We start from the raw sequence: 288,358 nt of genomic DNA on the forward strand, positions 1-288,358 counted from the left end.
CAAGAGATTGGTATGCTAATCATATATAGACTTTATTCAGATTTTGCCAGTTTTTACATGTACCCTGTGTTTTCTATGTAGTTCTATTAAGATTTAACGTTAGGTTACAAAACTGAAAAGGAATCTGAGGTCTGTATGGCATCAGGATTATGCAGGATTAGGCATCAGGATTTAATCTCAAGAATTTTCCTCTTGTTAAAAATACTCTCCTTCTGCAACCATTGAATATTAATCTTTTGAAAGTATAGATCATTGAGTAATCTGGGCAGCAGGGTTAAACACATGTGAGAAGTGTTCCTAAAGTTTATAGACTTAATATGTGTCTAAGTGTTAAGGTATATAAGGTATGTATGTGTTTCATATGCATAATGGAACTTAATGTAATTTTGAAAAGGAAGTAGGTATCCTTTCCTTAGTGCTTGTTACATCAGGTCCATGTTCAATGTTTATAAAACCAGAATAACAGTTTAAATGAATGCCCACATAGCTAATGTCTAACCATTCAAAAACTACAGATCAAAATAAAGTGTTAACAAACGATTCCATGCATGAAGAGCTCTAGGCCCTACTCCATATCATTCCCTTTCTTTTCTCACCTAAATTTCATCCCATGCCATGGAGTGCCCTGGTATAAGTATGTAAACTCTTGTCCAAACCTTCTGTAAACAGCTGCCCAGCAAGATCGGGGCCATAAAAGAGGCCCACACATGTACACTAGATGCCACTCAGGGCTTGTTGGGCTGTAGATTCAGAAATCTGATATATACAGGTAGGAATCTGGGCCTTCAGAGACTTCTGACAGTATGAAGAGGAGGGTTGCAGCTGGAACAGGGCCTGAATGGAGCTAGAGTGGGGTTTTTTATTGGCAATGTAAAGGTCATATTTTACTTATTATAATATAAAAGTTATATTACAGTCTAATAATCCTAAAGTACACATTGCCGCAGTCTGGCTGGGTACAATTCAGGAGCCACTTATCAAGCAGAAACGAACTTTATTTTTAGAACACACATGCCACACCACATGAGGTCTTCAGGAATTCCCTCAGAGCCCAACTGCCACCACCGGCTTCCCACAAGCCTCTCAACACCCCCACTCCTCCTGCTCTTGAGGCTGATTGGCTGGGTCTCGTGGGCGGAGCCAAAAAAAGTCCCCCAATGAGCAGCTCCATGGTCTGAAAGGGCAGGGAAACAGCCCAATGAGCATCACCGTAGAGGAGCCAATCAGCTGGCAGCTGGAAGTTTGCTGGGGCTGCTGTGAGCCAATCATCAGCTTGCAGCTGGAAGTTTGCTGGGGCCCCTTTGGCTGTGGCTCTCAACATCTCCCCCTCTCTGTTTAAACAACAAGCATGTGGCTTAGGGACTGTGCCTGCCTTAGGTTGTCCAGTACTACATATGGTCCTTACCCGTCATCGGATGAGCTGACCTCAAGGTGTCAGCCTCCTGTCTTAGGTTGGTACCATTGCAATTGGATCTTACCCGTCATTGAGTACCGGTCCAGCATACAGCCACACCTGTGGATAGGTCTTTGTACCAGTGGGAGGGGGTGGGGTGAGGTTCTTTGCCTCACCTCTGTTGGCCCCCAAATTTTAGCTGAACGACCATCACAAGCAGAAGGGAGGAGGATACACCAAGCCAATTGATGGCTCCTTTTGGAAAAATTATACCACTGATGACACCATCAGCAAAAATACCCCAACACTACCACAAGTCGCTGCACCAACAGATGGTTCACAATGCATACAAGTGAGTTCACAATGCATACAAGTGATACATAATCCAGGCAAGTTTTGCAAGCAGTTCAGTGATAGCTATTGCAGAAGCTGTAGATTGGTTTTATCTTTGTCTTCACCGGCACTGGGATGAAGATAGGAATTCTGGCAATAATGGCTAAAGAAAAAATTATGTAACATTCCAGAAGGCACTAAAAGAAAACAATTTTCTGAACAATTTATATTATCTTGAACAGAATTATTAAATATAATGAAAAGGAAAGGTGAAAGTAAACAGATCTGTTAACCTCCTTTTTTGTTCACATATTAAACAATCCTCAACAGCTGTTTACCCAATTTAAATTAAACCATTTAAATCACATGAATAAAAAAAAATTTTGGATCCATTTTTTCATGAGCGCTCATCATGTATGATATATGGACATACGTACATACAAACATACAACACAAAACACAAGTGTGCACACATAATATAATACATACGACACATAATAGTAAAGGCCTTATAACTTTTTACAGGTGAAATCTCCATTGCAATGTTTAAAAACTCTATAGTCAAAAAATAGAACTGATCAGCAAAACATTAACCTAGGTCTGTATGAGCTCAAAAAACAAAATAGAACTTCATGATGTGGGAAAGGGCAATAATAAAATAGATATTGAAAAAAGCATCCTGGTTCTGTTGCAGATGTAAGGATAGCCAAACTGGAGTTCTGGATATAAGCTGTTATGGATTTGAGCCAAATCATCTTCTTTTTGGTCTGTAGAAATCGCTTTTCTGGAATCCATATCGGCTGCTGTTCTCCCTGTGGAAACACACAAACAGACCCCTGACTCCAGACAATCACTGGGTCAGGACCTTAGTTAATCTCTCTGGAATCCAAATTGGCTGCTGTTCTCCCTGTGGAAACACACAAACAGACCCCCGACTGCAGACAATTATTGGGTCAGGACCTTTCCATTGTCCTGTTAGAATATCCTTCCAAAGTACCTTGGGCTTATGTACATTTTTTGGACACATATGCCTTTCTGCAGCACTAAGCCCTGATGAATCCAAATTTAAAAAGTTTAGAGTAAAAAGCGTTATTTTAAGTTTATCTTTGGGGAATATATACCCCTTCCCAATTCCTTCTTTTTGCTTTAATAAGTACATTTTAATAGTTTGATGAGCTCTTTCAACTGTGCCTTGTCCCTGTGGATTATATGGGATTCCTGTTATATGAGTAATGCCAAATGATGAGCAAAATTGTTTAAAAGAGGTAGATAATGCCAGGGGCATTATCTGTTTTTAACTGTTTTGAAATGCCCACAGTGGCAAAATTTTGTAAGCTATAATATCTTTATTTTTTTCTCTGGCATGAAGGGAACCCATCAAAAATCCGGAAGAAGTATCAACTGTAACATGCAAATATTTTAATTTTCCAAATTCTGGCAAGTGTGTGACGTCCATCTGCCAAATATGGTTAGGTATCAGCCCTCTAGGATTGACTCCTCTAGAATTAACTTGTGGTAAAAAGGTCACAAAATTTTGACATTGTTTTATTATTTGTCTAGCTTGTTTCTTAGTTATTTTAAAATGCTTTTGTAAAGTATTAGCATTGACATGGAACTTTTTATGAAAATTTGTAGCTTCTTCTAGTGTAGAGAAAATATGTATGTCATGTATAGTTTTATCTGCTAAATCATTGCCCAAACTAAGGGCTCCAGGCAATCCTGTATGTGCCCTGATATGTCCTATAAAGAATGGATCTTTTCTGTCCCAGATTAGACTTTGTATAGTGGAAAGCAAAGAGAAAACAGTAGAGGAAGGGCAAATCCTACCAGCACCTTCAAGGAATACTATAGCATTAACTACATACTGACTATCGGAAAATAAATTAAATACAGAATCTTTAAATATCACAAAAGCTTGTTAAATACTGCATTAAGTTCTACCTTTTGAGCTGATTGTTTGGGTACTAAAAATGTAAAAGTTTGATCAGGTGTAACTATTGCTGCTGTACCATTATTTGACCCATCAGTGAATATATTTGGAGCATTCATGATACGTGTTTTTCTTGTAATTTTTGGAAAAAAATACAGGATGCAATGACCAAAAATACAATAAAGGATTAGATGGTAAGTGGTTATCAAATCACATAAACTAGTCTTCTGTCTTCTGAAACTAGAAAAAGAACAAATTAAATCCAGTATAACGGGAAAGAAAAGTAACATTGAAAGAAAAGCAATAAAACCAAGAAATGATTCTTTGAAAAACATCAAATCACTTGATAAATTTCTAGCCTAGTTAACTAATTTTAAAGAGAAGAGGCCAATTGCTAATATCTGAAATCGAAAGAGAGGCCATCCCATGGACATTCAGAGGATTATAAAGGAATATCATGGTCAGCTCTGCCCATAAATTGAATAACCTAGCTGAAATGGACCAATTCCTTTAAAAAGTTGTATTCTAACAAATTCATGAAGGGATAAACTTTGTGAAAGGATACATTTAAAAATTAAGCATATTGAAGAAAGTGAATCAATACTTAACAACCTCTTGGCACTGACAGTACTAAGACTGGATGGGTCCAATGGTAAAGTATACCAAACATGTAAGGTAGAAATGCTACCAATCTTAACAGCTTTTTACAGCATTTAACAACAGATGGGATGTTTCCTAACCCAATGCATGTGGCCAGCATTACACTAATAGCCAAACCATATATGAAAGGAAAGGGGAACTACAGACCAATATTGGTCACAAATGTAGATGCAGAAGTTCTCATCAAAATATTGATTAATCAAATTCAACAATATATAAAAAGAATTGTATACCATGACCAATGAGGCAGGTTCAACATTCAGTGATCAATGTAACTTATATCAGTGGGCCAAAGATGAACTGTGATCACAATCAATAGTTGGAGAAAAAGCATCTCATAAAATCCAATATCCATTCATGTTAAAACATCTCAGTAAACTAGGAATAGAAGAAACTTCATCAGTGTGGTAAATAATTACTCCAAAGGGCCCTACAGCTAACCTTATATTTAATGTCTTAAATATAGGTGCTTTCTGGTTAAGATCAGGAACAAGGTAAGGATGCCCACTCTCGCTACTGTTTTTCAGCATCCTTCTGAAAGGTGTGGTGAATAGAAATAGATAGGTAAAGGAAAAAAAAAGATACAGAGATTTTGAAGGAGGGATGAGTAGACGGAGAGGTGTATTTTTAGGGCTGTGAAAATATTCTGTAGGATACTTACAACGGTGGTTATACATCAGTTTACATTTATCAAAACCTATAGAATCTAATCCACAGAGAATTAACCAAATGTAAGTCATGGATGTTAATTAATAGTTATATTAGCTAACATCTTTTCTCACCCTAAAATGTAGTATCAGTATGGGCTCATCAGTTGTAACAAATATACTATACTTATGCAGATGTTAATAATAGTTGCAGTTGTGGGGAGGGATGAAGGATTATATGGGATTTCTCTATTTTTTGCTCAATGTTTCTAGCATCCTAAAACTGCTCTAAAAAATGATGTGTCTTAAATAAATAAATAACCAAGCAAATCTGCTTATGTATAGCAATATAATATAGATGGAATCTATATAAATATGCTTACATATTTTGCAATATAAAAACAAACATTGCTAGTTTTTCCCTGTAGTGTGGTGAGAGGCATGAGTAAGGGAACACAGTCTCAGAATTCTCAGGTTGACAACCACTAAGCCTATTTCCAATTATACCCCTTTGTTTTTCTAAGCCTTACGGTTTTTTGAGAATTATATTTTGAGAAGTATTTTAAGTTCCACACCTCCCTTCAGAGCATCTTTTTTATATTAAGTCTTTTGTCAGTCTGTTTAGACACTGAAACTACAGTCACCATATTTAAATTGTATTAGCTGGCCTGAAATTATGGCCCAATGTTATCAGTTCATTTTGACATCTGAATCTGAGATAACCTTGAATAGCCAAGTCATAAGTTTCCCTCCGTACTCTACCCTCACAGTAACATCCCATAGCCAGACAACTGTTTTTATCAAGGGGCCCAGTTTCTGTTAATCCCTCAGTAGCAATTTTACTTCCTTGCCAACCCACAGTTATTCATACAAACCCATGATATCCCACAGCAGCTAAGGGCGAGTGTACCCTTTGACATTACAAAGAAAATACTTTATTTTATACTCCTTCTTTATTCTGCTCCAAAGTGGGACCCTTGTGTGTATCTTCATGGCATGTTGTATCTTCCTCAGGCTGGTTTAAGAGTATGTGTAACTAATAAACTCCATTGGATCTTATCTGTCTGGGTCATGTGTTCAACCATTCCAAAACTTCAGGATCAGAACCCCCTTGCCAACAGAATGAATTTGAAGCAATTAAAACAGTTTGCATCATAAGCAGAATACCAAATCCAATAATGAGACCATCTAGTTAGGATTTAACTGTTCTTTGCTAACTAACTGGTTCCATATTGCAAAGCTTACTTGAGTAGAATCACTGATTGCCGGCGGTCTTGCAGATTTTTAGAGGGAATGCCTTCAATTTTTCTCCATTCAGAATGATGCTAGCCTGAGCCTTAGCATAGATAGCTTTTACAACGTCGAGGTAAGTTCCTGTTATCCCTCTAAAATCTGGAACAAGACAGGGATGCCCTCTATCACCACTTCTATTCAATATAGTTCTCGAAACACTGGCCAGAGCAATTAGACAGACGAAAGAAATTAAAGGCATAAAAATAGGAAAAGAAGAACTTAAATTATCACTATTTGCATATGACATGATTCTATACCTAGAAGACCCAAAAGGGTCTACAAAAAAACTACTAGAACTAATAAATGAATTCAGCAAAGTGGCAGGATATAAAATCAACACGCATAAATCAAAGGCATTTCTGTATATCAGCGACAAAACTTCTGAAACGGAAATGAGGAAAAACACTCCATTCACAATATCCTCAAAAAAAAAAAAAATACTTGGGAATCAACCTAACAAAAGAGGTGAAAGATTTATACAATGAAAACTACAGAACCCTAAAAAGAGAAGTAGAAGAAGATCTTAGAAGATGGAAAAATATACCCTGTTCATGGATAGGCAGAACTAACATCATCAAAATGGCGATATTACCAAAAGTTCTTTATAGATTTAATGCAATCCCAATCAAAATCCCAACGGCATTTCTTGTAGAAATAGATAAAGCAATCATGAAATTCATATGGAAGAATAAAAGACCCAGAATAGCAAAAGCAATTCTAAGCAGGAAGTGTGAATCAGGCGGTATAGCAATACCAGATTTCAAACTATATTACAGAGCAATAGTAACAAAAACAGCATGGTACTGGTACCAAAACAGGCGGGTGGACCAATGGTACAGAATAGAGGACACAGAGACTAATCTAAAAAGCTACAACTATCTTATATTTGATAAAGGAGCTAAAAGCATGCAATGGAGGAAGGATATCATCTTCAACAAATGGTGCTGGGAAAACTGGAAATCCATATGCAACAAAATGAAACTGAATCCCCTCCTCTCGCCATGCACAAAAGTTAACTCAAAGTGGATCAAGGAGCTAGATATTAAATCAGAGACTCTGCATCTGATGGAAGAAAAAGTTGGCTCCGATCTACATATTGTGGGGTCGGGCTCCAAATTCCTTAATAGGACACCCATAGCACAAGAGTTAATAACAAGAATCAACAAATGGGACTTACTTAAACTGAAAAGTTTTTTCTCAGCAAGAGAAACAATAAGAGAGGTAAATAGGGAGCCTACATCATGGGAACAAATTTTTACTCCTCACACTTCAGATAGAGCCCTAATATCCAGAGTATACAAGGAACTCAAAAAATTAGACAATAAGATAACAAATAACCCAATCAACAAATGGGCCAAGGACCTGAACAGACACTTCTCAGAGGAGGACATACAATCAATCAACAAGTACATGAAAAAATGCTCACCATCTCTAGCAGTCAGAGAAATGCAAATCAAAACCACCCTAAGATACCATCTCACTCCAGTAAGATTGGCAGCCATTCTGAAGTCAAACAACAACAAGTGCTGGCGAGGATGTGGGGAAAAGGGTACTCTTGTACATTGCTGGTGGGACTGCAAACTGGTGCGGCCAATTTGGAAAGCAGTATGGATATTCCTGGGAAAGCTAGGAATGGAACCACCATTTGACCCAGCTATTGCCCTTCTCGGACTATTCCCTGAAGACCTTAAAAGAGCATACTACAGGGATACTGCCACATCGTTGTTCATAGCAGCACAATTCACAATTGCTAGACTGTGGAACCAACCCAGATGCCCTTCAATAGATGAATGGATTAAAAAAATGTGGCATTTATACACCATGGAGTATTACGCAGCACTAAAAAATGACAAAATCATGGAGTTTGCAGGGAAATGGATGGCACTAGAGCAGATTATGCTTAATGAAGCTAGCCAATCCCTAAAAAACAAATATCAAATGTCTTCTTTGATATAATGAGAGCAACTAAGAACAGAGCAGGGAGGAAGAGCAGGAAGAAAAGATTAACATTAAACAGAGACATGAGGTGGGAGAGAAAGGGAGAGAAAAGGGAAATTGCATGGTAATGGAGGGAGACCCTCATTGTTATACAAAATTACATATAAGAGGTTGTGAGGGGAATGGGAAAATAATCAAGGAGAGAAATGAATTACAGTAGATGGGGTAGAGAGAGAAGATGGGAGGGGAGGGAGGGGGGATAGTAGAGGATAGGAAAGGTAGCAGAATACAACAGTTACTAATAGGGCATTATGTAAAAATGTGGATGTGTAACCGATGTGATTCTGCAATCTGTATTTGGGGTAAAATTGGGAGTTCATAAGCAACTTGAATCTAATGTATGAAATATGATATGTCAAGAGCTTTGTAATGTTTTGAACAACCAATAAAAAAAAAAAGGTTTGGTGTAATCCTGGAAGCTGGAAAGTCTAAACAGCATGGCACCAGTGTTTGCTGAGGGCTCTGTGGCTACATTACAACATTATGAATGTTAGGAGTTAATGGGAGAGCAGTGAGCTTCATGAAGAGGAAATCACTTGGCAAAAAAAATGGAAGCAAGAGAATATGGAGGGGGTTGAGTCTCATTCTTTGATGAAAACTACTTTCAGAAACTAACCTACTCTAAGACACCAGCATTAATCCATTCAGTATGGTAAGGCCCTAATTATCTCTTTTAAAGGTCCCAGCACTACTGTTAAATTGGAGACCAAGCCTCCAATACATGAACCTTTGGGAGACAAACCATATCTTAATCATAGTATTCCACCCTTGTCCCCAAAGTTTACGTCCTTATAATGCAAAATGCATATACTATACAGTAAAAGAAAACTCATTCCAGCACCAGCTTTAAAGTCCAAGATCTCATCTGAGACTCAAGGAAAATTTCTTCCAGCTGTGAGACTGTAAAATCAAAATCTTGCTTTCAGGTTACATACTCGCAAGATACAATGGTGGATCAAGCATTAAACATTTCTATTCCAAGAGAGTAATAATCAACTACAGTGAGTTCATATGTCCCACACAAGTCTGAAACCAAACAGGGCAGAGATTAGATCTTAAAACTAGAGAATAATTTCTTTTGACTCTCAAGTCTATTATCCTGTGTACATTGGGGCCGGGGTAGACTCCTAGGGTCTTCGGCAGCCCTGCACATGTGGCTTTGCTGATCTCAAGCCCATGTGGCTGCTTTTATGGTTTGGAGTTGGGTGCCTTTGTTTTTACCATGCTGCGGTTCTATGTTGTCAGTGGCTTTCCCTTGTGGTCCTGAGGGTAATGGTTCTGCTCTCTCACTTTCACTAGAATTATGCTAAGGATTTCTCCCTGGGTGCCCATGCTTTTCTTTGAAATCTTGGTGGGAGCCCCTGTAACCCCACAGCTATTATATTTTGTTTGCCTGCAGAATTAGCATAAAAGGCTATTTAGCTTGCAGCCTGTTATGTCTAGAGTGTCAGTATGAGCCATACCTGAGACTTTTGAGCTACTGCTGGGGCAGACAAGTGCTGCAGCAGAGTTCCAGGAGCAGAATTTCCAAGTGACCCTGGGCAGGGGGTACATGGAAAGCATCCCAGGGCATTCCTGCAAACCATTCTGCCTTCCTTGTTCTCTGGTCTGGGAGGGGTTACCTCATATATTTCTAATAATGCCTCTAAGGCTTTTTTCCCATTGTCCTAATGCACAGTACCTGGCACCCCTTTATCCATGCTAATCTCTTTAGCAAGCAGTTGCATTGCTGCACCCTTACATGTCAATTTTTGCTCATTCCCAGGCTGCAAAATTTTCACTGTACTTTCCTTTGTCCTCAGATCTCACTGTAAATCTCATTGGATATGAGCAGTAGTACATACAGGACACCAAATGTATTTTGTCAGATACCCTGTGTTATCTCTTTTTGTTTTCAAAATATAAAGATTTTATTTTTATTAGTTGCTCATGACAATATAATGATCTTGACATATCATACATTTGAATCAAATGGGGTATGAATTCTCATTTTTCCAAGTGTACAGGTTGCAGGATCTCATTGGTTATACGGCCACATACATACATACAGCAGTACTAGTGTCTATTTTATTCTTCTGCCCTTCCTATCACCCCTTCCCCTCCCCTCCCCTCCCATCACCTCTCTCTACCCAATCTAATGTGACACATTTCTCTCTTTTTTTTCTTCCCCCTCACATCATCATACCTGTGTTATCTCTTAAGTTTAGCCATCAGCAAAGCTCTAGCGCATTGATATAATACATCCACATTCTTTGAAGTATACAAGGATGGCTTTTACTCCAACTTACAGTAGAATATTTTTCATTTCCATTTCAGACCTTCTCAGAATCATCTTTACTGTTGACATTTCTATCAGCATTCTGGCCATGACCACTTAAGCAATCTCCAGGAAGTTCTAGCTTTTCCTAAGGCTACTTGTCTTCTGAACCTTCACCAGAATAACTTATAACATTCCATGTGCAGAATTCTAAGCTATTTTCACATTTTCAGTTATTGTTAAAGCAACAACCCCACTCCTCAGTATCAATTCTCTCTTTGTTAATTTTGAGTTGCTACCACAATACCTGAGTCGATGTACTTTATAAGAAAAGAAGCTTATTTACCCCCTGATTCTGATGGCTAAAAAGTCCAAATAGCATGGCCCTGGCACCTATCAAGGGTTCCCAGGCTACATCACAATATGGCAGATGACATCACATGGCAGGACTGACTCCAAGAACAGTGAGCCACATGCAGAAGAAATCACATGGTGAGAGAGGAAGCAAGAGAATGAGGAAGGGTTAGGCTCACTTTTTAATAACAGCCCATTCTCTGGAGAAGTAACCTACTCCAAAACCAGCATTAATCCTTTCAGGAAGGTAATGTCCCCATCACCTAATTATCTTCTTTAGCGGGCCCCCACCTCAGTGCTATTACATTAATAGTTAAGCCTCCAGAACATGAGTCATTGAGGGAAAAACCACATTCAAACCATTGCAATATTACTTTTAAATCAGATAACCTTATATAGTCTTATATGACTCCCTGAAAAAAGCAAACAAACGAAATCACTCAACTCTGTCCACATTGCAGGGAACAGGCAGTCCAATTTGTTTGCACCCTCAGAGATTATATGGTTTATGTAATTCCTACCCTGTTCATGTTGTGATTGATACAGGGCGATGTAGTAGATACCTGCTATCTAATGCTTGATCTAATTAAAAGGTTTTTTTAAATTATCAATACCGTTTTTAAATGCCAACCCACCAATCCTATATAGATGGCAGTTAGTGTTATACATGTCCAAGTAGACACCAGACATTCATCTTAAGGCTATACATCTGTCGCTAACATTAGTACTATTCATAGCTCCTCCTTTCATCTGAGGGTCTCCAAAGTGTTTGGGACACTTCAGTGAAATTTGACAGAGCGAAGATCCTACTGCAGAGCCAAGTAATAGCAAATATCACCTGACACACTATGTAGGCCCACCTGAACCTCAACATTACTTTACAACATAGAACTGGGGAGGCAAAAACCCAAACCAGCAACCAGGCCCCAAGAAACAACAATCAGAGGGGGTCCTCAGATTACACGCCTGGCCATTTACTGATATATCAAAAACAGGTACTAGAACCAAAAAGATAACCACACACAAAAGGATGTGAATGTAAAAAGAGGAAGGGAAATTCATCTCAATTGTGCAAGTTCAAGACCTCTGAAAACATGAAGAAATAGGCAAACAAGTCTCCCCCCAAATTCACAATTCCCCAACAAAGGATTCCCACAAATATAGAAGTGGATAAAATTCCAGAGAAAGATTGTAAAAAATGATTATTAAAATGTTCAATGGACTAAGAAGATCTAAGGAATGGATTAAGAGAACAAATAGAGGAGATGACTCATCTCAGTAAAGAAACATTAAAAAAGAAACCAATCAGAACTCTTGGAAATGAATGATACTATGAATCAAATAAAAAATTCACTTGAAAGCATCACCATCAGATTAGATTGCATAGAAAGTAGAATTTTAGCCTTGAAGACCGAATTTCAAACCTTGAAGACAGTGTGTATGAACTTGAATACTCAGTCTGTACTAAAGGGAAAAAAAGAGACCATGGGCAGACTGTACAAGAACTCTGGGACAACAGCAAGATATCAAACTTGAGAGTCAATGGAATAGAAGAGAACATGGAGATACAGGCTAAAAATATTAACATTTTCAATGGGATAGTCATAGAAATCTTTCCCAATATTATAAATTGTATAGACATCAACATACATAACCCCAAATAGGATCAGAAGAAAACTCCAAGACATAATCAAAATGCCTAACATATAAAGAAAAAATATTAAAAACTAGAAGAAAAACATCAGGTCACATTTAGAAACACACCAATAAGGCTTACCACTGACTTCTCAATTCAGACCCTAAAATTAAGGAGAGAATGAAATATTCCAAGCTGTAAAAGAAAACAATTGCCTCAGAAGGTGCACACAGGAGAGAAACACTTCCAGTGTAATGAATGTGGAAAAACTTCCTGGGAAAAATCAAACCTCACTAAACATCAGAGATCCTACACAGGAGAGAAACTATGAATGCAATGACTGTGGGAAAGCCTTTAGTCACAAATCAATCCTTTATGCTATACCGGAGGACACATAGAGAGGGAAAACTCTATCATTATACTGCATGTTGGAAAACTTGTGCCAGAAGTCAGACCTCACTAAACTTCAGAGAACACACACAGGGCTGAAACCCTATGAATGTGGCAAGTCCTTCTCTATGCATTCACACCTTATAGTATATCAGAGAACTTACATAGGTGAGAAACCTTTGAGTGCCTGGAATGTGGGAAATCATGTTGTCAAAGTCACATCTTACTTGGCATGGGAGAACCCATATAGGGGATAAACCCTATGCATGTAATGCTTGTGGAGAAACTGTGAGAATCATAAAGTATTAGATAGTTCAAACAGGGTTAGAACTTTTTGAATGTGAGAAAAACTTATGCTTAAAGCCAGACCTCACAGTATGTCAGAGAACTCACATTGGAGAGAAACCCTTTGCATGTCCTGTGTGTGGCAAATTCTTCAGCCATAAATCAACCCTCTCTCAACATTATAGAACACATACAGAAGATAGACCATTTGAATGTCATGAATATGGGAAATTTTTTTTTACAACAAATCATACCTAACTAAACACAACAGAACGAATTGAGGAGAGAAACCTGAGGAATGCAACAAATGTGAGAAAAACTGCCAGAAATTACAGCTAACTTAGCATCAGCGAATTTACTTAGGGGAGAAATTATATAAATGTACTGAAGGTGGAAAACGTTTCTGCTATAAGTTTGCTATAATTTTATATCAGAGAACCCATATAGAAGAAAAGTCCTATAAATGTAATGTAAAATAAATGTAATGTGAAAAACTCTTCTGCTGGAATTCAGGATTTATTTTGTATCAGAGAAACACACAGGAGAGAAACCCTATGATGAATATGGGAAATCATTTTATGCAAATGATCTCTCAGAATGTATCACAGGGCTCATATGGGAGAAATCTTGTCAGTGTATTGCATGTGGGAAAGTCTTCCCATAAATCAGAACTTGCTAAACTTTGGAAATCACATGTAGTATACATTTGAAAATACATAGCAGAGGAAACAATATTGCAAATTAAGTGAATATTAAAAATACACTAGAACAGTGTCCAAATGGTGCTGGAGTGGGGTTTCTATTGACAAAGGTAATATCTTATATGATCAGAATATACACATAATCCAAGTTTATTTACTTTTTTACTTACTTACATTTTGGGTACTGGGAATAGAACCCAGGGGCACTCTGCCACTGAGCCACATCTCCAGTCCTTTTATTTTTGAGACTGAGTCTTTTAAGTGCCCAGTCTGGCCATGAACTTGAGATCCTTTTGTGAATAGCTGAGATAACAGGCATGCACTGCCATGCCCAGTGCAAATGATCTAAGTTTATGCAAGTAATTTAAGCTTCCAAATTCAGAAACTAGAAAAGAAAAGCAACATATTAAATTCAAAGCAGAATAAATAAGAAATAAAAATTAGTGAAAGAAAATCAACAAGCCAAATGTTGAATTTTTTGGGGGAAAATATTAATAGAATTCATAGGCCTCTAGTCAAGTTAATGAAGACACAAATTACTAATATGAGACATGAAAGAGGTACCATCATTACTGATCCATGAAGATTAAAAGGATTATAAAGGAATCTTAAGGACAACGTAGGCCATAAATTTGATAACTAAACTGAAATTGACCAATTATTTTAAAAATATATTCTGTCAAAATTCACACAAGGATAAATCTGAATAAGCAAATTAAACAGAAAATACAAAGAGCAGATGAGTTCAGTGGTGGATTTTGCCACACTTTATGTAGAAATTATACCAGTTCTCTATAATCTCTTTCCAAAAGTAAAAGCAGAGGGAGCATTTTCATGAGGCTAGCATTACTGTAATACCAAAGTTAGGTGAAGACATATCAAGAAAGGAAAACCATAGACCAATATCTTTCATGATCATAAATGTAGAAATTCTCAACAAATATTAGCAAATCAAATTGAACAGTGTATTTAAAGAATTATACATCATGACCAACTGCATTTTTTTCAACTATGCAAACTGACTCAAAATTTGATAATGAATGTAACCTAATTAGAGATTAGGGATGAAATTTGATCATAGCAATAGGTGTAGAAAAAGCATTTGATGAAATCTAATATTTGTTATGATAAAACACAGCAAAGTAAGAATACAGGGAATTTCAACTTGGTCAAGAAGTACTTTGTGTTAAAACTAGATACTTTTCTGCTAAGATGAGGACAAAGCAAGGATGTCTCTCACCACAGATTTTCAAAATCTGTCTGAACATCCTAAGACAGGAAGGTAAGTTCTAATGCAAGAAGATAAAAGATACACAGATTTGGAAAGAAGTAAAAAAATGACTTTGTTTTCAGATAACAAGATTCTCTTAAAAAATCCAAAGACACAACAACCAAAACCTCCCAATGCTTATTAGCAATTATAGCAAGGATATGATGCTCATGTAGACAAAGAAAAAAAGTATGATCTTGCCCATGTCCCATGCAGGCAGTGGAATTTGGGTTTCCTCTGCCTGTAACAGGCTGGCTGTGAAATAAAGCTAAGAAAGAGAAATATGGCAAAGAAACCACAAGACACAGGTAGTAATTTTAGAAAGCAGGGATGAGACAACTCTTCGGCATTAGGGTTCAAGCTTCCATGCTGGAAGGAGGGTGTGAGAGCCCATGTTTGCTTTATTTATGTTGGGGAAATTGAAAGGTTTTGCATGGAATGTTCTTTGCCAAATAAGGTGGGGAGTGGGCTGTCTAGTTCTCAATGGGTTATGCCCAACTCCAGAGCTACTAGAGTTGTCCCACTAGTAGAGCAAGGGGCGAGATCTCACATCTTGGGCAGTCTACACACAGGAATGCTGGGATTGTTCCCAAGGAGAGACCTAAGTCCCCCATGGCTCAGTACCAGTAAAAGACCACTCAATTAGCTTAACTGGTGAAGTATGAAGCTCCAAAAGACAGGAAGTAACTTTAAAAGCATATTTTTATTTGAAGAAAGCCAATCTGAAAAGATTTTGTACCATAGGATTCTATGGATATGACTTTCTGGAAAGGGAAACTATATAGAAAGTAAAAATATGAATGGTTACCAGGGATTCAAAGGGAAGGAGAAAGGAACAAATGGATGGTGGTGATTTTTAAGGCAGAGAAAGTATTCTGTAGGGTACTATAATTGTAGATTCATGTCATTATACACTTGTCTGTACCTATGAATGCAAACCACAAAGAATGAACTTTAAAGGAAACTATTGGCTTTAGTTAAGAATAATGTATCAATATTGATTCATTAGTCATTACAAATTACCACACTAATGCACGATGATAGGATGGACCAGTGAAGGGTTATGTGAGAAGTTCTCTGTATTTTTGCTCAATTTTTCCTGTAACTGTACAAATGCTCTAAAAAATATAGTATAATAAGTGAATAAATAATAATAACCAGCCAACCATTCCTGCCTGTGTATATAGTGTGGTAGTTGAGTCTATGAGAGGATGCTTTGTTACATATTTTACAGAATAAAAACATTGTTCAGTACCCATTTTTCCCATATAGAAGGATGGGGTGGGCAAGGGAAACCAGTCTCGGAATTTCTTGTTTGACAGCCACTAAGTATATTTTCCCTTATACCCTTTTGATTTTCTAAGGCTTACTCTCTTAGAAAATTATATTAAGTTCCTTACCATATGTTGGATGCTGTTTCAAAATACAGTCTTCTGGAGAACCTTGCCCCAGTTGCCATGTAGCTGGTACTGTAACTGAGTCTTCAAAAGGATATCACAGTCCTTTCAAATGTAATGCTTGAGGATGGTAAGCAACATGGTAAAATCAGTGAAATACATGAGAAGGGGCCCATTGCTACACTTTGTTGGCTGCAAAATCAGTTCCTTGATCAGAAGTAATGTTGTATGGAATACCATGACTGTTTGGCAGAATCATTGAATGCAAGGAAGGTAAATTCATATCTAGAATAACTGTCTAATTCTAGTAAGGATAAAATTCTGCCTCTGCCTTGATGGACAGAATTCATTTTGATCCACTTGCCACCAGGCAGATCTCCCCAGGAATGGTGCCATATTTGGGGACTCAGTGTTGGATTCTGCTGCTGCTTGACTGGACACAGTGGTGTCCATAGCCAGATCCACCTTGGAATATCACATTAGTTAATTCATTTATAATTTTCATTTCTTCTACTATGGCCACTTTGTTCATAAACCCATTGGGCAATGTCAGTGAATCCTCTAATCCATTTGATTCAAATATTTTTCAATTGAAGTTACCATTTGGTGTGCATTCACTTGGGATATAAAATCTTCACATTTTTTGGCCATTCAGAAATGTAAGTCCACATTCATCTTCCCTAAATTTCTTTTCAGTTTTCCATTATGTTCCCTCCAAGTCCATGACTACTCACTGCATCAATTTCACTTCTGGCAATTTCTCCTTCCAAGAGAGATGCACAACAAAGTGTTCTGTGCAGAACCATGCCTACCTGGAAGATTTCCACTCACTGCTCTTTCGGGGGATGTCCCAGAGATGGTATGCCTACTTTTTGCAGAACAAACTTCCTGAGCTACACAATTAAATGCAAATACCTCTGCTTAGTAGGCCCAGATCAATTAATTGGACCTGACCCAAGCTTATCTGTCTTCTACCATTATCACACACTTTTAATATCCATCCTCACTGAAGTTCCCTGGATTTCTACTTATATACATTATAAAATGTAGTAGTCTGGTAGTACCCTTCTTTATGAGTCTCACTTTGTACATCACCTTTATGGGTCTCCTGAGACTTGAGTCTAATTATAAGTTTAGAGGTGGTCAGTATTTTCTTTCACAGAAACTGCATCGGGGAGACATTTACTATTTTCTCAAGAAATATTTGGTTAATTTCCTCAGAGATTGTTGCAAAGGGGAATACCATTGTGGTTAGAGAAAGTACTTCTACTGGGTTTGAGGAGGCCAATTCTATTGGGGTCAGGAGATCATTTTGATTAGCAAAAAATTCACCATGTACTTTAGCAGTGTCATTCATAATACTGTATAGTAAGTATTTCTGTGGTTTTTGAGTGGTACTGAAGCTCTAGAATATATATATATATATATATATATATATATATATATATATATATATATATATATATATATATATATGAATGAAAGGGCACACAAATACAAAATTCTAGAAGACTGAGAAATCCTTTCTAAGAAACTTGTACATGTCTCTATTTGTCAAGAGTCCCCAAGACCACCCCAGGTTTCATGAGGGACTCACAGGACTCAGTATATAGTCTATTCATGATAATGATTGCAGTAAAACAATACCAAGCAAAATCTGCAGAATGAAAGGCACATGGGACAAAGTTCAGCATAAATCAGACTCAGGCTTCTAAGGGTTCTTTCCCAGTGGAGTCTTTCCCACAGGAGGACATGCTCACTTCACCCAAGGAAAAGTTGTGACAATGTACGTGAAATGTTATCTGTCAAGAGCACTAGATCATATTGTATCACTAGACACTTTGTGCTCATTGTTTTAGTTGTATGTTGGCCAAGTAAATAGCCTTGGCACATTCTAGGATTCTGCAAGCCCACAAAGAAAACAATTATTCATCATGATTGCACTATTTGTATAGTTTGGGTATAGTGAATTTTTGGAAGTGGTGGAAACACTCCTGAAATCCAAGTTCTTATATGCCAACCAAAACCAACCTTAATAGCATGCTTGTGTTATTAACTTTCTGTAACTTGGCCAAGATATTATTACAACAAACTTGTTTCCTGGAGGACCCATACAGCATGGTGAGACCAACCTAAACTGAATGCTGTTTTCCTTCTGCACCTTCCCAACTGCTGGGTATGAAGAGGAGACTGTGCCTTGCTTGGAGTTACTCCACGATGTATAGAACAGCTGGTCTCAGGCTGTGCCTAAATCTGATTTACTTCATTTTGTAAAGCAGTAGTTTGTCATAAGCTACTCCATTTTAAATACCAAGGTAGAAGTGAACAACTACCATCTATCTGCCTGGCACAACCATGGGGCACAAAGTGATAAATTAATCATGCTCACGAGAATAACCACCTGTGAACTTTTCAAATTAATCAGAAGCACAATTAATGTGTGGATGTATCAAATTCATATAGGAAAAACCAGGCTTATGAGCTTATTGAACACACCAGACCTCCCAATGATTCAAATCCCTTAATCAAACCCCATAAAAGGAGGCACATTCCAATCCTGGATATAGTGGTCACGTGATCACTTGTCACAAGTCTTGCCCACAAAAATTGCCACAGTGGGCAGGGGATGTGGGTCAAGCGGTAGCCCGCTTGCCTGGCATGTGCAGGGCGCTGGGTTCGATCCTCAACACCACATAAAAATAAAATAAAGATGTTGTGTCCACCGAAAACTAAAAAATAAAAAAAAATTTAAAAAAATTGCCACAGTGACAAACCTCCAAATCTCTGTCCTTGTGCTTTAGCAGAGTGTGGTTTTTCCTGCCTGTTACGAATGTACAAGTCTCACTCCAAACTGACATCTCAAGATGACACTGAAACTGCTGAGTCTGTCTGCCAGACTTCAGCCTAGAATAAGTTCTTATGCTTTGACAGCTCTGTACCCTGAATAAGTTCTTTGGCTAATTTTATCTAACTACGTATAATGACTCTGCATTCATATCTGCTCTCTGCTTTTGCTCTCAGTTCAGCCTCTTGAACCCCTATGGCTGCCTTAATTAAACCTTTTTTAGCTTTTACATCATTTGAGTGGAAAAGATGTTGGATATTAAGACTGAAATAAAAGAACCTGTGCTTGCCTAGCTGATGACTACCAGATAACCCACAAGTATTCAGTGAATTGCCACTGATAAAAGTGGTATAGCCTGTGAATTTATTGTTATTCAATAAATTCTGATATTGTGGAAAGACAAACATGTGTCTATGTTAATGACATAGCACTCTTATAATACTGGCATTCTGGGATTTTGTTTTTTTCTTGGTTATTATGATAAGATCAAGATATCTTATTCAGTAATCAAAATTTTACATTTTTTTTCCTTAAAATTTTTCTTTTCCTTCTTTCCTCAGAACATTCATTTGGAAGTGTCCTATGCAAGAGACAAAACAAAACAGAACATTTTTGTACAACTAAGGCAGTTGTATAAAAAACTCAACATGTTCAGGATAAAACCTGCATTTTGAATAATTTTGAAATGGGTTTCCATAAACTTCTACCTCTTTTGTCCTAGTCACTTATCCAGTGAGCACCCTAGAAAAGGTCACTTGAGGGATGATAGCTGCATTTAATGATCAGTTGTTGTGCAACTAATCCAAAAAACCCCAAATGCAACAATCAGCAGCAAAGCAGGAGACACCCCTCATAGGGGGTCGGTAATCTGATCTGCAAGAACTTGCTGAGAGGTTACAGTCCCCACCTTGTGCCATCTTCCAGCTTGTACTTTGGAGAAGGAATCACAGATTAGAAACATAATCCTGTTCATTAGAAATGTAGAACCTTATAGCTTAAGATGATACCATTAGGCACAAGCTCTTTGTTGGGGGCATCTCCAAGTGACCGTGACAGTCCAGCCAATATGCAAGATGTTTTCACGGTTTATGTCCTCCCAGAGGGGTGTCCTAATTCTGTACCAGTTGCAGAGTTATGAAGAATTATTCCTTGGGGCTGGGCCTGCTTTCAGTTTTGCCCAGTTTGTTTCAGCTGAGTCAGGTTCAAGCAATTAGGGTCTGTGAAACAGGATTCCAGAAAAGCCAGCAGCTTTTCTTGGGAAGTAGCACAGAAGATATGCTGCAGGACCAGACAGCTATGTTCCTAGTTCAAGTGACAAGTAGGGCTTTGCTGAGTTTTTACCTTATCTGCCTTAGAGTCGAAGTTGATCTACTAAAAAGTAGACACATGGGTTAGAAGCCATCAGCCTCCAAGGTTCAGATATTTGACCTTATAAGATCCCATTAGAAACTAAGAACTGCTTTTTAAAATTCCAAACTACATTTCTATCTTGAAATTCTCTCTCATTTCATGTTGCCTCCCTTTGACCCAGAGCCTGTAATAAGCAATTGTGACTTTTGGAGATTGTTCTTTTTCCAGTGTACAGATTTTAAATTTCAATGTGCCTATCATCTGGGAAAAAAATAAGGAATTTATGTTCCACTAAGTTTTCTTTGCATCTTCCACTGATTGGGAAGCTAGGATTTATAACATTTAAAAGCCTTAACATTTAATTCCAATTTTACCATGCAACCAGATATATTAGTCACAAAATACAAAGCTATTGTCCTAATCCATTTTCTATTGGTATAATGGAGTATCTGAGACTGGGTAACTTGTAAAGAATAGAGATTTGGGGCTGGTGTCTAGCTCATTGGCTGAGTACTTGCCTATTAAATTGAGGTTATGGGTTTGGTTCCCAGTACAGCATGCACACAAAGAATAAAAGCTTATTTTTACACAGTTCTGGAGGTTTGGGTATAAGAGGATAGCACTGGTATCAACTTAGATCCTGGTGACGGTCTTGTGTTCCTTCAACTGGAGGGAAAAAGCAGAAGGGCAAGTGAGCGTATGTGAATGAAAAAAACACAAAGGGTAGCCTTGCTTTATAACAACTGGTTTTTGTTTTAATTAATCCAGTTCCCAAAGAGTGAGAACTTACTATAAAGAGAGAATTAACTAAATCCTGTGATAAAGTCACTAATTCCTCTTCCTGACCTAATTACCTCTTAAAGGCTTCACCTACTCTCAATACTGTTGTTTGATTGTGCGGAATCTTACATGAAGTTTTGGGAGACATATTTATACAATAGCAGCCATTAACTCTCCTTGCCCACAGCATACTAAACTCAGCATTTATAGGGTTAATGTTTCTGCTGTGAGGAAATCCAGGATAGAAACCAGGGTTGAGGGGAAGGCACCTACTGTCACACTGAAGCAGCTAAGCTGAAGAAGCAGTGTCATACTGACTCGTTTCTTCAGCTCTGTGAAGTTTAAAATGTTTTGGTGCCTCTCAAAACTCACCTTGGGAAATTTTCACCATTGGCTTCTTTCTATCCCATCTGTGGGGGAGAACAAAACCCAAAGGCATTTACATATTCACATGGTTTACTCAGTTACATATTCACAGCATCTATACTTTATCCAGCATTGCCAAAGCAGCCATCAAACCATGGATGGCTTCATGGCCACCCAGGCACCAAATTTTCATTATACTGCACCTTTCATTCTTCTGTTTCCCAGTGCTTTGGGAATATTTCAATGTGTCAGGGTTGTTCTAGCATATCTCACTTCTGATGCCAACTGTATCAGGAATACTCAGGACCACCTCTGGGTTTGGTGAATTGTTAGGAGGGCTCAAAAGACTTAGTACATAGTCATAGTCCTGGCTATCATTTGTTTTGCAAGACTGGAGATTGAACCAAAGGGGGTTCTACCACTGAGCTAAAATACTGACACTCCCCACCCCTTATTATTTTGAGACAGGGTCTAAGTTGCCAAGACTGGCTTTGAACTTTTGAGCCTTCTGAATAACCTGGATCACAGGTGTGCGCCACAACACCTGGCTCATGGCTATCATTTATTATAGCAAGATCAGTAAGGGGAAGAGGCATGGGGCAATTTCCAGAGGAAATCAGGCACATTCTCCCAAGAATCTTCTCCCAGTGACACAAGTTGTGACAATACATGTGAAATATCACAGAAACTCGAGAAAAAAGGAAGATGGCCGCTGCGTATGGGGGTTGCTGAAGTGCTGAGCGTGGTGCTCAAAGCAGCGGCTTTAATAGAGATTTCGCACAGTCTGTTAGAGCTCCTTTCACCGTTAATCTGTAGCGGACCACTTTGCCAAGGAGCAGGAAGAACAAAGAAATCGAAAGAGACGCTTGGCCGCTCAGAGCCGCGGGCGCTTTGCTCCCATCTGCTTCCTCTTTCGCTTCGCTCCGGGCAGAGAAGCTGAATGTGTAATCAGCAGTGGATTGTAAGTACCCGAGGCAAAGAAAGCTCAGTGCGCCCCGCCTTTTTTTTCTTTTTTGAATATTTTTTATACAGGGAGAGTTTGTGGATTGGGATTGTTGGCGGGGCTGTGGTTTCTGTGCCGAAAATCCACTCCGCGGGAGCCGCCATTTGCTTTCTGCTTGCTGTCTTGATGGCTCTGTATACACTGTCTGGCAGCCGCACCTAGAGGTTGGAGCTGGGCTGCGTGCCGAGCCCTGTCCTCCGAAGGCTGGACTGCAGCCTCGAGCGTCTCGGTGGCCTGTTCGCCGCTGCACCTTCGGGCAGAGCCTGCTCTGGAGTCGTTCTGCACCCCCCTGTCAGGGGACCCGTGCTCCGGAGGAGGGGGACGGAGAGCCGCGGCGGCAGCCGCTTGGGCCCCTGGGGCCGGGCACCGGGCTGAAGAGCTGCGGAGGCCAGGGCAGCTCTGCTACGGTCGCAGACAAGCGCGGCGCTCGTGAGCGCGGCCCAGAGACGGAGGCGACGGCGGCAGGGTTTCATTTCTAGAAATCTGGACTGGAAACAGAAGCAGCAGTTTGTATAATCCCAAGAACTTGCTTATACCAGGAAGCTGTAAGGGCAACATGAATAGCATTGAGGAGATGTAACATGGTGGCAGGCGCAGAGAGATCAAGTCTCTGACATCTTCAACTGCGCGGGCATAGGGAGCCGTAAACTGTCTAAATGCTGTTTGCTCAGGATCACTAGGCAATGCTGAGCTGACGTGGATCTGGGGTGTACAGGCTGGGCCCCTCAGAACACACACACAGAGCCCGAATCGGAGGCAATTAAGCTCCGGTTCGCCTGCTTCGTGTGACTCAGCACTAACGATCCCGCTGAAATAATTGGCCGGCCCTTAGGAACTTACAGAGGTAAAAGCCACCCGAGCCTTCATAGGCAGTGGCCACAGGACTGAAACGGGGATTGGGAGAGACAGTCAGGACCCACCCGTTGCATTGGTCACCTGGCAAAGGGAACAAACGGTCACCATTTGCATGGGATATCACCATGGCAGAGAAATGGTGTCACGGGAGGAGGAGATAACTGCATTGAAACCAGCGCGACAGGTGTGTAATCCCCTAGTCATCTCTCTCCACACAGCAGGGAAAACTTAAGGGCCACTCCCAGCTCTCCTGTGAACGCAATAACCAGACCGAGGGAATCAGGAGTGGCGCGGGACTCGCGGCGCGGAACTCCCGGCTACCGCTCCCACCAGTGCTGACAACTGAGGTCTCTTGCACCAGCTACCGGGGGCGTGGCTACAGGAGGGCAAGCAAATTCGCTGGGGGATCTCAGCCCCAAGCTCTACAAACTTAGGGTCTGAGGGAGGCAAACAGGGAGAGTGAGCCCAGGTGTTCATGAAAACAGGGCTCCCAGGAGCAGCAGACCTGGTGTGTAGCCAGTATTGTGGTGAGCGCCACAGGTGAGCACGGCCTGGCTTGAGGAAACACAAGACAAGGCCCTAGACACTCAGGATTGGAGACCCGCCCAGTCTAGGAGAAAGAGCTGCTGCACAGTGAATGGCTCCCACCTATTGAGAGGAGAAGCTTGGCCCAGTGGGCACAGCTCCACCTACTGGAAGAGAAGTTAATAGAACTCTAGGACTGCATTTATTATTATTATTATTATCATTTTTTTCTTTTCTTTTTTTTTCTCTTCTTTTTCTTTCATTTTCAATTTTTATTTGTTGTTGTTCTTTAACTTTTTTTCAATGTTTCTATTTTTTTTTAATTTTTTTAATTTCATTATTATTATTATTTTTTAAATTTTAATTTTCATTTTTTATTATCACTATTATTTTTGTTAAAAAATTTTTTTTCGTCTTTTCTTTCTTTCTTTATTATCTAATCTTTGTTATTCTTGTTTCTTTTGTCTTTTCAATTTTCTTATTCCCCCTTCCTTGAATTCTACCTGCCTACTCTCATTCTCTTTAGTGACTTCTTCCCTTCCCTTCTAATATCTTTCCTCTCAAGCATCAAATAAATCTATAAGAGTAAACAGTAACTCAGCAGTCAAACAGAACAAGAAGTAACATGAGCAGCATAAAAAAGCAAGGAAGAAAAGGAGTACAAACAATGAAGGACAGCCTAAATATTCAGGAGGACCTAGAGTCAGCAGAAAAATGGTCATATAAAGAACTCAAGGAATACCTTAGACAGATGGAATGGAACCTTAAAGAAGATACGAGACAGCAAATCCAAACAGTGAAAGAACACTTTGAAAATGAATTACATAGACAGATAAAAGAAGAAGTTAAGCATCTTTATCAGGAGATTGAGATTATAAAAAAAAACCAAACAATAATTCTAGAAATGAAGGAAACGATAAACCAAATTAAAAACTCAATTGAGAGTATCACTAACAGAGTGGAGCAAGTAGAAGCCAGAACATCAGATAATGAAGACAAAATATATCATCTTGAAAAGAGCCTAGCCAACTCAGAAAGGCTGGTTAAAAACCACTAGAAAAACATCCAAGAGATATGGGATAACATAAAGAAACCAAACCTACGAGTCATCGGGATAGAAGAAGGTACAGAGATTCAAACCAAGGGAATGAGTAACCTGCTGAAAGAAATAATTACAGAAAACTTTCCAGAAATAAAAACGGAAACGGATATACAAATTGTAGATGCATACAGGACACCGAGCACACAAAATCACAGTAGACCAACGCCAAGACACATTGTTATGAAGATATCCAATATACAGAACAAAGAGAAAATACTAAAAGCTACAAGAGAAAGGAGGGGGATTACATTCAGGGGTAAACCAATAAGGTTAACAACGGATTTTTCATCACAGACGCTGAAAGCGAGAAGATCCTGGAACAACGTATTTCAAACACTGAAAGACAATGGATGCCAACCAAGAATTCTGTATCCAGCAAAATTAAGCTTCAGGTACGATAACGAAATAAAAATCTTTCATGATAAACAAAAGCTAAAAGAATTTGCAGCCAGAAAACCAGCATTGCAAAGCATCTTGAGCAAAACACTACACGAGGAAGAAATGAAAAACAATAACCAAAACCATCAGTGGGAAGTGCCTCTATAAAGACAGAGGGCGGGGGGAAAGCTAACCATGGAGAAACAAACTAAATTAAAAAAAAAAAAGAAGATAAATAATCAAACATGGCTGGAAGTACAAACCATATATCAATAGTAACTCTAAACATTAATGGCTTAAACTCTCCAATAAAGCGACATAGGCTGGTAACATGGATTAAAAAAACAAATCCAACAATATGCTGCCTCCAGGAGACACATCTGATTGGAAAAGACATACACAGGCTGAAGGTGAAAGGTTGGGAAAAAATATACCACGCACACGGTCCTCGTAAGCAAGCAGGGGTGGCCATCCTCATATCGAATAAAATTGACTTCAAGACTAAATTAATCAAAAGGGATAAGGAAGGACATTATATACTGTTAAAAGGAACCATTCACCAACAAGACATAACAATTATCAATATTTATGCACCAAATAATGGTGCTGCGACATTCATAAAACAAATTCTCCTCAAGTTCAAGAATCAAATAGACCACAACACAATAATTATGGGTGACTTCAACACACCTCTCTCACCATTTGACAGATCCTCCAAACAAAAGCTGAATAAAGAAACTATAGAACTCAATATCACAATCAACAACCTAGACTTAACTGACATATATAGAATATATCAACCATCATCAAGTGGATATACTTTTTTCTCAGCAGCACATGGATCCTCCTCAAAAATAGACCATATATTATGCCATAGGGCAACTTTCAGTAAATATACAGGGGTGGAGATAATACCATGCATTTTATCTGATCATAATGGAATGAAACTGGAAATCAATGATAAAAGAAGGAAGGAAAAATCCTACATCACATGGAAAATGAACAATATGTTACTGAATGATCAATGGGTTACAGAAGACATAAAGGAGGAAATCAAAAAATTCTTAGAGATAAATGAAAATACAGACACAACATATCGGAATCTATGGGACACAATGAAAGCAGTTTTAAGAGGGAAATTCATCGCCTGGAGGTCATTCCTCAAAAAAAGGAAAAACCAACAAATAAATGAGCTCACACTTCATCTCAAAGCCCTAGAAAAGGAAGAGCAAAACAACAGCAAATGTAGCAGAATTCAAGAAATAATTAAAATCAGAGCGGAAATCAACGAAATTGAAACAAAAGAAACTATTGAAAAAATTAACAAAACTAAAAGTTGGTTCTTTGAAAAAAATAAATAAGATCGACAGACCCTTAGCCATGCTAACGAAGAGAAGAAGAGAGAGAACTCAAATTACTAACATACGGGATGAAAAAGGCAATATCACAACAGACGCTACAGAAATACAGAAGACAATTAGAAATTATTTTGAAAACCTATATTCCAATAAAATAGAAGATAGTGAAGACATCGATAAATTCCTTAAGTCATATGATTTGCCCAGACTGAGTCAGGAGGATACTCACAACTTAAACAGACCAATAACAATAGATGAAATAGAAGAAGCAATCAAAAGACTTCCAACCAAGAAAAGCCCAGGACCGGATGGGTATACAGCGGAGTTTTACAAAACCTTTAAGGAAGAATTAATACCAATACTTTTCAAGTTATTTCAGGAAATAGAAAAAGAGGGAGCTCTGCCAAATTCATTCTATGAGGCCAACATCACCCTGATTCCGAAACCAGACAAAGACACCTCAAAGAAAGAAAACTACAGACCAATATCTCTGATGAACCTAGATGCAGAAATTCTCAATAAAATTCTGGCGAATCGGATACAAAGGCACATCAAAAAAATTGTGCACCATGATCAAGTAGGATTCATCCCTGGGATGTAAGGATGGTTCAATATACGGAAATCAATAAATGTTATTCACCACATCAATAGACTTAAAAATAAGAACCATATGATCATCTCAATAGACGCAGAAAAAGCATTCGACAAAGTACAGCATCCCTTTATGTTCAAAACATTAGAAAAACTAGGGATAACAGGAACTTACCTCGACATTGTAAAATCTATCTATGCTAAGCCTCAGGCTAGCATCATTCTCAATGGAGAAAAATTGAAGGCATTCCCCCTAAAATCTGGAACAAGACAGGGATGCCCTCTATCACCACTTCTATTCAATATAGTTCTCGAAACACTGGCCAGAGCAATTAGACAGACGAAAGAAATGAAAGGCATAAAAATAGGAAAGGAAGAACTTAAATTATCACTATTTGCAGATGACATGATTCTATACCTAGAAGACCCAAAAGGGTCTACAAAAAAACTACTAGAACTAATAAATGAATTCAGCAAAGTGGCAGGATATAAAATCAACACGCATAAATCAAAGGCATTTCTGTATATCAGCGACAAAACTTCTGAAACGGAAATGAGGAAAAACACTCCATTCACAATATCCTCAAAAAAAATAAAATACTTGGGAATCAACCTAACAAAAGAGGTGAAAGATTTATATAATGAAAACTACAAAACCCTAAAAAGAGAAGTAGAAGAAGATCTTAGAAGATGGAAAAATATACCCTGTTCATGTATAGGCAGAACTAACATCATCAAAATGGCGATATTACCAAAAGTTCTCTATAGGTTTAATGCAATGCCAATCAAAATCCCAACGGCATTTCTTGTAGAAATGGATAAAGCAATCATGAAATTCATATGGAAAAATAAAAGACCCAGAATAGCAAAAGCAATTCTAAGTAGGAAGTGCGAATCAGGCGGTATAGCGATACCAGACTTAAAACTATATTACAGAGCAATAGTAACAAAAACAGCATGGTACTGGTACCAAAACAGGAGGGTGGACCAATGGTACAGAATAGAGGACACAGAGACTAATCCACAAAGCTACAACTATCTTATATTTGATAAAGGAGCTAAAAGCATGCAATGGAGGGAGGATAGCATCTTCAACAAATGGTGCTGGGAAAACTGGAAATCCATATGCAACAAAATGAAACTGAATCCCCTCCTCTTGCCATGCACAAAAGTTAACTCAAAATGGATCAAGGAGCTAGATATCAAATCAGAGACTCTGCGTCTGATGGAAGAAAAAGTTGGCTCCGATCTACATATTGTAGGGTCGGGCTCCAAATTCCTTAATAGGACACCCGTAGCACAAAAGTTGATAACAAAAATCAACAAATGGGACTTACTTAAACTGAAAAGTTTTTTCTCAGCAAGAGAAACAATAAAAGAGGTAAATAGGGAGCCTACATCATGGGAACAAATTTTTACTCCTCACACTTCAGATAGAGCCCTAATATCCAGAGTATACAAAGAACTCAAAAAATTAAACAATAAGAAAACAAATAACCCAATCAACAAATGGGCCAAAGACCTGAACAGACACTTCTCAGAGGAGGACATACAATCAATCAACAAGTACATGAAAAAATGCTCACCATCTCTAGCAGTCAGAGAAATGCAAATCAAAACCACCCTAAGATACCATCTCACTCCAGTAAGATTGGCAGCCATTCTGAAGTCAAACAACAACAAGTGCTGGCGAGGATGTGGGGAAAAGGGTACTCTTGTACATTGCTGGTGGGACTGCAAACTGGTGCGGCCAATCTGGAAAGCAGTATGGAGATTCCTGGGAAAGCTGGGAATGGAACCACCATTTGACCCAGCTATTGACCTTCTTGGACTTTTTCCCTGAAGACCTTAAAAGAGCGTACTACAGGGATACTGCTACATCGATGTTCATAGCAGCACAATCCACAATAGCAAGACTGTGGAACCAACCCAGATGCCCTTCAATAGATGAATGGATAAAAAAAATGTGGCATTTATACACCATGGAGTATTACGCAGCACTAAAAAATGACAAAATCATAGAATTTGCAGGGAAATGGATGGCACTAGAGCAGATTATGCTTAATGAAGCTAGCCAATCCCTAAAAAACAAATACCAAATGTCTTCTTTGATATAATGAGAGCAACTAAGAACAGAGCAGGGAGGAAGAGCAGGAAGAAAAGATTAACATTAAACAGATACATGAGGTGGGATGGAAAGGGAGAGAAAAGGGAAATTGCATGGTAATGGAGGGAGACCCTCATTGTTATACAAAATTACATATAAGAGGTTGTGAGGGGAATGGGAAAATAAACAAGGAGAGATATGAATTACAGTGGATGGGGTAGAGAGAGAAGATGGGAGGGGAGGGAGGGGGGATGGTAGAGGATAGGAAAGGTAGCAGAATACAACAGTTACTAATAGGGCATTATGTAAAAATGTGGATGTGTAACCGATGTGATTCTGCAATCTGTATTTGGGGTAAAATTGGGAGTTCATAACCAACTTGAATCTAATGTATGAAATATGATATGTCAAGAGCTTTATAATGTTTTGAACAACCAATAAAAAAAATTAAAAAAAAAAAGAAATATCAGACAAACTCATCAGAGATTCAGTGCCTAGTACTTTTGTTGGGGGTTAGTCAGGTAAGCACCCCCTGCCTGTCATATTCCCAAATTTCAGACTCCCTGAAGGAAAGTGGGTGTTCAGCATAAACCCTACTATTTAGGCACAGGGAGCCACTCTTATTAGTAAAGTGGTGGGAAGCCTTCAGCAATCCAATTCCTAAACCTTCCCCAAATCCAAGTTCCTAGGCACCAGCCTAGGGCCAACCTTGCAAGCAGGCCTGTAATCTCAGTGCACTAATATGACAACCCTATTTCAACTTATTGTTAGCTCAAAGGTTTGCAGTGCTTTAAATGGTTCAACCCACTTGTGTAATAGACATACTAATGCAGCCATGAGATTATCAAATTTAATCATTTAAAAAATTGTTTGCAGTGGTTGCTAGTATTTACTTTTAATCATATATTTGCATCCTAAATTCCAAAATGCAAGTGTAGACTGTGATAAATTTTCTGAATTATTGAACAAGGAGTAATGCCAGGGTCCAGCCCCAGCAGGGATCCAGGAATCCTGAAGGATGAGTGGTGTCGGTGAAAGAGAAGAGATAGATGGACAACAGCTTGCAAGTTACAAGCAACCTTCAGAAGGATCTGCTGCCCCAGAGGGGGCTTTATTTTTTTATTTTTAAAAAAATATTTGTTTTTTAATTGTAGTTGGACACAATACGTTTATTTATTTTTTATGTGGTGCTGAGGATTGAACCCAGAGGCCCTGCATGTGCTAGGCAAACGCTCTACTGCTGAGCCACAACTCCAGACGAACACTCTACTGCTAACCCACAACCCCAGACTTTTAACTTTAAAAGCATACCTATGATTATTGGTAAGCTTTCTTACTTCTAATCTAAAATTCCAGTAAAACACACTTAAAATAGTGAAAGCCTATTATTTAAAAGCCTACTACTCTGCAGTGCCTCTAAAATATATCTATGCTAATTTTACATTATTTTAATCTTCAAGGTAATTTTTTTTTCATATGACCTACTTAACTGCTTTCTTAAAGAGTTTCTTTGACCCTTTGTCAAAGTACACCAAGTCTTACATCTTTGTATTCTTTAACTAAAGGGCAGGCTCTGCACCTCAACCCATTTGCCATTAATATTAACTATATGTTTCCCATTTTCATCATATATTCCTGTGTAAGGCAAAGAAGGGTCTGTTTGGGGGGGGGGGATGTATTTTTATTTTTATTAGCCTCTTGTCCTCTAGGGGGATACCATAATCTTCCTTTAATTAAGTAAGCTACATACAGTGGTCCTTGCACTGTTGACACAGCAATTGTTTTTCTGTAACTAGGCTGTTGCACAGGTTGTGGCTTTAGACAGGGGTGGGGGGGGGCTTAGTGTAAATTGTTAACTGTCGGATAAACATTTCTTGCTGCTTAGGCTTGAGAAATAACACTATTGTTTATATCCTGAGAGATACTGAAACACACCTCAGAGCATGTCTTAATTGTATCTTTAGTCTCATTCTGGGAATTTTCCTTCAATCTCAGGCAACTTTTATTATTGAATGAAATATATCCTGTTATCCATATCATGAGTATCATAAACAAAACACTTAACATTCCCCATGGTTCTGGTTTCCAGATGGTGTGGCCCTGCCACAGCATCGCTCACGCTAAGACCCTCTCAAACAGCGGGTGCAGGAACTCCTTTACCAGAGAAATATCTTATGAAGCTTTTTTTCAGTATGTAAAAATTGTAGAATCAGCATATTACTAATAAACTAAATTAAGAATGCATAATTTCCTCAACTAATACTAAGAAAATCATACGATTTCTGATAATTCAGATTGAGATATAGTAATTATGATGGAAGTTGCAAATAGCACTGTATAACAGTCTCATTCTTTCAGATCAAACCCATAGCTTCCCCAATCCTCAGCCCCCCCCCCCCTTTTTTTTTTGGTGCCAGGGATTTAACTTTAAAGGTTTAACCACTGAGCCACATCACCAGCCCTTTTTATTTTTTTATTTTGAGACAGGGTCAAAGGATATTTTTGAAAAGTCATTTATCAAGAGATCCAATGTAATCCTGAAGAATGGAAAAGAGAAGTTATGCCATGAAAAGATGGTTCAGAGTCAAGCTTGTAGAGCAATTCCCAGAACGTTTAACACTGATGTACAAGTTTGTTACCATTGTGCCTCCTTTCTTCTTGATAAATGTTCAGTGGACAAGAAATAAGTGAGATGCGGCTACTGTAGAAAATAACAATATCAAAGGAACACAGACTGTATTTGCAAGAAATACTATAATATTCTTCAAAATGAGGAACTGTTTAAGATATTCAAATCACCAGGGAAATATATTTAATAAGAGGTACGTAATTTAGATACTTGTGGTTTAGCTTACATGAAACAGAAGTATTTGTTACATCTGGCAATCTGCCGAAGGAGCCAGAAACCCCGGTATCTTTTCCAAGTGAGTGGGCAGAGGGCTTTTGGGAAATGTAGCCTGCACTTTCTGGCTGCTGACTGACTACAGGGGAGCCCTGGCGGCCCTGCGAGCTTTCTGCGCATGCGCTGGTGACACATCAGGGTTTCTTGCATATCTTCACTCCAGGCGGCCTGGTCTGTATACTATGGAACCGCGGGCCGGCGGAGCGAGGCTCTGGCGCAGAGGGCCCCTGGTGAGCGCCTATGGTGGTGTCCTGGGCATATCCTGCTCCTGGAGATGTAGGGGGTCAAGTGAGCAGGAGCCAAGCCTACCACCTCGGGTTTAATCTCTCGTTTGTGCTCTCCCAATGCGATTCCTCCAGCGCTTGTCACACAGCGAACGTGAATTCTCTTGAGTTGAAGGGTCCACGAGACGCCGTGGGACCGCGCGGAACCTGGCACTTCTGAGCTCAGCAGAGGTTCACATCTCTCTCCTTACTGGAGAACTTTATTTCTATTTTGGACGTTGCTTCATTCTCCCAACTATCTGTAGTCAGTGCCGCCTCCAAGAAATCCTCCAAGAAATCCAAGGTGGTGATCAGAGCAGAAGGGAGTGGGAGGTACAGATTCCATACCACATTCTTGGCGTTGTGTTATCTGAAGCCTGCAACTGTCACAGCAGTTAGTAACTTCTTTCCCTAGCGTCTCAAGGCAGTAGTTTTAAAGTCAGTGTGGCTTTAGATTTGAGAATTTTTTGTTTTTTTTTAAAAAACGATAGTTTCAGTGAAGGCGCCCAGGCCCATCCAACACTGCCTGGCCTTGTCTTGTATACCCAAGTAACATTTATGAGAAAGGTCCAGTTTGTGACTCAAGTGACCCAGAAAGCCAAGAGCTTTAGGGTCTTGGATGAGGATGCTAGGTGAAATGCTTAGGTCCAGCTTTCTGAGAATGAAGCCCCTTTTGTGAGGTCACAGGAGCAACAATCCCTGCTAGGAGGACACTTGGCCAGTTAGTCCAAGATCTCAGCAGAGGTGCAGAATTGTGGGCAATGGGGCAGAGACTCAATTTATTCAGACAGAAGCAACGTGGGGTTCACTTGCCCAGAAACGGTGTCACATCCGAACAAACTGGATGATGGTGGAAACCGTCCCAACTCTCAGGAGAGATGTAAGATGTGGCAGGAGACAAGGGCAAACAGAAGGAACAGAAAATAGCACGTCTCTAGGTTCTGACCTGCACATCCACTACTGCATAACTAGAGATGGACTGATTCTGCCTCACTTTGATCTTACAGAATCGGAGGGGATACTTCATGAAGGTCTTTAAGTGTTTAAATACAATAAAATCAGCTTCATTTAAAAGAAAAGGACTGGAGCTAGGGATATGATTCAGTGGTAGAGCGCTTGCCTGGCATGTGTGAGGCCCTGGTGTCCCCCCACCTCCACCCCTACCCTACTGCTTGGGCTTGGGCAGAGGATGGTGAGATAGGGGCTGCAATAGGTAGACAATATACCTAAAATGTCATCATTGATTACAGTGACACCTTTTGTGATAGCAGAGTCAAGAGACCCAGGCATGTGTTTTCTGCGGACAACAGATATTTCTAATTAGTTAATTAAATAATTTATAATCAAATGATAGTTCTGAGAATCTAGAACCAAGCTAGAGCAATTTTTTCCCTTCCAGAAAAGACTAAACCTTAAATCATCACACCACTATTTTCAAAAACCTTGTTGAGTCTTTTTTTCACATTCAATGACATTTTAATTATGTAGTTTACAGAATATTATGTGACATCAAATTCTATTACACCAGTAATCTAAATTTTCTAGAGACTCTATACCACCAAACCAATTATCACCACATCTGTTTTTTTTTCTTTTAGTAGTTTCACTTATAATTCACATGAAGAGTTTCTGGTTTATAATAAACATAAACCTGAGTATTTTTGCTTATTATAGGTTTTAATGAAAGTATTATGTTCCATTCTTTGGCTTTATACTAATTTACTTAATATAATTGTTGGTTTGCATTTTTCTGTGTTAGATCATAAATTATTAGAAAACAAATAGTTTTACATTTGAAAACTAGCATGTCCAAGTACTACATAATTATTCCAGAATCATGCATGGACATGTGGGTGCTCTCTTTCTCGCTGTCATTCTTTCTGTCTCTTCTCAAGGAATCTCCCTTCAGAGAGAGATATTTTGCCAGCTGTGATGGTCAGGCAGAACAAGTGACATATGTCTTCTGATTTTTTCTAACTTATATCCTCACAGTTTTCTACAGTTTTCCAACACCAATGGAAAGTGATCATATGTGGGTAAGTTGTTCATGTTTTTTTCAATTTTATTTAATAGTGATATGAGGTTTATAAAATGTCTATACAGTCATATGAAATAGTAGAAATAATACCAGGGAAAACAAAGCAGTGGTCAGCAAATTATAGTTCATGGGCTAAATGAAGCCCTCTGCCTGTTATTTTATGGCCCACAAATTGATAATAGTAAGTTTTAGGTCATTAGAAAAATATCAGTTAGGTAATATGAAAATTGTATGAAATTTATATTTCACTCCCTATAAAGTTTTATTGGAATATAACCATAATCATTCATTTATGTATTGTCTGTGGGTAGTTTGTCACTGTAGGGGCAGAGTGTGACATGGATTTACTACATTTTGTTTATCCATTCATCAATTGACAGATGTTGGGGTGATTTCATGTTTGGCTGTTGTGAAAAGTACTACTGTGAACACGTATGTATAAATATTTGTTTGAATACTTATTTTCAAACTCCTTATTCCCTCATGTTTTTTCTTTCCCAATTTTTTATCTCAGTTTTATTGGTTCATATGCTGCTTGCTTCATCTATTACCCCTTTCCCCATGCAGCTGTGGCCAATATATTTGCCTTTAAATACTTTCAACAAAACACCACCTGCAAGACTACTTGTTGCCCTCATAAAGTTTCAAGATGGTCAAAACAAAGGCAAATATTTGAGCTTGAGAAACCCCTTGCCCTAGTTGAATTTTTTTTTACCCCAAGGGTTCATTTGCTAGAGGCTTGGTCCCTAATGTGGCAGAATTTTAGTAAAAAGTCATTAGGTCACTGGGAGTGGTTCCCTCAGAATGGATTAATGCTGAGCTGGTGGAGTGATAAAGGAAGCCAGCCCATGTTCTTGGCCTTTTCCACATGCAGCTGTTTCTGTTCCTGCTTCCCTGCCATGTTGAGATTCAGCCAAGGAGGCCCTCACCAGGGAATAAACAGATAGAGCTGCTTGATTTTGGACTTTTTAAAACTGTGAGTGAAATAAACTTTTCCTTATAAAATATCAACCTAAGGTATTTTGTGTTAACAAGAGAAAACAGACTAATACACTCTTATTAGTCAGCTTTCCATTATTACAATGACATATGATTTTTAGAGGTTCCAGTCCAAGATTGAACAACCCCATTCTCTGGGCCTTTGGTGAGAGCAGCACATCATAGCAGGGGTACATGGTAGAGCACACTGTTTATATGAGCCACAAAGCAAAGAGGAAGACAGAACAGATCCAGAATGCCATAGTCCCCTTCAATAACCTAAAGATCTCCCACTATGCCCCGTCTTCTTAAGATCCACAGTATCTCCTAATATTGACACTCTGGGAACAAAGCTTTTTACTCATGGGTCTTTTGGGGGGCATTCAATATTGAAATTATAGCACACCTCCATTGACAGATCAAAATACACAACCACAATTCTTTCAGAACAGGGTTCATATTATCCATTCTAGAAGGCTATATTAGGAACGCCCTGGTTGTTCCAAGTTTTTGATTAGATCTTAGAGTTCTGAAAAACTTGATTCTAAGAGGAATTTTTCTTGGATTAATCCTTGTCTTGGTTGAGGAATAGAGTTTGAGAGCTCCATACTCCATTTTTAACCTGACTCCCACATTAGTTTTTAAGCACTCACTTTGTAGCACAAGAGATTTGCCTGGCCTATCTTGTCCTTTTACTGCACCACCCCTGCCATTTATCCAAAAGGCACTGTACTTTTTAGTGGATAATGGAATTTAAAAACCAGTATCTGAATCCTCATTGAGCTTATCAATGCCTAAGACTTTCTCAATTGACAGAGTTAGGAAATCCATGAAAGTATGTATGCATACATGCACGCACACACACACACACACACAGAAATACACATATATACATCTATTTTTGTATTTATATGTATCTATCTATATGTTAAAAATTGTGAGTTTACATAAATATTTCTAGTTAAAATCTAACTCCACAGCTTTTCTCTTATCTTTTTAACTCCTTTCTCCAACAGCAAGAAACCAGGCTATACCATTATCTACAATATAATATTTGATCTTTCTTCCTGTTTGTAACCAGTCTCCCAAACCTGCCAGCCTGACTGTCTTCTAGCTCTGGGTTGAGCCCTCATATCACAATTCTGGAATTTCTCATACTTGTTATATTAAGTATTCAAATTAGATTTGATATCTTATGACATTTTAGAGCTAAAAGGGGCCATTAAGCTGTGACCCTTTGTTTTATTTTTGGAGAAAAAAAATTATCATTGATTATTTGATATAAAATTTATCAAAAACAAATGTCTGGTTATAGGCAGCATAGAATATAAAACCTGGCTTTCCTGTTTGCTAAGCCAACGTGTTGTTCATTAAGTTAAATTTATTCATTCTTATTTACAAAATCCTATAATATATGTAGAATGTGTATGTGTGTGTGTGTAGGCTTTCTCAAAGTAACTGGGGGAGCTGGTTAATATTAGCCTGCTGCCACCAATATTTAAATGTGTTCTTATAAAAATAATGGAAGTATAGTTATGTCAAACTTCTCTTTCCCAGTTTAGCTTTACTTTTGATGTAGTCTTCCCACATTTGCTATGGAGTCCTTTATCCTATCTATCTGTGTTACCTGCTATTGATTGTGACTGTTTACATAATTCCTTCACTAAAAGGTAAATTAATTTGGAGCATTCCTAATTATGTAAATTTATAGCTTCAAGAGTATTTTGTGTTTATGAGTTACATTTTCAACTTAAAGGAACTATTTTTTCTCTTTAGATACATTTTTTATTGATTTAAAAAAATAAATGAAAGTGGAATGCATTACAATTCTTATTACACAGTTTTTCATATCTCTGGTTGTATATAAAGTATGTTGATACCAATTCATGTCTTCATACATGTACTTTGGATAATGATGTCTATCACATTCTACCATCCTTGCTAGCCCCCTGCCCCCTCCCTTTCCCTCCCACGCCTCTGCCCTATCTAGAGTTCATCTATTCCTCCCAATTACCCTCTCCCTACCCTACTATGAATCAGCCTCCTTATATCAGAGAAAACATTGGCATTTCTTTTTTTGGCTAACTTCATTTAGCATTATCTTCTTCAATGCCATCCATTTACCTGCAAATGCCATGATTTTATTCTCTTTTATTGCTAAGTAAAATTCCATTGTGAATATATGCCACATTTTTTATCCATTCATCTACTGAAGAGCATCTAGGACAGTTTAACTACTGTGAAATGTACTGTTATAAACATTGATGTGGCTGTATCCCTGTAGTATGCTGATTTTAAGTCCTTTGGGTATAGACCTAGGAGAGGGATAGTTGGGTCAAATGGTGGTTCCATTCCCAGATATCCAAGAAATCTCCATACCACTTTTCATATTGGCTGCACCAATTTGCAGTCCCATCAGCAACATATGAGTGTACCTTTCCCCCCACATTTTCACCAACACTTATTGTTGTTTGTCTTCATAATAGCTGCCATTCTGGAGTGAGATGATATCTTAGAGTAGTTTTGATTTGCATTTCTCTAATTGTTAGAGATGACGAATATTTTTTCATATATTTGTTGGTTGATTATATATCCTCGTCTGAGAAGTGTCTATTCAGGTCCTTGCTCATTTATTGATTGGGTTATTTATTTTTGGTGCTTAGCTTTTTGAGTTCTTGATATACCCTAGAGATTAGTGCTCTGTCTGATGTATGAGGGGTAAAAATTTGCTCCCAGGATGTAGGCTCTCTGTTCACCTCATAGATTGCTTTTTTTTTCTGAGAAGAAACTTTTAGCTTGAATCCATCCCATTTTTGATTCTTGTTTTTAACTCTATACGAGTCTTATTAAGGAAGTTGGGGCCTAATCTAAAATGAAGATTAGGGCCTACATTTTCTTCTATTAGACAAAGAGTCTCTGGTTTAATTCCTAGGTCCTTGATCCACTTTGAGTTGAATTTTGTGCATGGTAAGAGATAGGGGTTTAATTTCATTTTGTTGCATATGGATTTCCAGTTTTCCCAGCACCATTTGTTGAAGAGGCTATCTTTTCTCCAATGTATGTTTTTGGCACCTTTGTCTAATGTAAGATAATTGTAATTCTGTGGGTTAGTCTCTGTGTCCTCTATTCTGTACCATTGATCTACCAGTCTGTTTTGGTGCCAATACCATTCCCTTTTTGTTACTATTGCTCTTTAAATACAGCAAAAGGTAATTGCTCATACTCTGGCTGGTTAGTGGGATTTAACTTAATAGGGCAAACAGCCAAAATATGTGTCTCTTCCTCCTCCACCACTTGTCATGAACATTCAGCCAAAGGAGATCTAATCCGCGGCAGTGTTGGTGGAGGAGGAGAGGGCTGTGAAGGTGGAGTGAATGCCTCTGTAAAGTATGCTGGAGCAGCTGTTGCTAAGGGAGGGAATGTTTGCTGGGGAACAAAAAAACTTAGAAACAGCATAATGACAAAGAAATCAAGCTTGCCGCACAAGCACAGGAGCTTGTGGCTCCTCATGAACCTTCTAACCTATATTTTCCCAGTTTTTGAATATAAAGAACCACTTTCTAGGGGCTAGGGTTGTGGCTCAGAGGTATAGTGCTCGCCTAGCATGCATGAGGTACTGGGTTTTATCCTCAGCACCACATAAAGTAAAATAAAGACATTGTGTCCACCTATAACTAAAAAATAAAGATTTTTTTTTTTAAAAGAACCACTTTCTGAGTACTGGGGGCAACAGAAGTCTATCTATGCCAGCAAAGCAATGAGTCAGCATTACCTACAGTATGTCCATCCTTGCGAAGTAAATATGAAAGCTCATCCCAATAATGATGACGTTGAGCATCAGATAGGGAATTTCCCATAGCTTACCAATGGTGATCAGTATCAGCCAATGAAAGATGCACATCAAAGCCTGTTCCAGGCAGTAAGCTACTCCCTTTACTCATCAGCACATCCAGAAGGGTCCCTGTTTTGGGCTTACTGGGCCCCAGGCTCCAGAACAGAGAGGCTGAGAAATAGTGTGGGGACAGGACTCTCCCCAGCCCCACATGGGTACCAGCTTAAAGAAATCAGTAGGAGACAGAAGCAAGGTGCAGAGGCAGAATGGCTAGATGGCAAAATGGCTGCTTGTCTGAGCTGCTGGCTTAATTTATACCAATAAGTTACATATGGTCACTGACATAATTAGTACATTATTGTTTATTATATCACTAAGTAGGTTATAGCAGGTTACAATGTAAGATATTTTGTTTATGGTTAGATATGTGCTCTGGATATATGTGGAAAAATGGTACAGACATGCCTAAGGCATGTGGGTCCCCAGGCATATTCAATCAAAGTAATTTGTTGCACACCCTCACATAGGGCTCTCTGAATGTAACTAGGAAGTCTTAGAACTGTTTTGCTTGATAATGGGTGATTTAGGGAATCTGGCAGTTTTCCATGGCATTTACTAATGTGACCTGCACAGCTTCAACAAAGGATCTCAAGTAGGGGTGACTGGAGATGGAGAAAAGCACAGAGACAGTTTAAAGAAAAACTGGGGCCAGGTGAGACATTGCACTCTGATGGAAGAATAGTGACCCAGAACTAGCTCCACAAATTTATTGTATAGGGTCTCATAATAAGGAAGTTTAACTATAAGGGCATTGTAAATTATCCAAAGCTTGTGAATTGTCAGAGGCTTCTTTGTGTGCACTAAAAACCTACAGAGCTAGAAACATTTTTTGCAGCTATCTACTGTTTCAGTGCTAGGAACATTCTGCTGCATTCAGGAAACCTATTGTCCTGATATGTCTGATAACTGTTAGTGTCAGAGCTGAGAGTCAAGGCTTATAACATCCTTGCTGTTGGCAAGGAATGTTTCCCAGGCTTAGCTTTTGCCGACACCACAGGATCAGGTGGTGATTAGGGGCTCATTTGCTCTGCACAATTCACAATCCCACAAAAATTCTCACTGCAGGGATGGTGGAATATATCAGTAGTGGAGAGCATGCTCAAGGCCCTGGGTTCTTTAGTACTTCATTAAAAAATAAATCTTCACTGCATTTCATGCTGTCAGGGCTGTCTAAAAAGACCTGTGCCATTTTACCTCAGTGTATTCCCAACATCACTACCTTTACCTGAAGTTCCAGAATTAGATCATGGGTTCTCAGCCTAGCATTGTTGACCTGAGAGACATCTATAACCCTCACAAGAATGTTGGGCCAAGATCCTTTTGCTGGCCCTAGGCCTCTTCGGCTGTGCTTGGATTTTTACCTTATTCATATGCATTTCACAACCCTACCCTTCCCAATAGGTAGGCTAGACTAGACCTTTCTCTTACACCAGCTGGGTATCCTACATTAGCTACCTTCCTCAACCATTTACCTGGTAAGGAGGGGCCAACACTCTGAATCTAACCTGGTAACATTGGTCTTTGCATATTTTGTTGGCCCAAGGGCTTGTCTTTGGTCTGGAGTCTTTTCTCCAAAAAAGGGAGGAGAAAGGAATTTCTGTGGAGATATTTTATGACTTCTATGTGATCTTGATTGATCTGGACATTTAAAGTGATCCCACATCTTTTTAAAAAGTGAACATACCCACCAGATCTGTAGACTTTGAATGACTTTTCAAGATTCTTTAGCTTGTCAGGGTTAAGGTCAGATCCATGTCCAGGCATACTGACTCCCAACCGTTCCACTGCACTGCCTCTCCCCCGGCACCCAGCTACTCTCTGAGCCCCCTCCCATCTTTTCTGCCCACCATGGGCTCGTCCAAGACTCTCTTGCTCCATGCAGTCTCTATCCCAGTCCTAAATGAATCCTTCCTCCCATGGAATCAGCATGTACCCTGGACTCCCACTTTCCCAGCTTCTGGCTTTTGGAAATTTTATGGATGGTTTAAGTTTTCCTTTCACAGGGAACTTCTCAAGTAAATTTAAGCTTCAGGTGAAATTAATGAACTTTCTTACCATTTAATAAAGAAAAGATTGGCAATTGCATAAAATATATAAAATAAAAATGGGTGAAACCTAAGGCATTTGTTTTCCAGCCTTCTCCTTACAGGGTATAGACTCATTCTTCTGGTAGTTTCTAGATGCATGTAGAGCAGCCAGAATCATAGTTTTTGGCATCTAGGGATCCTTCCTAGGCCCTTTGAAATCTTAACATCATAAGTGCATTCCAACATGAGTCAAACTGTCCCTGCATTCTTGTGTTACCTTGTTTGATGCATACTGCCTCCAGGATGATATTAGGACTCAATGCTAGTTAAATTTCTTCCCACAAGAGATTCACCACTCTGCCTACCCCATCATCACCCACTCTTTGAGCACCCCTTTGGTGTTTGCAAGATGGATTGTCATCTTGATGGACAATTTTGTGAAAATTCCAGCTCTCTTAGGAGACAGATGTCACTTGGGTTAGATCTGGATAAAGGAAATTTCCCGGATAGTTGCTTACACCTGAGGATCTGGAAGAAAAACTACCCCTTAGACATTTGTTTTCTTCCCCTATTGCTGCAAGTACAAGATGAGAGAGCCCACTGATCCCTGGAATTAATGAATAAGTGTGTGTGTCAAATACTGTTTCCTTAGGTTTTATTTTTCTTATGTCTCTCTCTCTCTCTCTCTCTCTCTGTACGATTATTTATGTATTTTTGTTTGTGGTTTTATGTATTTTTGTTTGTGGTTTTATATATTTATTTACAAATCAATATATTTTGATGTTTATCTGTCATTTATAAATTAATATATTTTTTGATATGTAAATCAATATATTACATTTTCACAAGGTAAGTATAATTATTTATTATAAATATAAACTTGGGCAAAAATCTATTAATTGGTTTTCTCCTATGTCATACGGTAAAGCTGGCAAATAAAACTACATATATATATGACTAAATTTTTGTATTATAAACATTAACATATTTATATGATTATGTATTTTTTATAAGTTCAGTCAACATGAATAAAGGTTCAGCAAACCTCTAGGACCCCAAGGTACAATATGCCAATTTCCCCTTTCTTAGAAGATTGGTAGAGTGAAGTAGGAATAGAACTGAAATTGGCAACTCTCTAAAAGTTCAGAATCCAAAGAGATTTGGCTGCTCCCTTCCAATCAGAGGTATCCAACCACCAATCACTCTCAATTTTTGAGAGGCTGGGGCTTCTTCCAAACACCTTTTCTTTTTTCCCTACCCAACCAGTGTACAATACCCTAGAAGGCCAGCTTCTACATAATGAATAGAATGTTTGGAATCATATATCCCTGGTTACCTACAGAGTCACATCACCTGTGTTCTCAGAAACTCAAGTGGTTGAACTCTGGGTCAGAATGGTTTTAGAGACTCCCTCAAAGTAAATCAAGAAAATCCCACAGGATATCAGCAACACACACACAAATAAGCAAATAGAAACAAATGAAAAACAGACATTTACTGTGGTGTCCTGTGAGATTTGTCACATAAAACTGATTGATATGGGATAGGAAAATCCAACAGGGGAAGTCTATTGCTACTGCCAAAGCTTCTGGGCAGAATACCATGAGGAGGGCAGTGCCATCATTTTCAAATCCTACCAAAGTGCCATCAGCCAATTGTTGGTAAGCTGATTTCCTCACACAAAACTCTTCCTCACATAGGTTTCTCATCTTTGTAATACTTGGTGAGACAAACAGGTGAGTGTTGTCCTGCTTGGGTGAAAATGAGACTTCCCAAGAGATGATAAAGGATTGTTTGGGAGACATGGGTTTCACTGTCAGAAGTCAAAGGATGGGATTAATAAATGGGACAGAAATGGAGGTAAAACCTAGAGTAGGGCCACACAAAATTAAGGGTTGTCTTCGGTTCTTGAGTGTCCAAATATCGAACCAGGACACTGAAGACTAAACAAGACAAGTTAGATGCAAGCCAGATGTGACTGGATCTGGTTGGATATTAGAAAGCTTGCCAAAGGCATTCAATTAAACCTTAAATTGGTGCACTTGAGGCAGACCTCTGACAGAGGATGGAGACATACTGCCTGTGTGGGAACCCTTGGAGCTATGAGGCTAACAACCCCCCCAGGGGACCAGATTCTAGAATATGAATAGAAGATCTGGAACCCTTCGGCTCCACTAATCACCAGGCCCCCACCCATCTTTTCTGTTCTCAGAAGCTCAGGTACCCAAATGGTGGGAGCCTAATTAGGTCTGGAATTGGAGACTCCCTGAAAATAAAGTGTCCTTGAGATTTAGCTTCTTTTTCCCATCTGACTACACTCAACCACTTATCTTTACCTTCCTCAATAAAGAGACAGGCTTTCTTCACAAACATCTCCTTCCTCTTCTTATTCCTTAGTGCACTAAGCCCTAGAACACCATACTCCAGGTCATAAATATATAGGTTAGATCCCTGTGGACCTGCTAATGTATAAAGGCCCCATGTCCTCCTTTCTCAGAATCTTAGGTAAAGACTAGATAGGGCTGGAATTGGAGACTCCCTAAAAATACAGTATTCCATGGAATATAGTCACCTTCTTCACCAAGAAACACCCAGCATATGATTGAATCTGGCCGTATGTCAGGAAGCCTTCCAAAGACTCTTTAAGTGATCCCTATAATCACTGGGGGTAGGCCACTGGCATTCAAGAGGATGGAAGCATATTGCATATGCATATGTGAGGTAAGAAAGTCCCAGGAGTCCATCCTTTATGTCATGGGCAGAGGATCCTTTGAGTAAGCCTGCTACATACTCTTCACTAAGCCTTGGATTTGGAAACACCCACGTGGGCCTCTGGCATTCAAGAAGATGGATGCATATAAAGAATGTGCAAGCTATGAAGCTAAGAAAGCCCCAGGAAGCTAGTTTCTGGGCCGTGAATAGGGTCTGGAATATTTTGGATCCACCATTATCAAAGAATCCCATGTTCTCTGTTCTGAGCAGCTCCGCAGGAGGAAGGCTAGACAGTACAGGAATTGGAAACTCTCTGAAAGTACAGGGTCCCTTGGGATTTAGCTACTGTTTTCTCCAAGAAACACCCAACGACCTCTCTAAACATTCCTGAAAAAAGAGACAAGGTCTCCTTTGTAATACCTGCTTCTTCAAAGTCCCACAAATAAACCTCTAGGTAATATACAGTCTAGATTCCTCCGGGTCTACCAATGTACAAGCGCTCCATCTTCACAGTTCTCAGAATCTAAGCTGAGTGAAGTCTGACAAGGAGCGGAATTGGATACTCTTTACAATTACAGAGTTCTATGGGATTTAGCTCTACCCTCCCCAGAAAAATACCTAACCACCTTTCTTAATTCTCAAAGAAATATTGAGAATATCTGGGCTCCTTCCAGACACCACTTTCCTTTTCCTTTCTGTACCAGTTCACACCCTATCACATTGTCTACATGTTATTACTTGAATTACATACCTACATACATTTATATAGCTGAGAATACTGGATGTGTAAGTAGGAATCCTATAATGACTGGAGTGGCAAGACTGCAACCAATCATACCATGTATATAACACCATGCATCAACTCTCACTGTTTGCAGCACATGGCTTCCAGTGCTGATCCCTACATTCCCCCAACTCATGTCCTCCCCACCTCTCACTCAGAATATTCCATTCAATGCATGTACCATATTTTGTTTACCATGCATAACTCTACAATGCACATGGATGTACAAATGGATCTTTAAAACCCAACTTTCAATTCTTCTGGGTCTTAACCCAGAGGTGGAATTCTGTAATCCCACAAAGTTTGTTTTTTTAAGAATTGTCATACTGTTTTCCACAGGCTGTCCTATTTTACATTTCCATCAGCCCCATGGGGCTCCAATTTCTTCACATCCTTAGCAATACGGGTTATCTCATTGTGTGTGTGTGTGTGTGTGTGTGTATGTGTGTATGTGTGTGTGTGTGTTGCTGGGGGATTGAACCCAGAGCTCTGTACATGCTAGGTAAGTGCTCTACCACTGAGTTACACCCCCAACTCACATTTCAGTTTTGATTTGAACTTCCTTCATGTTTAGTGATGTTAAGCATCATTTCCTGTGCTTTTCAGCTATTTGTGTATCTTTTTTTGAGAAATGTTTATGAAAATCCTTAGCCCATTTTTGAAAAAATTTTGCTGTTACTGAGTTGTAGGGGGTCTTTATGGATTCTAGTTATTAACCTTTATTAGATATATGATTTTCAAATATTTTCTCCCATTTCATAGGTTTTCTTTTCACTTTTTGGTTGTGTCTCTGATTCACTGAAACTTTTACTTTTAATGTGGTTAAATTTCATGTGTTTTTCCTTTGTTACCTGTTCCTTTGGTGTCTTGTAGGGAGATCTGAGTTTTAACAAAAATGACTACAGCTAATGCCTTACCTAAAACTGAGGCCAAGCAGAAGAAATAAGTTCTCAGCTCATCTGAAATCCCAACCCAACTCTCTGGCTGTCTGCCTAGGACAGGTAAGCACACTGGGTTCTGTTGTGGTTCTTATGCTGGCTGCTGATCACTCACAGGAGACCTGAGGGCACACACGGTTTCAAGCCAGACTACATGTATCTTTACTCTTGATTCCATTTTACATTGAGTCTCCATTTTGTATAAGAAGAGCCCCTCGCATTAAAAAACCCACACCTGCATCTTCCACATCCTGCTTCTCATGCTTAATGCATCCTGCTTGCTAGAACATAACATGAAAAAAAGGAAAAAGAAAAAATGTTTCTCAATATATTATCTTTTGTTCCTGTGCAATGTTGCTTTGACCTACTTTGCTTGTTATTTTGGGCTATAAAAGGCATGCTTTAGACCCTGGCGGGGGTAGAAGGGTGCAGAGGCAATTTGGTAGCTACCCTTGGGCCACTGGCAAATAAAGTTCCTTGTCCTGCTTCAAGACTGACCTGGTAAATTATTTCATATATACACAATGGAATATTACTCAGCAATAAAAGAGAATAAAATCATGGAATTTGCGGGTAAATGGATGGAGTTAGAGAAGATAATGCTAAGTGAAGTTAGCCAATCCAAAAAAAAAAAAACAAATGCTGAATGTTTTCTTTGATATAGGGGGCTGATTCATAGTGGGATAGGGAGAGGGAGCATGGGAGGATTAGATAAACTCTAGATAGGGCAGAGGGGTTGGAGGGGAAGGGAAGGGGGCATAGAGTAAATAATGATGGTGGAATATGATGATCATTATTATCAAAAGTACAGGTATGAAGACACGAATTGGTGTGAATATGCTATGTATACAACCAGAGATATAAAAAATTATGCTCTATATATGTAATAAGAATTGTAATGCATTCTGCTATCATATATAGATATAAAAAATGTGCCACAATATTTATACACCTCAGTGAGATCACTGGAGTCAGGGCTGTGGCTCTTGGGCACATAGGGATCCTGGATCCTTGGACCCAGAGAGGGGCACCCTCCCTCTCAAGTTGTGGGATCTCTGCATTGCAATTGTCTGGACCTACTGCAGTGACTGATTCAAGCCTGCCCATGGAAGAGGACATGAAACTGCATGTGTTTGAAGGTACCTCACTTATTCTCTCAGTAGCAGAGTGTTTCCTGGCTTGGCCCAGAAATCCAGTAAATAGACAATGTCAAAGTCTGAAATCTGGGAGGAGAGAGTGTACAACTCTTGTTTTGTTGATGTTTGTCTCCATCTGTCAGTGACTTTTGGTTCTCATCTTACTGTCCATCCCAGTACATACTTTCCTTTTAGTTTGACAGATCAGACCCATCAGTGACTGGCCGATATGCCAACTTCAGACTCCAGTCACACTTGGTGTCTCATCAAATTCTTATCTCTAACTTTCTGTCTATTTCTGATCTAATCAGTCTCAACATTTGACTCCACTAGAATGTATGTTAAAAATTTTCTCATCTGGGTTCCACAATGATTATGGGGTATGCCTGACACTGGGACACCTCCAGACCCTGTGTGAGTTAGAATGGCCCACATTCAATGTGGAATGGCTAAGTGTGGTTCAGTGGACCCCCATGCTGACCAGAGGGTCTGGAATGTGGTAATTTGTAGGCCTGGCCATCCTGATCAGTTCCCATATATAGACCAATGGCTTGGTTCTAAATCCTCTGCTGTGGTGTATTAAGGAAGTGACATAGTTGGCCAAGATTCTGGCTCTACAGGGTGGCAGGGTTCCCAGAATTGCCAAAAGCAGGATAAAATGCAAGGCTCAGATTGACAACAGCCTCCATGGCATCTGTTGGCTCCTGTTCTGCCCCCTTCAGGTGAGGACAATTTGCCACTCCCCATATAATTCTCTTGGGCCCCAGACCCCTGCACATTCCCATGTGTCCTACCCTGGATCTATTATATCTCCTTCTTCTTCCTCCTTCAGAGTGTCCATAACTCTCACTTCTCTCTTTGAGTCTATTTTTCACATTCATCACCCCTCCTGGGATGATTGCCAACAACTTCCAAGGACTGTCCTAAATTAAAGGCAAAAAAAAGAGCAAGATGGAGCCCAGCAACTCTTGTTAACTCTTTTCACCTCTGATGAGCAAGGACCACATTAGGACAGAGGCCAGCAAAGCTTTTCTTGAGGCTGCTCGTTGCACCAAAGCTGAGGTGACAACTGCTAGAGGATGCCCTTCCTGATACCATCCAGATTGGGACCCTAATTCTGATGTGGGCCAGGCACACTTGGATGCCTATCACCCACACCTATTTGTAGGGCTATGAGGGGCAGCTAAAAAAGCCCATCAGTTTTTCTGAAACCACTGAGGTACTCCAGGGCCCCAAAAAGGCTCCATGTTTGTTTTTTAAAAGTTTGAAAGATACTTTCAGGACATACACTCCCTTTGACCTGGAGGCACCAGAAAATGCTCAGGCCATAAATTTGGCTTTTGTCTCTCAGTCAGCTCCAGATATTTGCAGAAAACTCCAAAACCTCAAAGGGTTTGCAGGCATGAATTCTTCCCAACTACTCAAGGTGGCCCAGAAGGTTTTAACAATCATGACAGTGACCAGTTTAAAATCTTGCTGTCCACTATCCAAGAGTCCAGAAAAACCAGTTCAGAGTCAGATCAAAGGAACAGAAATCCAAAAGGAAAGAAAACCCCATTAGGCAAAGTTTGATGTGACTGGTGTAAAGAACATGAACATTGGAAAAAGGACTGTCCTAAATTAAAGGCAAAAAAAGAGCAAGAACAGAGCCCAGGTGGTTCTCACCATGGCCTTCCCCTCTGATTCAGAGGCTGATGAATGAAGGAGCCAGGGCTCAATATCTCTCAGCCTCCATGAGCACATCCATGGTAACTGCCAAGATAGGGGTCCAAATTCTTAATCTTGTAGTTGATATTGGAGCAGGATATTCTGTCCTCACCTCTCCCATAGACCCTGGGGAAAAATCACCATACAATAGGAAAAGGCGCAATAGGAAACATCAAACATTACCCAATGACCACCAAAAGGACTGTACACCTAGGAACAAAGGCAGTGACACATTCTTTTCTTGTTGTCCCTGACTGCTCATTTATCCTTTTAGGATGTGATCTGCTCTGAAAATTGGGTGCTGTTATCTCATTTTCTCCTATAGGCACAACTCTTTCTCTCAGACTAGCCTAGCAGCTCTTAGTGGCAATACTGCTCAGTGATGAATATATGTTTATTCCCCAACCTAAAGGAAACCACTCTCCCAAAGAAATTGAACTATTGAACTGCTGGAAACAAAAATATCTTGATGTATGGACTGAACAAGGACATCCAGGCCTGGCTCAACACCACCCTCCAGTGGTTGTAAAAACTTTTATCTTCGGCACAAAAGGTGAGAGTAAAATGAGATATTCCATGAGTTTCCAGGCTCGAAAATGAATTTCTCCTCACATATGCTGGCTCCTGGAGGCCAGAATACTGACTTCCTGCAAGTCCGCCTGGAACACACTGTTCCTGTCTGTAAAGAAGCCAGGAGGAGGGGCTGGGGTTGTGGCTCAGCAGTAGAGCGCTTGCCCAGCACATGCGAGGCCCTGGGTTTGATCCTCAGCACCACATAAAAATAAATGAATAAAGATATTGTGTCCAACTAAAAAATAAATATTTTCAAAAAAGAAGCCAGGAGGAAGTGAGTACTTACTGGTATAGGACCTCCGAGAGGTAAGCAAGCGAGTTGAGACTATTCATCCTACTGTGGCCAACCTCTGTGTAATTTTAAGCCTATTATCCCCCAGCACCTACTTTATTCTGTTTTAGATTTTAAGAATGCCTTCTTCTCTATACCTTTGGTGCCCATCAGCCAACTTATATTTGCTTTTGAATAGACCGACCCAGAAATACAAGGCTCTACTCAACTAACGTGGACTCGCCTACCTCAAGAGTTCAAAACTTCACCCACCCATTGGTGTGAGGTTCTACAAAAGGACTCACAAAGTTTCAGACTAACTCATCCTGAACTAATTTTGTTACAGTATGTAGATGATTTGCTGCTGGCTGCAAAGGACTCTCTAGAGGGCACTGCAGATTTCTTAAAATACCTCCAAGACTGAGAGACTGGGTTTCTGCCAAGAAAGCCCAATTATGCCATCCCTTAGTAACTTATTTATGTTACGCAATAAGAAAAAGGGCACAGACAGTTGTCAGGGGTCCTAAAACAAGCCATTATTCAGATACTCAGTTCCACCACAAAATGATAGGTCTTGAATTCCTGGGAGTGGCAGAATACTGTATGTTGTGGATTGCCTCCTTCATGGAATTGGCAAAACCTTTGTTTGAAGCCACAGCAGGAACTGGTTCTATAAAATGGGCAAAGAACAGCAGGCTTTTGAGGCCATCAAAGAAGTCCTAACATAGGCCCCTGCCTTGGCCCTGCCCAATGTCACCAAGCCCTTCAATTTGTTTGTGGCACAACATTGAAGAGTTGCCAAGGGGGTTCTCACCCAGGATTTAGGACCTTGGAAAAGATTCAATTAGGGTGGCCAAAAGTTAACTTTGGGACAATTTCTCATGGCAACCACCTCACACTTTTTAGAGACCCTCCTAAATACTGAACCAGACAGATGGATAACTAATAGTCATATTATTCAATACCAAAATCTGTTGCTTGACCATTCTTGACTCACCTTTGCCCTGGCATGGGCTCTTAATCCTGCATCTCTGATGCCAGAAGATGACCCTTGTGAGCACATTCATAACTGTGAGGAAATACTTGACCAGGTGAGTTCAGGAAGAGCTGACTTGACTGATGTCCCTCTGACTCAGACTGAAGCCATCCTGTTTGTGGATAGTAGGCAGCCAGGTCATAAATGGGACTCAAAGGACTGGAGCCGTGGTCACAACAGAAAAAGAAGTTATTTGGGTTTAAGTGCTGCCAGCAGGTACCTCTGCACAGAAAACAGAACTAATTGCCCTGACACAGGCTTTGAGGTGGGCCAAAGGTAAGTAAATCAACATGTACATGGACAGCCGGTATGCTTTTGCTATCTTACATGTGCACAGAACCATTTATAAGGAGTGGGATTACTAACTGCTGAGGGAAAGTCCATAAATAACAAAGATGAGATATTAGCCCTACTTGATGCAGTTTGGTTACCTAAACAGGTGGCCATCATGCACTGCCAGGATCACTAAAAAGGAGAGTCTCCAGTCATTTGGAGCAACAATTTTGCAGATGAGATGGCTCACCAAGTGGCCCAAGAATTCGAGCCAGCCACAAAGTTGGTCTGGCTTTATACCCTAGGAGTACCCTTCCTCCCTTTCACACTATCACCCAAAAGAAGAAGAGAAGACTAAAGAAAAGGAGGGACCAAAATTAGATAGCTGGTGGACTTTGCCTGTTTTCAGACTAATAGTGTCCTGGACCCTAAGCAAATTATTAATATAAGATTTGCATGCCATTACTCATTGGGAAAAGAACAAATTAACTGATTTTCTGTCTAAAACCTACTACATGCCAGGACTAAAACAAGCAGCTCAAGACATCACTGTGCAATGTACAGCCTGCCAACAAGAAAATGTTAAACAAGAAAGGTGGACATGACCTGGGGCCAAAAACAGGGTGACTGACCTGGAGACCATTGGGAAGTTGACTTCACTGAGGTAAAGCCTCCTTATAATGATTATAAATATCTCCTGGTTTTTATAGATACTTTCTCAGGTTGACCAGAAGCATACCCTACTAAAAATGAAACTGCTTGGACTGTCACAAAATTTCTTCTTAATGAAATTGTACCTCACTATGGACTGCCAGCTGTCATAGATATATGGACTGGCATTTACTGTGGCCATAGCACAGGGAATATCAAAGGCCTTAAATATAAACTGGAAACTTCATGTGCTTACCACAAAGCTCATGACAAGCCGAGCACATGAACTAGATCTTAAAGAGTACCCCCAGTAAATTTGTTTTAGAAACCAGTGCTGAGTGGCCAACACTTTTTCCTATTGCTCTATTGTGGGCCTGATGCAGTCCTTATAAAGAAATTTGTCTCCTTTTGAGATCATATATAGGAGACCCCCCTCCCTTGCTTCCTCAGGTAACTGACATTCATTTGGCTGAGATTAGCTGCCAGTCTCTCATAAACTACCTTAATTCTCTCCAACAGATTCAGTTTGAAGCTCATAAATTCCTTCAAGAGAACCAGCCCTGAGAGACCACTGATATCCAACATCTATTCCAGCCAGGAGACTATATCTATGTCAAACGGTTCCAGAAAGAAGGACAAAAGCCAAGATGGAGGGGACTTTACTCAGTCATCCTGACTCCCCAATGGCCATAAAGGTAGAGGGACTCACAGAATGGATTCATCACATCCGAGTCAATACAGCAAAGGTGTCTCCTGCAGAAAAATGGACAGTCCTCAGAGACCCCCACCACTCTCTAAAGATAAGACTAAAAAAATGTTAAAAATGTTTTTTCTCTTGCTCAGACTATGTTATGAGGTCTGAGCTGCCAAACCTCATTGCCATTGGAATATACCATGGAAAGAGCTCAGGGACAGACCTGAGATTTACTGATTTTTATATATATATATTTTTTTTTTTTTTTTTTCCAGGCAACCTACCCCAGACAATTGGAAACTCAAATGTTTCAATGACCCTTATCACTATTATTGTCCCCATTGGCTATGTGTTACCATAGCCACTTATCGTGAGGGGACCTAATGACACAACTTGGCTCCCAATCTGGAAGGAAGAGGTCACTCTAAAGGTTAAGATAATGAAATCCATCCATTACAAAATCCAAACTGGGTATACTTGGGGAATCCATTTTTACCAGAGGAGATTTGACAGTGGAAATACCCCCTGAGCCCTAGGACAGTGGGTCCTCTAGCAGAGTTATAAGACACTTTTCTCTAGTCACAGCCAGAGAGCCCCAACCCTGACAAATCACACTCATTGGTTTCCAGCCAGTCATCCTAGGAAACTCTGGGAGCCCAATCTGTTCCCCACCCTGCAATCGCCCACCAGGTCATTAACTGTGAGGAAATACTTGACCAGGTGAGCTGGTCTGGACTGGCAAATGACTGTTGACTATTTCTCAAGTCTAAACCCCTTTACTATATAGGGTTGGGTTCCACTCTGGAGCCCCTACAGAGGCTAATGTTTCTGTTTCTGTTAACCCAGGACCAAAATTTACCCTAGGAGATGAGTCAGGAAATGCCACCTGCCTTGTCTTCCCTGGCATTAAAAATGTGCTATCCAATTTCCCCACTGATGTTTGCTCTTATAATATCACTGGAAACCCTACTTTGTGTCCTATTTTTTCCCCCAATGAGACCTGATTTGCTTTGATACTGGACTGGCCTGCTGTTTTCCCCCAGACCATTCCCCAAGTATTTGCATTATTATACATGTATTGCCTCAGATCTGTGCCTATAGTGGGCCAGAGGGAACTCATCTTCTTTCAACCAGAGAACTTCAAGGTGAAGGTCACTGAGTCAAAAGAGTAGCTTATTTCCTCATTCTATCCCTAGTGGGATTAAGCATGGCAAGATCCACTGGGATGGGAACTGCAGCACTAATAAAAGGACTCACCTCCCTAACCTGAGATAAACGAAGACCTAGGTCATTTAGAACAAGCTATTGACCACCTATATGACCAAGTTCAATCTCTGGCTGAAGAGGTACTTTAAAACAGCAGGGACTTAGATGCCTTGTTCATGTCACAAGGGAGGCTTTATGTGGCCCTAGGAGAGGCCTGATGCTTTTATGCTAATAAGTCTGGAATCATCAAAAGTTCCATGGCCAAAGTAAGGGAAAACATTCAAAGACAGAATCAAGAGTTAGAAAAAAAAATGAGTCTTGGTTCAAAAGGTGGTTTGAATGGAATCCCTGGCTAACTATCCTTCTCACTGGCCTAACTGGATCCATAGCCCTAATGTTTATAGGATTATTTATTGGCCCCTGGATTTTAAAGTGGCTTGTCAAATTCATTAAATAACACTTTTTTTTTCAGTCAAGTTAATATATGCTCATGGCCATTACAACCCTCTACCTAACTTAGAAGGTGAATCAAGGGTTTGTATAAGAAGAGCCCCCTCCCATTCAAAAGCCCACATCTGCATCTCCCAAAGCCTGCTTCTCATGCTTAGTACATCTTGTTTGGCAACACATAACATGAAACAAAAAAAAGAAAAAATATTATCTTTAATTCCTGTGCAATGTACCTTTACTCAGATTGCTTTGACTTACTTTGCTTGTTGTTTTGGGCTATAAAAGGAATGCTCTAGACCCTGGTGGGGGTCACAGGGTGCAGAGACAATTTGGTCTCTACACTTTGGCCACTGGCAAATAAAGGTCCTTGTTCTGCTTCAAGACTGACCCGGTGAATTATTTCAGCCATGCCACAACAACACAGGCCTGTCCACCTGCACCAATCCTTGGTGCCCAGGTCTGACATGGCAGGGATCCTAGAGAGGGAGTAGCTTTTTCTCCTGACAGGCACTGCTGCTGCTGTTGCTGCTGCATGTTCTCTGTGGCATATGCCCCATTAGGTGATATATGCAATGCCCAGTGTCCACAAAAGTGTTTAAATTGATATTTATATTAAAATCAAAAGGAATAAATAACAATGTATATATAATAACGTGGCCTGGATTATGTATGTCTTATACCTACACAATCATAAAATTCAGTTTTACTTTGGATGCAGGAAGGAGTTCACAGAGGAAGCATTTCCTGTATCCATCCTATCTCAAGAGTCATGGTGTGGGGACCTGAGCCCCAGAAGGATGAAGCTTAGCATGGAGCATATAGATCAGGGAAGGCAGAGACCCAGTTGAGGTCCCACCAAGAAGGAAGAGCCCAGATCTGGTCAATATCAGAGCCCTTCCCTTTCCATGCCTCCTCCCCACATGTGCTAAGGTGCCAAACTAGAGCCATGGGCAGCCACTGGGAATCCCACCTATTATCTTGGTTGACTTCCCCAATTCTCTTATGTTTTTCCTGCATCCATGGAGGCAGATCTCATGACCTCTGTTCTTGGAGGTTCAGTGACTTCAAGCCTTATTACCTTCCTGGGGCAGCCCCCCACATACTTCTAATCTCAGGTGTCTTTTGGAGCATTTGTCAGTTCCTGGTCTGCTCAGACATCCAGTGCCCACCCCTCACCACTTACAGGTTGGGTCTGTAGCTGTGGCTAAGGTATTCTCAATGCTCAGCCTCTTGGGTGCTTGGTTTCTATCCTCTCTACCGACCTGAGCCCCCCCTGCTATCTCTGGCAAGCCTCTGTAACCCCTTCTGATGTTGCTGCCTATTGCCCTTGCAAATCTCAGGACACTTGTTTAATGACAACAGAGCATGCAGCAGGTACTTCCCAAAAACCCAGCACTGCTTGTAGTGTGGATCTAATCAGCCTCACTAACCATCCAAACCTCCTGGGATCTCTCACTAGTCCAATTTTGAGGGTGAGGGAACTGAGATCAGAGGGCTCAGGGGGCTTCCCAGTCCACACATGTAGAAATAATAACCTCTGTTTGGGGGCAAGATGAAGTTAACAGGGCTGCTTTCTTCACATCCTCGCCCTGAGCCAGCAGAGAGTCAAACTGGCCAGCTGAAGGCTGTGAGGTGTGGCTGAGATGTACTTGAGGCCTCTCTGAGTGTGTAGGATGCCCATGCATCTGGGATTATCTCCCTAATGGAATGTTCTCAGCCCTGGCACATTAAATAATATATTTAATGGGCTTGGGATATAGCTCAGTTGGTAGAGTGCTTGCTTCAGATGCACAAGGCCCTAGGTTCAACCCCCAGCACCACACACACACACACACACACACACACACACACATAAATTTCTGAAGAGGAGCCCCCAACTCTCTCTCTCTATATACAATGGCTTCAGGATCCTGAGGTGAGCCCTAAAGGAAGAACCTACAGGAGAAGTGATAGTTGATGGATCCTGAGTGCTTCCTTCAGCAGCAAAGGAGTGGCTGTTATGGCAGCCTTTACATGGCCTTGGATCCTGACCTCAAGAAGTCTCAACTCATGGGAAATGTGTTTATTGGCCAAGAACAGGGAGCTAGGCAACCCATTCCCTGGGAAGTGCTCCTGGCTTTTAGAGAAATGAATATGTCAGTTATTGAGGTTATTGACACTAGTGTTACCAGAAATAGGATCTTTTGACATTTAAATGATAGAAATAAGAAAAAGCCAAGTACTATATATGCAGACAGGCAAGGCTTTATAATTATGGCTTCAGTTGAAGGGAAGCAACTGAAAGGGAGAACAAGCAATTGAAAAGGAGATTGAAAGGGAGAACAAGCTGCTCCTGAACACAGGGAGATAGAAGCTTTTTTGGATTTTCTAGAATGGACTAAGGTTTAGCAATTTTTCATCAGCCAGTAACATCATTTCAAAAGATGTATTACTTTTTGTGAGATATTTGGGTCACCAGGCAGTCATGATCAACTTGTCTTAGGAACTCATTTCTTCTTGCAGTGGATACCATCATCCTGGGTAAACATCCTGCTCTTATGGTTCAGTCTAGGACTTAGGATAGGGTTGAATGACTTTCGATGTTTGAGATACTGCCGTTGCAGAAAGAACAGAAGGGTGGAGTAGAAGAAAATGCATACTGATGCCAATGGCTAATTAGTATGTCAACATGCAATGCGGAGTAGAATCTGACCCAAATGTAGGCAGCAGATGGGACAGACATAATATGAAGACAGATGCTAAGTCTCTTCAATCTGTTCTAGTCATTCATCAGACATCCATAGATCCAAGGGAAGAGTCAATGTTTTAAGCAAAAGTGGTTTTCAAGTCCCTGAAAATTAACCTAGGAAACTCTTATCATCATAAACCATAAGTCAGAGGTGTTATCTATATGTTATAGTGGGGATATGGAATGTCCCCCAAAGGCTCATGTGTTGAAAGCTTGGGTCCCCAATGCTCTGGTATTCAGAAGTAGGGCTCTTGGAGGGAATGTGTCATGATGGATTAATAATTTGAGATGGTAGTAATGGTAGGAGATAGGGCCTAGCAGGAATAAGTGGGTCACTAGGGGCATGTCCTGGAAGGCTATATCTTGTCCATGGTCTCTTTCTTGCTCTTTCTCTGCTTCCTGAAAGCCATTAGGTGATGAGCTTTCCTCCACCATTCCCTTCTGCCATGATGGTTCTGCCTTGCCTTAGGCCCAAAGCAATGGAATCAACTGACTATAGACTGAAATATCTAAAACTGTGAACAAAAATAAATGTTTCCTCCTTTAATTTGTTTTTCTCAGATATTTTATCAGTACAGAAGACTGACTAACAGTACAGCAAAGCCAATGAGAAATGAATAATGCATTGCGTAGCTTTGTGACCTACAAAATTAGTGAGTTTAAGTTGACTAAGAACACAGAAACCAATCCACAAAACTACAACTATCTTATATTTGATAAAGGGTCTAAAAGCATGCAATGGAGGAAGGATAGCATCTTCAACAAATGGTGCTGGGAAAACTGGAAATCCATATGCAACAAAATGAAACTGAATCCCTTTCTCTCGCCATGCACAAAAGTTAATTCAAAATGGATCAAGGAGCTTGATATCAAATCAGAGACACGCCGTCTGATAGAAGAAAAAGTTGGCTACGATCTACATACTGTGGGGTCGGGCTCCAAATTCCTCAATAGGACACCCATAGCACAAAAGTTAATAACTAGAATCAACAAATGGGACTTACTCAAACTAAAAAGTTTTTTCTCAGCAAAAGATACAATAAGAGAGGTAAATAGAGAGCCTACATCCTGGGAACAAATCTTTACTCCTCACACTTCAGATAGAGCCCTAATATCCAGAGTATACAAAGAACTCAAAAAATTAGACAATAAGAGAACAAACAACCCAATCAACAAATGGGCCAAGGACCTGAACAGACACTTCTCAGAGGAGGACATACAATCAATCAACAAGTACATGAAAAAATGCTCACCATCTCTAGCAGTCAGAGAAATGCAAATCAAAACCACCCTAAAGATACCATCTCACTCCAGTTAGATTGGCAGCCATTATGAAGTCAAACAACAACAAGTGCTGGCGAGGATGTGGGGAAAAGGGTACACTTGTACATTGCTGGTGGGACTGCAAATTGGTGCAGCCAATTTGGAAAGCAGTATGGAGATTTCTTGGAAAGCTAGGAATGGAGCCACCATTTGACCCAGCTATTCCCCTTCTCGGTCTATTCCCTAAAGACCTAAAAAGAGCATGCTACAGGGACACTGCTACATCGATGTTCATAGCAGCACAATTCACAATAGCTAGACTGTGGAACCAACCTAGATGCCCTTCAATGGATGAATGGATAAAAAAAATGTGGCATTTATACACAATGGAGTATTACTCTGCATTAAAAAATGACAAAATCATAGAATTTACAGGGAAATGGATGGCATTAGAGCAGATTATGCTAAGTGAAGCTAGCCAATCCCTAAAAAACAAATGCCAAATGTCTTCTTTGATATAAGGAGAGTAACTAAGAACAGAGTAGGGTCGAAGAGCATGAGAAGAAGATTAACATTAAACAGGGATGAGAGGTGGGAGGGAAAGGGAGAGAGAAGGGAAAATGCATGGAAATGGAAGGAGACCCTCAGAGTTATACAAAAGTACATACAAGAGGAAGTGAGGGGAAGGGGAAAAATAATACAAGGGGGACAAACGAATGTCAGTAGAGGGGGCAGAGAGAGAAGAGGGGAGGGGAGGGGAGGGGAGGGGGGATAGTAGAGGATAGGAAAGGCAGCAGAATACAACAGACACTAGTATGGCAATATGTAAATCAATGGATGTGTAACTGATGTGATTCTGCAATCTGTATATGGGGTAAAAATGGGAGCTCATAACCCACTTGAATCAAATTCTGAAATATGATATATCAAGTACTATGTAATGTTTTGAACAGCCAACAATAAAAAATTAAAAAAAAAAAAGTTGACTAAGAACAAGTGAAGCTATAGGATTTATTTCGGCTTTTCCTCAGCAGTAACTTCATTATCTTGTGAAAATATATTGCTTTTGTGGTTTTATCAGTGTCTCATGGCAGTTCTTTTGAAAGGTGCTGGGAGCAGAAGGTCCTAGGGTTTTTCACAGAGATGGCTGGTACTTCCTTGCAACTAAAGATGCTGAGAAAAATGAGCCAAAATGCCAGGATAGGAAGATAGGGAGCAAGGGACTTGAGCCATGGAATGGTAGGAGGCAGTATCAGTTTGGGACATGCAAAGAGACACCTAGATGCTGGGGCTCAGTGTCCTCTTCCATGCGATGGGGGATGCTGAACCTGTGTTGAGCAATAAAAGGTAAGGGAAATGAGTCCCTGTGTGTACATGTGTATATGTGGGTCCTTGGTATACCTTAGTAAAGATGAAAGTGTGGGGTGCCAGGCCATGATGTGGTGGTATGCATGTGACTAAAGGCTTTGTGAGAATGCCTTCATGAGGAAGGGTGGGAGTGTGTTGCTGATGACCAAGTATAAGTGTGAGAATGAGCTAGTCAAGGTCCCTGTGTGGGTCAGCTTTCTGTCATGTGTAAAAAGCTAACTTAAAGGAGGAAAGATTTATTTTGGCTCACAGTTTTAGAGGTTTCAATCTTTGATCATCTGGCCCCATTGCTTTGAGCCTGAGGGGAGACAGAACATCACATGGAAGAAAGGAGTGGTAGAGGAAAGCTCATGGCAACCAGAAAGGAGAAGGAAAGAGAGAGGGAGAGAGGAGAAGGGGCCAGGGACAAGATATATATACGCAAGGGCATATTCCCAGGAATCCATTCCCTTCAACTAGGTACCACCTACCTCAGTTTTCACAGCCTCCCAATAGTCCAAATAGATTTGGATCTATCATCTACTTATGAGGTCAGAGCCCTCATGATCCAATCACTTCCCTCAAAGTTCTCCCCTCCCCCACTGACAGTGCTGCATTGAGGACAAAGCCTTCAACACATTAGTCTATGTGGGGGTACTTCATATCCAAAGCATAACAGTTCTTCTCTAACCAGTCCATCACTGGGGCAATAGGCCTTGCAACTTTGTCAACACAACACCCAAGAGCTGCTTCCCTTGGAGTGAGTAGAAAGAATAGTGCCCAGGTTCACTTGAAGTAGCCTGGAATAACTCACTATGAGGCTCAGCAGCTCCAGATACAGACCACCTGTGGGCCTCAGCTATCTCTTCCTGGGTGTGAGGCTGCCTTTCTATTCCCAGTGCCACCAAGTGTTATTTCATAGTTATTCCAGTGAATAGGAGTTGGAGACAGGGTTACATTCTGGACCAGGGAAGTGTTTCCAACCACCTCTGTGGGCCCCGTGTCTCAGCAGGGAAAGCTACCTGGATCTCTGTCCATTGCTACAGGACAGACCTGGGCCTGGTTCCAAAAACCTCACTGGACACCCTGGCCAAGCACAAGGCATGGGAAAATCCTCTGCAAGTGGCCCAACATGGACTTCTGACTCTCTCCTAACCACATGAACCATAATTACAATGTTGCAACCCAGAGAACATTGTTAACTTGTGCACTTTTACTTCTGTGTATAGTCTCCTGCCTATCTTATCCTTGGAGCAAATTGATCCTGGAGTACAAAATACTGGAAACAGTCCCCATTCTCATTCTCCCAGTTGGAATGAAAGGGCCTCTTCTTTACCTATCTTTTCTCCAATGTATGTTTTCAGTGCTTTTGTCTTTACCCTGTGATGGACTGATGACATACTCTGGCCCCAGTGTCTTTTGAACTGGTGAGCTATTTACACAAAGGAAGCCTCCCTCAGGACTGTGAAGGCAGTTTGTGTATTATCCTGAGCCAGAGGATGATGACCTCTTCTGTCCCCAAAGACTCCAGGGACTGAAAGTCCTTTGTAAGGAGTTGGGGAGAATTTGAAACACAACTTTGTACTCTCAGAAGGGATTACATTAGGGACAGTTTGAGGGGCACAAAAATGTAAAATTTTCACACTAGGGTGTCAAATATTGCACAGCCCTATAGTTATTCTGTCAAGGGTTTGAGGTACTGAACATTCTTTGAAAGTCCACACCTAATACTGGGATCCTATAGAGCCAGTGGTTTCCCAACACTTTGCACTACCTCACCCCAAGCTAGCCAAAAGCATTAGGGAATTGATTTCCTGAGCCATCCATCCTAAGGCACCAAAAGTCACTTCTCCAGGTGTCCCTCTCAGGCAGCAGCCCACAATTCTATGCTGTTGGATGCCACAGTGGACCCTTCAGGGGGACCACCCCAGAAATCATAGGCTTTTATGTTTTTAAAGACCAGGGCTGCAAACAAATTAGAGAAAAGTCACCTGTCATATAAAAGCCTCCACACTCCTCAGCAGGCCAGAGGAGTAGGTTGCAGGAGAAATGTAGAGAGGTGGATCATAGAAAGGTAACTAGGTAACCAAAACATAGCTGTTTCTGCAGAAAATAGAATTCTGTGTGCAGATCAAGGGTTTTCTGGGGCTACCATCTTAACTCCATTTGAGTTGAAATCAAGATGAGAACCTCCGTTTGTGCCAGAACATAGCCCCAGCACCAGAAACACTGCTAAGATGTGTGGCTGTGGGAACCACCAGGACCAGGACCACCAGGACTACTTGGCTGACCAGACTGTATCCACCCCATGCTAAGAACCACCCATCCTGGCCAAATCACCCTGTCTAGTGTCACTGCAAACCAAATAGCATTGCTGAATGTGTTGGTTGTACCTTGGGCTTGTGATACCAACTTTGTGTCTGGTCAACTGTCTGTTGCTTTGAGCACCAGCAACAGCAAAGTCTCACCTTTTCAGCAATGACATTTTTTGGTTCTAATTAGTTATACATGACTGCTGAATGCATTTTAATTCATTATACACAAATGGAGCACAATTTTTCATTTCTCTGGTTGTACACAATGTAGAGTTGCCTCATTTGTGCAATTTACATGTGCCTAAGGTAATGATGTCCATCTCATTTCACCATCTTTCCTACCCCCATACTCCCTTCCTCTCCTCCCTCCCCTTTGCCCAATACAAAGTTCCTGCATTTTTCCATGCCCCCTGCCCTGATTAAAGATTAGCATCCACTTATCAGAAAGAACATTTGACCTCTGGTTTTATGGGATTGGTTTACTTTGTTTAGCATGATATTCTCCAACTCCATCCATTTATCTACAAATGCCATAATTTTATTCTCTTTTAATGCTAAGTAATATTCCATTGTGTGTGTGTGTGTGTGTGTGTGTGTGTGTGTGTGTGTGTATATATATATATATATATATATATATATATATATATATATATCTCACAATTTCTTTATCCATTCATTTATTGAAGAGCAAAGAGCATCTAGGTTGGTTACAAGGTTAAACTATTATAAATTGAGATGCTATAAATATTGATGTGGCTGCATCACTGTAGTATGCTGACTTTAGGTCCTTTGGGTATAGATCAAGAAGTGGGATAGCTTGGTCAAATGATGGTTCCATTGCAGGTTTTTGTAGGAATCTTCAAACTGCTTTCCAGAGTGGTTGCACCAATTTTCAATCTCACCAGCAATGAATGAGTGTACCTTTTTCCCAAAATCCTTGCCCGCACTTTCTGTTGTTTGTATTCTTGATAATTGCCATTCTGACTGGAGTGAGAGGAAATCTTAGAGTAGTTTTGATTTACATTTCTCTAATTGCTAGAGATGTTGAGCATTTTTTCATATATTTGTTGATAGTTTCATATCTTCCTCTGTGAAGTGTCTGCTCAGTTCCTTTGCCTATATTAATTGAGTTATTTATTTATTTTTTGGTGTTAAGTTTTTTTTAGTTATTTATATATTCTAGAAATTAGTGCTCTATCTGATGTGTGTGTGTGGTAAAGATTTTCTCCCATTATGTAGGCTCTCTCCTCATGTTATTGATTCTTTACTTTGCTGAGATAGGTGCAGAGTCTATCATTTAATTCCAACGTCCTTGATCCACTTTGAATTGAGTTTTAGGCAGGGTGAGAGATAGGAATTTAATTTTATTTTGCTACATATGGATTTCCAGTTTTCCCAGCATCAGTTGTTGACGAGACTATTTTTTCTCCAATGTATGTTTTCAGTGCCTTTGTCTAATATGAGATAACTGTATTTAAGGGGGTTTGTCTCTGTGTCCTCTTTCTGTACTATTAGTCTAAATGTTTATTTTGGTGCCAATACTATGACAATTTTATCACTATAGCTCTATACAGTTTAAGGTCTGGTATTGTGATGCCTCCTGCTTCACTCTTCCTGTTAAGGATTGCTTTGTCTATTCTGGGGCTCTTATTTTTCCAAATGAATTCCATGATTGCTTTTTATAATTCTATGAGGAATATAATTGGTATTTAATTGGAATTGCATTAAATCTGTATATCACTTTTGGTTGTATGGACATTTTGACAATATTAATTCTTCCTATCTAAGAACATGAGAGATCTTTCCATCGTCTAAGGTCTTCTTTAATTTCTTTCTTTAGTGTTCTCTAGTTTTCATTGTAGAAGTCTTTCACCTCTTTTATTAGATTGATTCCCAAGTATTTTGTTTTTGAAGCTATTGTGACTGGGGTACTTTTTCTAATTTCTTTTCCAGAAAATTCATCACTGGTGTGCAGAAGTGCATTTGATTTATGGGCATTGGTTTTATATCCTGCTACGTTGCTGAATTCATTTATTAGTTTTAAAAGTTTTCTGGTGGACTTTTTTGGATCCTCTAAGTATAGAATCATGTCATTGACAAATAGTGATAGTTTGAGTTCTTCTTTTCCTGTTTATAACCCTTTAATTTGTTTTGTCTAATTGCTCTGGGTAGAGTTTCAAGGACTATGTTGAATAGAAGTGGTGAAAGAGGGCATCTCCAGTTTTTAGAGGGAATGCTTTCAATATTTCTCCATTTAAAATGATGTTGGCCTTGAATTTAGCATAGATAGCTTTTACAATGTTGAAGTATATTCCTATTATTCCTAGTTTTTCTAGTGTTTTTTTTTTTTAAAAAACCACTGATGTCTTCTGCTATCCAATTGCTGTATTTTGTCAAATGATTTTTTCTGCATCTAGCGATGATCATGGTTTTTAAGTCTACTGATGTGATGAATTATGATTATTGATTTCTCTGTGTTGAACCAACTTTGCATCCTGGGATGAACCCCACTTAATCATGGTGTACTATCTTTTAAATATGTTTTTTGGATATGATTTACCAGAATTTTATTGAGAATTTTTCATCTATTCATCAGATATTGATCTGAAGTTTTCTGTCCTTGATGTGTTTTTGTCTGATTTTGGTATCAGAATGACATAGCCTCATAGAATGAGTTTGGAAGGGCTCCTTCCTTTTCTATTTCATGGAATAATATGAGAAATATTGGTATTAGTTCTTCTTTGAAGATCTTGTAGAATTTGTCTGGTCCTGGGCTTTTCTTTGTGGGTATGCTTTTTTTTTAATATTTAGTTTTTAGTTATAGGTGGACACAATATCTCTATTTTATTTTTATGTGGTGCTGAGGACCAAACCCAGTGCCCTACACATGCTAGCTCCACCTCTGAGCCACAACCTCAGCCCCTGTTGGTATGCTTTTGATGGCATCTTCTATTTCTTTGCTTGAAATTGGTCTGTTCAAATTTTGTATGTTGTCCTGATTCAGTTTGAGTACATTGTATGTCTCTAGACATTTTTTGATGTCTTCAATATTTTATATTTTATTTATAATTTTTCAAAGTAGTTTCTTCTGTATTTCAATAGCGTCTGTAATGGTATTTCCTTTTTCATCATAAATTTTAGTAATTTGAATTTTCTCTCTCCTTCTCTTTGTTAGTGTGGCTAAGGGTTTATCAATTTTATTTATTTTTTCAAACAACCAACTTTTTGTTTTGTCAAAATTTTCAATTGTTTCTTTTGTTTCAATAGCATTGATTTCAGCTCTGATTTTCATTATTTCCTGTCTGCTAATAGTTTTGGTTTTTATTTGTTCTTCCTTTTCTAGAGCTTTGAGATGTAATGTTATGTCATTTATTTGTTGACCTTTTCTTCTTTTAATGAATGAACACAATGCAATGAACTTTTCTCTTAGCACTGCCTTCTTAGTTTCCTAGAGATTTTGATATATTGTATTGGTGTTCTCATTTAGTTCTAAGAATTTTTTTTTAAAATATCCTCCCTGATGTCTTCTGCTATCCACTGTTCATTCAATAGTATATTATTTAGTCTCCAGGTGTTGGAGTAGCTTTTATTTTATCATTGATTTTATAATTTCATTTTACATGGTTTGATAGAATACAGGGTATTATGTCCATTGTTTCTTTGTGTTTGCCAAGAGGTGCTTTGTGATATAATATATGGTCTATTTTAGAGAAGGATCCATGTGCTGCTGAGAAGAAAGTATGTTCACTTGTTGATGGATGAAATATTCTATATTTGTCTTTTAAGTCTAAATTATTGATTGAATTATTGAGTTTTATAGTTTCTATGTTTAGTTTTTGTTTAGAAGATCTATCCACTATGAGAGAGGTGTGTTAAAGTCACCCAGTACTACTGTGGTCTATTTGATTCTTGAAATTGAGAAGAGTTTGTTTGATGTATGTAGATATTACATTGTTTGGGACATATATATTTATGATTATTATGTCTTGTTGATGTATGATTCCCTTAAGCAGTATGAAATGTCCTTCTTTATCCCTTTTAAGTTTGGCTTGAAGTCTACTTACATGAACTATGTAAACAAGCAGTTCATGTAAGTGGTATATTTTTTCCCAACCTTTCACCTTCAGTCTGTGGATGTCTTTTCTTATGTGATAAGTCTCTTGAAGGCCAGATGTTGTTGGGCCTTTTTAAAAATCCAATCTGCCAGTCTACGTTTTTTTGGTTGATAAGTTTAGGCCATTAACATTCAGGGTTATTACTGAAACATGATTCCCAGACATTTTAGTTTATTTTTTATTTTTAACTTGACTTGGTTCTCCTTTGATTGGCTTTTCCTTTAGTGTATTGACTACCTTTGCTGATTTTCATTGGTGTTTTTCATTTCTTCCTCATGGAATATTTTGCTGAGGATGTTCTGTAGTGTAGCCTTTCTAGTTGCAAATTCTTTTAACACTTGTTTATAATGGAAGGTTTTTATTTCATCATCAAATCTGTAGTTTAATTTTGCTGGATATAAGATTCTTTATTGGCATCCATTTGCTTTCATAGCTTGGTATATGTTTTTCCAGGACTTCCTAGCTTTGAGCATCTGGGTTGAGAAATCTGCTGAGATCCAAATTGGTTTCCCCCCTATATGTAAACTGATACTTTTCTTATGTGGCCTTCAAAATTCTTTCCTTATTCTATATGCTATGCATTTTCATTATAATGTTCCTTGATATGGATCTGTTGTAATTTTGTACATCTGGTGTCCTGTATGCCTCTTGTATTTGATTTTCCATTTCATTCTTCAGGTTTGGGAAATGTTTCTAATATTATTTCATTGAATAGATTGTTCATTCCTTTGGTTTGTATCTCTGTTCCTTCCTCTATTCCAACAATTCTTAAATTTAGTCTTTTCATGTTATCCCAGAATTTTTGGAAATCTGTTTATGGTTTCTTACAATCTTCACTGTGTGGTCAACGTTATTTTCAAGATTATATATTTTGTCTTCATTATCTGAGGTTCTGTCTTCCAAGTGATCTAGTCTGTTGGTGATGCTTTCTAGTGAGTTTGAGTTTTTAATTTGGTTTATTGTTTCATTCATTTCAAGGATTTCTGTTTTTTTTCCCCATAATCTCTATCTCTTTATTGAGGTAATATTTTGCTACCTGTATTTGCTCTTGTAGCTCTTTATTGATCTTTTGATGCCTGTGGTTGGTTTTTTGTAACATCCTTTATTTCACAGATAATTTTAATTAAGTACATTCTGATTTTTTTTCTCTGACTTTTCTTCTACTGTGCTAGCAATGGATTCTATTATTATAGCATCTTGGTTTGTTTCAGGCACTTTCTTCCCTTGTTTTTTTCATGCTGTTCGTTTATCTTCCCCTCTAGCAGTGTGGATCCATATTACAGTTTCTACCCTATAGACATATCTTGTCCCTGTAGGTTTCCAATACCTCTCATTTAAGTAGGAGATCAATATTAACAGTACCCAATGCAAACAATATGCAGTCTTAAACCAAATAGCTCCTATTAAGAGGTTTCCAGTTTTGTTACAATAACCAGAAATGGTGTGTTTGATTATTATCTATAATATAAACAGTAGGTTTGTGAAGGGGTCTACAGGGCAAAGAGAGAACCTGGAGGGTGTAGGATGAGATGTTAAAGAGGTAGGAGGTGAGAATATAAAGGTATTAGATTATATGAAGAATGAAAGAGGAATCAAAAGAAGTTTGCTGTTAGCAGAAAAGAGAGAAAGAGGGGATCCAACATGGCGGCGAGTGGGGAGGCAGCGCTTTCAGTACCTCCTCAATAACGGGGTCAGAGAGACGCATTGATATGCTTAGATTCGACCTGCTGAGAAACTCCTAGCAAAATTCCACTAAAGAGAGACCGGCCGGGAATTGGTAGGATTTTTGGAGGTGACAGTTTGCCCCAGATGAGTGAATCTCCGCCACGCAGCGCAGAGGTCCAGACCCACCAGCCGCTGCCCGCGCGACTCAGCGACTGTCGGCTGCCTGCACGCGGCCCCCGCGTCTGGGCGGATAGCCTCCAAGGCGCAGCGCAGCAGGAGTGGTGCAGGGACTCTAGGAAGAGGTCTCTCGCCAAGCCTTCATGAAATAGCGAACCGGGAGCTGAAACCAACCAGAGACAGACCAGTCCCACCCCTCCCTTCGGACACTCCGGCAAGGAGCCTGGGGCCCGCCATAGCAGAGAGGTGACATCACCGGAGTTCCACCGACGGAATTCCTTCCCAGCGGAATCCACGTTAGCAGGTGTGTGACTCCCACCCCCTCCAGATACAAGCAGCCAGGAAACCTCGGGAATCTCTCCAGGGGCGTGTCTGTAGGGAAGCAGAGGGGATTCCTGATCCCCACCTCCCCTTAACACCAGCGGCGACACCCAAGATCTTAGCCGCCAGTTTCTGGGGGCGTGCCCACCAAAGGGGTCCGGAAAAATTAAACTGGTGGTTCCCAGATCATCCCACCACAGCACTGGGGCTTAGATGAATGACAGAGAGGGTGTTCATCATTCGGGATATAGGACACGCGGTGGGGCTGCAAGTGTAATCAGATCCTTGGGGAACCGCCTCCGGTGAACAGGACCTGGCTGGTTGGCTTGCAGGAGGAACAGGGGGAGGGGCCGGATAAGTGAAAGGGCTCTGGACTAACAGGATTGAGAGACTCCCAGGAGCCGCCTTACAGGGATTTCTGTCAGCACATAGAGGGCAAAAGCTCGGCTCGGAGGGCACAGTTCCGCCTACTGGAAGAGAAGAAAATGGGATTCAGCCATAGAACAGGTAATTTCAGGCTGCTATTTGCCTGCGGCTAGCAGACAAATTACTCAGGCTCATTGCTAAATAACCCATGGAAACTGCTTCTTGGAGCCTGCTCTTATCAGAGCATACACCAAGCACGGAGAGGCCAAGCTCCGGCTCCTGGAACTGCGCTGGCCCAGGGCTGAGGAGCCCGCGGAGACTGCTTCTTGGTCTGGGTCCTGCTGAGTACTGTGGAGGTGGATGCCAACCGAGCCTTCGTGGGCAGTGGCAGCAGGACTGAGACGGGGCCTGTGGGGGCCGGTTGGGACTCACCCGTTGCTTTGGTCGCCCAGCGGAGGGAACGAGATGCTGCTGTTCGCAGGGGATGCCAGCATGGCAGAGATCTGAAGTCATCGGAGAGCGGCTGAGGAGAGAACTTCATCGCTGCCAGCGGCGACGGAAACAGTTGGTCTCCTGGTAGGGAGGGTGAGTCACAGATACCCGAGTCTCTCTCGTTTTGTCGTCGAGCCAGAGGGGAGGAGCGGGGCCGCCGCCCGCGCCCGCAAGGTAGGCAGACCTGCAACCAACCTGCAGATCAGGCCCAGCGGTCTGCGGGCGTGGTAGGAGGGGCAGGGCAGAGCCGCCGCCCGCGCATGCAAGGTAAGCAGACCTGCGACAGACCGGCGAATCAGGCCCAGCGGCCTGCCAGCGTGGTACACACTTCACCCCAACTGGAGTAGGGGCAGAGCAGAGCCTTCACCCGCGCCCAGATCAGGCCCAGCGGCCCGCCTGTGTGATGGTCACGTGACCCCAATTGGAGTGGGGGCGGAGCGGAACTGCCACCCGTGCTCGCAGGGTGGGCAGACCGGCGACCAACTTGCAGATCAGGCCCAGCGGTCCGCGGGCGTGGTAGGAGGGGCAGGGCAGAGCCTTTGCCTGCGCCTGCAAGGTAGGCAGACCTGCGACAGACCGGCAGATCAGGCCCAGGGGTCCGCGGGTGTGGTAGACACCTCACACCAATTGGAGGAGGGGCAGAGCAGAGCCCCCGCCCGCGCCTGCAAGGGAGACGTTTCAACTATACAAGAGCAATATAAATATATGGGGGGGGGAAATTTCAAAAACACAACAGTTTCACCAAGCAGAAAGAAATGCAAGCAGTATGAAAAGACAAGGAAAGAAAGGACCACAAGCAATGCAGGTCAACTCAACTTTAGAAGAGGTAACAGCTGCAGCAGATGTAATGTCAGATAAAGAATTCAGGATATACATGCATCAGATGATCTGGAGTCTCAAGGAAGACATTAGACAGCAAAATCAGACAATGAAAGATCACTTCGACAATGAATTACACAAACAAATCCAGGAAGCAAAGGATCAACTATACAGGGAGATAGAGGTTATAAAAAAACAAACAAACAGAAATCCTAGAAATGCAGGAAGCAATAAACCAACTTAAAAACTCAATTGAGAATACTACCAGCAGAGTAGAACACTTAGAAGATAGAACATCAGCCAATGAAGACAAAGTATTTCAACTTGAAAAGAACATAGACAACTCAGCAAGACTGTTAAGAAACCATGAACAGACCATCCAAGAAATATGGGATAACATTAAGAGACCAAACTTAAGAGTCATTGGGATACAGGAAGGTATAGAACTCCATACCAAAGGAATGAGCAATTTATTCAATGAAATAATACGAGAAAACTTCCCAGACTTGAAGAATGAGACAGAATCCCAAATCCTAGAAGCCTACAGGACGCCGAATGTGCAAAATTATAAGAGATCCACACCTAGACACATTATAATGAAGATGCCCAACATACAGAATAAGGAGAGAATTTTAAAAGCTACAAGAGAAAGGAAGCAGATTACATTTAGGGGTAAGCCAATCAGGATAACAGCTGATCTTTCAACACAGACTCTGAAAGCTAGAAGATCCTGGAATAACATATTTCAAACACTGAAAGAAAATGGGTTCCAACCAAGAATTGTGTATCCAGCGAAATTAAGCTTCAGGATGGAAGATGAAATTAAAACCTTCCACGACAAACAAAAGTTAAAAGAATATGCAGCTAGAAAACCATCTCTTCAAAACATCCTCGGCAAAACATTACAGGAAGAGGAAATGGAAAATAACAATGAAAACCAACAGTGGGAGGTAGGACAGAAAAGGGGGGGGGAATAATCAAAGAGGAAAACAAACCATGTTTAGTAACATAAATAAACAAATATGGCTGGAACAACAACCCATATCTCAATAATAACCCTAAATTTTAATGGCTTAAACTCACCAATTAAGAGACACAGGCTAGTAGAATGGATCACAAAACAAGACCCAACAATATGCTGCCTACAGGAGATGCATTTGATAGGAAAAGACATACATAGGCTGAAGGTGAAAGGTTGGGAAAAATCATATCACTCATATGGACTTCGGAAACAAGCAGGAGTGTCCATACTCATATCAAATAAAATAGATTTCAAGCCAAAGTTAATCAAAAGGGATAAAGAGGGACACTACATACTGCTCAAGGGAACCATACACCAACAAGACATAACAATCATAAATATATATGCCCCAAACAATGGTGCAGCTATGTTCATCAAACAAACTCTTCTCAAGTTCAAGAGTCTAATAGACCACCATACAATAATCATGGGAGACTTCAACACACCTCTCTCGCCACTGGACAGATCTTCCAAACAAAAGTTGAATAAGGAAACTATAGAACTCAATAACACAATTAATAACCTAGACTTAATTGACATATATAGAATATACCACCCAACATCAAGCAGGTACACTTTTTTCTCAGAAGCACATGGATCCTTCTCAAAAGTAGATCATATATTATGTCACAGGGCAACTCTTAGACAATATAAAGGAATAGAGATAATACCATGCATCCTATCTGATCATAATGGAATGAAACTGAAAATCAACGATAAAAGAAGGAAGGAAAAAGAATACATCACTTGGAGAATGAACAATAGGTTACTGAATGATCAATGGGTTATAGAAGACATCAAGGAGGAAATTAAAAAATTCTTAGAGATAAATGAAAACACAGACACAACATATCGGAATCTATGGGACACATTGAAAGCAGTTCTAAGAGGAAAATTCATTGCTTGGAGTTCATTCCTTAAAAAAAGAAAAAACCAACAAATAAATGATCTCATACTTCATCTCAAAATCCTAGAAAAAGAAGAGCAAAACAACAGCAAAAGAAGTAGAAGGCAAGAAATAATTAAAATCAGAGCTGAAATTAATGAAATCGAAACAAAAGAAACAATTGAAAAAATTGACAAAACTAAAAGTTGGTTCTTTGAAAAAATAAACAAAATCGACAGACCCTTAGCCATGCTAGCAAAGAGAAGAAGAGAGAGAACTCAAATTACTAGCATATGGGATGAAAAAGGCAATATCACAACAGACACTTCAGAAATACAGAAGATAATCAAAAATTATTTTGAATCTTTATACTCCAATAAATTAGAAGATAGTGAAGGCATAGATAAATTTCTTAAGCCATATGATCTGCCCAGATTGAGTCAGGAGGATACGGACAACCCGAACAGACCAATATCAATTGAGGAAATAGAAGAAACCATCAAAAGACTACCAACTAAGAAAAGCCCAGGACCGGATGGGTATACAGCAGAGTTTTACAAAACCTTTAAAGAGGAACTAATACCAATACTTTTCAAGCTACTTCAGGAAATACAAAAAGAGGGAGAACTTCTAAATTCATTCTATGAGGCCAACATCACCCTGATACCTAAACCAGACAAAGACACTTCAAAGAAAGAAAACTACAGACCAATATCTCTAATGAACCTAGATGCAAAAATCCTCAATAAAATTCTGGCGAATCGGATACAAAAACATATCAAAAAAATTGTGCACCATGATCAAGTAGGATTCATCCCTGGGATGCAAGGCTGGTTCAACATACGGAAATCAATAAATGTTATTCACCACATCAATAGACTTAAAAATAAGAACCATATGATCATCTTGATAGATGTGGAAAAAGCATTCGACAAAGTACAGCATCCCTTTATGTTCAAAACATTAGAAAAACTAGGGATAACAGGAACTTACCTCAACATTGTAAAAGCTATCTATGCTAAGCCTCAGGCTAGCATCATTCTGAATGGAGAAAAATTGAAGGCATTCCCTCTAAAATCTGGAACAAGACAGGGATGCCCTCTATCACCACTTCTATTCAATACAGTTCTTGAAACACTGGCCAGAGCAATTAGACAGACGAAAGAAATTAAAGGCATAAAAATAGGAAAAGAAGAACTTAAATTATCACTATTTGCGAATGACATGATTCTATACCTAGAAGACCCAAAAGGGTCTACAAAAAAAAAAACTACTAGAACTAATAAATGAATTCATCAAAGTGGCAGGATATAAAATCAACACACAAAAATCAAAGGCATTCCTGTATATCAGCGACAAATCCTCTGAAATGGAAATGAGGACAACCACTCCATTCACAATATCTTAAAAAAAAAAATACTTGGGAATCAACCTAACAAAAGAGGTGAAAGACTTATACAATGAAAACTACAGAACCCTAAAGAGAGAAATAGAAGAAGATCTTAGAAGATGGAAAAATATACCCTGTTCATGGATAGGCAGAACTAACATCATCAAAATGGCGATATTACCAAAAGTTCTCTATAGGTTTAATGCAATGCCAATCAAAATCCCAACGGCATTTCTTGTAGAAATAGAGAAAGCAATCATGAAATTCATATGGAAGAATAAAAGACCCAGAATAGCAAAAACAATGCTAAGCAGGAAGTGTGAATCAGGCGGTATAGCGATACCAGACTTCAAACTATACTACAGAGCAATAGTAACAAAAACAGCATGGTACTGGTACCAAAACAGGTGGGTGGACCAATGGTACAGAATAGAGGACACAGAAACAATCCACAAAACTACAACTATCTTATATTTGATAAAGGGGCTAAAAGCATGCAATGGAGGAAGGATAGCATCTTCGACAAATGGTGCTGGGAAAACTGGAAATCCATATGAAACTGAATCCCTTTCTCTCGCCGTGCACAAAAGTGAATTCAAAATGGATCAAGAAGCTTGATATCAAATCAGAGGCACGCTGTCTGATAGAAGAAAAAGTTGGCTACGATCTACATACTGTGGGGTCGGGCTCCAAATTCCTCAATAGGACACCCATAGCACAAAAGTTAATAACTAGAATCAACAAATGGGACTTACTCAAACTAAAATGTTTTTTCTCAGCAAAAGAAACAATAAGAGAGGTAAATAGGGAGCCTACATCCTGGGAACAAATCTTTACTCCTCACACTTCAGATAGAGCCCTAATATCCAGAGTATACAAAGAACTCAAAAAATTAGACAATAAGAGAACAAACAACCCAATCAACAAATGGGCCAAGGACCTGAACAGACACTTCTCAGAGGAGGACATACAATCAATCAACAAGTACATGAAAAAATGCTCACTATCTCTAGCAGTCTGAGAAATGCAAATCAAAACCACCCTAAGATACCATCTCACTCCAGTAAGATTGGCAGCCATTATGAAGTCAAACAACAACAAGTGCTGGCAAGGATGTGGGGAAATGGGTACACTTGTACATTGCTGGTGGGACTGTAAATTGGTGCAGCCAATTTGAAAAGCAGTATGGAGATTTCTTGGAAAGCTGGGAATGGAGCCACCATTTGACCCAGCTATTCCCCTTCTTGGTCTATTCCCTAAAGACCTAAAAAGAGCATGCTACAGGGACACTGCTACATCGATGTTCATAGCAGCTCAATTCACAATAGCAAGACTGTGGAACCAACCCAGATGCCCTTCAATAGACGAATGGATTAAAAAAATGTGGCATTTATACACAATGGAGTATTACTCTGCATTAAAAAATGACAAAATCATAGAATTCACAGGGAAATGGATGGCACTAGAGCAGATTATGCTAAGTGAAGCTAGCCAATCCCTAAAAAACAAATGCCAAATGTCTTCTTTGATATAAGGAGAGTAACTAAGAACAGAGTAGGATCGAAGAGCACGAGAAGAAGATTAACATTAAACAGGGATGAGAGGTGGGAGGGAAAGGGAGAGAAAAGGGAAATTGCATGTAAATGGAAGGTCCCTCAGAGTTATACAAAAGTACATACAAGAGGAAGTGAGGGGAAAGGGAAAAATAATACAAGGGGGAGAAATGAAGGACAGTAGAGGGGGTAGAGAGAGAAGAGGGGAGGGGAGGGGAGGGGGGATGGTGGAGGATGGGAAAGGCAGCGGAGCACAACAGACACTAGTATGGCAATATGTAAATCAATGGATGTGTAACTGATGTGATTCTGCAATCTGTATATGGGGTAAAAATGGGAGTTCATAACCCACTTGAAGCAAAGTGTGAAATATGATATATCAAGAACTATGTAATGTTTTGAACAACCAACAATAAAAAAAAAGAAAAGAAAAGAGAGAAAGAGATTGTGGAAAGACAGATAAGTGGGAGAAAAATAGAGTAAAAAAATTAAAAAGAGAAAGAAAAAAATGTCAAAATAAAAGATAAAAGATTATACAACAAAATTATACTATTTAGACATCCCAGTCCTTAGTAGCCTAATGCATGAAAAGTACTTGGTTTCACAAATGTTGGGGATGTGAGGGTGGGAAAAGAAGAAAAAAAAATCTCAAAGGAAAATTGAATGTTTGTTTCTGTTGGAGTTCAGTATCTTTGCTGCTTCCCTTCTCTTTCAATAGGTGGGGTTGTCTGGAGTTTGCTGGTGTTTCCATTCTCAGGATGGCAAAGGTTATTAGGTTGGGAGGGTTGGTCTTAGAGGTGAAACTCCTGGAGGTGGAGTATAGTACTTGCTGGTTCCCTTTGGAAAACTGCATACCAGGGCTCTCCTTTAGGGTCCACTCATGTGATATGGATGCCTGGTATTAGCCCCTTACATTATCTGTGGACTCCACAATTCTTGGTCTCTCATTTAGTCTCTAAACTGTATCTCTCTTGCTCCTGCTCTCTCTACTTCCTAGTTAGAAATTCTCTCTCCAGAGATTGTAAGGACTGAGCACTGAGACCTGGATGCCTGTTGTGCAGAATTGTTCTGTATTGGGCCGATTGGGACCAGGCTTTGAGAGCTGTGGGCCAGTCATGTAGATAAAAGTGCTGGATCAGGTTGGTGGCTGGGGTAGTTTTGGGAGACTGTAGGTACCTTGATATTAGGCTTCCAGGCCCTGGCTGGTGTCCGAAGATGGAAGTTGCCTCAACTAAAGATGGCAATGGTGATAGTAGAGGTAACCAAAAATGGCAGTGAAGGTGTCCCAAGATGGAGGTGACCACTTTCAGAGATGGGGCAGCAAGGGTGGGCTGTGTGGTAGCACTGGGTGGCCTGTTCAGAGATGCAGCCCTGTGGCATGTGGTATTGTGGTTGGTGGCTGCCTCCAGGCTCTGTCTAGTGTCCCAAGGTGGAGGCTACCACGTGGAGGGAGCTATGGCAGTGGTTGCAGTGTTCCAAGATGGAGGTGGCCAGGGGAGCCCTGCATTGGTAAATGGGGAGCTGAGTGTGGTGGAGGTCTGTGAGAGTTCAGTATTAGTCTGTCACAGCAGATGTCCCAGTAATGGCACTGGAAGCAGCAGCAGTTCTTCAGTGTCCCAAGATATCCAGGCCAGTACGTTCAGGGGCTTCAAAGTCTCAGAAATGGAGTTGGGTGCAGTCAGGAAGTTTGATGCTCACCCCAGGTGAATGAGACTGGAGGAAGCTGCAGTCTATAAAATCTGGCATGGACTCCATTTCTCCTTTCTTCTGTGCCCTCAGCTCCAACATTAGTATTGAATCCAGGCAAGCTGCTGCTTGGAGAGTGGGGGAGGAGTAGGCAAGGAAGGGTTAGGGATCCAAATACTGAGGACACTTGCCAGGGGTGATATGAATAGGGTTGGTAATGATGTAGAACAGATGAGGCTCTACACCCAAGTAATTGGCAGGAAGCCAGTTTATTGGCTGCAGCCAGTCCACAGTGGCTCATGCCTTTCCTCCTCTGGAGCAAGAGTCTAGAAACTCTTTGGACTTTATATCCGGTGTGTGTGTGTGTTGGAGGCTGGGCTTGGAGGTTTACATTTTGCAAACTAATATTTTTCTTTGAGTTCTCAGAAAGTTCTTTTTATTCCTCGTTTTTTTCCAGAAACTTCAGAGGTTTTATATGTCTCACCACAAAAGCAGGAGTAATATCATCAAGTCCGTGGTTAAACTTAGTTCTTATAAGACAGAGCAACAGGAAACAGGAAGTCCTAACCACAATGATCACTTTTTTTGTGTGGGTACTGGGGATTGAACTCAGAGGCACTCAACCACTGAGCCACATCCCCAAAATACAAAATATTTTGTATTTTTATCTAAAGGCAAGATCTCACTGAGTTGTTTAGTGCCTTGCCATTACTGAGGCTGGCTTTGAACTTATGATCTTCCTGCCTCAACCTCCCAAGCTGCTGGGATTACAGGTATGTACCACCATGCCCAGCTTACACTGAGCTCTTGCGGAATTTTTTTTCTGATATTCTGTTAACAAGAACAATTATGGTGAGGGTCTTCTGGGTGGGGGTCTCTGGCCTGCTTCTTTCCCCCCATTGATGTTTGTTATTTAATTATTTAAATTAAAGATCATCACCATCTTCTTGGCCTAAAGTTTTATATAATGCCATAATCTTAGTTGTTGTCTTTCTTTTAATAGCTGATTCTATGCCGCAGTCTGGCTGGGCACAAAATCACGAGCCACTTAAGCAGGAACAAACTTTATTTTTGAAACTGCCTCCAATGCTCCGTACGCTCCCGGGAAGACTGCCGATCGACGCAGTCGGCGTTCTCCCGGAACCCAAGAGGAAGTTCCTCCTCCGGAGTTCCCTCCTACCGCACTTCCCCAACCAATGGGAACTCTCCAGGAGTCCCATAGCAGGCTGAGGTGAACAGCAGGAGTCCAATATCCATATGAATGCAAATCTTAACATAATCATATCATCTCAATGGCTTGCTGGCATCACCTTTCAACCAAAAATGCCATGCATCATATTACTTGGCTGTGGTTCTTAGCATCTCTCCCCTTCTGTTTAATTAAGCAACAAGCAATGTGGCTAGGGACCGTGCCTGTTAGGTTTGTCCAATTCAACATATGGTTCTTACCCGTCATTGGATGAACTGACCTTTAGGTGTCAGCCTCCTGTCTTAGTTGATACCACTACAATTGGATCATACCCGTCACTGACTACTGGTCCAGCATATAGCCATACTTGTGGATAGGCCTATGTACCAGTGTGTGTGGGGGTGAGGTTCTTTGCCTCACCTCTGTTGGCCCCCAAATTTGCCCTTGGTGCCAGTGGGGGGGGGGTGAGGTTCTTTGCCTCACCTCTGTTGGCCCCCCAAATTAGACCATCACTAGTAGAAGGGAGGAGGATACAGAAATGCCACAACACCAAGCCAATTGACAGCTCCTAGGAAAAATTGCATCACTGGTGACACATTAGCAAAGATATGCCAGCACTACCATAATTCGCTGCATCAACAGATAGATCACAATGCATACAAGTGATACATAGTCCAGGCAAGTTCTGTAAGCAGTTCAAAGCGGAGGAATCTATCAATATGTCCATTTCCTCCCAAAATAAATCGACTCATTGATTGAGCATTACTTGTTGAGTTATTATTCATTGATGTATCAGTTTATACAGTTTGTTGTGATAATTATCGAAGAAGTTGTAGTTTGGTTTCATCTTTGTCTTCACCGGCACTGGGATGAAAATAGGAATTCTGACAATGATGCTAAAAAAAACTATGTAACATTTCAACAGGTACTAAGAAAACAATTTTCAGAATAATTTACATTATCCTGAACAGAATTATTAAATATAATGAAAAGGAAAGGTGAAAGTAAACAAACAGATCTGTTAACTTGCTTATTTGTACACATATTAAAACAATCCTCAACAGCTGTTTACCCAATTTAAATTAAACCATTAAAATCATGTGAATAATAAAAAAATATTCGGATCCATTTATTCATGAGCGCTCCTCATATATATCTATGGACATATGCACATACAGACATACAACACAAAACACAAGTGTGTACACATAACATATAACACATAAGACAATAGTAAAGGCCTTGTAGCTTTACCTAGGTGAAATCTCCATTGCAATGTTTAAAAACTCCACAGTCAAAAAATAAAACTGATCAGAAAAACATTAACCTAGGTCTGTATGAGCTCAAAAACAAAATAGAACTTTATGATGTGGGAAAAAGCAATAAGAAAATAGATATTGAAAAAAGCATCCTGGTTAATCACTGTCACAGATGTAAGAATAGCCAAGCTGGAGTTCTGGATATCAGCTGTTATGGATTTCAGTCAAATCATCTTCTTTTTGGTCTGTAGAAATTGTTTTGGTTAATCTCTCTGGAATCCAAATCAGCTGCTGTTCTCCCTGTGGAAACACACAAACAGAGCCCCGACTCCAGACAATCACTGGGTCAGGACCTTTCCATTGTCCTGTTAGAATATCCTTCCAAAGTACCTTAGACTTATGTATATTTGTTGGATACAAATGTCTTTCTGCAGCACTAAGCCCTGATGAATCCAAATTTAAAAAGTTTAGAGTAAAAAGTGTTATTTTAAGTTTATCTTCGGGGGATATATACTCCTTTCCAATTCCCTCCTTTTGTTTTAATAAGTACATTTTAATAGTTTGATGAGCTCTTTCAACTGTGCCTTGTCCCTGTGGATTGTATGGGATTCCTGTTATATGAGTAATGCCAAATGATGAGCAAAATTGTTTAAAAGAGGCAGATAATGCCAGGGGCATTATCTGTTTTTAACTGTTTTGAAATGCCCACAGTGGCAAAATTTTGTAAGCAATGAGCTATAATATCTTTATTTTTTTCTCCGGCATGAAGGGAAACCATCAAAAATCTGGAAGAAGTATCAACTGTAACATGCAAATATTTTAATTTTCCAAATTCTGGCAAGTGTGTGACGTCCATCTGCCAAATATGGTTAGGTATCAGTCCTCTAGGATTGACTCCAAGATTAACTTGTGGTAAAAATGTCACACAATTTTGACATTGTTTTATTATATGTCTGGCTTGTTCTTTAGTTATTTTAAAATGGTTTTGTAAAGTATTAGCATTGACATGGAACCTTTTATGAAAATTTATAGCTTCTTCTATTGTGGAGAAAATATGTATGTCGTGTAGATTTATCTGCTAATTCATTGCCCAAACTAAGGGCTCCAGGCAATCCTGTATGTGCCCTGATATGTCCTATAAAGAATGGATCTTTTCTGTCCCAGATTAGATTTTGTATAGTGGAAAACAAAGAGAAAACAGTAGAAGAAGGGCAAATCCTACCAGCATCTTCAAAGGATACTATAGCATTAACTACATACTGACTATCAGAAAATAAATTAAATACAGAATCTTTAAACATCATAAAAGCTTGTAATACTGCATTAAGCTCTACCTTTTGAGCTGATTGTTTGGGTACTAAAAATGTAAAAGTTTGATCAGGGGTAACTACTGCTGTTGTACCATTATTTGACCCATCAGTGAATATATTTGGAGCATTCATGATAGGGGTTTTTCTTGTCATTTTTGGAAAAACTACAGGATGCTTAGATCAAAAAGACAACAAAGGATTAGATGGTAAGTGATTTTCAAAGGAAACATTAGATTTACACATGATTATTGCCCAAGTATTTAACTCATTAGCTAACTCATCAATTTGATCCATAGTATATGTAGTAATAATTTTATTGGGAGAAATCCCAAACACTCCCTTTGCTGCTTTTATTCCTTTGAGTATTAATTGTCCTACAGCCTCAGGATATCTAGTAAGAATAGTGTTAGGAGAATAAGATAAATGTATCCACAATAATGGAACTTATTGCCAAAATACTCCTGTAGGAATATTTTTTGTTGGTAGTACAATAAATAATAAAGGCAAACTTATATCAATTCTATCCAAATGCATATTTTCCATATATGTTTCAATGATTTTTAATGGCTTTCTTGCTTCAGGCGTTAACATGCGGGGTGAATTTGGATCTGATGGACCTTTTAGGATATCAAATAAAGGTCCTAGCTCTCCTGTTGGTATGCCTAGATAAGGCCTTATCCAATTTATTTCTCCCAATAACTTTTGAAAGTCATTAAGTGATTTGAGTTGATCTACTCATATTTGAATTTTTGGTGGACAGACCATGGTTGAGGATAATAGAACTCCTAAATAATTAATTGGAAAATTTAATTGTACTTTATCTATTGCTATCTCTAGATTATAATTTTTTAATAAATTTGTAAGTGTGGCATAACATTCTAGCAATGTGTTTTTATCTTTATGTGCCAATAACACATCATCCATATAGTGAAATATTTGTAGTTCAGGAGTTTGATTTCTAAGTGGCTGGATTGCTTTGTTAACATAAATTTGACACATAGTTGGACTATTAGCCATCCCTTGAGGGAGTACTTTCCATTCATATCTCTGATCAGGACCTTCATGATTTAGTGCAGGGATAGTAAATGCAAAATGTGGACTATCCTCAGGATGAATTGGAATTGAAAAAAAAAAACCAGTCTTTAATATCTATAGCTAAAACATACCAGGTTTTTGGTAAAGCAGACAATTGGGGAATCCCTGATTGAGCAGGTCCCATAATAACCATCTCATTATTAATGGCTCTTAAATCTTGCAATAATCTCCATTTACCAGATTTCTTTTTAATGACAAAAATGGGAGTATTATGGGGAGATACAGAAGGTTGTATATGTCCCTCTGCTAATTGTTGTTTGACCAGGTCATGAGCTACTTGTATCTTTTCTTTAGTCAGGGGCCACTGAGGAGCCCACACTGGTCTTTCTGATTTCCAAGTAATTTTGATTGTCTCAGTGGCCTTTTCTGAAAACCCATTCCATGTCTATTTATTTCTTGATCTATTTGAATTGGTGCTGTCATACCTTGTTCTTGTTCTCTTAATCTTTTTTCTTTCCTAAAGCCTTGTTTAGCCCTAGTCGTGGGCGTGTTAGGACTGAAGTTTTTTGTTAATGTCAAACCTAATTGATCTAGGACATCTCGTCCCCATAAATTTATAGGAAGATGATCCAATACATAGGGCTGTATAGTTCCTTCACATCCTTCAGGATCCTTCCAATCTAATACCATTGCACTTCTATGGGGATTAGTCGCCACTCCTAGGCCTCGAAGCGTTTGAGTGGCTTGTTGTAACGGCCAATGTTTTGGCCATTCTTGACGAGATATGATGCTAAGGTCAGCACCTGTGTCCAGTAGCCCATTAAATTCATGTCCTTGAATATTTAGATTTAGCATGGGGCGAGAATCTAAATTTAAAGACAGCATAGCCCAATCTACACCTGTGGAGCCTAATCCCCTGGAACCTCTTTCTACAGTACGACTGGAAAATTTATCATGTAGGCTGGGTATTATTAATAACTGTGCTATTCTATCTCCTGGTGAAATTACTGATATACCTCTTGGAGAACTAGCTATAATTTTTATTTCACCTTCATAATCAGGATCAATTACCCCAGGACTTATCATAAGTCCTTTTAGTGTAGAAGAACTGCGTCCCAATAATAAGCCTACTGTTCCTTGGGGAAGAGGTCCTTTTACTCCTGTGGGAATGATTTGAACTCCCATCTCTGGAGTTTGTACTGCTCTGGCAGAGGTGCAGATGTCCAACCCTGCGTTCCCTCTAGTTTGTCTGATGAGGGATTTAATGGATAATGTGTCCTGGGCATTACCTTGATGGTGCTGCTGGGTTCCTCCATTGCCCTGTATATTTGTGGTTGTGGGCCCCGGAGCATTGGGCCCCCCAGTCCGTTTTTTGGCAATGGAGCCTGATGCCTTTCTCCACGATATCATGGGTAAACACTTGGTCCTTGTCCGTTTTTTGATAACGGAATACCCTCTATGGTGGTTTGAGAACGGCATTCATTAGCCCAATGTTTCCCTCTACGGCATCGTGGGCAAATACCCGGTATTCTATTCCTTTGATACCTAGCTTTGTTAAACCCTCCTCCTATGGGGCAACTCCTTTTAAAATGTCCTGTTTGATCACAATTATAGCATGTTTTTGGCCTGGCATCTAAAGCCTGTTGTACTGCTGCCAAGACTTGCCCTTGTTCATTAATGTCTCTACATAATTTAATATATGTGTTTAAATCTTCATGTCTCCATGGTCTAATGACCTCTCTGCAGCAACGATTTGCTTGGTCAGAAGCCAGTTGTTTTATAAATGGCATTGCCTGTTCTGTATCCCCAAATATTCTAGAAGCTGTTTGAATAAGCCTATCTACAAATTCAGCGTAAGGTTCATTAGTTCCTTGTATTACCTTAGATAATTGTCCTTGTAAATCTCCATGGCCTTGTAAAGTTTTCCATGCCCTAACCGCATCTACAGCAATTTGTGCATATACACCAGGATCATATTCAATTTGTTGACGTTGACCCTCATAAGGTCCTTTTCCTAACAACATTTCTAGATTTCTTTGAGGGTAACCGGCTGCTGCATTTCGCTTAGCTGTCTCCGTGCAAAATTCCTCATTGGCAACCTTCCATAACAAATATTGTCCTCCATTTAGCACAGATCGACACATGTTAGCCCAATCTTCTGGTGTCATGTCCAAGTTGATAATAGATTCGACCATACTTATGGTAAAGGGTGCTTGCGGGCCGTAGGTTTTTACAGCCTCCTTTAATTGCTTCACTGTTTTAAAATCTAAAGCACGGTGAATTCGTTGCCCTTCTGCCTGCTCAAGTACAGGGCATGATAATCTTTGAGGTCCTGCCTCAGGATTCCATCCATCAACTACGGGAGTTGAGGGCCGCTCAGCTGTAGATGGAGCTGTTGGTTCAATTACGCCCTCTGGTGATAGAATGGAGTTAGTAGCAGCCTCCTGTTGTAACTCCCCCCTTGATGGTTGTTTTTCCTCTAAGCTTTCTTCCTTTAAATTTTCCTCTGTCTGACTAGCTCGAGAGACCTTCTCTTTTGCTTGACCTAACATGTTTTCTACCATAGTCTGGACCTCTAACAATTTACTTAACAGTCTTTCGGTTTGTTTTTTACTAGTTTCTAATCTACTATAAAGGTAACACAACCCAATAAGATAGCATAAAACAAAACCGAAACAGAATGAAACAAAAACGGAACAAAAAATCGTTGTATCAATTTTCTCTTTCTCAGGGCCGAACAACTTCAAACCTTGAGCCAACCATTTTTCCCAGTTTGCCTGAGAAAATTCTAGGGATAGGCAGCTTGAAACAAAAACAAAATAAATCAAAACAAGAACACATTGTTTTTTGAAATGGTCACCCATTCTCTCGCCTTCCCTCAGGGGCAAGCAATTTTACTCACCTCCAAGCTTCAGGCGTCCCCGAACAGGCCACCAATTGCCGCAGTCTGGCTGGGCACAAAATCACGAGCCACTTAAGCAGGAACAAACTTTATTTTTGAAACTGCCACCAATGCCCCGTACGCTCCCAGGAAGATTGCCGCACTTCCCCAACCAATGGGAACTCTCCAGGAGTCCCATAGCAGGCTGAGGTGAACAGCAGGAGTCCAATATCCATATGAATGCAAATCTTAACATAATCATATCATCTCAATGGCTTGATGGCATCACCTTTCAACCAAAAATGCCATGCATCATATTACTTGGCTGTGGCTTTTAGTAATTCTATAGTAAACTCAATAGTTTTAATTAAAAGGGAGCCAAGCATGGAAGCAATAAACAAGTTTAAAGCATAATACCTACTATGTCATTTAAGCTTTTGAATCTACCAAGAGCAGAAAACCATAGCAAGCAAAGGCTGTAGCAGTTTGATTAGTAATATTTTCCAGTACAATTTGAGAGTAATCCAGTTTAGCATATAAATTAGACCTTTATAGGCTATAGCTATAGATTGTCATTTCCTGTCCCTTAGTTGCCTTATTAGCCTCTAATGTCAGAAGAGCTATGGCTGCAAGGGCCCATATACAAGGTGACTAGTCTTGAACCATAGAATCCAGCTATTTAGAAAGATAGGCCCCTAGATGGTGCCATGTCCCCAGCAACTGAGTTAGGACTCCTACAACTATTCTAGACCATGGATGGACATACAGAGGAAAAAAAGTTTTCTGAGGTCAAGGACAGTCCTAGTTCAGGTGCACTGGTGAGTGCTTGTTCAATGCCCTAAAAGGCTTTTTTGTTTTGTTTTGTTTTTGTTTTTCCACATCAGAGGATCCTGCCCCCCACCCCCCATTTGTGGCCTGATAGAGGGGTTTGACCATAACCAAAAAGTTAGGGATTCATATCTGTCTGAATTCAGCAGCACATAGGAACTTTTTGAAGGGAATGGAATTGAACACACTGTTCCCTCTGGCATCCCAGTTGACATTGTCTCTGAGTCTGATAAAAACCAAGGTACTTAACTTTTCTTTGATAGAGTGGACTTTCTTCCTTTTGAGATTTTGTAGCCAGTTTTACATAGGAGAATGAGTTGTGTCTATTTCATGCAGTTTTCTCAGGTTGCCAGCAACAGATCAATGGGAATGCATATCAGAGGTCAGCATCCATATTGTTTTGCAGGAAAGGCTCTTAAAAAGCCCTGTGGCTGCCTGGTTCAGATCAACTGTCCTTCAGCTGGGGACACTGTTTCTTCCAATGGCCCTCTAGAAGGCAGAAGGCACATCAGCTTAGTTTCAGCCTTTTCCTGGGATAAGGTTGTCCTCCCATTTATGTTTCTTCAGCCCTACATCTGGACTTAATTTTAATACTTGTTTTGGCCTTGTCTTAGTGGGACCCCCCTTTGAGTGACCTCTGGGTTTGCAGTGAGGGTAGCTGCAAGGAGACTCATCTTTCTTCATCTTTTGGTCTGACTCTTGGTCTCAGTTGATGAAAACTGTGGTAGCCATTTTAATCAACTCACTGGTAATTTTTTTGTTTTTTAGCAAAGTCCTGCAAAGTTTTAGGAGTTTTCTGTGAATGTCTCTCTGGGTTTATTTTACCTACTGTTGCCTGGTGTCTTCAGGAGTGAAGAGTTGGAAAGTCTCACATAGTCATTCATAGAACTGGCTGGGCCTTTCATCAGGCTTTTGGAGTACTTCTGATATCTTGTTCATGTTAAAGCCTCTCCTTCTCCCTTCTTTCAGGCTACCTATTAGGGCCTTTTGATGTTTATCTATAAGAGGTCCTCCACTTTGTTGGGGTCCCACCCTGGCTCTGTGTTGGAAAACTGGGACTGGATATAGGCTTGGATGTTGCCTTGTGTGTCCATAGCGTGTTCCTCTAGCCACTTTAAAGCTGCTTGGTCACCTTGTTTGCATTCCTCTGTCAATCTAGGTGGGTTGGTGTATCTGCATATTAGACTGCATCAGCTCAATCATGGCGTAGAGTGTCTGTGTGTAGGAGGAAGTATGATTTTTCCAGTTCAAGAGATCAATGGTGGTGAAAGGCTGGCATACACAAAGGCTCACGGGGAAAAACTGGTTTCCTTTATGTCTTGTCTTTGTCAGGTTTTTCTTCTGTTTAGTTTCCTTTAGGTGGGTCTTAGAGGCTATACAGTCTAAAATAACATCAACTTGGACTGTCCTTCCAGACAGGCTCTCAACCAAGAGGGCTGTTTCTGTACTATCTTTTGCCAGCAATCAATATAAGGGAATTGGCCTGGGTGTCCAGGGGTTCTGATAACTATTAAAAGGACCTCGCCAATGACACTTTTGTCTAAAGATCCTTCTGGTGGCCATCCTACCTACTTGGCCATTCTAATTCACAGAGAATTAGAGAACTTTGTGGAGTGAGTTTCACTGCATAGTAACCATTAAAATATTAAAGTTTTCTAACATACATTTTAAAAGACTTAGTTTACTTTCTGTGCTTCCCATGTTCTACCCTCTGTTGGTATTACACAAAGGACAAGACTTGTTTCATTTATCTCCAGGTATTCCCTTTTCGGGGACTTATGGTCTTGTTAGCCTTTCAGGTCAGTATCAGCCCCTGATCTGGAGCTTCTACCTAGATCTTGGTTGGTGGAATTCTGCCTCAAAGTGTATGAGGTACACAGAGTGGTAGGTCGGGAAAAAAACTTGCTTTGGCTCTTGAGTAGGGTCAGAACCCCTCTGCTCTATCTCATTCACATACTTTCATACAGATATGTTTAGAATGAAATATCTGTACTGCCCCAATTCCACAAATTCTAAAACCAAAGGAGTCAGTTTCCCCTCTGCTTACTGACCCTGAACAGAGACTACTTGGGTGACTCCCCAGGTCTTTTTTGAACTCCTTATTCATAGTCAAATGGTCCATCAGGTAAGCCATTGAAGGAACAGCAGCATACATTGGGGAACCACTTTATTGAGCTCAAAACAGTACACTATCACCCTCCAGGATTCATCTAGTTTCTTTACTGGTCTCATTAAGGAGTTGAAAGGACTATAGGTGGGTCATATCATGCCCACTTTTTCCAGTTCCATGACAGTCACAGTTATCTCTTCTTGCCCTCCAGAAAGTTTATATTGTTTGGTATTGGTGATATACTCTAGTGGTGGCGGCAACCTTAAACTCTCTGTAGCTAATTTTTCTGATAGTAACCTGTGTCCCTTCATGCTTAGAATATTTACTTATTTGTTTAATTCTCTTGTGTGTTAAATAGCTTTGCATCACTGAGCAAAAAAGTACAAATAATGGATATATACAGCTTATTATTGGGATATCTGGCAAAATCTGAACAAGCTTTGTAGATTAAATATTAATACTGAATCAATTTTAATCTCCTGACTTTGATTGTTATACTATAGTTGCATAAAATAATTCCATGAGGAAAGAACAATTAATTAGTGCTTAAAATAAAATAATGCAATAAAATTAAAATTATATAAGTTTGATGGCAGTGTAACTATTGTACTACATTAAAACACTGACAAGGGCTACAGTATCATTATACCAAAATGATGTTTAAATTTATAGACATATATACTAATAAAAATTGAAAAGTACAAATAAGCTATCACTAAAATGATATTTCATTCTACCAAAGTATTAGTGACAAGACGATTGTTTGGGTACTGTTTAAATAGCTGGCATTTTGAGAATTTGAGTATGCAAAAGTCAATAACACTAGTTTTCACTCGCAAAATCCATTTAAAAGTTAGTTACAGATGCCAAGAAACAGCTTAAAGTATTATATATTATTTCATCATACATATATGATAGCCAAAAATATTTTACTTCAAAATTTTCATATCATACATGTCTGGGAAACCATGTTAACTGTTATATAAACAGTCTAATAGATGACATTCAGATCATGTATTTTTTCTTTAAAATCTCTACATATTCTTGTGATGCTTCTGAAAGTAGATCTTGACTTGACTTATGAGTAGATCCTAGGGGAGAAGCTCTAAGGGACCCAGATTCAAGTTCATCAGCCACTGGAGAGAAAAAGAAAGAACTATATTATCATAATTATATTGTTTATTTAAATAATATCATAATTATATTGTTTATTTAAACAATATAAAATTAAAATTGAGAATTTTATCAGTGTTAATAAGAATGAAAAATATGTATGTATATTTATAATTCAGATCACTATTAAATATAATTTGTTCATTGCTGCACACTGAATATCATTATAGCTGGGTATCAGAGTTCTGGTTTTCCCAGTCATCAGTTCAACCACTATGTTCTAAGGTACTATGATAAGCACTGGAATGACAAGATGATACAGTTCACCACAACAATCATATACCACAACCTGAAAACACAAATGGACAGGCATATGCTATAGAATCACGTATCAAATAGGGCACTACTGAAACACACAGAAGGGATTTGTATTCCAGTTTGTATCAGTATTGTAGGCTTTTTGGAGGTGATATGTAATTTGATACCCAAAGGATAAGGACAAAGTATGACAGAAAGAGGAAAGAAGTACATGCAAACAGCTAGAAGTAATGAAGAATACTTGTGGAATTATAAGTGGTTCAGTGTGGCTAGAGTCTAGAGCCAAGAAGCAGAGCACACTAAGTGATAAAAGAGATAAAACTGAATAAAGAAAATGCCAAGAATCAAATTGGTTTGGGTATTTTTAGTTCATGCTAAGGAATTTGGAATTTTCCTTAGGGCAAAGCATAAAGCAATGACTAAGTAAGTGACAGGAGATTTAAAATGAGACTTATCATGTGATAGTTAATGAACTACAATTGCCTGACTAAGTGTTACTTAGATGAGGCCAGGATTTTGTTACAAACCTGTTCTTTTATAAGAACAATTTCAGTGTGCAGATTGACAGTTTCATAAGTTTCATAGGGATGGCAGAAGTGAAGAAGAAAGTGTTGAGTAAAAAAGAGTTACATGAACTTGTTGAAAATTTTAAAAGCTATGGAACACAAATAAGTGAGGAATAAGTATATTCTTCATTAGCAATGTCTACAATTTACATCTTTCACTCAAAGTATATTAGAAAATAATATTTAATGTAGAATCTATTAAACAAAGGAAAGGGATGCCATTTGCAATTTATAGTTTATTTCATAAATAAATTAATCTAAATGAAATGAATTTTGTCCACATACCTTCTTTTAGTTCTCTAGTTATACTTTTTTCCAACTTCTGCTGCATCTGAAATAAGTTAAACAGTATTTATAATGTTTAAGCTAAATAGGAGACATTATTATGAGAATGTTATATCACTTAGAAACATGTGGCCTAATTTAAATAAGGCTTTTAGAAACTAGATCTAACTTGAGAATTACTTTACAAAAATTACAAATTAAACAAAATTCCTATTTTCAGTATTAAGTAATAGAGAATTTATATGTACAATTTATATGTATTTAATCTGATGAAAAATATAAATAATATTGGCCAATTAAGTATATATATATATCATTTAAGAAGGATGTTTTTTTTTCCAAAAAAATTTACCCATTTTATTTATACACTGCAATCGCTCTACAATTTATGATATTATATAGAAAAAACTGAAAATACACATTATTTTGTAAAACCAAAGACAAACACTGAACCCAAAGATAAACTTTTTACACAAGAGACTCTTTTCCTGAATTAGTATTGAATCTTAAATATCTATTTCTTTTGTTAAAATGATTATTTTACATATTCCCTAAGTACATCTGCATTACAAACAGCTCAGTAACTTTCAGAAACTGTTTCTAGAGGCTTGTTGTAAAAGGAAGCACACAACCAGAAAACAGAAAAAGCAAAAAAAAAAAGTTTAAATTGTGCACAATACTTAGCATATCAAACACGTTTTAAAAAGTAGGCATTACTTTTTACATTGCAATAACAAGGATTCAAAATGGAAATACTAACAGTACATATAATGTATTGCTATATGTAATGAGATTATTTTTCAAGCTGAACTGAAATCACACATTATATAAAGTTTAGTAATAGCCATGTAGGCATGTTGCACCATCCATCAGTTAAAAAAAAAAAAAATCAAATAGGAAGCTGGCTTGGGCCATTCCTTACACTGAGAGGCAATTTCATTTCCTATTCCCAAACTCAACTAGTGGATTTCTGTATAACATTGCTGAATAAAACATACATTAGGGCTGGGGATGTGGCTCAAGCGGTAGCGCGCTCGCCTGGCATGCGTGTGGCCCGGGTTCGATCCTCAGCACCACATGCAAACAAGAATGCTGTGTCCGCCGAGAACTAAAAAATAAATATTAAAATTCTCTCTCTCTCTCTTAAAAAAAAAAAACATACATTAGTGTGTCTGCCTGGCTAAAGGCAGTCAAGCTTAGCCTTTGTAGTGGAGGATGGATGAATGAGAACTGTTTAAAATGGAATTATTTCTGGGGTTGGCATTTAGCTGAAAAATCCTCTCTTGGGAGCTTTTAAAAACTCCAGAGTTATCAAGTGTCCTGATGAGCCTCTATGGCTATATTTAATCCTTTCCCACTTGCTCTCTCACTAGGAAGGAGAGAAGCTGGAATTGCAAATTCTGAGAGAGGATTTAAAAGCCTTAAGCTGGTTTGAGGTCAGGCCATGGTGACCCAGGCAAGCTGCTTACTACATTCATGGGGGGCTTTCCCATGCTGCCAGGGCCAGCTATGTTAAGCTTCAGGGACAGAATCTAAAGCCACATCTAGCACTTACACATTCAGCAAACACAGGTGGATTTTTAACTCGGTAAATCTGAAATGTCATTTTGCAGACTAAGACTGCAAATCTCTAAGATTTTAAAAGCCACACATTGCTAGTAAGGTGATTACGGTAATGACACAAACTCTTGGATGTTTTCTTTTCCCATGGAGTTAAGACTTCTAAGAAGGATGCTGTTTTATTAACAAAAAGGTTAATCAATTTAATTCATATCTTATACTGAAAGCATGACTTTGTGATTCTAAGCAACTCTGCCCTTTATAAAATTTCTCATTTTTTTACTCTAATGGATTTTTCATTTCCATTCTCTACTTTTATAAAATCAAAACTTTAATATATGTTTTATGCTATTAATTTTTCTGCAAAGAATCTTAAACAAATAAATAAAGTGGTATTATTTGTTATCTAAAAATTCCACTGACAAATGATTTAAAACATTATACTATTTGGATTATGAACAAACTTTTTTTGTTAATATGGATGCAAAGATTTCAGAAAATTTGCTTGAAAAAAAGGATAAATATGTTAGAGTCAGTTTTCAAAGTTAACTTTTCATTGACTCATGACTTTCTACATTTGGAAACAAAGAAAAAATATACAGCTCTTCAAATGTAACTTTTATTTCTTTTCAGAAATTAGGGTCAATTTTTTAAAACATTGATTTGTTATAGTTATCTACTTAACTACAAAATGTGTAGGGATACTTCAAACTATTTTGCAGGTGTCCAAATCTAGAATGTTCTTAAATATTTTTGTAGAAAAGCTATTCTCTTACGAGTGCTCTAAACAGGGCCTAACATAGATACTGAACATAACAAATATGATGATAATGTGATATCTAAAACCTTCAGGAATTTTAGGTGGGATGACAAATTGTTTTGATTGACAGGTTTCCTAATATCTTAAGCCACTGTTTTTGCTAACATTTCTGTGACAGCAGCATTACAGACAAGTTTTGTACAAATAACTCAATACTGGATGAAAGGAGAAGCCTTTATTGAAAGAATCATATTACTATTAATAAACACTATGTCAAATGTAAAATATATTTTTATAAGACTTGAATTAAGCAACTACTAATGTTGTGTTATTATCTTTTCACCCAAAAGTTCTTCTATTATAATTAACTATAGGTAATAGATTTTATTATGTCTTTATATCTCACCCACAAATATCTGCATAATACAAAAATTTTGCTTTCAAAAGATATGTTTTATACTGAAGAAATCCCCTTTTCTCTTTTTCCTTCCATTTTTTTTTCTTCCCCTTTTGGTGCAGGGGATTAAATTCAAGGCATTATGTTAAATATGCATTCTATTTCTTAGCTGTACCTTCAGCCCTGTACTCAATATATGAATTTTCTCTCTAGAGAATACTTGTGATATAACAAATTTTAAGTGGCAGTCAGTTTTTCCTCCGAACTCTTAAAGAGCACCTGGTAGAAGTAGTACCCTCTTTTCTGGATATGGAGTGGGCTCTCCCTCCATAAATTCCCTCCCAGGTTTTCACTGACCTTTGAATACTTTATACCATTAATGACAGCTAAGGGCAACTGCTCTTTGGGAATGAGATACAATGAAGAAAGGAAAGCTGAGAGGGAAAAAGACTCAGAACACCGTGAGGGAGGGGGCTGCTCTGGAGATGGTCACCTGAAAGCATACTTAAAGAGGTCCAGTGTGCTGAAGACTTCAATTTTGTGCTGGCTGGTGAGAGGATGGGGTAGTTTAGGTCACAAGTTAAATTTGACAAATGTTAAATAACTTAAAAAGTGCCTTTCAGTAGTGTATGATGGTGAACACCTGTAATCCCAGTGGCTCAGGAGGCTGAGGCAGGAGGATCGCAAGTTCAAAGCCAGCCTCAGCAACGTAGTGAGACCCTGTCTCAAAATAAAAAATGAAAAATGGGCTGAGGCTGTGCATCAGGGGTTAAGTGTCCTGGGTTCATTCCCCTGTACCACAAAAAACAAACAAATAAACAAAACAAGAAACAAAGCCTTTCATTTAATTCTAACTTTCCTATTAAATCATAGTTTCCTCATATTTCCCTTAGTAGAAATTCAGAACTGTTGTATTCAGTTGAATGGTTTTATAGAGTTCCACAGATTATGGAAGGAAAAAACAAACAAGAAATGTATCTTGGTGACACTAATCACTGTCGTATTTTTAGATAAGGGTACTTCAAATGCTTGTTTTTTATTTTTATTTTTTGGTGGAATGGAATTGAATCCAGAGCCTCACACATGCTAGGCAAATGCTCTATCACTGAACTATATCCCCAGCCTTTTTCCTAAAAATTTTGTTTTAATAGAGGGTTTTTTCTAAGTTACCCAGGCTGTCTTGGAACTTGCAATCCTACCTCAGCCACCCAATAGCTGAAATTACAGGTGTGCACAACTACACTCAATAGCAAAGTCTTTTGAAATTCACAAGGTAAAATAGCTGGCCTAAATATGCCATCTCTTTAAGAGATATGTCTGCCCACAATAATGTGAAATCAGGTCTTCTGTCATCTCTGCAGGTAGCCTGCTTCCAGAATAGATGTAAAATATTTGTTTCTTCTACTTACAACTTTGTATGTAAGCATCTCATCTGTAATGAAGCATCAGAAGACCACTATACTGCCTATCTAAGCCACAATCACCCATTAGTTGTTATGTGTTAGGAATAAAGTTAGTGTGTTGATCTCCCTCTGCTGGACTCCTATATTCTGAACTGAGATGGGGAGGAAGAGTGTTATTTGCTGCCTATCACACAACAGCCCATGAAAGATGACTATTGACTTAGACTAATATTTTCTTCTTTTTGTATTCTTATTGTATATATTTCAAAACAATCCCCATTTTACACAGGGGAAAGGTTAAAAGTAAGATTTTAGAGTTAGAGTAATACAGTGAAATCAACAGTAGAAAAGGACAATAAAAATAAATGTTTATTTATTTAAGAGAATTTATTGACAGGCTCCTATTAAATGGTACTTGAGCTTACATGTTAGAAAATAATGTTTCATTCTCTTTTTGAGACCACTTTTATAAATATACATAGTACTATGTACATACACACCTTCCACCATTAATATATTTTTAGTAACATTTTTTAAAAATTAAATTTTGACATCATTCTCTCAAGGAGCACTCAAATGTTATAAAAATATCCACTCAAATATAATGAAAACAGTTGTTTATGTTTTAAACCACTGCAATTCACTATCAAATTATAAATAGGGTAATATATACAGAAAATAACACTTGTATTTTGTCCCTTTGTTAATTGGGAAACTGAAAAATGAAGTACAGAGCCATACATATATTGTAAAGAAAAATAAATGAAAGGAGAAAATTAGAAGAAGTTGAAAGATTATCTGAATTTTCTAAAAGATTAAATGGCATCTGGCTTAATAGATAAAATGAAATGAGGACTGTAATTATATAACATTTAGCTGGTATAATAAACAAGTTTATTTAACTCTGTCTTCACAGTAATAAGCATAACTATATGAGTGTGATTAGAGTTACAATTCTGAGCAGACAGGCATTTCCTTGGTGATGAAAACAGGTCTATATTTATTTGGGAAGACATATGACCCCCCAAAGTCTGTGGAGATACAATGGTCCCTCATGTAAAAAGTTAAAAGTTTCAGGAATATTGTTTTGGTTTTGATGTATTTAGACCGTCACATTGAGAATAAGAATTGATAAAATTAAATGGACATTTGAGAAGTAGAGTCATGCTTAAATAAGTCACTTCAAATTTTGAAGTTTTAGTAATACACCAAAAATCCCAAACCAATCAATGGGCTGGGGATGTGGCTCAGTGTTAGGAGCACTTGCCTATCTCTACCATCATGGGGCACTGGGGAAACTTCCCTATTTAAAATATTTACTGAATTACTACTGTGTGTCACACACTGTATTAGGAAGTAAGTTTTATCTTCTATCAAATGGGAATACATTTTTAAGATTTCACTTATCAGGGCAGGGTATATAATTTAGTGTACTGTGTGTGCTTAGCACCCATGAAGCCCTGGATTCAATCCCTGGCACCCAAAACAAAACAAAAAAGATTTCAGTTATCAGAAAAGAATTCTACATACCAAGAAATCTAAGTAGTGACATATCTGTTGTTTAGGCCAAAACTTTGCATTTTTATTTTTATTTTTATTTTTAGTTGGAGATGGACACAATATATTTATTTATTTTTATGTGGTGCTGAGGATCAAACCCCAACTCTACCACTGAGTTACATCTCCAGTCCCAAGCTCTGCAGTTTTAAATAATAAAAATGAGTAAAAACAAATAAAACTATGTGTTTGTTCTATAGAACAACATCTAAGACTTATATTAGAATGCAAAAACTAAAAGTAAAAATTAGCAAAACATATGTAGTAATTGTAACTACAATGGTGCTAAGTGTCAAGGCTAAATTTCATATAATGTAGTAGATAAAATAAGAACTAAATGATAAGAACATGGAGAAAACTCGATCAACAACCAGTACTACTGAAATCATAGAACAGAGCAATAATATAACAATTTTATTTAAAGTTAGGAAAAAATGTTATGAGATAGAACTTTATAAGAGGAATGGTCCAAAATATTAAAAACTTGGAAATAAGCAAGTTGGGTAAAAAGGTTTAGTTATTAATGCTAGTTTTAACATTTTCTTTCTGGAATCATATAAGTCTTTATGTCCGTTGTTTTATTATACCTCATTAAAAAACCTACCATTTCGATGGATGTGGTGGCACATTCCTGTAATCCCAGCAAATAGGGAGTCTAAGACAGGAAGATTGCAAATTCAAGGCCAACCTCAGCAACTTAGTAAGACCCTGTCTCAAAATTAAAAACAAAAAGGGCTGGAGAGGTAGCTCAGTGAGTTGTGCCCTTAGTTTCAACTTCTGGTAAAAAAAAAAAAAAAAAAAAAAAGAAAAACCCAAACAAGACAAAACAAAACCCAAACCCAAACCAAAAAAACAATAAATATCCTACCATTTTCTATCAGTTTAGATGGTATGTTAACACCTTTTGTAATATTATTTATTTTTTATTTTCCTAACAGGAAAAGTAAAATTCCTTGCAACTATAGAAGGGAACTTCTTTCTTTAAAAAATTTGTAAATGATAATTTTATAAGACCTGTCAAAGGGGGATGGGTTGTAGCTCAGTAGTAGAGTACTTGCCTAGCACATGTGAGACACTGGGTTCAATCCTCAGCACTAAATAAAAGTAAATAAATAAAATAAATTTATTTTTTAAAAAACCTTTCAAGGCATTCATTCTTCAGTAGCTATACAGACATGTATTTGTATCTTGATAGGAGAGTGCTTTTCAATATCTACTATGAATTGGCATGTTCCACAAAGAAATAATGTATACCTTGAAACTGCTAGATTAAATTAAAAATAAATTATTCTTCAACATGTCCAGAAATACTAAAACAAAACAAAACCTGCTGCTTTCATCTAGAAAAATTTGGGAAAAAACTTTTTCCCAAATCATCTTCTTCATTGCAACTACATTTACACTACATTTACCATTCTCATGTAAAATGATATATTTTTTGATTTTTTCTATAAAATAATTAGAACATTTTATATTTGAATCATGCTTAATAATTTATTTAAGTATTTAATGTTAATTCTCTTTTTGCAGGTAGTATTCCAATTTCATACCTCTGAGGTACTAGACCCTCATCCTCATTTTTTTTTCCATAAAAAATATAAAACTAAGCTAATAAAATGATGAAACAAGACTCTTGGTATCACTGCCATCTTAGTCATCAATCATTCAAATGAAGGCAAGATAGACACAGGTGAACTTCATTTAAAATTTCAAATATTGCTTAATTGATCTATTTAAAAACTATTATAATAGCAATAAATAGTATGCAGCAATAGCATATTTTACTATATTTGAGATAAAGATCCTAGTAATTAAGAATATATTCTTATTTGTGAAAATGGCAAAAATTGTAACTTAAAAACAAATTAATCTTTTTTTTGCAGGTTTGATCTTTAAAAAGTTATATTAGATTTCTTTAAATTATAAACATTTATATGTGGTTTAGTTTGTGGATGTCAATCATTCACTTATGATTAGAGGTAGAAAACTTGGGATGGTGCATGAAAACTTAAAATTTCTTAGAGTTTAAAAGATGAAAATTTCTTAGAAAGTAAGCCAAACCATCTCAAAGTATATGCTGAGTTATAAGCAGAAATATTCATTTTCTAAAATCTAATTTAAAGGCAGCTTTTCAAAAAAGTTGAATCAATTCATTTAATGAATAAAGTTAACAAATGAGTATCTCTTGAAAATGAACAACAGAAACTTTAAAAAAAATCTTAAATTTATTTTATTAACACAGATTACTGTCAACTTCACTTAACACACATTAAACAACTCTGTATTTTACCAAATTAAAAAGAAAATTATAACAGAAATCTGAGACCAAACGGGGAAAAAAAACATAACTAACCTCAGCTAAGTAGTTCTCCATGCTCTTATTTGAAGGCTTTGGGTTAGAAGTAGGAACCACTAAGTTTTCTCTTGGAAAATAACTTCTGTTGAGTACCAAACTATTATTAAGACTTCCAACACAAGAGCACTCTACGACAGGCCTTGGACTAACAGTGCTGACTAAAGATCTGTTCTGTTTTTCCACAAGAAGTTGAGTATTGACATCCTCTAGTTTTTCATTAGCCCTGTGAAGATTGCAAAAGGAAAATATGTAGTATCTTATATTTCACGAAAGGACTCATAAATGACTTGAATTTTTAAAAACTGACTTTTTAAATTAAAGTGTTTTATACAATTATTGGTTTAAAATTGTTTTAAAGAACAACAAACAAGTAATTCAAAGTAGGAGGGAGAGAAATGGCTATCAATGATGCACAGATAACTCATGGTGCTGTTTTATTTTATTTATTTATTTTTCTTTTTTGCAATTTGTATTTTCTTTTTTTTTTTTTATTGGTTGCATGTTTTAAAGGGCTCTGCTTACAAGATTCTTGAGGATTTCATTAGGAATATTTGTATTTAAAGGGTAACTATGAGAGATGATGGATATGTTAATTTTCTTGGCAATGACAGCCATTTTAGTATGTAAAATAGAACTCATATAGTACTCCTTAAATATAATTAAAAATATGAAACTGAAAAAAAAGCGGGGAATACTGTATTTACTCAACTATTTTAGGGATTTCAAAAACATTTCTCAAAGATATTTGCAAGCATTTGCTTAGACCATCTACTTCACCATTACTTTGAAGAAATTAAACACTTGACATCAACCTTTAGGGGACAGGTGAGACAGCCGGGTTGGTGATTAAAAAGAACTTAAAGCTGCTACTAAGGCAATTAGCTCATATAATAATTTCCAAGGCATCAGAGGAGGGACCGGCCCTTTCTGCCTTCTAAACACCCCCTCACATGACCAAGAACTTGTTTTTAATGACTTTGCAAATTATATTTCTCTCATCACTGTTACTCTTTTCCTATATCACATTTTGTTTTATTTATAGAGAAGAAAAACTTTAAAGAACTTTTTGTTTCTAGATATACTTTAATATATTATAATATCAATCATCAAAATAAGGAAAATTAACTCATTCAGTGGCAGAATGTGCCTGGAGAGTGTTATTCATAGCAATTTACCCTTTGGGTTTATGTCATAATCTCCCCAAATTAGTTAAACTTGTTGATATTTTCATTTAAGGGAATGCTGACAAGTAATCTGATAATAATAAAAATTTCTTAAGACTAATAAATCAGGTTAGCCATATGAGAATATTAAGGGGTTAAAAACCATATAAAACCAAATCAACTAACCAACCAAACAAACAAACAAATGAAGGAAGTAATATAAACTGTCCCAGAAAAAGTTTTACTTTTAAAGGTAATATAAACTGTCCCAGAAAAGTTTTACTTTTAAAGGTAAGTTCATTTACCAGCAATATTTTCCAAAATTAAGTCAATAATTATCTTTCCCATCTTACTGATCTTATGAATCTAACTAAAGATTGTTTTCAGAGACAAATTAATGAACTTAATTTATTCTGTATGATTCTGTTTCAACTTACTTGTTTAGTTTATTCAGTAATGATTTTCTAATTTTAAATTCTTCTACATAGAGTTGTTTATATTTTTCCAGTTCTATTTTATTAGAATCTTCTTGTGTTTTTATTTTAGACAGTTCATATTCCAGGTCTTTAATTCTGAGTTCCATCTGACTTCTTATTGAGGCATTATTACTTTCTCTTAACTGTTCCAAATTTTCCTGAGATGCTGCTTGTGTCTAAAGCAAATTAAAAGAATAATTATAATCCAAACAATTATTGTATATTTATTTCCTTTAGTTCTGAGTCAGTGACTTAGAAATAAATTCCAAATATATGAAAAAATATGCTGGAGTTTAAAATATTTATACCATCAATATCAACTGTATTAATCTAAATTATAAAAAACTGAATCATTTAGAATTTTATTTTTGCACAGTGTTGGGGATGGAACCCAGGGACTCAAACATGCCAGGCAAGTGCTCTACCACTGGGTTACATCCTGAGCCCTGAATCATGTTCATGTTAGTACTTATGTAATCCAATACTATAAAGAATTATAGAATCAATTCAAAATTTAAAAAAATCGAACAATGTAACTTAAGAACAATTCAAAAGTGGTATAATTACTACATCATAATTTTTTCTTTTTCTCCTAATAGTTTTGTTGGCATTAAGAGTCAAAAGATCAGTTTAATTATAATAATGAAAGAAACTGAATTTTTAAAAGGAATATCAGACATAATTTTCCTAAAAAGACCTACAAAACAGAGAAAACAAAATGTATACATTCAAAATATAATTTGCAGTGAAATGAATTAAAGCACATTATAAATTGACCTTTAAAAATAGATTCACTTGTTTTAATTTTTCCACTAAATCCTGTCTTGCTCTGTCTTCAATCTCCTGTTTATACTGTTCTAGTTGACCATGTTCTTCCATATTCTTCTTTTCTATATGACTTTTAAGGTTTACTACTTCTTGTTCTAATTTTTTTTTATTCTTCTCTAGTTTTTCACATTTTTTTTGCATAGTTTTCATGGATAATAGCTCCTGATGAAGAAACTGATTTTTTTTATCCAGATGTAGACATTTTGAAGATGCAGTCTCCAGTTTTGCTGCAAGATCATCAATCTGCATGAATAAAATAATAGCTTTATAATGAAGCAGGCTAAGAAGAGTCTAACACAAAACTAATAACAAATTCTGACATAAAATTGGTTGTGATCAAATATATTATATTCTTAGAATGTGGTTCCTTAAATTACTCAGAAAACCAAAAAGTTAATTAAAACTACCAGGAGCCACAAAAACATAATCTTTACACTCACAATATTTACCACAGAATATTAGCACTTGATCTTAGACTCCAATTTTTAAAAATAATTGTTTCATGTCTTTCCTTCTTTTTTTTTGGGAAAATCTGAAATGATGACTTTATTTTTTGTGTTTCAATATGCATATTTTTATTAGTTACGTACACATGACAGTACAATGATCTTGACAGTTCATATGTTTGAATCAAATGGGGTACAATTTCTCATTTTTCTGATTGTACAGGTTGCAGAATCACATTGGTCATACAGCATGTCTTTCCTTCTTAAAATAATTCCAAGACATCTCTCAGTAGAAAATCTCTTACTTTTTCCCTCCCATCCACACTCCCCATTATATATAAAGTTTTAGGGATAATCATATTGAGTTATATAGATCTACATTAATAGATGGCTTCCAGAACAACACTTTGAAAATAGACGTAAATAATGAAACTTGTAAATTTGGATATGTCATAAGTCTTTCTGAACTGCCAATGTTCTATGTTAATTTGAATTGCATTCCAAGAAGTACTGTTTCTTGGTAAGGAGGACATAAAATTTAGTGAAATAATCCATACATTTTTTTGGGGGGGAGGGGGCAGAAATTACTTAATTCCATAGCATAATCTTGTAGACTGTACCCACATAATCTTGATTCTACCCACATATTGAGGAAGCATACTAAACAAAAAATAACACAAATTTGGTAGGATTTCAGTGGTACTGAGTTGGGAAAAATTAATTTCCTTTAGATACAATGATAAGAGTGGTGGTTTTAGTCTGATGTGGTGGTGCACTCCTGTAATCCCAGTGGCTTGGGAAACTGAGGCAGGAAGATCCTGAGTTCAAAGCAATGGTAAGGCGTTAAGCAAATCAGTGAAGCCCTGTGTCTAAATAAAATGCAAAGTAGGGCTGAAGATGTGGCTGGCTCAGTGGTTGAGTGCCCCTGCGTTCAATTAGGGGTACCAAAAAAAAAAAAAGAGTGGTGATTTAAAAAATATCTATAAATTCTTTGACATTTCTCACATGAAATTTCCTCTCCTGGATATGAATGAGTTGGACTTAATAACTGGCTTTTAGTGAATAGAATATGGTAGACTGCTGTGTGATTTCCAATGCTGGTTTAGAAAATGTGATATAGTTTGTGTAACTTTCTCTAGGGAAGCTTACCTTTAGAATCTACACCATATTGTGAGGAAGCCCAATTTATAGGTGAATCCTCATGTAGGTGGTCTAGTTGATTTACTGTGCTAAAGGCCTAGTTAAAAGCCATATTCAACTGTCAGACATGTGAAAGAACAAGCATGGTTAAACTCCCCAGCTTCAGGTCACCCCAGCTAATTCCAAGTGGAGAAGAAAGGAGAGAGCATCACTGAACCTTGCCTGAACTGCAGATTGTTAGCAAAATAAATGTTTGAGACACTGAATTTTGAGGTGGTTTATTATATACCAATAACTGACCTAGATACTGACACTAAATATGAGTTGCCACTATTAAAAACAGCAGCAAACAAAAATATGTAGAATCAGGAGGTAGGGAGAAGTAGAAAGGACCTAGAAAAAAGAAACAAAAAGAAAAGCCAAAAAGTCTTTCAAAGCGATTATTAGGAAGCCTGATGGCCCCAAAAGAGACTACAGAAAGGGCTTCAAAGCCAATGAAGAAAAAATACTGAAACCTAGAAAGAAGAATCTTGATACATAGCAATTGAAAGTAAAACTGACATGAAAGAAAAGCTAAAGAAAGACTATTAAATAAAGGAATCAAGAATTATTGGGTTCAAATATCTTTTTCCCATTTGTAGTTATCTCCACACATCAAACTGTCAAATAATGCTAAAATAAATGGCCTATGGGATAATATCAAAACTGTAGTGCTACTTGGATCCATGTAAAGATGAATCCAAGAACATGACTGTTAAGTCCCTTTATGAAGACTACAGGAAGACTGAAGGCAGTGCCTCAAAATTCTGTTAAGGATCATTAAGGTACATAAATCTTAAAGAAATTGTCCCAGTATATCTTCACAGGAAGCCCAAGGTGAAAAGCCTGTCACAAAAAGATTTGTCAAAGTGCCTTTTCTAATGGCACCAACCCCAATGAAATTCACAGTAGATTCAAAAGTTCTTAAAACAATGTAGTAGCAAAAACCCTGCTTGCTTGTTTGGACTGAAAGAGACGAGTGAAAATGAAGAGTCCTTTGGACCCTGGAAATTCCTCAGGGAAAAAAAGGCTAAAAAAAACCACTCAGCCCCCATCTGAACCTGATAAAGATGGTAAGATCTTGCACTTTGAGCTTGAAACTAATGCCATAATGACTGAGACTTGTAGCAAGTAGGCGCAATGTAAAAACATTGTGGAAGAAGACAGAGTGTACTAGTTTGAGAACATGGTATTCTTTCACACTTAATTCCATAAAATAGAGAATTTAGGGTTTGACTTGCTTGTAATGACTAGAGTGTGATAAAAATGGTGACACATGACCTTCAACACTAGTTTATAAAGCTATCTCATTCTGCTGACACTTGAAACCCAGTTGTGAGGAAGCTTAGGCAACAAAGAGAGCCTAGGCATACCAGTGTAGATGTTCCAGCTTCCTGTCTCAACTGAAGTTTCTGCTAGTGACCAGCACCAACAACCAAAACCAACCTGACATACTAGTGGGCAAACTTTAGGAAGATTCCAGCCCCCAGTCAATGAACTGTTCCCACTGAAGCTCAGGAGAGCAGAGACAATTTTCCTTGTCAAGTTTGAGAAGGAAATATTGTTTTAAGCCACTAAACTTTGGGTAATTTATTAAGGAACAATAAATACAGAAGATGGATTTAAAATAGAGATAATAATAAATGAAAACTTACATAGTAGAAATTATCTCCTTTAAAGTAGGATCTAATAAACACTGAAGCTAATTTATTAATGACAAACAATGCCAATGGGAAGCAGCAATTAGAAGAAAGACATCAAGGAATAAGTTTTTCTTGGGGCTGGGGATGTGGCTCAAGTGGTAGTGTGCTCGCCTGGCATGCGCGGGGCGCTGGGTTCAATCCTCAGCACCACATAAAAATAAAATAAAGATGTTGTGTCCACCGAAAACTAAAAAATAAATATTAAAAAATTCTCTCTAAAAAGTTTCCTTTAATTGCAAATTCTTATAGAATTTTCCCTAAAGTTAGGGAATATGGAAGAATGGGAAGCAAGGAGACATGATTTGAAGTATAATAGTTGAAAAACAACTAGAAATATTTGGTTTTAATAATCAAAATCAGATGTTTTATCTGATTTAAATTAGTGGATTCCAAAAGAGAGAGGCAGCTTTGAGTATTTAGTAATTTAGTATTAAATTGTCATTTTTCTTTCCTCAGGGGCAATAAAACAAATGTACTATCTTTTGAATATAAAGAAATTGAATATAACTTCTACTTTATCTTATTTCAAGTTTGTTTATATAAAGAAGATCATCTCATCTTTGTTGTGCTATATGCTTCTGCATATCAAAGTGGCTTTGAAATCTTGAAATTCATATTACTTCTTTATTATTTGTCTTTGATAAATTGCCTGAGCATTACCTGACTTTTAATTGCTGTACTGCTGAAAAATTCTTCCTTGTATGGGAAAATTCAATAATTCATAGGTGATTTGATAAATTATGAGTTAATAAAACAATGGTATAAATAGGAGACCGAATCAGCAGATCTTATGACGAAAATTTGACAGAAATGGGAACCAAGAGGGAAGCTCTGGGTAAGAATTTCTAAAGGACTGAATGTAGAAAAGGAAAGGTATGGACTCATCTTTGCAAGCATGACTTCCCATCATGTCATGAAGTCAACAAGGCACAAATTTCTTCAAGCAGCAAAAAGTTTCCACAGGAGCAAATTTAAATACATTCTGCAACATGGATCTTTTTTCAATTCAATTCCACTCATATGTACACAACCAAGAGAAATGAAAACATTTGCAAACACAATAACTTTTACATGCATGCCCATAGCAGCTTTATTAATAAAAGCCCAAAGTAGAATAACTGAGAGGTCCATCAGTTGATGAATGGATAAACAAAATGTATGGTATATTCATATAGAAGGATATTACTCAGCATTAAAAGAAATTAAGTACTGATACAACAAGAATGAACCTTGAAAACATTAAGTAAAAGAAGCAGTCATAAAAGAAATTAGACCACATATTGTATGACTCCATTGACATGAAATGTCTACAAGAGGCAAATCTATAGACATGCAATAGTTTGGTGATTCCATAAGTGGGGAAGGGGATGGGTGATAGTTTCTTTTTAGGTTGATAAAAATGTTCTAAAATTATGGTGATGATTGCACAAACATGCCAAAAGATTCCATCTGTGTGGTTTAAATAGCTAGATTTTATGGTATTTTTTTTTTAAAGAGTGTGTGAGAGAGAGAGAGAGAGGGAGAGAGAGAATTTTTTAATATTTATTTTTTAGTTTTCGGCGGACACAACATCTTTGTTTGTATGTGGTGTTGAGGAACGAACTCAGGCCGCATGCATGCCAGGTGAGCGCGCTACCGCTTGAGCCACATCCCCAGCCCATGGTATGTTAATATTATCCCAACAAATGCATATATGAGTTTGTTGGGATGAACCCAATTACTATGTATAAAGATCTAATAAAAAATTCTCAATGAAAGAAAGAAAAAACTGATTTGGTACTCATGATTTGGGGTCATATAATAGTTTACTGCTTGATTTTAGGTTATTAGCCAGGGTTTAAGACATCATAAAATCAACATTATGCTCTTTTAATAGAAAAATCATACAAAAAAGTCTACAAAATTAAAAAAATCTTCATTTCACTGTGCAAAGTATTTTAAAGTTTATATTTCCCCAAATAAGCTTGATTTTTCCCAAAACTGATTAAAATTACCTTGTATATAAGCATATTAATTGGAATATCCATTTCAAATGAACTGTTTTTTAAATCTTCATGGAAACTAAACTCCCCATTTTCATACTTATTTAACTTTGTTTTTGTCATTTTTAAAAGTTTCTTAAACCTGAAAGAATGTAGAGAATGGGTAGAAGTTTTTAAAGAGTAAATATTTAATAATTATTATATATTAACAATAATATTCTAGCAAAATCATTAGATAATGTTTTATCACAGAAAAGAAACAGCTATAAATTATGATCTGCTCTCATCTGTTTTAACCCAACATTATTTGAAAGCATTCTAATGAAATTAGCATCTTAGATAAATATGAAGAAAAATTTTATGATATGTAAGGCAGACAAAGTGTTAATACAAATTCTTATAATTATCAATATGCATTTTATTGTTAATATAAAAATAACTTATTGTTAAATATTAGTTTTAGCTCAGAGATCAGTAATTAAGGTAAAAAAGACATGTTTTAAGGGGATACAAAAATACACTTTGGACTCTGTTGATCATGATCTACATAAGAAGAAAACAGGACAGTGGGTATAGCTCAGCGATAAGCGTGTGCTTAGCGTGTGAGAGGCCCTGGGTTCAATCCCAACAAAATATAGCAAAATAAAACAAAAACAAAATATCAAAGAAATCATTTAGAACAGAAAGAGGAAAAAAATCTTTGAAGTCTGAACTGAGGGAAAATAAAACTACAACAACAAAAACCAGGCAGAGTTTTATAAGATATCAACAGATAATGGGTAAAGGATATTACTCAGCATAAAAAGAAATTAAGTACTGATACAACAAAGATGAACCTTGAAAACATGTTAAGTAAAAGAAGCAAGTCATAAAAGAAATTAGACTTTTAAAAAAAATGTAGCAGGGTGTGGTGCATGCCTGTAATCCCATCAGCTCAGAAGGCTGAGGCAGGAGGATCGAAAGTTCAAAACCAGCCTCAGCAATTTAGCAAGGCCCTAACTTAGCTAGACTCTGTCTCTAAATAAAATATAAAAAGGGCAGGGGACGTGGCTCAGTGGTTAAGTCCCTGATAGGTTCATTCCCGTACAAAAAAGAGAGTTTTTTGCTAGGCTTTGTGTCAGAAAATGCAAGAGATGCAAAACCATAAAAATAGATAGTTAACGAGAAAAAAAATATTGACTAGAATCAGAGAATAAATTCAATTTCTAAGCAAATAAATAAAAAAGCAGTCATAGAAGTGGCTGTAAAGATAGAGAAAAACATTGTCCTTTCCCCATCACCCCCTGCCTCTAGTGATAGAAACACAATTGTTGATTTAATTCTTCATTTTTAACTCAGACATATATATTTGTATGAGATATACGTATGATTAAGCCTTCCACATCTGTAGGTTCCATATCCAAGTATTCAACCAACTATGGATCAAAAATACTTGAAAATAAATTGTATCAGAACATGTACAAAACATTTTTCTTGACATTATTCTTTAAACAATATAGTACAACAATTATTTATATTACATTATGGACTAGGTAATCCAGAGATGATTTAAAGTATATAGGAAGATGGAGTACATGCAAACTGTACTATACTATTTTATATAAGGGGCTTGAATATCAATGAATTTTGTATCTGCAGGGTTCCTGGAACCAAACCCTGCACATTACCAAAGGCTGACTCTATATTGGATATGTATGTATGTGTGTAAGTGTGTGTATTAAACCCAGAATTTTAATAACATTTCTCATATACATATGGGAATAAAGAAGTATATCTCCACAATATATTTTATAATTAAAAAAAACAAGATAATTTTTGAAGTTGTTAAGGAATGACAAAGATAGGCTTTTAGATATTCAAATGTGTAAATACTGAAGACAAGGAATCAAAAAAAGAAAGCAAAAACATCTTCAGAAATAAAAATTCTAAGTAGATGATTAGAACAGTGCAATTGAGATTATACCCCAAAGGCACTTCTGCTGTTTCTAAAACCACTAGAGTAACTTGTTTAATTATGAAAATGCAGATATAAAATAAATTTATATTTAGATTTTAGTAAAATTACAGTAATATCAATTAATTATTAGCTAAAAAAGATTTGAAATATAAAATTTACCCAGTTAGCTCTTTTTCTAATTTGCCATTTTTCTTCTTTTCTTGATCCAAAGTATATTCCAGAGATTGTTTTAATTCTGTAAGTTTCTTTAATTGTTCCTTATCATCTTCAGACTTAAAAAATTTAAAAAATTTATTTAAAAAATGTAGACTCTTTTTTCTTAGAAATATTATTTCTCATGAATTCATGACTAATATGTGTTTAGATATTTCATAAATCTGATGCCATTATGGACAGACTTCAAAAATAATGATTTTCTTAAAATAGCTAAAACTCATCTACATTTTCATCATTTTCTTTTCTACAAGTTAAATTGCCATAATTTGTTCAAAATAGAAGTTTTTGCACATAAGTTATGAAGAAAAATGTTTCTTAAAGATTGGTTATATTTACATTTAGTTTCTAAACATGTTCTAGAAACATTTTCATCAGTAGTTCAAGAATATTCCAAATTTATTTAAATCATATTTAGCTAAGATAATTTTGGTGAAACTCCCATCTGATTCCCATTACATTTTTGATACTCACCTGACTCTGAAATGAGAAAAATACTTTTACTTTGTAAGCATTTCCCCAGGAGTTTCAAGCTATTTCTCTTTATGTTTTTTTAAAATATTTTTTTTAGTTGTAGATGGACACAACACTTTCATTTATTTATTTTTATGTGATGCTGAGGATTGAATCCAATTTCTCACACATGCAAAGCAAGCACTCCACCACTGAGCTACAACCCCAACCCTAAGTCTTTGATTGGTATACAAAAACATAACTTTTTCTTGATTCTTGTGGCTTTCTGTTTGTCCTCTTACATTATATTTTAATATTCTTTAGTATAAGATCTCAATTTAAAATATATTTTCACCACATTATCTTCTCTTACACTAAAAATCTGATTTTCTATAATTCCAATAAAAAAAATTTGAGGTCCATCAATAACCTTTCTTTAAGTATTTCTGAGAAGTATTTTTTTTCTCAGCAGCAATGATAACAGTGACCACAACCCTTCCCTCTGCTCCTTTAGACCCACTTCTCTTCTAAACATTGAAGTCCTTGATGTTTAGTTCTGTCCTTTCCTATTTGTCTTTTAAAATCATCAGAGTTCCTTATATCTCAAGACTTCAACAGAGATTTAAGACTCTCAAGACTGTCTAATCCACATTTCTAAACCTAACCTCATTAGTGAGATCATTTATAATTTTACTTCTTTCTTTTAGTTAACTTCTCATAGACAATAACCTCATAGGCTATGACTTGGTGTGGACAACTTCTGTAGATAGCAGTCTTATGCATTTTATTTTCTTTAAAGTTATTTTTTAGTTATAGGTGGACACAATACCTTTATTTTATTTTTTATGAGGTAGCTGAGGATAGAACCCAGTGACACACACATGCTAGGCAAGCACTCTTCCTAACTCTGAGCCACAACCCCAGCCCCATTATGCACTTTTATGATGAGTACTGATGTTTGTTATGGTTTGGATGTGAGATGTCCCTTAAAAGCTCATGTGTGATACAAGAGGTTTAGAGAAGAAATGATTGGGCTATACCATTAACCTAATTAGTGAATTAATCCCTGATGGGATTAAATGGCAACTGGAGGCACGGGGTGTGTGCTAGAGGAAGTGGTTCACTGGGGACATGGCTATGGAGTAATATATTTTGTATTTGGAGAGTGGAGACCAACTCTCTGCTTCCTGATCACCATGTGAGCTGCTTCCCTCTGCCACACTCTTCTGCCATGATGTTCTGCCTCACCTCAAGCCCTGAAGAATGAAGCTGGCCTTCTATGGACTAAGACCTCTGGAACCATGAGTTCTCTAATAAACTTTTCCTAATCTACAGTTGTTCTGGTCAGGTCCTTTAGTCACAGCAGCAAAAAAGCTAACTGAAACAATGTTACTTTAAGTAATAGTTTTCTAATTTGGGGAGTGGCAGGGAGGTTCTCACCCTTAGGATGATGACCAGAATACTTCATCTTGTTTTTCTTTCATAATGCTAAACATTTCCATGAAGCTTGTTAGTTGTTTGCTTTTGTTTCCTTTTAGGTAATTTCTTATAAAGACATAACATTAAAGAAGTCTTGTTCTCAATTTCCTTTCAGATGTATACTCAACCATATTGTGTGGAAGCCTGAGTCAGTTATAACTCTCCATTCTTTCCAGTCTAGACTTTTCTTTATCTCTAAGTTGTGTATATCAAATGTCTCAACCCAGGTAAACTAGCATAGAGACCCACAAAACAAGAACTTTCTGCAGAAAGTTAGGGGTTACTAATTGAGTTGGCTGAAAGCTGTCTCTCATGAAATTTCTGATTGAATCCAATTTTTTAAAAAATTTTTATTTAATAAGAGTAGACTTCAAAGTAGTTAATTACTATGTCATACTCCTAAATAATTTCTTTGGGAATCTTTAGAAGATCCCTCATTATTTTTGAGTAAGTTCAATAGTTTTGGGTACTATCACAAATTTATTTAATTTTTTATACCTTATTACATTCTAGTTCTAGTTAGATGTTCTAGATAAATGTTCTAGTTCCCCTGACAAGTGTATCTATATAATGGAATTGCATGAATCTAGCTGTAATGACTTAAGGAAACCAATTAGGGACTAGGGTTGTGGCTCAGTGCTTACCTAGCATGTGAAGCACTAGGTTTGATTCTTGCACCATTTGTAAATAAATAAATAAAGGTTCATCAACAACTAAAACAATATTAAAAAAAAAAGAAAAAAAAAAGAAACTGTTAGTGGAAGCAAATAACTCATTGCTCCAGTTTAATGTTCACAATGCAATCTTGTGATCATAATTCTTACAAAGGAAATATGAATAATAGAATTCTACTTTGCTTGGTAAAGAGCTATATGATTTTTGGGCTGGGATACAGTTCAGTTGGTAGAGTGCTTGCCTCACAAGAACAAGGCCCTGGGTTCAATCCCAGCTACCCACCCTGCCCACAAAGAGTTATATGATTTTTATTATACATCAATAAAATGGCATCCTGAATTGATGTACCATCAGTCCTTCTGAGATTGGACTGTTAGGTCTTTGAAAGGCTAATGAACAAAAGATGAATGGAAAAATATTATTTCTGAACCTATAAGTCTAGGAGCACTATGTTACTCTGTAAGTTCCTATTAAAGCAAGCAACCAAGCCAACTTTTTCAGTGGCATCTGTCGTTTTTTTTTTTTTAATCCAAAGAGAAAACATATCCCTTTGGGTAAAAATGCTTGTATAATGACCTCTTATTCATTCTTAATGAGGAATACAAAGTATTTCATTCTAAAAACATCACTGAAAGGTTTAGATTATGAGAAAAATTCAGAATTCTAAAAAAATAATTACTTAAATTTATAGGAATAAAAAGTTATTCTTATTCTAAAATATTATCAGGGACTCTAACAGATACTTGCATACTAATGCCCAGAACAGCATGACAACTCACATGTCTATTAATGGATGAACAGATAAACAAAATGTGAAATGTGTAAAACACTGTTTTTTAAAAATCTTACTATCAAAATAATTTATACATTTAGTCAACTTCTACAGGGAGGACTTAACAATATTATCAATGTAAACACACAAATATTTTTATCAATGAGATTTTTTCATATTGCCTAAAATATTCCTATATACTACTGAAGAAATAAAAAATTCCATTTTAGCATGACACAGATTAATAAGAGCTTGACTTACCAAATTTGCACTTAACAGGTTTTTCTGAAGCTGTTCAATTTTTCCTGTTTGTTTTTTTATTGTATCTTTTAACTTAGAATTTTGGATTTCAAGCCTAAAATGTATATTTTAAAATAATTATTCTTACAACAATTTTTAAAATACTACATAATTTTTGGAAAAACATCTGAAAGAGTACCTAAATTCTTCAAAATTTGGAAAGACATTAATTTGGTAACTATTATTTTTCAAGCTAAGTTTATTGGATAATGTATAAATATCATGCACTTTTTTCTTTTGGCAGTACTGGCTTCATAATGCAAAGCATGAGCTTTAATACAGAGCTACAACCCCAACCCTAAATTATGCACTTTAAGTAACTTAAGTCTGAACTTTCCTCCTGACTTCATACAGCTTTGTTATAGTAACTGATATAATTCTCATACTACACTGCTTATTTTAATTATACTCAAGTTATTTGTATGCTGCTTATACTTTTGTAAGTGATCTTGCATCTTCTCAACACATTGAGCAGCCTCTGTGTGTTGATCCTCTGCTTCTTGTAACTACAACAAAGAAAAAAAATGGTATCAATAATCAAGTATAAACTTATCTATCACTTGTTTTTTTCTTTTTGCTAAACTTTTGTTAGGATATAGACATACCCCTTAATTCGCATATTGTATCTATTTTTGTGCTATAAATGCAGATGCAGAGTTAACTGAGTTGTTGCAGTAGAAATCTAATGGCCCACAAAGCCTCAAATAATACTGACTCTTTATGAAAAAGTTTACAGACCCCTACTCAAAGGCTGAAACACATTACTCTTGCTTTTGTTGTTTTTTTGTGGTGCTAGATCTTGAATCCAGGCCCACTCTGCCTGGGGATATACCCAGACCTCTTGCTTTTAAACTAACAAAACTGAAAAAAATGGAGAAAAATAGAAAATTCCTTTATGGAAAACATTTGTATTTTTGTATTCCAAGCACCACCTACCCAACTATGATTTGAAAAGTCTATCTATCTGATCTCTCTCTATATATTTATAACTATATATATATATATATATATATATATATATATATATATATATATATACAGATATAGATATATATGGTCATATATATATATGACCACATTTATGCCAGTAATGACAAAAATTAATACTATGCAGTAGGTGACAACTAGATGTTTCACTGAATAATTTGAGAGGCTGTATCTACACAGAAGCCAGAATGCTGGGGTTTGAATCTTAGCTGGCCAGTCACTAAGTTGTGTGATCTTGAGTAAATTAAGTTTTTGTGTCTCAAGTTTCTTCATCTGTCAAGTAACAAAAATAATAGTATTTACTTACTGAACTGCTGGGAAGAATAAATAAGGGAATAGACATAAAGTACTTGAAGAGTATGTGGCACATACTGAGCTACACATAGTATTAGCAAAGAACATTAACCTTCCTTATCAAACTAACCTCCAGAAGATAATTAAAATCCTTTTTTTGTGTGTGTGTGTGTGCTAGGGATTAAACCCAGTGGTGCTTAACCACTGAACCACATCCCTAGTCCTTTTTACTTTTTATTTTGGGACAGGGTCTTGCTAAGTTGCTTAGGGCCTTGCTAAGTTGCTGAGGCTGGCTTTGAACTTATGACGCTCCTGGGCTTCAGGAATTATAAGTGTGTTCCACTCTTTTTTTAGTATCTTTGTCACCCATTCTCCCACTTGGGCTGCTATACAAACTCTGTTTAACATAATTTTAACTGTTGTTGATGAGAGATGACTTGTCTTAAATAAAGATAATAAGGAGTCAGATCTTTACGAGGCTGTTCCCCAAACACTTCAAATCTGGTAGATGCAATACCTATTACAGAACTGAACTGGAATACAAACAACAAGAACAACAACAAAAACAACAACATCGCCTGACTGGACCACTATCATTAAGTATATCTTGGGAAGGCTCAGGCAACAGGTAGCCATGACAAAGAGCGTAAATAAAATATAACAGCTATAGCAGGGGTCTACTGAAGACTCCTTAGCCTGGCTAAAAAGAATATACCAGAGTTACAGATAGTACAGATAGTACCTTGACAATGAGGCCCCTGAGTATGCATGAATTTTCAATATGACCTACATACATTAAACAAAAAGCACTCCTGACATCAGGTGTGAGCTTTAAAAGATTAAAGGAGCCATGGGTATAAACCCTTCTCAGCTGGTCTTTAATGACCAAGAAATTAAAAGGGCTAAGCAGGTCATCATCTTCACTCAAAACTAGGAGCCTAATACTGGGTGCTTAACCTGAAAAAGAAAAAGGACCTTAGTTAAAGACTAATGCACATATTGTAAAGAAAATCAGCATTGGAAGAAACACTGTCCCAAACTCTTTTTATTTTATTTATTTTTTGGTAATAGTGATTGATTCCAGGGGTGCTTTAACCACTAAGCCATATCCCTAACCCTTTTCTGTTTTTTATTTTGAGACAGGTTCTTGCTAAATTGCTTAGGGCCTAAGTTGCTGAGGCTGGTCTTTAACTTGCAATCTTCCTGTCTTAGCCTCCCAAGTCACTGGGAATACAAGTGTGTGCCACCACACCCAGCTCCCAAATTCTTATTTTTTATTTTTTTTTGGTCTAAATTCTGAAGTAATCAGCTCAATGAAGAACAAAACCATCAGATGGTGACTTTACTGAGGACTAAGGTACCCTAGGAGTTCCCATAACCCTTTGGGTCCAATCATTATCTCTTCATAGGAGTCCCAGGTATAAATGCCAGTAGGAACAAACCCTTAACCTTCCTGATTGACATGGGCTCTCCTCTTTCAGTCTTGCTGATCCCCTGACAAAGAAATAAGATTGTGTGCCTATTATAGGAGTACAAGGAAAACTCTGAGAACAGGTTTTCCTGCAGCCTCTGGAATACAGCTTAGAAGACTTACACTTAACAGTTTTCTTCAATGCCCAGTTTCACTCCTAGGCAGGGACTTGCTCTGCAAACTAAATGTCTACATAAGCCTTTCCCTGGGAAAAATAGCAAATTCAAGTGCAAATCCCATTCTGAGTAGGCACTTTACCTCTAGCTGATGTTGATCCAAGAGAAGCTATTTGAGAGTGAGTCAATATCCCCAGAATTCCACCAACATATTATTCAAGAAATATGGGCTGATGGTGCATTAGGCAGAGCTAAAAATGCCTTGCCCATTAAGATCGTCCTAAAAGGAGGTACACCAACTCCTGCCTTAAAACAATAACTCCTTATGATGGAGACACTTGAAAGAGTTCAACCTATACTCTAAAAGTTTTTAAAGTATGGTGTGATCAGCCTTTGTACTGCTGGCAAAGAAATCTTGATTTGAGGAATATTGCTTTGTTCAGGATCTGCAGGCTATTAATGAAAACATCCAAGACATTCACCCAACAGTGTCTAATACTTATATCCTTCTAAACGCCTTTCCTGGCAAAGTACAAATAATTTATTGTCTTTGATTTAAAAAATGCTTTTTTTGCATTGCTCTGCAAAGAGCATATTTTTTTGCCTTTGAATGGACACATCCCTAATCAAAAGCCACCCTTCAATACTGTTGGGCAGTGCTTCCTCAAGGATTGAAAAACTTGCCCACGATCATTGGAGATATATTGGCTAATAATTTAAGAATGTTACAACTAAACCAGGGAACACTACTATAATATGTAGATGACTTGTTAATCACCAGTCTGACTTTTCTTTCTTTCTTTTTTTTTTTATTGGTTGTTCAAAACATACCAGTCTGACTTTTCAACTTGCTTAGGGCCTAAGTTGCTGAGGCAACTGTCCAGACTCTAAACTGCTTTGCTGAGTATGGAGACAAAGTATTTTCCCTCTGAAGTGCAGGTTTGCAATGAGTTATTTACCTAGGGTTCCAATTATAGCAAGGTCAATGAAGCCTAGTGGATGACCAAAAGAAGGCTTTATTGCTCACATCCAAGCCCCTTCAGCACAACATTAAGTTATGAGAATTCCTGGAGATGACAGGGTATTGTAGAATATGGATACCTAAATTTGGGCCTATAACAAACCCTTTATATAAAGCTGTACTTAGAACAGATCTTGAATCCTTGATCTGGAAAATAGAATGTCAAACTGCTTTCAAAGTCCCTCTGGGTTGTCCAACCTAGAGAAGCCCTAAACTTAAATGTTGTATGTACAAAATGCACAAAATTGGTTTGGAATTCTTAACAATTACTGGAGGAAGTTCCCCAATTTGAAGCTTACTTTTCAAAACAATTAGATCACACAGCCAAGGGATGGCCCTCTTATCTCCTGGCAGTGGCAGCCACTTATGATTTGCTAAAGGACGCTGAAAAGTTTACACTTGGACAGCTTGTATGTACCATAACCAGGTCCTAACTTTGTTGGACCAAAACCGAAGGATATTGGCTAACGAAGGGAAGGGTGGGTAAATATCAGGCTATCCAGTTAGATGAACTAAATGTGACCCCAAGCAATATCAGCTTTAAACCTGGCTACCTCATGCTGTCAGTCTTTCATTCCAAGTTCCCTACATCCAGCTCTGTTAGTCAGAATTACCTACAGAAGAAATGATTACCCATTTCCTTTGAAATGGAAAGGGAACTTACTGGGGAATTGTAGGAGGACTCAATTTTCACCTAAATGACAACATTTTGTCTCTCTGACCTGCCTTTTTTGAAGTTTTTCTTTTCCTCAGTTTGCCTTAAATTCTAGGATCATCAGTCTGATAAAAAACATCCTGGAAAGCAAATGGAGTGTGCTCCTTCTAAGATCATAGGCCTGAGAGATAAATATCCTATGAAGCAAATGGAAATAACCTTATGAGTTTCTGAAACTCCTACACATGGAATGAAGACTCTCTCATTGATAAGTTTTGGTGTGCTGTGCAAACTCCCAATTTACACCTTTATTCTTTTCCTCTACTTATAACCCAAGATGGCTACTGACACCCCAAAGATAGCTCTTAGATCTGTCTTCCCAGTGTGACACACTGAAAGTAAAATTCTATTTCCTGCTGGTTTGTTGGAACCTCTGGTGTCAGGCCAAGACCTAGGACTCAATAACAGTGTAACATATCAGAAAAGCTGTAGCCAGAGCTTTTTGATTGGTAAAGTACTAAAAATCTATAAATCCCTGTTATAGTTACATAATAAAGGAAGTCAAATCTAGATTTTTTTTTATAGTGAGAAAAATATTAGCATTTGACAAAACAATTCTCTTGTTAGATTTAGTGCTTTCAACTTTATATTTAATTGCTTAAACTATGGGTAGAATAAAAGTCTTATGCCAATGTCTCAAAGATGTTACTGGCATAGTATAAAGTACTTAATTTTATCCTAATGACTGCAAAAGCAAAAATATTTTCAATTTATTCAAGGGTAAGTGAAGTGCATATCAGATACTGTTCCCCACTTTGGTAAATGTATACTTAAACAAGATTTTATTCTCTTCCAAAAATTAATACCAATGTAAAATTTAGGGCTAAATTTTTCTACAGGGACAAGTACTGAAAAGAGCAAGTTTGATCTTTGTTTTGAGAGAAAACATCAAGAAAAAGAGCAAATTTTGAGCCAATTCTGAATAAATGAGGCCAAATGAATAAAAACTGAAAGGTAGAAAGGACAGCATAAATAAGGCAGAAAAGAGTGGTGAAATCAGCCCAATAGCAGAGGATAAAATTCAATGGCAGGGGAATAAAAACACGTTCACAAAAGTTCTTTTTAAAAACTTTTAAATAAATGTTAATAGCAGCATTATTAATAATAGCCCCAAACTAGAATCAACCTAAATTTCATCAACTGATGAATAAAAAAGTGGCATAATCATATAACAAAATATTACTTGATGAGAGAAAGAAATGAAGTACTGACACTTGCTATAACAGAGATGGATTCTGAAAACATTATGCTAAATGAAAGAAGCAAGTCAAAAAGGATTTGGCTGGGCGTAATCCTAGCAGCTCTGAAGGCTGATACAGGAGGATTTGAGTTCAAAGCCAGCCTCAGCAATTTAGCAAGGCCCTAAGCAACTCAGTGAGACCCTGTCCCTACTCTTACTAAAATACAAACAAAATAAAACAAAACAAAACCAAAAACAAAAATGGGCTGGGGATGTGTCTCACTGGATAAGTGCCCCTGAATTCAATCCCTGGTGCCAAAAAAAAAAAAAAAAAAAAAAAAAGACTAAATATCGCATGACTCTATTTATGTGAAACGTCCAGAACAAGGTAATTAGATTAGTAGTTTCTCAGGACTGGGGAAGATGAAGGGACTGGGGGGTGGGGGTGATAATAGCTAGGAAATTTGGGGTTTCTGTTCAAGTTGATGAAAATGTTCTAAAATTGCATGGTAATACAACTCTGAATATATTAAGAGACTATAAATTTTATGATTAAAATTGGTGAACTGTATGGTACGTTGTTATATCTCAATAAAGATGCTTTTTAAAAAATCCAAAGGCAGAATCTAGATAATTTTCTTATTCTCTACTTTGGATACAAATTCTACACATGATTTGAATATTTCTATGATTTTATAATGTCTAAAATGAAAGAAACTGAGGGAAATGCCTAATGTTTCAAATAATTTTAAGATTAATCTAAAACTTTTGCATTTTTGAGAAAAGTATAATGGCTTTTCTGTGCAAATCATCTTGAAATCCACAAAATAAATACATACAGATTCTGTATCTATTCACAACAGGGAAGAAATAAGGTAATTTTCTAAAACATTCCATTAAACATTATTCTCTGATTTAATCTGCCTCACCTCAGAATGGCAATAATCACTAAAAAAATACTATTTAAGAGAAATATGTCTCTCTCAACTTCTGTGATGTATGATGTAAAATTCTCAAATTTCCTAAGGGTAAATATTTTAAGGAAAGATGTATGAAGTTATAAGAATGCAAGTTAGAATTTAAGAAATAATTGCATTACAAAGATACTAAAATTGTAATAACATTAATTATAATGAAAAGAGAAAAGCTTGTTCGCTGGAATTAGTATCACAAAACACTTTTAAACTGTCAATTAACTACTGACATGTTAAATTTCATACGTACTTGACTTCTTATTTGAGCTAGTTTTTTCTTTAAATCCTGTGTCTCATCCTCCAAACTAATGCGATAACGTGATGAAACTTCTAGTGAAGCCTCTGACATAGATTGTTTTTTCAGGGTATCAGCCAGTTCTTGTTGAAGTTGTCTCACAACTGCCTGATAAGATATTTCTATTACTGATTTTATAAATCACATTAGTATTAAATTATATTAATAAAATATCACCACAACTCACCTTTCTCTCAAGTGTGTATGTACTTCTGTTTATTACTGAATTCAATTGTGTATGCGGAAGGCATGGTCTTCCTGCCTAATACTATTCTATTCCCTTTATATTAGATTCAGTCTTCTATCCACTCTTCCCCTGATGAAGTTTTAATTTAAAAACATACTGAAGTCTCAAAAATAAATAGGTACACGGGCAGAAACGGTGGTGATGAGTTTTTACACAGTGTGACATGCTCCTCCTTTTTTATTAGAGGCACAATAAAATTCAGGGTTCCTCACATATTCAATTCTTTGCTTGAATCCTTCCAATAGATTATTTTTCCTTCTTCCCTCCCTCCCTCCCTTCCTTCCTTCTTTCCTTCCTTCCTGCCACCAAGGATTGAATCCAGAGGCACTTAACCACTGAGCCACATCCCTACCTTTTATATTTTTACTTAGAGACAGAGTCTCCCTAAGTTGCTTAGGGCCTTGCTAAGTTGCTAAGGCTGGCTTTGAACTTTCAATTTCCCTGCCTCAGTCTCCTGAGCCAATGAGGTTACAGGTGTGCACCGCTGTGCCTGGCTTAAAACATGTTGGGCTGGGGATGTGGCTCAAGCGGTAGAGCGCTCACCTGGCTTGCGTGCGGCCCGGGTTCGATCCTCAGCACCACATACAAACAAAGATGTTGTGTCCACCAATAACTAAAAAATAAATATTAAAAAATTCTCTCTCTCCCCCCCTCTCTAAAAACAAACAAACAAACAAACAAACAAAAACATGTATATAATTTGTAATGATAAGATTAGGTCATTGGCATACTCAACACCTCAAACATGAACCATTTCTTTGTGCTGGAAATCAAGGCTATCCTATATTTCCTGGAACCAAGATATGTTTTTGAGCTGATATAGCAAATAAATTTATAATCTATATATTTTTATATTCAACTATATTAAACATCTAGCCATAGTGAAATAATATTTTTTGAGTTTTTTTTCAGGAAATTTGAAAAATATTCATCTTTCTTAATACTTACTTCTCTTTCTGCTTTTTCATTTTCATATTGATACAGCCTTTCTTTTAAATGATTACATTCATTGATTAACTCCTTATTTCTGTCTTCTAGCATGAGATTTTGTTTTTTACTCTCAGCTTGAAGTTTCTTTACAATGTCATGAAATTGGTCTTGGATATTAATTACTGTCTTTTCTTTATTGTCAGCTTTGTTTTGAGCATCATCTAATTGTTGTCGAAGCAATGTATTTTCACTTTGTAGTTGAGATAATCTCTCCTCTAAAGATTCTTGCTTACCAACATATTTATTCACCTTACATTGTTCATTTTGATACATACATTCAATTTCCTTCATTTGGCCCTGTGTTTGGTTTAGGTCCCTTTGTACCTGTTCTAAAACCAAAGTCTTTTCTCTAAGAGCATCTTTTGTATGGTGGAGTTCAATTTCTAGACTATTGAATTTTCTTTCAGCTTTCGAAAGCTGTTGGGAAAGAATCTCATTGTTATCTTTTAGATTAGATATACTGAAATTCATCTTATCCTGTAAACGAAAACACTCATCTCTTGATCTCTGGAAAGCAAGTTCTAGGTCTCTTTTTGATGCCTGACTTTCATCATAATCATGGATAGCAGCAGCCAGTCTAGAACGGTATGATTCAACTTCTATTTCCAGTCTTTCCTTGTTTTGTTTTTCATTCTCCAGTTTAGAATTTAGCATTGTATTCTGAGCTGTCAGGATACTAAGCTGTCCATTATATTGGAGTACTGTTGTTGTAAATGTTTCCTCATTCAGTTTTATTGTCTTTTGAAGGTTATCATTCTTTTCATTTGCAATTTCAACATCCTCAAGATATTTCTTTTCCTTTTCCTGGTTCTGATTTTTTATTGTGTCTATTTCTAGTCTTATCATGGAGATTTCTTTCTGCAAACTGTGACTTTTATGCAGTAAATTTTTTTCTTTTTCATGACTAATAGAAACCTAAGTTTAAAAAAAAAAGGAGACAGGTATTACTCAATGAAATGACATATCACAATGTGTTCTGAAATTAAATAACAACCTGCCTATTTATATAATGAAAGAGTTGCAATCAATGGATAACCAAAAAAAAACTTGTTCTAAACTTCAAACCTTGAAGCTCCCGTTCGCCTGCTTCTCGCAGACAAACTGCTGTGACTCAGCACTAAACAATCCCGCTGAAACAACTGGTCGGCCCTTCTGCACCTACGGAGGTAAATGCCAACCGAGCCTTCATAGGCAGTGGCCACAGGATTGAAACAGGGCTTGGAAGAGCCAGTCAGAACCCACCCATTGCATTGGTCACCCGGCAAAGGGAAACGAACTGTCGCCATTTGCATGGGATACCACCATGGCAGAGAACTGACGTCACAAGAATGCGGCGGAGGAGATAACTTCATTGAAACCAGCGGCGACAGGTGTGTAACCCGCTAGCCTTCCCTCTCCTCACAGCGGGGAAACCTTAAGGGCCCCTCCCAGCTCTCCCGTGAACGCGATAGCCAGAACAAGGGAATCAGGAGTGGCGCGGGACCCGCGGCGCGGAACTCCCGGCTACCGCTCCCACCAGTGCTGACAACTGAGGTCTCTTGCACCAGCTACCAGGGGAGTGGCTACCGGAGGGCAAGCAAATTTTGCTGAGCGTTCTCAGCCCCAAGCTCTACAAACTTAGGGTCTAAGGGAATGGCAAACAGGGAGAGTGTGCCCAGGGCTTCCGGGAGCAGCAGACCTGGCGTGTAGCCAGTGTTGTGGTGAGCGTCACCGGTGAGCGGGGCCTGGCTTGAGGAAAAGTGGGGAAGTGACTAGATACAAGAGAAGGCCCTAGGCACTCAGGATTGGAGACCCGCCCAGTCTGGGAGGAGAAGCTGCTGCACAGTGATTGGTTCCCGCGTATTGAGAGGAGAAGCATGGCCCGGTGGGCACAGCTCCACCTACTGGAAGAGAAGTTAATCAAACTCTAAGACTGCATTTATTAATTTTTTTTTTAATTTGGGTTTTTTTCACTTTCATTTTTTTGTTGTTGTTTTTAAAATTTCTTTTTTTTAAAAATTTTTTTATTCTTTTTAAATTTAAATTTTTATTTTTTTAATTATTTTTTTAAATTTTTTTCTTTTCTATTTTTTTTCTTTTGTCTTTTCAATTTTCTTATTCCCCCTTCCTTGAATTCTACCTGCTTACTCTCATTCTCTTTAGTGACTTCTTCCCTTCCCTTCTAATACCTTTCATCCCAAGCATCAAATAAATTAATAGGAGTAAACAGTAACTCAGCAGTCAAACAGATCAAGAAGTAACATGAGCAGCATGAAAAAGCAAGGAAGAAAAGGAGTACAAACAATGCAGGACAGCCTAAATATTCAGGAGGACCTAGAGTCATCAGAAAAATGGTCATATAAAGAACTCAAGGAATACCTTAGACAGATGGAATGGAACCTTGAAGAGGATATGAGACAGCAAATTCAAACAGTGAAAGAACACACTGAAATTGAATTACATAAACATATAAAAGAAGAAGTTAAGCATCTTTATCAGGAGATAGAGATTATAAAAAAAATCAAACAATAATTCTAGAAATGAAGGAAATGATAAACCAAATTAAAAATTCAATTGAGAGTATCACTAACAGAGTGGAGCAAGTAGAAGCCAGAACGTCAGATAATGAAGACAAAATATATCATCTTGAAAAGAGTCTAGCCAACTCAGAAAGACTGGTAAAAAATCACGAGAAAAACTTCCAAGAGATATGGGATAACATAAAAAAACCAAACTTAAGAGTCAGCGGGATAGAGGAAGGTTTGAGATTTAAACCAAGGGAATGAGTAACCTGCTGAATGAAATAATTACAGAAAGCTTTCCAGAAATAAAAAAGGAAACGGATATACAAATTTTAGATGCATACAGGACACCGAGCATACAAAATCACAGTAGACCAACGCCAAGACACATTGTTATGAAGATATCCAATATACAGAACAAAGAGAAAATATTAAAAGCTACAAGAGAAAGGAGGCAGATTACATTCAGGGGTAAACCAATAAGGTTAACAACGGATTTTTCATCACAGACGCTGAAAGCGAGAAGATCCTGGAACAACGTATTTCAAACACTGAAAGACAATGGATGCCAACCAAGAATTCTGTATCCAGCAAAATTAAGCTTCAGGTACGACAACGAAATAAAAATCTTTCATGATAAACAAAAGTTAAAAGAATCTGCAGCCAGAAAACCAGCACTGCAAAGCATCTTGAGCAAAACACTACATGAGGAAGAAATGAAAAACAATAACCAAAACCATCAGTGGGAAGTGCCTCAGTAAAGACAGAGGGCAGGTGGAAAGCTAATCATGGAGAAACAAACTAAATTAAAAAAAAAAAAGATAAATAATCAAAGTTTATTGAAGTACAAACCATATATCAATAGTAACTCTAAATGTTAATGGCTTAAACCCTCCAATAAAGCGAAATAGGCTGGTAACATGGATTAAAAAAACAAATCCAACAATATGCTGCCTCCAGGAGACACATCTGATTGCAAAAGACATACACAGGCTGAAGGTGAAAGGTTGGGAAAAAATATACCACGCACACGGTCCTCGTAAGCAAGCAGGGGTGGCCATCCTCATATCGAATAAAATCGACTTCAAGACTAAGTTTAATCAAAAGGGATAAGGAAGGACATTATATACTGTTAAAAGGAACCATTCACCAACAAGACATAACAATTATCAATATTTATGTACCAAATAATGGTGCTGCGACGTTCATAAAACAAATTCTCCTCAAGTTCAAGAATCAAATAGACCACAACACAATAATTATGGGTGACTTCAACACACCTCTCTCACCATTGGACAGATCCTCCAAACAAAAGTTGAATAAAGAAATTATAGAACTCAATATCACAATCAATAACCTAGACTTAATTGACATATATAGAATATATCAACCATCATCAAGTGGATATACTTTTTTCTCAGCAGCACATGGATCCTTCTCAAAAATAGACCATATATTATGCCATAGGGCAACCCTCAGTAAATATAAAGGGGTGGAGATAATACCATGCATTTTATCTGATCATAATGGAATGAAACTGGAAATCAATGATAAAAGAAGGAAGGAAAAATCCTACATCACATGGAAAATGAACAATATGTTACTGAATGATCAATGGGTTACAGAAGACATAAAGGAGGAAATCAAAAAATTCTTAGAGATAAATGAAAATACAGACACAACATATCGGAATCTATGGGACACAATGAAAGCAGTTTTAAGAGGGAAATTCATCGCCTGGAGGTCATTCCTCAAAAAAAGGAAAAACCAACAAATAAATGAGCTCACACTTCATCTCAAAGCCCTAGAAAAGGAAGAGCAAAACAACAGCAAATGTAGCAGAATTCAAGAAATAATTAAAATCAGAGCGGAAATCAACGAAATTGAAACAAAAGAAACTATTGAAAAAATTAACAAAACTAAAAGTTGGTTCTTTGAAAAAAATAAATAAGATCGACAGACCCTTAGCCATGCTAACGAAGAGAAGAAGAGAGAGAACTCAAATTACTAACATACGGGTTGAAAAAGGCAATATCACAACAGACGCTACAGAAATACAGAAGACAATTAGAAATTATTTTGAAAACCTATATTCCAATAAAATAGAAGATAGTGAAGTCATCGATAAATTCCTTAAGTCATATGATTTGCCCAGACTGAGTCAGGAGGATACACACAATTTGAACAGACCAATATCAATGGATGAAATAGAAGAAGCAATCAAAAGACTACCAACCAAGAAAAGCCCAGGACCGGATGGGTATACAGCGGAGTTTTACAAAACCTTTAAAGAAGAATTAATACCAATACTTTTCAAGTTATTTCAGGAAATAGAAAAAGAGGGAGCTCTTCCAAATTCATTCTATGAGGCCAACATCACCCTGATTCCAAAACCAGAGAAAGACACCTCAAAGAAAGAAAACTATAGACCAATATCTCTAATGAACCTAGATGCAAAAATCATCAATAAAATTCTGGCAAATCGGATACAAAAACACATCAAAAAAATTGTGCACCATGATCAAGTAGGATTCATCCCTGGGATGCAAGGATGGTTCAATATATGGAAATCAATAAATGTTATTCACCACATCAATAGACTTAAAGATAAGAACCATATGATCATCTCGATAGATGCAGAAAAAGCATTCGACAAAGTACAGCATCCCTTTATGTTCAAAACATTAGAAAAACTAGGGATAACAGGAACTTACCTCAACATTGTAAAAGCTATCTATGCTAAGCCTCAGGCTAGCATCATTCTGAATGGAGAAAAATTGAAGGCATTCCCTCTAAAATCTGGAACAAGACAGGGATGCCCTCTATCACCACTTCTATTCAATACAGTTCTTGAAACACTGGCCAGAGCAATTAGACAGACGAAAGAAATTAAAGGCATAAAAATAGGAAAAGAAGAACTTAAATTATCACTATTTGCGAATGACATGATTCTATACCTAGAAGACCCAAAAGGGTCTACAAAAAATAAAAAACTACTAGAACTAATAAATGAATTCATCAAAGTGGCAGGATATAAAATCAACACACAAAAATCAAAGGCATTTCTGTATATCAGCGACAAAACTTCTGAAACGGAAATGAGGAAAAACACTCCATTCACAATATCCTCAAAAAAAATAAAATACTTGGGAATCAACCTAACAAAAGAGGTGAAAGATTTATACAATAAAAACTACAGAACCCTAAAGAGAGAAGTAGAAGAAGATCTTAGAAGATGGAAAAAAATATACCCTGTTCATGGATAGGCAGAACTAACATCATCAAAATGGCGATATTACCAAAAGTTCTCTATAGGTTTAATGCAATGCCAATCAAAATCCCAACAGCATTTCTTGTAGAAATAGATAGGAAAAATAAAAGACCCAGAATATCAAAAGCAATTCTAAGCAGGAAGTGTGAATTAGGCGGTATAGCGATTCCAGATTTCAAACTATATTACAGAGCAATAGTAACAAAAACAGCATGGTACTGGTACCAAAACAGGCGGGTGGACCAATGGTAAAGAATAGAGGACACAGAGACTAATCCACAAAGTTACAACTATCTTATATTTGATAAAGGGGCTAAAAGCATGCAATGGAGGAAGGATAGCATCTTCAACAAATGGTGTTGGGAAAACTGGAAATCCATATGCAACAAAATGAAACTGAATCCCCTCCTCTCGCCATGCACAAAAGTTAACTCAAAATGGATCAAGGAGCTTGATATCAAATCAGAGACTCTGCATCTGATAGAAGAAAAAGTTGGCTCTGATCTACATATTGTGGGGTCGGGCTCCAAATTCCTTAATAGGACACCCATAGCACAAGAGTTAATAACAAGAATCAACAAATGGGACTTACTTAAACTAAAAAGTTTTTTTCTCAGAAAGAGAAACAATAAGAGAGGTAAATAGGGAGCCTACATCATGGGAACAAATTTTTACTCCTCACACTTCAGATAGAGCCCTAATATCCAGAGTGTACAAAGAACTCAACAAATTAGACAATAAGTTAACAAATAACCCAATTAACAAATGGGCCAAGGACCTGAACAGACACTTCTCAGAGTAGGACATACAATCAATCAACAAGTACATGAAAAAATGCTCACCATCTCTAGCAGTCAGAGAAATGCAAATCAAAACCACCCTAAGATACCATCTCACTCCATTGTGAGATTGGCAGCCATTCCGAAGTCAAACAACAACAAGTGCTGGCGAGGATGTGGGGAAAAGGGTACTCTTGTACATTGCTGGTGGGACTGCAAATTGGTGCAGCCAATTTGGAAAGCAGTATGGAGATTCCTGGGAAAGCTGGGAATGGAACCACCATTTGACCCAGCTATTGACCTTCTTGGACTATTCCCTGAAGACCTTAAAAGAGCGTACTACAGAGATAGTGCCACATCGATGTTCATAGCAGCACAATTCACAATTGCTAGACTGTGGAACCAACCCAGATGCCCTTCAATAGATGAATGGATAAAAAAAATGTGGCATTTATACACCATGGAGTATTACGCAGCACTAAAAAGTGACAAAATCATGGAATTTGCAGGGAAATGGATGGCACTAGAGCAGATTATGCTAAGTGAAGCTAGCCAATCCCTAAAAAAACAAATGCCAAATGTCTTCTTTGATATAACGAGAGCAACTAAGAACAGAGCAGGGAGGAAGAGCAGGAGGATAAGATTAACATTAAACAGAGACATGAGGTGGGAGGGAAAGGGAGAGAAAAGGGAAATTGCATGGAAATGGAAGGAGACCCTCACTGTTATACAAAATTACATATAAGAGGTTGTGAGGGGAATGGGAAAAAAAAGAAGGAGAGAAATGAATTACAGTAGATGGGGTAGAGAGAGAAGATGGGAGGGGAGGTGAGGGGGGATAGTTGAGGATAGGAAAGGTAGCAGAATACAACAGTCACTAATATGGCATTATGTAAAAATGTGGATGTGTAACCGATGTGATTCTGCAATCTGTATTTGGGGTAAAAATGGGAGTTCATAACCCACTTGAATCTAATGTATGAAATATGATATGTCAAGAGCTCTGTAATGTTTTGAACAACCAATAAAAAAAATAAACTTCAAACCTTATAGAAGCATAAATTCCCCAAAGTTCAAAAATTTAACTGAAGACAATGAATCCATAAAAGTAAAAAATAAATGATAACTTAAAAGGAATTTCAGAATTGGAAAAGTCTTTCCCTGAACTACATTAATGGAGGTAGTTAGCTAGAAATGAGCAGGAATTGGAGGGGCCAAAAGAGGGGAGAAGCTTTAAAGAGCCTCTGACCCGGAGGACTCATTACTAATCACGTGTTGCCGTAAGGAAATATATTTCTCCTTCCCCTTATGTGGGTAGGGCGAAAGTAAAGCTAAGAAATCTACCATAGGAATGCAGGTAGACAACTCAGAGACACTGGTATTACCAGTTTTTCTCCCTCCACATTGAGGGGGCCCATCACATTCTTGGGTCAATTTATGGGCACAGATCATGTTAACAAGGTCACATTTGTATCTACCACGCACTCCGAGTCAACTGACCATGTTATATGAACTACTGTCAGAGTTGCTAGAACAGAAATGACAAAATGACTCAAGTACATAGATGTGTACTCTCAGTTTTCACACAGTGCAGGTTTATGATTACCCCCAAATGGGTAATGGTTGTGCAAGTGCCACGACCCAATAGTAGTGGCTACCATCCATTCTAAGGTTTCATGCCACTGCAAATTTTCACTCCCTATCCTAACAAAAGCTTAAGCATAATAATTTCAGCACATCTGGGTCAACAGTCAATCTGTTCTGCCTCTTTCTCTGGGCTGTATCTCACTTTCTTTTATTGTTTCCTTGCCTTGCAATAAACCTGCTCTAATTACTATCCTGGCCTTGCTATACTTGGTTCTGTCCTGGGGTAACTACCTAAATTCTTAGGCAGGACACACAAAGGCTGACGGTCACTCCACAGTGATCTTTCAATGTGTGGTAATAATTACAAGAGACCCAAAATGTAAAATAAGAAATTAAGAAATTTGATAATGAGTGCAAAAAAGATGGCAGAGTGGATTTAGGTAGGAACCCTCAATTCCTCTGCAATCTAGAATCGAAGATGTGAAAGAACAGCTGACTAGAAAGGTGTGTGACAGAATAAGTACTCTGAAACTCAATTTTAGACAATTTGAGATTTGGAGTGATTTAGAATTTGGTTACTGGAGCAAAACATAAAAAAATTCCTTGACCTCAAACCCTGACCAGTGTGTGGGGGAAGGGGTGGGTAACAAAATAGGAAAGAGTAGAGGCAAAACCCCAAAGCTTACTTCCTTAACAACAATTGGAAAAAAAAAAAAAAAGGCAGAAAGAAAGGCAGTAAATGGAAAAGGAGCATCAGACAGTGAAGAAGACTGCACAATTCATCTCAAGTTGTTGGCAGAAAACTGGGCAGGGCAGCCATTTAATAGAGGCCATGGCTGGTTGACCTCCCTAGAAGAAATTAAATCTACATGACTTCTCCCCACCTATAGAAATAAAACCACAGGAAACACCTCTGAAATGTGTTATTTTAGTAATATGCCTACAAAGACCTTGTAGAGGGATCACTGCTAGCTGAAGGTTACTGAAACCCTCTCCCCCTGATGACAGACAAAGGGAGCGGCGTGGAGCTGACCCAATGCAAGAAATTCCCAAGGAGTTAACCAATTCAGTACTCCGCACAGCTGCCAGATGCGTGAGCTCAATCGAAGACAGACCAATTGACACTACACCAATGATAATGGGTAAAACACCAGTGACCTGCAGTAGCCAGGGTGGCTTCTGTGCCAAATTGCCCATAGAGAACCTGCATTCGTAGGCTTAACAATTGCAGACAGTCATCAAGTGCTTAGATACAGCTGTATCAACATGCCCCAGCAGAGGGGAGTGATCCACAGCAGCCAGTGATAGTACTGAGTTTTGCACCCCTGCATCCAACACAAATGGCCAGCAGACAGAGCACATGACAAACATGAAGACTTGGCCCTCTGGGCTGACAACAAACATCAGCAGTTGGTGTACGAACTGTAACAACCAGGAAATTGGCTCCTGTGCACCAATTAGAGGGTCTAGAGCTACAAGTTCCAGAACTGTCAGTTGACATAATTCTTGTTGACACACACCAAAACACAGAAGGCATTTCCTGAGGATAACCCTAAGATGCCAGGGGAGAACCTCATATATGAAATGCAGTCACCCCACAAAGGAGCTTACAGAGGAGCATCCACCCCAGACACCAGCCACTGCCAGTGTACCAGATACAAGTCCACTGATCAGTAAACCTGCACACTCCATAGGGTGCAGCAGCCCTGAACTTCCCATGTGCCATTTAGCATCACTTCAACCAAAATACCTCCACTTTAGATGGCCACACCCGGAACACTCCAAAGTATACACAGGGGATTCCATACCAGATAGGACAGTGTTGGATACATGCAGCTTTTCTTTGTGAGGGCAAACAAAATTGTACCCCCTAACAGTGTGACCCAGCTGCGAAGTTGCAATTGGGGATCATCTCTTCTGATCCACCAGAAAGCCAGGTGGTGCCTGGACACAACAAGATCTGAGGTGGCCTCCTAAAATTGTATCAGAGATGAGCTGGTGTGATCACTACCTCTACACACAGGGAACTGTAGAGGTAAAGTCAAGGATTGGTGGGCATCTTCTAAAGGACCCATTATAAATCCCCATCAGGAAGACTCAACAAGACATCTCTCTACCTCAAATAGCTTGTCATGAAATGTAGCTCTAACATTAGTTTTGATTTTACAGATAATACTTTTCATATTGAATTAATAGCTGTTCCTTTATTATTCAATATTTCAGTCCTCAAGTCAATGGATTATATTTCTTCTAATGTTTTAAAGCATAAACTGAATCATCCTATCTTTCATCTCTTAGCTCAGATTTACACTTGCTCTTTTTAAGTCTCTCTTTCCACTATTGCATCATTTACTCCTGTCTTAACCTTTTTTCCTATTTTCTTCCTTTTATCTTATTTAGTTTGTATTGATTTCTCAATTTTTCTTTGTCTGCTTTCTCTTTACTCTTCAAACCCTTATTCAGTGTAGTTCTAATTTTCCTGTTTTTAATAAGTGATTTCTCAACCTATTCAAGAATATTTATAACTCCAGTTTTATAGTTGGGTTAGGGGAGTTATGGAAAACATTTTCAGTAAGCTTTTCCCCCCTAAAGTTTATTAATGCATGGCTTTGTTCTAAAGTAGTTGCAAGTAATAGGGTTTAGTATATTCTCTCAAAATGGTGCTGGGTATTAGGCGTAACAGTGGGTATACATTGAGTGGGAGTATTGACACTTAGATATTCACCCAGCCTAAGGCTCTTGGGAAGGAAGCTCGCTAAATATAGTCTCTTGCACAAAAGTAGAAGAGAAAATCACCTCAGCAGATGGGTAGAAATATAAACAATACGAAAAAGCAAGGGAAGAAGTCACCCAAATAGCCCGCAACACTTCAATAACTGATCTCATTGATACCACTGATTTCATTGATAACTACCTTGGAGGAAATGTCATACGGAATTCAGACGTTCATGGTTAAAAATAATCATGAACTAAAAGAAGACTAAGGAATGAGCTAAAAGAGAAATATAGGAAGTGAAGGAACATTTCATGAATAGATATTCTGAAAAAGAACCAATCAGAAATCCTGAAAATGAAAAACTCAATATATCAAAATAAATTCAGTTGAAAGCATTACCAATAGATTACAACTCATAGAAGACAGATATTCAGTCCTCAAAGACAAGGTATAGAAACTTAAAAATACAGTAATAAAGAGAAGATGACAGACAGAGAACATGACCAGAATATCCAAGAAATCTGGGATAATATTAAGAGGCCAAATCTAAAAGACATTGGCTTAGAAGAAGGAAATAAAACACAAACTAAAGGAATGCTTAACCTTTAATGTCAGATAAATAATATCAGAAAAAATTTCCACACTTGAATGTGAGATGGAAATTCAAATACACTATGCCTAGAATTAGAAATAGACAAGATCAAAAAAAGATCCTCAAGATAGATTAAAACATTTAAAGTTAAGCAAAGCAGACTTTCTGTAATTTCTCAGCCCAGACTCTCAAAGCAAGGAGGGCTTAAAGTTGTGAATCATTGTGAATTATTGCTATATTCAGCAATGCTATTTTTTCAGAATTGTGGTAAAATAAAGCCCTTCCAAGAGAAGTAGAAACGAAAAGAATTCATGAGTACTAAACAGCATGATGAAAAATAATGTAGAATAAGCAAAAAAAAAAAAAAAAAAATTGAAGACAACAAATGGTTGAATCTTAATAAAAGAATACCCAAGTAAAAGGTAACAAGTCTGAATTAAATAGAAGTAAATCAAATGCAAAATGCTTGTCTAGCATGTGGTAGTCCCTGAGTCTGATTTCCAGAACTGCAAAAAAAAACAAAACAAAAAATCAAAATGGCTGGAAATAAAAATTATCTTCCTTTAATGACACGGAATGTAAATGTTCTCAAGTCTCAAATCAAAAAGACACAGAGTGGCACAGAGGATTAATAACTAAAAAAACTAAGATCCAACCATGTATTGTTTCAGAACTCACTTTACAGGCAAAGAAATTTACAGGCTGAAGGTGAAAGGATGAAAAAAGATCTGCCATGCAAATAGAAACTGAAGATAAGCAGATGTGACATGGATAAAGTAGACTTTGAGCCAAAATTAATTCAAAGAAGTAAACAAGGTTGCTTTATGCTGGTTAAGGGAACTATCCAACAACATGATAGAATGATTGGAAATATGTATGTCACAAATATCAATGCATCTACTTAGGTAAACACTATTTGATTAAAAAAAAAACACCTCAAATAGACTTCAAAACAATAGAACTAGATGATTTCAACACAATTCTCTCACCAAGAGATAGGTCACCCTCACACAAAGTATGTAATGGCTTTTCAGACCTAAAAAATAATGCTAATCAAATGGACCCAACAGACATCTATATAATATTTCATCAATCCAAAACAGAATTCATTTTCTTCTCAGCTATACATGAAACCTTCTCCAAAATAGTCCATATTTTAGAAAACAAAGCAAGTCTTAGAAAATACAAGAAAATAAAATTAAAAAAGGAAAAAGATAATTTTTTTTTTTTGCATTTTATCAGATCAGAATGGAATAAAGCTAGGAATCCACAAGATAAAAAACAGAAACCACTTAAACACATGGATACTAATATACTTCTGAATGATGAATGGGTCTTAGAAGAAATCAGGGGAGAAATAAAAAAAATCTGAAAAACAAATGTGAAGAGAGTTATAAAATTAAAATCTCTGAGAGTATGAAGGCAGTTCTGGAGGAAAGTTTACAATATGGAGTGATTACATAAAAACAAATACAGAAAGATTCCAAATAAATAATCTAATGTTACATCTCAAGGTCCTAGAAAAGTAAGAACAGACTAATTCCATTATTTTCCAGAGCAAGACAGGAAATAATGAAGATCAGAGCCAAAATTAACAAAATCAAGAATAAAAAAATACAAAGGATCAATACAATAAAGAGCTGTTTATTTATTTATTTTTTAAAACTGGGGATGGAACTCATGAGCACTTTAATCCCTAGCCTTTTTAATTTATTTATTTAGAGACAGGGCTCACTAAGTTGTGAGGCTGGCCTAATACAACCCTCCTCTGGCCTCTCAAATTGTTGGGATTACAGGCATGCACCACTGTATCTAGCAGAGTTGGTTCTTTAAAAAAATAAACAAGATTGATAAACCCTTAGTCACATAAGAACCAAATCAAAAGTGTAGAGATGAAAAGTACATATCACTAGAAATATTTTTGAAATACAGAGGATCATTAGGAACTATTTTGATATTGACTAAATTTTCATCACATATGATCCACTCAAATTGAACCAAGAGGATATAGAAAACCTAAACAGATGGATATCAAGGAATAAACTGAAGCAGTAGTTGAAAACCTTCCAAAAGAGGAAAGCCCAGCACCAGAGGGTTTCTCAGGTGAGTCTAGTAAAGAAGAATTAATGCCAATTCTCCTCAAATTATTCCATGAAATAGAAAAAGAACACTACCAAATTTATTCTATGAAGTCATTATCACATGATATTCAAACTAAATAATGACACACTAAGGAAAGAAAACTACAGAACAATAACTCTGATGATCACAGATTCAAAAATCCTTAATACAATATTAGCCATTTACATTCAAAAACACATTAAGAAGATGGTACACCATGATCAAAATGGTTTCAACCCAGGGACACAAGGTTGATTCAACATATACAAATCAATAAATATAATTCACCACATAAATACAATTAAGGACAAAAATCACATCATCTGAAGAGATGCAGAAAAAGCCTCTGACAAAATTCAGCACCCATTTATGGGAAAAATACTGAAGAAACTAGGGATAGAGGAACTTATCTCAATATCATAAAGGCTTCATATGATAAACCCATAGGAAATATCATACTGAATGGAGAAAAACTGAACAGCATTTTTTTCTAAAATCAAGAATAAGACATTGTTGCCTGTTCTCATTACTCCTATTCAGTGTGTTCTTGAAATTAGCCAGATAAGTCAGGCAAGAGAAGGAAATTAAAGAAATATAAATAGAAAAAAATATTACATTATCTCTGTTTCCCAATGACATGATCCTATATCTAGAAGATTCCCCCCACAAAATAAAATTCCATCAGAAGACTGATAAATAAATTCAGCAAAGTAGCAAGATACTAGATCAATGTTTAAAAAATCAACAGCTTTCCTATACTTTAATAGTGAATCTGCTGAGAAAAAATGAGAAAAATAATTCCATTCACAATAGCTTTAAAACCCAGATCAAACCAAATCAAACTCAAAACAAAAAAATCAACCTGTGAATACACCTAACCAAGGAGGTGAAAGACTTCTACAATGAAAATTACAGAACACTGAAAAAAGAAGCTGAAGAAGACCTCAGAAGATGTTTCTTTAACCTGCACAAAAATCAACTCAAAGTGGATCAAAGACCTAGGAAATAGACCAGAGACACCACAGCTGCAGAAGATGGAAAGACCTCCCATATTATTAGATAGGTAGAATTAATACTGTCAAAATGGCTACATTTTGATATACAGATTCAATGTAATCTCCATCAAAATAACAAATGGCATTTTTCACAAAACTAGAAAAATATTTTAAATTCACTGTAGGAAAAACAGACTCAGAGTAGCAAAGCAATACTGAGCAAGAAGAGTGATGCTGGTGGCTTTATGATACCTGTTCTCAAATTATACAATAGAGCTATAGTAACAAAAACAGCATAGTACTAGTATAAAAAGACATGGAGATCAATGGAATAGAGTGGAAGAGATCAAGAAAAAAAATCCATATAGCTAGTCATCTGTCCCGAATACAAGTGCCAAAAACATACATTGGAGAAAAGAACTTTTTTTTATCAAATGGTGCTGGAAAAACTGGCTAGCCATTGTAGGAAAATGAAACTAGATTCCTGTCTGTTCACCTTGCATAAAAATCAACTCAAAGTGGATCAAAGACCTAGGAAATAGATCAGAGACACCACAGCTGCTAGAATAAAAAAAGGGCCAATACTCCAACACACTAATGCAGGCAATGACTTCCTTTATAAGACTGCTAAAGCTTAAGAAATAAAACCAGGAATCAATTAAGGGGGATAGCTTCAAATTAAAAAGCTTCGGCGCAGGAAACAAGAGTGTGAAATGAGAGTCTATTGAATGGGAGAAGATCTTTGCCAGTTACTCTTCTGACAGAAAATCAATATGCAGAATATATAAAAAACTCAAAAACCTTACCATGAAAAAAAAAATAGCTCTATCAAATAATGGGCAAATGAATTTGCAAATGACTAACAAATATATGCAAAAATGTTGAACACCCTTAGTAATCAGAAAAATGCAAATCAAAACTACACTAAGATTTCATCTCATTATAGTTAGAATGACAGTCATCAAGAATACAAATAATAATTGCTGGGTGAGGACATGGGGGAAAAGTTTCACTCACGTATTTGTTGGTGGGACTGCAAATTAGTACAAACACTCTGGAAAGCAGTATGAAGATTCCCCAAAAGCCTAGGAATGGACCCACCATATGACCTAACTATCCCACTCCTTGGTACCTAAGAACTAAAATCAGCATATTATAGTGACAAATGCATAAAAATATTTATAGCAGGAGCACAATTCACAAGAGCAAGTTATAGAACCATCCTAAGTGTCCCTCAATAGACAAATGGATAAATGTCTGGTATATATAAAATTTTTGCTCATCCAAAACCAAAAATGAATTATGTCATTTTCTAATAAATTGATGGAAATGGAGAACATCATACTAAATGAAATAAACTTTTTCTCACATGTGGAAACTAGAAAGAAATAAAGAATTAGGGGGAAAAAAAAGATCTCACAAAAATAGAAGAAAGAACAGCAGAGTAGAAGAAAGAGATTCAGGGAGAGGGAGGAGGGATGGGAAAGGGAAGAACTATAGAATGAAACTGACCAAACTATGAAATGTGCATGTAATGAATATATCATAATAAATTCCACTTTCATATATAACTATGAGGCACCAATTAAAAAATTAATTAATTGAAGGAAGATCAATAGAGGAGAGTCTCGAAAGACATCAGGAGGAGAAAGGACAGGAATGAAGGAAGTAGTACTGGGAATTGAAATAGAGCAAATTATGGTATATGCATTTATGGATATGTCAAAATGAAATCCATGATTATGTATAACTATAATGCATTAATTAAAAAAAGAAATTTCATCACTTTAAAAAAGTTAGGTTTATACTCTGATATCTAATGTATACAGCATAATAAAAGCCTTAGCTCTACATATGTTTGGACAGATAAAATTTTCCAATGATTTTAGATTCCTTTTTCCTGAAAATATTACATAATACTCCAACATTTTAATAGTCATTTATAAGAATTATAGTTGTTGATAAATGTATACATTATAATAAGCACTTCTACATATATCATTGAACTCAATCATCACAATTCTGCAAGACAGGTTAAAAATGTAAGCACGCCACAGGATTTTCCCCATATTTTCTGAATCTACTTCTAGTATTCTACCAAATCAGTTGTTTCTGTATTGCAAATATATAAATATAAAAAAAGTCCTGTAATTCAAAATGCTGTGGAAAATAAGGTGAAATTTATGGGGCTGTTCTTAGACAATATTGATATTACTTGCTGGTGTAGTAACCTTTCTTTCTTCTTCATGGTGTTTTAGAAACTAATACAAATGAGGAAAATACAAATACCTATTTCACTAGAAACAAAATACTTTTAACAAAAAATATCACTAAGTATATATTATGGTATACCATTGTTTTCAAAAGCTCTTTTTACTGAAATAAGAGGTTGCTTGAGGAAATGACATCCAAAATAGGTCTCTGCTTCGATACTTTTCTTTCTTGTAGTAGATGTTACAAACAACCTCATATCGAGGGGGTGAAATCACTGCAAACACCTAGAAAGAACATCCATTGCTACTACAAAGGGTTTTGAGATGGTGAAATCATCAATTCCTAGAGAAAATATTAAAGTCTTTTCTTTGAATGAGGCCACTGTGAAAATCTCTATTGAACTACTACAGACAAATGAAGTTGAATTAAGAACATTAATTTATTCAGTGAGTCCCAAATGCCACACCACTCCAAAATATATAACTATGTATATAAAAAACCATGTTAAAATAAATAAAGAATTGGCTATACATTCCAAAATGCATATGTTGTTTTTTAAAATATGAAGACATACAAAATACACACACGAATTGGCAATGACTAAGGAAAATACCTCTGAACTCATTTTCATTTGCGCCATTTCTATTTCCTTTTGTTTGCAAAGATGATTTGCCAGAATCCCATCTTGTAATATTCTAGCATTCTGTTCTTGAGTAAGCTGCCTCTGGAGGTCATTTCGGTCCTCTAAAACCTAGAGATACATTTCATTAAGTTTTTGGTTTTGTTACACTGGGGAAATTCTAAAAGCTTAACTAAAAGCACAATCCACAAAATTAAACACACACACACACACACACACACACACACAACTATAAAAAGGAAGTAGTCTATTAAAGTCATATGAATTACTTAATTTTGTGCTTTTTTTTTTTCTTGGTATTAGAGATTTTTTTTCTTGGTACTCAGAGGCACTTAACCACTAAGCCCCATCACCAGTCCATATATATATATATATATATATATATATATATATATATATATATATATATATATATTTTTTGTTTGTTTGTTTGTTTGTTTAGGTTTTGAGACAGGGTCTCACTAAATTGCTTAGTGCCTTGCTAAGTTGTTGAGGCTGACTTTGAACTTGTGATCCTCCTGCCTTAGCCTCCTGAGCTGTTGGGATTAAAATTAAATTTGTCAAAGAATATAACCAGTTCTTAACAATATATAGAAACAATATCATGAAGTAAACATTTTTATAAAACATTTAATTAGTTTCACAATAGTTTCAAAGCTATTTAATTTGTATTTTTGGATTTTAACATAAAAATGCTGCATTTACAATTTTTGTTAGTAATTAAAATCATTTACTTTTCATTCCTTCATTCAGAAAACATATAGTGAACATCTATTAGAAGCCAAGATTCACAATGCATAATTTTAGTTATAAGAATCATAATTTATTTTTAGGGTAAAATAACATATTGTTTTAAACATAAACAATAGTCATATGCCAACTAACATTGCTCTAGTCCACAAAAGACCACTTATATAATGATGGTCTTTGAAGATTATATTGTCTAGATATCTTAAGTTCATGTAAGCATATGCTATGATCTTTGCATTACAATGAAATTGCCAAATAACACATTTCTCAGGTCACATCCTTGTCATTAGGTGACACACTATATATCAAAGGGATATAAGTAATATTGATGATTAATATGAAAATTTTACCAAAGATAGATTTACCTGATTCAAATTAATTTTTACAGTCTTTAACTCCACCTCTAGTGTCCTGAGAGAGATTTCAAGTTGTTGTTTCACTTCAACTTCTTTATTATATTGCTCTTCTTTCTTTCTTAAGTGTTGTTTAATTTTTTCATAAGCGTTATCAGCATTTCTTCTCTTTTCCTTTTCTTCTTTTAAGGCAAATCTACAGTTTAGTATACTTTATTTTAAAATGTATTTTGTTAAAAAATTAAAAGTTCATTTTGTGGTCTTATTCTACATACAGTGATTTATTATCCAAATAAAATTACTATATTTTTGAACATTTTTCATTTCTAATTCTCATGTTTTTGATTTTTCACTTCAGTCGACTCCAAAGGACATATACACTTGAAAACTAATAATAAAAGAACATTCTCTTAATTGATAAATTTCTTTTAGTACTAATTTTGCTGTAAAGTTATATACTCAAATTATCTTTTTAACAACATAGTAATTCCTCCTCAATTAAAAAATAATAATTTAAAGTTAATTAAGTTTGAAAAAAATTATTTATAAACAAGTTTATAAATTCACCAGAAATAAATTTTTATCTTCATGAAACTTTACCAGTGTCCCTAAAAATGATTTACAGTGTAAGACAGTACCTTCAGATGTATTCACACAACATAAATTTGCACATCACTATAAACCAAGACTAGGCTAAGGAGCCCAATGTCTGTTATTACCTTTTTATATTTCTTTGTTGTATTACTTTCAACTTACCTTAATTATTATTATTTTTATAAGCAAATTAAAATTCTCCTTTGGAACAAGATAGGATCTAGTACATAATCTAATATAGAGAGCAATGTTCTTGGTCACACATGTATGGAGTTTCTGAAGGGCAGTGGAGATTATTGCTAGGCACAGTAGGACCTTTATGCCGACAAGTGAACTAAAGAAATCCATACTACTTCACAAAGAAGTCCCCCCATAAGAGTATTTAACCTGGCATAGAAGTATTAAATTGAAGTCCACAGAGCACTTTACAAGAGTTCTGACCTGGAGGGGGTAAACCTTGGTGCACTTCCCTTCTATTGCCTCAATATTACTGGAGTGAAGATTTGATGACTCTTGTTAGAAGGTTCATTTCATTTCCCATTACTCTCCCAACCTTAAGCAAATTTATAGAGGAACTTAAGTTTGGTGTTTCCATAATACTAAGAGTATTTGAAGCAACCTATGACACTACTCTTGCGGAGAAAGAAGGTATCCATATTCTTGATTGGCCTTTTGATGATGGTGCACGACTGGTCCAAATTGTCGATGACTGGTTTAATCTTGTAAAACTTAAGTTTCATGAAGAACCTATTTACTGTGTTGCAGGCCTTGGGAGAGCTCCAGTGCTTGTTGTGCTAGCATTAATTGAAGGTGGAATAAAATATAAAGATGCAGTACAATTCATAAGACAAAAGCAGCATGGAGCTTTTAACAGCAAGCAACATTTGTCCTAAAATGTGTCTGAGCGCCAAAGACTCCAATAGTCAGACACCTGTTGTATTCAATAAAACTTAGGCTATTGCCTTAAAAGTGAAACTTAGGATGGGGCCTAATTTGTTGTCCATATTAGCCAATATGTTGGTGTGGTGAATAAATCTGATGAAGCTTCCATAACTGTTTTATTAGAAAGCAGTTTTACCAGGCCACAAGCTTAACAGGATTTCAGCCTCTATGTTTGAGTTATGATCAACCTATTTGGACACTTAGCAAAAGATTCTTGCTGTTCACAATTTAAAATGTGCTTATCATTGTGCCAGTTGATTTTTCCTGAAATCATGCGGTATTGAGTTAATGTCTTTAAATCTACTTCTATGCCAAATCTTATATAAGAAGTTTAGAAAGATAAGGTGCCAAAATGCCCAGCACAATACTTGTGTATTTTTAGAATCATAAAAAACAAAATTCCGGGGTGGTGTGGCTCAAGCAGTAATGCGCTTGCCTGGCATGTGCGGGGCACTGGGTTTGATCCTCAGCACCACATAAAAATAAAATAAAGATGTTGTGTCCACCGAAAACTAAAACTAAAAAAAAAAAAAAACAACAACAAAAAACAAACAAACAAACAAAAAAAAAAAAAACAAAAAAAACCCCAACAAAATTCCAGGAACTAAGCACACCCTAGACTTTATGTGATTTATTCCTTCAGTCATTTCAAACACTGTAAGGTTATTTGCCTGTTCACTTTATGTTTATATCTCCCAAATTCATATTGGTATACATAAGGTTTGCTTTTAATCACTGCATTTTTTTGTTTGTTTGTTTAATTTTTATCAAGTCTTATGGCAATTATTTAATATCTTTTTGTATGTCTTAAATTTTGCTTTTATGGAAAACCTCCATTTTGAAAACCTAAGTTGTTCCAGAAACACATGTCTTTAATATCTCCAGACCAAACAAAAAAAAAAGCCTTACAGTTAATTTAATGTTTACACTTGGAGGTGCAACTTAACAGGAAGGGTCTGAAAAAAAAATGGGAGAGAAGGCTATTAAATATTTTTAGTAAAATGTTGCCTTTGTCTTGTGCAGAATCTGTAGAATATATGCTTTTTAGTAAATATTTTTAAAAAGGTAGAGATACTCTGTTATTGTAGCTAAAACAATTCTTAATCATAAAATTTCTGAAATTCTTGTAAGGAAGGAAGGAAGGAAAGAAGTTTTTCATAATTATCAGAAATTCTGTACCAATTTTTTTGTTTGAAGTGTATTTTTTCTTCCTAACCTTTTGCAAAAATCAATCAATCAATCAATCAATCAATCAAAGTACATTTCTGATAATGAATTGGGCAGACAGTTAATATTTTATATGCCTTTTGAACTGTGTCACTTAATATTTGGATACTTGATAATTTTGTTTTATTAAGTAATTAATAACTTTGTGATATATATTAATGTTAGTTCAACCATATATTTATATTGTCTGGAATGTGTGGTTACAGTTCTGTGGAGAAATAATTTGTCAGTGTTCACCAGCTTGTAAAAACTTGGTGCAAGAGTTTACACATCTAAATAAATAATAAAATGCATGTGTCATAAAAAATAAATAAATAAAACTGAAGCTGAGGTTCTAGCTCAGTAGCAGAATGCTTGCTTATCATATGCAAGGCCTGAATTCAACCCCAGAACCACCATCACAATTAAAAAAAAATGTGCATTTTTAAAGATTTTTTTCTGTATCAAGAATAATGGCCATTTCATACTCTGTTGAAGGAATTAATGATATAAAGTTTCTTTAGAATTATTAAGAAATATTGATCAAAGACCTTTTCAAAAGTTTTTATATTTTAACCAAATAATTCTCTATTGAACAACAACTATAGAAAATGATTTATATAAAGTGTTCCTTGCAGCATTCATTGCAATGTGGAGGAAAAAAAAAAAAAGAAAGAAAGCTTGTCCTGGGCTTTTCTTTGTTGGAAGGCTTTTAATTGCTACTTCAATCTAATTGCTCGACATTGGTGTAGAATTTCTATATCTTCAATGTTCAACTTGGGTAGGTCATATGTGTCTAGATATATGCCAATATTTTTGAGATTTTCCAGGTTATTGGAATTTGTGATGATACCTACCTCCTTTATCATCTCTAATTTGTTAATTCATCCCTTTCTTTCTTTTGGCTAGTTTGGGTAAGGGCTTATCAATCGTTTTTATCTTTCCTAAGAACCAATTCTGTTGCATTGATCCTTTGCATTTTTTAAATTCTGAATTTAATTAATTTTGGCTCTAATATTAATTATTTTCTGTCTTCTACTGATTTTGGAATTAGTTTACTTTTCTTTTTCTAGGGCTTTAAAGCCTTAAGGCTGAGTTCTACAAGACCTTTAAAGAAGAATGCCAATCCTCCTCAAATTATTCCACAAATAAAAAGAAAGCGAACACTTCCAAATTCATTATATGAAACAAACTGCATTCAAAAACACACTTCACCTATTCCACTATTCCATCAAATAGGTTTTATGCCAGGGATGCAAGGTTGGGTCCACATACACAAATAAATAAATGTTAAGGACAAGAATCACACAATCATCTCAACAGATGCAGAAAACGTATTTGACAAAATTTAGCACCCATTCATATTAAAAATATTGGAGAAATTAGGGATAGGAGGAACTTACCTCAACATTATAAAGACTACAATGAACTGAAGGCCAACATCATACTAAATGGAGATAAACTGAAAGCATTTCCTCAAAAATCAGGAACAAGGAATACCCACTTTCACCATTTCTATTAAACAGAGTCCTTGAAACTCTAGCCAGAGAAATCAGGCAAGAGAAGGAAATTAAAGGGATACAAATAGGAAAAACAAGAAGTGAAATTATCTCTGTTTGTAGAGGACATGATCCTATATCTAACAGATCCAAAATATTCCACTAGAAAATTTCTAGAACTGATAAACAAGTTAATAAAGTAGCAGGATACAAGATTAACTTACACAATTCAATCACTTTCCTATACTTCAATAATGAATCAACTGAGAAAAAAATTAGGAAACCTATTCCAGTTACAATAGCTTCAAAAAAAGAAAACAAAAAGAAAAAAAAAAGGGAATAAATCTAACAAATTAAGTAAAAAATTTCTACAATGAAAAACTATATAAATAGATGAGAAATAAACCTTTGACTACCCATCCAATAACCTACTTTCCTCCCTGGGATCTATAAGTCCTTTCAGATTGCATAAATTAGTTGAGTATATTATTTGTTAATTTCAATAGAATTGTTTTTGTTTTTGTTATCCTTTTATATCAACTAGTTTCAATGCGACAAGCCCCAAATCAGAACTTTACTTAGAAAATGTGTCTACAGGAATAATCTAAGTGTCATTTAAAAAAATAAAGAAAAGTATGTAACATTGATGACAGAAACTGAAAAAGTGCTTAGAAGATGAAAAGACTGCCCACGTTCTTGGATAGGCAGAATTAATATTGTCAAAATGGCCATGTTAGCAAATGCTTAAGACAGATTCAATGCAATCCCCATCAATGTACCAATGACATTTGTCATAGAACTAGAAAAATTACTTCTAAAATTCATGTGGAAGAGTAAGAGACCCAGAATAGCCAAAGCAATCTTAAGCAAGAAGAACAATACTGGTGGCATTATGATATCAGATTCAAGTTATGGTACAGAGTCTTAGTAACAAATACAGCACGGCATCTACATAGACATGAAATCAAATGGAATAGAATGGAAGACACAGAGATAAATCCACATAGATATAGTCATCTGATACTCAGACAAAGGTGTAAAAAACAGACTTTGGAGAAAAGAGTCTTTTTAACAAATGGTGCTAGGAAAAATAAATATCCACATGTAGAATGAAAGCAGATCCCTATTTCTCATCTTATACAAAAGTCAACTCAACGTAGATCAAGGACCTAGATATTAGATCAGAAACTTTGAACCTGCTAGAATAAAACATAGGCTCAACACTCCAACATAATGACATAGGCATCAACTTCCTTATTAAAAACTCGTAAAGCACAAGAAATAAAACCAAGACTCAATAAGTGGGTTGACGTCAAATTAAAAAGATTCTCCACAAATATCAGGCTAAGCGAAATAAGCCAATTCTAAAAACCCAAAGGCCAAATGTTTTCTCTGATATGCAGATGCTAATCCATAATGGGGTGGGAGCTAGGGAAGAATGGAGGAACTCTGGACTGGGCAGAAAGAAGTGAGGGGTGGGGAGGGGGTTTGGGGGTGGGAAGCATGATGGAATGAGACAGACATTATTACCCTATGTACATGTATGATTGCATGAATGGTGTGACTCTGTATCATGTACAGCCAGAGAAATGAGAAATTATGCTCCATTTGTGTCCAATGAGTTGAAATTAATTCTGCTGTCATGTATAACTAATTAGAAGAAAACAAACAAACAAAACAAAAGCTTCCCCACAGCAATAGAAACAAAAGTTGTGAAGATAAGAGTTTACAGAATGGGATAAAATCTTTGCTAACTGCTTCTCCATCAGGGGATATCCAGACTAAATAAAGAACTCAAACTCCACTCCTGCAAACCAAATACTTCAATTAGTAAATGGGCAAAAGTACTAAACAGACACTTCTCAAAAGAAGAAATAAAATGGCCAACAAATACATGAAAAAAATGTTCAATGTCACTAGAAATCAGGGAAATGCAAATCAAAACTACATTGAGATTTCATCTTACCCCAGTCAGAATCGCAATTATCAGAAACAGAAATAATAAATATTGGTGAGGATGTGGGGAAAATAGTACACTCATATATTATTGGAGGGATTGCAAATTACTCCGGAAAGCAATACAGAGATTTCTCAAGACTAGGGATGAAATCACCATGTGACCCAGCTATCCTAATCTTTGCTATTTATCTTAAAGAATTAAAATTAGCATATTATACTGATATAGGCATATCAAGTTATGGCAGCACAATTCACAACAGCCAAGTTATAGAACTAGCCCAGTAGTGCAACATTAGATGAATGAATAAAGAAAAAGTGGTGTATAGTCAAAATGCATTTTTACTAGCCAAAAAGAAGAATGAAATTATGACATTTGATGGTATGTGGATGGAACTTGAGAATATCATGCTAAAGCTTTAATAAGCCAGATTCAGAAAGTCAAGGGTTGAATGTTTTCTCTCATATGCAGAAGCTTGACCAACAAGGGTGAAGGTGGAGGGAGGGAATTCCATGAAAAAAGAAGTGAGATCACTGGAGGAAAGGAAAGGTAGATCTGATGAGGAGTGAAGGGGGATGTAAAAGGAGAGGAATGGTGTAATGAAATTGACCAAACCATGCTATGTACCCCCAATATTATGTATAACTTTAATGCACTAATAAAAACACACAAAAAACAGAGATGCTAGAGTTTGTTCATTCCTTCTGCCATGTGAAGGTACAGGAAGAGGGTAGCCATCTATGAATTAGGAAGCAGATCTGCATCAGACACCAAATCTGCTAGTATCTTGACTTTGGACTTCCCATCTTTCATAACTTTGGCAAATAAATTTGTCTTATTTAATAGGTACATAGTCTATATCTTGTTATAGTAATCTAAACGGGCTATAACATCAAATATAAAATGAATAAAAGAGGAAATAGAAGATATAGAAAAATCAATGAAAATCAAACACTTTGAGGAAATGAATAAAAGTGAGAAGCCTGTACGTAACTTCCATGCTAAAAGTTGATCTCATAGAAATAAAGAATAGAACAGTGGTTACCAGAGTCTGTGTAGGGTTTGGAAGAGGGGAGATAGAGAATCATTAATGTGTATAGGCCACAGTTGGATAGGAGGAATCACTTTGTTCAGAAGTTCAAAGATTCATGATTAAGATGTTAATTCTCCTGAATCTAATTCCCAGAAGGCCAGTAGGCTCTTTATTTATTTATTTTTTATTTGACAAGTTAATTCTAAAATTCATATGAGTACTAAGATGTAGGTCAGTGGTAGAGTACTTCCCTAGCATGTACAAGGCCCTAGGTTTGAGCCCCAGGAAGGAAAAAAAAATCACATGGAAATGCAAAGAATCTATAATAGCCAAAATAACTAAAAAAGAACAAAATATGAAGGATAGGAATGTTGATTTCAAGTAGTATAAATCTATAGCAATGAAAACTGTGATATTGGTATAAAGAGAGCCAAATAGATTAATGGAATAAAATGGAAAGTACGTAAGTAAATAAATATGAATATCCAAATAGCCAAATTACTTTTGACAAAGGCACAATGATGGTACAGTGGAGAAAGGATAGGTTTTTGAATACATGGTGTTGGAAGAAGTGGATACCTCCACAAAACGAACTTGGATCCATACCTCATACCCTATAGAAAATGAACTTGAAGTGGATCATTTGTATGAATATAAGACCTAAAACTAGAAACTAGAAAGTGGTAAGATCTCAAAAAAAAACCCCACAAAAAACAAAAAACAATATAATGTTTAGGACTGTTATAAAACAAACCAAAAAACTCCCAAACCAAACCCAAATTTTATTTGCCAAATAGTGAGGTTTCTATATGGCAGCCTTCTATATTGCCATTAAAACTCTGATAGAGAAGAAGATACATATAATTGTTAAGATGTATTCATGGTTGATAAGTCATTTATTATTTTCAAGAATTTAATATTCCACAAGACTAAAGAAGTTCTCTTCTTTGCATATCCTGGAAGGTAAGTCAACAATTACAATTTTTTTTATTTAAAATAAGTCAGTCCTACATCTTTTATTTTCAATTGCAAATTTTAAATCTTCACTCCTGAACAATTCTGAAAATAAAATATAGTCAGCTCAGAACCACTAGCAGATAAAAATCTCAAATTAAATAAGCCCAAGTTATTCATTTTTTACTTTGAAATATTTGACAAGTATCTTTGTATTTATATTTTACTTTTTGCTTTTAGAACAATTTTATATTTTGTAAGCATACTGATGAAAACATTGAGAGATCAGAAACATGCTATACTGGACAATGATTTAGAAATCATTCTGTGATTTAAAATATCCTTCTTGGATTTAGACAAATGTAAGATAAATTCCACCTGGAGTTCCCTTGAACAATTAAAACCAAAAGAATTCAGAGATTTTCTTTCTCATGGCTTTTCTTCGTAATTGTATATTCACTGAATAGACAGGGACAAAAATACCTTAGTCCTAACTTCATGCAACTATATTGCTGGATATTCAAAGAATATTTTAAACTTTTTGCTGGCAGTTCATTAATGTCTCTGGCATCTAAAGCCTGTTTTACTGCAGCTGCCACGACTTGCTCTTGTTCATTAATGTCTCTACATAATTTAATATATGTGTTTAAATCTTCATGTTTCCATGGTCTAATGATAGCTGATGATTGGCTCACAGCGGCCCCAGCAACATCTAGCTGATTGGCTCCTCAGCCCCAGCAACATCTAGCTGATTGGCTCCTCTGCGGTGATGCTCATTGGACTGTTTCCCTGCCCTTTCAGACCACGGAGCTGCTCATTGGGGGACTTTTTGGCTCTGCCCACGTGACCCAGCCAATCGGCCTCAAGAGCAGGAGGATTGTGGGAGGTGGAAAGAAGCTTGTGGGGGGAGAGACAGGCTTGTGGAAAGCCGGTGGTGGCAGTTGAGGCTCTGAGGATTTTTCCTGAGAGGCTGTTTTGTTTGGCGTGTTTGGTTCTAAAAATAAAGTTAGTTTCTTTTGACAAGTGGCTTCTGATTGTGCCCAGCCAGACTGTGGCATTTCGCATAGCCGTCTCCTTGCAAAATTCCTCATTGGCAACCTTCCATAACAGGTATTGTCCTCCATTTAGCACAGCTTTACACATATTAGCCCAATCTGCTGGCGTCATGTTCAAGTTGTTAATGGATTCGACCATGCTTACAGTGAAGGGTGCTTGAGGACCATAGGTTGTTACAGCCTCTTTTAGCTGCTTCACTGTTTTGAAATTTAAAACTTGGTAAAATCGCTGCCCTCCTGCCTCAAATACAGGGCATGTTAATATTTGAGATCTTGTCTCAGGATCCCAACTATCAACTGCGGGGGTTGGGGACCTCCCAGCATATGGAGGTGGCCTTGTTAGTTGGACACTTATGTCCTCTGGTGATAGAAAGGTGTTAGTAGCAGTCTCCTGTTGTAACTTTCCCCCTGATGGCTTTTTCTGTTTTACACTTTCTTTCTCTGTCTGACTAGCTTGAGAGGCCTTCTCTTTTACTTGAATCTTTTCCTCTGTCTGACTAACTTGAGAGACCTTCTCTTTTACTTGAATCAATATGTCTTCTCCTTCCTCTACCATTGTCTGAACTGAAGGCTTTGGACTAAGCAAACAAGATATGAACGTCCACAATGGCAATGTGCCAACTGGCAGAGTCCCTGGGCTTTTCTTTTCTATTCTTTTTAAATCTTCACCATGATGGTTCCATTGTGATATATTTAACAACTCCTCCTTAAAAAGCCATGGGCTACATTTTTGTATTGTATCAACGTATGCCCTGACTGCTCTTGATTTTACTGGGATGCCTCCTTCCTCTAACAATTTACTTAACACTCTTTCAGTTTGTTTTTTACTAATTTCTGATCCCGTATTTCTACTATAATACAACCCAACAAGATGACGCCTAACAAAACTGAAACAGAGTGAAACAAAATTGAAACAACACAAAATCATTATAATAGCCTCCTGAAATGTCCATCCGTCCTTTCTCCCTATCTGTTCCTCAGATGTGAGCGGTTTTTCTTCCATCTTACACATCTCCAGGGACAGGCAACTTAAAACAATAGTGAAACAAAATAACAAAAGAAGAATCTTAAAATGGCTACCCATCCTCTCGCCCTGCCCTCAGGGGCGAGCAGTTTCACTTACCCTCAGTCGCTCCCCGTGCGAGCCACCAAATGCCGCAGTCTGGCTGGGCACAATCAGAAGCCACTTGTCAAAAGAAACTAACTTTATTTTTAGAACCAAACACGCCAAACAAAACAGCCTCTCAGGAAAAATCCTCAGAGCCTCAACTGCCACCACCGGCTTTCCACAAGCCTGTCTCTCCCCCCACAAGCTTCTTTCCACCTCCCACAATCCTCCTGCTCTTGAGGCCGATTGGCTGGGTCACGTGGGCAGAGCCAAAAAGTCCCCCAATGAGCAGCTCCGTGGTCTGAAAGGGCAGGGAAACAGTCCAATGAGCATCACCGCAGAGGAGCCAATCAGCTAGATGTTGCTGGGGCCGAGGAGCCAATCAGCTAGATGTTGCTGGGGCCGCTGTGAGCCAATCATCAGCCAGCAGCTGGATTGCTGGCAGCTGGAAGTTTGCTGGGGCCCCTTCGGCTGTGGCTCTCAACAACACTATTCTTACTAGGTATCCTGAGGCTGTAGGACAATTAATACTCAAAGGAATAAAAGCAGCAAAGGGAGTGTTTGGAATTTCTCCCAATAAAATTATTACTCCATATACTATGAATCAAATTGATGAGTTAGCTAATGAGTTAAATACTTGGGCAATAATCATGTGCAAATCTAATGTTTCATTTGATAACCACTTACCATCTAATCCTTTATTGTCTTTTTGGTCATTGCATCCTGTAATTTTTCCAAAAATGACAAGAAAAACACCTATCATGAATGCTCCAAATATATTCACTGATGGGTCAAATAATGGTACAGCAGCCGATTTGGATTCCAGAGAGATTAACCAAGGTCCTGACCCAGTAATTGTCTGGAGTCGGGGGTCTGTTTATGTGTTTCCACAGGGAGAACAGCAGCCGATTTGGATTCCAGAAAGATTAACTAAAGCGATTTCTACAGACCAAAAAGAAGATGATTTGGCTCAAATCCATAACAACTGATATCCAAAACTCCAGTTTGGCTATTCTTACATCTGCAACAGAACCAGGATGCTTTTTTCAATATCTATTTTATTATTGCCCTTTGCCATATCATGAAGTTCTATTTTGTTTTTTGAGCTCATACAGACCTAGGTTAATGTTTTGCTGATCAGTTCTATTTTTTGACTATAGAGTTTTTAAACATTGCAATGGAGATTTCACCTGTAAAAAGTTATAAGGCCTTTACTATAATGTTATGTGTTGTATGTATTATGTTATGTGTGCACACTTGTGTTTTGTGTTATATGTTTGAATGTCCATATATCATATATGATGAGCGCTCATGATAAAATGGATCCAAATATTTTTTTTTTCACGTGATTTATATGGTTTAATTTAAATTGGGTAAACAACTGTTGAGGATTGTTTTAATATGTAAACAAAAAAGAAGGTTAACAGATCTGTTTGTTTACTTTCACCTTTCCTTTTCATTATATTTAATAATTCTCTTAAAGATAATGTAAATTGTTAAGAAAATTGTTTTCTTTTAGTGCCTTCTGTAATGTTACATAATTTTTTCTTTAGCCATTATTGCCAGAATTCCTATCTTCATCCCAGTGCCGGTGAAGACAATGTAAATTGTTAAGAAAATTGTTTTCTTTTAGTGCCTTCTGTAATGTTACATAATTTTTTCTTTAGCCATTATTGCCAGAATTCCTATCTTCATCCCAGTGCTGGTGAAGTCAAAGATAAAACCAATCTACAGCTTCTACAATAGCCATCACTGAACTGCTTGCAGAACTTGCCTGGACACATTGTGAGCTCACCTGTATGCATTGTGAATTATCTGTTGGTGCAGCGACTTGTGGTAGTGTTGGGGTATTTTTGCTAATGATGTCACCGGTGGTACAATTTTTCAAGGGAGCCCTCAATTGGCTTAATGTCATGGCATTTTGCATCCTCCTCTACTAGTGATGGTCTAAAATTTGGGGGCCAACAGAGGTGAGGCAAAGAACCTCACCCCCCCCACTGGTGCAAAGGCCTATCCACAAGTATAGCTGTATGCTGGACCGGTAGTCAGTGACGGGTATGATCCAATTGCAGTGGTACCAACCTAAGACAGGAGGCTGACGCCTAGAGGTCAGTTCATCCGATGACGGGTAAGGACCATATGTTGAATTGGACTGCCTAACAGACACGGTCCCTAAGCCACATGCTTGTTGTTTAAACAGAGAGGGGGAGATGTTGAGAGCCACAGCCGAAGGGGCCCCAGCAAACTTCCAGCTGCCAGCAATCCAGCTGCTGGCTGATGATTGGCTCACAGCGGCCCCAGCAACATCTAGCTGATTGGCTCCTCGGCCCCAGCAACATCTAGCTGATTGGCTCCTCTGCGGTGATGCTCATTGGACTGTTTCCCTGCCCTTTCAGACCACGGAGCTGCTCATTGGGGGACTTTTTGGCTCTGCCCACGTGACCCAGCCAATCGGCCTCAAGAGCAGGAGGATTGTGGGAGGTGGAAAGAAGCTTGTGGGGGGAGAGACAGGCTTGTGGAAAGCCGGTGGTGGCAGTTGAGGCTCTGAGGATTTTTCCTGAGAGGCTGTTTTGTTTGGCGTGTTTGGTTCTAAAAATAAAGTTAGTTTCTTTTGACAAGTGGCTTCTGATTGTGCCCAGCCAGACTGCGGCAACTTTTTATATTAAAATATTAAACAATTGTTACAAAAATTCAAATAATGCAAATACATATCTATAGTATATAAGTAGTTCAAATAAATAATTCTTTAAAACAGAATTTCATACCTCAAATTGTGAATTTCTCCTTCCCATTCCACCTTTTCATGTTCTAACTGTGATTTCACTTCTTTTGTGCTTGACAGCTCCTTTTGTAGTTCACGAACCTTATTTTCCATTTTTTTAATTTTTCCTATAAGTAGTTCACAATGACTTTTTTTAAGTTCTATTAATCTTTTATATGAATGAACTGCATCCCAAAGTTTTAATAGGCTAACAGAATCTGTATCAGGGAGAAAACAAGATAGAAGTAAAACATATGAGTACATTTTGTCTAAAATTTTGTCTAAAATGTACTATGTATTTTCACATTCACATATTAATATATGAACAAAAGTATACTGAGTGCCTACAATGTGGAGCACATTATATTAAACTCTGCAGATAAAACAGACAAATCTTCTACTCTTGTTTAGGTTAAAGTCTTGCAGTAAAGAAGACAAATAGTGACCATTATAAATCCAGAAAGATGCTATAAGAAAATAGAACTCTGTGATCACACAAGGGAATTTGGTCTACACTGGGCCGAGGATGATTTTCTTGTGGAAGAGATAGCTACACTTGAGAAATGAGGGTGAACAGGAAGCAGATAGGAAGAGGGTGAAGAAGAACATTAGCTCTATTTCTAGACAAGATGAATTAAAGGTTTTGCTTCATGTTCCCACCTGAAACAACCAAACACAAAACAGACAAACTATATCAAATAACAATTTCAAGCCAGTGGATTTCCTTCAGGTAAAGAAGACAATAATCTCTGATAGGAAATAAGTAAACCTTCTGAATATTCCTGTTTCCTGCTGTGCAAAAGCTTCCAGATCATTGTACTAGAGGAACTAAAGTGAGTCTAACAGATTCCCTGAGTTGAGGTGATGAAGTCTGGTAAGTCTCTAAGGAAGAGAGAGATATCACAGCATAGAATATTGGAGAGGAAGGAGCAGTACAGAGGAAGAACCCTGGAGATCTGTAGGGGGTCATCCTTGAGTATTTGAGTAATGAACACCACATGTGTGCCAGGAAACTACCTGGGACCAAATGACAGAACATCTGGAAAGATTAGAGGAAACTATGCCAGGAAGAGTGTCACTCCCATCAGGCAGGTTATAAAAACTGGTAATTCTCTGGGCAATGGGTAATCAGAAAGATCTTGCCTGAGCAGTGAGGAATTAACTCTAAGTACTGTTCTGATATACCTAACAAATCATAAAAATAAAAAGACCAGGAAGGATCAAGTGATACGTAACTAACCTAACTGAATCCCAAACTAAAATTCAAAAAGAGCCAGCATGAAAGATTTAATAAAACAGAAGAAAACCAAACAATCAAATTGCACTTTAGGGAGATGCAAGCTGAGAAAAATCAAACATTATGACAGACAAATCTAAACGGTGTGAGTTCACTTATGTGTGGATTTTTTTTTTAAGATTTGTAATAATACAAAAAAATTGCAGATGAACACATAGCCTAGAAATACTGAAAAAAAAATAAGGAAAAGACATGACAGAATGCATAAGATCTAGGGAATAGTCTATTTTATCATTTGTTACCATAAAATAAAAACCTATAATAGAAAGTTAAAATTTATGAAAACTTAAGCACACAGACTGTATATGATACCATTTGATATCAAGAGAAATGTAAACAGAATTAAAGATGTATTACATAACTGCACTATTGATATAATTTCATAGGCACTTCTTGTTGCTATTGTGAATTCCAGTGTAATAAGTATCCACTTAAAAGGCCATTCAATCTTAATCATATTCACAAAAGCAGTTAATTTTTCCAGTGAATTGCCTGTACTAGTAAAAAGTGACCTCTTGCATTTCTTGTTTATTTTTCACCATTCATAATACTTTTAACATAGAAAATATACATGGACTGTTTATGCTATCAGTAAAACTTCCAGTCAACAGCAATCTGTTAGTAGTTAAGGTTTTGTAGAGTCAAAATATGCACATAGATTTTTCACTATATCCAGTAATTATGTTACATTATAATGCTCTAAAATCTTCGATTAAAAGGTAGATAGTCAAACTGGATTAAAAACTAAGATCAAACTATATGTACCTATAAGAAACATACTTAAAGACACAAATTTGTTAAAAAGATGGAAAAAATATATACACTAATACTTGATAAAAGAAGGCTTAGCAGAAATGGCTATATTAATTCCAAAGTAGAGTTCATAGCAAAATCTACTCCCAGCAATAATGAAGGTCACTTCATAATGATAAAGGATTTAATTAATCAAGAAGAAGCATAATTCTGAATGTTTATGCACCCAATGACATCTTTAAAGTATAGGAGGCAAAAATTGATAGAACTGAAAAAGAAAAAAAGATAAAGTTCACAAGTATCTTCTGAGATGTCAAAATTCCTTACTCAATAAGTAAGAATAAGTGGGCAGAAAAATCAGCAAAAATGTAGTAGAGGGGCTGAGGCTGTGGCTCAGTGTTAGATCACTTGCCTAAGCATGTGTGAGGCACTCACTGGGTTCGATTCTCAGCAACGCATATAAATAAACAACAACTAAAAAAATAAAAATAAAAAAAGAATGCAGTAGACTTGAACGCATAATTCTTCTTACAATAAATCTTATAAAATGATTAAATCAAAATGACTTAAGCCATCCAAAGTGTGTTCCCTGATTACAAAGCAATCACAGTAGAAATCAATAATGAAAATATCTCTGAAAATTAATATTTAAAAAGTAAGTTAACACAATTTAAATAATACTGTTTAAAGAGGTAATGAAAACAGAAACTAGAAAGTATTTTGAAGTAAATGAAAATAAAAATACAAGATGGCAGAATTTGTGGAATGTAACTATTGCTGTACTTAAATGAAAATTTTTAGCACTGAATGTTTCTATTTGAAGCATCTCAAATCAATGGTCTTTGACTTCCACCTAAAACTAGAAAGGAGCAAATTAAACTCAAAGTAAGCAGAAGAAAGGATATAATAAACATGAAAACATATAATAAACATTTGCTATAGTCTGTTTTTATCTCCTCAAAATTCATATCCTGAAATATAATCCTAGACGTGATGGATTAAGAAATAGGGCCTGTTGAAGAGAGGGGGCACAGAACTCAAAAAACTGATTAGTCCTCTTAAAAACAGAGACACACTGGAGACTATCATACAGAGTGAAATCAGTCAATCCCCCAAACCTAAAGGCCTAATGTTCTCTCTGATATGTAGATGCTGAATCACAATGGTGGGGGTTAGTGGATGTTCATTTGATTGGACAGGGGTGAATGGGGGGATGGGAGGGAGGATGGGAATGTAAAAGACAGTAGAATGAATCTGAAATAACTTTCCTATGTTCATATAAATACATGACCAGTATAACTCCACATCATGTACAACCACATGAATGGGAAGTTAAACTTCATGTATATATGATGTGTCAAAATACATCCTACTGTCATGTATAACTAAAAAGAACAAATAAAAAAAATCCACAAAAAAACAGAGGTGCTAGAGAGTTTGTTCATTCCTTCTGCCATGTGAAGGTACAGGAAAAGGGTAGCCATGTATGAATTAGGAAGCAGATCCACATCAGACACCAAATCTGCTAGTATCTTGACTTTAGACTTCCCATCTTTCATAACTTTGGCAAATAAATTTATCTTATTTATTAGCTACATACTCTATATCTTGTTATAGCAATCTAAATGGGCTATAAAATCAAAGATAAAAAGAATAAAAGAGGAAATAGAAGATATAGAAAAATCAATGAAAATTTAAATACTTTGAGGAAATGAATAAAAGTGAGAAGCCTGTACGTAACTTCCATGCTAAAAGTTGATCTCATAGAAGTAGAGAATAGAACAATGGTTACCAGAGTCTGTGTAGGGTTTGGAAGAGGGGAGATAGAGAATCATTAATGTGTATAGGCCACAGTTGGATAGGAGGACTCACTTTGTTCAGAAGTTCAAAGATTCATGATTAAGATGTTAATTCTCCTGAATCTAATTCCCAGAAGGCCAGTAGGCTCTTTATTTATTTATTTTTTATTTGACAAGTTAATTATAAAATTCATATGAGTACTAAGATGTAGGTCAGTGGTAGAGCACTTCCCTAGCATGTACAATGCCCTGGGTTTGAGCCCCAGGAAGGAAAAGAAAAATCACATGGAAATGCAAAGAATCTAGAATAGCCAAAATAACTAAAAAAGAACAAAATATGAAGGATAGGAGTGTTGATTTCAAGTAGTATAAATCTATAGCAATGAAAACTGTGATACTGGTATAAAGAGAGCCAAATAGATTAATGGAATAAAATGGAAAGTACGTAAGTAAATAAATATGAATATCCAAATAGCCAAATTACTTTTGACAAAGGCACAATGACGGTACAGTGGAGAAAGGATAGGTTTTTGAATACATGGTGTTGGAAGAAGTGGATACCTCCACAAAACGAACTTGGATCCATACCTCATACCCTATAGAAAATGAACTTGAAGTGGATCATTTGTATAAACATAAGACCTAAAACTAGAAAAATTCTAGACAAAAGCATAAAAGAAAAGTTTTATGACCTTGTGCTAGACAAAGATGTCTTAGACATGACACAAAAATAAAAATCCATATATAAATTGATTTCATGAAAATATAAAACTTCTGCTCTTGAAAAGATATCATTAAGAGGACAAAAAGCCTAGAATTAAAGACAAAAATCACATGATTATCTCAATAGAAGCAGAAGAAGCATTTGACAAAATTCAGCATCCATTCTTCTTCAAAACACTAGAAAACCAGGGATAGTACGAACATACCTCAATATTGTAAAAGCTATATATGCTAAACCCAAGGCCAACATTATTCGAAATAGAGAAAAACTGAAAGCATTCCCTCTAAAAACTGGAATAAAGCAGGGATACTCTTTCACCACTTCTATTTAAGGTAGTCCTGGAAAATCTAGCCAGAGCAAATTAGACCAAAGAAAGAAATTAAAAGGATACAAGTAGCAAAAGAAGAACTCAAACTAGCCCTATTTGTTGATGACATAATTTGATATTTAGAAGATGCAAAAACCTCTACCAGAAAACTTTTAGAACTCATAAATAAATCCATCAAAGTAGCAGGATGTAAACTTAACAGCATAAATCTATGGTGTTCTTATATATCAGTGATGAATCCACTGAAAAAGAAATTATGAAAACTATTTCATTCACAATAGCCTCCAAAAATAAAATATTTGGAAATCAATCTAAAAAAAGAGTTTTTAAAGACCTTTACAATGAAAAACTACAGAACACTAAAGAAAGAAATTGAAGAAGACTTTAGAATATGGAAAGATCTCCCATGTTCTTGGATAGGCACAATTAATATTGTCAAAATGGCCAAACTATCAAATGTGCTATACAAATTTAATGCAATTCCTATTTAAATTCCAATGATGTTCTTAATAGAAATAGAAAAAGCAGTCATGAAATTCACTTGTAAAAATAGGAGGCCCAGAATAGCCAAAGCAATCTTTAGTGAGAAGAGTGAAGCAGGAGGCATCACAATACTGGATTGTAAATTATATTTCAGAGTTATAGTAACAAAAATGACATGGTATTGGCACCAAAATAGACATGAATACCAATGGAATGGAATAGAAAACACAGAGACAAACCCTATAGTTTAACTATAGTTATCTCATACTCCATGAACGTACATTGGAGAAAAGATAGCCTCTTTAACAAATGGTGCTCAGAAAACTGGAAATCCATATAGCAAAATGAAATTAGACCCCTATCTTTCACCCTGCATAAAAACTCAATTCAAAGTGGATCAATGATCTAGGTATTAAACCAGAGACCCTGAGCCTACTAGAAAAAAAAAGTAGGTCCAAATCTCTATCATGTCAACTTAGAAACTGAATTCCCCAACAATACTCCTAAGCGCAAGAAGTAAGATGAAGAATCAATAAATGCGACGGGTGCAAACTAGTAAGCTTATTCACAGTAAAGGGAACAATCAATAATGTGATAGAGCCTACAGAATAGGAAAAAAATCTTCCCTGCATGTGCCTCAGATAGAGCATTAATGTCCATCAGATAAAACTTTTTTTTAATAGATGGACACAATACCTTTATTTTATTAATTATATCTATGTGGTGCTGAGGATTGAATCTAGTGCCTCACACGTGCTAGGCAAGAGCTCTTCCACTGAGCCACAACCTCAGCCCAAGAACTCAAATAACTTAGCACCAAAAAAACCCAATCAATAACTGGGCAAATTGAGCAGACACTTCACAGAAGAATTATAATTGATCAACAAATATATGAAAAAAATGTTCAACATCTCTAGTAATTAGAGAAATGCAAGTTAAAACTACACTGAGCTTTCATCTCATCAAGTCAGAATGGCAGTTATCAAGAATACAAGTAGCAATAAATGTTGGTGAGGATGTGGGGAAAAGGTACACTCATATATTGCTGATGGGACTATAAACTGGTGCCACTATTGAAATAAATATGGAGAGTCCTTAGAAAACTTGGCATGGAACTACCATTTCACCCAGTTATCCCACTTCTCAGCATATACCCAAAGGATTTAAAATCAGCATACTATAGTGTTGTGACCACATTAATGTTTATAGCAGCTCAATTGGCAATAGCTAAGTTATGGAACCAATCTAGGTGCCCTTCAACAGAAGAATGGATAAAGAAGATGTGATATATATACACAATGGAATACTACTCAGAATGACTTTATAACTATCGCTGGTAATTGGATGAAACTGGAGACTACCATGCTAAGTGAAATAAGCCAATCCCCAGAAAACCAAAGGCTGAATGTTCCCTCTGACACTCTGACATGTGCATGCTAACTCACCATAAGCGGGGCGGGGGAAGGAAGAACAGAAGTTCAGTGGATTACATAAAGGGTTATGAAGGTTAGGGAGGAAGGATGGGAAAAGACAAGACAGTAGAATGAATTGGACATAACTTTCCTATTTTCATATATGATGCATGACCAGTGTAACACCACATTATGTACAACCACAAAAATGGGAAGTTATACTCCACATATAATATGTCAAAGTACATTCTATTGTCATGTATAACTAAAAAGAAAAAATAAAAAATTTAAAAAACCTGTATGATTTCTTTAAAATACTATCCTGAAGATAAGAAATATTATTTTACACTTGTTATGATTTTCTCTTCTATATAACACCACATCATTAAAAGAAAAAAGAGGATTAAAAAGTCAAGCTTCAAATTGAGGAAAAATTCTTTCAAAAAATATAGTCGATAAAGGAATCATATTCAGAATATATAACCAACACTTAAAAACTCAACAAGTAATAAACAACATAAGTTTTAAAATGACATTTATTTGAAAAGACAGTTCACCAAAAAAAGATACACAAATGGGAAAAAAAGCCCATGGAAAGATATTCAACATTATTGATCATGAGTATAATGTACAATAAAACAATAATGTATGGATAATAGACACCCATTAGAATGGCTAAAATTAACAAAACAAAACTGACAATACTGTGTGTTTGTGAAGATAGGGAAGAACTGAAACTCTCATATACTGTTGTTGAGAATGCAATGGTACAAATACTTTGAGAAAAATTTGGCAGTTTCTTAGTAAGAAAATATAAAGGGGCATTAGGAGATGTTCATGGGTGATTATTTTAACTGTCTTGATTACATGAGTTATTGTATATGTTTAATACATATGTCATAATGCATCAAATTCTACACTTCACATATGTGCAGTTTATCATATATTAATAACACTTCACTCAAGCCATTAAAACCCAAAAGTTCTATTGCAAGAACAAACATCTAAAATAGTGGTTATGACACATAAAGAAACAGAATAAAGCTGGAGGACTGAGATCTTTATCTTTATAACAATGAGAAGTGATGAGTGGGTTTTAAGGAAGGAGTTAAAATGATAAGATCTGAATTTTTAAAAATAGGTAAATATAGTTTCAAAGCAGACCATGGTTTCAGGAGGTGGGGTGAGCAAACAGTTGCTAAGATTATTGCAGCAGTACAGATACAAACAAAAGTTTTTTGACCTGTCTATGCTCAAGACACAGAACCAAAACAAAGTTAACAAAAAAGACTGCAGTACTATTCATGCTAAGAAAAGTACAGTGGGCATTACTGTAGCTCTTTGACTCACAGTGTGTATAAAAGTTCTCATTTTTAAAAAAATATATTTTCAGTTGTAGGTGGACACAATAGCTTTATTTTATTTATTTATATGTGGTGCCGAGGATCAAACCCAGGGTCTCACATGTGCTAGGTGAGCACTCTATTACTGAGCCACAACCCCAGCCCCTCATTCTATTTTAATATAAAACATATTTCTGATATGAACAGCACTGTAACACATCAATGTTTATGGTGCAATGCTAAGCAACGTGTGTATATATTAATATAATATACAAAAAGGCCCTATATTTATGCAATGATCCTACCTTTATACTCCATTCTAAGTTGTTCAATTAGCAGCAACATATTCTCATAACTAGGGTAAAGCAATTCATAATCCTCTGAGGCTGTTTCAGACGATTGAGTTAAGTCATCAAGGTCATCCATAGCATTTATTTTTTGGGGGGCCTATAAAATAAATATTAGTATTTCAAAATGTCCCCTCTGAATATTTAGACCATATACTAAATTTACAGAAGTGACAATTACTCCTAAGTTTTTCTTTTATTTTTTGGTACTGGGGACTGAACCACCCAGTGGTGCTTTACCACTGAACTACATACTCAGACCTTTTACTTTTTTATTTTGAGCTTAGGGTTTAAGTTGCCAAGGCTCGCCTTGAAGCTGGGTCCTTTTGCCTTGTCCTCCTGAATCACTGGGATTACAGGAGTGTGCCACCCTGCATAACTATCCATGTTATAATATGAGCAGAAGCACAGGTGCTTCTTAAAAGAACTGACTTTTGTCAAAAGGATACCTTTATCAATAGCCACTATTTCTTAATCACTTTTTCAAAGGAAATATGTATATATAACAAAAGATTCTCTATTCTTTCACTTTACTTTTTATAATGTATCTGTAAATTTATATTTTTATAATGATTAGCTTTTACAATACCTTTTCCTTTTCAATAGATGCTTTCTTTATGGGCCTAAAATAAAAGCATAAAATCTTTATAGGCAAATATTAAATATGTAAAATACAAAGACTATCTGAACTGTTATCATTTTATAACATATTTGCATTTCAATTTTATTTTTTCCATTCACAAAACTAACAGGTTATTTAAAATGTAATAATTTTCTATAAGGGGATTCAACTATAAACAAAGAGTAACAGAAAGGGACAACAAATGATACTATAATAATATCATAACAAAGAATTAAATTTAGGTCAAACTTTGATCAAAGCAAAAGGAAAAAACATAAAGTTACTTTATAGAAAGAAATACATAAGGTTTTTTTGTTACTGTCATTTTTAATAAAAGCGAACTTTTATGGGCACTAAGACATATTTAGAAAATATCGCTAAGTCCTTATGTAAGAAATCCTTTTAAAATCATGATAGAAGTTAATTTTTTCAGGACCTACTATGGAATTGGTATGCATTATTTTAAGCACTATAAATGTGTTTTAAGCTCATTTTAATGCTCATAATAATTCTGAGAGGTAGGTACACATTAGGTATCTTATAAAGGAAGAAACTAGGCAAAGAAAGGTCAAGAAACTTGCCTGAGACCATATAGCTAATCAATGGCAAACCCAGAATTCAAACCCAGGAATTCTGGCTCTATAACATGTGTTTCACATGTGTTTTGAAACAAACATTTATCTTCAAGTGCTTTTAAGTGATACAATAGCAGATTAATCTGCATAATCATTTCACTTCTGGCTATAATTATAAACAGTAATTTCTTTCTTTTTCCTTTTTCTTTTGGTACCAGGGATTGAATCTAGAGGCGCCAATCTCTAGGACACATCCCTACCTCATTTTCATTTTTGCTTTTTTTTTTTTTTTGAGACAGGGTCTTGATAAGTTTAGCGTCTTGCCAACTGCTGAGGGTGGCTTTGAACTTGCAATCCTCCTGCCTCAGCTTCCTGAGCCACTGGGATGACAGGTATGCACCACCGCACCTGGCTAATAATAATGATTTCTGAATCTTGCAAATATCTTTTTCAAAATAGAAATATTTTAAACCTAGGCAATTTTGAAAATCTACATTCAATAAACCAAAGACTGATTTTTTCCTAAGGAAATTAATGATTTATCATTCATCTTTAAACATAAACTTATCAAACATGTCAGTGACACTGCTGGTATATGGAAACAGACTTTTTATACTTTAAAACTTTATATTTCAAAAGTAATAATCCATGCTAGGTTGTTAGTATTTTACTTTCCTATGTACATAAACTAAATCCTCCCCATTTCCCCAGAATTTAAACAATTATTAAACTGACACACCTGATATTTTAGACTAACATACAAAATAATAGCTATTTATGATGACAACTATCCAAAGCACAAGGTATGATTACCTTCTATTTAGTGCAACTTAAATGTTTGTATATTTTTTTTATTACATAATTTAAAAAAATCTATGTGTGGCAATTAACTTTTGGGTCATTATTTCCATGCTCCATTATATTAGGAATACCACTTCTGAACCAATTCATGATGAACAACAATCTCTTATCATAAAAAAAATACACACACACATGAATAGAAGTTCTAAGAACAATTAATTTACTATAAATGCTCAAAAATAATATGTGAAGCTTTCTAATACTTCAACATGCAAACATAATTGAATAAATATGTCCTTTTCTGCTGAATCATTTCCAACAGCATGCAAGCATCCACTAAAAACTTCTATTTTAAACAAAAAGAACTCTCTTTAATTCCATATTCTTCTTAGTTATTACTGACTTTTCTATTGTCTTTCCAATTAAGAATTCTTTAAGTTATTGTCCATACTTATCTATTGCAGTCAGGTTTCCATAGTGACCATTTATTGAAATTGCTCCTTGTCAGTCACTTGTCCTTATTTTAATCAACTTGTTAGCAGTGTGATATCACTGAGCATTCTCTTTCTGCAGACCATGCTATACTGTTTTATTTCCAGAAAAGTAATCACTGTTAACATTCTTTCACAAGGAAATAAATTTATAGATTTTACCTTTCTTCATCCTGATCTATTTCACTTAAGTGGCAACCATCCTTTACTTGTATTAGACCACCAGTTAATGAATCAGCCATCTCAAATGCTGGTGTAGTCACAGATTCTTTGGAGGTATATTTTTCATTTTCATTTTTCTTTACTTCTTTTTTTCTTTTTTTAAAGGCAGGATCTCTAATTTAAAAATCCATTAAAAAGCCTGTGTTTAGTAATAATTCTACTGATAAACAATAAAAAATTCCAAATCTTCCTCATTTAAATTCATTTATTAATTCAGAAAGTTATGGAGCACCAGTGAATAAAATAAAATGTATATTCCCTGCTTCAAACAACAAATAAATATACAATTATAATACAAAGTGTTACATAATAGTGGACATATGAAAAGTTATTTCTACATACAAGGAAGTTGAATAATATCTTGAAAGCCAAGTGAAGAAAGTGTTTTAGAGGAGTTTTTCATTCGGTCAAATATTGCTGACAGGTTAAGTAAAATAAGGTGGAAGAAATGATGTCAAGAGTTATTAAAGTGAAAATCAGTGGTGACCTTGGGGAAAATAATTGTGGAGGAGTGGCAGGAATAAAACTTACTGAGTTCAAGAAGGAATGGAGGGCTGAGGTTGTAGCTTAGTGGTAAAGCATTTGACTAGCACAAGACCATAGGTTCCATCTTTAACAACACACATACACAAGCACACACTAAAAAAACTGTTTATAGAAATGCAATAAGCTAGATTTGCTAACCCTTGTGCTAAAACCCAAGTGTTAATGCAGTAAATCTTTAAATATACCATGTATGCATGTAATTATCTTTTTTATTTTATTTTAATTTAGTTCATTTGTTTATTTATTGGTACTGGGAACTTAACCCAGGGGTGCCTTACCACTTGGCTACCTCCTCAGTATTTTTACTTTTTATTTTGAGGCAGATACTTAGGGCTTCACTAAGTTGCTGAGGCTGTTCTCAAATTTGAAATCTTCATGCTAGCATCCTGACTGGCTGGAATTACAGGCATGTTCACCTAAGTCCAACTCATTATCCTTTCTAAAGATGATATATTTCAATATGTACCACACCATATATTTCAAGTAACTTTATATACAATTTATAAAAATTCAGTTTATAAAATGATTTTTTGAATTTTCCTGCTTATATTCTTGTTATAGAATTCAATAATTTAAAATGAAACACTATTTTCTATATTTGAATAGGATAAAATACCTAGAATTAGAAAATTTCTTATGAAGCAAGAAATACTGTCCATAAAACTTTGGTCTATTGATAAAAATGAGCAAAGTGATTATCAGATATAACTAAGACATTTTCAGGGATATTTTAGCTTAGTTTAAGAATTTATTATTTAATTCCTTGGTCTAATAGTTTTTTAGTACCATATATATGTAACTTAAAACACTTTAAAGTGTTAAAATATACTATTAATCATTATATAAGGATTGAAAAATTTAGGTCATTCCCAATGCCACCTAGCTGTGAAACCCTTGAAAAAAGAGTCCATACTTACTGACTTAGATGTTTTGTAGTCATTCTTTTTTTTTTTTTTGCTAAGCTACACCCCAGCCCCTGTCAATAAAGTTTTATTGGAATTTAATCTCACTTACTCATTTAATGTCTATGATAGATTCTGGATTACAACAGAGAACTTCGGGTCCACAAGACTAAAATATTTACCATCTGGTTCTTTATGGAAAATAAGTACGCCAATTCCTGATTTAGTATAGCAAAAATTCTTTGATGAAAGTTTTAATAGGTTTTATCTAATATACTGAAGTACTGATGGAACAAGGATGCCCTTAGCAATTTTCAGATTAATTTGAGAGTCAAATATTTAAGCACTAGACATTGCGAACAAAACCCCAAAATCTAATGATTATTTTTTTGGTAATAAGGTAGAATGTGAATATAGCATGTAGCTTCCTTCTGCAATTTAACAGATTATACAAGTGTTAGAACAAAATTTGACTAGAATTTGTCATCAAATTGCTTTAAATACATTTTAATTGTGCACACTATAGATATAACCTCATTTTTAACCATTTTATACTCAAAATTTTTTTCCATAAAATTATAAACTATTTCCTCATTGATGAGTACTTAACTATCTCAAACTTTGACGTGACAATGCTATAATAAATCTTTAACATTTACATACATGTATTTAACACATTTATATAAATATTCTTTATATGCTATGTTCTTTGTTTACATTATATATAATATGTATAATAGTAATGCAATACCTAGCATGTTTATCATAATGTATTTATATATGTGTGTGTGTGTATATATATATATATATATATAAAATTATGTGTCTAACAAATGTGTGAAAGCATGTAATTACAGCTGGTTTTCCTGTCCCAGAGGGATCCAGTTAACAGAAATGAAGCTGTTAGGTTAAAATAATGATATATTTGAAAGTTTGATACATGATACTTAACTAAATTACCCTTCAAAAAGCATTTCAACGTTTCAAAAAGTATTTACCAATTTCCTTTAGAAATAGAGCATGATAGAATGCCTTTGTCCTCACATTACTCAACTCTAGTTATTATTTTTTAAGAAAATTTTTATTAGTTTAATTGGATGATAGTTATCTTATATTTATTTTCATTTTTCTGATATCCAGAATGAATATCCCTAACATAGCATAAAATTTGTCAACCACAAATATTAGCCCAAATTAGAATTAGTTTTACAGGACAGCAACTGTTATCTCCTGTTAAACAGTGCCATAGTCTTACCCTTCATGTTTTTTATTCTCCTCAATAGGAAATTTCTGGTTATCAGTTTTTTCATTCTTTCTTTGTTGAATTAGTCCATCATCATTATCTGTGGCAGCAAAACCATCAGATAGGGTTTCTGATACTTCCATTTCATTACCTTTGTGCTCCTTCCTTTTTTCTTCCACCTGTAATAAAAAGTTCTATAATAAGGGTGCCTGTTACTTTTCAATTAAAAAAAATTGTTTTCAATGATTTTATCAATTGACCCAAGTTTGTCATGATTTCAGTCAATAAAAAAATTTTGTGCTTACTTTGTGAGGGATGGAGAGCCTCATTTAATTTTTCTTTTAAACATATCTCCATGTTTTTGTTCATCTCATATTTCCACCTTTCTACCCTGGAGTCAAAAACCAAATTTTTGGCTGAAGGTTTCTGCTACTTATGTGATTTCATTCATGCCAAAATTTAACAAACTTTATAAAACAACATATGTAAAGGGCTGATTAAATAAAAACATTTGAGAGTGGTGATAAAAATATAAGGACCTTTATATATTTTTAAAAAATATTTAAAGTGGTCATGTTGGAATTATAAACTGGAACAGTTTGAGTAAAATAAATATAACTGTGCACACGAAAACAAAACAAACATATAAGTTTGCTGGAAATATTTATTGCAACTCTCAATCTACAACCTTTCTCACTCATTTCTTTATTTATCATTATGTTTACATAGGGAAACAACAACTCAAACTTAGTACATTTTTTGTAACTTCTATGCTCATCTTGGTTTAGAAAGTCTTATAGTATAGAGCTAAATTAGTTTCTTAGTTCATATGTTACTTGGAAAACTGAATGACTAAAGATAATTAAAGAATAAAGATTATGAGAATATTTTCCTGAACTCTTGTATTTTAGATGGGAGAAATAATTTATTCCTAAACATAATTTCATATTTATATAACTTCATTTTATAAATGAGCTTTTAATAAGCAGAAAAATCAGAATATAGCTCATAAAGAGAAAAACCAAGAGTACATGCTTTTGAAATATCTTTATCCTTAAGTAATCAAAGGGCATGGGCAAAGAAAAGTTAGAAAATAATTAAAATTTAATTGTTGAAGTTCTTAGTGTATATTCAGCTACTCCCAAATCACTGGACTGTAACTAAGAAGTGAAAAGTAATTCATGTTAAACATTTAGGAGAAAAACATGAATGAACAAACTTAACTTTGTCACTATTTGTTTGAACTAAACAATTTATTATGCTTTAAATTTATCAAAATGAACTGATGATTTTTAATATTACAAAGTCTTCATTACATAAAAAGATTTTACTTCATTATACTTTAAATAGGGAGGGCTTATTGTACATTTAAATCCTTTTACCAGTAACTGGAAAGCCAATATGAATAAATACCAAATAGAAAAAAAATCCTAAATTTTAACTCAAGTGATATATTATGATAGTTTTATGCAATTATATGGATTGCGTTAAATCTCATTCTATCATATTCTAAAATCCACTGAAGATAATGGATAAAAATATTTTTATAATATCTACTAACTTCCCACATTGAAATAAAATAAGTTAAAATGTTACTGTTTGTACTCTAAGACCAAAAGTTCCATTCTAGAAGAAATGATTCACTTAACAGGCAGTTGGGTTGATTTTATGACCCTGTTTTCTCTCTTATCACAGACACTGAAATAATAGAGATCAGAAGGCAAAATGAAATTTTTAAGTATGGTATTGGCATATATAAAACTACAAGTTTTGAGCCACTGAGAATAATCATCCCTTAACATGAATACAATTCAGTTGTTGTCACTGAATTGTTATATTGTTCATAACTTCAGCTCTCTCATTTAAAAACTCAAATTTGATCTTACCTTTTTTATCATGTAAAGGTGATTTTACAAATGGAAGCTCAAACAATCTTCAGAAAAATTTTGCCTAAATTCTATGAGTAAAGTTTAGTTATAAATTATTACAGATTATAAGAATATTTTGTTTATAACTAGTTGTAATGCTTTTAAAATTAAATATTAAGTTATGATCTACTGACTTTAAAAGGCTAGTCTGAAAAATAATTTTATTTGGCCTATGCTACCTTATTAAAGCAAAATAATATTAAACTAGAAATTTAAATTTTTACATACCTGTGACTGGTTATTTTCACTGCCATCAAGCCTTTTTTGCTCTTCTTCTGATGTTACTTCTAAGTTTGGTTCTGTTTACAAATGTTAACATCAACTACTTAGAAAAATGATAAAAAAGTAACAATCTTTATAAAAATAGAAAGTAATAAAAAGTTAAAATAAGTTTTTATTTCCCTACATACAAATTTAAATTATACTTAATCTTTAAGTGAATATTTACTTCTTTTGGAAAAAACTGTAGTAATCTAAAACTTCAACAAATTGGAGACACTAGATTTTACCACATTCAAAGCATACAAACAACTCAAAAGATTCATCCACAGATTCATTCACTCAAAGTAAGTGAATAAACCCCCTGAATTAAAACTTTTAATCCTATAGTAGTACATAAATTTGCATAACATATTATTCTCTACCCAATAATAGTAACTTTTAAACAAACGGCTGAATATTTTCTTCATCATTATGGCTTCCAACAGTACTGTTACTTTTCATCTTTATCAGTAAACACTTTGTTCCTTATTTCTAAAATGTTTTCATTCACTGTTCTGACAAATTTTTTCTTTTATGACTCAGTGTGCTAGGTGAAGTCTTCCTTAATTGTGGTTATTATTCCCTACATGAACAGCTATTAACTTTCCTAAGGGCTACTGTAATACTTTTATCAATTTTTTATTGTATATTTACTACTTGTATTGTAAATTATTTCTTTCCATATCTATCCCTTTTGCTCCTAGGCTGTAAAAATAAAACAAACAAACAAACAAACAAAAAACATGTTGTGTCTGAGTAGGCAATCTTTAAATTTTTCCTACTTAGCCTAAAAGTTCTAAATATGCTGGGCCCCACATTTAAGTTTATGCTAAATACTAGGCTAAACAAAGTTATTCCTTCTCCTAATTCTTTTTGTTATTTATATGTAAGGGAAAGAATACATTATTTATATGTTATGTTAGGGGAAGAATCCACATGCCTTGTTAAAAGGTATTCTGTTTGGTTGTAGGTAAGAAGAATAAAACACAAGGTAAAAACTATGGTATCGCCAGGCACAGTGGTGCCTGCCGGTAATCTCAGTAGCTCGGAAGGCTGAGGCAGGAGGATCTCAAGTTCAAAGCCAGCCTCAGCAATTTAGCAAGGCACTAAGCAACTTGGTGAGACCCTGTCTCAAAATAAAATACAAAATAGGGCTATCTGTGGCTCATTGATTGAATGCCTCTGAGTTCAATCCCTGGTACCAACAAACAAAACAAAACAAAACAAAACACTACAACAAAACTATCATACTAGTCTGGGTGTCCAGAAAATGTGGTATATATACACAATGGAGTTTCATTTAGCCAAAAAGAAAATAAAATTATGGCATTTGTAGAACAATGGATAGAACTAGAAATGATCATGTTAAGTGAAATAAGTTAAACTCAGATTAAGGGTCCTATGTTTTTTCTAGTATGCAGAAGCTGGAGAGAAAAAAGGAAAACAACATTGGGAGTGGATCTCCTAAAAATAAAATTACTAGACGCCAAATTATAATGTTATATCGTTTGCATGTACAAATACGTAACAAGAAATTGCCTCAATATATACAAGTATGATATCAATAAAAAATGTAAAAAAGAAAAAAGCACATAAGGAAATTTTGCCACAAAAAGATTTTTGAAAAGTCAGAACTACAGTAATATGAAATCATGCACAGGTACTCTATAGTTGTATTCTCTATGTTTCTTTATTACTTTCTTTACTCTCTTTGTTTTCTGCCTTCTGTGATTCACATGAGGAGAATAATTCCTTAACAGAAACATGGCCCAAATATTCATCTTTTCTTTATTGGTTAAGGTTATCTTTCCAAATTCTATGGATGGTGACTGATTTTTAGTCACTGATTGTGATACAAAGGGATATTTATCAACAGGTTTCCTATTACTAGATCTTTTTTCAGATTTTTATAACTTTTAATTTTTTTTATTTGTTCATATTAGTTATATATAACATTAGAATTTATTTTGATTTAATAATAAATGCATGGAGTACAGTTTGCTCCAATTAAGTATCTAGTACTTACCTTTATCTCCCCCGCACCCTGCTCTCTTTCCTAAACACTAGAGATCTATTTATTTACTTTTTTTTTTTAAATTAGTGTCTTGTGGATATATATAATGGTAAGATTCACTGTAAGATTCATATATGTACATTGGAAAGTTAGGTCAGATTCATTCCACTGTTTTTAATCTTACCCTGTCTCTTCTCCCTCCCCCTCAATCTACTACTACTCCCTGAGCTTTCTTTTATTTTGATGGCATTCATCCCTCCATTTCGTTCCTCTCACTCTCCCCACACAAAGTTTAAAATAGCTTCTGTATATCAGAGAAAACATTAGACCCTTGACTTTCTGAGTCTGACGTATTTTACTTAGCAGTATAGTCTCTCAGTTCTATTTACCAGCAAATGATATAATTTTGTTCTTTTTCATGACTGAGTAAAACTCTGTTATGTATATATACCACATTTTTTTAATCCATTCATCTGTTGAAGGGCACCTAGGTTGGTTCCATATCTATTGTGAATGATGCTATGAACATTGATGTAGCTACATTCTTATACTATGCTGCTTTTAGATCTTTTGGATATATACCAAGGAGTGGGACAGCTGGGTCATATGGTGGCTCCCTTCCTAGTTTTTTGAAGACTCTCCATACTGGGGAGTGGTTGCACTAATTTTCCACCAATAATGTATGAGTGCACCTTTTCCCCCATATCTTCCCCAAAACTTATTATTATTTGTATTCTTGATAACTGTCATTCTGATTGAAGAGATGAAATCTCAATGTGGTTTTGATTTGCATTAAATTGCTAGATCTTTGACAAGTCTTATTACTGAGGATCAAACTAATAGAACTCTGATCTGAAAATTTTAAAAATAAGGTTTTAATATATTAGAACATAAATGATGATAACAGAAGTGAAACCAACTTATGCAAATTTTTTCTTCAGAGAAAGTCCCATGTCTACCTGTACCTCACATACATCTATTCCTTCATGGCTTATTGTATTTTATATATCCTGTACTTGCCATTCATTTAGATAAGTTTAATTACTTATTTATCATCTCCCTATTTTACTACATTTTTATTTATTGGTATTACAGTATTTTGTGTTTCACTCAGTCACCACTATCATATTTTATTTTCCAAGAAAGCATTATTTTTCATTAAGATTCTTCAGAAATATGAATTTTGTATTAAAATTTAGGTCTAATTATTCTAAATTTAAATATGCATGATAGTATTTGCATTATAAAAACATGGGCTTTAATGAATATACCATTTTATATAGAAAATATACTTTAACTACAATGAGATAGCCTTTCTTTAATGCCTCACAATTCACTTTTAAGTCTTGGATAAACACCATAAATTTTTACAAAAAATGATAGCTTTAAGTGATGTAATTGTTCCCATTTTTCAATGGGAAAGGGTAATAAGTCTAGGTACACAATAATTCATTCAAAAAATCCAATGAATATAGAGTGACATGAAATAGGGATGCATAGATAATTAAAATTTCTTTTTTTTTAAATAGACAAAATTGTCAGATTTAAACTTTTTAAGAATGAAAGAAAAAGAAATACAGAAGTGAAACTTTAAAAGCCATTTCATCAGGCTCCCTTATCATTTGATATCCATGAACATTATACATAGTTTAAAACTTTGGTACTAATCGTGATCTGAGAATCCCTGGAATTCAGCATCTGTTTCAGGGGTCCAAGAAGTCTAATTAATACTAAATATTATTTGCCATTTTCACATAAATGTATAGTGTATATCCAGAGACATGTATATTCAGACATATGATGTGTCATAAAAACATAGTTCTAATGGCTAATGAGTCAAATGTAATGGCTATTGGAAAGTATGACAGTGCATGCTTATTTTTTAAATCTTTCAGATATAGTTTCTAATATAGTAAATTTTGATAGATACAATCCACTTAAATAAAAGCTCTTTAGAGTGTAAAAATTGTTAATACTACAAAAGGATCCTAAGACCCAAAGTTTCAAAATTAGTTTTGAACTGTGTGTACCAAATAGTTATTAAAATGTGATTACTTTACCCATTATTAATAATCAAACATACAAAAACCCCAAAACATACCCAAACATGCTTGCACACAAACACAGTCTGTTAATCAGATCATCTGATTGGCTTAAGATCACCAGTATTAATAATACTTAAGAAAAAATAAAGTTAAATCACAATTGACGTGTTAGTAAGTAAAGCTTTACTCTAGGAAAACATCAGAATCCAATACATTTCTGGTTTTTTTTTTTCCCTAGAAGAGGCAGGATCTTGCTATATTGACTGAAGTAAAAAACTCTTTTCAGAGACACACTGAGGAGCTGGAATTACAGCCATGAGTACTGTGCCCAGCTCTCAATAAGCATTTTTTAAACTTTGCAAAAATCTTATAATCTCATTTAACCTCTGTGAATTCTAACAAGTATAGGGATTCCAAATTGGGAACTTTAGGGTACAGCAATGTAAAAATAGAAACATCTGAATTAAAGCTTATACTAAATTTTTCATGCTTTTTTTCAAACATGAACCAATAATTACATTTGTATTATTAAATCTTTCCATCAAACAGAAAAAAATTTGGGAATAAGAAGACTCAACACTTCAAATAGTTTAATGTAGTTCTTTCCAGAGTAACTTATATTACAAAGTTTACCTGATTTGAATGTTTGTACATCCTTCATTCCTATTGCTTTGCTCAGAAGAGAATCTTTCATTTCACTGGTAGTCTGGATGAATTTTGAAACAAGATATTTAATAAATAATGTTTACTGCATACAGCATGTAGTTAATAATTTCAAGATAAAAAAATAAAAGATATTTACCTTTAATTGAGGATATTTCTCAGGAGATTCTAAATAGCAAACAGGACATATAATCAATTATATGTAAATATGACAAAACCAACCACACATTTTTATGCAGGGTTAGTATGGAGCTGAATCCCCATGCTTAGGTTTGGAAATAAGTTTTTTTCCCCAGTGTTTGGATAGCAATATGAAAAATGTATTGAAGAAAAAATAAGAATACAGGTTTAACAAAACATGCAGTTAAGGTTTCAAAAGTGAGATTATATTTCTAATGACCATAACTGAAGTAGAAGTCTGCTCATGAACCAATGTGAACATGCTGCCTGAGGGATAGAAAAATGATCTCTAATCAGAGGAGCAAAACATGACACTGACAGGATGTCAAAGCTGATGGCAGAATGTAACAGCATAGGCCTTTAATGTAACACATTAGAATCATTTGTACCATTATACTACAAGTATTTATCAAGTCCCTCAATTTGTTCTGTATTTAGGAAGTACAAAGTTGTAATAACAGTTCAGTAATGCATAAATTTATTTCTCAACAAAGAAAGTTTTCTGAAATTATCAGCTTGGATATATACTTGTAGAATAATAGTTAATAAAAATATTCATTTTTTTCCATACCCATGTTGGCTACTGGTATGCCTACATTTCTTGTTTTCTCTAGTTTAGCCATCTTAAAGTTTCTTGATCCACTCATGCAAGATGGTATATAAATCATATCTAAGAAATAAGGTATAACAAGTTTTAATATTGAAATATGATTATCAAAAAAGAAAAACTAAATTGTCACAGAATTATTTGATATTAATAACCTTTTATATTTCAAAATCAGTGCTATATTTACTAAGAAAAAAATTTTGGTATTCAAGGAATTAATTCTATTGTCTCTTGTGTCCAGAATTAATCTGGTTTGGTGTATCATGCTGATCTTTAAAGGAATTTATGAAACAACTATTTTATCCCAAAAATGGCTTTAAGAAAGGCAATGCTTCTATACTCAATTAATTTCATTTGAGTAAATAATATTAATGCAACATACATCTTTAATGCCAGATAGTTAAAGAATGGAGAAGTAAGCAGCTGTAGTTTACCCAATTCTCAAATTCCCTACTGTTTCCAATAATCTCTGAGACAACAATAATCTAATTTGTGGTTTGAGTGAAAATACACTGAAGTCACCAGAATTGAGTTTTCTCTAGTTTCTGCATTACCTCCAAAATGTTTGTTTCCTTTCTTATTTCCTCTAAACAGTTCCTCTTCTTTTCAAAAATACCTCTAAATTCTGGTCTAGATTTTCTCCATTATATATATATATATTTAATGAGTTATTCCCACCACTTCTTTTCTTTTTATTTTGCAGTAGTATCTTAGAATTATATCTATTTCATCTTCCCTTTGATCCTTTCCCTCTGGGTAGAAAACATGCTGAGAAATAAAAACAAAATCTATACTTTCCCTTGACCCTGTAATCTCTTATATTATTATGAAATGGCTAGTCCTAGATTTCTCTAAAGTGAAGTCTATGTCCTTGCTGTTCAGAGTATTGTCTGAGGACCAGCAGCACTGGCATCACCTTAGACCTTATTAGAAACAAAAAATTACAGACCTGCTGAATCAGGAGTCATACTTTTAAAATGGTCCACAAAAAGTGATTCATGAAAGCTTGAGAAATTATGGTCTGAATTAATTCCCAATTCCTTTACCTTAATTTACCATTTTAGATTCCAGCCTCAAGTTCATCCCTATCATGTCCTCTAAAGTCATAAATTTTCTAAAGGTTTTATCAGACTATGGCTTTTCTGATCTTTCCAGAGCTAATCCTGCTCTTTTCTTCTTTACAATTCTCTTCATTTAAAAAAAAAAATTATTGTTTTTTTTTGTACATGACAGTAAATAATATACATCCATGGATGAATATATATATATATATATTTATATTCATTTATGGTAAATAAAACATAGCTCTGTATGATGAGTACTTCAATCCTTAATGCCTTCCCAACAGTGAGGAAAATGTTGAGAGGAAAAATTTTGCTTTATTTCTCAGTCAAACTTTGGAACTGGAAGCTTACTTTATATTCATCACACATTTTGAATACTCTGCTCTTCATTTTTCCAAATTACTTTATTTTCCCACTCTTCACTATGTACACCTGCTTCTTTTCCCTTCATTTACTTCCCATACTCTCTGCCTTTCTTAATTCTTTCCCTAATCTCTTTTCCATTTCCTTATTACTAACTTTCCTTATGTCCTAAAGTATCTTGAAAACGAACTAATAATTCAGCTCCTTTGACACTCTAAATTTAACCTGCTGCTGAAACTTGATAAGATATCTATTTACTACCATTGCACTTTTTTTCCACTTACTATGCATTTAATGAGTAAATTTCTTTGGCTATTAGAACATGTCAGTACTCATGTTTCAAATAAACACTTTGCCAAATGACTTTTTAATAAAACACAGCTCTTACCTTCGACTTGTCCATTGATATTGTTTCCTCTTTCATGCACAGCCCCAGATAAATGACTAACACCCTTTTGTGGAAGCCTCTCAGAGATACTCTAGTGAAATTAATATTAAGAATGAGTTGCATAAAGATTTCCTAATCATTTTATAAGATAGTTAAATTTCCTATTATAAAAGCAATTACATTTTAATATGAGAGACATATACATGAAAAACCAAACATTTCAATAAAGAACTTCATATACTTTGTTTAGATCAATACTATCTCTTATCCTCATATGGATAATGAGTAGATAAACTAAGCTTGGAAGGCCAGAGGAACATATCAATAGATAAAATACTAACAAATGTGCATACTTCAAAAAGAAACTAACTCCAGAACACCTAACTCTACTTTGCATTCCTTACCAAATGTAAGAGAACATTTAAAAAATACATATTTAAAAAAAATTCTTATAAGTACACTTGCAATGATACAGCATGAAACACTGCAAACACTTCTAAGGACAAGAAATAATTTAGTGATACTTGGTATGATAAGAAACTTCAGAGTGTGGCATGTTGAATCTAAACAAAGCATTGTAGAAGCTGCTTCATTAATGTAAACATGGATTTAGAAAATCTAAATATTTTTTGTAAGGTTTGGTGATGCATGTCTGTAATTCCAACTATTAGGGAGGCTGAGGCAGGAGGATCACAAGCTGGTGGTCAGCCTGGGCAACTCAATGAAATCCTGCTTCACTAGGAAAAATAAGAAGGGCTGGGGAATGTAGTTAAGCAAAAGAGTATTTTCATAGCATGTATGAGCCCTAGGGTTCAAATCTCTGTTACCATAAACAAAAAACAAAACAAAAAACTAACAATAAGACATAATAAAAAGAAAAAAAATCAAATATTTTTTGGTAAATTTTTACTTATAGGAAAAAATGGTTGAATAAAATTGACAGAGTAGGAAAAAAACTTATCTTTATGCTATGTTTAATAGTACACAAATACTAGATACAGTATTTAATCCTTTCTCAATTTAACAATGAATTTTAAAAAGAGTATAGCAAGTCTTAATAAAAAGGGATGTATAAGAACATTTACTAAGTGTCTAAAATGTGCCTGGCACTTATTTGTACATTTTCTTTTCTATGTATTACAATAATAATAATGATTATGACAATGATTATCTTACTCCCTGCTTTCCCTGACTGAAAGTAAATGATGGACAGATGTGATTCACTGTTCTTTCAGCAATATTCCCCTCCTAGACATTCACATGGTTGGCTCCTTCCCATCCTTTATAAGCTTTAGAGCAATCTATACTTCAGAGAGATCTTAGTACAAAATTTCATTCCCATATCCATTCCGCCTACAAACTCCCTCAGTATTTTTTAAATAAGCATTCTCTATTTACTTTATATGAAATACATGATTTACAAGTATTTATTGTTTATGTTTTTTTGTTCTATCACTATAGCATAAGCCCTTATCTGGTGTATTCTGTATAGAACTGCCTTCCACATAGTAGACTGTTAATAGCAGAAAATTATTCAAGGTCAAAACATTTACAATCTCATCAGAAGGTCTCAAGCACCAAATCACTATATTCCTATATAACATATCCAGTAACAGTTTATTGAAACTTACCATTTTAAAATTAGAAACATATATACCCCCTTCAACTTTTCCACTATTTTCTTGACACTTACTATTTTATTATCCTCATGTTTAAAAACAAGTCTCTATATTTAATAAGTCACTGAACACCACTGTGATCATTCTAACAAATAATCATTTTGTCTAATAAATATGAACACATTTCTTAGTTTACAAAGTATTTTCACATTTCTTAACCATATTTGTTCATTGAATATATCTAAGAGACATGGTACCATTTTTATGGTACTGTAAGGCTACTGACATCGTAATAGTTTAAATAAATTTTCCAAGATTTCAGAACTACTAAATGACAGAACCAGAATATTAACATTTTTTTTTTTTAACTTCAGCTACTATGCTGGTACCATTATTAAGCAGCTGCTTATACACAAGAAATCAGGTCTTTCCCATCTCTTTCTGCAGTGGTCACTTTAAAATAGTTTATCACTGTTTATACTTATGTTATGGCAAGCATGGCTGACATAAAGGTATTCAATAAATTTTATTTAAAAAATGGTTTGTATTTAACTAAAACATTAGAAAATCAAACTAACTATAGTCCTACACGTATAATTCTTCATGCTTTTCCTCCTCAGAGGCTGAAACATTCCTTGTAGATCTATTCTTAACAATCCATATATAATAATACTTTCACGTTCCACTTATCTAAGCTACAAAAAATTATAGTCCAAATTTTCTTTCTGAATCACATTAGAACCTTAACATATCCATATATAATACAGAGTCACATAGGTCATAGGTTGACTTGAAATAATTCATCAGTATTTAGATAAAGTTAATTTCAGAACCCAAGCTGATCCCCTGTGATTTCTAAGCTTTAGTTTTTGACACTACACTACATTGGCTTCATTAAATAAATCCTACAAGTTATCAGAATTTTAAAGTGCAGTGGTAATGTACTTATTAGAACTAATTACTTTATTAATTATAGGTTAAAATGTGAGGAAATTATTCCTTTTAGGAATATGCAGATGTGAGAAAGTAAAGTCAAAGCCCCCCCCCCCACCCTTTTTAAGAAATGTGATAATGTTTATTTTCAATACATGGGTTAAACAATAAATTGGAATGAACTGATGAGAAGATTAGTGATATGGAAGACTAAGCAGAATAGGTGTAACCAAATATAATACAGAAAGAAAAAGTCAAAGAAAATACAATTATTGTTACATATTTGATAACTCAGAAGGAATAAAACACATAAAGTTTGATCATTAAAAAATGAGGGATGAATAATCATCAAAAAAGTAATGATTTATAAGTTTCTAAAATTGAAAACTAAACATGATACTTCTTATTCAGAAGTACAGTAGGCATTAAAGAGTTGAATAAGTAAAAATAAGAAAACAAAAGTAGTCAAACTAACAACAAGAGAAGGAAAAGGCTTAAAATCAGTAAGAAAGAAAACAGATAACCTACAAAGATGACAGCAGAATTCCCACATTATTAAGGATACACTATAATTTAGAGAAAAAAATACTAGGATTTCAGACAAATATAATATTCAAGCTAGAACTGAATAATTAGCTAAATCATTTTTAGTAAAACACTTGTAAAATACTTTCAAAAGTAAAAACCAAGAACTTTAATTTCCACAGAAGATTTTAAAGATTATACTTCAAAAAGAAAAAAAGTTATTCAATATGAAATCTGAGAGTCAAAATACAAAGTAAAAAAATTCTTAAAAAACCCATGGGAATATCAAAATATGGTGAACACTGATTTTAAAAGAATCCATAAAACTTTGGTAACACAGGTTTAACCACATTTAGATATATTAAAGTATGATTCCAAATATTTAAAGTAAATCAAATGGTAACTCCTGTGCTATCTGAGTAATCTGACTGATGACAGTATAATTTATTAAGACAACTATTTTAATCACTAATTTAAAAAGATGGCACTTCTGTCATATAATTTGTAAAGTACTGATTATCCTTTTAACAGAGTGGATGAGCCATCAAAGGATTGACAGTGGAATAAACATAAAGCATCCTATTTAATGTTTTAACATCACTCAATGCTTATTCCAAAAATAATAATAACAGACAATACCTCAGAATCCCATGGTGATTCTTCCTCTTCCTCTTCTCCTAATCCTAATGCAGACATCAGATCTATAAAATGTATAACAGATACAGTAAAAATACTTATTACTGAGAAATTGAAATATATGTACAAGTCTGTCTCCATTCATAATATTTCAATAAAATAAAATGGAAGAGCAAAAAGGAATTTCAGAAGATTAATGCAGTTTCAAGAAGAAGTTGGTTGCAGGAGAATGACAGCAAAAATAAAATGTAAAAGAAATAGGTATCTTTTCTTGAATCTACACACTTTATTCTTTATAACGTTTTTTAAATCTAGAAAAATTTTCATAGATATTCACTAACTTACCACTTTTAATCTTTTTGTGTCCTGCATCAACATAAGTCAAATTCCCATTATTTGTTTGATCTTGCGAAGCACTTTTAGTACCATTTTCTTCTTTTCCAATTATTGGCTTTGTAGCCCCTTCCTGTTGAAAAAAGAGGAAAGAAAAATCAAGTTGAGAAAACATGTTAAACAACAAACATTTATTGTATCTATTAAATCCTAAGCACTATCATGGGATAAATTGAAAATAGAAAAGATTCCTTCTATTATCACGTAGAGACAGAGATATATAGAAATAATAAGAATAAAGTATAATTTATTAGCTCTACATTTGAAATGCATGCAGTTAAGCGCAAAAAGAACAGAATAGTCAGTTCTACCTAGAAAGCTCTGGGAATGCTGCAAATACAGGGTCTCATTTCAAAAGAAATACAAACTACAACGTGAGAGTGTGAAAGTTATTCTACACAGGACAGCAAAAGAATACAGCATGAAATCACACAACAAATGAAGAATAGTGAAGTAACGTGGTAAAACTGGAATACTAGGTTCTAGGAATGGCATTTAATAGATAAAACAGGAGGATCAGGGCCAAAGCACAAAAAATATGTGTCATGCTAGAATGTGAACTTTCCCCTTCATGTATGGGGATCTATTTAATAAGCAGATAAGTTTTAGCATTTAAAATGTCACTTGGGCAGCAAAGTATAGTTAAATGAACATTATGGCAGAAGGGAGAACAAGAGAAATACATTTCAAAATGACAAGTGAGAAGGTGAATCCCAGTAATATGATATAAAAAATGGTAAGCAGAATATACAGAAGTAGTCTGGTGGTTTGGGAGAGAGATTGAGTTCAAACTTTCTTAGCTTTAGTGTTTCAGTGCTGTTTACAATGTGATAATTACTACAATGGGGAAATGGATGACAGATTAATATAGAGTGAGCAAAGGGTTACATTAATGTCTAAAGATGAGAACATATAAAATTTAAGGCACTCAGGGGACTTAAATGCCATAATTGAATAAATACATTCAAAGTAGAAATATATGACCTCAATGAGGAAATGCATATGGACCAAAGAAATAAAATTTTGTAAAATATACTAAACTGTTATAATTAAATAAAGCAAACCTACATAGAACTCTGAAATTTTACAAATGAACAAAAGAGGTTGAAAAATGGGGGACCACATTTTCAAATATATATATCAACACTTATTTCAATGATATAAAAACATTCTCTTATTGATATATGCAAATACTTGTTTCTGGGATGTACTAATATGCATTTTTTAATCTAATGAAAATATTTAATTCTAAGATACTAATTCAAGATGCTGCAAGAAGACTCCCTTTTAACGAAAAATCCTAAGTCTGGCATGGTGGCACATGCCTATAATTCCAGTGACTTGGAAGGCTGAGGCAGAAAAATGAAAAGTTTGAGACCAGCCTCACCAACTAAGTGAGGCCCTAAGAAACCTAGTGAGATCCAGTTTCAAACTAAAAAAATTAAGGAGCATTCCAAGATGGCAGGCAAGAGGAAGGCAGCATTCTGTGTCACTCTTTGACCCAGTTCTCACCTAGTTGGAATATTGCATCTCGGAGAGTGTAAGAGGACCCCCATACAGCTGATTTCTGTAGAAGTCACCAGCATTGTGACCCCCACAGAGCTCAGAGCCTCAGCATTTGAGTAGGACTCTGGAATACTAGGTTCCTAAACTCAAAGCCCACAGTTCTAGCCCATGCACGGCTCTCAAGCTGCTTAGCAGAATCACCTATCAGCACATCTGCAGAACTCCAGATTGTGATCCGCTCCCACGCAAGTCACTCAGCTACTACCTACCCACAGCCCAATGTCATCTCCTGGTTCCCCCCATTTACCCAGATGCCCCGGTGATAGAAGCAGACTGCCTCTTCTTGAAACCTTTCTTGCCATTATTTGGTGGGGGCAGCTCTCAGATCATATCTCCATCTGGCCAGGTACCAGGTATCCAACTCCCCCCACCCTTGGTGGCAGTAACTTGGCACAGTGACCACCCAACACAGAAACAGCTCTCAGTTGGGCAGGTGTGGAGTGTGACCACTTGGTGTGAGCCTGGGTGTGGGAGATCCTGCAGTTGGGAACTTCTAAGTGAGAGGGAGATAATACTGGCTGCTCAAGTCAGACGAGAGGTCCCCAAAAAAGACCCGTGAAGTGCCATCTCCCTGCAGGAACTGGTGAGTGGCACTCCCCGCTTCCAGACGCCCTACATCAGGACCAGTCTTCCCATCCTTGTTATCTACACCATCCTGAGGGCAGAGACACCAGCTTAGAATAGACAACCCCACCTATTAGATGAGAAGAAAAACAGAAAAGATACAGATCTCTAAAACTAGCAACAACCCGTTTCTTCTTTCGAGTATTTTTTTTCTTTCTCTTCTACCACTCTATTCTCCAGCCCTCACATCCCCAACATATGTGAAACCAAGAACTTTGCATGAAATACGACTTTGAGGACTGAGTTAGCTGAATAATATAATATAGAGGGGTTGTATATGTTCTTTTGTTTTCTTTCTTTTTTTCTTCTTTCATTTTTATTTCCTCCTCCAAATATTACTATTTTAACATCCTGTATTTTTCTAAATACATGTGTGTTTGTTTTATGTAGTCTGTCTTCCCATGTACTTGTGTACCCTAAATTACTTCCTGTCTATTCTCTTGCTACTAACCCTCTTCACTAGATTTCTTTTTCACATTTCTTAAGATATATTAACTCTATATCCTCACATCCTTCCTCCTCAGCATATTGTGCTATGCCCCACCCCAGTGTCTACCGTCAAAAACTGTAAACCTTTTTATGAAACTACTGATTATATTTTAGATAATAATTGAATCCAACATGTCTCTACATTGAGAGTAAACATCTTAATAACAAAAAAATTGTTCTTAGATGATATATTGTTGATATTGGGATCTGTTAACATTGTCCTTCCCCACAAAGGAGGGATCTGGGAAACCTACAAGAGCATTACAAATGTATAGGGTAAAAAAAAAAAATAACACCCCAGACCCACAGAGCTGGAAAGGAAGACACAAAAGCAACATAAAAAGACAAGGGAACAAAGTACCACAAACAAATCAAGACACCACATCATTAGAATCATTGGCAGCCACAGCAGGAAAAAAATGACAGAGAAAGAGTTCAGGATATACATGGTTAAAATGTTCTGTGAACTCAAGGAATATATAAGAGAGCAAATACAAGCAGTGAAACATTACTGACTTCAACAAGGAACTGCATAAACAAAGTCAAGAAGAAAAGGATCACCTCAACAGGGAGATAGAGATTCTAAAAACAACAACAACAACAACAACATTAAATTAAATTAAAAAAATAAAAACAAACAAAAAACCCAGAAATCCTTGAAATGAAAAAAACAATAAACCAAACTAAAAGCTCAAATGAAAGCATCACCAACAGAGTAGACCACTTGAAGACAGGACATGACACAATGAAGATAAAAATATATAATCTTGAAAAGAACATAGAACACACTACTATAAAGGTAAGAAACCATGAACAGAACATTCAAGAAACATGGGATAGCATAAAAAGACCAAATTTAAGAGTTATTGGGATAGAGGAAGGCATAGAGGTCTAAATCAAAGGAATGAACAATCTATTCAATGAAATAATATCAGAAAGCTTTCCAAACATGAAGAATGAATTGGAAATCAAAATTCAAGAAGCCTACAGGACGCTGAAAGTACAAAATCCCAAGAGATCCACACCAAGGCACATTATATAAAAATGCCCAACACACAGAATAAGGAGAGAATTTTAAAAGCCACGAGAGAAAGGAGTCAGATTACATACAGAGGAAAACCAATTAGGATAAGAGCAGATTTTTCAACACACACCCTGAAAGCTACAAGATCCTGGAACAATATATATCAAGCTCTGAAAGAAAATGAGTGCCAACCAAGAATCTTGTATCCAGCAAAATTAAGCTATAGATTTTAAGATGAAATAAAAACCTTCCATGAAATATGAAAGTTAAAAGAATTTATAGCTAGAAAACTGGCACTACAAAACATCCTTGGCAAAATATTCCATGAAGAGGAAAAACAAAACAACAATTAAAATCAGCAGAGGGAGGTAGTACCCTAAAGGAAAAACTAATTAAAGAAGAAAATTGAGTCAAGTTAAATAACAAAAATAAACAAATATGACTGGGAATACAAACCATGTCTCAATAATAACCCTGAATGTTAATGGGTTCAACTCACCAAACAAAAGACATAGGCTAGCAGACTGGATTTTTAAAAAGATCCAACAATATGCTGCCTCCAAGAGACTCATCCAACGGGAAAAGACATACAGACTGAAGGGGAAAGGTTGGTAAAAAGTTACCACTCACATGGACTGAGGAAGTAAGCAGGGGTTTCCATCCTCGTGTCAAATAAGTAGAGTTCAAGCAAAAGTTAACCAAAAAAGATAAAGATGGACATTACATACTGCTGATACCAATACTCTCCAATTTATTTCAGGAAATAGAAAAAGAGGCAGCAGGTCCAAACTCATTCTATGAGGCCAATATCACCCTGATTCCAAAACAAAGCAAAGACACATCAAAGAAAGAAAACTTCAGACCAATATCTCTAATGAACATAGATGCAAAAATTCTCAATAAAATTCTGGCAAATCAAATACAAAAACATATCAAAAAGATAGTACATCACAATCAAGTGGGGTTCATTTCAAGAATGTAAGGTTGGTTCAACATACAGAAATCAATAAATGTAATTCATTACATCAATAGACTCAAAGATAAGAATCATATTATCATCTCAATAGATGCAGAAAAAGCATTTGACAAAATACAGCACCTCTTTATGTTCAAAACACTAGAAAAACTAGGATTAACAGGAACATATCTCAACATTGTAAAGGCTATCTATGCTAAGCCTCAGGCCAACATTATTCTAAATGGAGAAAAATTGAAGGCATTCTCTCTAAAAACTGGAACAAGACAGAGATGCCCTCTTTCACCACTTCTATTTGACATAGTTCTTGAAACACTGGCCAGAGCAATTAGACAAAATAAATTAAAGAGATACATATAGGAAAAGAAGAACTTAAATTAGCACTATTTGCTGATGATATGATTCTATACCTAGAAGACCCTAAAAATTCCACCAGAAAACTTCTAGACTTAGTAAATGAATTCAGCAAAGTAGCAGGATATAAAATCAACACCCATAAATCAAAGGCATTTCTGTTCATCAGTGACAAATCCACAGAAAGGGAAATGAGGAAAATCACCCCATTTACAATAACCTCAAAAAAAAAAAAAATTGGGAATCACCGTAACGAAAGAGGTGAAAGATCTATACAATAAAAACGACAGAACCCTATAGAAAGAAATCAAAGAAGACTATAGAAGATGGAAAGATCTACCTTGCTCTTGAATAGGTAGAATTAATATTGTCAAAATGACCATACTACCAAAAGCACTATCCAGATTTAATGAAATTCCAATCAAAATCCCAGTGGCATTCCTCATAGAAATAGAAAAAGCAATCATGAAATTCATCTGGAATAATAAGAGACCCAGAATAGCTAAAGAAACCCTTAGCAGGAAGAATGAAGCAGGTGGCATCACTATACCAGACCTTGAACTGTACTACAGAGCAATAGTGACAAAAATAGCATGGTATTGGCACCAAAACTGACTGGTAGACCAATGGTACAGAATAGAGGACCCAGAGACTAACCCACAGAATTAGAATCATCTTACATTAGACAAAGGTGCCAAAAGGGTGCATTGGAGAAAAGATAGCCTCTTCAACAAGTGGTGCTGGGAAAACTGCAAACCCATATGCAACAAAATGAAATTAAATTCCTATCTCTCACCATGCACAAAACTCACTCAAAGTGGATCAAGAACCTAGGAAATAAACCAGAGACTTTGCGTGTAATAGAAAAAAAAGTAGGCACTAATCTTCATCATGTGGGATTAAGCCCCAACTTCCTTAATAAGACTCCTACAAAGTTAAAACCAAGAATCAATAAATACGATAGATTCAAACTAAAAAGTTTCTTCTCAGCAAAAGAAACAATCTGTGAGGTGAATAGAGAGCCTACATTCTGTGAGCAAATTTGTACTCCTCATACATCAGATAGAGCACTAATCTCTAGGGTATATAAAGAACTCAAAAAGCTAAGCACCAGAAAAACAAATAACCCAATCAACAAATGGCCCAAGGACATGAATAGACATTTCTCAGAAGAGGATATACAATCAATCAACAAATATATGAAAAAATGTTTATCATCTCTAGCAATAAGAGAAATGCAAATCAAAACTACTCTGTGATATCATCTCACTCCAGTCAGAATGTAAGCCATTATGAAGAGAAACAACAATAAGTATTGGTGAGGATGTGGGGAAATAGGTACGCTCATATATTGCTGGTGGGACTGCAAATTGGTGCAACCAATATGAAAAGCAGTAGGAGATTCCTTGGAAATCTGGGAATGGAACCACATTTCACATGGCTATCACTCTCCTAGGTCTATACCCCAGGACTTAAAAACAGCATATTAAAGTGACACAGCCACATCAATGTTTATAGCAGCACAATTCACAAAAAGCTAAACTGTGGAGCCAACCTAGATGCCTTTCAGTTGATGAATGGATAAAAAAAAAAAAAGTGGTACATATACAGAATGGAATTTTACTCAGCAATAAAAGATAATAAAATCATGGCATTTGCACAGAAATGGATGGCATTGGAGAAGATAATGCTAGGTGAAGTTAGCCAATCCCCTCAAAAAAAAAAAAAAAAAAAAAAAAGCCAAATGTTTTCTCTAATATAAAGAGGCTGATTCAAAGTGGGGTAGGAAGGGGGTCCATGGGAGGAATAGATGAACTCTAGATAGGGCAGAGGGGTGAGAGGGAAAGGGAGGGGGCAAGGGGTTAGCAAGGGTGGTGGAATGTAATAGACATCATTATCCAAAGTACATGTATGAAGACATGAATTGGTGTCAACATTTTATATACAACCAGAGATATGAAAAATTGTGCTATATATGTGTAAAAAGAATTGTAATGTATTCTGCTGTCATTTAATTTTTAAAAAAATTAAAAAAAAACTGTGGAAGAAATGCTAACTACAATAAAAGTTTTTGTTAAAAAAATAAGAAAAAATTAAAAGGGCTGGAGATATGGCTCAGTGGTAGAGTATCCCTGGGTTCAATTCCCAGTATCAAAATAAATAAGTAAATAATCCTAAAAGTTTTAACTTATAAACTTAGACATGGTGGGTCACATCTGAAGTCCAAGATACATGGAAGGCTGCGGTGGGAGAATTACTTGATCCCAGGAAATTGAGGCTAGCCTAGGTATACAGCGTGACCCTCATCTTAAAAAACAAAAGAGAAATGATTATGTGATTATAGATCAGGTATTTTAAAGTACCAGTATGATGTAAGGAAAAAGTATAAAACCCAGTTTTAAAATTCACATGGTTTCCCTATAAACAGTATACTAATAGTTCTAATTTTCTATTTATACTATGTGGATTGGGGGTTAAAAATTGGAGAAAGTATAGACTATTAAAAACTTTTCCAAGGTGAAGATTTCTAAGTCTTTAAATACTTTTCAAATACTGCTCAAATATTTGTTAATCAGGATCCAATATTCATATGAAGAAGAAAACAATTTAAAAATATCTAATCATTAGAATTATTAGGCTTTAAAGATAAAAGAATTTACACATAAGGTTTAACAACTATGAATATTTGGGCTGGGATGCAGCTGAGTAGTAGAGCACTTGTCTAGCATGTGCTCAGATCTGGGTCCAATCTCCAGCAATACAAAGAAGAACCTAATTAATATAATCAGAAATTTAAATCAATGAAAACATTAAATAAAATGCTTACTTATTTGTTCTTTATTCTCTGTTGGTTTCTGGGGATCTAAACCAAGGCCTTGCACATGCTAGGCAAGTACTGTGTTACTAAAATACATACCCAACCCTATTAATTCTTTATTCTCAAAAAAGATCTAAAACATGGGCCTGAGAATGTAGCTCACTGGTAAAGCACTTGTCTAGCATGTACAAAGTGAAAAAAAAAAAATCCAAACAGTTATCAAAATTATATACCCAAACAGAAAGATAAATTAGATAAATAATACTAAGTTAGAAACTATAAGAACAAAAAAGTAAAAAATTAGTAATTCATAATAAATCTCAAGAGGCATAAAACAGATTTCAGTTTGCATTATATATGAACACAGGTTTTGCTGAATTAAATATAAGATATCACTTTGCTAAATTTAAAAGCAAGAATTAAATTTTCTTTCAGTTTCTCATTAAAATCAACAATAAATCACTCAGAAAAATCTAATTTTTATCATATTTTACAACAGTTTCTGGTCTCATTTAATACATGTGTTTATAATGTCTTTCCTCTTAACTCTCTTATTTAATCTTGATAGTTATCTTGCCTTTCTTAAGTGAATTCTTCCCATAAGTTCCCCTTCTCAGTTTCATATTCTCTTGGGTTGCTTTCTAATTTTTTCCTTCCATTATGGCATATCTAAGAATTCCTGTACATATATCTCAACTTTGGTATATTTGTTTTCTTTCTTTCTTTTTTTTAAAAAATATTTATTTTTTAATTTTAGGTGGACACAATATCTTTATTTTTTATTTTTGTATGTGGTGTTGAGAATCAAATCCAGCGCCCCGTGTATGCCAGGCGAGCGCACTACTGCTTGAGCCACATCCCCATCCCTGCTATATTTGTTTTCTGTTATGATCTTATTGCCTTATATTTCTTTTAGGATCTTTGTCATCATTATGTAGATTAGGGAGATGATATAAATAAAACATGAAAAAAGAGCTTTAAAAATACCTACATTTGGGTCAGATGACAAAATGGAAGGACCTGAAAAACTCTGTTTAACCGATGTTTTAGGAAGGGTTTCATCCATGTCTTCATTTTGACTATCAGAATCACTGCTATCAAACAAGGTTCTATTTTCTGGTTTCAAAATATCATATTTTGCTCCTATAAAAATAAAAACCAATTAAAGAGTAAATATCTGTAATTTCAAATTAGTGAATAGCAGAAGAATAGGAGTCAATCTTCAAATAACTTACGATTTTTCTTGAATTGTTGAGTAGTAGTCCATAGCTCTGTTAAGTTCACTTTTGGGAAATTCTAGGGGGAAAAAAAAAACTTGAAAAATAACAAGTATCAAATTTGATAGAAAATTCAAATATTCACCAGTACAATACAATCTAACACAAAGTACACAGGTTTAGGAATCATTCACATGTAGATTCAAACTCCAATTCTGCCATTTATTAAATTACATTTTATCATAGGTTGAAGATTATGAGATTATAGAGACATCCCACAAATATTACTCCTTACCTCTAACTATTATAGAAATACTATGATATCCATTAGATAATTTTCTTTTAAAAATTTTTTTATTTGTTCTTTTAAAATATACATGAAAGTACTGTGTATTTTAACATATTAAACATACATGGAGTATAACATTCCAATTAGGATTCCAGTCTTGTAGTTGTAGATGATGTGGAGATTGTCTGTGGTATAATCATATATGTACATAAGAAAGTTATATCCAATTCATTTTACTGTCGTTCCTATTCCTAACCCCATCTCTTCCCTTTATTCCCCTTTAGACAATTTTCTTAATCAACATATTCTAGAAAAAAATGATCCCTCTATAGTTTACTTTAAAAAAAAACCTAACATTTTAGCAAATTTTAAATTGTTATATTTTGAATGTGTTTGCATAATTTACATTTGCATGAATTACTTCAAGGGGAAAACATGAGTTTAGTTTTTAATAGTATTTTATTTATATAAGTTGGCATTGCAAGCAGTATAAATAATCATTTTAAAACTCCCACTTCTCTATGAACTACAAGAGGTTAGGAACACATATGTGTGTTTGTAATTTGGAGCACTTAAAATAAGGTGTCAAATGAAAAAAAAAATGATTATATGATAATTTTAGCTCTTTCCATGAAGGAGATGAAGAATAAATCTTGTGGGGCAGTGACTGATGAACAAAAGTCACATTCAACTATGAAACAGAAAGGTGTAACAAGCCAGGCTCAGAGGCACACACCTCCCAGTGGCTTGGGAGGCCGAGGCAGAAGGATCAAGAGTTCAAAGCCAGCCTCAGCAAAGTTGAGGCACTAAGCAAATCAGTGAGACCCTGTATCTAAATAAAATACAAAATAGGTCTGGGGATGTGGCTCAGTGGTCAAATGCTCCTTGAGTTCAATCCCCAGTACCGTCTTCCCCTAAAAAGAAAGATGTAACCAAATATGACAATAATGGAGACGAATGTATTGAAAGAATTAACACTGAAGAAATTTTTCTGTAAGAAAAAGGTAAGGGAGGAGGAACAAAAAAAACAAAACAAAAATTTAATACAAAAAAAAAAGAGGATACATTTTCTCAATAGACCTAACCTGAAGTTAAATATATGAAACATTTAAAGGATATACAAATTTAAGTCACATTTTTAGAAACCTAATATCATTAGATATATCATACATACAAATACATTATACAAGTAATACTCCATTAATAGAAATATATTTGTTCATTTATTCACATTCAAAAATATTAAAAATCCTTCTTATGTGTAAGTAATTTTTTTGGGGGGGGGGACTAGGGATCAAACCCAGGGGTGCTAAGTTGCTTAGGGCATCACTGGCTGGTTTTGAACTGGCAATCCTCCAGCCTCCACCTTCCAAGCCACTAGGATAACATGTGTGTACCACCATGCCTGATGAAATAAGATCTTTTCTTTTTTTAAAATATTTATTTTTTAGTTGCAGTTGGACACAATACCTTTATTTTATTTATGTGGCGCTGAGGATCGAACCCAGGTCCTTGAATGCACTAGGCAAGTGCTCTACTGCTAAGCCACAACTTCAGCCCCAAGATCTTTATAATAGTGGGTTTCTATGCTTATAATCCTTGACCAAATTTCATATTTGCTCTATTTTGGGCAAACTTTTCCTAATATGATTTTCTGGTCATGATGTATTTTCCAGCCCACCCCACCTCCTTTTTTTTTTTTTTTTTTACATTTACACTTCTTCAAAGTATATACCAGTCTTTTGGCATTTACAAAAGTAAAAACATTAAAAAAAATCAGAAGTCAAAATTCTAAAAACTGGTTTTCTCTGATTAATTTTCTATATATAGCGAGAGTTGGACTATTACTAAATTTTAAGAACAATACACAAAAGAAAATTCAGAGCAAGAAAATTAATTTCACAAAATCACCTTTACCTTGGTATCAAAATTAGAGTCTTCCTCATCTGATGTAGGCCAGGGATCACCAGGACCAGGTTTGTTAGAAAGCCTTTATAGCAAAAATATACAATAAAAATGGGTGAGTTTGGGTTGGGGTTGTGGCTCAGTGGTAGAGCGCTTGCCTAACACATGTGAAACCCTGAGTTCAATCCTTAGCACCACATAAAAATAAATAAAATAAACCTTAAAAAGAAAAAGGTTCTTCATTCTATAAAGGTGCAGATTCCTGAAACAAGGATGGGTTCAAATAGGTAAGAGGTAGAGCTCTCTTTCCCTCTTCCTGGAAAACAAGGTAAACAGAGTCTCAATAACCTCAGCACAAGCATTTTATAAACTATACAAACTGGGGCTATCTGATAGCTTTGCAAGCCAGTTGTAACCCTACATATATCCAAGAAAGATATTAGCAAGTTGGGAGAAGAGATGGAGGTGAGGGGATACCTGCCTAGGCCCTACAACCCAGTAGTTCAACAACTTCTAGTCCTCTGGTGCTTGAGGGACCCTAAGGAAACCTCTGTAAATTGAGGTCGAAACATTCCTGTCTGCTATAGACATTTATAGATGCTTAAATTATTTTATCAGAAGTTTTATTAGTTATTCCAACTGAACAGAAAAAGCCAACAACTTGTTCAGGACTCCCTTAAACTTCCTATTTTAATATTCCTTTCTAGATAACTCTCAATATCTGTGACCTTAATTCCTTTATCATCTTTGTCAAGGTTCTCATAAATTTCAATAATCTGGTCTCTTTTCTAAAACCCTTACCTCTAACCAACCCAGTACTGTTCCTCTTCAAATGTGCTCTTCTGTTATTTTCATTCTTATTCTCTACTATTGCATTCACTTGCTAATTCCATTCTTATCCTCTGCATTTGGGTTGACTAGACTCACTTCCCCACTCTATTATTAAAACACTAGCTATGTAGTGTCACATGCCTATAATGCTAGCAACTCAGGAGGCTGACAGGAGAATCACAAGTTCCAGCCCAGCCTCAGGAACTTAGTGAGGCCCTGTCTCAAAATAAAAAATAAAAGGGGCTAGGGATGTGGCTCAGTGGCTAAGTGCCCCTGGGTCTTACCAACAAAACAAAACAAAACATTTACTTACAGAATGATAATAAAGCTGAGAACTAAGGAACATGAGTTCAGATTTCATTTCTGCCACTTTATAGATATCCAGAAAAGTCACTTCAATATCCTTAATCTCTGAGTTTTCATCTGGCCAGGAAGTTAAACACATTTTGAAATACCAGAGGGTATTTTTATTAATTGCTAGTGTTCCTTAACCTCCTGAAATTCTATGTGCTTTGATTATTAAGGAATATTTAGTTGCCAGAAATGTAAAAAAGAAAAGAAACACCAAAAAAAGTAAAAGAGAAAAAAAAAAGTCAAGAGTATAGTCATGGAAGCAAAAAGACTAGGAAAAAAAATGCTTATTAGTACTAGTTAAGAAGTAGCCTGAAGGAAAAAACAGAGAAATCACGAAGCAGAGATATCAATTAAACATATCCTATAAATAGATGCCACAGATAATTAATATAATGTGGTCTACATGTAGATATTCTTCATTACAGTAAAATAATTCTTGTCTAGGACTTACCTAATCTTGCTTATGTAAAACTCATGGTCTTTTGGCCAAAACTAAGTAAAATCTGCCCTAAAAGCTTGGATGATAAAAATAAGGTACTGGTTGCCACTGCAACTATGGGCCCTATATCCATGGTGTCTAGCTCAGCTAGAACACTCAACAAACCTTGGTTTCTTTTCTCTGCATTCCCTAATTAGTTAAAATACAATTTAAAAAACTTCTGAAATCCTACCTGGTTAAAGACTCATCTTCAGAACTCTCATCCACTATTAAAGAAAAAGGTAAAATAACATTCAATCAACAATACAATAAAATATTAAAAGTTTAAGACTCTGATGCTTTGTTAGAAAATATTTCTTTAGGACCATTCCTGCAGACTATTCTATAATGAATATTAAATATACTAGTGATAAGCAATTAATGCATTAAGAATTCTTATGTCCCTTCTTTTTACTTATCAAATATAAGGAAGAAGGATGCAATTTATCAAAATTTGACCCGTAAAAGGAAACTGCTGTGTACAATAATCTTAACTGAAAAAGATATCATTAGTAGATTCAGTAGCATAAGCTGACAGTGTCAAAAAGCATAATTTTCTGGACTAATGAAACTAAGCAGAATTAGAAGCCAATTGTACCCCTGTCTCATGGATACTGAAGGAAAGAGATTGTTGGGAAACAATAATCTGATTTTATTTTGACATAATTATTTTGTTTTGACATACTTCCCCAGATGTTCAGTCAAAACTGTTTCATTTAGGATGTAACTCCTTATGACAAGGAAGACAGATCTATGGGCATGGTATTATGCAGCATGGCAAAACAAATGAAGGAGATAAGGGACAAGGATTTGAGCAAACAAGGCTCAAATTTCATCTGCTATTTTACCTCGCATATAAAGAAGCACTGGAAAAATCACATCCTTAAGAGTTTGTCTATTCTAAACTGTAACTTATAATTAGAGAAGCTTAGAAAGAAGCACTGGGGTGGTAGCACAAATTTCCAGGAAGTACTATCTGATATATATTTATATAATTATAAATATAAATATATACCATTTACTTATAAAAGCTTTCAAAATGTGCCAACAATTAGCTTTCCCTAGTAGGGAATTTTTTTTTTTTTTCGTTTCATGTAATATATGTGGGGAGGACCCCAAATAGTGTGACTCTTGGCATTTCCCATGACAAAGAATCTACTCAGAGAATCTTAGGGCTGGGCATGGAGGTCAGTGGTACCCCATTTTTTAAAAAAAGAAAAAAACAAAAACAACAAAAAAGGAGCTGAAAGTGTATGTCTCAGTATTAGAGTACTTGCATAGGCCCTGAGTTCTATCCCCAGCACAACAACAAAACAAAATTAAGAATAATAACAAAAATAATAAAAAAGAAAGTCAGCCATGTTCTAATAATACAGACTATTTTTATACTCATTCCTCAAAGTGAGATCACTTAGATCTATCTATATAGTATTCATTCTCTAGTCTTATTTCAATGACAAGATAGGTATGGGACTCAAAATTGTTTTATAAAGTACAATCTCTTGAGATTACCTTTCTCTATTGCTAAAGAGTTTATCTGGACCCAAAAGAGCAGAATGGTACAGTTAGTGGTTAGTGTTGTGTAGCTGAGTATCATGTCATTTTTTTCAACCCTCCCCATATGTGTCAAATATATAGAAATCATCCTCTTTCAAGTAAAGCATGTTGTCAGATTATATGCTAATGAACAAAAAAAGAAAACAAGAACTAGACTGGAGGTCTAGCTCAGTGGTAGAGCACTTGCCTAGAATGCATGATGCTGACGCTCTGGGTTCGATCTCTAGCACTGTAGGGAGAAAAAAAAGTTATTAATAAAAAAAAAATCATATTGCAAGTTATAGTCAGCTTAAATTGTAGATAAAGGTCAAAGTAATAGAATATGGGTATTATCGCCTAAAGTAAGAATTTGGAAATACATAAAACAAATAATTTAAATTGCATACTTAGGAATGAACAAATATTTTATTCTGCTTTAGTGACACAAATAACTGTGAAGTAATATTCATTTACACAATGCAATCCATTTATTGTAAAAATTAAATAGAAAATCTATTTTTATAACAATCCAATTTCCTATAATGTGACTACAAAGGAAACATACAATATATTAATTTAAAAATCTTATTTATACGAAGATCTACAAGATTTCAGATGCTAAAATAAGTGAAAACTTTTTCAGATAATATTGTTTTAGATGGCAAATTTCTGAAAATTAATTCATTAAATAATTCTCAATTCTACACTATTAGAAAGAAATTAAGAAAACATAAATGCAACTCACACACTAATTTTTAAAACTGCTTTCTTGTGATCAAAAGTTTCTTTTATTTTTTTCTAGAGTAGGTTTACCAAGAATAATTCACTATCAGAAGACTTACCTGAATTGTTAATTTGAGAATGTTTAAGTCTCTTTTCGTCATATTCAAAAATTACTTGCCTATGGTCATAAATGAAAAAAATAATAAATAAAATTATTTTAATACTGATATGAAAACATTTACCACATATATCAAATTCTTAATTTTGAGACAACATCAGAACTTTCTCCCATATACCTCAAATTTGTGAGCTCTATAAACTTTTTATTAAGCTTATAATTAAAAAAAAAGTAGAGTGAAAAAAAAAGACCATGAATCAGGGGAATACAGCACATTAACTAGATTAGCTAGACACAGTGGAAAGAAGTCCTGTCTCTTTTATCAACAGCTATTGGTCTTGGACAAATATTTTCTCTTAGACTCAAAGTCTTCTTTTATAAAAAGGAGTTCACTAGACTATTATGAAAATTTAATTAGGTAATACAAAAACATGCTCTGAGAAATAGTAAAGTAATGGAATTATTTGTTTTTTCATGCAGAACTATTTTGGAATCCCAAATAAAAGCTAATGTTCCCCCCCACACACAGATTCTAATATTCAAATGTTGCAGTTATTGGAAAATATTATTAAGTCTTAATTTTTGTTATTAGCTCCATTCTCTCCATTGTGGCTTATAATTCAAATTGTTCCTTATTATTAAGTTAATCAATCATAGCAAAGGCAGAAACTAAAAAAATGTCAAGACCAGACTTGGGCTACTGCGATTTCTCTTCCTAATCAAACTCTAAATCACCAGATCTTTGTTGGAATGATGCTTATCTCCAGTTGATTTGGAAGATACATGGATACCGATAATCATGGGTTTTAGTTCTTTTTAATCCAACTAATTCACATTAGATTTAAGAATTAGATTGGATAGAGAGAAATGATGGGAGGGGAGGGGAGGAGTAGGGGGGATAGGAAGGGCAGCAGAATAGAATAGACATTATGATTGCTGTATGTATATAAGTGACTCTATGACCAGTGTGATTCTGCAATCTGTACAATTAGAAAAATGAGAAATTATACCCCAATGATTTAAATGTATGAATTGCCAAGATCATTGTAATGTCATGTGTAGCTAATAAAAATAAAAAAAAAAAAAATAAAGGCCAGAGGAAGGTCCACGGCACAGGGAAAAAAAAAAAAAAAGAATTCTGCTTAATGGCCTCCTTTTGAAGTTGAATTTGAAAATATTCTGAAAACTTGTAGTGTAGACTGAAGTAGCTTGAGGGATTTTCATTACTGTGGAAAACAGATTATTTGAGAAGCTAATCAAAACCAGCATCCACCCTGGGGAAGGTGATATGAGACCGTCCAAGCCTAAAGAAAAGGTGCTACACAGGATACAAAGGGGCCTTTGGGAACAGATTTGGTAGCAAAGTAGAAAGAAAATTCTGATGTCATACAGCAACATTATTTGAATTTGTTTTAGTTTAGACTGATCCCAACAAATATTTGCTGGCAAAAAAACACAAAAGGAAGACCTCAAACTACCATATAGGTCTAGGTTAACATGTGGGCTCCACACAAGGTTTTGAAAAGGGGAAAGGGTCAGTTTGCTTACTATGTGCATAGTTAAAGCTAGAATACCCAATTGTCAAACCTGAGTTGCTGCTACTTTGGGAACAATGGCTGAGCATATGTATAGGTGAACTAAAAAAAGTTGTGATATTTAATTCTAAGTGCATATTATCATCAATAATCTTCAAATAGAGCAATCTAAAGTAAATACTCATTCAAAATACAAAATGATTTTCAACCCCTTTTTTATGATATTAGCATTTTAAAGGCAAACTATATAAGCAGAAGTTAAAAAAATACTACAAAAAAGATTAAGAAGTTCAATATTGAATCAAAAAATAAACTATAAGTCCATATATTTTAAACTAATATGAAACCCATTTTTAATTTTTTTTACTTTTGTTATTGGTGCATATTTGTAATACTCCATTCTTGATTTTTTTTTGATGTTTTTTGAGTTCATTATATTGTCCGGCTATTAATCCTCTCAGAAGGGTAGCCAGCAAATTTTTTTTTCCCATCCTGTAGTCTGTCTCTTTATTCTGTTGTTTTCCTTTGCTATGCAGAAGCTTTTAAATACTACTCCATTTATTGTTTCTTGTTATTAATTCCTCAGCTACAGGAGTTCTAGTGAAAACTCTTTGGCTAACATAAGATCACATAATCAACAAAATCAGAAAACAAATATAGTCATAAGGGAATATGAATATAGTCATATAAAGGAATATGAATCTTAACATATATTTTTCTTTGTGTTGTCCAATCTGAATTATTGCTTTTCTGCCTGATGGTTTGTTGACATTTTCATAATATCCTAAAAATTATGTTAATCATCCCAATAATTTAAAATTTTTGACTTGAGTGACTGTTACCACTCTAAAACACCACTAAGTTTTTAAAAATAACACAGAAAACAACTACTATACCTTTCTAGCTCATCAACTGCATGTATATTTGCTTTTTTATTTACTAAAACTTCTGCCATCTGTTGTTTGTTTTCTCTTAGAGCAAGTAAAAGTGGTGTGTGGCCATCCTGTAAAACAATTTATAATTCACAAAAATTACATATTTTTCAACTGAACTAAAAACCTTATAAAAGACCCCATGGGAACATAAATGCATCACAGAGTAAAAGCCAAACAAACAAAGAAACAAACAAACAAAAAACAACAACAAAAAACCCTTCCTTCTTACCCTGTTGAGCTTTCATGTTTTTTTGCCTTTTAAATGCTCTCCTCTGTCTAGTGCTGGCACATGAACTCCAGTCATTTCTAAAACTTACTGCAAATATTTAATGATTCCAAGAACTTCTGCTTCTATAACTGCATTTATAATGTTATTTTCAAACTATGTGATGCTCCCCATGTTAGCCAAAAACTTCTTGAGGGTAGGGGCTCTATCTTTAATCTCAATAGCCCCAAACACTGAAAAGATAATTGAATAGGTTTTAAGTATTTTTATTGAATTAATGAGCTTAATTTTCATTTCTAGAGCAGGGTTTCTCGATGTATATTCCAAGGAATATGTACTTTTCCAGAAGTACTTTACTGTAACAGAAAGACTCCATAATCATTTGTTTGAGAAATATCACAAACTGTGCATGTTATGTCCAGTATTAAACAAAACTCTCCAACTTTGCTTAATCTCTTAGTTTTTTGTGGACACAACATCTTTATTTTATTTTTATGTGGTGCTGAGGATCAAACCCAGTGCCCGCCCCCCCCCCCCCCCCCCCGCCCCCCCCAGCCTACCACTTGAGCCACATCCTGGACAATACTTTATTGATGGTAAACATTAACCAGAGTTCAGGGCTAAAGTTTTGAGGGCTTTTCAGTAATGTGATTCCTTTAAGAATGCTAATGGTTCCCATGGAGGAAACTGTCATGATTTTCTTCTATTTATTGTCTCAGGGTTCCAGTCCCACTGTCAAGGTAATTGTACTCTAAATGGGTCACTATGGAAATGAGCTCTGAATTAAATGAAACAGGTTTCAAAATGAACTTTGATTGCTTATTACCAGTTGGTCCATGGGTTTTCTCATATTATAAGATGGGAGATATTTACCTTAGTTGTTAGAGAACTCAATATAAAATTTTATTCTCGCTTATTATAATGCTAATAATCCTTGGACCCTAATACTTATCCTTTTTTTTAATTCTTTTTTTTTTGCTGTATTTTCATTTTAATTGTGAAAGTTGCTTATAATTTTAGACAGAATTTTGGAATAAAAATACAATGGTTTATCACCACAAAAATTAATACTGGTCTATATTAAGGATTTTTAGTGTAACAAAAGCGTTAACAAAAGCCACTGAGCTGCTTGCATTTTTAAGGAACATGCTGAAAAGAAAAATATTTTATTTTCAACATGCATTACTTACTCAACTATACCTCTGACTAATCTAATAAGGCCGACAGACATTCTAATGAAAATACGATCATTTACAGTTAAAGAAAAAGGTATTAAAATACAAATGTCTAAATTCTAAAACTCAATACCATTTCTATAAGATTAATACAAACTACAGACCATATTCTTATAAATTACCTTGAAAACCCTGACATCTTTATCAAAGTATATTATAAAACAGAAATTATAAACTCAAATACTTACAGAGGCAAAGCAGGTGACATGAGGGAATTCTGAGATGGGTTAGTAGCAAATTGGAGACTGAATACTTCAAATAAAGGGGACAAATTCTTTACAGCAGACCACTTGTAATCCGGGATTGAAGGACAGAATTTATTCTTTAAAAGAAGCTCAAAATTCATATTTCTACATGAGTCTCCTAAATTTTAAATGTTGACTGAATTTATGGAGGTTATGGATCACGTTTAGTCTATAGCCTTTTTGTTTTTATCTTTGTTGTAGGTTTTTCCAAATGGTTTTGTACAAATTAAATATTTGCATGTTAAACCTTACCTTTTTTTTTTTTTAAGATGGACTCAATATTTTTATTTATTTTATGTGGTGCTGATGATGGAACCCAATGCCTCCCGTGTGTGAGGCAGGTGCTCTACTGCTGAGCTATAAGCCTAGCCCCAACCTTTCCTTTTTTTAATATCATATTTTATCAAAAAAAATCAGGCCCTAAAATATGAAAAGACTCATAATGCCCACTTCAAGATCTTTTCAATACTTACTAATTTATACTCCATTGGTAGTCAATTCTCCTAGGCTGTTGATGAATAATTAGTTTCATAGGACCTTTGAAACTAAATTATTAAAATACCCATGTATATACTTAGTTTCAAGAAAAACCCTGGGTGTTATCAATATTTGTTGACCTAATGACCTGAATTATAACAAAGAGACATGAAATCCTTAAAATACCGACTGCTGTTTATTGAAGACTACCCATGAGAAAATCTCTAAAAATGTTCTGAATGGCAGTGGATGACTACTGATGGTTGGAAGGAAAAAGGTGTTATTCTATAAGTCAACGGATATTTCCAATATTCCTTTTAACTTTCTTACAATGGAAGTAGAAAAGACAGATGAATTTGGACAAATAATATTGGAAAGCAGAGATTTGAAGGATGCAGAGGCTAACCAAAGTCCAACACTTTTAGAAAATTTCTTAAGATCTGGGAATTCACTAATTACACTCGTTAATTCAGTAGTTCTTTTTTAGGAGTTCTATCAGAATCTTGAGGAAATATTTTTAAATATCTATGTCTAGGACTTATTAGATTTTCTGAATCAAATTTTCAGAGGAGAGCCTAGACTTGTAAATTTTCAAATTTCCCCAGGTCACTGTGATGCACAATTCTAGGTGAAAACTAGAGAAGCAGGCAAGCATCACTTCAGTATCATCTCTCTTCCATAAAACCTTTATCACTTGGGGATTTGGCCAAAAGGAGGGAAGAATAAGAGAAAGTCACTTCCTGTAAACTCAATTTAATTTTCCTGGGTAGGGACATGCAGGGACTAGATAAATTCAAAAGCTAACTTGATTTCATTACATAAACTGCTTATCTCCCACCTCTCAGCAACACACTGTAGATCTGAGAGTAGAGTTTAGAATCTTATTAAGTGTCTACTTCTGTCAGAAAACGATTAGATGTCAATTAATTATTTGTTCTTCCTTTTTCTTTTCCACTTAATTACCATATGATCCTGTCAATCTGGCTTCCTTAAAATCCCTATAAAAGTAATCTCTAGGCAGGTTTACAATTCAACAACTTTCTTTTCCAAACTAAGAATTAATATCACCCAAATTTAAGGGCATCTTTTCTATATATAAACTGGAAACAAACAAACTTATTGTGGTATTTTTCCTCAGTTATCTAATTTCCAAAATAGACTGAATACTTCTTATCACTATCCTTTTCCATTTCTCCTTTTTAAATCTTACTGACAATCACTTTGATATAACTTGCGCTGATTAAGCACAAGTAGGTTATTTATTTTTAAATGTCTTTGTTTTAAGATAAAACTTACTTCAAAGAAAATTTTGCTTTCTTGTGTTATTTTGTACTAATTAGAAAAAAAAATTGGTGCAAAAAAGTGTATGAAAAAAAAGATTTTATCTTTAAGAAATTAATTGTTTTCACAATATTTGCCATGAAAGCATAAAAGAAAGCTTATGCTCTAATACTTCTTTAAAAATATCAATATTTTAAGGGAAATCTTCAACAATTAAGTAATTTCAAATTATTTTAATTCAGGGAATGCTCGAGTTCCTAAATATGGAAAATTTACCCTATAAACATCATTGTTAATATAAAGGTATTTCATTTCAAATATTTAGGAAATAAGGTTGGTTGATTTATACCTTGTTTTTGGCTTCAGTATTTGCATTGTGCAAAAGTAGTTTTACTGCTATTGATGTGTTCTCAATATAAACAGCATAGTGGAGAGCTGTATTGCCACTGGAGTCCTTGACATTTGGATCAGCGCCATGTTCTAACAGAATAGTTGCACATTCCTCTTCCTGGCACTGTACAGCCTGTCAGTATCATACCAAGAAACAGATTGTAAATTCAAGTTAATTCAAGATAAACATTCTACAGGTTTCACCAGTTATATCTAAATGGGATAAATTCATTTTTATTTTAAGAATTTAAATCAAACTCATCTCCTGCCGAAATGGTTGGCTACTACCTACCTTAATTAGTGCTGTGCTGCCGTCACTGTCACAGATGTCAATGTTGCATTTCCTCTCTACCAGAAGAGTCACCACTTCTGGATGACCATAGGCACAGGCAAAGTGTAGAGCAGTCCTGACAGTGAAAGAATTTTTTGGATATTACAGAGCACCATCTGAAGGTACACAATTATTCATGCGACTACAAACATTAAATAACATGTAGTTCCTTTGCCTTCAAAGCAAATATTTTCTTCTGAAGTACAGTATTTATAGTTCTTACTACTCATTACATTAATAGAGATGCAACCTATTTGATTCATGCACCCTTCCTTTCTCTTCCTCCCTCTCTCTCTTTTGTGGTGTTGGGGATAGAATCCAGGGCCCTGAGCATAGTAAGGCAAGCACTACCACTGAACTATCTACACCCCCAGTCAATTTAGAGCAGCCTCTGAATAGAAAGAACATCAACTTCAGTTTGAATCCTACTTTAAGCTCGGATCCTTACTAGTTATTCCTTAACTTTTCTATGTCTCATTTTTCTTACCCTTAAGATTGGGATGAAAAATAGTAGTTACCTCACAGGACACCACCAAAGTGCTTAAATGAAAATCCATGCAAGGTATTTAGAATTGTTTTAAATTCAACAATTTTTAAAAATTGTTTTAAATTCAACAATTATTAGATATCATAATTATTATTAATAATTATTAGTTTTTGGCCTCAGTATTTGCATTGTGCAAAAGTAGTTTATCATTATTAGTAATAATTACTATTACTAATAATATTACTAATACCTAACAAAAACAAGATTTCAATTAAGTAAAATAATACAATTATACCTACTTTGCAGATATGGATTTCAATGAGTCTAAAATGCTATTTTTCTTACATTTCAACATCTGAGATACTGGAATGCCACTTGTTTTTGTCATCTCTGCATTGTTGTGACCGAAAGACCCAACAAGAACAATGTAGAAGAGGAAAAGTATATTTTGGTTCGTGGTTTCAGAGTTTTAGTCCATGGTTAGCTGACTTTATAGCTGTAGGCTTGAAGTAAGGCAGACATCATGGCAGAAAAATATGGAGGGAGGAATGTAGCTCAACGCAAGGCAAACAGGAAGCAGAGAGAGTTCCATTCACCAGGGACAAATTATAAAACCCCAAAGGCTTGCCAGTGAACTACTTCTTCCAGACACACCCTACCTGCCTATAGTTACCACCCAGTTAATCCATATCAGTGCATTAATCCACTGATTGGGTTAAGGTTATCAAAAACCTGATCTTTTTACCTCTGAACATTCTTGCATTGTCTCACACATGAACTTTTGGGAGATGCCACACATCTGAACCACAATGTCAATTACAGTTCATAATGTGTTATAACTATAAATGACATTTAAAAAATTTTAATACACAAAATAACTGCTTATCACACAATCTGTGGTGCCTTATAAAAAGTGAAATACAATAGTTCTATGGCAGTTCTGTTTATATGGTTGGCATTTAAATTGCATATATAATAAAAATGTGTATAAGAAATGCATATATAATAAAATCTACAAGCATAGATTAAAAAAATTTCCTTTACTTGTGAACATACAAACACATACACTCAAACTAATAGAAAATGAGAATTTTTTTCTGTGCTGGACTCTTATCCCTGCTCTTCACAAGGCTTATTTTTTATTAACAATAAACTTTTACTGGAACTTCTATACATGTTCACTGTAGAAATCAGAGAAAGAAAATAGAAGAAAATAGAAAAAAAAAGAAGTTCATGCAGAACTTTTACCAGTATTAATCATATGCTAGGCCAAAAAGCCAGACTCATCAAATTCAAATACTGAATTAACAGAGTATATTTCTAGTGTCAATGAAACTAAGCTAGAAACAAATAAAAAGATGAGAAACCCACAAATTGGAAGTAGAATAATACACTTCTAAGTAATAGAAAATGAAAAAGAAAATTTTATATCATTTTGTATATCTTTTTGGCTAAAACAAGAGCAGAGTCAAATAATTTGTGTATCTGTATAATCAAACTGACTTTTTTCCTCACTTGATAAAACAAAGTATATCTTCCCATGTCAACAGACATGATATTTATGCAAAATTCAATGATTATATTCTAAACAATTGATACATTGTAATTTGTAAATTACTAGAACAATCTATTCTATGGGTTCTTCTTCTTCTTCTTTTTTTTTTGTTTCAGGGATTGAATTCAGGGGTGCTTAACCACTGAGCCACATCCCCAGCCCTTTTTTAATTTTGAGACAGGGTCTCACTAGGTTGCATATGGTCCCGCTAAATTGCTGAGGCTGTCTGCTGCCTCAACCTTCCGAGCTGCTGAGATTAGGTTCTTAATGCATTGTTATTTTAAGCAGTGCTGAGAAAAACAAATTGTGTCACTTATTATTTCCTAAAGATATTCTACTATAATAAAATTTGTTGGTAGAAACATATACATTTTAAAATAGGGTACAGTAGATCAAATTGTCTATTTGAAAAGTCATAATTTAAGCTTTAAGCAGAAGTATGCCACTGCTTTTCATTCTCACAAATTTTGTAATTGGTAAACACTATTTTATTCCTCTTTTAACTTAATTTCCTTCTCTTACCAGGGACAAAGAAATTTTTCCAATGTCCATAGGTAACTTGTAGATCTGCACAAGTGTTCCTTATCAAATTAAGTAAGAGTTCAAGATCTAGAGGTAAACTTTAGTGGTATAGTACTTGCCTAGAAAGCACAAGGCCTTCAGTGCAACCCCCAGTATAAAAAAAAATAAATGGAGTTCAGTTTTTTTCCTTGTTAATTTGAAAGAATTTTCTGTATAATGAAGATATATTTTTTTATCTGTATTATATGTTATATATGTATAAATATTTTGCAACAGTTTTTTATTTTAATTCTTTTTCTGATATACAGAGGTTTAGATTTTTCATTTCTGCTAACTGACCCTTGGAACAGTTTCTTTTAGGCTAGGGGTATAGCTTCGTGATAGTGTGTGCTTCCTAAGCACTAGTCCCTAAGTTCAATCCTGAGTCCCACAAAAGGAAAAAGAATGCTTGCTTTTGAGTTTATTCTTAGGAAGGTCTTGGCCAATATAAAAAATATATAATGCAGAAGTAGGCCTGTGTATTTTCTTTCATATTTTTCTCATTCTGTATTATTAAAATTTTTTAATCTATACTCTATGGAGAAACTTAACTTGTGACATAATAACCTAGCTAGTTTATTCCAGTTATCAGGCACTTCATATATGAATAATTCATCTTTTCCTATTAATATGGAATGTCATTGGTTTCAAGTTCTAAATTCTTACATACATTTGGGTGTTTCTGGATTTTTCTATTCTGTTGCATTAGTTTATCTGTCTTTTCAGTTTCCAGTATCAATTAGTTTGTGAAAATTAATAGTGTATTTTAATACCAAGAAGAGCAAGTCCTTATTACAAAAAAAAAATTTCTGTCATCACAATAGTAAAAGCATGGGGAAATAAAAAATGCTAACTTTTCGGGCTGGGGCTGTAGCTCAGTGTTAGAGTCCTTGCCTCTCATGTGTGAGGCACTGGGTTCAATCCTCAGCACCACATAAAAATAAATAAAGATATTATGTTCATCTACAACTAAAAAATTTTTTAAATGTTAACTTTGATTTTTTACCTGGTTTATCTAAAATAAATATAGAAAGATCTCACATTTTTGGAATAAGTCTTCCTTGTTCAACAGAGAACTATCTTTCCAATAGTTATACACTTCATAAAAACATGGATATTATTTTTTTCTAAGCATTTAAAGCCCTTTAGCTGATAAAAATTATTTCTCTCATGCACTTTCTACACCGTATACATGGTTTTAGAATTATGTATTTTAAAAATAAACTGTTGCATATACTTAATTTTGTTAAGTTAATCACTTTTCAATAGTCAAAGAGCTTTACATGGGAATCATAAGTGGATCGGAAATGAGCTAAAGTTTTGTTTTAGTTTTGCTGCTCATGAAGCGGTTCTGGGTGTTAGATCCCTCGGAAGCCTGTACTTCCCAGGTGCCTGAGGGGGTCCAGCTGGGGAGGTGCCCCTTTCTTCCATGCCCCCCTCCTCCCGCACCAAACCCGTAGCCCTTTGGCTCAAAGCCCCTACCTATTACCTGTTCTTCTTGTCTTTATCATTCACGCCATTTTCCCCAAGAATAAGGAGATGCTGCACTTTGGCTACATTGCCCATGCTTGCAGCCTTGTGGATCTTTCCTGTATCCTTGTCTCGGATGTGGTACCTGGGCGAGTTCAGACTACTGGCATTCTCAAGCCCAAAGCCCACGCAGTTCCTTCGCAGGTTGCTGGAGGAGCCCAAAGGCGAACGGCCCTTACTTCCGAAGCCAAAAATCCTCTTCATGGCAGAAGCCAACCGCCTCAGGGGTACCTTTCCTCCTCCTTGGCTTTTCACCGCCTCCGGAACTCAATATTGGCTGTCACAGATAAGCAAACCTAGTCTCGCCACAACGACCCAAAGGGGCAGCTCCAAGGTTCCATTTTTTCAGGAAAAAATTATCGTCTCCAAGCAACACCACTTAAGTCCCAATGCGCGTGCGCGGTCTTAGTCTGCGCAGACGCTACTCACTTTCACAAAAGGCCGGTAACCGAGGTTGCTCAGTGCGCATGTACAAAGCCTCATTTCTCCAATCTCCGCCCTTTAGGCCTCCTGTGTTTCTTTCTCCTGTGTTTCTTTGTGTCAGGTTTGTCACAACAGTGCTCTTCCTTGGAGAAGGCTTGGGACTCCAGTCTAACGGCAACTAGTGCGCGGGTAGCCCAACTTACTAGGCTATGTCGCTGGAAAATCGCGCAGTTGTTCCCTGGCGGTCGGACAATAAAGGGCCCCAGAGTGTAGGCAGCATCTCGCGGGCAGCCGTAGGTGGCCGGCCGCCTGGATTTGAAGAAGGGGTTCCGAGGGAGGGGCGGGCGCGGGACTTGCAAAAGTTCCCTTGAACTCTTGGGACACGTCGGAGGTGAGACTGCCAGAGCTCCGGCAACCAACCGCTTCCACCCGTGCCCTTCTCCTGGGGAGGGGACCTCGGCGGGGCTCAACAAATGGTGGCTTCGCGGGCCTCTCCAGGTACGACATGGGTTGTGTGGGACTTGGGGCCGGGCCGGGCCAGGCCAGGCCTGGATCTTGCTGTGAGCAACTTGGGCTGCTGCTTCTGTGCGCCCGGCGCTCCAGGACTTAGCTCTGATTTGTCTCTTGGTGGACTTTGTATTTCTGTAGAAACAGTGGGCTCTGTAAAAGGTTGAACACGTCAAGTCACCTGGTTTCTGTGCATTCAGGTCAGGCCAGCCTGCTAGTGCCACACCTGCCGTTGCCTCTTATAGAAAAGCATATAAACCATGTCTTTAAAAGCAAAAATGTACTTAAAGAATTTGGTTGGGGATGGGTGGAATATGCGTACGGATGTGGTTATGAAAGAAAAAGGGGATTCGTTTTGCGGAGCGCTTTATTTGCATGGAATCTCTATTCATTTGGAAGTTCTTGGAATTAGAAGTGACAGTTTCCATAGAGCAATATAGAGAGTCAATTTTAGGATAAAAATTAATGGAATATGTAAAGAGATTATGTACATTTTGGATCAGAATATATACCCGAAGAAAACAACATAATCTTAAAATTTTGGTTTGACTTGGGAAAAGTAATTTCTTTTTTTTTTTTTTTAATTTTTTAATTTTTTATTGTGGGTTGTTCAAAACATTACAAATTTATTGACATATCATATTCCACACTTTGATTCAAGTGGGTTATGAACTCCCACCTTCACCCCATACACAGATTGCAGAATCACATGTTACACATCCATTGATTTACAAATTGCCATACTAGTGTCTGTTGTGCTCTGCTGCCTTTCCCATCCTCCCCCCTCCCCCCTCCCCACCTCTCCCCTCCCCTCCCCTCCTCTCTCTCTACCCCCTCCACTGTATAACCCTGAGGTCTCCTTCCATTACCATGCAATTTCCCTTCTCTCTCCCTTTCCCTCCCACCTCTCATCCCTGTTAAATGTTAATCTTCTTCTCCTGCTCTTCCTCCCTACTCTGTTCTTAGTTACTCTCCTTATATCAAAGAAGACATTTGGCATTTGTTTTTTAGGGATTGGCTAGCTTCACTTAGCATAATCTGCTCTAATGCCATCCATTTCCCTGTAAATTCTATGATTTTGTCATTTTTTAATGCAGAGTAATACTCCATTGTGTATAAATGCCACATTTTTTTTATCCATTCATCTATTGAAGGGCATCTAGGTTGGTTCCACAGTCTTGCTATTGTGAACTGTGCTGCTATGAACATCGATGTAGCAGTGTCCCTGTAGCATGCTCTTTTTAGGTCTTTAGGGAATAGACCGAGAAGGGGAATAGCTGGGTCAAATGGTGGCTCCATTCCCAGCTTTCCAAGAAATCTCCATACTGCTTTCCAAATTGGCTGCACCAATCTGCAGTCCCACCAGCAATGTACAAGTGTACCCTTTTCCCCACATCCTCGCCAGCACTTGTTGTTGTTTGACTTCATAATGGCTGCCAATCTTACTGGAGTGAGATGGTATCTTAGGGTGGTTTTGATTTGCATTTCTCTGACAGCTAGAGATGTTGAGCATTTTTTCATGTACTTGTTGATTGACTGTATGTCCTCCTCTGAGAAGTGTCTGTTCAGGTCCTTGGCCCATTTGTTGATTGGGTTGTTTGTTCTCTTATTGTCTAATTTTTTGAGTTCTTTGTATACTCTGGATATTAGGGCTCTATCTGAAGTGTGAGGAGTAAAGATTTGTTCCCAGGGTGTAGGCTCCCTATTTACCTCTCTTATTGTTTCTTTTGCTGAGAAAAAACTTTTTAGTTTGAGTAAGTCCCATTTGTTGATTCTAGTTATTAACTTTTGTGCTATGGGTGTCCTATTGAGGAATTTGGAGCCCGACCCCACCGACTGTAGATCGTAGCCAACTTTTTCTTCTATCAGACGGCGCGTCTCTGATTTGATATCAAGCTCCTTGATCCATTTTGAATTCACTTTTGTGCATGGCGAGAGAAAGGGATTCAGTTTCATTTTGTTGCATATGGATTTCCAGTTTTCCAAGCACCATTTGTTGAAGATGCTATCCTTCCTCCATTGCATGCTTTTAGCCCCTTTATCAAATATAAGATAGTTGTAGTTTTGTGGATTGGTTTCTGTGTCCTCTATTCTGTACCATTGGTCCACCCGCCTGTTTTGGTACCAGTACCATGCTGTTTTTGTTACTATTGCTCTGTAGTATAGTTTGAAGTCTGGTATCGCTATACCGCCTGATTCACACTTCCTGCTTAGCATTGTTTTTGCTATTCTGGGTCTTTTATTTTTCCATATGAATTTCATGATTGCTTTCTCTATTTCTACAAGAAATGCTGTTGGGATTTTGATTGGCATTGCATTAAACCTATAGAGAACTTTTGGTAATATCGCCATTTTGATGATGTTAGTTCTGCCTATCCATGAACAGGGTATATTTTTCCATCTTCTAAGATCGTCTTCTATTTCTCTCTTTAGGGTTCTGTAGTTTTCATTGTATAAGTCTTTCACCTCTTTTGTTAGGTTGATTCCCAAGTATTTTATTTTTTTTGAAGATATTTTGAATGGAGTGGTTGTCCTCATTTCCATTTCAGAGGATTTGTCGCTGATATACAGGAATGCCTTTGATTTATGCGTGGTGATTTTATATCCTGCCACTTTGCTGAATTCATTTATTAGCTCTAATAGTTTCTTTGTAGAGCCTTTTGGGTCTGCTATGTATAGAATCATATCATCTGCAAATAGTGATAATTTAAGTTCTTCTTTTCCTATTTTTATGCCTTTAATTTCTTTCGTCTGTCTAATTGCTCTGGCCAGTGTTTCGAGAACTATGTTGAACATAAGTGGAGAGAGAGGGCATCCCTGTCTTGTTCCAGAAAAGTAATTTCTTTATAAAGCTTTTTCCTAATGAAAATTGTGTATCTACTTTGTCTTATTTTAAATTCTTATGTAAATTACATGAGTTCTTTCATAAATTATTTTTGATAATAAAGCAAGTTCTTTTTACTATTACTCTTTTTTGATGATGACATACACAAGATTTATTTAACTAAATGTATTTTTTATTTTGTACTAATAGACATGTTTTTTTTTTAGTACCTTACTATCATCAAGCTACGTGAATATTCTTTTTTGTTTTTATTAGTGCATTATAGATATACATAATATTGGGGTTCATTTTGACATAATCATACATGAAATACAATTTGTTGCACTTCAGTCCCCAGTACTTCCTCCTTCCTTCTCCCTTCGCTCCTCCCTTCTGTACTCTATTGTACTGGTCTTCTTTCAATTTATTTACAGTATTTTTTTTAATATTGGTGCTTTGTAGATATGCATAAAGGTGCAATTTATAGTATAGTATATTCATTTATGTATATATCTTAGTACATATCATAATATGGTCAATTTTATTCTGTATTTCCTCCCTTTTCCCAGCCCCCTCCCTCCTTTTCTATTCCCTTTCTCTATTTCACTGATCTTTCTTCCATTTTCATGGGATCCCTCCATCCCCACTTTTTTCCCTTCTCATTTTACTCTAGTTTCTGCATATGAGAGAAGACATTTGACCCTTGACTGGCTTATCTTATAAGCTTAGCATGATTTTCTCCATTTCTATCCATTTACCCACAAATGCTATAGTTTCATCCACTTTATGGCAGAGTAAGACTCCCACATTTTCTTAATCAGTTTGTCTATTAATGGGCATCTGGGCTGATTCCATAGTTTGGCTATTGTAAATTGTGTTGCTATAATCATTGAAGTGACTGAATCACTTTAGTATGTTGATTTTATTCTTTTAGATAAAGACCAAGGAGTGGGATAGCTGGGTCCTATGCCAGTTTCATTCCTGGTCTTTTGAGGAACCTCCATTCTACTTTCCAAAGTGGTTGTATGGATTGTCACTTGTATCATTAAGTCTTCCCATCTTAGAGCATGATGTGTTTTTTATTTGCTCATATCTTGATTTGTGTTATATTCCCTATAGTTATTACATCATTTTAAACATTATTATTAATGAAGCTTTTTCTCCATTTCCATTTTTAAGGCATTTTTCCTAATATGATTATAGGTATTAGTTTTCCCAAATCTGTATCCCATATCTCATGGCAAACTTAAAATCTTGGTGATGATTTTTATAATAGTCTCAGGTTTTCTAACTGAATAATCACATTATTAATAAGAAAGTCATCACTTTTCAAGTATATGACATTTAATTCATTTCTTATTTGATCTAATTAAATTAATTTAATCTAGGTAAGTCCAGTTAAACGGTTGTTTTATGATCATTTATTTATTTGTGATTCTTTACTTTTGTATGCTAATAGAAATAGCTGGCTTGTCCCTGGTTTCTTATTTTAATTGAAATACTGCTAATGTTTTACCGTTTTAAATGATAATGTATATTTTTTATTTTTAGAAATAGTGTTTGTTGTATTTGCCAATCCTTTTTCCAGTTTTGATCAGAAATGCTTCCCATATTTTTTAATCTTGTTTCTTGAGATATTTTTTTTAAAAAATATTGAGTAAATAGACTGTTGAGTAAATAGACTGTCTCTGAGAAGGAATCTCATTTACTTGCTTAGAGTGTATTTTTCTTGGTTGATGGATTTTCTTTGCAAATTTTTTATCTATATTTTTTCCATTTTTTATTCATTGGTGACATTTTTGCAGCATTTTATGAGGTTTTAATATTAATGTTTTGCCAAGATAATATCATGAAAATTGAGACTCCATTTTTGTTGTACATGGTCTGGGATATTTTTAAATTCATTAAAATTTAAAGTTTACTAGAATTCATTTATGAAATCATCTGTATGATATGGAAAATGACAAACCCACACTATTTTAGGATTTGTCATTTTCCATTTCTTACAAATTTTGCACATTAATTTTGTATCCTGTTACTTTGCTGTACATATTTACCAGCTCTATAAGTCTTCTGATGGAATTGTGAATAGAATTGCTTTTCTGTTTTCTTTTCCAGGGGATTCATTATTGGTTTATATAGAAGCTATTGATTTTTGTTAGCACAGAATGGCCAAGCTGGGTGCAAACTTCACAGATCAGCACAGCCTTTATTCAGCAGTGGAGTTGTGCATCTGGTGGACCCACTTTTCTCATGGAAAATGAGCCACTGGCCAAAGGAGGAATCTGTGCTTATTATATATGTTACACTGAGCGATGACTTGATTATTGATAGAGCATGTCAGTTTGGGCACTCAGGAAACAGGTTTGTAAGAATTTGAGATTTGTTTTTACTGGGCATTATTTTTACTTGGGGAAAAATGGAGGGTCAGGGTCAATGTTCAGTGCTTGTCTCTTTCCCAATAGAGTCTCATTGTATAGTCACTGGGAAAGGATTTATTTGGGGAAGGATCAATGTTTTTGCTTCCTCCCAGAGACTGCCATTTCAGGCTTGATGGATATCTCCTTCCCAGGGATTGTCTTTTCTTCCTTCCAAGAGATTGTCCTGTTACTGGAAAAAAATATATTGGGAAAGGATCAGTGTTACCAATGTGTTGCCTTCTTCCTTACTCCCTCTTCCCAGGCCACATTATTATGGGGTTTGTCATTTTTCATATCTTACAATTTTTGTATGTTAATTTTGTGTCCTGTTACTCTGTTGTATATACTTACTAACTCTACAAGTTTTCTGGTAGAATTTTATGGGTGAACAGTAATAGCTAAACTTTTTTCTTTCCTTTTTATATTTCTTATTTCCCTGTTGTGCCTAATTTCACTGACTAAAATTTCAAGTATTATATTCAATAGAAGTGTCAACAGTTGACATCCTTGATCCTGATTTTAGAGGAAAATTTTTTCAGTTTTTTTTTTCCCCCATGAAGTATAATGTTGGCTTTGAGTTTGTTGTACGTAACCTTAAAGATGTTGAGGTAATTCCCTCTATCTCTATTTATTTGGTCCTGGGGATTGAACCCAGGGGTGCTTTACCACTGTGCTACATCTCCAGCCCTTTTTATTTTTTGTTTTGAGCACTATCTCACTAAGTTGCTTAGGGCCTTACTAAGTGTCTGAGACTGTCCTTGAACTTGGGATCCTCCTTATCCTCCTCACTCAGCCTCCCAACCTGCTAGGGTTACAGGTGTAAGCTACCACACCCTAATTATACATAACAGTGGTATTCATTATAATATATTTGTAAATGAATGTAGTCTAATTGGTCTGTTTCATTTTCCCATAACTTCCCCTTTCTCTTCCCTCCTCCTTCCTCATATTCCCTACATCTTCTATTGGAGTCCCTACTCTTCTATTGGAGCTCTGTCCCTAATTTATATAGGGTTTTTAACATGAAAGGCTTTTTCTGCATCTAATGAGATGAACATTTTCCTTACTTCTATTTATGTAATGAATTATGTCTCTGATTTTGGTATTAGAGTAATACTGTCTTTATAGAATGGCTTTGGGAGTACCTTCCCACCCCCACTTTCTATTTTATGGAACAATTTGAGGAGCGTTCTTATTAGTTCTTTGAAGGTCTGACAGAATTCAGCTGGAAATTTGTCTGATCCTGGGCTTTTCTTTGTATTGGGCTTTTTGTTACTTCTTCAATCTCATTGCTTCTTTTTTTTTTTTTAATATTTATTTTTTTAGGTATAGATGGACACAGCACAATGCTGGTGCTGAGGATCGAACTCAGTTCCCGCCCATGCTAGGTGAGCGCTCTACCACTGAGCCACAATCCCAGCTCTCATTGCTTCTTATCATGTTTAGATTTTCTGTATCCTCTTGATTCAATTTTGGTAGTTCACATATATGTCTAATAATTTGCTCATTTATTCTAGACTTTCCAATTTGCTGTAATATAAATTTTCAGAGTAGTCTGTAAAAATCTTCTGGATTTTAGAAATGTCTGTGGTGTATCTCCTTTCTAACCTCTAATTTTATTAACTTGGGTCTTTGTTTTGTTCAGCTAAGGCTTATTCTTTTCTTTGAAGTTCTCTTATTAATTTGGCTCTTAGTTATTTCTACTGATTTTGGAATTGGTTTATTCATAATTTTCTAGGACCTTTTTTGGTGATTTTTTTAATATAGAAACTTAATAGCTATAAACTCTCCTTAGAACCATCTTCATAATGTTCTAGAGATTCTGATGTGATTTACCTCTATTCTCATTATTTCCTTTATGATCCATTCATTGTTTAGAAGTGGATTGTTTAATGTCCATGTGTTTATGTAATTTCTTTTTCCCCCATAGCTTTATTGATGTAAAATTGAAGTACAATAAAATGCACTATTTGAAGTATGCAATTTGATCAGTCTTGACATGTCTGTAACAAATACAATCAATATAAAAAGGATTTCCATTACTTTTTTTTAAAATTTGAAATCATGCAGACTGTGTTTCCTGCATGATTTATTACATTAGATATCAATCATCTTAAGATATATAGAACCCCACCCCCACATGTCAACTATTTCAAAATTAAATGGCACACTTATAAATATCTCAGAGGCCAAGGAAGGAAAGTGAATGAAAAGTGTTTTGAACTAAATGATAATAAAAGCTTAAAATATCAGGATCTCTGGGAAGAAACAGTACTAGGTGAACACTTATAACTTAAAATACTTATATCAGAAAGAAGCTAGAATTCTAATCAATACAATTATTTTCAAATTTTTTAGTAGGAAGGAAAAATAAAGGTAGGAGAAGAAATATATGAAATAGAAAAGAAATAATACAGCTAAAATTTGATAAAAATCAAAAAAGTCTAATCAAAAAAACAAAAACACAGAAATTAGTATCAATGGAAAGGAAGCTATCAAAATAACCTTGCAGATGCTGAAAATGTATTAAGGTAATATTACAATTGTATGCCAACATATATGATAGCTTATATAACTATGTTGGCATACAATTGTAATATATTAGAGAAAGATTCATGTGCTGCTGAGAAGAAAGTATATTCAGTCATTGATGGATGAAACATTCTATACATGTCCATTAAGTATAAATTATTAATTGTATTTTTTCACTTGTATAGCTTCTTTTTTTAGTTTTTGTTTGGAGGCTATATCCAGTGGTGACAGATGCAGGTTAAAGTTACCCAGTATTTTTGTTTTATGGTTTTTTGGATTCTTGATTTTGAAAAGGTTTGTTTGATGTACATCAAACAAACCTTTGTACATTTTTGTTTTCTTGATAGTTATGATTGTTATGCCTTGTTCATGTATAGTTTCCTTAAGCAGTATGAAATGTTTTTCTTTATCTCTTCTGATTAACTTTGGTTTAAAGTCCACTTTATGTGATATGAGGATAGAAACCCTGCTTCTTAATGTGATCCATGTGAGTGAGATATATTTTCCCATTCTTTCACCTTCAATCTGTGGATGTCTTTGACTATATCTTAGAGACAGCATTTTGTTGGGTCTTGGCTTTTAATCCAATCTGCCAGTCTGCATCTTTTGATTGATGAATTAGGCCATTAATGTTCAGAGTTATTATTCAAATATGAGTTGTATTCTCAGTCATTTTGGTTTATTTCTAGTTTTTAATTTGAATTGGTTTCTCCTTTAATTGACGATTCCTTTAGTATAGTTCCTCCCTTTCTGGTTTTTACTTTTTTTCATTTCATCTTCATGGAATATTTGGTTGAGAATGTTCTGGAGTGCAGACTTTCTAGTAGCAAATTCTTTTAACTTTTTTGTTTATTATGGAAGATTTTTATTTCATCTTCAAATCTGAAGCTTAAGTTTGCTGGATACAGGATTCTTGGTCGGCATCCATTTTCTTTCAGAACTTGATATATGTTATTCCAGGACCTAGCTTTGAGGGTCTGGGTTGAGAAATCAGCTGAGATCCAAATTGGTCCCCCCATAAGTAATCTGATACTGTTTTCTTGCAGCCTTTGAAAGCACCCCTGCCTCCTTAGCTTGCAGATTGTATCACATCCCCTCACCCAAAAAAAGCCTCATTTGATGTGCTGGGGTAAAATCTGTAACGTGCCAGTCTGTCCTTCAGCCCCTTCAGAGCTGGTGTGGAGAGCACCACTGTTATGGTATGGATATAAAGTGTCCCCCAAAAGCTCATGTGTGAGACAGTGCAAGATTTGGAGGAAAATGGTTGGGTTATACATAGCCTTAACCAAATCAGTGAATTAATCTCTAGTGGGATTAACTGAGTGGTAACTATAGGGAGGTGGGGTGTGGCTACAGGAAGTGATTCATTGCAGATGTGTCTACAAGGTATATATATATATTTTATTTTTTAATTTTTTTATATTATTGTCCCGTCCGGCAGGACACATCAACGTGGGCAGTGAACCTAGATGGGGAGGAATGAAGGGACAAGAGACACGAAAGGTGACAGCAAGACAAAAATTCTGATCAAGCTGCAAACTTTTATTGTTCACACAGGGGTATTTATATGCTGGGGATGGGGAAGCTCTCTAATCAACAACTGCTGGATGTGGGTGGTAAAACTGCCAGGTGCAAGATGTCTGATGATCCTGATAACCGCAAGATGTTCCAGGGAGATAGGTGGCTGCAGGATGCCTCCCAGGCAGGATGTCTCCCAGGGGGCTGTCAGGCTAATCTTTGAAGGAGAATTTCCTTCTAGTCCCTGACATCTCCCCCTTTCTTATATAAAATATTTGACCATACCTTACCGGCCATGTTTTTAGGGGGTGATAGAGGCTCTGTTCCTCTAGAAGGCCTTAGAATATCTCCTGATCTGAGCGAGGGTCTTCACTAGGAGATTTCGTGGTGGCCTTGGCATGTTTTTGGAGGAGACGGCTTTGAGGGGGGAGCATGCCAACCGCCATGCACCAGAGCGTGTCACTCAGAGGTCTTGGGTTTTGGGATCCGTGGATCCATCCTCCTGCAGTCCTTCCTGCACCCTCCTTCATTATGGCCTAATGTCCTCACTCCATGGGTGAGTCCTCCCCCAAGCAGAGGAGCCCATGGAGGAGTGAACCCTTATGGCAAGGGCAGAAGATGGTTGGTCAGAGCTGTTACTTATACTTTTATATAAGAAAGAGAGATTTGTGGGGATGTAAACTTAAGAAATAAGCCTGAGAGAAGGGTAGAACATCCTTTTAAATGTTGGCAGCACGGTCTTCTATCTCCAAACGGTGATAGTGGACCTGTATGGGCTTAGAGGCCAAAATATTAATCTGTTCTTTAATAAATTGTACCAGCCTGTTTATAATGCAGGGTCCTATGGACACTATTAAAAGTAAACCCAACAAAGGGCCTAATAAGGGAAGAAGGTAGGGTAAAAATCCATTAAGCCCAGTCCAGAGGGGATTTTCAAATAGTTCCCTTCTTCTCTTTTTTAGATCTTCTTGAATCTGCTTAATTTTAGTGCGTACTATGCCTGATTTATTGGCATAAAAGCAGCTTTCCCCTAAGGCCAAGCAAATACCTCCCTGGTTAGCTGTCAGCAAATCTAAGCCTCGTCTGTTTTGAAGGACCTCTTCTGCCAGATTGTCTATTTGGTCCTGTAAATCTTTAATAGTTCCTGATAGAGTTTGTACATCATCTATAAGTTGTTGAGATAGGCGACGGTAAGAGTGTATAGCCGTGCCTAAGCCAGCTGTACCTGTGCCCACAGCAGCTGTTATTCCAAGGCTGGCAAGGAGTGGTAAGGCCTGTATTGCCCGCCTGTGTCTTTTGACTAAGGTGTCTAGGCTAGGAATGGGTAGAGGTTCATCTCCTGGGACAATAGTTATATCAGGGAGTAATAAGGCAAGAACACAGCCACCGGTCCAATTCGCTGGAAGCCTGGGGAAGGCTGAGTTTCCTCCACACATAAAAACTGTGCCATTGGGGGGACAAAGAGATGGGGTGGGTGAGGAATAATTTTTTACTGTTGAGCAATTTCCAAAGGAAGTAACTCCAACATCAATATCATAGGTATTATTCTGCATCGCGCCTAAAAGACATGATGTAAAAGTGCCTATAGGCTGTACTTTAAAAGGAAATCCAGGTTGGCATGTATTATCATTGTCTATGATAGAATTATTAGGAACTGCCATAGGCATGATTGCCCCTGTTGTCATGCAGAGCCAGCAATCACCAGCAAGGGTGGGGTTGGAATTATTAAGCAAGGAGAAGGTGGTTTCCAAAATATCTAATGTATCGGTATCTAAATCTGGGAGCTGGGATTTAGGCAGCATTAAGGGATGATATGTGAGCTCAGGGATTTGGGGTTTCAAAAGTTTGATTATCTGAAGATGCTTGACAGCATCAGTGTGTCCTCCACCATCAGAGACCCCTGTAGGGGCCTTAATGGGCCAGCAGGAGGGTTTACCGACAGTGCCTTGGCATCCAGCTGACTGTAACTTGGTGTATATGCCTTCTCCTCCCCGGTCAAAGAGAACAGGAGTATAGTGAATAGTGGTCCCCTCTGCTGCATGAGTTTTAGTTAGGGTGGCTTCAAAAAATTGTTCTCCCTGCTTGTTAACACAAATTGAGGCTGACGCATAACAAGAGACATGCATCGCCTGGGTATGCATACAAGTTGCAGAACAATTTTGGAGAGCTTTGAGAGATATCAATGAAAATATAGTTAAAATCCTTAGATATTTTGTAGACATAATTATAATTATCATCTTATGAGTTTGAACAGTCACTTTGAGAATTAGAAACTACTTGAAGATTGTATTTTCACTTAAAAGCAAATTTATAGTAAACACATTTATCTCAAATATCTGTAACTGAAAAGGCAGAGTATCTGATAAATGTAAATATAAAACATAAATTATGGGTTTTCTGTTGAAGAAAAACAATTAGGCAAATATATATTAACTAATCAATTAGGCATGTGCTAATTATTTTATAGATTAACAAATATAGGTTATCTAAATATCTTAAAAATATATATATATTAAGAATAAGAACATAACTTATAATTGTATTAATTTTATGTAACCACGTGGTCTTAAAATATTTGGATCCATTTTAATTTATTTTTAACTAGGAGTGCACTCTTCTATGTGAGGTCACTTAATGTAACTGAAATAAAATCCTTGTTGAGTATGCATATTTATTTTTTATAGTTAGGAATGAGAATAAGGATTTTTTGGTCATCACAGGAACATTGCCGGCTTTGTTCCTGTGGTGAGCAAATGCATCCTCATAACCTCCAAAATTAAAAGTAAAATATAAAGAAGCATGTTTGATATCTCTCATCAATAGAACATTATTTAGTAACACAACTATAGAGAAAAGTCAGGTTATTTAACTCAGAACTAACTTAAATTTAGGGCTGCAACATAGAAAGCTGTGGAATTAAATTTTGTCTGAAAAAGATATCTTTCGTTAGCATTTACAGGTAGGCATTCTTAAAAATACAGGCTCTGAACAGCTCCGGTAGAAATCTGAAACACAGTAGTACAGATTAGTGGCTGGAAGGCGGGACTAGAAGTCCTGTCTGAGTGACTGTGGAAGAACCAATTGGAAGTGTGGGAGGTGGGACCAGGAAGCCTGCTCTTCCTGCCAGTCACCCCATTGTTACCATGGTGATGCAAACAACATGGAGTCTGCTGTCCATTTTCGGGGCGAAAGTTCCCCAAGTTTTCCTAGCCAATTGCATTTTGTTTGATTTTGTCTGCCTTTTCCCCCTGCCTGGCCAAGATCCTACTGCGGTAGCAGCTTGTTCTGTCTCTGCGACCTGCGGTTGCAGCTCATGTACATCCTGCACTTTTTTCTGTGGCACGTGGGTGCTCCAAAGGTTTTTTAGCAGCAAACGCTAGCATTACCATCAGATCTTAAGTTAGTCTGTGTTTGGCATTTAGGTCAAGTAATTCAAGGATTAAAAGCACTGCTGGCCGCAGGGGCTAGGACCCCATAGCGAGCAGCAAGCAGCTAAAGTCTCTTGTCCCCAGCGGCTGAGTTATAGCCATTCTGATTCATAGGACAATCATGTAGTAAAAAGGTCCGTACATACTTTCTGAGAATTGACAAAAACAATAGAAAATTGAAACTTATGTCTCTCCAGGTAAACATCACATTTTCTCTCCCTTTTTCTCACTCTCCTAGCGCAAACTTCTAGAACATAAAGGCCAAAAAATATCTTTTTTTTTAAAGCTTTTTTTTTTTTTTAATTAATTAGGTTCCAGTAAGAAAAGGTGGGAACAGGCACCTTTTCTGGGCCAAAGGATTCATAATAATCTTAATAATAATAATAATAATAATAATCATCATCATCTTCATAATAATCAGTCTCTTACTCTAAGCCATCTTTTACCATCAATGGTCCCTTCAAGGGGAAACCATGGACACAATTCTCCTATGTATGAAAAGAATAATTTTAAGTCCTTTTTCTTAACACGTGCCCCCCGTGTCTTGAGGGCCTCCTTGAGGCCTGACAAAAACAACTCATGTGAGGAAACTGCTTGTCCCATGGTGGGTCACTCACCTTGCTTCGTCCTCACTCTCCTCCTGGATCTGTCTCTTGGTCGTGTCTGCCAAGGCGATCTTGCGCTCCCGCTTGGCCAAGTCTTCCCAGATGACTGCGTTCCTTCTCAGTCAAAGGCTCCAGCACACAACGTTGGCAATTCATACATTTGTATCAGTGGGGTATAATTTCTCATTTTTCTAATTGTACAGATTGCAGAATCACACTGGTCATAGAGTCACCTATATACATACATCAATCATAATGTCTATTCTATTCTGCTGCCCTTCATGGAAGATGGAAGGAGAACCTCATCGTTATACAGAATACATATATGATGTTGTGATGAGAAAGAGAAAAAAAAAAAGTGTCACATTAGATTGGATAGAGAGAAATGATGGGAGAGGAGGGGAGGAGTAGGGGGGATACAAGGTATACATTTTGTATCTGGAAAGTGGAGTCTCTCTCTGCTTCCTGTGAAACTCTTACTATGAGGTTCTGCCACATCTGGAGCCCAGAAGAATGGAGCTGTCCTTTTATGAACTAAGACCTCTGAAATCATGAGCGCTCAAATAAACTTTTCCTCCTCTACAGTTGTTCTGGTTGGGTCTTTTTAGTCACAGCAGAAAACAACAACAACAACAACAAAAAACTGGCTAAAAACGACCACTTTATGTCTGACCCTAATCAGTCCTTATCCACTGTAGTCCTTAAGCAGAGTTCAGACTACTAGATTCAAACAAAGGTGTCCTTTGCTCTTCTGTGCTCTGCAGGGTCAATTTTCTATTACAGAACTGCTGCTTTAATTTAGTCTTGGTGAGCTGCTCCGATATTTTGGATTCCTCTGATTTCCTATTTTTGATCCTCTTTCATTCTTATCTTTCACCCTTTCTTAATGATGTTATTTCAAATGAATTTTAGGCAAGACATAGCTGACTTTTGTTTTATTAACTTGTGATCACCCCTCTTCCTATTATATTAACACATTAATTGTATAAATTAATGGACTTTTCTGTGAAATTTTCATACTTTAATATATTCTGTTTTGTTTTTGTCTACTCCCCTGTCTACACTACAAATTTTACCCCAGCACATCAAATGAGGCTTTTTTTGGGGGGGTGGGGGGGGATGTGATACAATCTGCAAGCTAAGGAGGCAGCGGTGCTCTCATACAGACTTTTCACTTCAACTGGCTTGGGTAAGAGATATGAACAATACACATAAGAGACCTAAGATATCTATATTACACAGAGTTCCTCTTAATTAGGAGACTGTAAGATTGAATCCCCAGAAAGACTTCTATTTTAAAAACCTGAACAAGAAAAATTTTGTTTCTGTAGTGAAATAACTGCATGATAGTAATTCTATATCCCCCCAATAATTGAATACTCTGATACTGGTGAGATGAAATCCTAGAGAAGTAAAAAAGCTGATGGGCAAAATGATTAATGAACTAAAAAAAAGATCTAGAAAATGAACTAAGAGAGAAAATACAGGAAATAGCATTTCAATAAGGAGATATCGAGATTTTAAAAAGGAACCAAACAGAGATCATGGAAATGAGACACAATCAAAATGTTCAGTTGGCAGTCTCAACAACAGATTAGATCATATAGAAAACAGAATTTTAGGGCTGGGCTTGTCTTCTTGCAGATCATCTTTTTAAAAATATTTAGTTTCCACATATGAGACAAAACATGCAATGCTTGTCTTTTTATGTTTAGCATGTTTCACTTAACACAATGTCCTCCATCCATTTTCCTGCAAATGAAATGATTTTATTTTTTTATGGCTGAATAGTATTTGGTATGTGTGCATACCATATTTAATTTATCCATTCATCTGTTGACTAGCAGCTGGATTGAATCCATATCTTAGCTATTGTAAGTGCTGCAATAAACACTGGTAGGAAAGTATTTCTTTTGTTTGCTGACTGCATTTCATTTGTATATATATCAAGAAGTGGCATAGCTGGATCATGTACCAGCTGTTTTTTTTTTTTTTTTTTTTTTTGTATTTTTATTTGCAGACCCTCCACATGGATTCCATGTGTGGAGTAATAATTTGTGACTATAATAATTTATAGTTCAGCAACAGTGTACGAGTGTTCCTTTTTGTCCATGCCCTTGCCACCATTTGTTGATTGATTGATATTAGTTACTCCAATTGGATGAGATGGAATCTCAATGTAGTTGTGATTTGCATTTCTTGATGGCTACAAAGACATTGAGCCCTTTTTCATATGTTTATTGTCTGTAATTTGTTTTGTTAGATCCCTAGACATAAGTAACTCCATTTTGGTTCTGGGCCTCAGAAACAAAACTTACACGCTGCCAAGAAAAAGAAACTTAAGATACCCTGTTCCTATAACCACCCCCTTCCAAGGTCCCTATATAAAAAATCTGCTGTTACTCAGCCACCTGCACCCAAGGTCAGTTCTAGAGCCTGCTGCACCTAAGATCATTTCCAGCTTGCTCTTGTTCCTTGTTTAAAAAAAAAAAAAAAAAAGATATAAAACCTCTATTCAAGTGACTCTGCCTGCTGCACCTTGCAAAAGAGCAGCCTAGCAGATATTCTCTGTCAGTAAACCTTTGCTTGAACTCACAAGATGGGTCTCTTATGTGTATTTGTTCCAGCTACCCTAACACTTTTGAGAAATGTCTGTTGAGATCATTTGCTCATTTTTAACTGGATTCCCTGTTTTTCTGTTAAATATTTTTACTTCTTTATACATTTTGGATATTAATACTCTGTCAGATGAATAACTGACAGAGATTTTCTTCCATTATGTAGATTATTTTCACTCTGTTGATTATTTCCTTTGCTATGCAGAAGTTTTTTTAATTTGATGTAGTTTATCAGTTCTTGTTTTGTAATCATATTTAGGAAATCATGCTTGTGCCATTAACTTGAAGTGTCTTCTCTGTGCTTTCCTCTAGTACTTTCAAATTTTAAGATCTTACATTTTTGAGTTGATTTTGGCACAGGATGAGAGATTGGGATCTACTTTCAATCTTCAACATATTGATATCCATTTTTTCCATCACCATTTGTTAAGGATGTGGTTTTATGCCAATGTTGTGCTGTTTTTGTTACTATGGCTGTATGGTGTATTTAGAAATCAGACATTGTGATGTCCCCAGTATTGCTCTTTTTGCTCAGGATTGTTTTAGCTATTTAGAGTTTTTTTTTTTTTTTTTTTGCTTCCATATGAATTTTAGGATTTCCCCCAACCCCCATAGTTCTGTGAAAAAAATTCAGGGTATTTTGATTGATATTTTGATTTGTAGATCTGTTTGATAATAGGGCGATTTTGATTACTTTAGTTTTCCCAGCTCATAAATCTTAATCCTTTCTACCTTCTAGTGTCTTTTTCAGTTTCTTCAGTGTTTTATAATTTTCATTTTAAAGTTCTTTTACCTCTTTATTTAGATTTATTCCTAGATATTTTATTATTTATTTATTCATGCTGCTGTAAATGGCATTGCTTTTCTGTATTCTTTCTCATAAATATTATTATAGGAGAAAATACATATCTTTTATGTATTGATTTTTTTTGAATTAAGACTTTTGGTGAGGCTTTTAGAGTTTTTAATGTGTAAAATCAGGTTGTAAATAGGTACAATTTCAATTTTTCCTTTCCAATTTTATTTGTTAATTTTATTGCTCTGGCTATAATTTCTAATATTGAATAAGAGTTGAGTGAGTATAGACACATTTCTTGATCATGATCTTATTGGGAATGCTTTCATTTAGTGTGAGATTTGTTGAGAGCCACAGCGAGTTCGGAATGGCCCCTGGCATTTTACCAGAAGTATGGTTGAGAGGCGAGTCATTAAGATGATGTTGGATTGAAACAGGTTGTGTATTCAATTGTATATTAAACCTTTACTGTCTGGTAATAGGATGGCTCTTGCTGCCTCGGGCACCTGCTACTTTGGAGTTCCTTGAGTTCTCGCAGGGTTCCGAGAGTGAGTGCGCAGGCAGCCTGAGCAGCCCGGGGGAGGGAGTTCTGGTTGGTGTGTGGCATGTTCCTGGAGGAGCTGTGTGGGTGGCCTTTGGGAGAGTTCCCGGGGAGTGTGCGTGGAATGCTGTGGGAGTTCAGAAATAAAATTTGTTCCTACTTGAGTGGCTCGTGATTTGTGCCCAGCCAGACTGCCGCAGAGATTTGATATAGATTTGTATTTTTTTAATCCATAATTCCATTTGTGATGTCTTGTGTTTATTGATTTACAGATATTAAAATATGCTTGCAACCCTGGACAAAAGCCCAACTGGATCATGTTTATTATCTTTTTAATTTGCAGTTGAATCAATTTGCAAATAGTTTGAAGGTTTTTATGTTGAGTGCAGAGCAGGCTGAACTGTGTTGTCTGCAGGGCAGGCTGAACAGATGTTGGCTGCAAGATAGCCCACGCACTCAAACCCCCCTCTATCTGGTCCTTTATCACCTGTTTGCCTCAAGTCTGAACATTCAACCCTGCTTAAGGCTGAACACTTAACCCCCCCTTGGGCCAACAAGGCAGCTTGCAGACCCAGAGGCCCCATTAGATTTGGGCTATAAAAACTCCCTCCTGCCAGGCCCCCCTCTCTCTTGCTCTCTCTCTCTCTTGCTCTCTCTCTCTTGCTCTTTATCTTTCTTACACGTGCTCTCTGTCCCTCTCTTGCTCTTGCTCTCTCCCTGTTCATCTCTTCTCTTTTCTCTCTCTCTCTTTCCTTCTTTCTTTTCTCTTTGTTGCACTGCTGCAATAAAGATCTTTTGGTTGCTCCGAGTGTTGTGGTCACTTTCCTTTCATTGGTGCCGAAACCCGGGAGAGGGTTAAAACCCACTTTTGGGTCCCTCTTCCTTCGGAAGTGCCACTCACCAGATGGCCTGAACCCAGGCCTGAACCCATTTTCTCGACTGCCAGAACTCCATCCACCACCAGCCTTCGATTGGTGAGTTTCCCTTTCCTGGAGTCCTAAACCCGATGGTGGTGTCAGGAGGATTTGGCAGTTGATTGTCCAGCAAACCTCTTTGCCCACCTGCGGGGAGGAAAACACCCCACCACAGCCTTTAAGGCTACGGTGGCCCTCAGGGACTCCTTCCTAGGGCAGAATAGACTCCTGGGTTCAAAATTATTCCCTTCCCTTCCCGGCTGTTAGTTACCAGCATAGGCTTTGTAGGTCTCCCTCAAAGAACTGTGTAACCTCCAGGGACACATAACAGAGAACTGAACATCACAGCCCACCCAGACCTTCACCATCTCTGTGGCTCTCCTAAAATCCTAGTCCTCACACCTTCAAGACTCGGCTGCTAGAAAGAACCTTACCCTCCCCTTCCTCCCTCTTCCCCGTCTCTCTCTTTCCCCTCTTTCAGGCCCTGCGAGTCTCTGGCCTCTCCAGGAGGGGTCCCGAAAGGAAAAGCCTTGGCCAAGGTCTCCCACGGCTCCAGCTCTGTCCAGGACGAGAGCTTCGACTGTCAGGATTCGGTGATGACCAATCTCTGCAGCTCGAACCTGCCACTAAGGCACTCCTGATTTTTGGCTCTAGCGGGGACACTCCTTTTGCCAATAAATCAGTTTCCTCCTTCTCTCTTATACTACGGTTTCGTCTCCTTCCTTCTCCTCTATACCAAGTTTGCATCCCCTTGCCTCCTCCTTATACTACTTTGCGACATGGGTAATGTGTCCTCTCTGCCGGTCGACTCTCCCCTACAATGCCTCTTGGATAACCTCAAAACCCTCTCCTTGACACCAGACATCAAACCCCCAAAATTGATCAAATATAGCGCCCAGGCCTGGCCCACTTATCCCTTAGACAACCAAAGCAGATGGCCTCCCTTTTGGGTCCCTGGATCCCTCCATTCTAAGGGATCTCTACAATTACTGTGAGCATTTGAAAAAATGGGTAAAAAGCTGCTATATCAAAGCTTTCTTCTTGCTTGTGCTCTCTGCACCTCTTGCAGACCTCTGCAAATTCTTCTAGCTTGCAAACCAACACCCACAACCACTGATCCCCAATCTCCTCCTCCTCTGGACTCATCCACTACTTTTGACCCTACTGATGAATTTCCACCCTATCGCCCAGCTCAAATAGGTCCTCACCCTCAACCTTCTGCCCCAGCCCCTCCACTGTCTCCCCCACCTGAACAACCTGACTTCTGCTCTCCACTCACTAGATCAAAAACCTAAACAACCGTCTTTCCTCAAAACATTGCCTCTTTTCTGAGGTAGCAAGTACTGAAGGAATCCCTCTACCCACTCACTCCTCTCTTCTCCTGTCAGTGCCCACACCGGGTCCCACCAGGTCCTCTTACCAGCTAACCCAAAGCTCAAACAAGCTGAGGAGAGCCCTTGGACCCCTATCAGAGATCTGGTGAAAATGGCCTTTAAAGTTGCTTTGTCATCACTGAAAACAGGTTACTAAGAATTGTCCCTTACAGGCTTTTTTGGGATACTCACTCCCATCCTCCCCTCTGCTCTACCTGTTCTACTGCTCAAGTTTTCCTTGCTAGGGAAAATCCTATTCTTTTATATCACTCCTTCCTCATTCTCAGATCCACCAAGCTGCTCTCAGCCCCACCTTCCTGTCTTCCCCTCCCTACCAGGCCCACAGAAAAGGCTTAACTGACCTTCTCCAGAAATCTTCACCATGGCTGATTTTAGGATTTTCAGCAAAAGAATCCCTATAAAAGAATTTAGTGTAGATAAACTTCCTATTTTCCTGTTGCCCTGTTTTACTTGGTCACTGGCTGGAAAAATCAGTACTCCAGGTGCTGGACACCCCTTACTAGTTTTTTCACAAAATATGTAAAACAAGGTCACTGGCTTTGAGCTGGGGCTTCACAGAGAAGGCTACATGTCTAAGATAAGGAGGTTACCAACTGGGCTCCATGATAACACTGGCAGGGGTGGGGAGGGTGGGGGGAAGAGGAGAGAAAGGGAAGAAAAAGCTCTCCCCCTCCCAAGTGTCCTTGAAGGGTTAACTTGCCCAGAACAGAGGAAAAAAAACCACAAAACTGCTTTTTGTGAACTTCTGCAGACTACGAACTTCTGAGCCCCTTCCCTTACATGTTGGGTACAAAATTCTGAAACAACCTAAACTTGGGGTTCAGGGGATTAATTTATTACAACAGAAGCAGTGCCCTCTAAATCCGGCTGCAACCAAATAAAACTGTTTCCCTATCTTCAGTACTATCCTAGGTGCCTTGCCTTGTCCGTCCCTACAACAGTATAATTCTATATACTTAAACATTGTTCATGTTTTCATGAAATGGTCAACAGATGTGATTAATTGTGTGCTGCAAATAACAAAATATCTCTTATTAAAATGGAATAATTTGCCTAAATTCAGAAATTTACAAGGATTATTTAAAAATGTAAAAAAAAAAAGAAAGAGTTAACAAATAGGAAAGAGAAATTAGAAGGTTCTAGGTATGGATTTAATAGAAGGAAAATGTGTTTCTGGATAAGAGAGTCTGTTAAGTAAATAAGAGGGTTTAAGTAAGTGCTAAAGAAGGTCTGTATATACAACTATGGTTAAACAACAACTGTTATTTTGCAATATTGTAATATGTTATTTCTCTAAAAGCTAAACTTGACTAATATAAAAACATCAATAATAATTGTGGTACTATTACTCTTCTTTGTATATTGAATGTGCTCATATTTTCCAGGTATATGTCATTAAGATAGAAGCTTTAAAAAACTATATCAAGCTGGTGTTCTCCAAAAGGTTGCATGGTTATTTTAGGCTTATAAAAATAACATATCGGAGATTTATTTATAGTTATCAATAAGATTAATATAAAGTTCTATACACTGGGTACAATTTAAATGTAATATACTGTATTACCTAGTATTCATGTGACATCAACAATATATGTAAATTTTATAAAATAATATTTAAAAAAAAAAGATCAGCTTCAATACTAGAACACTTTACCTAAGATTTATAAATCTTAGCCTTACCTGAGATAAGGCTGTGCTTCCCATCTTACTACATGTAAGAATGACTCCAAAATAGGCCAGACTTCAGCTAAAGCCCAATACTCTTAATTTAGGGTGAAACTGACTTTGCTGGATGTTTATGATCAAGATTAAAGTTAAACTAAAATGGCCAAGAAAACCAATATTTGGCTCTGGCCCTCTGAGTCAGTCTGAATCCAGGAAACAGGGAACTTCTCTAAAGAGCTTTGCAACTCTGGGCCATATAACCTCCTGATCAGGGAGATTAATGAGACCACTGGAGAATGAAAAGCCAATCAGTGCATTTGCTGTGAATAGGAGGGTCATTGGAGACAGGAGACATCCCTGATGCTTCCAAGGGAAGCCACATGGTCAAGCAAGACCTGGACCCATCGTAGCGCAAATGGCTCTAGCAGAACTAAGAAGCTGCTCTCAGGTTCCCCCACGAGCGACCCCTATGGGAAATCAGCTGACTCTTAATAATAGATAGAAACAAAGTCAATTTTGACCAGCTTGATCTTAAACACCTACCAAAACCAGTTAAGCCAAAACCAGTCATTCCTGGGAGTAATGAAGGACAAGAACAGCTAGAAAAGAGGAGACAGCAACTAAGCCAACAGGCTCCATGGGGAATGTTCAGTTAAGTATGGCCTTGGCTCCTCCCCCCCACAGGACCCCTATTAGTCCTCTCTATGTTTCTCCTAATAGAACCATGTCTATTAAATTGCCTACAGAAGTTCATGCAAGATCAGATACACAAATTCACCAACAAGCTGGTCAATCAACTACTTCTTTAAGACTGCCATCCCTGATGCCCAAGATGGACACCTATGACTCATGACCAACTCCTCTGGCTCCAGAGACTCTGTGCCCATCTAAAACCCTCTCTAACCCTTTTTCCAATTTTCACAACCCCTCTTTCACTTCCTAGGAATGAGAACTACTCTCCAGCACATCCACTCTGCTTATTCTGTCTGCTCTACAGTATCCCCACAAGGAAGCATCAAACCTAAACTCTCCCTGGTACCACCATGTCTCCCACCTTAAAAAGGCACTTGTTCCAAATGTCCAGTCCTGGACTTCCACCACGCCCACCAAACTCAAAATTTCTCGCCAACCCTCTTCTTCTTTTACCCTAATCATTATTCTCTCTCAAGTTTTTATCTCAAACCACAGATACCGCTTCTACATCCAAGTGACATGACACCAGGATGACACCACCCACTCTCAGTTTATGGGTCAAGGCGATTGATTGCCCTTCCACTGGCTGCAATCAGGCTGTCACCCTTAACATTACTGGATTCAACCAAGCCACCTCCAATACTTCCTAGAGTCCCTGCTACAGGACCAGTGGCTGATATCAAGAATCTCCTCCATCTAGGACTGGTTTGATGCCATCGAGGACTTGTGGCTTCAAGGAACTTTTATGGACTTTACCCCTACCACAGTAGTTGTCTGTAGCCACTGAGTGTTATTTCTGGCTGCCCTGGTGTTCTCAGACCTGTCCCCTGAACATTCCTCCACTTCCCCTTCTAGGTCCAACGCCGCCCACCATTAAGCAGGAAGAAGCCAGAGGACTTTACGCCGTCCCCCATGTCACTTAGAAAAACAAAAAGGGAGGAATGTTGGGTGCAGAGCAGGCTGAACTGTGTTGTCTGCAGGGCAGGCTGAACAGATGTTGGCTGCAAGATAGCCCATGCACTCAAACCCCCCTCTATCTGGTCCTTTATCACCTGTTTGCCTCAAGTCTGAACATTCAACCCTGCTTAAGGCTGAACACTTAACCCCCCCTTGGGCCAACAAGGCAGCTTGCAGACCCAGAGGCCCCATTAGATTTGGGCTATAAAAACTCCCTCCTGCCAGGCCCCCCTCTCTCTTGCTCTCTCTCTCTTGCTCTTTATCTTTCTTACACGTGCTCTCTGTCTCTCTCTTGCTCTTGCTCTCTCCCTGTTCATCTCTTCTCTTTTCTCTCTCTCTCTTTCCTTCTTTCTTTTCTCTTTGTTGCACTGCTGCAATAAAGATCTTTTGGTTGCTCCGAGTGTTGTGGTCACTTTCCTTTCATTTTGCTTCTAAGTTGTTAGGATTTGGATATGAGAAATCCTCCCCCCCCCAAAAAAAAAAAAAATCTTTTGTTAGGTAATGCAGGAATGTTCAGTAGTGGAATGATTAGATGAAAGTTGTAACCTAACTATTGGATCAATACATTTGATAGATTAATAGTTTGAGTGGATTATTGAGTGGTAATTGTAGACAAGTAGGGCATGGCTAGAGCAAGGAGGTCATTGGGACTGTGTGCCCTTGGGGAATATATTTTGTCTCTGGCTCCTTGCTATTTTCTGACTGCCATGAATTGAGACACTTTACTCCACTATACCGTTCTGCCATGATGTTCTGCCTCTTGGGTCACAGCAGTGGAGTCAGCCAACCATGGACTGACTGAAACTGTGAGCTCAAAAGAATTTTTTCCCCTCTAAGTTGTTCTTGTCAGGTATTTTGATCATAGTAATGAAAAGTGAACACATGTGTACACATCAATGGTATTAGTTTATAATACTGGTTTTATAGAATGAATTTGGAAAGATTCCTTCTCTTTCTATTATATAGAATATTTTGAGGGGCATTAGTATTAGTTCTTCTTTAAAATCTGATAAAATTAAAAAAATGAATTAATCTGGCTATAGGCTTTTCTTGTTGGGAGACTTATTTTTGTTTTCTATATAATTTTGGTTCAGTTTGGGTAGGTTCATATATGTCTAGAAATCTGTCCATTATAGATTTTTCAATTATTGGCATGTAGTTTTTTAAGATAGTCCTTAGTGATCCTTTGAATTTTGGTATCTGCTGTAATGTCTCCTTTTTTTCTCCTATAATTGTACGTATATGGGTCTTCTCTCTGTTTTGGTTAGTTTAGCTAAAGATTTGTCAATTTTGGTTTATCTTTTTAAGAATCATCTCATCGATTTATTGATACTTAGTTCTGTTCTTTTAGTCTCTATTTCATGTATTCCTGCTCTGATTATCATTATTTTTCTACTGACCTTGAGTTTAGTTTCTTCTTGGTTTTCTAAGACTTTGAGATACATCATTAGGTTATTTGAGATGTCTCAGTTGTTTTTTAATGTAACTATTCAGTACCATTAACTTCTCTCTTAGTACTGCTTTCACTGTTTCACTGTATCCTGTGGCTTCTGGTATGCATTGTTTTCATTTTCATTCATTACTCAGATTTTGTAATCTCCCCTCCCCTGATGTTTTCATTGACTGATAATTCAAAAATTATATTGTTCAATTTCCATGTGTTTGTATAAATTGTGTAGTTTAGCTTGCTATTAATTTCTCTCTCCCCTTTTGTCTAGGAATATTTGTTTTGTAAAATCCGGTGCTTTTATGTTGGTGCACATATGTTTATAATCATTTTATCTTCTTGATGAATTGTTCCCTTGATCAATTTGTAGTGAACTCTTTGTAACTTCTAGCTAATTTTGTCTTACCGTCTTTGTGAGCTATAAGCATAGCTATTTCAGCTTTCTTTTGGATTCTATTTGTTTAGAATATCATTTTCCCACCTTTTGCTTTCAGTCTGTGTATGTCTTTGCAGGTGAGGTGAGTTTCTTGCAGGAACCATATTTTGGGGTCTTGTTTTTTCAGTCAGTCTGCATTATTAAATTTACAACATTCTAGTCCTTCTCTAGCCTGTAACTCCAAGTCTTTCCAAACACTGTTTATATTCAGGGTTATTATCAGAAGACGTATTGTTGTTTCTTAAGACTTTATGGTCACTCTGAATTTTCTATATTGATTCTTCCTCTCATCTTAATCTTAATGGTTTACTATATTAATAATGTTTGATTCTTTCCTATTTCTCATTTGGATATCTAGTCTTCTAATGAGGTTTACTCTTCCCTGTGCTCTCATGTTTGTGTTTATCTTTTATCTGTTTTGGGCTTGGGGTTCTGTATGGTGTGGATATTGAAGTGGTCAGAAGTTCAGGAGGGTTCAGAAGTGGGGTTTTAGGAAAGTGATAAGATCATGAGGGCCCTGATCTTACCTCATTTGATAGCTTAATTCACTGATAGTGAATTAACTACTGGAAGGTATGATGTAATTGGAGGAAGTAGATCACGGGAGGCATGTCGTGGAAGGGTTTATCTTCTCCCCATCTACTTTCTCCCTCCTGCCCACTCTCAATGTTTCTCCTTTCTTGGCTTCTATGAGCTGACTGCTTTTCTCTACCATACTTTTTCACTATGATGTTCTTCTTCACCTCAGGCCTAGAGCAATGGAGCCAGCTCACCATGGACTGAGTCCTTTGAAACTGTGAGCTAAAAATAAACTTATGCTCCTCTAAGTTGCTTGTGTCAGGTATTTTTGTTATAGTAACAAAAAGTTGACTGACACAAAAAGCTGTTATTCAGAAGTGGTGTTATTGCTGTGACTATCCCTGACCATATGGTTCAGAAGCCTTTGGAAATGGTTCACATGAGGAGTTTGGAAAGACTTGGAGTTATGGGCTAGAGAAGGACTAGAATGTTGTAAACATAGCTTAATGGTCAATTCTGATGTGAGCTTTGAAGACCAGAATGCTAGTAAGACTGCTAATTGTGAAGATTGTGCTCATGAGGTTTCAAATGGGAATGAGGACTCCATTGGGGACTGAACTAGAGGCTATTCATGTAATATCTGGCAAAGAACTTGTCTACATTTTTCCATATCTTAAGTTGTGTGAAGCTGAATTTAAAGTGAGTAAATTTCAAGGCATTCAAGTGGTGGCATGGGTATTTCCTGACACCTTTAGCCAAGTTTACTGTGATAATTCGTAAGCAAAATCACACACACACACACACACACACACACACACACACACACACACATATACTTTAGCCAAGTTTACTGTGATAATTAGTGAGCAAAAATCACACACACACACACAAAAACTTTATGAAAAACTTGCACTTCAGAAAATAAGCAGGTGTAAAATTGGTGCAAGGAAAATCTCATTGCTGAAGAAATTAGTGCCACTAATGAGAAACCAAGTATTTTGCATACAGACAATAGGGAAGATGCCTTCAGGGCATCTCAGGAATCAACAAGACCGCAATTATCACAGTGTAATAGTGTAAACTTTTTTTTTTTTTTTTTTTTTTTTTGAGAGAGAGAGAATTTTAATATTTATTTTTTAGTTTTCGGTGGACACAACATCTTTGTATGTGGTACTGAGGATCGAACCCGGGCCACACACATGCCAGGTGAGCGCGCTACCGCTTGAGCCACATCCCCAGACCAAATAATAGTTTAAACTTTAAAAAAAAAATTTGCTTTGAAATGAGAACTTGAAGTCTGCTTCTGAAGTTGTTCCCAGGTTTTGTTTTACCTGCTCAGCCATCCAGGTATTTAGAAGCTTCTGCAGTCAGTGCAGTTATATCTTCCTCTTGGAAATAAGAAAATGCAGGAAATTTTGACTCCCAGAGCAGTAAGCTCAGACTGTAAGACCCTTCTCAGGATGACTCCCAGTTATAGCACTGTGAGAATGTGCTAGGAAATATGGAGAATTTCTCCAGAATTACCTCTCTATGCTGATTATAGGTCTGTTATCTGTTTAGATTATGTCTCTAGGATGCTAAATCCTGCACTAGTAGAGCTCACTGGGATTCTCCCTTCTTCGCCTATACCTTCTCCTCCCCTTTGTGCTGCCTTGTGATTGGTACTGGGGCTATTCTCTCACTGTTCCACTATCCAAAATCTCTGTATTTCCAAATTTCAGTCTCTCCACTATGGCATTCCAGCATTCTCTCATGGTCACCCATCTCAATCTGTAGCTACACTCATATTATTTTGATTCTAACTTGTAGAGAAGCAGGTGTTAGGTGCCTCTAATCCATCATCTTGAATCTCTGGCATCTGTTTCTTTTTATTATTATTATTCTTTTTAGATATGAATGACAATAAAGTATATTTTGACATTATACAGGCATGAAGTGTATCTTATTCTAATTAGGATCCCATTCTTGTGGTTGTACATGATGTGGAGATTTACTGTGGTATATTCATATATTATGAACATAAGAAAGTAATGTTAGATTCATTCCACTATCTTTCCTATTCCTATCTCTCCTCCATTGCCTTCATTCCCCTTTGTCTAATCCACTGAACTTCTATTATTTCCCTCCCCCTTGTTCTGTGTTAGTATCTACATATCAGAGAGAACATTCAATCTTTGGTTTTGGGGGATTGGCTATTTCACTTAGCATGGTAGTCTCCAGATCCATTCATTTACAGACAAAAGTCATAAAGTCATTCTTTTTATGGCTGAGTAACATTTCATTGTGTATATATACCACATTTTCTTTACTCAGTCATCTGTTGAAGGGCAACTAGGTTGGTTCCATAGCTTAGCTATTATGAGTTGAGCTTCTGTAAACATTGGTGTGGCTGTGTCACTGTAGTATGCTGATTTTAACTCCTTTGAGATATATACTGAGGAGTGGTACAATTGGGTCAAATGGTAGTCCCATTCGTAGTGTTTTGAGGAATCTTCATACTGCTTTTAGAGTGATTGCATCAATTTTCAGTCCCACCAGCAATGTATGGGTATACTTTTGCCCACATCCTCACCAGTATTAATTGTTGCTAGTATTCTTTTTTTTTTTAAAAAAAAAAAAAAAAAAAAAAAACCTCTATAGAAAAATTCTTATTGTACCATTTATTTAACAAGCCACATTTTAAATTCTTTTAATTTAAAAAAATTCAAGATCTTACAGAATTGCAACACTTCTATAAAATGGTCGATTTTGCACAGTTATGTTTATAGAAAGCTAAAGAAGACACTCTAGAAATGGGAAATTATAAAAAGAAAAAACACTGTAGCATCAGATGCCTCTATAAACCCATAAGAAATACATCAGAACAGTGCTGACTACCTCCAATGCTTTCCATACCCTTCCTCCACCTGCCATGGCAAGGAGCAATGCTGGGTTCCTCTCCAAGTATACCCAGAAAAATTATAGGACTGGCCAAAGTGGAAAGTGACAAGGAGAAACAGATACCAATAACAGGCCTCCAGTCAAAGCTACATACCACAGGGAAGAATTCCTTCTCATAGGACCCTGGGTTTGGGGAAGTGGGCTGATGCAGCAATTAATGACAGATGTCCACCACTCCTACCCCTCATCTCAAACACACAGTGCACTCAATACCATCACAACTTTCTTTCAGAATACTTTACATAAACAGAATACTTTACATAAGCTTGCTTACTTGTTTTCCCCCTTACAGAAGAGTAAGTCCATAAGGCCCAGGTCCAGCTCATCTACTCACCATGGAATTGCAGGGCTTATTACAGTAGATACTTAGTTTATACATGTGGAATGATTGAATGACTGAATGAATTGTGTCCCCAGATACTCTCATTTAAATGAAAATTATCAAATGCTTCTGTTTTTATCAGTTGAGTTAAAGATGTAACCACTTTTTTTAAAAATTAATTCTCCATTAAGATAGTTTAGCATTTAAGTTATGGTATATGACTAGGAGTTTGATTTTTTAAAAGTATTTTTTGCATTTTTAAAATATTTTATTTATTTATTTAGTGTGTGCTGAGAATCAAACTCACTGCCTTGCACACGTTAGGCAAGCGCTCTACCACTGAGCCATAACCCCAGGCCCTATTTGATTCTTTTCTATGATAAGGATGGATTATTCAAGTCATCATTCAATATTTATTTTTCAGATATATGAAGCTTGTCTACTCAGATTCAAAGGTTTTGTCTTTTCTCTATATCAGTCAAGTCTCTTTTCATAAATGAGAAATATTAAATAAATGGCTTCTCTCATAAAATAAAGAGGCAACTAGCAGAAATAATCTGAAGCTTCTATGAAAAAGCTTTTTATTAGTGCCTAAAATAATAAATACCATTTGCAGATCAAAACTATGTGCTGTGAGCTTTACAAGTGTTCCCAGTCCCTGTTCAGTGTGTGAACAAATGCCAAATGTATTCAGTAAGTGAAGGCTCAGAGGCAGCAAGACACTGTCCATGCCCTCCTGCTGGTGACAAAGCAGGGCTCTCCACACAGGTCAGGCCACACCAGCACTCACAGTTAGGTTTTTTTTACTACTGAATCATTACCAGTTACTCCAGCGCATCCTGAATCTTCTCTGAATTTCATAGTTCATCAAATATAAGATGCTGTCAGTTGAAGTTAATGTACTACTGTATCAAATGTGCAATATTGCTAATTAAAGTTATGTAGCACTTTCAATTAGAAAATATGTCAATTTGAGAAATGTTCAAATGTGCACATTTATATCTACATTCATTCTTTCTCTCACACACCACATACATTGTAGCTTCAATAGAACACAGAAATCCACTAGGTTAATAATCCAATAGCCAAATTATTCCTTAAAAGAAAATCTAAAAGCTTCTCAAAATACTTTAGAAAATTTTGCCATGACGTACAGAAAAAGAAAGACAAATCTTAAGAATGAATAAAACAATGGGAAACTCCATACTGTTTAAAATTGTTTCTCCTCATCTATGGCAGTAAACCATTTGTTTATAATGTAGAGTTGTTAACATTTTTTCTATCCATAAACATGACCATTGCTTATTCATATTTCATTCACTCAAGAACACAAAAAAAGCAGTAAGCACTTTTAAAAGAACATTCCATTAAAAGTGGATTTTAAATCTGCTTGTTTTTCTTAACTTTTATTTGTTTTATCTAAAAGCTAAGGAAAGTAATAGTAATTTCTCACTCCATACCAAAGAAAAATATGCCCTGTTGCTGAACACAGTGCTGTCAATATAGAGTCAAAGACAACCACCAGCACTTTAAAAGCACTGCTCCTTGAATGACCAACTGGAGAAGTGTCGCGACCCCTTGCCCGCAAGGAAGACGCAACACTCGGGAATCTTCTCTCAGCAGTTTATTCAGGTCCCTTGATATTTCTTATTCTTTCTTCTTCTCTTCTTCTCTCTCTCCCGGATGCCCTCCCAGCCTTAATAAAGCATCCCAAGCCCCAATGCAAAGCTGCCGCGTGGAGCTTTCTCACAGGGTGGTGAAAATCATGTGCCAACTCTCTCAGATAAGGAGTTGTTTGTCACATACCACAGCGGAGCCAGCGCCATCTCGTAATGGCGACCATAATCTGCAGAAACGGCAGAAGCGGCTCACCACAGTTCCCCCTTTCTGTTTTATTAAAACAATACAGGCGAGAGTAGAGGTCCTATCCCACTGTGCAGAAGTGGCTGCATAGTATGGCTCAGTCCTAAGGAGGGCCCTTCCCCAGATCCGAGGCCATATCAGCCGACGCCTTTTTTCGTGGGGCGGGGCGTGAACGCGTCTAACCCGCATGCAATAGGACATGCTCTCCTTGAGGTCCACGTCAAGGATCACTCAAGTGCAGTGCCTTGCCTCGCATCCTGTATCGTGACGATGGTGGACGAAGGGGGATAGCTGAGGCTGAACTGTGGCTGTTTATAACGACAAACAAGTTGACAGCACCCTGAAAGAAAGGCATGGACTTTAAAGCGATAGAAAAGCACTAGTGTGGAAACCCATCTGCGTGCAATGGCAGCAAGACTGGCAGAGTGCAAGGGCTTTCCAACACTAAGAGAATAACAAGGAAAGTCATGTCGATCCCAGTGCAATGTTATAATAACTTGGGGTGCAACGACCATGACAAAGGTTTACTGTTTAAGATGCGCAAGCCAGACTTGAGGTGAGTTGCCATTTTCTAAAGCTGCAAGAGCTTGTATGATCATAGCCTTTTCTTGTGCATGGCGAGTTTTAAGGCGACAGAGAAACCACAAACAAAGTATAACACTGAAGCAACACATTGCACCAAAAATGCCTACTCCCACCCACTCTTTGAAGAAGGAAAAAGCAGAGGATAGCCAACTGGTGAATTGACCCAAAGTCACGGGATCGACACGGGTACTATTCAAAACAGCAATCTGAGTTAGTTGAGACTGGATCATGTCTTCCGCTGCCATGGACCAATTTCCGGCCAAATATTCGCCAATGATGCGGGAGGCATTCCTGGAATCATTAAATCTGACAGAGGTTATACATAAATGTGCACGTTGGTCAACACAACCCAAAAGCACCAAGTCAGCCAATTCTTCTACCTGAGCTTGGAGTAAATCTATCCTTTGGTTGGCAGCTAAAATCCCTGACAAAATATGTTGATTAATTGAATTTTGAGATTCAAGTATGGTGGAAGTTTGTTGAACAACTTGATTAATGGTGGCAGCAGTTTGTACTTGACTGGCCATGGCTACTCCAGCTGTAACTGCTGCAGCAGCAGACACTGCCACAGCTGTCACTATAGCTGCCGTAATTCCAAAATCTCTGCGGACTCTAAGTAGTTCAACAATGGGGAATTTATCTGGGTCCGCAGTGACTGGGATTGGGACAAAGGTTGGAATTTTCATAACCACTGCTACAGTCCAAGAACCATTCCAACACTCAGATAAGAGACAGGTAACACTAGAACAATCCAGCATCCCCGACGAGGTATTATTAGCCAAAAGGAGCAAGAACGGGGATTGGACGCAGACCATTGCAGGAGGCAATGTGGCATTATATAGCAAAGAGTTGAGCGAAACAGATGTGAGCCTATTACCTCGTTCACTTTCCCTAACAGTGCCAGAAACATTAGCCAGCCAGCTTTTGGCTCCCAGCAATTGAGCCAATGCAGAAATATCAGCTGAAGCCCCCTTCTCCTTGGAAATCAGCCATTGAAACCAGGACCAACCTACTCCTGTAGAGGAGTTGGCACTATGGTTAAAATTATAAACATACCTTTTAAGAGAGGGGGAAAAGGAGAAACCCTTAGCAACTTGAAGTTTCTCCCAAGAATGATCCTGACAAGGCGTAAATGTTGGGGGGAAACCAAGATTAGGGGTACAGTAAGGAGAGGCCTTGAAATGAGTGGCATTGTAAGTACTATTAGAAGAAGGAGGCACTGGGATTAGTACCTTGGAGATCATAGCCAAGGTAGTTATATTAAAAGCAGAGCTATTTACAGGGGTCCCTGAACCTGATTGCTTCCCCGAAACTACTTGGCTCAGTACAGGATTAATAATACTCCCTGAGACCTGATTGGACCGCAATGGGTCCTCCCAGTTAGTCAAATTTTTGGTCTTAAGGCTAATGCAATTAGCGTTTCCAAGGCTGAAACAAAAAACTCCTGTGAGATTAACCTGAGATTGATTAAAAATGCTCTCCACGTCCCCTCTAGGAGAGGCACAGGGAGCAGACATCTCACATGAGGTAGAGAAAAGAGTGGGGAGGACACTAGAACTACCATGAACCGGCATCGGCATTGGCCAAGCCCGTGCCACTGCCCACCACTGCATTGGTGTCGTCTGTGCCATCGGCACCAGCACCAGAACCAGAGCACGTAGCAGAGTGAAGATCCTCATCACAGGGTTGCTGTGGTATCTCTTGTTGCTGGTCGGTTGATGTCAAGACTCTTCTTGTCAGGCGTTCAGGGACCCACAACGGCTCCGTGCGATCCTGGGGAAAAACACATACAGATCCTCGTGCCCATGTCAGCACGGGGTCGGGGCCGTTCCATTGGCCTGTAAGAACATCCTTCCACTTAACATAACCAATCACAGAGGGCTGAGGGGACACATGTCTATCAGCCACAGAGCGACCATGAATATCCAAATTTAAAAAATTAATGGTAAAGAGAGCTAAGGACAGGCGTTCTTTAGGAGTGTGTTCAGCTCCTATTCCCCCTTTTTGTTTTATTAAAGTTTCTTTTAAGGTGCGATGAGCATGCTCAACAATGCCTTGTCCTTGAGGATTGTAAGGCAGACCATGAGTAAGTTGCACTCCCATGGTAGAACAAAAGGATGTAAATTGTCTGCCAGTATAAGCAGGTCCATTATCAGTCTTAAGGGATGCAGGAGCACCCCATGCTGCCCATGCTTCTAGGCAATGAGTGATAACATTACGTGCCTTCTCTCCCGACAAAGCAGAGGCATGAATAACTCCAGAGCACGTATCAACAGAAACATGTACATACTTGAGGTTACCAAAGTCAGGTATGTGCGTCACATCCATTTGCCAGACAACCAATGGTTTTAATCCCCGTGGGTTCACTCCATAAGTAGGGGGATGAAGAAATGTGACACAATGGGGACATTGTAATACTATCTGACGAGCATCCGCTCTTGAAATGGAAAAACGCCTGCGCAGCGTTAAAGCATTAACATGGAAATTTTGGTGAAATAATTTAGCCCCCTCTAAGGAGGAAGCCAAGCATATCAACTGGCCTCTAGTGGCTGAGTCCGCACAGGCATTACCCTGTGATAACGGACCAGGAAGAGAAGTGTGAGCCCGTATGTGCATTGGATAAAAGGGAGCAGTGCGGCTACAGATAAGTTGTTGAAGCTGATTAAAGTAAGCAGATACATTATGGGCATTACTAATAGCTCCCACGGCCTCCAGGACTTTGAGTGCTTGTACCACATAAATGGAGTCCGAGATAAGATTAAAAGGAAAAGAACACTGTTTAAAAACCTCAATAACAATTTGCAGTTCAACCCATTGTGGATTACCAGGAGCAAATTGATGCTGAACAGGGGGAGAATCATTAATTACATAAGCTCCCATTCCAGACTTGGAACCATCAGTGAAAATATTAACAGCCCCCGGAATTGGATTGGGTGAAGTTACCTTAGGGAAAATGATGGGATGTTCTTTAACAAAATGGAGTAATGGATGGGAAGGGTAATGATTATCAATATCCCCTTGAAACGAGCAACATAGAATAGCCCAGTTGTCTAGAGTAGCACACAAAACATTAAGTTGAGCCTTAGTATAGGGTATAATAAGAGAAGAAGGTGATTGTCCGAAAAATTGAATGCTTTGGTGAATCCCTTTAAGTGCTAACGCTGCAACAGCATCAGGATAGTATTCTAAAGATTTTCCTGGGGATATATGTGGGTGGATCCATAGTAAAGGCCCATCTTGCCACAGTACTCCAGTAGGCTGCCGCATAGTGGCAAGCACACATAACTGGAAAGATTTATCACTTTGGAGCCTGCATAGAGTAGCATGTTGTATAGCTTCTTCTACTGTTATAAGGGCCGCTCTAGCCTCTTTGGTGAGGCTACGAGGAGAAGCAAGATCTGGATCACCCTTAAGGGTAGCATACAAAGGCTGGAGCACACCATTAGGAATATGTAAATATCCCCTTATCCAATTAATATCTCCCAGCAGTTTTTGAAAATCATTCAGAGTTTGGAGATCCTGAGTTCTTATGGTGATTTTTTTGTGGTTTCAGTTTATCATACCCAATTATTGCTCCCAAATACTCAATAGAATTCCCCGTTTGAACTTTTTCAGGTGCAATATGTAGCCCATATTGAGCTAACAGCTTTACTAAGTCTTTATAGGCCTCATTAACTATCTGCTCTAACTTAGCGGCCAATAACACATCATCCATATAATGAATAATCTTGATGGAGGAATACTTATGTCTGAGAGGTGCGAGTGCCTTCCCCACATACATCTGGCACATCGTGGGACTATTAGCCATTCCCTGTGGCAACACTACCCACTCAAACCTAAGATCTGGCTCCTCGTGGTTACACGAGGGAAGGGTGAAAGCAAAACGTTGTGAGTCTTTAGGATGCAAAGGAATAGAAAAGAAACAGTCTTTAATGTCAATAGCAATAATATGCCAGCCCTGAGGAATAGAGGAGAGCAGAGGTAGCCCTCTTTGAATGGGCCCCATAAGTTGCATTTGAGCATTAACTGCTCGTAAATCATGCAGTAGGCGCCACTTTCCTGATTTTTTCCTAATAACAAATATGGGAGTATTCCATGGAGAAGTAGAAGGTTGGATGTGACCCAAGTTTAGTTGTTCTTTGATTAAGTTATGGGCCGCTGCCAATTTAACCGAGGGAAGAGGCCACTGAGGCACCCAAACAGGCTCCTCGGTGAGCCATGTTATGGGTATTTGAGCCCCAGTGGCCCCTAGGAAAAACCCAGACCAAATCTGTTAAGCTTTTGATGACCTTGCACAGGATGCCTACACCCCTGTAGGTGTTTTCCTAGTCCTAGACCTGGCCTATACCCCATATTTTGCATAATCTGTTGAGACACCGGAGAATAGTCATTACTAAGAGTGAACCCCATGTCTTTCATCAGATCACGACCCCATAAAGAGATAGGTAAATCAAGTACATAAGGCTGAAAGGTGCCATTGTGTCCTTCTGGGTCCTTCCAAGATAGATGTCTACAGCTGATTTGAGGGGCTTGAGCATATCCCAAACCTCTTAGTGATTGATCTGAGAGCTGCACCGGCCACCCCTTTGACCAGTCCTTTTGTGCTTTTATACTACGATCTGCTCCAGTATCTAGCAACCCCAAAATTGATTTGCCTTCTATGGTTAAGTTTAAAGTAGGACGGTCATTCATATCTAAGGACAAATAAACAGAATTCCCTCCAGTGACTCCAATCTCATCACTTGTCCTTGAAAAGGAATCAGTAGGAAAGCGGGTATGCAGACTGGGTAGAATTAGCAATTGGGCAATCCGGTCTCCTGGGGAAATAGACACAATACCCCTTGGAGCTTCCACCATAACCTTTACTGATCCTACAGTATCAGGACTAATGACTCCAGGAAAGACATGAAGACCTTGTAATATAGAGGATGCACGTCCAATTAGCAAACCTACAGTACCAGGTGGTAAAGGCCCTTTGAATTCAGTTTCCACCAATTGGACTCCCATCTTAGGTGTTAATACGAGTCTGGAGGTAGAACAGAGGTCCAATCCCGCGGCACCTGTAGTGGCTCTCCGCGTCTCATGGGATGGCGTAGAGATGGCCATGTCTCGGGTTTGGGTGTGACATTCTCCATTGCCCCATATATTTGTGGGCCCTGGGGTCGGGGGCCCCTTCGGCCGTTTTTTGGCCCAGCTGAAACAGGCTGTCCATAGATGTCCCTCACTGATCTACACTCTTGCCCAATGCTTCCCCTTTTTACATTTTGGACACAGCCCTGGTTGACGAAGGCCATTGGAAGGGCCACCGTGAGGGGGTCCAGTAAAATTATCTTTTTTAGGACATTCACGTCTGAAATGACCAGGTTGACCACAATGGAAGCATGTTCCGGCACCAGGACTGCCCCCTTTTGCCATCCGAAGGACAGCAGCTGCAAGACCTGCATTAGTTACAGGTCCTCCAATCTCTCTACACACTTTCATCCATGCTTCTATGCCCTTATTTTTATAAGGAGTGATTGCTGCTTTACATTCCTTGGTGCACTGCTCAAAGACCAATTGCTTGATAAGGGGCATGGCTCTATCAGGATCCCCAAAAATCTTTCCAGCGGCATCCACCATCCTTGCTACAAAATCTGAAAAGGGTTCTGTAGGGCCTTGTAGAATCTTGGTCAAATTACCAGACACCTCTCCTCTATTTGGAAGCGACTTCCATGCCCGAATGCAAATGTTGTTAATTTGATCATATGCCTCAAGAGGAAATCCTGTCTGTTGATTTGCAAATCTACCCTGCCCCAAGAGCATATCTTTGTCCCAATGGGGATGTCCCGCCGCATGGTTTTGGGCGGCCTGCTCTATTGCGCCCTCTAGCACGAATGCTCTCCAGTCCAGATATTTACCCGGGGAAACGCAAGCCCGAACAAGGCTAGCCCAATCAGAGGGAGTCATACAGTATCTAGATAAATTCTCCACCTGAGTCAGTGTGAAGGCGGCATCCACCCCATAAGTGCGTACAGACTCCGCCAGGGTCTTTACAATTTTAAAATCTAAGGGTTCATGGACTCTTCCCCTGTTGTCATCCTGAAAAACTGGATAAGCAAGACCCATCTCAGCGTGAACAGCCCTCCATGTTTGGGCATGGAAAGCTCTCCCCAAAGTGCCCCCACCATACGGCGGTGGATCCGGGGGATCGTTTTTCCTGAGCTCTTGTTTCTTTTTGTTCCCTTCTCCTATAGCTAAACTCCCTAGCTGACAAGACAGCCTCCCGAGCTCTTCCTCCTCATCCTCCTCCTCCTCTGACCCACTTTCGCATGGGGGTGTACGCAGCGTACTGAGATCTGGGTACAACCGTCTCCTCCCCCGTTTCATGCTCCGCACACTCCCATCCTCCCGAGTCACTTCGCTTTCTGCCATCTCCGACTTTTCCTCATGTAATCGCTCTAAAACCTCCTGTCCTTTAGCAAGTGCTTCCTGACATCTGCCATCCGTAAGGCAACCACGGACCATTTTCCAAAGGGGTATCACCCCACCCTCTAATATGCCCTGCTCAGATGCAAAGTCAAGATCTTTGCCTAATTTATCCCAACTAGGCACAGTAAGGCTGCCCGAAAATGCAAACCACGGTGCAGCGATATCTACCTTTTGTAAAAATCTCTGTAAAGTACTGTTTCACTTCCAGTCCCTTGGAACGTAACAGGCCATCTAGGGCCAGAAGAAGCGGACTTGAAGATGTGGCACCCATGACACAACGACAAAAAAAGTACAGACAGCAGAAGCACACTGACACAGCGAAAGAAACACAGAAAACGAAAGCGAAAGTACACGGTGCAGCTGCAATAAAATGCAAGGCTTCCTCTTTCATTACAGAGGAACTGCCCCGCTTTAGTCGCGGATCCCACTTACTAGGGACTAACCCCGCTTTGATCGCGGATCCCACTTACCTGGGACTAACCCCGCTTTAGTCGCGGATCCCACTTACCTGGGACTAACCGGTGCACCACCCCTGACTACTGAGAGTTCTGGTTCCCGGGTCTCGGCACCACTTGTCGCGACCCCTTGCCCGCAAGGAAGACGCAACACTCGGGAATCTTCTCTCAGCAGTTTATTCAGGTCCCTTGATATTTCTTATTCTTTCTTCTTCTCTCTCTCCCGGATGCCCTCCCAGCCTTAATAAAGCATCCCAAGCCCCAATGCAAAGCTGCCGCGTGGAGCTTTCTCACAGGGTGGTGAAAATCATGTGCCAACTCTCTCAGATAAGGAGTTGTTTGTCACATACCACAGCGGAGCCAGCGCCATCTCGTAATGGCGACCATAGTCTGCAGAAACGGCAGAAGCGGCTCACCACAGAGAAGCACCAATTTTCAGGGCTTCTTTTCTCTTCCTCAGAAAGTGCTCGCATCATAAAACCACACAGTGTCTATCCCCTCTCCAGTAACGTGAGCTAACACAAGCCTCCTCAAATGTTCCATAAAATAGAAAAGGAGGGAACCCTTCCAAAGTTGTTCTAAGAAGCTAGTATCAGCCTGAATCTATAACAAAAGACATATCAAGGAAAGAAAACTTAAGACCGATATCTCTGATGAACATAGATGCAAAAATTGTTAACAAAATATTGGAAAATTACATACAAAAACATTTAAAAGATAATGCACTCGATTCAATTGGGGTTCACTCCAGGGATATAATGTTGGTTCATCATATGGAAAACAATGTATGTAATTCACAACAGCAATAAACTTAAAGACAAGAAATACATGATTATCTCAATAGATGGAAAAAAAGCATTTGACAAAATTCACTATCCATTCATGTTTAAAACCCTAGATCTAAGGACAGTAGGTATTTTTCTCAACATAGCTATATATATTAAACCAAGGTCAACATCATCGTAAATGGAGAAGAATTGATAGCATTCTCTCTACAAACTAGAATAAGACAGGGATACCCTCTTTCATCACCTTTATTCAATATAGTTCTAGAAACTCTACCAGAGCAATCAGGCAAAAGAAAGGAATTAAAGTGATACCCATAGGAAAAGGTGACTCAAGCTATCTCTGCTTGCCAATGAAATGATCCTATATTTGTAAGACTCCAAAAATTCCACTAGAAAACTTCTAGATCTCATTAAATTTTCATCAAATTAGCAGGATGTAAAATTAACATCCATAAATCAATTGCATTCCTATACAGTAAAGATGAATCCGCTGAAAGAAATTATGAGAACTATCCCATTCACAATAGTCTCAAAGAAAATAAAGTATCTGGCAATCAATCTAACCAAAATGAAAGACTTCTACAATAAAAGCTACAGAACACTAAAGAAAGAAACTGAAGACCTTAGAAGATGGAAATATCTCCAATGTTCTTGGATAGGCAGAATTAATACTATCCAAATGGCCATACTACCAAAAGTTCTATATAGATTTAATGCAATTTCTATTAAAATTCCAGTGATGTTCTTCATAGAAATAGGAAAAAAAAAAAAAAAAAGAATCATGGCATTCATTTGGGAACATAAGAGGCCCAGAATATCCAAAGCAATCCTTAGCAAGAGAAGTAAAGTAGAAGGCATCACAAGACCAGACCTTAAAATTATGCTACAGAGCTGTAGTAACAAAAACAGCATGGTATTGGCATCAAAACTGAATTGAATACCAATAGAACAGAATAGAAGATGCAGAGACAAACCCACATAAATACAGTTATGTCACACTAGGCAAAAGTGCCATAAACACATTGGAGAAGATGCCCTCTTCAACAAACGGTGCTAGGAAAACTGGAAATCCATATGTAGCAAAATGAAATTTTACCCATATCTCTCACCTTTAAAAAAGAAAATCAACTCAAAGGGAATCAAATACCTAGGCATTAGATCAGAATCCTTGCACTGGCTATTAGAAAATGTAGGCCCAACACTCCATATTGGCTTAGGAACCAACTTTCTCAACAAGATTCCTAAAGCACAAGAAGTAAAATCAACAATCAATAAGTGAGATGGTATTAAACTGAAAAGTTTCACAGCAAAGAAAACAGTCAAGAACATGAAGAGGAACCTGCAGAAAGGGAGAAGATCTTTGCCATCTGCACTTCAGATACAGCATTAATCTCCAGGCTATACAAAGAACTCAAAAACCTTAACACATGCATGCACATGCCCGTGCGCGTGTGCACACGTGCACACACACACACACACACACACACACACACAGCCAATCAAAAAAATTCAATCAATAAATGGGCAAAGGGAATGTAACAATCACTTCTTAAAAGAAGAAATATGAATGGTCAACAAATATATGAAAAAAATGATCAACATCTCTAGCAGCTAGGAAAATGCAAATTAAAACTATACTGAAATTTTAACTCGCTCCAACCAGAATGGCAATCATCAAGAATACAAGTAACAATTGATGTAGATGAGGATGTAGGGAAAATTGGCCACTTATAGGTTGTTGTTGGGACCACAAATCAGTATAACCACTCTTGAAAACAGTATGGAGATTTCTCAAAAAACTATGAATGGAACCTCCATTTTACCAGTTATCCCACTCCTGGGTATATATCCAAAGTATTTAAAATAATCATACTACATCAATAGTTGTAGTAGCAGAATTCACAATAGCTAAACTAATGAACCAACCTAGGTGGCAATCAACAGTCGAATGGACACAGGAAATGTGGTATATATACACAATAGAATATTACTCATCCATAATGAAGAATGACTTTATGACATTTGCCATTGAGTGTATGGAACTGGAGACTATCATGCTAAGTGAAATAAGGCAGTCCTGAAAAATACAAAGGATGTGGATGCTAACCCACAACAAGTGGGGTTGGTGGGGATGAACAGAAATTCAGTGGATTATACAAAGGGGAATGAAGGAAAGGGAGTGGGGATAGGAATAAAAATTTGAAACTCTAGCCAGAGCAATTAGAAGAAAGAAAGTGGATCAAAGATTTAGGCACTAGAACAGAAATGCTGCATCTAATAGAAGAAAAAGTAGGCTCAAGTCAACCTAGGATCTGACTTTCTTAACAAGACCCCTAATGTGCAAGAAGTAAAATCAAGAGTCAATAAATGGGATGGATTCAAAATAAAAAGTTTCTTTACAGCAAAGGAAACAATAATATGAGGAGAGAACCTATAGATTGGGAGAAAATCTTTACCACATGGATCTCAGATAAAACATTAATCTCTAGGATATATAAAGAACTCAAAAAACGTAACACCAAGAAAATAAACGCAATCAATAACTGGGCTAAGATACTGAACAGATATTTCACAGAAGAATAAATAGAATCAATCAACAAATATATGAAAAAAAGTTCAACGTCTCTAGCAATTAGAGAAATGCAAATCAAAACTACTCTAAGATTTCATCTCACTCCAGTCAGAATGGCAATCATCAAGAATACAGGCAACAATGTTGGTGAGGATGTGGGAAAAAGGTACACTCAATACATTGCTGATGAGACTGCAAATTGGCACAACCACTATGGAAAGCAGTATGGAGATTCCTCAGAAAACATGGAATGGAACCACCATTTGACCCAGCTATCCCACTCCTCAGTTTATACCCAAAGGACTTAAAATCAGCATGTTCCAGTGATGCAACCACGTCAATGTTTATAACAGCGCAATTCACAATTAATAAACTATGGAACCAACCTAGGTGTCCTTCAGTATATTAATGGATAATGAAAATGTGGTATATATTCAATGCAGTATTACTCAGCTTTAAAGAAGAATGAAATTATGGCATTTGCTGTTAAATGGATGGAGTTGGAGAATATCATGCTAAGCGAAATAAGCCAATCCCCCAAAACAAAGGCAGAATGTTTTCACTATTATGCAGATGGTAATTCATGATGGGGGACGGACACTAGAGAAGATTAGAGTTACCTTAGATTAGATAGAGGGGAGTCAACAGAGGGGTGGGAAGGGGATGTGGGGATAGGAAGGATAGTAGAAGAAAACAGACATTATTATTTTATGTGTATATGTGAGACTGCATGACCATTTTCAATCGGGAAAATGAGAAATTGCACCCCATCTATGTATATAGAAGTGCATAAAATGCATTCTACTGTCATGTACAACTAATTAAAACAAAAAAAATATATAAAAAAGAGTGATATTGAAATGAATCTGACCTCACTTCCTATGTACATATATGAATACACCACAGTAAATCTCAACAACGGTACATCCACAAGACTGTTATCCTAGTTCTGTAGAATCTTTACTTAGCTTATGTTTGGATAATTTATCCTGTGATGAGAAAGCTATGTTAAAATCATCAGTGGTCTACTTGATTCTGAATTTTTTTTTTTCAGTTATACATGACAGACTCTATTTTCATATATTTATACACACTGGATTAAATCTTATTCTAATTAGTTTTGTTTCTTAATATTTAGAAGGGGGAGAGGAGAGAAGAGAAGCTATGAAGGGTGATTTATGTTAAGGTAGAAAGGAGAATTAAATGAATTGGTTTTATATGAGATAATAGTGGATAATACAAGAGAGTGAGTAAGAAGTAAGAGAAGAAGGATAAACTAGAGTTGGGAAGACAAAGATAGGGAGATTGATTACAATTAATGCTTTAAGTCATTAGATGAAATCCATTCAAATGTTTTGGAGGCACAATGTTGGCTATTGGGTTAACAATTATTAATCAAGCTAACAAGTTATTTATATAATCAAAGTTGTTTATAGTCTTAGAGGGTACACTATTGAGTTGGCTGATTCTAACATTGTGGAAGTCCAGGCTGCAGGCTCTGAAGTTCCCCTGTGTTTGCTGTTTTTCACCAATGTAATCACTCACCTCTGCTATATTCTTTCATGGTACTGAAGATCCTGGTATCTGTCTCTGTGTGCAGGAACACTGGTTGTGATTTCTTCACAGGTGTTCTGTAGTGTGTGCAGCATTACCCCTGCTGCCTCTGCTCTCTGAGGTGCTGTAGTAAAGGATCTCTGGTGATTCACCTGGACTCTAATTTCCACTGCCCCAGGTTGTTAATGTGGGTGCTGATTCCCTTCGCCTAATAAGTCAGGTGCAAGGTCCTGCACGTATCCCAACAATGCTCTGCTAGTTACCAGTTGTGATCAAGTTCAGGCTGTGCACTTATTCAAGCTGGTATTTGGTGCTTTCTGCTGTGTAGCCTCTGGCAACTTACTGATGGGTCTGCATATTATTGGATATTATTTCTGGTATGGTACTGCCATCCTGGGTACTATCCCGGTGCTTCTCCCCAGTGCTAGTGGTCAGGGTCTGGTGAATCAATTTTCCTTTGTTGGGGCCAAAACTGCCTTGTTGTGGCCTCCATTTGGGTCCAGGTAGCTTTTTACCCTTGCCTGGGTCATAGAGATTTAAGTGGGGTAGACTGGCACTTCTCTTGGCCCAGATTTCCACCAACCTGCTACATTTCTCTTGTTTACAGTAAGAGAAAATGAGGAAGGGGATTTTTAAGATTTACAGCTAGAAGACTTTTCTGGCTGGATTCTTAAGAAGGCCCATGGCAGGGGGGATTCCCTCTGCTTTAATTTGTATCTGTCTGGGTAGTAGAAGATGCTGTGCTGATTTAAGACAGTAGCTGGTCAGCTGCACACTGAGAATAAAATGTCATACATTTGAGGACTATCATGGGCCCATTCAGCTTTCTTTTCACAATTTGGTTTTAAGTTCTTTGTGCTGTTTTAAGGAGCCTTTTGTGTTTTAAATTTTGTCTATTTTTTCATCCATTTTTAAAAAACAGATTTTAATTGGGTGAGCTTAAAAGAATGTTTGTTCCTCCATCTCTCTTTCCTTCTCTGATGCCCCCACCATCCACAGGTTTGGGTTAGAGCACTGAGTTTTGTTTTCTACTCTGGTAACCTATCTTCCAGTCGTTCCAGGTCTCAGACTATGTAGTGTTGAGTCTTAGAGCATTTATTTTGTTACCCACCTCACAATTTTGCTTTTGTTCACTGCCTCCTTTCAGTAGTGTGAGGAGATAGGGACTTGTTGTCTAGTCCACTTCTGCCATGTTTTCTCTCTTCTACACTGAAATTTTTAATCAATAAACAAATAGAACAAATTGATCCATCTGAACCTTCTGTATATTCAGCATCAGGACATTGTTCACTATACATAATTTGACTTTCATATGCAACCTTATTGATAGCTTTCCAATATAATACAACACACATGCAATAATCATAAATATCAAATTTTATCTAGAGGAAATTTATTATTCATATCAGGATATTATATTGACACAGAAATGGAGAATAAATTGTCATACATTTGAGGAGATTACCCTAACCATAGATTCTATACATATAGAAACTATACCTACATATGGTAGAAATATAGAAAACTGTGTGTGGATAATAGTTTATAAATCAAACAGTAAGTTACTATATTGCAGTTATACCTCTAAATCATTTGGTTATAAATTCACAATGTGTAAAGTTGGCCAATGCAATCAGTGTTACTGTGAATGGAAAATCTTACTTAGCTTCCTATACTCAAGAAATGCCATAAAGAAACATTTCTGAATCATGGGATGATAGAATCAAGGAAATCCTGCGATTCACTATGGAGTGTTCATATGTTTTTTTGGTCAGCATTTTTGCTGCTGTGATTAAAAGGGCCTGAGCTTAACAATTGTAGAAAAGGAAAAGTTTGGTGGGATAATGGTTTCAGAGGTCCATAGACATCTGGCTCTATTTATGGGGCTCAAAGTGAGATAGTACATCAATGGAGGAAGAGTGTGGTAGAGGAAAGTAGCTCATATGATGATCAAGAAGGAGAGAGAGAGAGAGAGAGAGAGAGAGAGAGAGAGAGAGAGAGAGAGAGAGAGATAGGTCTCCAATTGCCAAATGTAAATATATACCCCAAAGCCAAGCTCCCAGTGACCCACCAGCTTCAGCCACATCCCACCTGCCTTCAGTTACCACTCAATTAATCCCATCAGATGATTAATTCACTGTTTGGTCTAAGGCTCTCATAATGCAACCATTTCTTCTCTAAACCTTCTTGCATTATCTTACATGTAAACTTTGGGAGACACCTCACATCCAATCCATAACTTTCTGCCCCTGACCCCTAAAAATTCACACTCAACTGACAATGCAAAATACATTTAGTCCATTCCCAAGAGTCCGTATATTCTCAAAGGTTCCAAATTGCTCAAAGTTCAAGTCCAAAGTCTTCTCTGAGGCTCCAGGCAATCTAGCATTGTGAGCTCCTGTAAAATTAGAAGCAATTTACAAGTATCCAATATATAAAAGGACAGAGTAAATACTTCCATTTGGAAAAATAAAGGCATAGAAAGAAGAGATGGGACCAAAGCAAGTCTGAAATCCTACTGGGCATACAAGTTCTGTGTCTGGCATCTGGAGTACATAGCATCATATTGTTCTCTTAAAGGGCTTGTATAGATCCACCCCTGTGGCCCTGTTGGTTGCAGACCATGTTGACTTTCTCTTGGCTTATTCTTGCTCAATTACTGCAGCTTTGCTATAACAGTGTCTCATGTTACTGGTTCTTAATCTTGGGGGTCTCCACTGTAGCTTCGATTTCCTCCACATTGCCCTCTCAGGGAGTGGCCATAGGGACTCTGACCCTGCTGCACTTTGCCTGGCTTCCTAGACCTTCCTTTGAAATCTCAGTGGAAGCTTCCATGACCCCCTAACTCCAGCATAACTCGCACAACGTGGTTGACGCCAAGGTCTGCCATCATTTTTAGCAGTAGTCCAAGGACCATACCTGGAGAAGCCTCTGAGTGTCAAGGTAACTAAGTATGTTGAAAAAACTTCCTAGGCCTCCTTGTGCAAAAAGGGTACCCCACTGATCTCTAAACATAATTTTTGCTTTACTTCCTTGAGTCTGAGATGCATATAATCTTGTCATTCCTTACATGCCCTCAAGTAATCTTTCTCATTGTCTCTGGGTAGTCTTTTAACATTTCTTTAGTGGTGGTAATATCTTTAAAACTGCAACTTCCTTATCCCCAGTTTTACTCCCAACTTTCAAGTCCATGTCTTTCAAATCTTTCTGATCTGCTTTCTACTCCTGATTATCACAACAAATTTGGCTGAAAGCTGCCAGCAATATCCATGCCACTGCTTGAATTCTATGCTGCCTAGAAATTTCTTACACAAGATTAAGAAGTCCATTACTTTTAAAATGAGCCTCACAGAAAATCTTAGTACATGAGCAAAATGAAAATAACTTCTCAGCCAGAACATAACTTGAATGGTCTCTAGTTCAACCAGTGGTGTCTTCCTTTTCCTCTAAACCATCTTGAACCCTATCTTCATTGTCTAGAGTTCTATAAGCATTCTGGTCTTCTGAGCTCCCAGCAGACTTAGCCATTAAGCTCCATTTACAACTATCTAAAGTGTTTCCAGCTTGCACTGCTAAACATCTCAAAATTCCTCCCACTAATTCCAAAAATCTCCAAAAAGTTTTGAAACACATGGTTAGATTAGTCACACAGCAATGACCCTACTCCTGGTACCAATTTCTGTTTTAATCAGCTTTTTTTTTTTTTTTTCCTGCTGTGACTAAAATAACTTGATCAGAACAATTGTAGAGGAAGAAAAGTTTTTTGGGGGGCTTATGGTTTCATTGCATAGACAGCCAGCTCCATTCCTCAGGACTCAAGGTGAGGCAGGAGGGACATCAGTGGAAGAAGAGTGTGGTGGAGGAAAGTGGCTAATGTGATGATCAGAAAGCAGAGAGAGATCTCTATTTGCCAAGAATGAATATACACCCTAAAGCCAGGTCCCCAGTGCCCCACCTATTCCAGCCACACTCCACCTGCCTTCAATTACACTCACTTAGTCTCATCAGGTGATTAATTAATTGATTGGGCTAAGGCGCTCATTACCCAATCATTTTTTCTCTAAAGCTTCTTGCATTGTTTTACATGTGAGCTTTGAGGAACACCTCACATCCAAACCATAGCGTATACTTAGGAAAATCAGGTCAGATTCATTTCACTGCGTCCATTTCAATCCCCACTTCCTTCCCTTCATTCCCCTTTGTCTAATCCACTGAACTTCTGTTCTTCCCTTTCTCACACTTGCTGTGGGTTAGCATCCACAGAGAAAATATTTAGCTTTTGGGAGGCGAGGGGATTGGCTTATTTTACTTAGTATGAGTCTCCAGGTTCATCAGTTTACTGGCAAATGTCATAAAGTCATTCTTTGTTATGGCTGAGTAATAGTACATTGTGTATATATAGCAAATTTTTTTTTCCATTCATCTGTTGATGGGCATCTAAGTTGATTGCACATCTAAGTGATTGTGAATTGTGCTTCTATAAACATTGATGTGGCTGCATCACTGTAGTATGCTGGTTTTCATTCCTTTTTATATATACTGAGGAGTGGAATAACTGGGTCAAATGGAGGTCCCATTCCTAGATTTTGAGGAATCTCCATTCTGCTTCCCAGAGTGGTTACACTAATTTGCAGTCCTTCCAACAATGTTTGAGTGTACCCTTTTCCCCAAATCTTCCCCAACATTTAATGCTACTTGTGTTCTTTTTATTTTTTAATTTTTTTTTAGTTGTAGATGGACACAATGTCTTTATTTATTTTTATTTGGGGCTGAGGATTGAACCCAGGGCCTCACATGTGCCAGGCAGGCGCTCTACCACTGAGCCACTGCCCCAGCCCCACTACTTGTATTCTTAATGATTGCTATTTTCACTGGAGTGAGGTGAAATATTAGTGTAGTTTTATATTGCATTTCTCTAATTGCTAGAGATGTTGATTTTTTAAAAAATATATTTGTTGACTGTTCCTGTTTCTTCTTTTGAGAAGTGTCTGTTTAGTTCTTTTACCCATGTGTTGTTTGGGTTGTTGTAGTTGTTATTATTATTATTAAAATAAAAGTAGAATTAAAAAAGTAGAATTAATCTGAATTGACTTTCCAATATGCATAAAATAATAATATTATGTGTTAAGCATAATATTATCTGTTAATTCCTGGAAATTAACACTTTATCTGAAAAGCAGGTGGCAAAAATTATCTCCCATTCTGTGTGCTTTCTATTCGAGTTCTTGGTTGTTTCTTTTGATTTGAAGAAGCTTTTTAGTTTGAAACCATCCCATTTATTGATTTTTAAATTTTAAGTCTTTTGCTTTAGAAGTCTTAATGAGGAAGTGGGTTCCTGAGCCAATACATTGGAGTGTTGGTATTAATTCACTGATTTGGTTTAAATTCTCATAATGCAATCATTTTACCTCTAATCTTTCTTGCATTATCTCATATATGAGCTTTTGAGGGGGCACCTCACATCTAAACCACAACAGGTACACTCTTACATTATTAGTGGACTGCAAGTTAATGCAACCACTCTGAAAGGCAGTGTTAAGATTTCTCAAAAAAACTAGAAATGGAACCACCATATGACCAGCTATCCTGCTCTTCAGTATATTTTCCCCAAATCTAAAATCAGCCTACTATAGGGACGCAGCCTTATCAGTGTTTATAGCAACACAATTCACACTATTTAAACTATGAAACAAATGTAAGTGCCCTTCGATGGATTAATGGATAAAGAAAAGGTAGTATATACACACACAATGGGGTATTACTTAGTCATTAAAAAAATGAAATTATGTCATTTGCTGGTAAATGGATGGAATTGGAGAATGCTAAGTGAAATAAATCAGACCCAGTAAGTCAAAAGTTGAAGGTCTTCTTTGATACACAGAAACTAATCTAAAATAAGAGGGGGAAAGAGAGTGCAAAAATAGATGGGATTTCATCAAAATAAAAGAAAGATCAGGGTAGTAGAAGAAAGAGATAACGGGACAAGGGAGGAGAGAATGAGGTAAGATTAAAAATAGTAGAATTAATCTGAACTGACTTTCCAATATACATATATGAATATACTACAGTAAATCTCTCCATTATGTATATCCACAAGACAATTGTTAAAAAATGTAAATAATAATAATTAAAAAAACTTCTGCACAGCAAAGGAAATCATTAAGAATGTGATGAAAGAACCTACAAAATGAGAGAAAATCTTTGTCAGTTACTCCTCTGACAGGGTATTAATATCCAGAATATATAAACAACTCAAAAACACCAGAAAAACCCAACAACAAAGAACTCAATCAATAAATGGGCAAAGGAACTAAACAGACATTTCTTAAAAGGGGAAATAGCAACTTGGATAGAACTAGCAGTCATATTCATTGAAATTAATAAACATAGAAAGACAAGTAAGTATATGTTTTCACACATTTGTTACAAATATTTGATTTGCCATAATATACCCTATAAAGATATACAAATACTTGGTCTGAATAAAATTTGTTTAATCTGGAGGGAAATGTGTTTTGTGAGATGTCTGAATGCCACCTTTGCCTTTGTGTTATTTCTAGTAATAAGCTGTAATAATATTTAATGATATTATTTTACTATTTAAAACTGCAAATGACATCAGAATTTTGTTCCGTAATACTCTTGTTAGTAAATAGGATATTTCAGTGGTTAGAATTTACATTTTCCTGATTTTAAAGCTAAAATGTTGAGTGAAAGGATTGACTTCATGTTCTATTCCATCTCCTTTCATGTAACTTTATTTTAAGTTTTATATAGAGCCCAGATTTTTCATAAGAATTCATATTTTGAGAGTGGATGGAAAACTCATTTCTCTCATACTTTGTTGGTATTAACTGATCTTTTTATATTGTTCCTTAATGTTAAAGCCTTAAACTTTTACAATGAAGTTAGATTTTCTTTAATCATGTACATGACTAATGTTTAGATATTCTTCTACCCGAAGTTGTAACAGTCTGTGCACACATATGGATCCCCACACACTAGTATTATTTTGTTGGTTAGTATTCAGATGTTTTTATAGGTTTTATTTCATAAGTAGGAACCACCGAAATTTTACTGCTCTGCAAATTTCCTTGTTCCCATTTTGATTATTCTTACTGCATCCTCAGGCAATGAGTCACTTGAAAGTTGGATACTGGGAAGAGCTTTGGTTCTTGTGTCCCTCATTTTAAAATGACCTTTTTCTTTTGTCTTCATTATATAATTAAATTATCTATCATATGCTTTCCAGGTATATGGATCAATGTTAACACATTTAAGTACAGATGTACATTCATATGCTTTACCTCAGAGAACATATCCCATGTACATAACTAATCATTGCAAAGTCGGGTATTGGCTTGTGTTTACTGATGTTCTCACAACACAGGTCTGTAGCTCCACTCCAGGCACAGCTCTGCAGTCAAGTGAGAGACTTATCTGGATGTTTCTGGATATCAAAAGTTTCCTGTGGCAGAAAAAAAAAAAAGAAATTTTGAGAGAAGCAGTGATGTATAGGTTCCCTCATTTATAAGTAACTTCTGGAATCCAAATGTTATTTGCCTTGATATTGAAATGAGTTTGGTGTTTAGTGCTACCTGAGACCTTCTCATCCATGAACAGTAAATAACCTCCCAGGAACATATAAGTCTCCCTTCTCATTCTCCTGAGACATTTGAAGGGCCAATTTAGAGTAATAAAGCCTAAGCACCCAGCACATATTCAAGAGTAAATTACTCTTGAATAAAATTAAATTTTGTTCTATTCCAAAGGACTATCTGGAAGATAGCTGTAATGTTTTTTTTTGTTTGTTTGTTTTTAAATAAACTTTAGTTTTCCCTTTAGTAAAGGAATGTTAATATTATACAAGATACATCTGCAGATTTTTACATTTTCCTTTCTCACTGAGTAGTGTCAGTTTCTCCCACATTCTGATGGTGTCACAGCCTTTTGAGTTGTAATTGAAATGAACTGCTTGAGTGACAGACAATGTTACAGCCTCAGCACTCATTTGAATCTGACATAAAGAATAATTGAACCCGGTACTGCATTGTTCACCCTGCTTCTAGCTACTCAGGAGGCTGAGGCAAGGAAATCACTTCATCTTGGGAATTCAAGACCAGCCCCTAAAACATAGTGAGATCCCATCTCAAAAAAAAAAAAAAAAAGAATAAGAAGAATAAGAAAGAAAAACAATATATAGTCTTGTTTAGAGCTTATATTATGGAAAGGGGAAAATACCAAAATTAACCATTTTTTTCCCTGCTTAGTTAACAGTAGTCTTAAGAAGGAGCACCTCATGGGTCTTTGGGACTTGTGCCCTTGAAAGTCTCCCACAGCATCCCCAGAAATCTCCACATGCTACCCAAACATGAAAGTCACTGAGAAGGTCCTTCATAGTTTAATCAATTCTGCCACTGGACAGCCTTCACATTAATCTAGTTTCTTCTCTTTATGCATGCTTTCATTCATATTTCTTTAAGTTAAGGCCACTTTATCAGAGGTCAAAAAAACCTATCCATCTGTCATCAATCTGCATTTCTACATCTATTGAAGACATTCTCTTCCAACTAATTAATGGTCTTTTCCTTTTAGCATAAGAATGGGGCAGACTAAAACTTTAAGTGCTTCTTCTGTTCCAAGCCCTACAGTAGAAGCAGAGAGATTACTGATGAGTAGGACACAGACATTGTTCTTGGAAACCCAACCCTCTAGTGGGAGAGTCAATCATATGAGTCAAATAGGAAACTACCTGGTGGAGGGCTGTATTGTAGACATCCACACTAAGAGCCAGAAATGTGAAGAACATGGTTGAAATAGCTTACACTGCCTGAGAAAACTGAAGAAGAAAAAACATAGTCATTTCAACTGAAGGTGTTTGCCAGCAAAGAGTAGATGGGGGTTGGGGTGAGTGAGCAGGAGTAACCTAGAAACTAAAGTCACACAAATACATGTTTTATACTTGAATATTTTGTACCTAACAAACAACGGGAATGAAATGAGTCTTATAAAACACCCTTAAACACTTTTTCCCAGGCTGATAATTCTCTTTCAACCATTGCTATTTGTCATATTTTCCAAATTTTCATCATCTTGGCTACCTTTCTTTGTGTGCACTGTTTTTTTCTACCCAAAGAAAGGATCCAGAACCGAAGACTTTTTGCAGGTCTGGTCTCATTAGTGTGGACCACAGAGACACCATCACTTCCTAGTTCTGAATGCCATAATTTTATAAATGCAACCAAAGTTTCCATTAATTTTATATTTTAGTCATTTTGATCCAGTACATGTCCTGATAACCTCAGGTTTTTATTGTCACTGGATTTCCTAAAGCAAACCGTTTTATCCTTAGCCAAAATATAAAAGTGATGTCTGTCAAAATTAACCTTCCCTTTTGCTATTAATCTATCAGCCTTATTTCTTTAGTTAAGGCCACTTTATCAGAGATCAAAAAAACCTATCCATCTGTCATTAATCTGCATTTCTACATCTATTGAAGACATTCTCTTCCATCTAATTAATGGTCTTTTCCTTTTAGCATAAGAATGGGGCAGACTAAGAACCCAGTGTTTTTGCCCTCAGTCGCCTTCCCAGTCGCCTTCCCATATGCTAACTTACACCAACTACTATATCATACCATATTTATGGGAGAATGAGCTGGAAGGGTGCAGAAGTGGGGTTGGCATTTTATACCCTGAATGATTAAAAATTCTCTGGGGATTTGTTAAACCAATTTCACTGCTAATTAAGTGGATGTCTCTCTAACACATGAGGAAGAATCAGCTTCTCATTTGACAAAAAAAAAAAAAAAAAAAAAAAAAAAGGTCACAAATACTTTTTGAGTCCTTGGAGACTTGAAAAGATTAAAATCAAAACTAAGAAGAAAATAAGCAAGTTTCTTTAACATCTATATCTCGATAGACCCTCAATTTCATATTACTACATTTGTGGAAAAGGACACAAATTTAAAATCTTTTGAATTCTTTTTTTTAAAGGAAGCCAACTAGAGGCCTTTGTGGATACTTTTAAAGGCAGTGAGGATTAAATTAAATCTTTTCCAGTTCAATTCAAAGTATGTATTACAACCTGTTGGTGATATATATTGAGATATACATTGGTGATATATATGAGATATACATATTCTTTGCTATGTCAGGCTTCAAGCACATTAGAGAAAAACTCTTAGTTAAAATCATAGAATCCAAAATTGAATCCTTAGCTATATTGGGTTCTTATTAAAAAAACAAACAAACAAAAAACTTCAGAAAATAATAATCTGAGAGACACGTGGCATTTCTATACTTTATTTATTTTCTATTTTGGGGGGGGGTTGGGGGATTTTAACTCATGGACACTCAACCACTGAGCCACATCCCCAGACCTATTTTATATTTTATATACAGACAGGGTCTCACTGAGTTGCTAAGTGCCTCACTCATTGCTGAAGCTGGGTTTGAACTCATGATCCTCCTATCTTAGCTACCTGAGCCACTGGGATTGCAGGTGTGTGCCACTGTACCCAGCTTCATAATTTATTTTGATCCATTTAGTGGTATGACAGATAAACAAGGTCATTCCTTTTATACCCATCAAAATTTATAGAAAAGAACATATTTCCCTCTCCCTCTCATTAAAAATAAGAGCTACAGTTATCTGGGCATGGTGGCACATGCCTGTAATTATAGCTATTTGGGAAACTGAGGCAGGAAAACTCCTTGTTCTAGGCCAGCCTAGGCAACTTAATGAGACCCCCCAAAATTAAAATGGCTATGGGGTGTATCTCAGTAGTAGAGTGTTTGCTTAGTATGCTTGAGACCTGGAGTTTAATCCCCAATACTGAAAAAAGGGTACTACTTCCTAACAAGGCTTTTTTTTTTTTAAATTAATACATTACCAACAATTCTATTTACAATTTCTTCATCCTGGGCAGTGTGAACACCTGTTCTTCCTTGTTGGAATTTCTTCTCTTAAATATATGTCTCAGGTACTTATGCAGTCAGTTTGCTTTTCTGTTCTCCAAAAACAACAAAAATAAATATAAAACAGCTTACTTATAAAAAAGATCACCCTTAAATTCTTTTTGTGTGTGTGTGTGTGTGTGTGTGTGTGTGTGTGTGTTTCTGTGATTGACCAGTTTGTATATTGATAATTGAGTACTCTCTAGCACTTGGCTTTTTGAACTTTGGGTTTTGTTTCTTGGATTTGGTTATTCAGGGTTAAATGTTTAAATATACATTATGTTTGTTTCTACAAAAGAGGACTAATATTTGCCTTGTTGCTAATGTAATTCATTAGGCAACAGTTAAGCTTACAGTTAGGTCATCCTAATTGTTGAGTAACAGAATTCAGATTCATTGGCTTTAAATCACAAATTATAGTCTACATGTTAGTGATTAATTTATAATCCATTTCTCATCTTGAAATTTAGAAAGGGCAGATTTAGGAACAGTTAGCCATATTCTTTCCATGTACAATACCAAATATAATTATGCAAACAATAAAACTATTATACCCATGTTGCAGTGTGTATCTCTCAAACCTAAGTCAGTAGATTGAATGAGGATTAAAGAGGTTAAGAGGAAAAAAGCTACTGCTCCATTTCAAATGAAGATATGCAATATAAGCACAGAAGTTTATCCAACAACAATAGTTTTAACCTAAAACTTTTTAAAACATGTGTAACACATTTTATTATTGTATTAATGATTATTCTGTGCATTTGGCTAAGATCAGGTGTATAGTTTTAGTAAAAAAAAAATAGGGATTATTTGCCAATGCTGATTTTATTAGCATATAATGATAAAATCAATTCATGGGAATACCTAAGAACTACAACCATTGAGGCATGTATAAATTGGTTTGGGGGCACTAAGTGAAAAATACATTGATTTTCAAAGCAGGTAAGTCCCCGTTTTTATGTGAGGTCATTAAAATCTGTGTTAAAACAAAGATTTTTCAATGGAAGTTGCTATCCTAAACTCAGCATTTGCTTGAAATGGATGATGCTATTCCCAGTTATCCCAGCAAAGGTATGATGGTAAGCAATGAAGCAAATCTAGAGAAAAATAGAGAACAGGCTTAGAGATAGCTCGAGATCTTATCTTTACATCAGAAGCCTTTCATTGTAATTTTTAATCCACACTTTTCCAAGACAATACAACCATAGGACTTAAAATTAATAATATTCTAAGGGATTTCTGAGTCTTAAGGTAAAAACAAATTCTAAATCTTAAGGTTATGACAACTTGAAATGCTCTTGAGGCCAAATCTCAATATATTTGGCAAATGTGTTAGTAAAATCTAATTCCTTTTCTTTGTTTCTTGAAAACAATCTTTACTGGGCAACCAAACTGCCAGAGGAGTGGCTACAATGGAGAATAATCAAATTTAGATTAAGAGATTTATTCTAGGAAAGTGATTAGAGTATACACCTAATTAGAAAGACAAGCAGCAGTATACATGTTCTATTACATGCTATCAATTCTTGCATTTTTTAAACTCAATGGATAGACAGGAACAGAACAAAGGGAAAAAGAGGTACACAGAAGTAAAATGTCAGGAAGACAGCAATTAAGTGACATTTGGCAGTAGGCATTGAGAATTTATCTTTCAGTTTACTTAGCAAGTTAAAATAGTGCTTTTTTTTTACACTTGACTAATTTCATCTTTCATTTTTAAATAACTCATACCATGAATTGGTGGGAGAGGATAAATAATTAAAACAGCATTTTATGAAGATGACAGAGGGAAAAGTGATCAAGAAGAACTAGTGACAAAAAACAAGTTTTAAACATTGAGACTACTGAAAATGAGACTCAGCAAACCAAAGCTATAATTTCTGCATTATCTTTTATCCTCAATATACTACTATAAAAATGGTAGCCAAGCAAACCACAAACATTGTAATTGTTTATAGTTGGATTATAAGTCTCCTGCACATGCTTCAACCAAAACAGAGAAGGAAAAACCAAAGAAGTTCCTTTCCACATAAGGCACAGAGCAAAATTAACCCCATTTATATATTCAAGGTGAAAAGGAGTATTTTCCTGGCTTTTCTTTCTTTTGATATCATGTGTTTATAGATTATACTGACTCAAGCACATTATTCATTGCAGAAGAGTCCATTGTTATACAAAACAAAATAGTTGATTCTAACTTTTATTATATTCTTTGCAGAATTAGTTGAAATGGAGTTGATTGTGAAAGGATTTATTGATGGTTAAAAAAAATTGAAATGGGAAGATGGCCGCTGCGCACGGGGGTTGCTGAAGTGCTGAGCGTGGTGCTCAGAGCAGCGGCTTTAATCGAGATTTCGCACAGCGTGTAAGAACCCCTTTCACCATTAATCTGTAGCGGACCACTTTGCCAAGCATCAGGAAGAACAAAGAGATCAAAAAAGAGATGCTTGGCTCCCGGACGCTTTGCCACCCAGAGCTGCGGCGATTTGCTCCCATCTGCTTCCTCTTTCGCTTCGCTCCCGGCAGAAAAGGTGAATGTGTAATCAGCAGTTGATTGTAAGTACCCTAGGCAAAGAAAGCTCAGTGCGCCCCGCCTTTTTTTTTTTTTTTTTTGAATATTTTTTATACAGGGAGAGTTTGTGGATTGGGATCGTTGGCTGGGCTGCGGTTTCTGTGCCGAAAATCCACTCCGCGGGAGCCGCCATTTGCTTTCTGCCGGCTGTCTTGATGGCTATGGCTACATTGTCCAGCAGCTGCATCTAGAGGTTGGAGCTGGGCTGCGTGCCGAGCCCTGTCCTCCAAAGGCTGGCCCGCAGCCTTGAGCGCCTGGGTCGCCTGTTCGCCGCTGCACCCTCGGGCAGAGCCTGCTCTGGGGTCGTTCTTCATGCCCCTGCGAGGGGACCCGTGCTTCAGAGGAGGGAGCCGGAGAGCTGCGGAGGCAGCCCCTTGGGCCCCGGGGGCTGGGCACCGGTCGGTGGCGCAGCTACGGTCGCGGACGAGCGCGGCGCCCCTGAGCGTGGCCCCGGGGAAGAGGCGACGGCGGCAGGGTTTTATTTCTAGAAATCTGGACTGGAAACAGAAGCAGCAGTTTGTATAATCCCAAGAACTTGCTTATGCCAGGAAGCTGTAAGGGCAACATGAATATCATTGAGGAGATCTAACATGGCAGCGGGCGGGGAGAGATCAAGTCTCTGACCTCTTCAACTGCGCGGGCATAGGGAGCTGTAAACTGTATAAATGCTGTTTGCTCAGGATCACTAGGCAATGCTGAGCTGACGTGGATCTGGGGTGTACTGTCTGGGCCCCTCAGAACACACACACCGAGCCCGGATCGGCTGCATCCAAGCTCCGGTTCGCCTGCTTCTCGTGACTCAGCACTAACAATCCCGCTGAAATAACTGGTTGGCCCTTAGGAACTTTCAGAGGTAAAAACCAACCGAGCCTTCATAGGCAGTGGCCACAGGATTGAAACAGGGATTGGGAGAGACAGTCAGGCCCACCCGTTGCACTGGTCACCCGGCAAAGGGAACGAACGGTCACCATTTACATGTGATACCACCTTGGCAGAGAACTGACGTCACGGGCGGAGGAGATAACTGCATTGAAACCAGCGCAACAGGGCTCCCAGGAGCAGCAGACATGGCGTGTAGCCAGTATTGTGGTGAGCGTCACAGGTGAGCGCGGCCTGGCTTGAGGAAACACAAGAGAAGGTCCTAGGCACTCAGGATTGGAGACCCGCCCAGTCTGTGAGGAAGAGCTGCTACACAGTGATTGGTTCCCACTTAGTGAGAGGAGAAGCTTGACCCAGTGGGCACAGCTCCACCTACTGGAAGAGAAATTAATTGAACTCTATGACTGCATTTATTATTATTATTATTATTATCATTTTTTTTCTTTTTCTTTTTTTCTTTCATTTTCAATTTTTTATTGTTCTTGTTCTTTAACTTTTTTTAATGTTTCTAATTTTTTTTAAATTTTTTAATTATTATTATAATTTTTAATTTTAATTTTCATTATTTTTATTATCATTATTATTTTTGTAAAAAAAAATTTTTCTTTTCTTTCTTTATTTTCTAACTTTTTTGTGTGTGTTTTGTATTTGTTTCTTTTGTCTTTTCAATTTTCTTATTCCCCCTTCCTTGAATTCTACCTGCCTACTCTCATTCTCTTTAGTGACTTCTTCCCTTCCCTTCTAATATCTTTCCTCCCAAGCATCAAATAAATTTATAAGAGTAAACAGTAACTCAGCAGTCAAACAGAACAAGAAGTAACATGAGCAGCATAAAAAAGCAAGGAAGAAAAGGGGTACAAACAATGAAGGACAGCCTAAATATCCTGGAGGACCTAGAGTCAGCAGAAAAATGGTCATATAAAGAACTCAAGGAACACCTTAGACAGATGGAATGGAACCTTAAAGAGGAATCGAGACAGCAAATCCAAACAGTGAAAGAACACTTTGAAAATCAATTACAGATAAAAGAAGAAGTTAAGCATCTTTATCAGGAGATCGAGATTATAAAAAAAATCAAACAATAATTCTAGAAATGAAGGAAATGATAAACCAAATTAAAAATTCAATTGAGAGTATCACTAACAGAGTGGAGCAAGTAGAAGCCAGAACGTCAGATAATGAAGACAAAATATATCATCTTGAAAAGAGCCTAGCCAACTCAGAAAGGCTGGTTAAAAATCACGAGAGAAACATCCAAGAGATATGGGATAACATAAAAAAACCAAACCTACGAGTCATCGGGATAGAAGAAGGTACAGAGATTCAAACCAAGGGAATGAGTAGCCTGCTGAATGAAATAATTACAGGAAACTTTCCAGAAATAAAAAAGGGAACGGATATACAAATTTTAGATGCATACAGGACACCAAGCACACAAAATCACAGTAGACCAACGCCAAGACACATTGTTATGAAGATATCCAATATACAGAACAAACAGAAAATATTAAAAGCTACAAGAGAAAGGAGGCAGATTACATTCAGGGGTAAACCAATAAGGTTAACAACGGATTTTTCATCACAGACGCTGAAAGCGAGAAGATCCTGGAACATCGTATTTCAAACACTGAAAGACAATGGATGCCAACCAAGAATTCTGTATCCAGCAAAATTAAGCTTCAGGTATGACAATGAAATAAAAATCTTTCATGATAAACAAAAGCTAAAAGAATTTGCAGCCAGAAAACCAGCATTGCAAAGCATCTTGAGCAAAACACTACATGAGGAAGAAATGAAAAACAATAACCAAAACCATCAGTGGGAAGTGCCTCTATAAAAACAGAGGGCAGGGGGAAAGCTAACCATGGAGAAACAAACTAAATTAAATAAATAAAAAAAAAGATAAATAATCAAACATGGCTGGAAGTACAAACCATATATCTATAGTAACTCTAAACGTTAATGGCTTAAACTCTCCAATAAAGTGACATAGGCTGGTAACATGGATTAAAAAAACAAATCCAACAATATGCTGCCTCCAGGAGACACATCTGATTGCAAAAGACATACACAGGCTGAGGTGAAAGGTTGGGAAAAAATATACCACGCACACGGTCCTCGTAAGCAAGCAGGGGTGGCCATCCTCATATCGAATAAAATCGACTTCAAGACTAAGTTAATCAAAAGGGATAAGGAAGGACATTATATACTGTTAAAAGGAACCATTCACCAACAAGACATAACAATTATCAATATTTATGCACCAAATAATGGTGCTGCGACGTTCATAAAACAAATTCTCCTCAAGTTCAAGAATCAAATAGACCACAACACAATAATTATGGGTGACTTCAACACACCTCTCTCACCATTTGACAGATCCTCCAAATAAAAGTTGAATAAAGAAACTATAGAACTCAATATCACAATCAACAACCTAGACTTAACTGACATATATAGAATATATGAACCATCATCAAGTGGATATACTTTTTTCTCAGTAGCACATGGATCCTTCTCAAAAATAGACCATATATTATGCCATAGGGCAACCCTTAGTAAATATACAGGGGTGGAGATAATCCCATGCATTTTATCTGATCATAATGGAATGAAACTGGAAATCAATGATAAAAGAAGGAAGGAAAAATCCTACATCACATGGAAAATGAACAATATGTTACTGAATGATCAGTGGGTTACAGAAGACATAAAGGAGGAAATCAAAAAATTCTTAGAGGTAAATGAAAATACAGACACAACATATCGGAATCTATGTGACACAATGAAAGCAGTTTTAAGAGGGAAATTCATCGACTGGAGGTCATTCCTCAAAAAAAGGAAAAACCAACAAATAAATGAGCTCACACTTCATCTCAAAGCCCTAGAAAAGGAAGAGCAAAACAACAGCAAATGTAGCAGAAGTCCAGAAATAATTAAAATCAGAGCGGAAATCAACGAAATTGAAACAAAAGAAACTATTGAAAAAATTAACAAAACTGAAAGTTGGTTCTTTGAAAAAATAAACAAGATTGACAGACCCTTAGCCATGCTAATGAACAGAAGAAGACAGAGAACTCAAATTACTAACATACGGGATGAAAAAGGCAATATCAAAACAGACGCTACAGAAATACAGAAGACAATTAGAAATTATTTTGAAAACCTATATTCCAATAAAATAGAAGATAGTGAAGACATCGATAAATTCCTTAAGTCATATGATTTGCCCAGACTGAGTCAGGAGGATACTCACAACTTAAACCGACCAATATCAATAGATGAAATAGAAGAAGCAATCAAAAGACTTCCAACCAAGAAAAGCCCAGGACCGGATGGGTATACAGCGGAGTTTTACAAAATGTTTAAGGAAGAATTAATACCAATACTTTTCAAGTTATTTCAGGAAATAGAAAAAGAGGGAGCTCTGCCAAATTCATTCTATGAGGCCAACATCACCCTGATTCCGAAACCAGACAAAGACACCTCAAAGAAAGAAAACTACAGACCAATATCTCTGATGAACCTAGATGCAGAAATTCTCAATAAAATTCTGGCGAATCGGATACAAAGGCACATCAAAAAAATTGTGCACCATGATCAAGTAGGATTCATCCCTGGGATGCAAGGATGGTTCAATATACGGAAATCAATAAATGTTATTCACCACATCAATAGACTTAAAAATAAGAACCATATGATCATCTCAATAGACGCAGAAAAAGCATTCGACAAAGTACAGCATCCCTTTATGTTCAAAACATTAGAAAAACTAGGGATAACAGGAACTTACCTCGACATTGTAAAATCTATCTATGCTAAGCCTCAGGTAGCATCATTCTCAATGGAGAAAAATTGAAGGCATTCCCCCTAAAATCTGGAACAAGACAGGGATGCCCTCTATCACCACTTCTATTCAATATAGTTCTCGAAACACTGGCCAGAGCAATTAGACAGACGAAAGAAATGAAAGGCATAAAAATAGGAAAGGAAGAACTTAAATCATCACTATTTGCAGATGACATGATTCTATACCTAGAAGACCCAAAAGGGTCTACAAAAAAACTACTAGAACTAATAAATGAATTCAGCAAAGTGGCAGGATATAAAATCAACACGCATAAATCAAAGGCATTTCTGTATATCAGCGACAAAACTTCTGAAACGGAAATGAGGAAAAACACTCCATTCACAATATCCTCAAAAAAAAATAAATAAATAAATAAAATACTTGGGAATCAACCTAACAAAAGAGGTGAAGGACTTATACAATGAAAACTACAAAACCCTAAAAAGAGAAGTAGAAGAAGATCTTAGAAGATGGAAAAATATACCCTGTTCATGGATAGGCAGAACTAACATCATCAAAATGGCGATGTTACCAAAAGTTCTCTATAGGTTTAATGCAATGCCAATCAAAATCCCAATGGCATTTCTTGTAGAAATAAAGATAAAGCAATCATGAAATTCATATGGAAAAATAAAAGACCCAGAATAGCAAAAGCAATTCTAAGCAGGAAGTGTGAATCAGGTGGTATAGCGATACCGGATTTAAAGCTATATTACAGAGCAATAGTAACAAAAACAGCATGGTACTGTTACCAAAACAGGAGGGTGGACCAATGGTACAGACTAGAGGACACAGAGACTAATCCACAAAGCTACAACTATCTTATATTTGATAAAGGAGCTAAAAGCATGCAATGGAGGAAGGGTAGCATCTTCAACAAATGGTGTTGGGAAAACTGGAAATCCATATGCAACAAAATGAAACTGAATCCCCTCCTCTCGCCATGCACAAAAGTTAACTCAAAGTGGATCAAGGAGCTAGATATCAAATCAGAGACTCTACGTCTGATAGAAGAAAAAGTTGGCTCCGATCTACATATTGTGGGGTCGGGCTCCAAATTCCTTAATAGGACACCCATAGCACAAAAGTTAATAACAAGAATCAACAAATGGGACTTACTTAAACTGAAAAGTTTTTTCTCAGCAAGAGAAACAATAAGAGAGGTAAATAGGGAGCCTACATCATGGGAACAAATTTTTACTCCTCACACTTCAGATAGAGCCCTAAGATCCAGAGTATACAAAGAACTCAAAAAATTAAACAATAAGAAAACAAATAACCCAATCAACAAATGGGCCAAAGACCTGAGCAGACACTTCTCAGAGGAGGACATACAATCAATCAACAAGTACATGAAAAAATGCTCACCATCACTAGCAGTCAGAGAAATGCAAATCAAAACCACCCTAAGATACCATCTCACTCCAGTAAGATTGGCAGCCATTATGAAGTCAAACAACAACAATTGCTGGAGAGGATGTGGGGAAAAGGGTACTCTTGTACATTGCTGGTGGGACTGCAAACTGGTGCAGCCAATTTTTAAAGCAGTATGGAGATTCCTGGGAAAGCTGGGAATGGAACCTCCATTTGACCCAGCTATTGCCCTTCTTGGACTACTCCCCGAAGACCTTAAAAGAGCATACTACAGGGATACTGCTACATCGATGTTCATAGCAGCACAATTCACAATCGCTAGACTGTGGAACCAACCCAGATGCCCTTCAATAGATGAATGGATAAAAAAAATGGCATTTATACACAATGGAGTATTATACAGCACTAAAAAATGACAAAATCATGGAATTTGCAGGGAAATGGATGGCACTAGAGCAGATTATGCTTAGTGAAGCTAGCCAATCCCTAAAAAACAAATACCAAATGTCTTCTTTGATATTATAATGAGAACAACTAAGAACAAAGCAGGGAGGAAGAGGAGGAAGAGAAGATTAACATTAAACAGATACATGAGGTGGGAGGGAAAGGGAGAGAAAAGGGAAATTGCATGGTAATGGAGGGAGATCCTCATTGTTATACAAAATTACATATAAGAGGTTGTGAGGGGAATGGGAAAATAAACAAGGAGAGAAATGAATTACAGTAGATGGGGTAGAGAGAGAAGATGGGAGGGGAGGGGAAGGGAGATAGTAGAGGATAGGAAAGGTAGCAGAATACAACAGTTACTAATAGGGCATTATGTAAAAATGTAGATGTGTAACCGACGTGATTCTGCAATCTGTATTTGGGGTAAAATTGGGAGTTCAAAACCCACCTGAATCAAATGTATGAAACATGATATGTCAAGAGCTTTGTAATGTTTTGAACAACCAATAAAAAAAAATTGAAATGCAGTGATGAGCTGGCAGGTATATTTAAAAATGAACTTAATTATTATTTTTCTATACATTTTATTGGTTCTTTTTAGACACACATGACTGTAGAATCCCCTGTGGTATAATTGTACAAGCCTGAAACATATCTTTTTCAAGTTAGGGTCCCAGCCTTGTGGATATACATGATGATAAGATTCACTGAATAACCATCAATGTACATAGGAAAGATATGTTAGAGTCATTCCAATCTCTTACCTTTTCTTACCTCTCTCTCTTCCCTTCATACAACTTTGCCTAATCCAGTGAACTTCTGTTCCTTCTGTTTACCCCTTATTGTGGGTTAGCTTCCACATATCAGAGAAAACATTTGACTTTTGGATTTTGGGGATTGGCTTATTTCACTTAGCATGATACTCTTCTGATCCATTTATTTACCAACAAATGTCATAAAATCATTCTCCTTTAAGTCTGAGTAATATTCCATTGTATATATATATATAACAGAATTTTTTTATCCATCTATTTGTTGAAGGACACCTAGGTTGGCCCCATAAATGATCTATTGTGAATTATGCTGCTATTAAAATTGATGTGTCTGAGTCCAAGAGTGTACTCACACACATCAGCAGCACATTGCAATTCTTCCTAGGAGACTCTGGACACAGTCTGAACTGTGCTGCTGTGCTCTGAATGTGCTTCTGAGAACAACTAGGAAGAACAGAACTGAAGCAGGTAAATGCAAGCAGCTTCAAGTTGCAGGGACCTACTTATTTCTCAGTGAGCACATTGGGGATTGTCCCTGATTGAACTATCATGCAGCATTACCCGATTTTTAGAGCTTGCATTAAAGGTTTCAATTTTGATACGTTTATGTCATTGATGAACAGCACCTCATTGCAAGAGGGATTGGGCACTTCCATAGAGTTTCCTGAAATGTTTGCCAGTTTGATTTCAATGAAAGTTTGGGCAATTGACCCTTCTGAGCAGTCCCAGTTTCTTTCTCTATCTTCAGGCACCTAAATGAACTCCCTAAGAAACTTCATGTTCCTATTCCAAACATTTAGTCTGAGAAAAGGCAGCATAAATAGTGCAGTTGCTAAAATCATGGCATAAGCACTTCCAAAATTCACCCAGAGAGAACATTTCTGGTATGTACTTACACTTCAGCAGCATACTGCTATTCTTTCTAGGAGTCTCTGGATACAGGCTTGGAATCATGATCTGATTATTCTTGCTGAGACCATCCAAGAAGCATAGAACTGAAGCAGTTTTTGTAAGCAGCTTCAACATGCAGGGATTCACTTCTCAATGAGTACATTGGTGTATATCCTTGGTTAAATTAGCATGAAGAATTACCTCTTCTTAGTACTTGCAGGGAAGTTTTCACTTTTGAATCCTCTGTGTCAATGGTAAATGGCCATTAATTTCAAGCCAGATCTGCCAAATAAAGAGATTTTTTTTTTTTTTTTCTGAAAAAGATTGCCAGGTCAGTTTCAATGAAACTTTGGGGAATTAACCTTCTTAGAAGTCCCAGGTTCTTACTCTAATTGGATCACTTAAGAACCTTCATGTTCCTATTACAAAACTTTCCCTGACTGAATGTAACACATAGAAGTACAGCTGCTAAACTGGTGGCATAAGAAGTTCCATAGTTCACCCAGAGAGGATGTTTGAAGTGTGTATTCATAATTCAGCTGCAAATTACAATTCTTCCTAGGAGACTCTAGTACAAGTTCTGAATGGAACTCTGAATGAGAACAGAAGTAGTATGTGCAAGCAGCTTCAACTTGCAGGAACTCACTTGCTTCTCAGTGAACACACCGGGGTTTTTCCCTGGTTGAATTAGCATGAAGCATTACCACTTCTCAGTACTTGCAGGCAAGGTGTCACTTTTTAAGAGTGTATGCCATTGGTAACTGTGAGTTCATTGCAAATGGGATCTGGCAGTTGTCTCAAAGAGATTGCCATTTAAATTTCAATAAAACTTTTGGGAAACACTGTCGTGTGAAGACCTGTCTTATATCTGTTTGCGTTAACTAAGTTAGTTTCTGATCATTAACACAGTTCCTAAATATATAAGAGGTTTAAGGCTATCCTTTGATTTTTGCTAGCCCGTGCAAACTTGATTATTGTTACTGTACACTATGAATTTTAAATTGTACTTTAAAAGTGAAACTTAGTTAAATATAAAGCTTAGGAAAGAACTTTGCCAAGTTGGTATTCTCCAAACTAAAATTATCTGTAGCAATAGTCTTTGACCCTGTCTCTACAGAAAATTCAAATAAATAAATAAAAAGTGCTCCCCAGATTCAATTCCTGATCAGGGGAAAAAAAAAGAACAAAGTGGGTTGGTATTTATTCATGTTTTTTGATGTCTTATAGCTGGTATATACAATTTCGTGTTTCTCTTCACACTAGAATAAGAATTTAAATGTATTTTTTAATATTTTTATTTTCTAGGTGTAGATAGACACAAAACAATGCCTTTATTTTTATGTAGTGCTGAAGATCGAACCTGGGTCCTGCCTGTGCTAGGTGAGCACTCCACCACTGAGCCACAATCCCAGCCCTTAAATGTATTTTAGAAAGTAATAAAAAATATAGATGGAAACATTTTCCACTTTTTCCAGAGAAAGTTAAAAGCTTTGCATTCATGTTTCAGATATAATATTTTATTGTTACTTGTGAAGAGCCCTACCTTTATTGAGATTCAGCTTTGCCCCTCTACTTACTCCATGTTAAAATGACTCCAAAATAGGCTACCCTTGAGCTCATTTGAAGTTGGGTTTAAAAGAGTGACTTTTTGTTATAAAGATTACTATGATCTCAAACAGGGGATAAAGTATGTAACTAATAAATGTTTAAGATTATAAAAATCATTTTTCTTGATTCACAGCTATTACACAAATTGAATATATTTTTATTCTTGTTAATTTTGTTTTGTACTTTCCTGGTAAACAAGACAACTATTGCCTGCTAGTGCCTTGAAGAAAGAAGTCCAATGTCTTATATAGCAACCTAAATTAATTTAAGATAATAATCCATCAGGCAGATAGGATGTAAGGCCAACTTGCAATGCTAATACTGACCCCAATTAAATGGAAAGGGCAAGTAACTGTGAAACCCAGTGCTCCTACTTTATGACTGGTGAAACTGGCTTGCTAGATATTTAAAACCAAAACTTGGAGACTAAAAATTAAGAAAGTAAAAGGGCCAAGGGAGGGTGCGGAGCCAATGTGTCACTCTTGCTCTTTCAGGTTGGCTTGAACCCAAGGACTGAAAGGGCTTCTCTAAGGGGTTTGCAGTTTTGGGTCACATGACTTCCCAATCAGGAGGAAAAATATAACTCTAGAGAATAGGAAGGGAACCAGTGCGCATTCTGCAAAAAGGAGGGTTATTGGAAAAACACATCCCTAATGCTTCTAATAGAAGCCACATGTGGTTGGAAAGACCTTGACCCATCCTGGTGGATGCAGAACTGGTGGGAGAAGCTTCTCCAAAGTTCTTAAGGGTGACCTCTAAGGAAACTCAGCTGACTCTTAACAATAGATAAAAACAAGGTCAATTCTGACCTACTTGGTCTTAAACACCTTGCAAGAGAGAGTAGCCTAAGTACAGTCATAAGTGGACATTTAAAAGGAAAAACATTTTTTTTTATTTTTAAAAAGATATTAATATATTCTAATGTGCATTTTAATAGTGTATCCTGGTATTAAGTATATGATTATATGGTTTATTGAAGTAATACAGAGGAAATAACATCTGGTTCTTTTTATTCTGCTTTGCAGTTTACAATTTTCTAAAAACATTCTATAAGTAGGTACTAATTTATTTTCTAGGATCAATTTATTTTTAGTAGTAGGTCACAGGCAAGTCACTTTCAATTGTCATAACTGCCAACAAAATCATTTGAGAAAGAAAACAGGTTTATAGTATTATTGGTGAAAGCATAAATTAGGTAAATGCCAAATATATTGAGAAAAAATAAATTAATATTATTTTATGAATATAATCATGCTTTGTTCAAAAAGACTATAACTGTAAATTTTCTTGTCATGTTCATTTCTACATATTGATAAAAATGAACTACTAAATAAAGAGATAAAAAGAAATCTGTTTAATAGGTACTATTTCTTCTTTTAGCAAATATTGCATATTTAGGAAAAATAGAACATGGTGGATTATTTAAAAGAATTAATTTCCCTTTTATTATAGTACTATATAATATTTATATGTGTATTCAAATTTTTTTTATTTTGCTTATTTGGACATTTAAAAGTTAAAAGAAGCAACCTGTAGGTTTTTACAAGACTTCTTGGTATAACTACTTTGCTGTTATAATCTATGACAAGATGAAATAAAGAATAGTAAAAGCTATAAAGTTATGTTGTAATCAAGATATAAGTATTAAAATATAACTGTTGATAGATTATATAAATACATGATTATTCATATATGTTTGTGTGTGTATGTACACTTTTTCAGCTCCATCAAGAGTAAGTAAGATCAGAGGATATGAAGGAAGGATTCTTAGATTTTTTTCTTAACACAGAGGTTACATTAAACAAACAAACAAACAAAAAAACACCTGTATTACAAAACTAGATGCCTTTGCATGTTCACATTACAGCTCAGGGTGGCACTTGTGCCATTATCCAGTATATTCCTGACAACTCTTGACAATGTAACTAAAATAAATCCTTAAAGATTTACATTTTGAAATAGATGCTATGTCCTTATATTTTGTGGCATGGAATGAACCTTTTAGTTCATGGTTTTCTGATACTTCCTGGTGGAACAGATTGCTGATATCTATAGACATTTTCATAGCATTGATGTATTTTTATGTTATCATGTCTGTTGTTTTATCAGTTTTGGTCCTATTATTATGTCTTCTTGTCTCGTTCATAGGGTATCCACCTCCCAGATAGCTTGTTATCTATCAAACCATGCAATTACCATGGCCCCCTGGATAGACCTTATAAAAAATATTAAGCATTTCACTGATAGATAACAGGGATTAAAAATACCTACCCTATACCCCTAATCAGCAGAACATAGGTACTGATTGAACTTCATCACCCTTATTCTCTGTGTAATTCAGGGTCTTCAGTACTTGAGGGGGAAAATGTTAGTAGACAAATGGATATGAATGGTAGAAACATGAGATTAATTAGATTTGTCATGTCACATCTTAAAGTGACATGGCAAGACCCTAAACATTCAATCCCACATAAGAGAAATCTCTAAGGTTGGTGCCTTATACAAAAATAGGCATGCCTCTAAATGGGGGAATGTGACAGAGATCCAGACCTGATTATTAAATAAAATTATGAGAACATTAAGATAAAGAACATTTCCCTGTGGAAAGGGTTAATTTTCTTATACTTTATAACTTTCTGAACTCTCTAGAAATGTAGCTACATCGATTAATTGCTAGGCCAATTAACTGCCATCTAAACTATAGCCTTGTAGGCTTAATTCTCAGAGCTATTGCTCTTAGGGAGGTAAAATCAAGTTATCTTGAGTTACTGCTGCCTATGGTGAAGGCCACATGGTGATAGCACTCACAGTGTTTTACTGTCTTTATTCCTCACCTATGAACTACTTATTGTAAATTCCCTGTGCATGCTCTTTGGTCACATTGGCCAAGAGTTCAAACCCTCCAATGTTGTATTGGTTAAGAAATGATGTCTACTTTCCTATTAAGAGCTCCCTGTAACCTCAGCTTCGGTTCCATAACTTTAGAACTCTAGCTTATCTGGGTCCATCAGTGTAAAGAAAACTGACTTCTCCAAGCCTTGGAGAACTTGGAGTGGTGCTTGGTGTCTTTCTGAGAGTGATTTCCATAACAAAAGAAGCAGCTGAAGACTTTGGCATTACAGGGGTACAAGTCCTATTTTCAATGAAAGATCTAAAACAGAATAGACTAGATCTAGGAAAATTTATACATGGACATAGCAATACACTGAGAACTTTCAACATTTAATCAAAACTTTGGACTCAATTTGGGAGGATATAAATAATACTATTTGTATAGATTTTAGCAACCACAGAGTGATAGTGACAGGATCTCCCTAAGCTTTAGAGATCAACTGCATCTTGTGGATAGAGGTTATCCTATAGGAATTACTGAAGTTCCTACTATAGACCCAAAATGGAATTATGATGAGGAAGAAGTTAGGAAAAAGCAGAACTACTAACTATTCTGCTTAAATGAAGGACTGAGAGAAAGCGAAATGAAGCCTTTAAACTATGCAGAATTAATAATGATACAACAGAACAATTAAGCCTGCTTTCCTTCTGGAACACCTTAAGGTGACATTCATTACACTTGTATAAGTCCATATTCTCTAGAAGGACAGTTGATTTTTAAAAGGTAAGTTTATCATTCAGTCAGCCCAGATATTAGGAATAAACTATAGTAGTTAGCCTTGGGTCCTGGAACTCTCATTGATGAACTACTAAAAATTGCATGTCCATGTATTATAACCACGAAAAGAGAAGGAATTAATGGCCCGGAGAAGAAATTATAAGGTACTAGAATGGAAAGTCCATCTCTTGAGGGCAGCACTAGTCAAATCCAGTTTTCGGTATCCTCAAATCATGTCTCCACCTGGGGAATGCTACTTCTGCAAAAAAACAAAAACAAAAAGAAAACAACAACAACAATAAAAACACAAACAAACAAACAAAAACCCCTGGCCACTGGAAGTATAACTGCCCAAGCAATAGCCAGGCAATAGCCACAGTGTGAGTGACAAGGACACTGGAAACATGATTGCCCTGAGGACCAAAGGGACTTTAGGACAACTGACTCTGCTGATGCCCCAGTGGCTAAAAAATCAGAAGGTCTTCAGACTCCATTGGCCTATGGCACTTCCATTGCAATTCATAGATGGAACTGAGGGTTATACTGGATTTTGCAGGCAAACCAGTGTCATTCTTACTTGATACAGTTGCCATTTATTCTGTTCTTATTTCTTTCTCTGCCAGATTATCTACCAGCTTTTGCTAGGTTAACATGAATTGATGGAAAGACCCAGACCCAACACTTTAATGAACTGGTGGTTTTGTACATGGGGTAACTGGACATTTCCTCATTCCTTCCTTATAAGCCTGACTGTCCAGACCCTCCATTAGGTCAAGATATATTAGAAATGAGGGGAGCTCAGATTGTTTTTGAAAATTCACAGGAATCACCTATGACATTTAAGACTTTAACAAATTCCACAAGGCATCTTCACAATGCCTGCAGATTCAAATGTAAATCCTGAGGTATGGGACATTGGAATCCCCAGGAAAGATCCAAAAAAAAAAAAAAAAAAAAAAAACGTATTCTTGGCCTACATGACCAAGGACCATGAATGGGAATTTTTAGACTTAAGGAGCCTACTAATTTCATATTTAGAATTAAGGAGCCTACTAATTTCTCTAACTGAAGGGGGAAATATTACTTTCTAGCTGTGGTCTTTGTAAGATATTGTTTAAATACTGGTTTAAATTGTAACATTTCTGTGCTACGTTGGAATGACAGCACTTAGGAATGTTTGCTTGCAATTATTTTGAGAAACAGCTGCCTGTGAAAAGCACCACTCCCCTTATCACTTGTAGGTGCTAGCCCTGCTTTAGACCTCTCTCTCTGCTTCAGTAAACAGGCTTGCCACAAAAATTCCCATTCATGGTCCTTAGTCATGTAGGCCAAGAATTCAAATTTACAAATGCTACAACTAAGAAATGAAGTTAAACTCAGGGCCCAGAATACAGAGTGATAGCTCATGTGGGTCTGCTGGTGTAAATAAACCTGAGTTCTTCAACCCTGCAAGTGCAGCTTGTTCTCTTGAGAACCAATTTCCATAACATAACAAGAGGCAATATCCTTGAAAACCTGAAACTCTTGCTGCCAATCATTCCCTAATTAATACATTTTTAAATCATGGATTCTGGGCGCCTTGTAACACCCAAAGTCTAGTTCTTAGAAGAAGTAATGGGGACAATCCTCTGGTTCAAGACTTAGAATAATTAATAAGGCAGTCATTCCCATCCATCCAATATCTCCTAATCCCTATATACTCTTAAAATGGACTCCTTCTGACAGAAACTGGTTCTCAGTACTAGATTCAAAGCATGCAATTTCTACATACTGGTACATCCTGACTCTCAATATCTGTTTGCATTTGAATGGAGAGAAACAGAAGGTGAGGTGGAACAAGTAACTTGGACAGCTTCCGCTGTTTGGGCAAGGATTAGCCAAGGATTTAAGAGACCTTAATTATAAGATTGAACAGTATTACAACATGTATATAATTCTAACATGATCCTCATCCTGTGAGGCTGCAAAAGATCATGTAGAAATTACTAAATTTTCTGGCTGATCATGGATTCTGAATATCTAAAAACAAACAAAAAGGGCCCAGTTAATGCAACATAAAGTAACCTATTTCTGAGTTATTTTGTCAAGGGGAACATTCCTAGTCAATAATTAGCACCATAAAATATATTGCAGTGATAACATTGTGCACCAAAAATAAATCAAAGTTGTAAAATCTATTCTCCTAATCTAAAATTCCTAATAAATATTTCAATATACCTGAGAGATGGATCATCTCTACATTCTATAACTTCAGGAAAGCTAGAATTTCAGTCATAGGGTCGCTTTATAAGTATTCTCATAAAATAGGTTGTTTTAGAAATAGTGATAGATACTCAAAATGCAAAATAATTTATCTAAAATTATGTCAGTAAAATGAATATTATGTCTCCTTACTCAAAATCCTTGGCAAATTATTCTTTGGTAAAGAGTGATGATGATATTCTAGGCATATCATTAAATTTCCATGGATTAGTTATTGAATCTCACAAACTATGAAGGCTGGGCATCATTTTTTTTTTTTTTTCAAAACTAGCTCCAATTCTATGTACTCCTCTATTTCCACTCTTGGAATCATGATTTGCAGGTGTTCTCAACAGGAGACAAGAGTCCATTATTTTCTATTAGCTGTTTCTGGTCAAGTTTTATGACATACATCTTCCAACAGAATGGGAAAGGTTTCCAACTTCTTGGAATAAGCCCAGGAAGTTACCCTGCAGGATGGTAAAAAACAGAGGATTAATCACCTGCACTGACCCAGCTGATAGTTGGCCAGATTCCAGAAGCAGGGCTCTGAGATGACACATGTGTGAGCTGAAACAAGATCACAAGACAAATAACACCACCACACTATTAATAGAAATACTGTCTGGACTGCAATTGCCCCAGAGTATATACTTTAGCTGGGTGACCACAGAAGCGAGGAAATGCAAGTACATCTCTCAGCTGACTGATTCAAACCTTCAAAGAAAGGAGTTTCCTCAAGCTGTAGTAGGTTGTGAATAACTATAATACACATTTGTATGAGAATTATTCTCTACTGGGCAAATGAGAATACTAAAGGTCTGAGTGCTTACACAGCAATGCAGTAGGGGAACAGTGTCTTAAAATGAGGACATTGGATTTTACACCCCTTCTCATCACCATCATGTCCTGATGTGCCATTTCTTCATAGCTGATCAGTATTCACCCAGAGCTTTCAGTTTGGAACACAACAATCAGTTGACTGGAGATGGCAGGGAACTAGGGAACTCAGGTTCGTAATTACTGATGCTGGTGTGGAGTTCTAGAATGACTAATGGTGGGACACATAGGAGGAACTGTAAGAGCCATTAATGTCAAGTAATAGTGGAATCAGATGGATTAGAACATGTGGGAGGGCCCAGGGTGTTGGTCAGTGTAGATCACTTCTCTAACATTCATAAAGCCTTAGGTTTGATTTATTACACCCAAAGTAAGAAGAAAAACAGACATCCAAAAAGACACAAAGACATAGTCTTGGTTTTCCAACATCTTTACTTTCACTTACTAGAAAGAACTATTTGCTATACATACTCGTTGAAAGTGTGCATAACCAAGTCATAACTTTAAATCATTTTTATCTCTAGTAACTGTTGTTCTACAAATATTCAGTTTTCAATAAACATTTCTTAGGAAATTTTTTGAAAGCATGGTTTCTTTATTGATTCTTGAACTGTAGATGCCAGCATTATAATGTATAAACCTTAATCAAAGCACACTGATATTTAATCCACAAAGCAATTATGGGAGATGAAATATCTCTTGCTAGACTTTTCTCATCACCCAAATATTCCTTTTTAACTGGGTTCTCCTCAATTTTTAATAATAATTTAATTTGTATTAAGGAGCCTACTAATTTCATGTTTAGACTTAATGTTTGAACCTCCAACAAAGAACTGATATTTCTGGTTGAATTTCAGTTCCATGACTCCATGGCAGAATAATTTTTGGTTACTACAAATGAAGTTGATAGGTAGCTGTGGTATATATATATAGCAGGCAAAGTCATCCAGTAGATATTGTGGATGCCACACAAAGGGCTATGATATAAACTCTACATGATTTTATACCCAAAATTTACCTAAAACCTTAGCCTTTTTAACAAAGACCCATACAAGTTTGTTCAAAAGGCATTGGAAATTTAGTGCACCCCAAACCCACAATCAGTGGAGAAATGAGTATTGTGAATAGGTTGCTTACCTTTGGCCAATGGGCCAGTCTGGCTTAGACATGTATTCATGTTCTCTGAAAACTCTTTTAAAATTGTGCAATGTGCCTGGCATGCTGGCACATGCCTATAATCCCAGTGGTTCTGGAGGCCGAGGCAGGAAGATCGTGAGTTCAAAGCCAGCCTCGGCAATGGTGAGGCACTAAGCAACTTAGTGAAACCCTGTCTCTAAATAAAATATAAAATAGGGCTGGGGATGTGGCTTAATGGCTGAGTGCCCCTGAGGTCACTTCCTGGTACCCCCCCCCCCCCCGGCAAAAAAATTGTACAGTGTACTCATACTTCTTCATAAGAAGAAGAGAGTGGAGGAACATATTATGGAGATGCCATGTGTGGTTGAATTTCTCCCACAACTCCTGCCCCTCAGGTAGGATTTTCCCATTTATAAGCTCATTTGGACCTTCCCACCAATCTTCTTCAGAAGGAAATCTCATGAGGAGCTTTTCACACCCTTTTTTTAGGGGAATGCCAGATGAAGCCTCATGCCCAGGTATTGCTTGGGCGCAATCTGAGGTTTTGCAGCTTTGCTGAATCATTTCTGCCCCCCCCATTTCTACAGCTCATGCTACTTCTCCCCAATAGGTCTTCTGTTGTTATCCATACTCATTCTTTAAGAAATTTATGAATATTAGGGTGTCCTCTTCCTTTGCCACCTTTCATATGAATTGTCATGTCTCTTGGAGAATGGACTCCTGCTCAGGGGTTGTGGCCCTAGGGAAAATTCAGATTATTATGGCGGGGTTGTATTGACTTCTAAGTAATAGCTGTCCTGTTGATCAACTGCAGTCACCTGCTGCAAAAACCCAGGACTACTCTTGGTCCACCATTTGTTGAACTGTACTTTGGGACTTCCCCTTCATGGAGAAACAGTTCATACTACATCCTGAGTAGGATGGCTCCAAAGTGGTCACTGGAAATTTAGACCATACAGAAACATCCAACAGTTCCCACCTTACTACAAATGATATGCAGTGGCCTTGGAAAGGCCTAAAGATCATAATATCTGTTTCTCACTTCAATGTTGCATTTATGACTGCATGGACACCTTGTATTTTCTCAGAGAGAAAACCAAATGTTTCTACCACAGCCAGGCCCACTCCTAGCCTAGTCTTTCAATTCTTCTACCTAGGAACATCTTTCTCCTGGGATTTTGGCTCAGTGGTATCATACTTGCCTAGAAACATCTTTCTTAGAATGTGGCACAGGTCAGTTCTTTGCCTCCTATCTTCACATGTTGCCTTCTCAGTAGTCCATTCTCACCCACTTTATTTATTTCATCCTTTCCAATCCCCATTCTAATTTATCCATTTCTTACACTTTTATCACCTAAGCTCATATCACTATCTGGCAAACTACATATTTTTACCTAGTTTTTGTTTAGGGTCCAACTGATCATTTTAGGCTATAAGTTCCATAAAAGCTGGGATTGTTTACAAATTTGTCCACTATTTGTAAAACATATTTACTGAATCAATGTCTAAAATCTATTTGTTGAATGAGTAAAAGTATCAAGAGTTTCTTTTTTTGTAGGAGGGATTGAGCCCAGGGGCATTTGACCATTGAGACACACCCTCAGCATTTTTCATTTTGAGGCAGGGTCTCATTAAGTTGTTTAGACTGGCTTTGACCTTATAATCCCCCTGCCTCAACATCTTGAGTTGTTAGAATTACAAGCATGCACCACCGTGCCTGACCAGGGTTTCTTTTTGAGGTGATAAAAACGTTCCTAAATCAACTGTGGCAGTGGTTGTGCACATCTGTGAATATAGTAAAAATCATCAAACTCTAGGCTTTATATGGGTGAATTGTATGGTATGTGAGCTAAGGCTGTCAAAAGAGAACAAGAGATATAATATCCCAGGCAATGTCATAAAGGAGATCACCATGTATGCTCTGTGAGAATAGAATATGTAGAGAAATTTCCTTCATTACAACATTGACCTGGGATGTCAATTAGGAAAAGCACCTCCACAATGGCTGCAAAGTGCAAGCTCCAACATTAGAAGACAAAGGCTCAAATCCTCCAAACACCACTTTCTAGTTGAGGAACTTTGGAAATGTCACCATTTTTTCTAATGTACAAAATGGGCACATAATAGTACCCAAAGTCTTTAAGTAAACTCTTCTTCACATTATATGGAAAGCTGAAATGTGACAATGGATAATTGCAGTAAATACTGTAATGGACATACTGACCATTATTATGAGGTATTTTCAGGATTTTTATGGCAAACCACAGGAGATGGGAGACAGACATAAACAAGATCTCAGTGACTGTTTCTTTTGATGCATCTTTATATACTAAGTGCTGATGGACTTTGTTTTATTGAATGAATGGTATATAAACTTAACCGTAGGAGCAGTGTTTCCACACTTCCATACAAAATAGGATTGAAGGCATTATTTCCAAATGTGTAAGATCGATGAAATAAATTATTTGCTAATTTAATACTGAAGCAAATTTGTTTCTGTTCTTCCTCCACCACTTACCCATTTACCCTCATCCCTACTCCATAAAACTCCCCACCCACATCCATCCCATCTGATGCCCCACTCTACCACCCATGTATGGACCCTCCTATCTCTGCCATAGCCATCAAGAAAACCCAACAAGCACCCAGGAATTGCACCCTCACTCCTCTGCCCCAATATGCCCCCACACACAGATGCAGCATGCCCCTCCCCTTCCCTGTGCTGCCTCCCAGCAACAGGCACAGTGGGTTTCCCCTCCCTCATGCACTATCTCACTCAGCTCCTGGTCCCCTAATCTCTCCACAGCCAGGGCCCAACTCACCATACACTACCCTTGCACACGGGAACCTTCCCTACCTGTAACTCCCCTCCATGCTCCAAGCTAGGGCTCCAGGGGAAACAATCCACAACCACCTGCTCTGGTGCAGTATAAAAGGCCAGTGTGGGTGGGCCTGGCATTCTCACTGGGCACTATGGAGAGGATGATGGTTACTCATTCATGGAGAGCAGCAAAGATGGTATGACAAACAGTCCTGGCAGTTGACAAAGGACAAACCTTGGAGAACACAGAGGAACCTGCTTCTCCAGTGCCTGGCCACCTCTTCTACACCCACAGAAACATGTGGCACCGTGGATCAGATGCATGAGAGGGGTGGTGCTATGCTTCAGGGCTTTGGGGCGGGTCTATATGAGAGGGCATGGCCTATGAATACCCTGTAGGGGAAAAGCGTTTGGAGAAGTAAGACCCAGGGGACTGAACTCAGGGCTCAGTGTCAGATCCCTGGGAGGTCATGGAGCCTTAATGGTGGTGGACAGTTGATAAGACCTAGTGATAGCAAGACCTACAGTACTCATCCTGTCTACAATGGCTCAGGCTAATGTTGGTTGATATCAACACAACATTCATTCATCCTATGTGTGTCCTTGATTTAAAGACAGTCCTTATGGAAAGTATGTAGTAGGATTCTAAAGTTTTCTTTCCAGTCAGAATGTCTTTTGCACAGTGAGTTTTATTAATTTTCATTTTGAAAAATCTGGTTACATGAAATAAAGTTAAATGAAAGGAGATAGAATAGAACATGAATTCAATCATTTCATTCAACATTTTAGCTTTAAAACCAGGAAAGCATAAATTCTAACCACTGAAATATCCTCTTTACTACAAGAATATTACAGCACAAAATTCTGATGGGCAAAAATTCTGAAGCTGGCTTTGAATTTGCCATCCTCCTGCCTCCACCTCCCAAGCCACTGGGATTACAGGTGTGCACCACTTTGCCCACACATCCTTCCTTTTGTAATATATATTAATTATATATTAATTTGTGAAATATATATTGTTAATTAATACATATTATATACATTATGCATTAATGTAATATATATTAAATGTAATATATATACTATATAATATGTAATGTGTGTTTGTACAAACACATATCTTTTGGCATCCACTCAATCTATTCATAGACACTTGGCTGTTCTGCACCTTTGTACTGTTATAATAATACTGCTATTGAAGCCAGATTTAGACAGTCAGTATAGGTAAATAAATCAATTCAGGTCAGATCAAGGAGGCCAATTTGAGACCAGGAAGACTGCCCCTGAAGGACTGAAATGCTAATATTTCAGAGTCCTTCCCCCACCCTTATCAAGATAATCTGCCCCTGCTCCAACCTGTTGCTAACATAACCTATCCCAAGGATTATCCCTCCCTACAGGGAGTTATAAAAGTTGTTATCTGGCCCTTCCCCTTGCACATCTGCTTCTCACCTTTTGGCCACTCCACTGAGCCTAGTCATATATACAGGAAGGATAGAGATGAAGGGAAGAGAGCAGGAAAATGAAGGAAGCCTGGAATATTAAAAAAAAGGCAGAACGCTCTCACTTCTTGGCATACCAGAATACCAGCTATGACCCCCTTCACCTTCTGGGAGAAGTCTATGTTACACCTTTTAAAATAACCCTATTTTTTGCTTGCCTCGGCATGCTTCTCTAATGTTACACTTCAACTTGTGAGGAAGCAGGACTTGTTACTAGTATTGCTATGAACATGGGTGTTAAAATATTTAAGTTCTGCTTTGAATTATTATGGTTGTATACCCAGAAGTGAAATCATCTGGATCATGTAGGATTTTTGTTTCCATTTTTTAAGGAACCACCACACAGTTTTTAATAACATAACTACAATTTTAGATTGCCAATAACACTGTAATTTTCTACATCCTTGACAACACTTGCTATATTCTTCTTTTTTTAAAAAAAAATAGTAGCCACCCTAATGAATATGATGTAATATCTCATTGTAGTTTTGATTTTCATTTACCTGATAATAGCAATGTTGATTGTCTTTTTGTGTGTTTGGTTGAATTTTCTATATATTTTGGATTTTAATCCCTTATCAGTTTGCCACTCTCTCAGTATTATTAAAATTTATTTATTTTTTATTTATATATGACAGCATAATGCATTATAATTCTTATTACACATATAGAGCACCATTTTTCATATCTCTGGTTGTATGCACAGTATATTCACACCAATTAATGCCTTCATACCTGTACTTTGCATAATAATGATCATCACATTCCACCATCATTAATAACCCCATGTTTTGTCCGTTCCCCTCCAACGCCTCTGCCCTATCTAGAGTTCATCTATTCCTCCCATTCTCCCCCTCCCTACCACACTATGAATCAGCCTCCTTATATCAAAGAAAACATTTGGCATTTGGTTTTTGGGATTGGCTAACTTAGCATTATCTTATCTAATTCCATCCATTTACATGCAAATGCCATGATTTTAGTATTTTAGTTTGGTCAATTTTTTTCAATTGTTTCTTTTGTTACAATTTCATTGATTTCAGCTCTGATTTTAATTATTTCTTGCCTTCTACTACATTTGCTCTTGTTTTGCTCTTCTTTTTCTAGGGTTTTGAGATGAAGTGTGAGATCATTTATTTGTTGGTTTTTTTCTTTTTTTGAGGAATGAACTCCAAGCAATGAATTTTCATCTTAGAACTGCTTTCATGGTGTCCCATAGATTCCGATATGTTGTGTCTGTGTTTTCATTTATCTCTAAGAATTTTTTGATTTCCTCCTTTATGTCTTCTGTAACCCATTGATCATTCAGTAACATATTGTTCATTCTCCAAGTGATGTAATATTTTTCCTTCCTTCGTTTATCATTGATTTCCATTTCATTCCACTATGATCAGATAAGATGCATGGTATATCTCCACTCCTTTATAATTTCTAAGAGTTGCCCTATGGCATAGTATATGGTCTATTTTTGAGAAGGATCCATGTGCTGCTGAGAAAAAAGTATATCTGCTTGATGGTGGTTGATGTATTCTATATATGTCGGTTAAGTCTAGGTTATTAATTGTGTTATTGAGTTCTATAGTTTCTTTATTCAACTTTTATTTGGAAGATCTGTCCACTGGTGAGAGAGATGTGTTCTACAATTATAAGTCACCCATAATTATTGTGTTGTGGTTTATTTGACTCTTGAACTTGGGGAGAGTTTGTTTTATGAACATAGCAGCACCATTGTTTGGTGCATAAATATTGATAATTGTTATGTCTTGTTGGTGAATGGTTCCCTTTAACAGTATATAGTGTCCTTCTTTATCCATTTTGATTAACTTAGGCTTGAAGTCAATTTTATTCGATATGAGGATGGCCACCCCTGCTTGCTTCCGAGGACCATGTGAGTGGTATGATTTTTCCCAACCTTTCACCTTCAGCCTGTGTATGTCTTTTCCTATCAGATGAGTCTCCTGAAGGCAGCATATTGTTGGATCTGTGTTTTTAATCCAGGTTACCAGCCTATGTTGCTTTATTGGTGAGTTTAAGCCATTAACGTTTAGGGTTACTATTGATATATGGTTTGTACTTCCGGTCATGTTTGTTTATTTATTTATTTTTAATTTGGTTTGTTTTTTCCTCTTTGATTAGTACCCCCCGCCCCCCCCCCCCCCGCTTTACTGAGGTACTTCCCACTGGTTTTTTTTTTTTTGGTTGTTCTTTTTCATTTCCTCTTCGTGTATGGTCTTGCCCAAAATGCTTTGCAGTGCTGGTTTTCTGCTGCGAATTCTTTTAATTTTTTTTTTATCGTGAAAGATTTTTATTTCATTGTCAAACCTGAAGCTTAATTTTGCTGGATACAATATTCTTGGTTGGCACCCATTATCTTTCAGCGTTTGAAATACGTTGTTCCAGGATCTTCTCGCTTTTAGCATCTGTGATGAAAAATCAGCTGTTAACCTAATTGGTTTACCCCTGAATATAATCTGCCTCCTTTCTCTTGTAGCTTTTAATATTCTCTCCTTGTTCTGTATGTTGGATATCTTCATAATAATGTGTCCTGGAATTGGTTTATTGTGGTTTTTGTATGTTCAGCGTCCTGTAGGCTTCTACGATTTGGACATCCGTTTCATTTTTCATGTCTGGAAAGTTTTCTAAAATTATTTTATTTAACAGATTGCTCATTCCTTTGGTTTGGACCTCTATTCTTTCTCTATCCCAATGACTCTTATGTTGTTGTTTTTTTATGATATCCCATATCTCTTGGATGTTTTGTTCATGGTTTCTTACCATCCTTTCTGAGTTGACTAGACAATTTTCAAGATGATATATTTTGTCTTCATTGTCTGATGTTCTGATTTCTACTTGATCTACTCTACTGGTAATACTCTCATTTGAGTTTTTAATTTGGTTTATAGTTTTCTTCATTTCTAGGATTATTGTTTGATTTTTTTTATAACCTCTATCTCCCGGTAGAGTTGTTCTTTTGCTTCTTGAATTTGTTTATGTAATTCATTGTCAAATTGTTCTTTCATTGTTTACATTTGCTGTCTAATGACCTCTTTAAGATTCCATTCCATCTGAGTCAGTATGCCTTGAGTTCTTTATCTGACATTTTTCTGATGCCTCTAGGTTCTCCTGTAAATTTAAGCTGTCCTGCATTGTTTGTAATCTTTGTTTCCTTGTTTTTTCATGACGCTCACGTTACTTTCCAGCTCTGTTTGACTGCTGTGTTACTATTTTCTCCTATAATTTGTTTTGGTATTGTATATCTCCGGGATCTCTCCATTGTGATGGGAGACTATGTCTAGAGATGTTGGGTTTTATTGTATTTTAAAGCAAATTCATTTGTTTCATAAAAGACATACGGATTCTGATGGCGTATAGCGATCTGCGGTTTGGTCTTAGGACTTTATGTTTAGGTCGGGTGATGTGATGGTATGGGGGTTAGTATATCTTAGCTACCTTGGAAGATTGCTCTACTGAAGGGGGATATTAACAGGAGAATGGACCGGAGTATTTGGGGGTAGCTAGGGACTTGGGAGCACTATAGACAGTTTCGGAACATTCACCTATATGCGTTTAGTAAATTACACGTAATAGAAGTCGTAATGCTTGGGAGGAAAGGTAGGGGAAGGGGAAGGAAGAAGTCACTAAAGAGAAATAGAGAAAAATAGAATAAAAGAAAAGTGAAAAATAAAAATTGAAAAGAAATAAAAAAGATAAATGCAGTCTTAGAGTAGTATTATCTTCTCTTTCAGTAGGTGGAGCTGTGCCCTCTGTGCCAAGCTTCTGCCCTCAATATGCAGAAAACAATCCCTGTGAGGCAGCTTCTCTTCCCCAGCTGGGCAGCTCTCCAATCCTGGCCTCCCAGGGCCCTTCCTGGTCTCCAGCCTCCCTTCCTCCCCCCCACCCCACTTCTGCCAGCCAGGCCCCACTCACTGGTGCCATTCTCCACAGATCTAGCTACACTCTGGGCCTGCAGCCTCCGGGGTGCCCTGTTCTCTTGAACAACTGGGCACTATCTCTGTTTGCCATTCACCCAGACCCCAATGTTGTGGAGCATGGGAGCTGGGGGTCGTCAGCTTATTTTGCCTGATTCCCTCCGGTAGCGCCCCCCCCCAGCTGGCGGAAAAAGGCCTCGGCTGTTGCCACTGGTTGGAGGGGGAGTTGGAGGTCACGTGCCCCTCCTGTTTCCCTCTGCTCCGATAATCACACCCATGGAGAACTGGGGAGAGATTTTTGAGATTCCCCAGCTGTATGGATAGGGAGGGCTGAGGGTCACACACCTGCTGTCACCGATTTCACTGCAGAGTGATCCCTTCCGCCGAACTCTGATGAAGTCAGTTCTCTGCCATGGTGGGCCCCGGTCTCCTTGCCCGGGTATCTGATGGGAAGGGTGGGTCTGGTCTGACTCTCCTAAGCCCTACCTCAGATCTCGGTCTGCTGGCCCATCGAGGCTCGGTTGGCACCTCCTGAAAGGGTCCAAAGTTTTGTTTCTCTACACCGCTCGTGGGTCTCCTTAGTGCTGAGTCATGG

The 288,358-nt window shown here is 36.8% G+C and overlaps 1 protein-coding gene and 4 long non-coding RNA genes across 9 annotated transcripts; 4 read left to right on the forward strand and 1 right to left on the reverse strand.

Annotated features, from left to right (window-relative positions):
* The first annotated feature begins 34,848 nt into the window (after positions 1-34,848).
* Positions 34,849-49,758, forward strand: LOC139705366 (uncharacterized). The gene is made up of 6 exons (XR_011707237.1): positions 34,849-35,005; positions 35,388-35,439; positions 35,882-35,983; positions 46,274-46,401; positions 47,337-47,477; positions 49,594-49,758. It is a non-coding gene; the product is annotated as an uncharacterized lncRNA (long non-coding RNA).
* Positions 49,759-49,869: 111 nt separating this feature from the next.
* LOC139705367 (uncharacterized) lies at positions 49,870-54,716 on the forward strand. The gene is made up of 2 exons (XR_011707238.1): positions 49,870-51,998; positions 52,505-54,716. It is a non-coding gene; the product is annotated as an uncharacterized lncRNA (long non-coding RNA).
* Positions 54,717-87,131: 32,415 nt separating this feature from the next.
* Positions 87,132-204,923, reverse strand: LOC114102455 (ankyrin repeat domain-containing protein 26). 3 transcript variants are annotated; one of them, XM_071611306.1, is made up of 36 exons: positions 204,507-204,923; positions 200,376-200,490; positions 200,043-200,216; positions 196,191-196,297; positions 193,761-193,819; positions 193,127-193,168; positions 191,576-191,609; positions 189,732-189,804; positions 187,544-187,604; positions 187,300-187,451; positions 178,410-178,530; positions 178,068-178,129; positions 174,352-174,442; positions 172,501-172,599; positions 171,889-171,917; positions 171,720-171,792; positions 166,995-167,065; positions 164,851-165,017; positions 162,088-162,261; positions 160,026-160,059; positions 159,395-159,536; positions 150,955-151,168; positions 137,854-138,037; positions 136,712-136,849; positions 119,281-120,237; positions 118,041-118,193; positions 111,468-111,538; positions 110,994-111,087; positions 107,300-107,412; positions 105,196-105,325; positions 99,823-100,116; positions 99,007-99,221; positions 97,404-97,629; positions 95,655-95,758; positions 89,374-89,419; positions 88,187-88,227 (listed from the first exon to the last, which is right to left on the reverse strand). In XM_071611306.1, coding segments are annotated over exons 1-35 (5,019 nt in total). In that variant the 5' UTR covers positions 204,752-204,923; the 3' UTR covers positions 88,187-88,227; positions 89,374-89,418. The 3 variants fall into 3 exon arrangements, with proteins under 3 accessions (XP_071467406.1, XP_071467408.1, XP_071467407.1); XM_071611305.1 differs by lacking the exon at positions 95,655-95,758 and having other exon boundaries at positions 87,132-88,227; XM_071611307.1 differs by lacking the exons at positions 95,655-95,758; positions 172,501-172,599 and having other exon boundaries at positions 87,132-88,227.
* A 112-nt stretch (positions 204,924-205,035) lies between these two features.
* LOC114102472 (uncharacterized) lies at positions 205,036-212,456 on the forward strand. The gene is made up of 3 exons (XR_003584513.3): positions 205,036-205,468; positions 210,420-210,665; positions 212,048-212,456. It is a non-coding gene; the product is annotated as an uncharacterized lncRNA (long non-coding RNA).
* Positions 212,457-223,129: 10,673 nt separating this feature from the next.
* On the forward strand, positions 223,130-228,783 carry LOC139705441 (uncharacterized). 3 transcript variants are annotated; one of them, XR_011707343.1, is made up of 3 exons: positions 223,130-223,733; positions 224,155-225,195; positions 227,902-228,783. It is a non-coding gene; the product is annotated as an uncharacterized lncRNA (long non-coding RNA). The 3 variants fall into 3 exon arrangements; XR_011707345.1 differs by lacking the exon at positions 227,902-228,783 and adding an exon at positions 227,479-227,895; XR_011707344.1 differs by lacking the exon at positions 227,902-228,783 and adding an exon at positions 225,385-225,466.
* The last annotated feature ends 59,575 nt before the right edge of the window (positions 228,784-288,358 follow it).

Source organism: Marmota flaviventris, chromosome 4, assembly GCF_047511675.1.
Source record: "Marmota flaviventris isolate mMarFla1 chromosome 4, mMarFla1.hap1, whole genome shotgun sequence".
Lineage (NCBI taxonomy): Eukaryota > Metazoa > Chordata > Mammalia > Rodentia > Sciuridae > Marmota > Marmota flaviventris.

What these genes read in the sequence shown, in the direction of transcription:
- LOC114102455 (XM_071611305.1), bottom strand. Translation starts at nt 204,751, where the DNA reads ATGAAGAGGATTTTTGGCTTCGGAAGTAAGGGCCGTTCGCCTTTGGGC. An exon ending in GAGAATAAAAAACATGAAGG is followed by an intron (nt 162,262 to 164,850) that starts GTAAGACTATGG and finishes TTTTTAAATTAG; the next exon opens with AGATCCTGCCTTTAAAAAAA. An exon ending in TTAATATGCTTATATACAAG is followed by an intron (nt 100,117 to 105,195) that starts GTAATTTTAATC and finishes TTATTCATGCAG; the next exon opens with ATTGATGATCTTGCAGCAAA.